This window comes from Orcinus orca, chromosome 10 (assembly GCF_937001465.1).
Source record: "Orcinus orca chromosome 10, mOrcOrc1.1, whole genome shotgun sequence".
Classification (NCBI taxonomy): domain Eukaryota; kingdom Metazoa; phylum Chordata; class Mammalia; order Artiodactyla; family Delphinidae; genus Orcinus; species Orcinus orca.
This window is the reverse complement of record NC_064568.1, coordinates 85289423-85533215: the sequence shown is the minus strand read 5'-3', so window position 1 is coordinate 85533215 and position 243793 is coordinate 85289423. Positions and strand designations below refer to the sequence as shown.

General features: G+C 40.0%; 6 protein-coding genes and 1 pseudogene across 14 annotated transcripts; 4 read left to right on the top strand and 3 right to left on the bottom strand.

The window, feature by feature from the left end:
• Positions 1-7012: 7012 nt before the first annotated feature.
• SLC17A1 (solute carrier family 17 member 1) lies at positions 7013-233132 on the bottom strand. 9 transcript variants are annotated; one of them, XM_049693682.1, is made up of 13 exons: positions 232632-233132; positions 228901-228985; positions 210830-211002; positions 200379-200612; positions 200205-200292; positions 199777-199863; positions 193562-193680; positions 193297-193458; positions 192156-192288; positions 191922-192069; positions 175266-175356; positions 167450-167586; positions 7013-7109 (listed from the first exon to the last, which is right to left on the bottom strand). In XM_049693682.1, exons 2-12 carry the CDS (start codon positions 228926-228928, stop codon positions 167452-167454), a joined length of 1398 nt encoding a protein of 465 aa, XP_049549639.1. In that variant the 5' UTR covers positions 228929-228985; positions 232632-233132; the 3' UTR covers positions 7013-7109; positions 167450-167451. The 9 variants fall into 9 exon arrangements, with proteins under 9 accessions (XP_049549639.1, XP_049549644.1, XP_049549641.1 ...); XM_049693684.1 differs by lacking the exon at positions 7013-7109 and adding an exon at positions 147977-148504 and having other exon boundaries at positions 232797-233132; XM_049693681.1 differs by lacking the exon at positions 7013-7109 and adding an exon at positions 147978-148504.
• SCGN (secretagogin, EF-hand calcium binding protein) lies at positions 24851-63025 on the top strand. The gene is made up of 11 exons (XM_004273511.3): positions 24851-25035; positions 25960-26030; positions 30073-30165; positions 33766-33855; positions 38241-38297; positions 38603-38680; positions 49644-49699; positions 55168-55213; positions 55456-55515; positions 57244-57312; positions 62460-63025. Exons 1-11 carry the CDS (start codon positions 24954-24956, stop codon positions 62586-62588), a joined length of 831 nt encoding a protein of 276 aa, XP_004273559.1. The 5' UTR covers positions 24851-24953; the 3' UTR covers positions 62589-63025.
• Positions 98586-103431, bottom strand: LOC117202677 (histone H2A type 1-A-like; annotated as a pseudogene).
• Positions 103437-104185, top strand: LOC101281250 (histone H2B type 1-A). The gene has a single exon (XM_049693696.1). The coding sequence runs from the start codon at positions 103509-103511 to the stop codon at positions 103890-103892; it is 384 nt and encodes a 127-aa protein (XP_049549653.1). The 5' UTR covers positions 103437-103508; the 3' UTR covers positions 103893-104185.
• On the bottom strand, positions 112859-113344 carry LOC101284925 (histone H2B type 1-A-like). Its single transcript, XM_049693697.1, has one exon. The coding sequence runs from the start codon at positions 113288-113290 to the stop codon at positions 112907-112909; it is 384 nt and encodes a 127-aa protein (XP_049549654.1). The 5' UTR covers positions 113291-113344; the 3' UTR covers positions 112859-112906.
• On the top strand, positions 113404-114658 carry LOC101281000 (histone H2A type 1-A-like). Its single transcript, XM_012534328.3, has 2 exons — positions 113404-113439; positions 113584-114658. Exons 1-2 carry the CDS (start codon positions 113404-113406, stop codon positions 113956-113958), a joined length of 411 nt encoding a protein of 136 aa, XP_012389782.1. The 3' UTR covers positions 113959-114658.
• SLC17A4 (solute carrier family 17 member 4) lies at positions 145435-153970 on the top strand. Its single transcript, XM_004286997.3, is given in 5 exon segments — positions 145435-147740; positions 147829-147976; positions 148814-148904; positions 150283-150295; positions 150298-153970. Coding segments are annotated over 5 exon segments (564 nt in total). The 5' UTR covers positions 145435-147559; the 3' UTR covers positions 150429-153970.
• Positions 233133-243793: the final 10661 nt, after the last annotated feature.

The window sequence follows — 243793 nt, the reverse complement described above, 5'->3', positions numbered from 1 at the left end:
GGTCCAAGCAGAGGAGCAGAGGGTTGGAAACGAGTGCCCCTAGTGCCCTTGGGTCTGAGGGCAATCTTATGGTCCAGAAGGGGCTGGCCCAGAGAGGCCTTGGGGACTGAGCCTGTTCAAGTAGGAAAGCAGTCAATTCAGTCTTGTTGCCAAAGGAGTGCCCATCCTGGGAGGACTGCTGTGCAGACAGCTTGTCCTGAACAAGCTTTGCCAGCCACTCCAGCCACTGAATAGCTTCAAAAAAAAATTCTGTGTCATTAATGAGTTCAATTGAAAAAGGGAGGAGGAGATAAAAAAAAAAAAAAGTCCTGGGAGCATGAACATGTTAATGAGATTGATTCTTCCTGGAAAGGGCAAGAGGAAGAAACTTCCACTCCACTAAATCCAATTTTATTTAATTGATTACTGGCCTGAAGTTAGCCCTCCAACCAATCCTGAAAGACAAAGAAAGCAAGACCCCAAGGGGAGCGAGATGATGTCAGTAGAGCCAAGACTCTGGCACCTCCGGTTACCAGCAATGATGCACAAGGAGCCACAGTGACCGCGACCGAAACACAAGCAAAGCAGCAAGAACCCCATGTGCCATGTGGGTTTCTTGCAAATTTCACGCCGGCATCTTGCTTTTGAAATTCCAAGTGTTCAGGCTATGGGGAGCAGAGCTGAGTGACCACTAGCACGTAGGCGGCCCCCTTGAGGGTACACAACAAGGCTGGGGCCAGTGTTACTGAGTAGGACAAGATTCATCGTGGATTAAGAAGGAAGAATGAAATGTACCTTACTGTCTCACTCCCTTTCCCAGGGAGGCCCAGTTTGGATGAAGAACCAGGCAACACACCTGGAGACTGGAAGGACTGTCCATCCCCAATTACAGCATCAGACGGAGCATTTCCACAACCCAATCTGTCTCACTGAATTTGGCTTCATAGTGTATTCTCTCCTCTCCTTCCCCGACTCCTGAGAACATCTGCAATACGTGACCGGCTTCTTGTCACCAGTTATGGCTTCTCATCTCGTTAATTTGTTCAATATTTGTTGAGTGCTTATCGCGCAATAGGAGATGGTCTGGGTGCTTGTCTGGTAGAACAGAGTTCCCATTTTTTGGCTCATGGAGCTTCGACTCATGGAGCTAACAATCTAAAAGAGGGGACGGAAAATAAACAAGTAAGTTAATGAATGACATAATTTCTCATGGTAAGTGCTCTGTATGGCAGGGGAAAAGGCGGTGACGGGAGGAGGTATTTTCTTCCTACCCTACCGTTTTCTATTGATTTATGCTCCCCCATTGTGGTGGGGCCTGGGAGGCACCACGCGGATCTCCTTATTTTAGGAATAACAGATTTATCACTTTGGCTGTCTGCTCCTTGGGGGACCTTCCTCTACTGAACAGAGCCAACCTGCCCAAGGTCACACCCCTTCCCTGGTGGCTCATCCGGTGGCTGATGAAGGCCCAGCCCCTCACCCCCAGCTCACAACAGCTGTGAAAAAGTGACCCCATCTTCAGAACCCTCCACAGGGTGGGCTGAGGCCTTCACTGAGACAGCGTCACAGCTCAGTTTCTCCCTCTGCCCCAACCTGGTGCCTTCCTTCCTTTGATCCCAAGAACACTTCTCAATAACCCTCCTACACACCAGTCTCCAGCCCGGAGATGGCTTTCTAGTGAACCCAATCAGTGACAGTTTTGAACAAAATGAATTTAAAGTAGCTGAGCTTATTTAACAGAACATATTTGTAATTCATAAATACTCATTGGGTTAGCCTCAGAGCGCCTCTAAAACCTCCTGGGACTGTAAACCCAGTCCCTGCAAACGGGGTTTTCCTCCCCTGCAATCACTGTAGCATGCTATTCTTTTTCCCAGGACGGCTGGGAGACTAGAGGAACCTGCTCTTCTCATTCAGCCTCTCGGAACTTCCTGGCCTGACGGATGATGCCCTTTGGGGGGAGTTTGCTCTAGGAAAGCAAACTCATCTTCCAGTAGCAGAGGTTGCATAAATTGGGTTCTGGAAACATCCAGAAATTCTCTCTCAGCTTCTCCCTGGTGCCACTGCCATCTCTCTTTTCCACCTTGAAAAACTGGGCTGTGATCTCTTCGTTAACCATTAACAAATATTTACGGAGTATCTGCTGTGTGCCAAACACTAGCCTATGAGTCTCCTCTCTCCTTGGAAACCACACCTGGTCCGTCATTACCAGAGCCGCCCAACCTGGAGCCGCCCCAGAGAGCTTAAGCCTCTTGGGAACCTTTCAAAGTTGCTGGGGTTGATTGAGGGGCATTAATCCCTTTAGCTTGAGTTTGCTGTTTCATTTCTTTCCATTTCATCTTTTTTTCCCCCTCTCTTAACCACAGTAACTTCCTCTTCCCACTGGCCTCCCTGCCTCTGTTTTCTTGTTACCCTCTATGCTATATGCCAATATGATGGTCTTGGTACTCAAAAGCTTCTGGTATTTGTTAAATGTTTCCAAATGCACAGATATTCACAATTTGTAGGTGAAGAAACTGAGAAAGAAAACAGTTAGGGCCCTTCTGAAATTCCTCCAGAAAGAAGGAGAAGATGATAATAAGAATTGTAAACATTAATTGAGTTTGGCAACATGCCAGGCATTTTACACACGTTACCCCTGATTTAACCCTCAGAGCAACCCTGTGAAGTAGACAGCATTACCATCCCCATTTACAAATAAGGAATTCAAGGTTTAAAGAAGTTGAGTAACTTATCCAAGCTCACATAGTTTGTGATCCAGTGTATCGCCAAAATCGCTTACTCCTTAGCGCTAAGCTACCTCACCAAGGGGAAGAGCCCATCTCCTGATTTCCAGTCCAGAGCTCTGGGAGGCAGGAGATGAAGGCTTGTGAGTGATGGGAAAGTGCGTGGCTGCGTAAGCCCCAAGGTTTGCCCCACTATGCTGATGCGAATAGGGCATCCTGTCTTTTTCCAGAAAAAAAGCCCCTCCTTGCCTGGCATTAACTAATAATGCTGGATCCTCCAGTATTCCCTCTGCAGCGAGACCACACTGCGGAGAGGTGGAGGGAGCAAGGTCCCACTCCAGAAAAGGGGTTATTTCATTACAATCAGGAGCCCCAGGAGCCCAGAGCAGCCAATCTGGTAAAAGCACTGATTGTAGCTTTAATGCCAATTACCTGCAGGGAAGGGGCATTATTAGCTTCCAACTCCCTCCCCAGGAAAAGTCAAGGAAGCGGCTGGGCTATCTAAGGCATGCAGGCGGCAATCAGAGGAGCTAGCCTTCGATTTCTTCCCCACCTCCAGTCCCCAAGGCTCAGCCTCATCCCTTTTTGTGATCAAGTCCAGACAGCTTGGTGGTGGTGGTCGGGTCAGGGGGTCGGGCGGGGAGAGGTGCCAAAGCTGTTCAGCCTAAATTGTTTCATAAGAGGAGAAAGACCTGGAGAAAAGGCTACGAATGTATATGGTCTTCTAAAAAAAATAAAAAGCACAGTGTAGGTAGTTTCTCCTCTTGACTTTCCAGACCCACAGCCATGAGTGAGCAGGAAAGAGAGCAGGAAGGGCAGCACCATGTTGGTAGAGCATCCCGGGCGCCACGGCTCCTGACTTTTCGTTGGCACAGGGACCACTGCTAGCTAGTCTGCGGGGTCTGGAAGAAGTGACTCGGCTTTTCTTCCAAATATGGAAGGTGTCCAGAGTAAACTGGGCATCGAGACAGCTCCATGTGCCTAACAGCCCTGCCACCTACTCTCGGCACAGTCCAGGTCCTGGGCTCTGGGAGCTGGGAATGCAGCGTGGCCAGTCCTTGTCTGATGGAACCACTGTGCTGGCTCTTCTTGCTGATGAGGCGGCCGTCATGGGATGAGGTGAGTGTGGCGCAGAGTCCAGAACACAGAGGGTGTAAAGAAATGAGGGGCTGTAGGGAGCAGGGACATAGGTAGAGCCTGGGGGCAGAGATGTGATAGGCACTGCGCTTGTCCTACAAGTGGGAAGGAGGGGTGAGTGGGAAAGCAACATCGGTGGTTTCCCCCAACCCCCAGCCATGCCACCTAACTGCTGGATCTAAATCCACAGAGGAGTTTCCTCACCTGAAAATTAGGGGTACTGATAATCTTCCAGTTAGGGTTACTATAAAAATTGAATAAGAATTTTTTAAAAAGTGAAGCGGTGCACAAAAAGGACCTGTGGATGTATCGATATGGAAAAGTGTTCCTTTTTTACCACCACCATCCCCATTCCTGAGCCTCAGCTCATTCCATCCCAACACTGGCTTAAGGATGACATAGGACGGAGCAGGGCACAGCTATTTTACTAAAGTAGAACATCTAATGGTTTGTTTTTAGGTTACATCAGAAAGAGTGACACGTGACAACTCAATCAAAAACAAAAAACAAAAAAACCCCTGTATCCCTGCAACAGAGATTTCATTCCTTAGGCTGTACAGGTGGAAGCTCTAACCAGGGAGGGGTCTGGGCCACTATCATGGGGATCTGGGCATTTTAGAATAGGAACTGCTTATTTTTCCTACGGAGTTTACTGTGGACCCAGGATGCCCCAGCATTTAGGAAATTTTCCTCATCCATAATCATACTGAAGTCTGGAAGTGAGACCTGCAAACTCGCTCTACCCCAATTCACAGATAACAGAGTTGAGCTACTCTGCTAGAAAGATCTGTCTTCCCAGCCCATAATCCCAGAAGGGCAAACCTAGACCTTCCTCCCTAAATGACTGAATCAGGAGTGAACATCTGACCCACAGGGAACCCACCAGGTTCTCTCTCTCCAAATAATTTGGAAAAGTAAAGAAGAATTAGTTCAGGGGTTGGCAAACTATTGCCCATCAGCCCAATCTGGCAACACCCACTAGTTTACATATTATCTATGACTGTCCATGCTTGCAACAGAGATCTATGGGTCCAGAAAGTCTAAAATATTTACTATCTGTTCTTTACAAAATTTTCCACCTCATGAAAGAGAAGGTCACAGAGACATGGATGCTGTGACCATTTGGGGGCCGGAGGGTCATATGCATTCAGAAGAGAAGCAGCTGTGCTCAGAGACTTGGGGTGGGGGGGAGAGAGGGGGAGGGGCGTAGAGGGATTATGCAAGAGAGGTTGCCAAGAGCAGACAAGAGCTAAGCAACTCAGAGGAGAAAGGGCAGAAAGGGCCTGACGACCTTCCAATATCCATGAAACACATGGGTCTTGCTTGTGCGCCATCCCTGTGATAGTCTTATATATCCTACAATAAACCTTTTTTACCTAAGCTACTTTGACTGTGGTTGTTTCTTTCAACAAAATGAATCCTGACTAAATCAGCCATAGGGGCTACTATGTGACTATAGTAAGTATGGAGCAATTAAGGTCTCTGAAGCCATTGCTGACTCTCTTGATGAATCATTGGGACAACCTTATAGGTAACCTAAGGTATGGGAGTATGCCGCTTGGAAACAGGAAGAGCATTCCTGAAGTCCAGATTTATGAATGGGTAAACAGTCTTGCAGGTGCCAGGAATACAACAGCAGAGGTCTTCATCATTGGGGACTAGCTGAGCATAGTGGCCACCTGGTCCTAATGATTACTAAACAATATCTATTAACTACAAAGCTCTTGATGATAGAGAAGTGATTTATCGCACAGAACAGTCCTGGGTAGAGTCAGCAAAAGGATGGAAGGAACTGTACAGGCCCTAGAGGGCATCAGTTATGCTAATAGCCATACATCATGTACTAGAAATAACCATATTACTTACAAGAAGTAATAAAATTGCAAAATTATGTACAGTCGGTAAATGGGAAAGTGATCCAATAGTAAAGACACTGATAAAAATAATTAGAATGATTAAAACCTTCCCTTCTCACCAAACCAAAGACATAAAAGAAAAATCTGACAACTCCAATTCTTAATAACATAAAAAAAAATCTGTGTGTCAAACATGTCCATGAGGAAAGTCAAAAAATAAATGGTAAACTGGGAAAAATGTTTGCCACTTATGTCACAGACACTGGCTACATCATTATTTATTTAACCGAAGAGTGTTACTGGTTTTCTCATCCTACAGAAGAACTCACTGTTAACTTCTAAAATTAATTGCTACCATTCTGAGGTGTGATTTTAAATCTGAAAAGGAACTGCAAACCACTGGCAGAGGCCAGGTTGTAAAAGAGAGATTTTGTTGTCATTGGAAATAGATCATCACAAGAACTTCAGACTAAGATAATGGACTGAGCTGATATGGGAAGCCCTCCCTCTTATCCTAACACCTCACACCAAAAACCCAGGAGCCAGAAAGGGGTTGTCCTTTCCGTGTATAAGAAAAATGCTTCCTCGTTGGGCTGTAAAAGACTGCCTCCACAAAATAGGGGGCTTGCATGGGACTCCCATCAAGGTGAGCTCACGGGAAAAACTTATAAAAGCAACAAGGAAACTCACCAGCAGTGATAATAAGCCATCTGAAGGGGACTTAAAAATGAATGTCAAAAAAATATACACATATTGAGAAAGGAAGAGAATCCACAAGACAAACGCAGGAATTTATTTTTAAAGGAACAGGCATTTTTTCAAAGTCAGAAAGGTTAAAGAGGATTAAAGTCAGGTGCAATTTTTTTTTTACAATGCCTCCCTTTGAAATGCAGAGTCTGGGCGGGGCTCTCACCCTGTTTTGACAAATGGAATATGGCAATAATGATGCTACCTAACTTATAAAGCTGGGCCTTAAAGGATCTGCAGCTGCTGTATTTGTCTCTTGGGACGCTCCCTCTTTGAGCCCAGGTACCATGCTAGGAGAAGCCCAAGTGAGCCACGTGGAGGAGAACGGAGGGATATCTGTAGGCACTCCCAGCTGAGCTCCTGGCTGACAGTTCCAACTACCAGCCACGTGAGGGAGGCCATTCGTTGGACCTTTCAGGCCCAATCAGGGCGATGCCACCAGGAGCAGCAGTAAGCCTCTTTTGCGGGGCCCAAGGCCACACAGAAGAATTATAAGCAATTAAATGATTGCTTCTCTAAGTTTTGGAGTGATTTGTTACCTGGCAATAGATAACTGAGAAAAACCACCATGGAGAAGTCGCAGTTCGGATGAAAAGATGGGACTTACCTCCACTGCCAAGTTTCTTTTGGGTCAGCTCTGAGGCAGATACCAGGCAGACCTTTGCTGGAAGAGAGTAAAAAGAATGTTACCCTGGAAGGGAGCCGTAGATAGAACACAGAGCATGACATACGCAGTGTTGAGTAGAGAAAGGCCTGGCAGCAGCAGCAGAGCTGAAAAGGAGTTCTAAGTCATCCCATAAAGAAGAGTTTCAGTGACCACTGTCTCATTACAGAAAGGTTTATCATTTTATGTAATTAACTTGGATTTTGTGATTCATTATTGGAAACCTCACTTATATTACATGCTGTTTGTAGACAAAATATAATCAATGATTAATATGCTACTAAGTTAAAAGAATTAATGTTTTTGCAGAGATTTCACCAATGAGTAAGTCATATATGCTACATCTGCTTCTACTGGTTACTCCTCCTTGAGACCCTAGCTCCTGGGCCACAAGCCTCAGGTCGTCTATTTTGAGTTTAGTACCGATTACCTGCTGCTAGCCACTGTCCCAGACTGCCCTGCACAATCTTGCTCAGTGCCTGGTATTCACTGGGCAGGCAACAAACATTTAGAAAATTGAACCAAATTGACTTCTTGAATGAAGGTGGGTTCCTAGGGCCCTAAGGGCTTTCAATAGGCCAAATTTTCCTTATGGACAAGCTAGGAATAAATTGGCCATTTTAAAGAGCTCTATGAACCCAGACCACTCGTGAGAAAGGCTTAACATCACATCCTGATGTGTCCACCTTCTGTCTTTAGAGAACTGAGAAACAATAAAGACTAATGATAGGGCTTCCCTGGTGGTGCAGTGGTTGAGAGTCCGCCTGCCGATGCAGGGGACACGGGTTCGTGACCCGGTCCGGGAAGATCCCACATGCCGCGGAGCGGCTGGGCCCGTGAGCCATGGCCGCCGAGCCTGCGTGAAAAAAAAAAAGACTAATGATACAGAATAGAATTAATGTTGGCAAACGCTCTTTTTTTTTAACATCTTTATTGGAGTATAATTGCTTTACAGTGTTGTGTTAGTTTCTGCTGTATAACAAAGTGAATCAGCTGTACATATACATATATCCCCATATCCCCTCCCTCTTGCGTCTCCCTCCCACTCTCCCTATCGCACCCCTCTAGGTGGTCACAAAGCACCGAGCTGATCTCCCTGTGCTATGCGGCTGCTTCTCACTAGCTATCTGTTTTACATTTGGTAGTGTATATATCTCAATGCCACTCTCTCACTTTGTCCCAGCTTACCCTTCCCCCCCGCCCATGTCCTCAAGTCCATTCTCTACGTCTGCGTCTTTATTCCTGTCCTGCCCCGAGTTTCTTCAGAACCTTTTTTTTTTTTTTTAAGATTCCATATATGTGTGTTAGCATATGGTATTTGTTTTTCTTTCTGACTTACTTCACTCTGTATGACAGACTCTAGGTCCACCCACCTCACTACAAATAACTCAATTTCATTTCTTTTTATGGCTAAGTAATATGCCACCGTATATATGTGCCACATCTTCTTTATCCATTCATCTGTCTTATGGACACAGAGGTTGCTTCCATGTCCCGGCTAAACAGAGCTGCAATGAAAATTGTGGTACATGACTCTTTTTGAATTATGGTTTTCTCAGGGTATATACCCAGTAGTGGGATTGCTGGGTCGTATGGTAGTTCTAATTTTAGTTTTTAAAGGAACTTCCATACTGTTCTCCATAGTGGCTGTATCAATTTACATTCCCACCAGCAGTGTAAGAGGGTTCCCTTTTCTCCACACCCTCTCCAGCATTTACTGTTTGTAGATTTTCTGATGATGGCCATTCTTACCGGTGTGAGGTGATACCTCATTGTAGTTTTGATTTGCATTTCTCTAATGACTAGTGATGTTGAGCATCCTTTCATGTGTTTTTTGGCAATCTGTATATCTGCTTTGGAGAAATGTCTATTTAGGTCTTCTGCCCATTTCTGGATTGGGTTTTTTGTTTTGGATTAATCCTTTGTCAGTTGCTTTGTTTGCAAATATTTTCTCCCATTCTGACAGTTGTCTTTTGGTCTTGTTTACAGTTTCCTTTGCTGTGCAAAAGTTTTTAAATTTCATTAGGTGCCATTTGTTTATTTGGGTTTTTATTTCCATTTCTCTAGGAGGTGGGTCAAAAAGGGTCTTGCTGTGATTTATGTCATAAAGTGTTCTGCCTAGATTTTCCTCTAAGAGTTAGATAGAGTCTGGCCTTACATTTAGGTCTTTAATCCATGTTGAGTTTATTTTTGTGTACAGTGTTAGGGAGTGTTCTAATTTCATTCTTTTACATGTAGCTGTCCAGTTTTCCCAGCACCACTTATTGAAGAGGCTGTCTTTTCTCCACTGTATATTCTTGCCTCCTTTATCAAAGATAAGGTGACCATATGTGCGTGGGTTTATCTCTGGGCTTTCTATCCTGTTCCATTGATCTATATTTCTGTTTCTGTGCCAGTACCATAGTGTCTTGATTACTGTAGCTTTGTAGTATAGTCTGAAGTCAGGGAGCCTGATTCCTCCAGCTCTGTTTTTCTTTCTCAAGATTGCTTTGGCTATTCGGGGTCTTTTGTGTTTCCATACAAATTGTGAAATTTTTTGTTCTAGTTCTGTGAAAAATGCCATTGGTAGTTTGATAGAGATTACATTGAATCTGTAGATTGCTTTGGGTAGTATAGTCATTTTCACAATGTTGATTCTTCTAACCCAAGAACATGGTAGCTCTCTCCATCTGTCTGTATCTTCTTTAATTTCCTTCATCAGTGTCTTATAGCTTTCTGCATACAGGTCTTCTGTCTACTTAGGTAGGTTTATTCCTAGGTATTTTATTCATTTTGTTGCAGTGGTAAATGGGAGTTTCCTTATTTTGTTTCAGAGTTTTCATCATTAGTGTATAGGAATGCAAGAGATTTCTGTGCATTAATTTTGTATCCTGCAACTTTACCAAATTCATTTATTATCTCTAGTAGTTTTCTGGTAGCATCTTTAGGATTCTCTACATATAGTATCATGCCACCTGAAAACAGTGACAGTTTTACTTCTTTTCTGATTTGTATTCCCTTTATTTCTTTTTCTTCTCTGATTGCTGTGGCTAGAACTTCCAAAACTATGTTGAATAATAGTGGTGAGTGTGGGCAACCTTGTCTTCTTCCTGATCTTAGTGGAAATGGTTTCAGTTCTTCACCATTGAGAACAATGATGGCTGTGGGTTTGTCATACATGGCCTTTATTACGTTAAATTCCCTCTCTGCCTACATTCTAGAGGGTTTTTATCATAAATGGGTGTTGAATTTTGTTGAAAGCTTTTTCTGCATCTATTGAGCTTGTCATATGGTTTTTATCCTTCAGTTTGTTAATATGGTGTACCACATTGATTGATTTACGTCTACTGAAGAATCCTTGCATTCCTGGGATAAACCCCACTTAATCATGGTGTATGATCCTTTTAATGTGCTGCTGGATTCTGTTTGCTAGTCTTTTGTTGAGGATTTTTGCATCTATGTTCATCAGTGATATTGGCCTGTAGTTTTCTGTTTTTGTGACATCTTTGTCTGGTTTTGGTATCAGGGCGATGGTGGCCTCGTAGAATGAGTTTGGGAGTGTTCCTCCCTCTGCTATATTTTGGAAGAGTTTGAGAAGGATAGGTGTCAGCTCTTCTCTAAATGATAGAATTCGCCTGTGAAGCCATCTGGTCCTGGGCTTTTGTTTGCTGGAAGATTTTTAATCACAGTCTCAATTTCAGTGCTTGTGATTCATTTGTTTATATTTGCTATTTCTTCCTGGTTCAGTCTTGGAAAGTTATACCTTTCTAAAAATTTGTCCATTTCTTCCAGGTTGTCCATTTTATTGGCATAGAGTTGCTTGTAGTAGTCTCTTTTGATGCTTTGTATTTCTGCAGTGTCTGTTGTAACTTCTCCTTTTTCATTTCCAATTCTATTGATTTGAGTCCTCTCCCTTTTTTTCTTGATGAGTCTGGCTAATGGTTTATCAATTTTGTTTATCTTCTCAAAGAACCAGCTTTTAGTTTTATTGATCTGTTATTGTTTCCTTCATTTCTTTTTCATTTATTTCTCATCTGATCTTTATGATTTCTTTCCTTCTGCTAACTTTGGATATTTTTGTTCTTCTTTCTCTAATTGCTTTGGGTGTAAGGTTAGGTTGTTTATTTGAGATGTTTCTTGTTTCTTGAGGTAGGATTGTACTGCTATAAACTTCCATCTTAGAACTGCTTTTGCTGCATCCCGCAGGTTTTGGGTCATCGTGCTTTCATTGTCATTTGTTTCTAGGTATTTTTTGATTTCCTCTTTGATTCCTTCAATGATCTCTTGGTTATTTAGTAGTGTATTGTTTAGCCTCCATGTGTTTGTATTTTTTACAGTTTTTTTTCGTGTAATTGATATCTAGTTTCATAGCATTGTGATTGGAAAAGATACTTCATATGATTTCAATTTTCTTCAATTTACCAAGGCTTGATTTGTGACCCAAGATATGATCCATCCTGGAGAATGGTCCATGAGAACTTGAGAAGAAACTGTATTCTGTTGTTTTTGGATGGAATGTCCTATAAATATCAATTAAGTCCATCTTGTTTAATGTGTCATTTATAGCTTTTGTTTCCTTATTTATTTTCAGTTTGTATGATCTGTCCAGTGGCGAAAGTGGGGTGTTAAAGTCCCCTACTATGACTGTGTTACTGTCAATTTCCCCTTTTATGGTTGTTAGCATCTGCCTTATGTATTGAGGTGCTCCTAAGTTGAGTGCATAGATATTCACAATTGTTAAATCTTCTTCTTGGATTGATCCCTTGATTATTATGTATTGCCCTTCTTTGTCTCTTGTAATAGTCTTTATTTTAAAGTCTATTTTGTCTGATATGAGAATTGCTACTCCAGCTTTCTTTTGATTTCCATTTGCATGGAATATCTTTTTCCATCCCCTCACTTTTAGTCTGTATGTGTCCCTAGGTCTGAAGTGGGTCTTGTGTAGATAGCCTATATATGGGTCTTATTCTTGTATCTATTCAGCCAGTCTATGTCTTTTGTTTGGAGCATTTAATCCATTTCCATTTAAGGTAATTATTGATATGTATGTTCCTATTACCATTTTCTTAATTGTTTTTGGTTTGTTATTGCAGGTTTTTTCCTTCTCTTGTGTTTCCTGCCTAGAGAAGTTCCTTTAGCATTTGTTGTAAAACTGCTTTGGTGGTGCTGAATTCTCTTAGCTTTTGCTTGTCTGTAAAGGCTTTAATTTCTCCATCAAACCTAAATGAGATCCTTGCTGGGTAGAGTAATCTTGCTTGTAGGTTTTCCCCTTTCATCACTTTAAATATGTCCTGACACTCCCTTCTGGGTTGCAGACTTTCTGCTGAAAGATCAGCTGTTAACCTTATGGGGATTCCCTTGTATGTTATTTGTTGTTTTTCCCTTGCTGCTTTTAATATTTTTTACTTTGTATTTTATTTTTCACAGTTTAATATGTGTCTTGGCATGTTTCTCCTTGGATTTATCCTGTATGGGACTCTCTGTGTTTCCTGGACTTGATTTACTATTTCCTTTCACATATTAGGGAAATTTTCAGCTATAATCTCTTCAAATATTTTCTCAGTCCCTTGCTTTTTCTCTTCTCCTTCTGGAACCCCTATAATTCGAATGTTGGTGTGTTTAATGTTGTCCCAGAGGTCTCTGAGACTGTCCTCAATTCTTTTCATTGTTTTTTTTTATTCTGCTCTGTGATAGTTATTTCCACTATTTTATCTTCCAGGTCACTTATCCGTTCTTCTGCCTCAGTTATTCTGCTATTGATTCCTTCTAGAGAATTTTTTTTTTTCTAGAGAATTTTTAATTGCATTTATTGTGTTGTTCATCATTGTTTGCTTGCTCTTTAGTTCTTCTAGGTCCTTGTTAAATGTTTCTTGTATTTTCTCCATTCTGTTTCCAAGATTTTGGATCATCTTATCATTACTCTCAATTCTTTTTCAGGCAGACTGCCTATTTCCTCTTCATTTGTTTGTCTGGTGGGTTTTTACTTCGCTCCTTCATCTGCTGCGTATTTCTCTGTCTTCTCATTTTGCTTAACTTACTGTGTTTGGGGTCTCCTTTTCACAGGCTGCAGGTTCGTAGTTCCCATTGTTTTTGGTGTCTGCCCCCAGTAGGTAAGGTAGGTTCAGTGGGTTGTGTAGACTTCCTGGTGGAAGGGACTGGTGCTTGTGTTCTGGTGGGTGAGGCTGGATCTTGTTTTTCTGGTGGGCAGGACCACGTCCAGTGGTGTGTTTTGGGCTATCTGTGAACTTAGTATGATTTTAGGTAGCCTCTCTGCTAACGGGTGGGGTTGTCTTCCTGTCTTGCTAATTGTTTGGTATGGAATGTCCAGCACTGGAGCTTGCTGGTCGTTGAGTGGAGCTGGGTCTTAACATTGAGATGGAGATCTCTGGGAGAGCACTCGCCGATTGATATTACATGGGACAAGGAGGTCTCTGGTGGTCCAGTGTCCTGAACTTGGCTCTCCCACCTCAGAGGCTCAGGCCTTACACCCGGCTAGAGCACCAAGACCTTGTCAGCCACACAGCTTACATGTAAATGGATTAAATTCTCCAATCCAAAGGCACAGGTTGGCTGGCCTTCTGCGCTCTGCTCAGTCCTCCAGCCAGGCATTGTCCTCTGGGCCTGGTCGATATGGATAGCCTGTGTGGATCCAGGTTCAACTGGATTCCCTAGCAGCTAGAAGAAGCAGCCGACGCCCCCATCCTGCCCTATCCCCATGGCAACTTGTCAGTAGCTTTGGCTTTGCTCTTTTTTATAGGCTATCAAAGTCTCCTTCCATAATTTAGTGAAATATAATAAAACTAAGTGGTATTATTGGTGCAATATAGAAATATTAGCCAGTGTTTGCAAGACACTGTGACAGAAACTATGTGTTGAGGCGCAGGGAGACAGCATAGAGATTCTGATCAGCCATTTGAGTATGACAGACTTTAACACATAGCCCACCTCTTAATAAATCCTAAACTACCTGAAACATTCACGATAAAATAACTATTAACTACTACTTAAAAATTAATCCCATTTAAAGATTTCTGCTTTTATTGTTAATGTGGGGGGGAATACACTTTTCCACTGCTAATGGCAGAATAAATTGGTAAAATTGAGATGGAGGAGGTCTTTTTAACAATGTGTTTTGAAGACTTAAAATGCTATGTATTGTTCAGTCCAGAACTTCTGCATTTAGAATTTTAGAGAAATAATTGTGAGAGTGTGCAAATATTTAGCTCTCACAGCACTATGATATTGAAAACCTAGAGATAATTTAAAAGTCCAAAAAGAGGACACTAGTTGAATACATTATGGCAATCCCACCCTTACAATGATGTCACTGAAGAAAATTCAATGACATGGAGAGGCGTTCATAATAGTACGTGAAACAAGCAGGTTACGGGGCAGTATAATCCAATTTTGTGCATATGAAAAAGACTGGAAGGATATACACTAATATCTTATTATTCTTGGATATCTCTGGGTGGTGAAATTATGGGAGAACATATTTCTTTTGAATTTTCTGATCTTTATTATTTAATGATCTGTATTATTCCTGTGATTACCAAAGAAACAATAAAAGGTATATTCTTAAAAAAGCATTAACTCTACTTCCAGCATTGTCTTATGATAAACATTGTCTGATTTCTTCTAGTCGACTTTCTTTGCCCTCTGGAGTTGGTGTAGCATCAAACCAAGGAAATCTCTTTGAATCCTAAGGTCTACTATATAGTCTGTGAGGTGTCTCCCATGTTTGAATGTTTAATAACTACTGGGTGATGATATTAAGAAAAGCATTGTTTATATTTCCAGCTAGAAATATCATTCTGAGTTTGTAAAAAGATGCAGATACTCTAACTCAAAGTTTAATGCATGCATCAGGGTTAAATAGCAATGCTTCCAATTAGACACCACTGATGTCTCTTGTACAACTAACCGTCAACTAGCTATGCTAATGAGGAAAGCAGGAAATGACTGCAGGAGAAAATGAAATCAGCAGGGATTAAAAAAGAAAAACAACTCATTGAAGCCCTTAGTTTCAGCCATCAGTTGTTAAAATTTACCAGAGTGACATACAATGTAAATTCTAATCTTTTTTTGAAAGAGTTGGGCTATTAATAAAAATATTAATTCCTTAGAAGTCTTTTCCTTTTCCAGATTGTTCTTCAGAGCAGCCCTACCCAAAGAATAAAGTGACCAAAATATAAGCAGCAGGAAACTTAGAGAAAAAAGACTACTTGGTAGTTCTGATATAATCTCTAGGGGAGCTTTTAAAAAGTATCAATGCAGAGTCCTCCTGCAGACCATTTAAATCAGAATCTCTGTGGAAGGGGCTAAATTAATCTATAAATTGCATAATTTATCTCAAGTTAATTCTAGCTTCTTTGTATTTGCTTTACTGAGTTCTCTGGTTGGATAGTCAGGGACTCAAGTAAATCACCTTCGGTTCTTACACCCCTGCTCTCATCACTCCATTCCCAGGCAGGAAAACCTTTCAAGTGAGACAGTCTTAAAGATGACTCCTGCTGATCCAGTATCTTTAAATACCTTCCTAATGGCTCTCTTCTCTGTCAAGAGTTTGGATAATTTTCCCAGAAGGAAATCTCTGTATGAGAGAATGCAAAGTATCTGAACATTATCTACCTAGTGCCATGACAGATATTTGGATACAAAGAAAATGAAAGTAAGTCATTGTACAATTCCTGGAAACAAGATGGCGGAGTAGAAGGATGTGCTCTCACTCCCTCTTGTGAGAACATGAGGATCACAACTAACTGCTGAACAGTCATCAACAGGAAGACACTGGAACTCACCAAAAAAGATAACCCACATCCAAAGACAAAGGAGAAGCCACAATGAGATGGTAGGAGGGGTGTGCTCACAATAAAATCAAAGCCCATAACTGCTGGGTGGGTGACTCACAAACTGGAGAACACTTATACCACAGAAGTCTACCCACTGGAGTGAAGGTTCTGAGCCCCACATCAGCTTTCTGAACCTGGGGGTTGGGTAAGGGGAGAAGGAATTCCTAGAGAATCAGACTTTGAAGGCTAGTGGGATTTGAATGCAGGACTCTGACAGGACTGGGGGAAACAGAGACTCCACTCTTGGAGGGCACACACAAAGTAGTGTGCACATTGGGACACGGGGGAAGGAACGTTGACCCCATAGGAGACTGAACCAGACCTACCTGCTGGTGTTGGAAGGTCTTCTGCAGAGATGGGGGGCGGCTGTGGCTCACTGTGAGGACAAGGACACTGGCAGCAGAAGTTCTGGGAAGTACTCCTTGACGAGAGCCCTCCCAGAGTCTGCCATTAGCCCCACCAAAGAGCCCAGATAGGCTCCAGTGTTGGGTTGCCTCAGGCCAAACAACCAACAGGGAGGGACCCAGCCTCACCCATCAACATTCAAGCGGATTAAAGTTTTACTGAGCTCTGCCCACCAGAGCAACAGCCAGTTCTACCCACCACCAGTCCCTCCCATCAGGAAACTTGCACAAGCCTCTAAGATAGCCTCATCCACCAGAGGGCACACAGCAGAAGCAAGAAGAACTACAATCCTGCAGCCTGTGGAACAAAAACCACATTCACAGAAAGACAGACAAGATGAAAAGGCAGAGGGCTATGCACCAGATGAAGGAACACGATAAAACCCCAGAAAAACAACTAAATGAAGTGGAGATAGGCAACCTTCCAGAAAAAGAATTCAGAATAATGAGAGGGAAGATGATCCAGGACCTCGGAAAACGAATGGAGGCAAAGATCAAGAAGATGCAAGAAATGTTTAACAAAGACCTAGAAGAATTAAAGAACAAACAAACAGAGATGAACAATACAATAACTGAAATGAAAACTACACTAGAAGGAATCAATAACAGAATAACTGAGGCAGAAGAACGGATAAGTGACCTGGAAGACAGAATGGTGGAATTCACTCCTGTGGAAGAGAATAAAGAAAAAAGAATAAAAAGAAATAAAGAAAGCCTAAGAGGGACAACATTAAATGCAACAACATTCGCATTATAGGGCTCCCAGAAGGAGAAAGAGAGAGAAAGGACCAGAGAAAATATTTGAAGAGATTATAGTCGAAAATGTCCCTAACATGGGAAAGGAAATAGCTACCCAAGTCCAGGAAGTGCAGAGTCCCATACAGGATAAACCCAAGGAGAAACACGCCAAGACACATAGTAATCAAACTGGCAAAAATTAAAGACAAAGAAAAATTATTGAAAGCAGCCAGGGAAAAATGTCAAGTAACATACAAGGGAACTCCCATAATGTTAACAGCTGACTTCTCAGCAGAAACTCTACAAGCCAGAAGGGAGTGGCATGATATACTTAAAGTGATGAAAGGGAAGAAACTACAACCAAGATTACTCTACCCAGCAAGGATCTCATTCAGATTTGATGGAGAAATCAAAAGCTTTACAGACAAGCAAAAACTAAGAGCATTCAGCACCACCAAACCAGCTTTACAACAAACGCTAAAGTAACTTCTCTAAGTGGGAAACACAAGAGAAGAAAAGGACCTACAAAAACAAACCCAAAACAATTAAGAAAATAGTAATAGGAACATAAATATTGATAATTACCTTAAACGTGAATGGATTAAATGCTCCAACCAAAAGACACAGGCTTGCTGAATGGATACAAAAACAAGACCCATATATATGCTGTCTACAAGAGACCCACTTAGGACCTAGGGACACACACAGACTGAAAGTGAGGGGATGGAAAAGATATTCCATGCAAATGGAAATCAAAAGAAAGTTGGAGTAGCAATACTCATGTCAGATAAAATAGACTTTAAAATAAAGAATGTTACAAGAGACAAGGAAGGACACTACATAGTGATCAAGGGATCAATCCAAGAAGAAGATATAACAATTATAAATATATATGCACCCAACATAGGAGGACCTCAATACATAAGGCAGATACTAACAACTACAAAGAGGAAATCAACAGTAACACAATAATAGTGGGGGACTTTAACACCTCACTTACACCAATGGACAGATCATCCAAACTGAAAATTAATAAGGAAACAGTAGCTTTAAATGACACAATAGACCAGATAGATTTAAGTGATATTTATAGGACATTCCATCCCAAAACAGCAGATTACACTTTCTTCTCAAGTGCGCATGGAACATTCTGCAGGATAGATCACAACTTGGGTCACAAATAAAGCCTCAGTAAATTTAAGAAAATTGAAATCGTATCAAGCATCTTTTCTGACCACATGCTATGGGATTAGAAATCAATTACAGGGAGAAAAACGTAAAAAACACAAACAGATGGAGGCTAAACAATACGTAATTAAATAATCAAGAAATCACTGAAGAGGTCAAAGAGGAAATAAAAAATTACCTAGAGACAAATGACAATGAAAACACGATGATCCAAAACTTATGGGATGCAAAAATGCAGTTCTAAGAGGGAAGTTTATAGCTATACAAGCTTACCTCAAGAAACAAGAAAAACCTCAAATAAACATTTGAATCTCACCTTACACCTAAAGGAACTAGAGTAGAAGAACAAACAAAACCCAAAGTTAGCAGAAGGAAAGAAATCATAAAGATCAGAGCAGAAATAAATAAAATAGAAACAAAGAAAATAGCAAAGATCAATAAAACTAAAAGCTGGTTCTTTGAGAAGATAAACAAAATTGATAAACCATTAGCCAAACTCATCAAGGAAAAGAGGTAGAGAACTCAAATCAATAAAATTAGAAATGAAAAAGGAGAAGTTACAACAGACACTTCAGAAATACAAAGCATCCTAAGAGACTACTACAAGCAACTCTATGACAATAAAATGGACAACCTGGAAGAAATGCACAAATTCTTAGAAAGGTATAACCTTCTAAGACTGAACCAGGAAGAAATAGAAAATATGAACAGATCAATCACAAATAATGAAATTGAAACTGTGATTAAAAATCTTCCAACAAACAAAAGTCCAGGGCCAGGTGGCTTCACAGGTGAATTCTATCAAACATTTAGAGAAGAGCTAGCACCCATCCTTCTCAAACTCTTCCAAAAAATTGTGGAAGAAGAAACACTCCCAAACTCATTCTATGAGGCCACCATCACGCTGATACCAAAACCAGACAAAGATACTACAAAAAAAGAAAATTACAGACCGATATCACTGATGAATATAGATGCAAAAATCCTCAACAAAATACTGGCAAACAGAATCCAACAACACATTAAAAGGATAATACACCTTTTAATTTATCCCAGGGATGCAAGGATTCTTTAATATATGCAAATCAATCAATGTGATACACCATATTAACAAATTGAAGAAGAAAAACCATATGATCATCTCAATAGATGCAGAAAAAGTTTTTGACAAAATTCAACACCCATTTATGACAAAAATTCTCCAGAAAGTGGGCATACAGGGAACCTACCTCAACATAATAAAGGCCATGTATGACAAACCCATAGCAAACATCATTCTCAATGGTGAAAAACTGAAGACATTTCCTCTAAAATCAGGAACAAGAAAAGAATGTCCACTCTCACCACTATTACTCAACATAGTTTTGGAAGTCCTAGCCATGACAATCAGAGAAGAAAAAGAAATAAAAGGAATACAAATTGCAAAACAAGAAGTAAAAGTGTCACTTTGCAGATGATGTGATACTATACAGAGAGAATCCTAAAGAAGCCACCAGAAAACTGCTAAAGCAAATCAATGAATTTGGTAATGCTGCAGGATACAAACTTAATACACAGAAATCTCTTACATTTCTATATACTAATGATGAAAAATCTGAAGGAGAAATTAAGGAAACACTCCCATTTACCACTACAACAAAAAGAATAAAATACCTAGGAATAAAGCTACCTAGGGAGACAAAAGGCCTATATGCAGAAAACTATAAGACACTGATGAAACAAATTAAAGATGATACCAACAGATGGATAGATATACCAAGTTCTTGGATTGGAAGAATCAGTACTGTGAAAATGATTATACTACCCAAAGCAAACTACAGATTCAATGCAATCCCTATCAAATTACCAATGGCAGTTTTTACAGAACTAAAACAAAAAATCTTAAAATTCGTATGGAGACACAAAAGACCCTGAATAGCCAAGGCAATCTTGAGGGAAAAAGCGGAGCTGGAGGAATCAGGCTCCCTGACTTCAGACTATACTACAAAGCTACAGTAATCAAAACAATATGGTACTGGCACAAAAACAGAAACATAGATCAATGGAACAAGATAGAAAGCCCAGAGATAAACCCATGCACATATGGTCACCTTATCTTTGATAAAGGAGGCAAGAATATACAGTGGAGAAAAGACAGCCTCTTCAATAAGTGGTGCTGGGAAAACTGGACAGCTACATGTAAAAGAATGAAATTAGAACACTCCCTAACACCATACACAAAAATAAACTCCAAATGGATTAGTGACTTAAATGTAAGACCAGACACTATAAAACTCTTAGAGGAAAACATAGGAAGAACACTCTTTGACATAAATCACAACAAGATCTTTTTTGATCCACTTCCTAGAGTAATGGAAATAAAAACAAAAATAAACAAATGGATTGCTTCCATGTCCTGGCTATTCTAAATAGAGCTGCAATGAACATTTTGGTACATGACTCTATTTGAATTACCATTTTTTCAGGGTATATGCCCAGTAGTGGGATTGCTGCATCATATGTTAGTTCTATTTTTAGTTTTTTAAGGAACCTCCATACTGTTCTCCACAGTGGCTGTATCAATTTACATTCCCATCAACAGTGCAAGAGGGTTCCCTTTTCTCCACACTCTCTCCAGCATTTACTGTTTGTAGATTTTTTGATGATGGCCATTCTTACCGGTGTGAGATGATATCTCATTGTAGTTTTCATTTGCATTTCTCTAATGATTAACGATGTTGAGCATTCTTTCCTGTGTTTGTTGGCAATCTGTATATCTTCTTTGGAGAAATGTCTATTTAGGTCTTTTGCCCATTTTTGGATTGGGTTGTTTGTTTTTTTGATATTGAGCTGCCTGAGCTGCTTGTAAACTTTGAGGATTAATCCTTTGTCAGTTGCTTCATTTGCAAATATTTTCTCACATTCTGAGGGACATATGTATAACTGATTCACTTTGTTATAAAGCAGAAACTAACACACCATTGTAAAGCAATTATACTCCAATAAAGATGTTTAAAACAAACAAACAAACAAAACCCAAATGGGACCTAATGAAAATTCAAAGCTTTTGCACAGCAAAGGAAACCATAAACAAGATGAAAAGACAACCCTGAGAATGTGAGAAAATATTTGCAAATGAACCAACGGACAAAGGATTAATCTCCAAAATATACAAACAGCTCATGCAGCTCAATATCAAAAAAACAAACGACCCAATCCAAAAATGGGCAGAAGACCTAAATTGACATTTCTTCAAAGAAGGCACACAGATGGCCAAGAAGCACATGAAAAGCTTCTCAACATCACTAATTATTAGAGAAATGCAAATCAAAACTACAATGAGGTATCACCTCACACCAGTTAGAATGGGCATCATCAGAAAATCTATAAACAACAAATGCTGGAGAGGGTGTAGAGAAAAGGGAACCTTCTTGCACCGTTGGTGGGAATGTAAATTGATACAGCCACTATGGGGAACAGTATGGAGGTTCCTTAAAAAACTAAAAATAGAATTACCATATGACCCAGCATATACTGAGAGAAAACTGTAATTCAAAAAGACACATGCACCCCAATGTTCATTGCAGCACTATTTACAATAGCCAGGTCATGGAAGCAACCTAAATGCCCATCAACAGACAAATGGATAAAGAAGATGTGGTACATATATACAATGGAATATATTACTCAGCTATAAAAAGGAACGAAAGTGGGTCATTTGTTGAGACGTGGGTGGACCTAGAGACTGTCATACAGAGTGAAGTAAGTCATAAAGAGAAAAACAAATATCGTATATTAACGCATATATATGGAACCTAGAAAAATGGTACAGATGAACCGGTTTGCAGGGCAGAAATTGAGACACAGATGTAGAGAACAAACGTATGGACACCAAGGGGGGAAAGTTCCGGCGGGGGGATGGTGGTGGGATGAACTGGGAGATTGGGATTGACATGTATACACTGATGTGTATAAAATGGATGACTAATAAGAAACTGCTGTGTAAAAGAATAAATAAAATTAAAAAAAACAAAAGGAAGGGAGTCATTGAAGGGAAATTACAACTCCCCAGAGAGCTCCACATGCCAGGCTCCTGGAAATTGGTCCAAGTTCCATTTGCTCTGGAGTTCTGAGAAGAACAGCAGTCCTTGTAGCTGTACTTCTTTCCTTGTTCTTTAGATTTCACCTTTACAACTTTTAAAAACTATGTTTGCATTATATGTTTTTGTAGAAAGTTTTAAAATAGAAGATTTACAGATAACAAAATTAAGTCACCCATTATTCTCCCTCTTCCCCATTCCAGAGATAATCATTTACATTATTAGTGTATATTCTTCCATTGTCTTCCTATGTGTAGAAACATGTATTTTATTTTAAAGATTTGGGTCATGCAATACGTGCATTTTTGTAACTTGCTTTTTAATCTTAACCTTATGTTCTGAGCATTTTTTTGTGTGTCATCAGGCTTGAAAATCAAGATTTCTGTGTATGCAGCAAAGACTATCATAGTGACTTAACATCATTTAACCATCCACTACATTAGACGTTGATTATTACTGCCTACGTTTGCCTTGTGTTTTCTTTTTTCCCACTGTTTATCAGAAAACAGTCACCAACCTTGTGAGTTCATATTTATCAGTCTTCCTGACTGATGTTTGACGTTATATCCAATAGTTTCCCAGGACCACATGTGATATGTGGATATATGGATACTGAGTCCCTTATCTTCTCCTCCTACTTTGTTCTCCAATTTTTGTACCCAACATTTTCCCCAAGAGTGAAGATATTGTTTTTCTTCCTTCAACCTAAGCCACATTCCTCAAAAATCCTGAAGTCTATATCACCATCTTCCAAATGTGTATGTAGGGAAGATTCATCATTTTAGTAGCTAACCTACACTGAATGTTTACTGTGTTTTCTGTGCTTAGAGGTTTATAAGAATTTTTTTCATTTAAACTTTATGATAGTAATACAAGGCAAATACTACTATTATCTTCCTCTACAGGTAAAGAAAGTGAGGCTTCTTTTGAGTAACTTGACTAATGTCACAGCTAGTAAGAGGCAAAGCCGGCCCTAAACCCAGACCTGTTTGCTTCTACATAATTTATTATTATTATTACCCAAAGTCCTTTTTTATTCAAATTTTCTTAGTTTTTGCCTAATGTCCTTTTTCTGCTCTAGGATACCACCAGGATACAATGTTTCAATGTTTCATTTAATCATGTCTTCTTAGACGTCTCTAGGCTGTGACAGTTTCTCAGACTTTGCTTTTTTTCTCTAAACTTTTTTTTTTTTTTTTTTTTACAATATAGTCACCTCTTATCCTCTACAAGACCACAACAATTACAATTTATTGTGCACTGTTGAGAGTGGCTTTGGTGCTCACAGCAACTCTCCAAAGCTATTGTAATCCTCATTCTACAGTTGAGAAAACCGAGACTTAGAGATGAGAACTAATGATGGAGGTCACGAAGCTAGTAAGTGATGGAGCTGGGATCCTAACCCGGGACTGTCTGACCATTAGTGTCATGTTCTTTTAAATACTCTAATTTAGGTGACTTATGTACATGTGCTTTTAAAAAATAATATTAAATGTTAATAGCAGCGTTCGAGTGCCATAAAGATCGATATTTGGTCCAACTCTCCTATTGCCCAAGCTCCTTCTACAGATTCCTCAACAAAAGGTTCTAAGCACATGGTCAGAAGCCATCAGTATCACTCAGCTTACTATTTCACAAAACATCCAGTCAAGTTGTGAACAATTCTGATCACGAGAGCTCTGTGTTCTTCCAAATGGTTTTTCCTCTGGTCTTAGTGTGGTTCTCAGGAGCCAAACACAACCATCTAAACTTCTACTAAGAACTCTGCAGTCAGCCACCATGTCTCCCCCTAGACAATCCTTTCCTGGAAGAGCGTGGCACAGTATGAACTTCCCTCAGCATCTTAATAGCCTGATTTACACCACAGAATCTGTGGTCTGCAGAATCTCTATTTAGATGCAAGTCCTTATAGTGCATTATAGCTCTGCAACGTGCATGCCCTCTACAATCAGAGCTCAGTAATCGCCCTGCTGACTCCTTGCTTACTGGTAACCTCTTTCTCACCCCAGCGCTATCACCCCTCTCCTCCTCACCCCCACCCTCCCCACACACGACATTTCTAAATCATCAGGCCAAAGGATCCTAACACTGACACCCTTCCAACCCTCTAAATGGGGGAGCTGTCTCTAGAAAACCCCTTGAGACACACGTTTGGAAGGTGAGTGAAACATAAGGGGGATACTTTCTCTGAGTTTGACAAACAGGTTAAAGGGCAAGGAGAGTGAACCATGACCGCCCGGAGACAGATCCTTTCTCCCCCACTTCCCCACAGCGCTGAGGCAGACAAGAGCTCCCCGCTGGATGTGCCCAGCACAGACAGCGCACGCGGGGCGGGTCAGGGACGACGCACCTGAGCAGGGCGGATTCCCAGCAGCTGGTTTCCCCGAGAGTCCGCGGTGGGGCCTTGGGGACGGCACAGCGACGCTAAGGCGCCAGCAGCTGCCTCGCCAGCTGCCCCCGTGCCCGCCCCTCAGACTGGTGCTCAAAGGAAATCAGAGGGCGAAAGAAGCTGGCAAGAGTGTCAGAAGATACCGTAAAGGAGTCCTTATCAAAGTTCTCTAGGTGTTTCTTGCCGGCCGGTGCCTGCGCTTCGTTGTCAATACCATGGACAGCACCCGCGAACCGACTCAGGGGCGCTCGGACGCCGCTGGCTTCTGGCAGGTCTGGCAGCGCTTTGACTCAGAGGGTGAGTAAAGCCACCTGTACAGCCTTGCTGAAAGGACCTAGAGCTTCCTCTTCCCCATACGTCTTTCCCTGCAGAAAGTTGTCTTCCAGCGCTGTTAATGCAATATACCTAACGCAGTATACCTAACAGACGTCTGGTATACTGGAGCTGCAGTTCTTGGTACCTTGTGAACGTTCAGGGTGGGAGGAGGGACCTGAAATTACACCCCGGCCCCCACCCCCCAACGTGTGTGTGCGTGTGTGTGTGTGTGTGTGTGTGTGTGTGTAGTGATATACCGTATATATAATGACAAATATTTTTTATATTAGAGGCTTGTGGGCTGACACTCGGGTATCTGAAGTCAGCCCTCTATGACATTTTTACTCAAATGCTCATTTTTACTCAATGACTTCGTTGTGTAACCCCCAGTCTCTCAAAGAGAGGGTGAATTTTATCAGCTTTCAAAAAGACACTACGCTCACTCCCGAAAAAACTATTTGAAAAGAACTACTTACATTTGCTTTGTCTTCATTAAAAAAGAAACATAAAGGAAATATCTAAAGTGTGTGTTTTAACCTTGCAAACTAAGATTCAATACTTACATCTCTTAAATTTTTCCAAGACTGCAAAATCCTTGGGTTAGAGTTTATTCTAAAACTCATGTTTATTTGTGGATTAAAATTCATGTATAAATAGCTTTCCTTTCCCCACTATTTGTACAAACCACAGCACAAAGCATTGACTCTCAGATATGTATTTGCTATTCACATCCATGTCATCTAGAGGTAGATACTAGCACTTCATTAGAGTTACAATAGATAGTGTCCATGGGGATTTTATAAATTTGAGATTAAAAACAAATTTAGATGTTAAGTGTTAAATACTAAATGTCACACGTTATTCTGTGTAAGTGACTATTATTTGTGGATACCTTCTTGCATTTAGAAAAAGGTTACATAGAAGAGAAGGAGCTGGATGCTTTCTTTTACCACATGTTGCCGAAATTTTGTACTGATGTAAGTACTTGTGCCACTAAGCATTAATTTATGTTCTCTTAGTGAATTCTAAAAAGCATCCAAGTCTTATGTTGATTTGTACCTATTAATCGCATCTGATCTCTTTTCTTCCTTGCATGTAATTTTTCTCCCTCTCCTAGCAGCACAGAGGGATTTAGGTAGGTTTTATGAGGCTCAGCTGTAGCATTTGACATGCTGGTCACTGACTTTTAGTGTGACATCTGTCATCCACTCAGAGATTTTAACTGTAGATTCAAACAACCCTGTTTTGAACGTCTCCTTGGTTATGTCTCTGCTAATGGATTTAAACCTAGAGATAAGGTAGCTCACTTTGCTCAGAAAGGTGGAAAAGATGTTAAGAGCTTTTGAGGCTCTGGGTGTTTAGTGCCTTTAATATTACTTGGATAGCAAACCACAAACAAACCATTCAAAAGCATTTTTCATTTTGTTAGAAAGGTTACAAATTTCTTAAGAAATGGCAAACCAGAAAATAATAAACATTCCCAGAGCCCAAGTATAAATGTAAACCAATCCATCCAGTGTCCATATCCCTCCCTGACGGTAAATCTGGCCTTGAGAGATGCAGATTACCTTTTGATGAGCCCTGTACCAAAGCAGAGGAAAAATGCACACAGAGACGCACCAGCCTGGGGCTGGGATAACCTGGTAAAGACTCCATCAGGGGATACATGGGAAGAGGAGTAGCTCTGGAGATAATAGTGTTTAAAATGAATTGTGGCGACAGCTTATCCTCAGCCATAGTTGTTTACATGGAAGAATACTGGAGTGCATCACACTTTCACGTAGGAGCCCAGTGCGGAGAACAAGCAGCTTGGGGAAGGGCAGTCAGATCAGAATCAGAGAGGCTGCCATCTGCCTCTAACAGCCACACACAGAGCTCGTAGTCACCCTCTCTCGCCCGCAGCCCGTCTGCCTCTCGTTTTCTATCTCTCTTCTGATCTCTTTCTGTCTCTGCCCATTTCTGTTTCTCATTCTGTGTTTCATGGCTCTCCTCTCCCATCATCTTTTTTTTTCCCATCATCCCTTGACTTTCTCTGTGACTTCTCTTTCTCTCTCTCTCAGCTCTGTTTCTCATGTCTCTCCATCTGTCTTTGTCCCTCTCCTGTCTCTGTTTCTCCTGCTTTCTATCTTCAGTCTGTTTCTCAAGTTCTCTCATTGTCACTCCTCTCTATTCTTCTCTCTTTCCTATCTCTCTTTGCCCTTCATTTCTTTTATCAGTTTCTCTCCTCTCCTTTTCTCTTTCCTTCCCTTATCTCTCTGTTTCTCTGCTTTGCTGCCACTTACTACTGTAAATGCAAAGGCTCGTGTCGTTCCAGAATCCATGGGTCTGACGCCATTTTGTCAAACATGACAGGAGTATTTGAGGAAAACAAAAAGACGGAGGCAAAACCATTCAAAGTCTTGCAATAAACTGGATGGTCAGAAACTAAACCCCAGAGACTTGGAACTTCACACCTTTTCAGAAAGCTCCTTGCTTTAGTCATTTAAAGGAGAAGAAAAGTTGCTGTCACTATTGAAACTGAAAGTGTCTAATTTTCAGTCATGGGATGAGCGGTAGGGCTTCTCAAACACTGGGGTCTGCTCTAGACTGAGGACACTGTGAGCTGCCTTCTTCTGGGGCTTGGGCTGACTTCAAAGGCATCGTTCCCATTAGTGAGGGAGGAGGTGGATGCCATCTCCCGCAGCTTGCCTGATCTTGTCATCACCCCTCCCTCAGATCTGGCCCATGGCCTCACCTTCTCACACATGGACAGGCATGGTCCTCGGAGGAAAGGAAACAACAAATGACTCACCAGTCTGCTGTGCAACTGTGTTCAGTGCAGGCATTCCTGAGTCCAGAGGCGAAGGGGTTGGAAAGCTGCAGAGTCCTTAGGCCAGTGAAAATAAAATTGTGGTGTGCCTAAGAATTAACTGTGTTTGTTAACGTGCAAAGCCCCAGGTCCCACCTCTTAGGTATTTCAGTACATTTGGGGGTCTGTCTGGGGTCTTGCATTTTAAAAGCACCCTGAGTCACACTGCATCTTCTTTCACTCTGTTCCCTCCAGGAACAGTGATTACCTGTCAGACAGGGGACTGTAATATAATTAGGCCAGTCCTGCTGAGTTGTGGCTGTAGCCCCAGGTACCTCTCCTCAGCACTTGGCAAAGGAGACAGGTTTTGGAGCCAGGGGATAAGCCGTTTAAACTGTTAATCAGAAATGCTGTCATCTGCCATTGTTTCCTTTCAAAATGCTGAGGCATTACCCCAGGGAACATAGTTACAGGGACCTTCACTGGGCGTTCCATGATACCGGGACAAGTATGATTAAGGAAACTGTTCCTAATTCTGGACTTTTTTTCCTGCTGAGAAATGAATAGGCCCTAAGTATGTCCTTAACAAGAGGACATGTCCCTCTCAGCGGAGGGATAATCACTTGTGACACCTACTTTTAATCAGTGATGCCCCACTGAGTACAGAAGCAGCAGCGGGGGGCCTCCATGACCAGGCAGCCCCTCACTCTGGTGTTTAAGTGTGACAAGCAGTTCATCAGAGGCCTGAATAGCTCTACTTTCCTCCCCTGATTAGCTAGTCACAGAGACCTTGGGGGAAGGAATTTGAAGATTTCTAACAGCAAGCTGCCTGCTAGTCAATCTTGGAGAGCAGCCGGCCTGCTTGTAATTACGTTCCTCACAGCCTCTGAGGGGACTGACTTAATGGAACCATCGGCTGCTCTTGCTGCTTCTGTTACTCACCCCCCTCTTATCTCCGCCTTTTGTCTTTTCAAATACTCAGAACTGGCCTCTGAACCAGGTCCAGATCTAGCCAGTCTGTTGCATAGCATTGCTTTCTGGGGCTGTGTATGCATTCTTCACGTACAGATTGTAGCACATCCTAGGCCTGTTTCAATGCTTCAGAGATGATAAATACTCTGCTGGGGCCTAGAGTCTCAGACAAGGTGAGCAGGGTTGGTGCTGCTGGGAAATTACAACAGAGGGAGCCCTAGACTCTTTTGCTTTAGGTCTAAGGGATAATCACGGACTTTGGAGTTAGAGGTCTGAGAGGACGGAAGTCAAGTTTCTGTGCCTTCAAACTAAAGGTCGAAGGCCAAGCTGAAATTCAAAGTGAAGACCCACTTTCCTGCGTGATTTCCATTGCGATTTTCCTGTATGACGCACATACACACTCATACAAGCCACACAATCTACGGCGCCAAGACTACAGAGGCTAATTTCTCGGTACTTAGTGGAGTGTCAAATGAGGAGACCTGGTTGGCAGGGATAGTGTAGTAGTATTAGGGAGAATAAATTTAGTATAACTGATCTAGTCTGAAGTCTAGGAATACGGCACTGTTTGGGAGTATCTGTGCCTCTCAGCCCCTACGTCAAATTCATTCTCCATTGTTGATTATACCTGTCACCTTTCTTTGTAATAACCCTGCCGCCCACTGATGAAGAACAATTTAATGTGTGGAAAAGGTTGTACAAGGAAGGGATATGTGACGTCTTCAGTAGTTCAATGATTATTTCTTTGGTTTCCTCTTTAATTATTTTCCCCTAATTATTCTTTTCCTTGGTGAGACCAAGATTAAAAGAATAAACTCTAGCAAACTGGGGACCCAGAAGAGCTGGACTTTCCAATTAGAAAAGAATAAAAAAAACCTCTGAGTTCTTGGGAAGAAAGTTTATATGTTCATTACAATCTTTTGTCACAACCAAATATAGAATGATGTTCAAATTCATTCTATCAACAGTCTAGTCTCTAAGCTTCTCTTCATTCATACTTTAGGAGCTCACTAGCTACAAGTCTTACCTAGTTAGGATTCTGATTAGTGGTTATTTGTTTAAGAAATCTCTCTCTCTCTCTCTCTCTCTCTCTCTCTCTCTGGTGTGCAACTTGGTGGGATCACTTTCAGTGGTTAAGTAACTTACTTTCCAGGTTAGACTAACATAATTATCAGGCTATATACTCTGAATATTTGATATCCTAACTACATTTTTGGAATCTCAGTGGCTTTAATGTGGTTCTGTCTGGCCCACTATAGGATGCAGTCATGGAAGAAAATGTGCAGAAGATGAAACAACAATTTACGTCTGCCCACAATGTCTCTAAAGACGGTCGCATACAGATGAAAGAGGTACCTTTTATGACTGTAACTTTCTTGGGCTATAATTTTTTCTGAAGGATAATGAAAGTTTTACATTTGATTGGAAAATTAGAACCCTCTGCAAGGCAGCTGGGTTACATAACATTTCTGAAGTACTCACTTTTCCTTTTTCATCAGCTTAATAACAAAGAGTATATGATGCTTCCATCATTTTATTTAGGTCAATCAATATTTATACATATTTTATAATTGGGGAATTGATATGCTGGAGGCTTTTCAGTTACTTGATCTAATATTTGTCTCCTTCCACAGTGTCCTGTTCAAATTCAACCTTGACATAAGGGAAAACGTACTGACAATAAATGAGTTTAAAGTTCAGTATCAGTTCCCAATGGAGATTGGAAAGATCAGTCCGTGAACGTCATTAAAAACAAAACAGAAAGCAGCCGCCTCTACTTCAACTCAAGCCACACTTACTAAGTACCTACTAAAGCGAGGAACTGTGTTAGACATGCAGCGCCAGGCACAGTCTATCTTTAACCTGATAATTTTTCCTTCCAGTTACAAAAAGGTTTCCAGTTTAGAAAGGATTTCCACACATATTATGTTACTTTATCCCCACAGTAGCTATAGAAGATGGACATGGAACATTAGCTCTATTTTACTGATGAGGAAGCTAAGTTACTTTCCTAGCATCGTATGGCCAGTAAGTGGCACTGGATTAAGTTGTAACCCACTTATAGGTATGAATCTATACAGGTTTATTCTATAGAGTTATAAATCCATACATAAAAATGAGCTGCTAGGGGCTTCCCTGGTGGCGCAGTGGTTGAGCGTCCGCCTGCCGATGCAGGGGACGCGGGTTCGTGCCCCAGTCCGGGAGGATCCCACATGTCGCGGAGCGGCTGGGCCCGTGAGCCGTGGCCGCTGAGCCTGCGCGTCCGGAGCCTGTGCTCTGCAACGGGAGACGCCACAGCAGTGAGGGGCCCGCGTACCGCAAAAAAAAAAAAAAAAAAAAAAAAAAAAGAGCTGGTATGAAAGTAAGATATTTATTTCATAGACAAAACTGCCTGCTAGACATATGACCTAAAACCTGAAGAGCTAGTCTCTTAGTGCTGTCATACTTAGTCATTATTGTTGGTGAAAATAGTAATTTTTCTTTAAAAAGTTATAACAAGGCAAGATTATGTCTTCTTATAAAAAATAGACATGTTCACACCAGGAGGCTGCCTTTTCAGAAAACTACTAAGCTAAACTCCAGATTTATGACTGTAGCTATTTCCAAAGTTTTCACTAAAAGGCAAAAATTATTTATATAACCAATAATTGCATTATAATTGATGTAAATGTATCAGTGTATTGATTAATGGAAAAGTAGTTGTACGCATCAAGGTAGAATAACCAAAGTATTCATAATTACATGTTCACAGTTACATTCTCTAGCCCATAGAACGGAGCATAGCGTATAGTGGCACTCAATAAATATTTGTTAACTTAATAATAAATGAATGAAACATGGTAAATAATGAAAGACTATGCCATTATCTTACCAATTACTGGTAGACCTTCCTGAAGCAATTGGGAACTTGGCAAAAACTTTGGCATCCGTGCCAACCATTCTGTCATGGAGTCCTGCCAATGAGCATAACTGAGGTTGTCTGTAGAGAAGCTGATGGTATAGGACTGCTTTGGTCCCCTGAAAACCTCATGAGTCTGTGAGTGTAAAGAGTAGCAAGGTCTCTCTACTGTCTCCTGCTATACCACTGGCCATTTCTCTTACTCCAATTACAGGTACTTGTGACATAAAATCAGCTCACCTGCACACATTTGAGCTATTTTAGCACAAAACAAAACGGGAAAGGAGTCGCATCTAAGAGCCAAAGTGAAGCTTGGGGATGATCTGTGTCCAGGGCTCCTCTGTGCCACTCTGGTCAAACTGAAGACGGAGTGCGTTCTAGAGACTTAGGGCTGGTGAATTACATTTTAATTTGGTTTCTCAGCCTGTGTCACCCCATGCGAAAACACACTTAGTCCTGAAGAGCAGCTCGCAGCTCACCTTGTGTGGTGGGTAGGAAAAACACAAAGTCAACAGGTGAAGTATGAAACCTTGGCCAAGTGATTTCATCTCTCTGAGCCTCAAGTTCATCATCTTCATCCACAGAGCAGTTACCACGGACTAACTTTTTAATGGGTACCAGGGACTTTGCTAAACAGTTTATAAACAGTGCCTCACCTGACTTTTAGTCTTCACATAAGCACCAGGATATAAATATTATCTCCATTTTACAAATGAGGAAATTGAGGCACAGAGGTATCAATTAAATTGTCCAAGATCAAATAATAGGTGAATACGGAGAAGGAAGGATCCACACTAAAGCCAACCACGTACTGCTTTGTGCTGCCTCCCGTTCGTATTAAAATGCCAATACTCATATTTACCTGAAGGATTGGTGTGAGAATTTAATGATGATAGATGAAAAGGACATTGCCAGTGCCTGCCATGTAGTAGGTATTCAATATATGACAGTTGATATTAACACGATGTGCCCTTGAGCTGACCTACATCCAACTAGAGAATATGAATGGGAGTGTGGGCTAATCATTCCTACAACCTAGCAGAAGCTTTTGCTCTGGACTTCCTCTGTAGCACTGAACAAGATGCTGGGAGAACTATGGTTATAGAAGAAATGGCCGTTGTTTATGGGGGACAATTCAGAAAGGAGACAGTATACACTGAAATACCATAGGTTTGGCAAAGAACCCAGCCAAACGTGCCTATGAGCTGAAACAAGTATTACCATCACATAGGGGAAGACATGTTACCTTTGTTCATGGGAACAAGGGAAGTCAGTCAGTAGAACTGGTGCTCATATAGACGGCTGGATGGTTAAATTTACCACAAGTGAACCAACTTTGAAAGTATCATATAGATGCTAATAATATAAAAGAATATAAACCATAGCCAACTCAAGAATCAAGCCAAACAGCAATCATTCCTGATTGTGTGTACGGCACCGAAGTGATCTGTATACACAGCATCTCACCAGCACAGCACAGGGGTTAAAAGTGTGGGCTTAGCTGAGGTCCTGACTCCACCACTTACTAACTACATAATGATGGCAAGCTCCTTATCTCTGTGAAGCCCAGTTTCCTTAACTAATAAATAATAATAATGATGTGTTATGCACCCTATAGGTTGTTCGGATTAAATGAGTTAGCAGATATAAGTATTTAGAACAATTCATGGCACATATAAAAATTACTGGGTGTTTTTATTTTCTACTATAATTACAGAGTTGTTAATATAAAATTGGAGCCTCTCAGAATAAGGTCTGGAACATTTTAAGCACTAACACATTTATTATTAAATAATAATAAAGATGATTATTATTATTTTGTATTGTAAGCTCATGGAAGACAGATACTCATAGTGTTTCACACCTAGAAGGGTGCAATACTTCTTGAAAGAATCAATGAATCCAAAATGACAATCAAGGGCGCGGAACTACGTGTTGGGCTCTCCATCCTGAGAGATCCAAGCCCTTCTGCCCTCTAATATGTTCCTTGATGCCTTTTACCCACGGAGCACCGGCCAGTGTCACCAGCTGCTATTTCCCCCTTTTCCTTTAGCTTGCCTGCATGTTCTTGTCTGAGGATGAAAACTTTCTTCTGCTCTTTCGCCGGGAAACCCCCTTGGACAGCAGTGTGGAGTTTATGCAGGTAAGCGTTTGGTTGTGTCTCTATGGAGGGTGAGGCCAGGATTCCAGCCACCTGCTGTGGCTGCCACCACTCCTGCCCAGTCCCCAAGGGAGAGCTGCCCACAGAGGACAAGACCATGCAAAGAAGCCCTTGTGTGGAGCCTGGACTTTGGCCCCAAGCCCCAATGTGCTCTCTCAGTGTGCTGACCCGGGCTGCCCCTGAGCTGACAAACTCCTTAGCCTGGGCTAGAGGAAGGCTTAGACGAGGGGCCCGGCAGGTACCTGAGGCATGTAATGGGAGGGTAGGGAGGGGGCCGTGGAGCCTGGAGAGCACATGCCCATCAAGAGCCCAGAGTCCTGTGAGCTCCAGCCAACTGCTGCCTTCTGAGAATGCAGCCTAGGCATCTAGACTCTATGGAAAACTACTTTTTTTTTTTTTTTTTGCGGTACGCGGGCCTCTCACTGCTGTGGCCTCTCCCGTTGCGGAGCACAGGCTCCGGACACGCAGGCTCAGTGGCCATGGCTCACGGGCCCAGCCGCTCCGCGGCATGTGGGATCTTCCCGGACCGGGGCACGAACCCGTGTCCCCTGCATCGGCAGGCGGACTCTCAACCACTGCGCCACCAGGGAAGCCCGAAACTACTTATTTTTAAATGTTGGCGACTGATTCTAGTTTTGAAGGCACAGTATGGTCAAAATATAACTGATTAGAGGGCTGATCCAGCCAGCAGGCATCTCTTTGCAATCACTGTGCCAGCATAAAACCAAAAGGCAGAATCAATGGCTCGTCTTATCTCCTCTTTCAGCCTCTAGGTGTTACTGTCTGTGGGTGAAAAAAGACCAGGGGAGGCAGAGCAGGGTGTCTTCAAGGCCAGAGCGGCAGATTCAAGACAGCTCCTGCACCCAGGGCCCCATTCCTGAAAGACTTACCAGGTCCCCACTTGGGAGATAATAACTTGGCACCCTTGTGCACTACTTTATTTATCTTCGGGCCAAGTGGAAGTTATGAGAAATGGAGCAAGCACTTGCATAGACAATTCACAGAAGAAATATGCATAGACAATTGATATATAACAGTAACCAAAGAAATGCAAATTAGAAAAAACTAACTCTTCCAAAGTGGTAAAGACTTTAAGAGGATCAACAAAAAGACACAGCACTGGCAAGCAAGCACTGAGACTTGCTCTTGCTATCCTGGTAGGCACGCGCACTGGGATAATTTTATGGAAAGCGATTTTGCAAAAATGTAATCAGGATTCTTTAAAATTTCATAATCCAGAGTTAATTAAAAAAAATCTTTACCCTTGGACTCAATAATTCTACTTCTCCAAGCATCTATGTTAAGGATATAATCAGAGATGCAGACAAGTTTTCTACACAATGATGTACATTAAATATTTCTGTTAGTATAGTTAAAACTGAAAATAACATAAATGCTTAAGAATGAAAGAAAAATTAGGTAAATTATGATACATTCATACAATTCATTCATTCCACAAATACTTATGTGCCCCTGCAGTATGCCAGCAACTGTTCTAGGCCCTGGAGACTCATGAGAGAAAAACCCCATTGTGGAACTTTATGCATCACTGAAAGTCAAGTTTTCAAAGACTATCTAATGACAAGAAGGAAGTGCATTATGGTGTTAAGAAACAAAATTGCATATGCGTTATGATCTTAACTTTGCTTAAAGAATTATTTACCCTAACACCCATGTAAATAAGACAACGGGTAAATACACACTAGATAAATATTGGGGTTTTTTAGGGGTAAGACTTTGGATAATATTTATGTTCCCTGTACTTCTGTATTTTCCAATTGTGTCGAATCATTATTCTATTATTTACAGATGATTTTAAATGACATTTTCAAAATAATTTTAGTTGTGTTTAAGAATGCTCACAGAAGATTTTAAATGAAAATAATAGACTATCCAAGTGTGCAGGCCATATGACTTCCCCTTCATTTTGTCACATATATAATAGAAACACAATGAAAAGGAAACACATAGAAATGACAAGTGACTATCTTGGGGTAGGAATTTCAGAAGATTGTAGTGTTTTATATTTCAGTAATTTCGTACAATAAATATGACTTGCTTTTATAATGAGCAGAAAGTATTAAAATGTTATGCCTGTGTAGGCTTGAATAATCTTGAGAAATGGGAAAAAGAAAAGTTCCATATGCCATTTCCATCTTTTTTTTTTTAAAAAAAAACTTTCTCCATTTTTCCTCCCTCCCTTCTAGTTTGTCAATTTCTTCTGTCAAGAAGTGCTTTCTCTTTCTCTACCCAATTAAAAAAAATATATTTTGGATTCTTGAATTCTTTTTTTAAAATTAAATTTGTTATAACCTATGTACTCTCCTATATTTTTTAAGAAATCCTACCTTAATGTCTTTATATTCCCCCTGAACTACAGGACCTTAAGACACTATCAGCTCACTTGCCATTATTGTCCAGAATATTAGTTCTATCTTGTTTTCTTTAACCCCACAAATTTTATGCTAACAAGATGTTTCCATTTGCCCACATGTTTCCCATTGTGTTTGTACATCATTCCTTCTTCATCTTAGATTTTCCTCCTTTGTGTTCCTCCTTCCTGGAGTATATCCTTTACCAAGAGTCTGTTGGTAATAAACTCTGTTTTTGTTTGCCTGGAAACCTTTTTGCTTTCATTCTTTAAAGACAGGCATATATAGTAGTCACATAATGATCTTTGGCCCACCAATAGCTCAGTTGCAGTAAAACTGTAAGATAAGTTAGATGGAAAATGTTTGGAGAACAGCATTAAAAAGCAGGTTAAAATGTTTTTGTTATTTGAAATTTTCATTCTTCTTCTGGTATAGTCATACCATTAAAGTTAGGATATAAATCACGTTTAACCAGGTGATTTTCTAAGCCTGGTTAGATTCAGGCAGAAACGTTGGTGACAGGGACTGAAAGGGGCAATGTTTCTGAACACTTCTCACTAAGTATCAGCATCTCCTACTATCCCTGCAGGATATTCAGGCAGGACCCTAGTTGTGATCTAGAATTAAGGTCCCTCCAGTTGATGACTCAGGAAACCCATTCCACATCAATGAAACATTTGTCAATTAAAAAAAATACTTAATCCTACTTTTTCATTCTCTATAGGAGTTAGGAAACTTGTTAACTTGTGAGGCTTGGATATGGAAAAATCAGAGGTGGTCAAAATCACACCATTTACTAAAGAAAGCAGTTCAATGTTTCCTTAAAAATATTCAGCTGTGGGCTTCCCTGGTGGCGCAGTGGTTGAGAGTCCGCCTGCCGATGCAGGGGACACGGGTTCGTGCCCCGGTCCGGGAAGATCCCACATGCCGCGGAGCGGCTGAGCCCCTGAGCCATGGCCGCTGAGCCTGCGCGTCCGGAGCCTGTGCTCCACAACGGGAGAGGCCACAACAGTGAGAGGCCCGCGTACCGCAAAAAAAAAAAAAAAAAAAAAAATTCAGCTGTGCTGTCTTCCAGTTTAAGTAACTGTATCTTCAGCTGGCTGAACGCTGTTTTTTGTGGGGTTTTTTGGCCACACTGCACAGCATGTGGGATCTTAGTTCCCCGAGCAGATATCGAACCCGAGCCACCTGCATTGGAAGCACAGAGTCTTAACCACTGGACTGCCAGGGAAATCCCATGAATGCTGTTCTTAAACCAATGAAAGGGTTGGCTTGCTACTGGGAATTATCAGAGATGTTTTATTCCCTTTACCTGGAGCCAAGACCACAAAGGCAAGATTCCTTAGGGGCCCTTTCTGCCGTGCAATTTATTTTGGGGAAGTTCACCTTTGCATTAAGGTTATTGCTGTTCGGGGTTTTAGTCTTATGGAGGTGCCTCAGTTTGACTTCTCACCTTGGGTGGCCCCAGGATTTGTCTCCTGTCTACCTTGTGTGCAGTTTCCTGATAAAGCGACAGGCTAAGTTATCAGAGATCAGTAGATGTACCTAGGATAGACTTTGGTTTCTGTTTTGTGTTTTCCTATCATGTCAGACCTCTTAGATGTCCCCTCACTTTCTTGCCAGCTGTAAAGAGCTGCTTTTTAGAGTACTCTGCATTTTTAGGAATTTAGTACAAAGAAGATTGCTTGGTTTGCCATATTGCCTCCCACTGAAGGCCATCCCTTGATATCTTTCCATTTTGAACTTTCCATAGCTCCCTTTCAGTGAGTGCACTGTGGTCCTCCTAAGTGGCTCTAAGCGAATGCAGTGAGTCATTTCTAGTGAGTTCTGCCCAAACAATAGCTGTCACCAAAGAAAGCCTAAAATTCTCCATGCAAAGTCTTAGTTGCACCCAGTTAAGTACTATTATCAGATGCTGAACCATAGTAGACAGCAGCATAAGTTGACCCCAAATTATTTGAGGGTAAATGGATTAATGGCTTTTGTGTATTTCAGATTTGGCGCAAATACGATGCTGACAGCAGTGGCTTTATATCAGCCGCTGAGCTTTGTGTAAGTGTTGCCAGGAGCTGTGTCTGGGTGAAGGGCGGGTTTGCTCATCGCTGGGAATTTGATATATATGTATCATGAGATTGATTTCTGTGTTTCCAAGAAACATGGATATGAATTTGTTACTTAAAAAGGCTGATTCATGTTTAGAAGGTTTAGAAACTGTATGTTGGATTTATTGCTTGCTAAATGCATTTCAGTTCCTTCCTAAAACAAACGGATCACAAGTCTTAAAATACAGCCTCTTGAGATTTTTAGATTTTTATTTGCTCACTAGATAAAATGCAGCTCTTTGCTTGATGTCACAGAACTTCCTCCGAGACCTCTTCCGCCACCACAAAAAGGCCATTTCTGAGGCTAAGCTGGAAGAATATGCTGGCACCATGGTGAGTAACCGAGCAATGCGATCTCCATGAGGACAGCTTCTCCGCTGCCTCCTCAGGGCCCAGAAACATTGTCTGGGACAGTGGATGATTCTACCCATTTAGCAAGTTGATTTAGAGCAATTGGGAATCAGATAGATGGGAGATGTGTGTCCCACCTCTGCCATCTTTAGCCATGGCCTTGAGAAACAGTCCAGGCTCTCAACTTTACTTACTTCATCTGAAAAATGGAGATTAATAGTATCTAGTTGCTGCGAGGGCAAGTGAGTGGATGCATATGAAGCACTTTGCAGAGCATCAGGGGAATAATAAATGTTCAGTACATGTTAGCTCTTCCTGTAGCGGTTGTTGTGGCCCTTGTTGTCATGATTTCACTCGCCCCTCATGCCACATGACCCCAGGACTATTTCAGCATCAAAGCTCCCTGGAAAATGGTGAAGCAGGAGAAGCTGCCTTTGGTGAACTCATCCTCATATTCTGTTTCAGTTCCTAACTTGATGCTTTTCTCCCAGTGCTAATCAACACTCTGTATTGAACTGGATCTGGCTTCTCTACCATTCACCTCCCCCTGAGCCCCTTCCCATCCCCAGGTGTGGGCTTCATTCCAATCAAACTCTGTAGCTTTCTTAATTAACAAGCAAGGAAATTGCTGGTAAAGGTCAGTTTACTTTTTTTACTTTTTTTTACAAATTACTTGTAAAAGTACTTTACAATTACTTGTGCAATTGCTACACTTATTATAGAAAGAGTTCTTGAGTAGACGCATCTTACTGAACCTTCCGGTGAACAGCCACGGAAGCGCATCACTGAGAGGAGTTTTATGGATCCCTGTTAAAATGTGCACCACTAGGTTCATCTATTTAGGCCTTTAAATGATGTTTCCAAATACTGTATTCATTCTAACAACCCCTTTATAGCACTGGCATTGTTCCTGCTCCTTTGTGTATCTGATGATTGAGGCTTGGAAAGGGTAAGTGACTAGGTCACCACCAAGTTGAATCCCTAGACTTGTTTTATAAAAATCAGATTAACTGGGAAAGGTTAAGTTGCCTAGCCTAAGGCACCAGTTACACTGGAAGTTGGGCTCTCCTGGCTTTCAACCCTGCATCTTCCTGGCTCTCACTCTGTACTCTGACTCCTCCAAATGCTGCTTCCAGCCAAGGGCATTAGCCCCGGGAAGGAAGAATGTGCTCTTGACCATGACGCCTTGTAAATGGCCTGGACAGGAGCAAAGCTGATGCCAAGGACAGAGTCACAGCCCAGGCCAGGGTCTCAATCAAGGAAATTATCTGGCTTTCTACTATGTTGACCTGTTGTAACAGCATGCAAAACGCTGTTTGAAATCCTGAGTAAATAGGTACTTAGCACTAAAGAGTGAAAGTTCCAGTGAAACCCTCCAATAGAATGAATAATCTGAAAAAGGAAATTAGACTGAAAATGCCTGGGGGAGAGAATAACAAGGAGATTATTCTTCCAGTTGGGCATTTTTTTCAACATTGATTTAACAATGTTAGCACTGGCTGTTGTTATCTTGATTTTATTAATGTATAAAACAGGCCCTACACAATGAAATGCTTGCATTTAGAATCTCCAGCATGTTTCCAGTATTTCTTTGAATACCTTTGACTCTGAGGGGCTTCCCTCCACCTCCAACTAGAATACTAAGCCACTGCTTTCTGACTTTTTAACACAGCTTGGCTATTTTTTCCTTACTTTTCTCCACCTGGTTCTTGCTCATCCTTCAAGATTTAGTTAGACGTCATCTTGCCCTAGAAGATCTTCCATAACCTTCTTCTATAGTGGATCCAAGTGCCTCTCGTCTGTGTCCCTATATTATCTTGTGTATTTCACTGTCGTAACATCATAGTCATCCATTTAATTCATTCCACAAATATTCCTTAAAATCTGCTATGCCTCAGGCACTCTTCTAGTCATCAAGGATTCAACAGTGAGTGAAACAGACAAAGGAGAGACTGACACTAACAATAAACGCAATAAATAATAAATTACATTTCATGATAGAGGGTAACAGTGTGATGGAATAAATTGAAAAGTAGACCAGGCAGTGCCAGCAGGGCAGCTAGGATGGGAGCCTGGGGAGGTGTAATTTTCAATAGGGTGGTCAGGGGAGGCCCTTCAAGAAGATGCAACATGAGAAAGGACCGAAGGTGCAGCCAGCAGAGTCCCTGGGTCAGGGGTGTGCCGGGGATTTCCAGGAACAGGAAGAGACCAGTGTGGCTGGATCAGAGTAAGCAAGGATGAGATGTAGGCCAGACCAGGTTGGGCTTTTGGGGCCATTGTGAGAACTTGGGGTTTTAGTGGGAGGGAGATGGAGAGCCACTGGAGGATTTGAAGCAGAGGATGCCATGATCTAGCTGCTGTGTTGAGAAGAGCCCAAAATGGGCAAGGAGGGAATCAGGAAGCCCTGTTAAGAGGCCATTGCTCCATCCAGGTGAGAGAGGATGGCAGCTTGGACCAGGGTTGGGTAGCAGAGGAGGTGATTCTGTCTGAAGACGGAATCAGTAGGGTTTCCTGATGAAGCAGCTGGGAGTCAAGGATGACACTGCCACTGTCTATGGATCTTGTACTCCACTAGGCTGTGATTCCTCAAGGGCAAGGTGGCATCTTATCTTTGCGTTCTCAGCCCTCCCACGGAGCCTGGCACACAGTGGGCTACTTAATGCGAATTGTCTGAACTGAATTTTCAGTTATTACCTCATAAACAGCTAGGAATAAACCCTAACAATAGGACTAAACTTTGCCCTTGGGGCCCTCCTGCCTCCCTTGTCCGTGTTCCTTGGGACCCTCCAGCTCCATCACGACTCTCGATCCCTCTTGAGGTGCCTCGCATACTGCATATTGCACATCGCAGCATTTTGCCCAGACCCAGCTTTCCTCAAGCAGTGCTTCATGTTCCGAAATTCTCCTTTTTCTCTTTCCTTGTTTAAAACCAGACCCTCCAGGGCAGAACCAGAAAGGGAGCCTGGAAGTGCTGAGCTCCCTCCTTATGTCTCTCAATGGGGTCCTTCATCACAAAGAGTCACCCAGAAGGATCCCAACCAGGCAGTGGGTAGGAGCCGTGCTGAGCCCAGGGGACAGAGACAGACAGGGAGATGGGAGCCCCGCGCTGATGACGGGAGGTGGGAGGGACAGGAGTGAGGGCTACAGCTGGAGGCATGGAGACAGAGCAGAGCAAATCGAGAAGGGACAGTCAGAGCAGGGCGAGCCTAGTATATGCCCCTGTGGATCCACAAGTCACGTTACTCTGCTCCTTTTCTTAAGCTGGGTCTGAGATGGTTTTTCTGGGCTGAGAGGTGGGTTTCAAAGTGACCGAGAATATCCCCTCCCTCACCAAAACCCCACTCTCTTAATGCTGCTCTGTCAGGTTAGAATGTGCTCTGGTAAGCTAGTTCATACAAAGATATGAGTTCATTCCTTCAACAAATATTTAGGGAGAACCTACCAAGGAAGATACGGTCTCTGACCTTATGGAGTTTTCCAACTGGGAGGAAATTTGGTAAGAACGGGAAAGGGAGCAAACATCCCCTCTGGTCCCTCCCTTTCATCCCCACTGTGTGCATCACTGCCCTACAGTATTGACCCATAAGTAGGAATTGAGTTCAATTTTCCTTTCAGCCCTTAAATACAGCAATTTCACCTTGAGATCCAATTAAAAGATTCTTGAAAAGTTTTCTGGATTTTTTAAAAAATAAGATGGACTGCAATGAAGCAGCAATTCTAGAGCTTCAGCAAAGGCAGGACAAGAAAAGGTAGGTGGACAAAGGGGAAAGGCCAGGAGAGGGATAAATTAGGAATTTGGGATTAATAGATACACACTACTATATAGATATATAGATATAATAGATAAACAACAAGGACCTACTGTATAGCACAGGGAACTATATTTAATATCTTGTAATAACCTATAATGGGAAAGAATCTGAAAAATATATATACACACACACATATATGTATAACTGAATCACTATTGTATACCTGAAACATTGTAAATCAACTATACTTCAATTTAAAAAAAAGAGGTAGGTGAAAAGAATTAAACTTAAATTTTTTTAAAGATGTCTTCTTAACAGAGTACACACAGTACTTTATTTTCATTGAAACGTAGCCAGTGTTTGCTCTAGTATTAAATATTTTAATCCTAATAATTGAGAGTTCCTTCTGTGCTGGGCCCTGTGTGAAGCACTTTTCAAACATCTTATGATTCTCACATGAACCTTATAAAATAAGTATTTTTAAACCCCTATTTTGTAAATGAAAAAACTGAGGATTACAGGTCAGAGATGATAAGGACGGAGTGGAAATTCAGACCCAAATCCAGCTTCAAACTGTATTCAAACCATCACATTCACATCTGAAAGTCTAAATGTCAAATTATTAAAATGAAAACTTTCAAAAGAGGGAGGGCTGAGCTCTATGAGATCAAGAAGAGACACAAATCCCTATGAATAAAGTGAAGAGCAAGGTGAGGACAAAGCCATGTTAGGAGATTAGGATTCTCTCAGTATTTTTTTTTTTTTTTTTTTTTTGCGGTACGCGGGCCTCTCACTGTTGTGGCCTCTCCCGTTGCAGAGCACAGGCTCCGGACGCGCAGGCTCAGCGGCCATGGCTCACGGGCCCAGTCGCTCCGTGGCATGTGGGATCTTCCCAGACCGGGGCACCAACCCACGTCCCCTGCATCGGCAGGCAGACTCTCAACCACTGCGCCACCAGGGAAGCCCCCCTCTCAGTATTTTTAAAGATAAGATAATACAGGAGCTCTGACAGCCACAACAGAATTTATTACCCAGAAAAATGGATTTTTCTCCTCATGAAGTCCCTAAATACTCCTAAGAATTGACAACTTCTTAAACACCAAAATGGAAACAAATTAATGAAAGAAACAAGAAAGGGTTCCACAAAATTGTTCTGGAGAAAAGAGGAACACTGATTAAACTGGGGAAGGGAGAAAGAGAAGAAGAGTGAATTGTGGCTGCATAAAGCCCCAGGGGTCACATCAGTCAAACATCCCATTATAAGGGGCAGGAGAAGGCAGGGAGGAGAAGTGTAGACTGCTTAGAAAGTCAGTACTGGGCTGAAAAGAAATTCTGCACATCATGCATCAGCCCCGCAGCCCTAGTTGCCCAGAGCGCTTCTCTCCACAGCTCTACGGTTTACATTTAATAAACCTCAGGCTGGCAGCTCTTACAATGGAATGCCCTGAGCTGAAGAAAACCTATGAAATGAAAAAAGAAATGGCAATGTACACCTTTGATGGCTTTGAGCTTGGATCCAGAAGCTTAGAGTCCTGTGAAGTAGCTGAGGGGAATCCGAGTGGTCTTAGCCAACTTTTGAGTATCTAGAGGTTGAGAAATGACAGTTGACCAAGACTGTCCTGTTTCTCCTGTTATATGTGTCTGTTTCATTGCTAAAACCCTGGGGGTCTTCTGCTCATGTGTGCTGCAGTTAAGTATTCATTTTTGCTCTAAATTGTCCCATGAAGGCCCATGATCAATTAAACTCCAGGTAGCCCCTCACTGGTTCTTCATGTGCTGGGGTGATAGGTAAGTGTTGAGGAATCTAGTGAAAGAGTTTCCACCCAAGGATCTGAGTTTGCCCTCAAGACTAGATGAGTTTAATGAGATTTTGGCCCACCTATTTCATTTTTCTTAAATTGTAAAGGCGACTTATACTTTTCCAATGAACAGATATGGGAACTGGACTACAGTTTGTTTTTTTAAAGACTCTTTACATTTCCTTAGAGACTTCTGGGTATACTGACTTTTAGAAACTCAACATTCTGAGAAAAACCTTCTAGGATCCGAGCTCTAAGTGATACACCAAGTGTGAAATCACTTTAAGGCTGCTTTAATGGCTTTTTAATGAGCAATGGGCACAGTCACAGCAGCACTGCATTAAAGATTTGGTTCTGAGGTTTAGCATCAAATGCTTCACTTAAGAGATGTAACCTACTAATGAATTCAAATTGACCCAAATAAGGATTGGCACACTTGAAAGCTGTCTGAAACATAACAATCAACAAGTCAAGGCAGAACATCCAATCAGAAGAGAAAAGCTGAGGTCTGCACACCTTGTCTCATGTAAACTCATAATTAACGTTCTGTACAAGGAAGGAAACTATTAACAAAATCCAATTATGACATCTAATTAAGAGAGGCTGCCAACACCTGGCAGGGGGAAACATTAGCTGTCTGAATAGAATATTATTTGGTAATACTGAGCTTTGTAAAATGTAAGCTAATACATGTGGGAGATATTAAGTGCATGTCCCTAATTAGAGCATGGAACTTGAACTACTGTAAAACAATAAAATAAAATCTGAGAATGTGGCAGGCAAAGAGAATACCCCCAGCCTCTACCCCGGTCCCAGCTCTCATCCCTTCATGCCTGGATTAAAGCACCTGCTTCCTTCCCCCTAGGTCTCTGATCCAGGCCAATCTGAGACATGTCTGTGCTTTTTTTCTTCTTTAATTTAACTTTTATTGGAGTCTAGTTGATTTACAATGCTGTGTTAGTTTCAGGTGTACAGCAAAGTCAATCAGTTGTACATATACATATATCCACTCTTTTTTAAGATTCTTTTCCCATATAGGCCATTATAGAGTATTGAGTAGAGTTCCCTGTGCTATATAGTAGGTTCTTATTAGTTATCTGTTTTTTATATAGTAGTGTGTATATGTCAGTCCCAATCTCCCAATTTATCCCCCCCTCCGCCACCAGGCTGTCTTGAAATCTCTTCTATTCCACGTCCACCCTCACTCTACCGTTGATCTCAACCAGTCTGATGGTTTTAAATACTAACTAAAGGTGACTGCCTCCAATTTATATCTCTGACTCAGAGCACTTCTCTGAGCTGCCTGCATATACTTGGATGTGTGTCTCCACTTGGATGCCCAATAAGCCTCTCAAACTTAGCATGTCTAAAACTGACATTCTGACCTTCCCCCACAGTCCTGTTCCATTGGTGATCTTCCTCACCCCAGTGGATGTGAACCATACCTTTCAAGTTGCCCCTCCTTCGAGATTTATCTGAAGTCCCATCTCCTCTCTCAGTGTTTGTCAATATTCTAACATATTGTTCTGTTTCTTTGACTCAGTGGTCATGGAGATAATGTTGAATCTTACTTCAGATATTCATTTTTGCCTCTCCAATTACACTGTAAGCTCCTAAAAGCCTGTACCACCTTAATGATGTCTGAGAATCTCTCACAGTGCCTCACGTGTTGACGGACACATGGTACTTATTCAACATACAATTGTTGATTCAGTAATATGGGGGGGGGCCCTCTAAATCCTTTTTGAGATTGTGTATGGCAACAACTTCCAGACTTTTTAATGAGGAACTCTTTTTAAGTAAAAAAAAAAAAAAAGATAACCGATAAGGAGTGATTTCTAAGAATACTGCTTAATGAAAAAATGCAAGTTGGAAAATAATACATAGAATGGGGTCCTATTTGTCCAAAAAAATAAAGATGGACATATTAAAATGTTTAAAAAGTTTCTGGAAGGATACACAGTCCTGTGAATGGTAGTTACCTTTACAACAGGGACAGGAAGGACTTATACTTTGTACTCTTCACTCTGCTGAACTATCTGCATAATTTTGACCTTGCACCGCAACTCAAATTATCAATTGTTTAAAAAATTCACGGACTGCCTCTCCCACCACATGACAACAGTCATACTTTGGATCTACTGTTTCTGGTAAGAAGTTACTATTTGGGTTGGCCACAAAGTTCGTTCAGGTTTTTCTGTAAGATGTCATGGAAAAACCTGAATGAACCTTTTGGCCAACCCGATATTAACCCGGTAATGGTTTTAAATGAATTTGCATTTCACAATCACCATGGCATCTTTAAGTAATCGAAAAATTAAGGTAAACCTATTATTCAATCTAAGGAGAATGCTGGGTAGATCTACAGTCTCTGAGGGGTCTCTTGAGGGGAGCCATAGGTCTACAGAATTTTAAGGAGTTTGTCAGTAAGTCATTGTGTTCCATTTCCAGGAGACTTTATAGAACCTTTCATGTACTTAGTACTCAAAAATGTGTGGATGTTCAATCTTGGAAAAGGCAGTGGCAGAAATGAGAACAGTGGTTAAGGGCCCTTCACAACTTTTCAACAATCGGCCCTTCAGAATGGAATCTTGTCCCTACCGCCAGCACCGTGAGTCACCACAGCCCTCCAGGAGGGACCCGTGCCACGACCACGTGACCACTAAGGTCAGAGGAAAACTCACATAAATAGAATCTTTTTTTGCTTTCCCAGGGAAAGAAGGGCAATTAGAAAAGGTAAACACCACATCTCTGGCATAATCTATAGCACCAGATGTTTTATTTCATAACCAACCATGAAACAAACTACATTAACTATAAGCTACCCAGACTCTATAAAGCTAAGAGGCTGGTTTATGGGAAGAGCTCTAGAGCTCTGGTGACAGATATGCTTGGATTCAAAGTTTGCTACTTTCTTAGACAAATCAATCTTTCTACATTCCAGTTTCTTGCGTGTGTGGCATGCAGCTCTTTCTTACCTTCAGAGAATGTGGTGATGATTAAATGAAATAACATACAAAGTTTTGGCTGCTCTACAAATGGTCACTATTAGAGTTTAAAAAATTAAGAAGCCATTATGCCCACCCCCCCCACCCCAAATTGCCAAACATTCAAAATTCATCAAAGGTCGTTAGTAACTTCCGTGAGTTAGTACGGACCTGTTTACAAACAACTTTCTCAGTTACTGAGATCATGAACTATTAGGAGCCTACTCTTCCCTCCCTCTTAGAAACTGGTCATTTTCTGAGGCTTTTTCTTTTTCATAATCAAGTTTTGGGAGGAAGAAAATCCTGGTAAATTCATATACCTGGCTTAGCAACCAGTTACTACTCTACTGATGGCTTCTGGTGGAAGATACCCTCGTGGCGGTTGCAGTGAACTTGCATATGAAACAGTGCTGTGGTGCACGTAATTTGGGTGTTCTGAACACCACCGTTCAGTAGTCAAACAGCATCCTTTGAGGAGATGCTGACCATCAATTACTCAGGGGTGAAGTGCAAGGACAGGTGCCACTGAGGTCCCTGGATACCTAAGAACCCAGTCTTCCCAAGAACTCAGTCCTCCCATTAGCCACACTGGAACCTGCTCCGAAGGACTCTGTTTGCTGACTTTACCAGGAAAAGTGCTCAGCATCAATCTTACTCCCCTTCAAGTGCTTTGACCAAGTCATGAAATCATTAATTTTTCAGAGCTGGATGCACTCTGGGCCCTAATTCGGTCAGTGGTTATTGGACTGTTGGGTTCCAAGAAACCCTTGGGTTCAGAGGCAACACTTCAGGATTGAGAGGGAACCTAGAGGACAAAGCTCCAGCCCACTTCCACCCACTACTTGTACAGCTCCATTTCTTTGCTTTATACATTCAAGCACCATGCAGAATTTCATTTGAAAATAGGGTTCTTCTGATAAGGAGAGTTAAAATCATGGGCACAGTTATAGCTGAAGAAGCTGCACCCAAAGAGATCATATGACTTTACTAATGTGACAAGAGGTCTGATTTCTGGTCTGGTGCAATAGGCATGTCTCAAGCTTCCCTTGTTATGTGTATTTCTTGTAGTCAAAGATGTCCCAGTCAACTAGAAGAGTAGACACATGGGCATATGTGTATTAATCACCCCCATGTGTACACACACAGGGGTAGTAAAATTAAGCAAGTGATTTTTTTTTTCTGATTCTGATTCTTACGTGAACCACATAACCAATTTTCTGATGGGTAGAAGCATAATTTACACATTAGTGTTCAGTTCTTCCTTGAGCCAATTTTGAGCAAAGGGCTTTTCCCCCTTACACGTGCTGTGTAAGTTTGCACAGCAATAAAGATGGGCCCATGTCTTTCAAGCTGAGCTACTATTTGCTTAAAACTCAAGATAATCTAGCTTTCTAAGAACGAACCTCTTCTATCTTGTTTAAAACTTTGTCTGATCTACGCAAGAGGGAGGAGATATGGGGATATATGTATATATATAGCTGATTTACTTTGTTATAAAGCAGAAACTAACACACCACTGTAAAGCAATTATACTCCAATAAAGATGTTAAAAAAAAAACAAATTTAGCCTGATCTAATAAATTCAAACAGCCTCTTTGAATAAGGCTAAGTCTCTGCCAAAGGAAAAGCTCAGTCTCTGAGATTTCTCAGTCCTCTGGATCCAACCAAGACCCTTCTCTAAAAATGTCATCAAGCTGGGTAAGGAGAGAAAAAGCAGCTTACAGGACCTCATGGTGAAGGGGAGGAGCCGAGGTCCCAAGGCACAATGCTCTGGTTTCCATGGTGATGCCTGCTGAACACACAGTTGCTGCTACTTGGCTGACATTCATGGTTGAAGCCATCCTCTAACTCTTGCTGGATGCAGACCACTAATTCTCTGCCATATCCTCCTTCCAGCTTGCTGACTCAGTGATCCACCCCCATCCTCTGTTCCAGCATCACCTCATACGCAGCTGGCCCCATAGAAGGTCCACTGGTCCTTGACCCAGCCTCCAAACCCTTGGGTGCTCAGAGGGTCCCAGGAAAGCTAAGCCCCAGCAACTCTGTCCGCTCAAAGTTGTCCTTCCTTAGCTAGTTCTCCTCTCCCTCCAGATCCCCTTCCAGCAGAGCTAGGTCACACATCTACTTTACTCTGCCATCTCTGCTTCTCTCTTTTCCTTCCTACAATCCTCTGAGGCCTACACGAGGCAGCCTTTCTCCTACATTATATCCTCCTCAGCTACTTTTGCCTTCATGGAAAACTATCTCTTCTATACTCTACAGAGAGTACTCTATGATATGAGTCAACCTCAGCCAATTTAGACAAATATATAACCAGAAGAGCAAAACAGAAAAGCACTTTAATGACTTTTAAAATAAATTCCCATTGCAAGTATTTCTTACACTCCTTTCCCCTTCTGCATTCCAGATGAAGATCTTTGACAAAAATAATGATGGCCGGTTGGATCTTAATGACTTGGCAAGGTGAGTAGTGTGAAAATGGTGTCATAGATTCAGAAACATGTTCCTAGGGGTTTGCTGACACCATACACTTCTTTTTGAAAGGCAGAGATCAAGTCTCACCTGAAGTCTTAAAGAATAGGTGAATCTTTAGGGGTAACAGATATCTTTGTGAAGATCATAAAAGCACTTCTCCCCAGAAAAGCACAATGCACAACATTTTCAAAATATTTTATAAATGGGCCAGCCCTGCCCTCAAAGGCCAGACATTCACGGTCCTACATTAAGTGTCCCACAACAAAAAAAAGTCCTGAATCCCATTCAATGGTTCTGAGAATACTGAATCGTTAGTTCAGGACAGATAACAACAGAATCAGACTCACAGCTGCACCCTGTGGTCTCTGAGTGTTGCTGTATCCTCCGTGGGGCGCCAAGTGTCTGCAGGTTAGAAGTGGAAGAGGGGAGGATGACAGCAGAAGAGGTCCAGTATCTGCAAAAGTGCTCTCTGTGAGGCTGGTATTGTGGTGACACATGATGATGTCAGCATGTTTCTGTCAAGTCTAGCCGAACACAAAACAACCTCTGATTGTCCACAAAAAGGTAAAAAGAGATTCTGAGCAGATAGAGAGTTGAAATCATTGGATCAAGAATACATGGATAAGGGAGGAACACTCCCAAACTCATTCTACGAGGCCACCATCAATCTGATACCAAAACCAGACAAAGATGTCACAAAGAAAGAAAACTACAGACCAATATCATTGATGAACATACATGCAAAAATCCTCAACAAAATACTAGTAAACAGAATCCAACAGCACATTAAAAGGATCATACACCAGGATCAAGTGGGGTTTATTCCAGGAATGCAAGGATTCTTCAATATATGCAAATCAATCAACGTGATAAACCATGTTAACAAATTGAAGGAGAGAAACCATATGATCATCTCAATAGATGCAGAGAAAGCTTTCAGCAAAATTCAACACCCATTTATGATAAAAACCCTCCAGAGAGTAGGCATACAGGGAACTTTCCTCAACATAATAAAGGCCATATATGACAAACCCACAGCCAACATCGTCCTCAATGGTGAAAAAATGAAACCATTTCCACTAAGATCAGGAACAAGACAAGGTTGTCCACTCTCACCACTGTTATTCAACATAGTTTTGGAAGTTTTAGCCATAGCAATCACAGAAGAAAAAGAAACAAAAGGAATCCAAATTGGAAAATAAGAAGTAAAGCTGTCACTGTTTGCAGATGACAGGATACTATACATAGAGAATCCTAAAGATGCCACCAGAAAACTACTAGACCTAATCAATGAATTTGGTAAAGTTGCAGGATACAAAATTAATGCACAGAAATCTCTTGCATTCCTATATACTAATGATGAAAAATCTGAAAGAGAAATTAAGGAAACATTCCCATTTACCACTGCAACAAAAAGAGTAAAATACCTAGGAATAAACCTACCTAGGGAGACAAAAGACCTGTATGCAGAAAACTATAAGACACTAATGAAAGAAATTAAAGATGATACAAACAGATGGAGAAATATACCATGTTCTTGGATTGGAAGAATCAATATTGTGAAAATGACTATATTACCCAAAGCAATCTACAGATTCAATGCAATCCCTATCAAATTACCAATGGCATTTTTTACAGAATAAAACAAAAAATCTTAAAATTTGTATGGAGACACAAAAGACCCTGAATAGCCAAAGTGGTCTTGAGGGAAAAAAACGGAGCTGGAGGAATCAGACTCCCTGACTTCAGACTATACTACAAAGCTACAGTAATCAAGACAATATAGTACTGGCACAAAAACAGAAATATAGATCAATGGATCAGGATAGAAAGCCCAGAGATAAACCCATGCACCGATGGTCAACTAATCTATGACAAAGGAGGCAGGGATACAAGGGAGAGAAGACAGTCTCTTCAATAAGTGGTGCTGGGAAAACTGGACAGCTACATATAAAAGAATGAAATTAGAACACTTCCTAACACCATACACAAAAATAAACTCAAAATGGATTAAAGACCTAAATGTAAGGCCAGACACCATTAAACTCTTAGAGGAAAACATAGGCATAACACTCTATGACATAAATCACAGTGAGATCCTTTTTGACCCACCTCCTAGAGAAATGGAAATAAAATCAAAAATAAACAAATGGGACCTAATGAAACTTAAAAGCTTTTGCACAGCAAAGGAAACCATAAACAAGACCAAAAGACAACCCTCAGAATGGGAGAAATATTTGCAAATGAAGCAATGACAAAGGATTAATCTCCAAAATATACAAGCAACTCATGCAGCTCGATACCAAAAAAACAAACAACCCAATCCAAAAATGGGTAGAAGACCTGAATAGACATTTCTCCAAAGAAGATATAGATTGCCAACAAACACATGAAAGAATGCTCAACATCATTAATCATTAGAGAAATGCAAATCAAAACTACAATGAGGTATCACCTCACACCGGTCAGAATGGCCATCATCAAAACATCTACAAACAATAAATGCTGGAGAGGGTGTGGAGAGAAGGGAACCCTCTTGCACTGTTGGTGGGAATGTAAATTGATACAGCCACTATGGAGAACAGTATGGAGTCCTTAAAAAACTAAAAATAGAACTACCATATGACCCAGCAATCCCGCTACTGGGCATATACCCTGAGAAAACCATAATTCAAAAAGAGTCATGTACCAAACTGTTCACTGCAGCTCTATGTACAATAGCCAGGAAATGGAAGTAACCTACGTGTCCATCGACAGATGAATGGATAAAGAAGATGTGGCACATATATACAATGGAATATTACTCAGCCATAAAAAGGAACGAAACTGAGTTATTTGTAGTGAGGTGGATGGACCTAGAGAGCATCATACAGAGTGAAGTAAGCCAGAAAGAGAAAAGTAAATACCATATGCTAACACATATATAGGGAATCTAAAAAAAAAAAAAAAAAAAAGGTTCTGAAGAACCTAGGGGTAGGACAGGAATAAAAACGCAGACGTAGAGAATGGACTTGAGGACACGGGAAGGGGGAAGGGTAAGCTGGGATGAAGTGAGAGAGTGGCATGGACTTATATATACTACCAAATGTGTGAGAAGCAGTCACATAGCACAGGGAGATCAGCTCGGTGCTTTGTGACCACCTAGAGGGGTGTGATAGGGAGGGTGGGAGGGAGGGAGATGCAAGAGGGAAGAGATATGGGGACATATGTGTATGTATAACTGATTCACTTTGTTATAAAGCAGAAACTGACACACCATTGTAAAGCAATTATACTCTAATAAAGATGTTAAAAAAAAAAGAATACATGGATAGAACCCTTAGAGGGAGCAACTATAATACCAGGTTCCTCAGGGTCAGGCTGGATGGCAATTGTACACTGGACAGTGAAGCAGAGCACGAGTCATGGCCATTCTATCCCTGTGATAAACAAAAAGCTCCCCTGCAGATTTACAAACACCCTCTACTATAGTCCTGCCTAGCTGGTAGGGACTATGCCTTAATCTCCTGAATAGCTTCTCACGCAGTGGAGTGTTATGTACATGGGAGGATTCAGTGAATAGTTCTGGACTGAAGAAAGGGTTAAGTGGCATTGAGCAGAGATGCAAAGCAATAAGACAGTTACTACATTATTTTAAAACCAATTTGCTATGGAATTTGAAAATGACAATTGGGGTAAGTAAAACAAAGATGTTCATGTCCTAATTCCCAGGACCAGTGAATATTTTATGTTATATGGCAAAGGTAACTAAAGTTGCAGATAGAATTAAGGTTGCTAATTAAAAACCTTAAAATAAAGAGATCATTCTGGAGTACCTGGGTAGGTGCAGTGTGATGACAAGGGTCCCTTAAACATGGAAGGAGGAGGCAGAAGATCAGAATCACAGAGAAATTTGAAGATGTTATATTGCTGGCTTTGAAGCAGAGGAAGGGGCCATAAGCCAAAGAATGCAGGCAGCTTCTAGAAGCTGAAAAGGGCAGGAAAACAGATTCCCCCTAGAGCCTCCATAAGGAATACAGCCCTGTCAACACCTTGAAACACCAGTGAAATCCATTTCAGACTTCTGAGTTCCAGTACTATATTAATTTGTGTTGTTTTAAGCCACTAAGTTTGTGGTAATTTGTTATAGCAGCAATAAGAAACTAATTCAATGACAAAAAGGTCTTAAAACATTACACATGGGAATCTTCTTTCTCTGCCCCCAGTAGTGAAATGTAGCCCGATTACTCCTAGACAATCACCTCTAGAGTATATGTCCTCTGACTGGCAACATACTTTAGACAGCTTGGTACCAGCAAAGAGATGAGGACAGTATTCCTTGCAGGGTCTCAGGGTATTCTACCCTCTATTTGGCTCAACTTAATTCTCTCTACCCTGGGCATGCAAAGGAGTAAAACTTTCCAAATTGTTGTATGATATTTTTTTCTGCCTTTCTCTCTATATACCCATGATTATAAAGTCGACACAAATCCAATGCTTCAGTCTTTTGAAACTGATTCTATTCCACTGAAGTATAATTGTAGTTATGCAGGAAAGAGAAATACATAATTTTTTATTGAGTATAATTTATATACTATGTAATTTACCCTTTTAAAAAGTATAGATATGGCTATTCTGAATCCCTTGCATTTCCACATTAATTGCAGATCATCAATTATCAGATTACCAATTTCTGCAAAAACAGGCAACTGGGATTTTTATAGGAATTGTGTTGGATCTGTAGATACATTTGAGGAGCACTGCCATCTTAAAAATATTAAGTCTTCTAACTCATGATCACTGGATGTCCTTAATATTATTATTTAATTCTTCTTTTTCTTCAACATCGTTTTATAGTTTTCAGTCTATAAGTCTTAGGTCTCTTTTGCTATATTTATTCCTAAGTATTTTATTCTTTTTGATACTGTTGTGAATGGAATGGTATTCTTTTTTTTTTTTTTTTTTTTTCGGTACGCGGGCCCCTCACTGTTGTGGCCTCTCCCGTTGCGGAGCACAGGCTCAGCGGCCATGGCTCACGGGATCAGCCGCTCCGCGGCATGTGGGATCTTCCCACACCTGGGCACGAACCCGCCGCGCCCCCTGCAGCGGCAGGCGGACTCTCAACCACTGCGCCACCAGGGAAGCCCTGGAATGGTTTTCCTAATTTCTTTTTTGGATTGGCCATTACTAGTATATCGAAATGCAACTGAATTTTGCATATTGATCGTGTACCTGCAACCTTGCTGGAATTTTTAGATGTCTCTCTATGGTGACTACTAATCCTTGTGAAAGTCCTTCCCGTCTTTTTGTTTTTATATTGTACAAATTCCTATTTTTTAAGCACATACCCTATTCTGCAGAATAACCTGGAAGTTGCCTGCCCTTTTCCTCACACCAGAGTTATAAATCTACTTGTAATTGAGAGGTGATAGATATCATGTGGATAACGTTTTTTGAATTTTTTTCCCCCCATTTAGGATTCTGGCTCTTCAGGAAAACTTCCTTCTCCAATTTAAAATGGATGTAAGTGGTGGCATTTCTCTAGATGGATTTGTATCATTCATGTTGCTCTACAGATTTGAGAGGGAGGGAAGAAAGGTATCTAACTGTATTGCCTTTAATTTATCTAGAGACTGATAAGGCTCAGTGTCAGAATTAAGGGATGAGGAACTGTTGACTCAAAGTTTATAAAAGTTGTCTAAGACCGTGGAAGAATTGTACAAGTTTCACACTGCTGATTGACATGATGCTTTCTCCATATACAGGCTTGTTCCACTGAAGAAAGAAAGAGGGACTTTGAGAAAATCTTTGCTCACTATGATGTCGTAAGTGTGCCTTTTCAATATATTGTGCTGGCCATCTTTAGGTAGGAAGCTTTTTTAGCCCTTATGTGGGGTCATCCTACTTACAGACCCTAAACTTATATAACGAACAGCAATCGCACGTGTGTGTTGCTATGTCAAGGTACCCAGCTTCTCTATGAAACTTCTGAGAACTAAGTAAAAACAGACATAGGAGTAGTACTTATGGTGGAGAAGAGAATAAAATAACATTATTATTATTATTTTTGCGGTACGCGGGCCTCTCCCTGTTGTGGCCTCTCCCGTTGCGGAGCACAGGCTCCGGACGCGCAGGTTCAGCGGCCATGGCTCACGGGCCCAGCCACTCCGCGGCATGTGGGATCTTCCAGGACCGGGGCACGAACCCGTGTCTCCTGCATCGGCAGGCAGACTCTCAACCACTGTGCCACCAGGGAAGCCCTATTATTATTTTTTTGCTCTTTGTAACCAAGCTAAAAGAAAGTTTCTCCTTCTTGGTCTCTATCTATCATAGTATGCTCAAACACAAAAGCAAACAGTCAAATAAAAAAAACACAACCAACCTAAAGAAATAGGGGGAAAGTCAGACATATTTGTCACAAAATCTATTTCTCTTATAAGACTATTATTTGGTCCTTCTTTAGAGGGGAGAAAATAATAATCCTAAAGAAGGAAGTATGGCAAAGAGGTTGAATTTCTTCAGGACAAGGTGGGATAATGCACGGAGCAAGGAAAAAAAGAAAGTTGAGAAAGGTCATAAGAGATCCTGAAACTAATCAGACTGGATATCTGTGTGTCATATTCTGAGCAGAAAAGAAAATCACCTGGAAGAGGCAGTCTAGCAAACTGTTTAAGTATATAGGACGCTGTGACCAATTACCTGGGTTTGAATCACGGCTCATGAGCTGTGTGACCTTGGGCAAATTTCTTAACCTCCCTGTGCCTCATTTTCCTTATCTATAAAATTAGGGTGATGGCGATAATGATAATACCTACCTCATGGGCTTGTTATATGAGAATTAAATGAATTCATGTTCGTAAGCTTTTCGAGGAGTTCCTGGCATATGGCAAGTACTGTATTAGTGTCTGGTAAATACACGAAGGGGATGAGTTTTTATAATATGTTAAAGGTTCAGGATTAGAAAAACTTGAGGAGAATGGATGACTTATCATTAACTGGAACTTTAGAGAAGAAACTGAAATATGTTAATATGTATTGTATTTTATAGGCATTTTTATAAAATGGGTAGAAAAAATAAAAGATTTTATGCATGAACCATATAGTAATTCTAATATGCTCACTCAATCTAGTCTCTCTTGAATTTAAAATGTGTTTTGATACTCATTAAATCATTGCTAAATCATAAAGCAAAATTTAAAAATGTCAATCTAGCCTTCAAAGGATCAGTGGATGTTCAATTAGCACTAGTCTGAACTGAGTCCTAGTATTTGGGAAGCAAATAAAGTCGGTACGTGTCATAGTAATGCTATTTGTAAGAGCCAAGGAACTCAAAACTACTGCTTCCCATTTGGTTAAATGGAGGGAGTTATTTACAGGGCATGCTTCTGATTTATGTGGTGCATTCACATCCTGCACAGAGACCGTAAGTTGGAACATGCCGTTTCCAAACTTGTTTGCAGTCACAAAAGATTTGGTCTATTTGTATAATTTATTCTTTAAGCTTTCTGACTTAAGAAAACGATATTTGGTTGATTGGATCTTTTATTTTTCAGAGTAAAACTGGAGCCCTAGAAGGCCCGGAAGTGGATGGGTTTGTCAAAGACATGATGGAGCTTGTCCAGGTAACTTCACAAGGCTGTGTAGATCAGCCCCATCATGGACTGGGGTTGCCGTTTTGACTCCACTGTTTATTTTGGGGAATCAGTAGGGCCAAAGATTAATGCTGGAGAAAATCTAGGGATGTAGTCTGTTTAACAAACTTTGAGCTTTCAAACTTTGAAGCCCCAAAAATCTCTCTTCTAAGATCATTTGTAGTTTCAATTAAGTGAAGCCCCCATAGAAGCTTCTTGTTACCATCATTTGAATGTCATCTATTTTATCAAAGGAGCACAGTGCCACTATGTATCTTACTGCTTTATTTTTTGATTACAGAAAGTCCTTCTCCTGTGGACTTGGTTATTAGAATAACTAAAACTTAATTTCATGTAATAAATCCCATACTTGGGATTCTCTCTCTCTCTCTCTTTTTTTTTTTTTTAACACCAAGGGGCTGCTCTAACACCTAGCCTAAGATGGCTGTTTTGCCTAGCAAGGCAGTGATTGGGACTGATGATATTTAGATCATATCTACATCACAGAGCTGTTTCACGTAGGGTAAACAATGTTTAAAAAAGCAATCTCCTTTGAGATCCTGATGAATTGTACTGACTGGCTGCACGATCCAGTTAAACAGATACCTTCCAACTCCTGTGTGGGTGTTTTTCTATGAGACTGTATAGACACTGAATTTCATAGTCTCATATCCTTAGGGATTTCTTTTGAGGTTTGTATAGGACATAATCGTCATTTCCTGATTGGCCCAGATGGCAATAAATTTGAGTAGCAACAATTAGTAACGGTTTTTGGAGTCTCAGACCTTTTTGAAAAATCTGATTAAAACTATGGAGTTTTGGGGAGGGAGGGAGACGCAAGAGGGAAGAGATATGGGAACATATGTATATGTATAACTGATTCACTTTGTTATAAAGCAGAAACTAACACACCATTGTAAAGCAATTATACTCTAATAAAGATGTTAAAAAAAAAAAACTATGGAGTTTTGCCATGGAAAAATGCCCAGATACCGATTTTTGCGTAAATCTCCAGGAAGTTTACATACTGCAGTTAAGCAGGCATGGATGAGATGTCTCTTATCAGGATGCCTAACTCTCATTAGTCCCATCCCAACTGGCCCCTTGCCACTTCTTTGTCTCCTTCACGTGGTGCTCCTGTTGGAGATTTCACCAACATTTGCACAGTCAGAATAGTTGCTGGGTGTTGGTGTGATATTGCCTTTCACACTGCTTGCTAAATTAAAATCCCATTTCACTCATTACCTATTTAATGCCAGAATGACTTCTACAATAGAAAGTGAGCAATTATCTATGGGACATTAAAGGTGCACAGCAGAAGGCCTTGCCTAACTGAAGTTTTAATTTGCTTTTGATAGAATAAATGGGATGGGGAACCTGTTTTCCAGAGCTGTGTGGCCTCCTCTCTCTGCTGTGGAGCCAGGGCCCCTGATTGCCTGAGTGTAGAGCCCAGAGGCTTCAGATCCTTTCAATTATCTTTCAACTGTCTCTGGGTTTGGCAATGGCTTCCAAAGGTTAATGGGAGATGATGGAAGTAAAACCTAAACGAGCAACGGAGCAGAGAAGACATTTTTCTAGAGAAAATTAAAGGGAAAAATTCATGACCATCTAAAAACCTGAGCTGGAGGCAGAAATCCGCCTCACTCTTTGATGGACTTATATCACCTCTATGGGAAATCAGAGGATCCCCACCATTTTTGTCCTTGTCCCTCTATTTCTGTGGGGCTACTGGGGCAACAAAAAAGCACTTCTCCATGTCAGTACCAGACAATTTGAGACAGCTGGTTTCTAAGGATTGGGTCAGACTGTGGTCAGGAATACAAAAGCAGTTTATAGGAGGCTGATCTGTTGAGCTAAAAAGTATGTACACAGTAATTAGTTACTAATGTTCTCCCCTGAAGCCAGATGATGGAGGGTGCCTATCTTTATTGGATCTTTCTAGTCTTCCAGGTTGCTTTAATATATATTCACATACAATTTGAAAGATGTAGTGAAGTATGACCACTGGGTCATTGAGACCCTGACATTGAGACCACTGAGGATCTGACATTTCTCAGCTTCATAAAGTACAGCCATCTCCTGTGACTTATTTCTTTATTTTCATCTTATAAGAAAGGGCCACAGGACAATTAAACTAGTATCTGGGATTTATTTTAAAAGCAACTATCAGAGCATGCCATGGGGTCAGCAGGGAGCTGGTTCAGTTTCTAAACATACAGTCCTGGTCAGGATCCCCTATGTTTGCAATAATAACCCTGAAGTAAGCTTATTTTATAGCCTTTTAATTCTTGTACAGTCATATATGATGCATATGTTGAATTTCTGTTAACAAAATTATTTGGTTACCAGAACACCCACCCTTTTCTTTAACCTCTGGAAAATGCTACCCAAGGCTGTCCTCCAACAGTGTGATCAGATAGCAAGTCCCTAAGGGAGCAGACACCATAATTTCTACACAAGAGTCTCTGAAAGCCTGTAGCTCACTTAGCACAGCAAGAAAATCAACACAAGAATCTACAACCTAAACTAGAAAGTGGGAAGGCAAGACATCGAAGATTCCAAGCACCCACCAAGGAGAAGTAGCAATGTGAACAAAAATGTTGGAAGCCAAATAAAAGGGATGCCAGAGATGACCAGGGTGTCTGCCTGGAGATGATGAGGTCCTGCCCCCAGGCCTCCAAAAGTTTATTCTTTTCCCTGCTAGGTACACCATCTGATTTTCTCTGTTGTTGACAAGAAGATGGTTGGCAAGAGGGGACTCATAGAGGCCTTAGATCAGGAACCTGCATACATTTATATTGGCAACTTGCTATTAAAATGGAAGCCCTCAGTGGTTTCAAATGATTTGTCTTCTGTGAGCCAAGCATTTTTTTTTAGCAGTGGCATTCAGTCCTCCTGACTCCTGGTGATTTGTCAAGCATTAAAAACATAACTCAAGGGCTTCCCTGGTGGTGCAGTGGTTGGGAATTAGCCTGCCAATGCAGGGGTCATGGGTTCGAGTCCTGGTCCGGAAAGATCTCACATGCTGCGGAGCAACTAAGCCCATGCACCACAAACACTGAGCCTGCGCCCTAGAGCCTGCGAGCCACAACTACTGAGCCCTCGTGCCACAACTACTGAAGCCCACATGCCTAGAGCCCGTGCTCCGCAACAAGAGAAGCCACCACAATGAGAAGCACACCCACCGCAACGAGGAGTAGCCCCCGCTCGCCGCAACTAGAGAAAAGCCCATGTGCAGCAAAAAAGACCCAATGCAGCCAAAAATAATTAATTAATAAACCCCCCACAAAACCCAAAACCCACAACTCAAAAGATCCAAAGAAACTTCCTTTACACACACACCCACATTCATACCCACAACTGCCTCCCCAACACATGCCTGCACACAACTTAAGATATTTCTACTCACTTAAAGGAAACAAATCAGAAAAAATTAAAAAAAGAGCTTAGAATAGTTTGGTATTGCATAAATGCCTTGGCAAGTTGATATATGCTAGTATGTACATGACTACCACCCAAGTCTTTTCTAAGTGTGGGAATTTACTAAAAGGATCCTGGGGCAGGGTGTCACTTGCTGCAGAAAGGATTTAGCAAAAGTGGTTGAGGATACTGAAAACCAAATATCTCCACTTGTAACCGTACAACAAATGAGCCTGTGATACAGAGCCACAGAGTGTGGCTTGCTGTGTTCAGGACCTCTAGGCCCCTTTTCCTCAGGCCACATCTATACCTGCCTGGCACTGACACCCAGGGAGCTATCTTCTAGAGCCCCGACAAGAGAACCTATTGACAATGTGTTACGCGTTAGCCTCTTAGTCCAATCACTCAGGGATTCTCGGCAGAGGAGTGAAGTTCGCCAAGTTTAGCTTCTGGCCCCAGGCTCTTTCACCTCCTGATATCTCCCAGAATCCTGCCCCGCTTCGGCGTTTTTTCTTCTTGCTCTGCCTTATGGCTCCCCGTTCCTGCTGTTCTCTCCCCTCCTTCGCTCTGTTAACACCTGCTATCAGGGGTAGATTTCGTGTCAGTCATTTACCCTGTGGGACACTGCACATTAGCTTGTCTTAATACGGCTGTCTAGTTGCAGAATGAAAGGTTTTGTTTCCTACTGCAGGTTTTCTAGAGCTTTCTTCGGAAGTGAGGAAACCTCGGGGTGGGGTTGGGTGATAAGGGCTGCTTCCAAGGGTTCCTGAAATCAAACCCTGCAGAGTGAGCCTCTGCTGCTCACTCATAACTAGTCCACAATCAAGGGGTTTGGAAATATGATTTTTTCCTTTCTCTCCAGACGCTGACTTTTAAATTTAGATTCGTCACCATTCATACAGCTTCCTTAGGCCAGCGATTTCGCCATGAGAGCAGAGAGAACTGGTGAAATGAACACTTAGCTGGAGACAAAAGACTTGGGATCAAAAAGGCTGTTGCCACTTTCTAGCTTCGCAAGATGTCTCAGCTCTGTCTGAGCCTCCGTGTCCTAATCTGTAAACGAGGCATAATCATTCACTTTGCAAAGTTACCGCGAGGATTACATAAAATAACCGAGGGAGGATCACTTAGCTCCGGCATTGCTCACTTTTGCAGGCCTTTGAGTTTAGAATATTTTCCTAGCTGACCTGATTCACAATTCCTTCTTAGCCCCTGAAACAGTCCCTTGGAATAAATGTGATGGGGTCTATCTAGCTCAACAACGTAATTCTTTAGTTAGATTTTCATGCATTGTAACCCTTTTAAAAACTAGAGGCACAGAAACCTCCCACGGGGAGATAATAAATGTGCCTTCTCTCAGCAGCGTAGTGAGACAGAATTTTGGTGACGATCCTCTGCTCTAAGGCAAAATATCTTTATTATGGTTGAGAAAAAGGCTGGCTTTCTGTTAGAACTGCAGAGAAGTGATGTGGGAATAGACATTCTTTTGCCTGAAGGGACATGCTGAGAAATGAACTTGTTGGCAGAAAACTCATCCTTGGCAACATCTGGTGGGATGAGGAGACAGAATCACCCCCTCGTGGCCTGTCTCCAGGGAGGGGCTCTCAGAAGGCAGGGTGTCCCGTAAGCTTAGCAAACACGGAGGGAAGGCAGGGTGGCATGAAAGGGTGGGACTGCCATTGGCTTGCCTACTGACATGTTATTTTTATTGTCCTCAGCCCAGCATCAGCGGGGTGGACCTTGATAAGTTCCGGGAGATTCTTTTGCGTCACTGCGATGTGAATAAGGATGGAAAAATTCAGAAGTCTGAGCTGGCTTTGTGTCTTGGGCTGAAAATCAACCCCTAATCCCCAGACCGCTTTGCCTTTGGCTCTTAGCGTGTTTCTGAGCTCCTGCTGGTAAAACTGTATCTGTGCTTTGCTACTGGGAACACAGTGGGCAAACTTTCTAACAAATGGTGTGGTGTTCTTGGGCAAGGGGAGGGACCTGAGGGCCTTCTTTTTAATGTCCTGGTGTCTTCCTGCCTTTACTGGAAGCCCCCCATGCAGGGTCTGTGTTATTTTCCCCTTGACCCTGGGCTTTCCTGTTCCGCTAAAGACTCAGCTGACCTCCAGGATCTGCTCGGCTTGTCCTCCCCCAGTCACTGGGGAGGTGGGGCAGCTGAGTCCATCTACCTGTGCTCTTCTTTTCGGCTTTCTGCTGAATGGTATGTGGCATTCGTGGCAGTCCTGTGACTTTTACAAATAGATTTTGAAGTGGAAATAAAGCTGCAGCTGGAAACAAAGATGCGCTGCGAACTGCTTTTGTGCTGTGATCTTTGGAGGGTTCTACCTGATGGCTGGATGGATGAACTACTTCTCTAACTGGGGTGGGGGAAAGAGAAGAAGGAGAGAGAAGGGCAAGATCCTGGATGGAGTCCACATCACCAGCCCTGTAGTTCTCAGGTGCCCGGATGAGTTGGAGTCAAAGTAGGAGTTGCCAATTGTCATTTTCATCTCACTGCGTGGAGGAGACCAGAACATTCATCCTGGGCTGGGTTTTGCTCTTAGGTGCTTTGTGGCCAAGCAGGCAGGAATACAGAAGAAATATGGAGAAAATCTTTCCCAGGTAACCCAAGCATCCGTCACCCCCTCCAACCATTCCCCTTCCAACAGTTTCCTCCGGCAAATCTGGGACCCCTGAGGCCTCCTCCTATGCCTGTGACTATTGTGGGCCCCTCTGCAGGTTGCTGGCTCCCCCATGGACCAGACCCCCTCCCTTCACTCCTGGAACTCTGACTCAGTCCCCCTGGGGCAGGGGCAGACAGATTGATTCCTCTGCTGTCCTGACACTTTATTTTCCAGAACACCCCTACCTTATACCAGACTGTGTAGGAATTTCAGGTTTAACGAAGTGTTGTAGGTAATTTAGAAAAATTACAGTGTAGCATAGTTCACTTAGAGCTGACCATAACCCAAGAAACCCTACCACTCACAGAGATCTCCCTCACTGGCACACACAGGTCCTAACCTGGTTCCCTTCCTCTTAGGTGCCCCTTACTTCCAACATAGAGATAATTAGTATCCATAATTACTATTTGATCAGGTGCTTTCTATGTGCCATGTACTTCTAGATGCTTTCCGTACCTTAACTAATTTAGTCCTCAGCAAACCCTATGAGGTAGGTACTCTCACGACACCCACCTTAGAGATGAAGAAACGGAGGCAAATAGAAGCTAAGCAGCATGTCTGTGCTCATACATATCAGAGGTTGGGAGTCAGGGAGTCAACAATGGCCGACTTTCAAATGATGCAACAGACAAGGGCTTAATCTCCAAAATATACAAACAGTGCATACAACTCAACAACAAAAAAGCAAACAACCCAATTGAAAAATGGGTAGAAGACCTTGATAAACATTTCTCCAAAGAAGACATACAGATGGCCAGTAGGCACTAAAAAGATGCTCAACATCACCAATTTAATATTAGAGAGATGCAAATCGAAACTACAATGAGTCACCACTTCATACCTGTCAGAATGGCCATCATTAAAATGTCTACAAATGACAAATGCTGGAGAGGGTGTGGAGTAAAGGGAACCCTCCTACACTGTTGGTGGGAATGCAAGTTGGTGCAGCCACTATGGAGAACAGTACGGAGGTTCCTCAGAAAACTGAAAATAGAATTACCCTATGACCCAGCAATCCCACTCCTGGGAATATACCCAGAAAAAACTATAATTCAAAAAGATACATGCATCCCTATGCTCATAGCAGCACTATTCACAATAGCCCAAACATGGAAACAACCTAAATGTCCATCGACAGATGAATGGATAAAGATGTGGGACATATATACAAATAATGGTCATCTTTCAGGAAACCTTGGCCCTTCCCCACAGGTTTGGTCTCACTGTGGGGTCCACAGCAGCCCTCAGCAGAACATTTATCTAAGTCTGGGTCATTCAGTGTGGATTAATGCTTCATGGGAGCTTGAAGAGAGCCCAGGAAGGAGTACAGGGCAAGCCAAGAAGGCAGACTTCTCCTCATTGTCCAAATGTTGAGCTAACTGTGTACCCACACACCCTTCAAAGAGCAAACATTTGTTTCCAGGGTTGAGACAACCTAAGCTCACAAGAAGGAAAAAATAAAAACTGGACCCAAAGCTGACATATATTAATTCATGAATCTCCCTTTAGATATATGAGAACTTTTTTTTTTTTTTTGCGGTACGCGGGCCTCTCACTGTTGTGGCCTCTCCCGCTGCGGAGCACAGGCTCCGGACGCGCAGGCTCAGCGGCCATGGCTCACGGGCCCAGCCGCTCCGCGGCATGTGGGATCTTCCAGGACCGGGGCACGAAGCCGTGTCCCCTGCATCGGCAGGCGGACTCTCAACCACCGCGCCACCAGGGAAGCCCGAGAATAACTTTTGAGGTTACTGCTCCAGCCATGACTGTATAAATTCTTAGCCAAAGAGTCCTCAGTGTCTTTCTGGAGATAACGGAGGTGGAAGTGAGTGGGGAAGGGAAGCTTTAGTCTTTTAAGGGTAATTTGTTAAGATTCATTGAGGGCAGCTACTTGCCTTGAGCACCAGCAAGCTTTCGGTCATGGCATATGGCTGAGATTCTATCAGAAGCTCTCAGGTTTCTTTCCCAGTCATAACCTTAGGCTGGCAAAGACCTTTCCCAGCATCCAAAGAAAGGGCTGGTGGAGATCTTTAAGTGGAAGGAAGGTGGGTTTGTTCCACTTAAGGAATGAGTTCACTCAAAAACATTCTCAAGAAGTTTGAGCCTCATGTCCTATAATATAGGTGCTGGTATGTTCACTAATGGATAGTTACCTCAGTCCATTCTGGCTACTATAACAAAAATACTATTGACTGGGTGGCTTAAACAACGAACATTTATTTTTCACAGTTCTAGAGGCTGGTAAGTCCAAGTTCAAGGTCCCGGTAGATTCAGTGTCAGGTGAGAACCTGCTTCTTGGTTCATAGACAGATGTCTATTCCTGTGTCCTCCAATGGTAGAAGGAGCAAAGAAGCTCTCTTTTGTAGTCTCTTTTATAAGGGCAGTAATCTCATTTATGAGGAGGACTCTGCCCTGTGACCTAATCACCTCCCAAAGGCCAAATCTCCAAATGTCAACATGTTGGGGATTAAGCTTCACCATATAAATTTTGGAGGGACACAAACATTCAGTCTATAGCAATGGCCAAGGAAAATAACTGGTCTTAGCCCTCTGCTGGAGCACCAAAGGGGAACAGAGTGCTGAATAAGGGACTGACAGAAGGCAGAAGTCTCTTATCAAAGCCCATGCTGTAAATATTTGATGGGTTGGGGAAAGGTGTGATGGCACCCCAGAGAGCCGTGCTCCTTGCTGAAGATGTTTGCTCATTCATTCCAAATCAGAAAGGAAGAAGTAAAATTGTCTCTATTTGCTGATGATGTGATCTTATATAGAGAAAATCCTAAAGACGCCACCAAAAACCTGTTAGAACTAATAAATGAATTCAATAAAGTTGCAGTATACAAAATCAACATGCAAAATGCTGTAGTATATAGCATTTTTATATTCTAACAACAAAATACATGAAAAAGGAACAAAGAAAACAATCCCATTTACAATAGCATCAAACATAAATAAAATACTTAGGAATAAATTTAACCAAGGAAGTGAAAGATATGTACACTGAAAACTGTAAGACTTTGATGAAAGAAATTGAAGAAGGCGCAAATAAATGGAAAGATATCCTGTGTTTATCATTTGGAAGAATTAATATTGTTAAAATGTCAATACTACCCAGAGCCATCTAATATTCAAAGTAATCCATATCAAAATTCCAACAGCATTTTTCATATAGGTATAAAAAACAATCTTAAAATTTGTATGGAACCACAAAAGACCTCAAATAACCAAAGCAAGCCTAAGAAAGACCAAAGCTGGAGACATCACACTTCCTGATTTCAAACTATATTACAAAGCTACAGTAATCAGAATGGTATGGTATGGCATAAAAACAGACACATAGACCAATGGAACAGAATTGAGAGGCCAGAAATAACCCCTCGCATATATGGTCAACTAATATTTGACAAAGGAGCCAGGAATGCTCAAGAGAAAGAACAGTGTCTTCAATAAATGGTGTTGGGGAAACTGGATAGCCACATGCACAAGAATGAAATTGGATCCTCATCTTATACCACTCAACAAAAATTAACGTGAAATGGATTAAAGATTTAAATGTAACACCTGAAACAATAAAACTCCTAGACAAAAACACAGAAAGAGCTCCTTGACGTTGGTCTTGGCAATGATTTTTTTTGATATGACACCAAAAGCACAAGCAACAGGAGCAAAAGTCAGTAAGTGGAACTACATCGAATGAAAAATCTTCTGCACAGCAGAAAAAACAGAATAAAGAGGCAACCTACAGAATGGGAGAAAATATTTGCAAACCATCTGTCTAATAAGGGGTTAATATCCAAAATAGACAAGAAACTCTTACAACTCAGTAGCAAAAAACAAACAATCTGGTTAAAAAATGGGAAGAGGATCTGAATAGACATTTTGCCAAAGAAGACATACAAATGAACAACAGGTATGTCAAAAGGTGCTCAACATTACTAATCAGAGAAATACAAATCAAAACCACAATGAGATATTACCTCACACCTATTAGAATGGCCATTATCAAAAAGACAAGAGATAAGTGTTTGCAAGGATGTGGAGAAAAGGGAACGCTTGTGCACTCTTGGTGGGAATGTAAATTGGTTCAGCTACTGTGGAAAACAGTATGGAGGTTCCTCAAAAAAATAAAAACAGAACTACCATAGGATCCACCAATTCTACTTCTACGTATACAGCCAAAGGAAATAAAATCAGGATCTTGAAGAGGTACCTTTACTTTCATGTTTCTTTGCATCATTCACAATAGCCAAGATGCAAAGACCATCTAAGTGCCCATCAATGGATAATAAATAAAAAAGATTATATACCTATAATCTTCTTCTACATGTATATACATATATATATTATTCTATTTTGCTTTAATATATATCTACATGATATTAAAGCAAAAAAGAATGTGATTATATTTGCTGCATAATGTAGCCTAAAATAAAAGGTTGAGTGATAGAATCCAATCATTCATTTCTGTAAAATTTCAGTAAAACTGGTGCGGGTACCAGCTTTACTTTATCTTCACACCGCAGTATCTGATCAGTTCAGCCAAAAATCCTATAAAATCCAGCAGTTTGAATGAATTTAATAGTTGCACAAATAACAGACTTTCTGACTGAACTCAGATAAGACTTGGCATTAAAAAGAAAAAAAAAAAAAAAAACCAAAAGAACAGCTTCAGAGGCCCTACGACCAGACCCATAGGCTCTAATTCTGCTTCTTGACTGCTTATGAACTTATAAGTCCTGAAAGTCTGTAAGTTTTAGAAATAGCAACAGTCGGCATATTTCTGCTTTATTCTGGTAAAGATACTTAGAGTCTATGAGACTTCTAGGACAATATAAGTTTCTAACTGTGAAAACAAACAATAAACCTGGCAGATAAAAATGTGTTCCTATTTCCTAATGGATCCTCTCTCTTCTTTCCCTCCAGGGTTAGAGGAACTAATTATCGTGTCTACTAACCTTCCCTCTTCACTGGTTCTCTGCATCTCCACATCCCTAGGACAGCTCAGTGCCTCCCAGGCGGGCTCCTTTCCCTGAGGGTCGGCTCTGCTCTCCTCAGCTGCCCCCTCCCGCCTCTCACTGCGGTGCTTACAGCTGCCCATTTCCTCTTCTTTACCTCTGTCTGGTCTCTAGTCCCTTCTCACCTCCCACCTCATTCCTCTTCCCCTTGACCATTTAAAATCTACCCTTTCTTCAAAGGTCTGCTCAAGCGTCAACTTTCCCATAGAGCCTGCTCCAATACTCTCCACCGATGTCCTTTTACCCCCCGATTTCTGTCATTGTGTAACCAATACTCCATAATTTGATTCTAATCCTTCTGTAATTGTTTTATACGACTGGTTTTGTCATTTCCAATGAAGTGATAAGCTTCTTTTAAGATCAGAAAACCTTGTTTTAGATTGCTTCCAGAAGCTGGTCCTACCTGAGCACTACACACACACATACATCTCTTAGCACAGTGCCCAGCGATGAAATAGAAATTCACAGTTTAAGGCATGACAAGCAGAATTCAAACAAAAATTTTCTCTGGCCATTTGGGCCTCCTCCCTCCCCTCTAGGGTGCTCATGCATCTATCTGCATTCTGCATTAACCAGATTCCCCAGTGGCAGAAATACCTGCTCAACCATCAAGATCAATTTTTCTCCTTCTGATGTCAGTTGTGTAACTCCTTAGAATATAATATTTGTTTCTCTAACTTATAAGGGGTCATGATGACTCACCACTCACCTTATAGGTGCAGACCACCTACAGGTGCAGCCAATATATCATTTCCCTTAAAGACAGTGATTGGGGCAGAACAGACTGGTCAGATAACCTGGTGAGATACTGGGCCATACTGAATGTAAGTTCTTAGCTTAAATATTTAGTTATGACCTTATTCATGTTACTAGCTATATTACTTGTATTCTGCTCATTTTACAAGATTGTTTCTTGCATTACTAAATGTATGACTGAGCCTCAGAAAAAGTTAATAATTAGGTGACTTGAAACAGTTGATCAAATATTCAGCTCTATAAGATCAATGATTGTAATATTATAACTCTAGATATGGGAAGAAGCAACAAAAGGGAAACATTTCCTGGACCATAACAGACTAGTAAGACAGGTGGTCCAGAGGCTTCTGGGTACTTTAACAGGGCCTAGGTCCAGTAACAGCACACGGACTAGCCTATCAAGGAAGTCCTCACCTGACCTGGGAATGAGCAATCTTAGCACCATGGGACAAAGTGGTCACGAAATGCCTCCCAAACCTTGGTTGAAATTAAGACCAAAAGAGAAGAGACTATAAAATATAGAATGTTGCCCACCATCCAGTTCTATAAGAATCAAGTCATCAGCCACTGCAGTCACTGACCTGTAATACACCTTGAAAGGAATTCAGGGCGAAGATCAGGATGAGGTACTTTGCGTTCTGGGAGAACTGACAGAACTGGCTCTGAGATATTTTCAGGAGAAGACTGTGTGATCCCAGCTTCTTGCATCTTCTCATAGTTAGAAAAGCACTGAACCATTAACTAAGATATCTGTTCCTCACAAATAGCAAAATCTTCTACCAAGATGAGTGCCTGACTGCACGTACCCATTTGCCAAAATCACATAGGTACTGGCCTCTCCCTTTACCTCTTTGGAACCGTTCTCAGAGCTCTCTGAGAGACTGTCTCCCGGGTTATACTCCTCAGTTTGGCTTGAGTAAAATTTTCCATTTCTTTCTTAGATTGACTATTGATTTATTTTTTGTCAATACCAGCACCAGTTAGAAACTTAAAATATTACCGTGTAACGGAAAGAGTCTCAATTATAAGACTACACAGTGGTCTGCCATTTAGTTCTAATTCTGTCTGTTCCTAGGGAAAGATCACCTAATCTCTCTACACATCAATTTCCTCATCTGTAAAATAACCGTGTTGACTTCCAGAGAAAATTATGCTGTATGTTCAGGCTTTGAGCACATCTCTCCCCAGGCCACCACTCCAAATGCATAGCAGTGTCCCAGCAAGCAATAAAAAAGACTTCTAGGGCTTCCCTGGTGGCGCAGCGGTTGAGAGTCCGACTGCCGATGCAGGGAACCCGGGTTCGTGCCCCGGTCCAGGAGGATCCCACGTGCCGCGGAGCGGCTGGGCCCGTGAGCCATGGCCTCTGAGCCTGCGCGTCCGGAGCCTGTGCTCCGCGGCGGGAGAGGCCACAGCAGTGAGAGGCCCGCGTACCGCAAAAAAAAAAAAAAAAAGACTTTTAAAAATGATGCTCACAAACAAAATAATCTTCCTGTAAGATAACACAGGGCCAGAGGTCTTGTCGGTCTCCCAATTCTGAGTCAAGAGAGTTAGCATCAGGCATTAAAAGGGATTGGAAGGCAGGAGTTGGTTTCACTGCTTGACACCAGGGGCTGGCATCAAATATACAATACAGTATTATTAACTATAGCCACCCTGCTGCATTACATCTCCAGGACTTACTTATTATATAACTGGAAGTTTGCACCTTTTGATCACCTTTGCCCAAAGTATAATCACTGAGACAATATCAATGCAAGAAATAACTTTTGACTGGTCACAGTTGGAAGTAATTAGTGAAAAGAAATAGAGCAGATAATTCACACAGAAAGCCACACAGAGATGTAGTGAGATAATAAATATGAAAAAGAAAGATGGGAGCTATATTAAGAGTCCACAGTGTGTATCTACAGCAATTCCAAACAAAAAGAACAGAAGGAATGATGGATGAATAAAACTTGAAGAGATAATGGTTGAGAGTTTCCAGAAATGAAGAAAGACATGAGTCCTCAGAATAAGAATACAGCTTGAATATTAAATCTAGTAAATAAAAATAAACTCACACCAGACACTTTCTAGCAAAACTGTCGAAAATAAAGGTTAAAATGTAAAACCTCAAAAGCTATCCTAGAAAAGGAGAAAAATATTTAGTAAATGATAATTATCGTATGCAGATTTTTATCAGCAAAGCTAGATGCCAAAGACAAGGGAACATTTCCAAGTAAGCTTATTACATAATCATCTCAGAAAATGCCTTTGTGGTAAAAAGTTTTTTCATTCTTTATGCTTTATATTTTCCTGACAGTAGAGAATGAAGATAATTACTTTTTTCTCCAATTAGTATTATACAACTTTAAAAACTGTGCAAAGACATTTTCAGATCATTGAGATTACAAACAGGAAATGACTAAAGGCAGACTGGAATGAATTAGGAAATATATCCAAAGCAGAGATTGAATGATTCAACCTTTTAGAAGGAGCATTTCAGTCATTTAGAGATATTCTTTAGACAAAAGAGATGGATCTGTCATGACTCTATTCCATTATGTCACATTACTAGGAAGTGCTCCCAACTCTGTGGAGATTGACAATGGCGATGTAAGAAAGTTGGGGGCAGCATGTCTTGGGGAAGTTGGTCTTTAAAAACACTGAAGCATTTCATGGCATTTCTTCTGATGTGATTTTCCCCCACCCTCCACTTTGTCTTGTCATAAAACTATTCATTATCTTCCTCTTAAAATAGAATTAGTGCTTGCCTAATTAACTTTCCTGGAATCTAATTATTTTTAAACATTTTCTCAACTTTCTTTCTTTATGTGAAAATGATGATATTGCAACAGAGCTGAGGTAATCATCTTCATAGGGAAATCATTTCCAGACAATTAGAGCTTGTACCTCACATCCTTCCTTTATTAACTTTGATCATTAGAGCATGAAATGATAAATTCTGTCTTTTGCCCCCCAGATTACAGTAGAGGGAACATCTTTTTCTTTTCATACACACCATAAAAGGAGGGGCAACAACCAGCGGCTTGTCTGCCATCCTGTGCTCACCTATTACCAGGAAGACCGCATGGTGGTGAAAATATGATCCTTCGCTCCTAACGTGACTTCATTACTTGGAATCAACAGGATTAACGTCTTTGGCACAATGTACTTTGCTAGATTATAAGATCCTCTCCTTGACACCAGCCACTTTGCTGCAATGGTGTCCACGTGACTGACAATACAACTTGACAGCCTTTGTTCTTCTGTACCTCCTGGAGGTTTCATTGCATGTGTGACATTTCTTTATTTAGCAAATATTTATGCATTTAATTAATACAACACACCATCACTCTTCTGGGCGATCAGTATATAGCAGGGTCACAGACACAAAGTCCTGCTCCCTGGTCTTATATCCTGGTGTGTGTATAGCTTCTCTCTCACTCCCATCCACTGAGGAGAATTTTATTTTGCCCACTAGATTCCCAAGACCCTGTTACACAAAATAAGGGTATTAGGTAGAGACAGAATCGCAGAAGTCAAGAATTCCAACTGGTTTTCGTTGGAAAGGGCTGGAGTCGTTGGGAGAGGAACAAATCCAAAAGAGAAGGGAGGGAAGAAATGAAGCAGCTGTGTGGGCTGGAATTGGGGCACAGTTTGGGAGAGTTTGAAAAGAGAGAGGAGAGAATGGGGGCAGCTATGTGTGAGGGGTATAAAGGGAGGAAGACAGTTCACTGGATTTTATTAATGGAATCCCCCTTTGATGTTTATTGAAATAGTTCAGTAATGATTTAAGTTTCTTTTTAAGTTTTTTTTGGTTATCGGACTGGTGTTTCCTTGAATAAACCACTGTGTATAAGTAGGCCACAAGGCTGCTTAATTTTAATTTGGTAACACTTGGTAGTACCCAGAGAGGCCGTCTGATACTTATGGGTTCTTCTCCTCTGAGGGGCTGGGAGTTGCTGCCCGAAACGCAGCAGCATGGTGGGAGAGGCATCAGACCCGGGGTCTGAAATCCTGAATGTGAGTTTCAACTTAGGTTATTTTATTTTGAACAAAGTCACCTAACTTTCCTAGGATTATGTTTCTTTTACATAAAATCAAAGATGAGACTGATAGATTTCTAAGGTTCCTTCTATTATAACCACATACTTGATGACAACCGTGTGGCAGAATTGATAACTTAATGAATTGCCTTTCGGTGAGCATACTAGCACTGTAATCATTTTGTTATTGTTTTTTGAAAACAATGCTTTCTCTCAAAAGAGTGGATAGGCTTTCTGAAACACAGGCCACTGGAAAAGATTCTGGGGAACACGGATACATCTTGGAGTTCCTAACAACAAGCAACATGAATGACTGCCTTTCTGGGGGGCATGGATACATCTTGGAGTTCCTAACAACAAGCAACATGAATGATTGCCTCTCTAGTTTCCGGTATGTGTTTCTTTGTTTCAGCTCTTTAGAAAAGTCTTAGGAATGAAAAGGGAACATGAAAGAAAGAACATTTCTCAGTCCCCAGATGGAAGGAGAAATTGAAAATAACAAATGTGGTCAAAGCTCAACCGGTCACATGGGAAGAAGTCCCATTGAAAACCATCCTGGCTCAACTGTAAGTCACTGGCTGACTTTCCCCTACTACTAATCGGTATTCCGGATAAGCTCCAAGTTAGTTTTCCCTATCACCAGGGCCACTAGGTTTGGGTCCAGGTAGAAAACTTGGGGGGTGGAGGCTGTATCATTTAGCATTTCCCTTGAAACAAACAACCACATAATCTAAGTAACATAACTTTAAGTGTTTACTGCTCACTAGTCTAAGATCAGCTAATCACTTTGCTGATGTTGGCTAGGCTGGCTCAGATATCTGGGGATCGGCTGGCCACTGGCTGATAGAGGCTGGCCTTAGCTTGGGCAACTGGGATAACTCAGCTCAGCTCTGTGTGTCTCATTCTCTAGGAGGCTAGTCTGCCCATGTTATCCTCAGGGCAAATGCAGAAATATGAGTGGGCAGGCACTGCTCAAGCCTCTTCTTGAGCAGTATTTGCTAATGTTCCATCGACCAAAGCAAAGCAGCGTCAAAGAGTAGGACCAAGAGGAGGAGGGCACTGCTAAACTACACGGCAAGGGCGTGGATTTAAGGAGAGAAGAACTGGAGCCATTTTTGTGACCTACCTATCATAACCCCTGAGTCAGGAGGATCTGGCTCAAACTCTTCACCAGGGATTTGCCCCAGGGGCCCCCTTTCACATCACCAGGCCCCATTCATTTATACTGTGTTCCTGTCACTCTCCTCTTTAGCCTGGCCCACTGCCAGCCACAGTAGATTTGAAGGGTTCTGATGAATTTTTACCATAGCTTGTGTTAAAGAGAACTAGAGAATTTAGTCTGCTATTTTGAAAAGTAAAAAAAAAATCAAGTACATTGAAAAATCTAATAGAATTAACACCATCAATTCCCCTATTTGTCTTCAGTAAGAAGACATATTAAGCTTCCCCACTGAATGAAAAGCAGGGATTGGTTTCTTATTTTCCTCCCCAATATCCTTGTGAATATGTAAGTTAAGTTATTTTACACAACTATTCATATTTATATTAACACAGTTCTTAAGTCTAGAGAGACCATGTCTTGGCCAGGAGCTCAGAGTAAGTTGTTGGTTGGGAAGGAGGCTGGTAGGCATGTGATTCTAGACCAGACCCCAGACTCCTACTCTCTCCTCCTTCCCTAGTTCCCTCTGGTCTAGTTTCCGTGTCACTGTTTGCATGGCCTGACGCATTTCACATTAGGGTAAGAAAATATATGAGTTGAACTATTATTCGAAATTAATCAGATGGGTACATTCTTAAGGGAGACAATTTCATGACATGTTTCTAATGCTGCAATATTCTAAAGGAAAAGATAAATATTCTCATTTAATCTAATAGTCCTAAAAAACATGAATAAGTTAGGGTGTGTCTGGAGAAATCCTTACCAGTTTTGACTCCTGCTAAGACAGAAATAGAAAACAATTTTCTAGTTCCCTCACTTGCCAAAGAAATTTTAAGGGAAAAAAAGTACTTGACAATATAAAAACCAATAGGCTGTTTTGATGTCTCTCTCTTTCTCTCCCTCCCTTGCTTACGGTTATTTGTAGAATGATAAAATACCATTATTAATGAAAACAATAGCTTGCAAGTTATCAGAGCAGCCAACATCATGGAAACATCTGCTATGATGGAAGTGTAAGCAAATGTTTTCATTCTGTATTTTAATTACAGATACTATTGTTTAAAATTACTTGCTAACAACTGTTGTCCCAAAGATGATTCGAAGCTGAAAGTTGCTTTTATGAACTAAATGGCTTCAGGGAGCCTGTCTGTACGTTATATACAAGAGAGAGAAAGCCCAGGACATTTGGACCAAACAAATGTCTCCAATGTACAGAAAATGCTAGGATACTCCAGGTCAGAAAGGACATGTAAAATAAAACAAAACAAAACAAAACAAAACACCTATACAAATGAGAAGAAAAGTAACTGAACTTGGCATCAGGAAACCTGGTTAAATTCTCACAAGCTATGTGCTATATGTACTCATGCATATCTATGGATACTCATGTCCCACCTGTTTGAACCTCCGCTTCCTCATCTGTTAAATGGAAATAATAACAGTAATAAAAATACCTCACGATTGGTGAAAAGACCGTGTGATTGAATGAACTAATGTACATGAAAACATTTTATAAACTGTGATGCTTTGCACAAACATTAGGTAGGTGAGACAATAATAGTGGGGAGGAAAGGGGGAGGTTTGTTTCATCACCATCTTAAGTAATAAAACTTAAAACCATCTGTCATGCACTATTTACAAGAGCCAAACATGGAAGCTACCCAGGTGTTCATCAACAGACAATTGGCTTAAGATGTGGTAGATTTTCAACATACAGAAAATGGTTGCATTTCTTTACACTAACAATGAAATATCAGAAAGGAAATGTAAACAAACAATCCCTTTTAAAATTGCACCAAAAAAAAAATTACTTAGGAACAAACCTCACCAAGGAGATAAAGATTATATGCTGAGAGCTATAAAACATTAATGAAGTAAATTAAAGATGGTTCAAAGAAATGGAAACATATCCCATGCTCTTCAATTAGAAGAATTAATATTGTTAAAATGGCCATACTACCCAGAGCAATCTACAGATTTAATGTGATCCCTATTAAATTACCCATGACATTTTTCACAGAAATAACAAGTAATACTAACATTTATATGGAACCATAAAAGACCCAGAATTGCCAAAGCAATCCTGAGGAAAAGGAACAAACCAGGAGGCATAACCCTCCCAAACTTCAGACGATATTGCAAGGCTACAGTAATCAAAACAGCATGGTACTTGCACAAAAACAGACATATGGATCAAATGGAACAGAATAGAGAGCCCAGAAATAAACTCACACAACTAGGGACAATTAATCTTCAACCAAGGGGGCAAGAATATACAATGGGGAAAAGACAGTCTCTTCAGCAAGTGGTGTTGGGAAAGTTGGACAGCCACATGTAAATCAATGAAGTTAGAACACACCTTAACACCATATACAAAAATAAACTCAAAATGGCTTAAAGAGCTAAATATAAGAGAAGATACCATAAAACTCCTAGAAGAGAACATAGGCAAAACATTCTCTGACACAAATCGTACCAATGTTTTCTTAAGTCAGTCTCCTAAGGCAATAGAAATAAAAGCAAGAATAAACAAAAGTTTGACTTAAACTTACAAGCTCTTGCACAGAAAAGGAAACCATAAATGTAACGAAAAGACAACCCACAGAATGGGAGAAAATATTTGCAAATGATGCAACCGACCAGGGGTTAACCTCCAAAATTTACAAATAGCTCATGTGTCTCAATATCAAAAACCAAAGAACCCAGTCAAAAAAGGGGCAGAAGACCTTGATAGACATGTCTCCAAAGAAGACATATAGATGGCCAGTAGGCACATGAAAAATGCTCAATATCACTAATTATTAGAGAAATGCAAATCAAAACTACAATGAGGTACCACCTCACACCTGTCAGAATGGCCATCATTAAAAAGTCTACAAATAAAAAATGCTAGAGAGGGTGTGGAGAAAAGGGAACCTTCCTACACTGGTGGTGGAAATGTAAATTGGTGCAGCCACTGTGGAAAACAGTATGGAGGTTCCTCAAGAAACAGAAAAAAAAAGCTGCCATATGATCCAGCAATCTCACTCCTGGGCATATACCCAGACAAAACTATAAATCAAAAAGATACAGGGCTTCCCTGGTGGCGCAGTGGTTGAGATTCCGCCTGCCGATGCAGGGGACACGGGTTCGTGCCCCGGCCCGGGAGGATCCCACATGCCGCGGAGTGGCTGGGCCCGTGAGCCATGGCTGCTGAGCCTGCGCGTCTGGAGCCTGTGCTTCACAACGGGAGAGGCCACAACAGTGAGAGGCCTGCACACCGCAAAAAAAAAAAAAAAAAAAAAAAGATACAAGCACCCCATCTTCATAGCAGCACTATTTACAATAGCCAAGACACAGACGCAATATAAATGTCCACTGACAGATGAATGGATAAAGAAGATGAGGTATATATATACACACATATACAATGGAACATTACTCATCCATTTAAAAGAATGAAATAATGCCATTTGCACCAACATGGATGGACCTAGAGATTATCATACTAAGGGAAGTAAGTCAGAAAGAGACAAATACCATATGATATCACTTATATGTGGAATCTAAAAAATAATACAAATGAATCTATATACAAAACTGAAACAGACATAGAAAAGAAACTAATGGTTATCAAAGGGGGTGGGGGGACAAGTCAGGGGTATGGGATTAGCAGATACAAACTACTATACATAAAATAGATAAGGAACAATGCTTTACTGTATAGCACAGGGAATTATATCCAATATCTTACAATAGCCTATAATGGAATATGATCTGCAGAAAACCCAAGTCATCAAGCTGTACACCTGAAATTAACACAATACTGTAAATCAACTATACGTAAAAACAAACAAAAAAGGTCTGTCATTCCCTTGACCCATCCCTGCTCTCCAAATCCCTTACAGTTACTCAACGTTCCCTTGTGGGTCCGTACATCACACATTCATGCTGACTGTGAGTCCTGATTTTGTAACCATGCAGTTTCTGGGACTCGGGGTGGGTGGTCCCAAAATGTGCCTCAACGGCATATTCATTATTTTGAATTAAAGTTACTTAAAGAAAGAGCCAATGCAAGAAGAACACTCTTATCCTCCTCTCTGTCTCCCTGAAAGCAGGAAATAAATCTTTCATATGGAAGGTGCCCTCCGTGCATCTGGAGGTAGAAGGACACCCTTATCTCCAGAAGAATTTGGGTGAGAAGCCCCTATGAACAAACCTTGTTACTGCTTTAATTTACCACACAAGACCAAACTCTGCTGATGTTCCTTATTAAAAGCCCAAACCTAGTTTCTTTGTCCTGTCAATTCCCCTCAAATTTGTTTGTCTTAAAAAAATATAAAAGCTGCCTCCTTTGGCCACTTCTTAAGTCCTATTTCTATGAGACCAAATGACAAATACCCTCCACATAATACACACACACACACACACACACACACACACACACACACTCACTCACTGGAGTTGTAATACAATAATGGTAAGGGGCAGGGACACCCAAGAATGCCAGAGAAGTTTTAACTAGCCAGGAAAAGAGGGGCCTCAGAGTAAAATGAAGTCATAGAAAATAAAGTAATATTCCTTGATCACCTGAATCTGTGAACAGAAATTCATATGTGCTACATATAAATTATCCCATACAATCATGGGATGAATGTACATTATTATTCCTATTTTACAAATCAGAAAATTTGGGCTTAGAGGGGGTAATTAAACTGTTGAAGGTCTCCCAGTTAGTAAGTGACAGAGCAGAATACAAATTAATTTGTAAAACAGGAATAATGTTGATTTCTTATAGTATATTAGCCAGAATATTTTAGTTTTAAGAGCAAAATCAGACTCAAACTAGCTTCCACAAAAAGTTGTGTTCATAGAACTATAAATCATAAAGGAAGATCTGGATACTTGACTGGGATTAGGGGCTCAAGAAACACCAATAATTCTCTCTCTCTTTTCTCCATTTCTCATCCAGAACCTTTCTAACATGCAAAGGAGATGGCCCTTGGCAGTTCCAGATCCACATCTTCACAACTAGCTGCGGGGCCAACTTTTCTGTAGCTTCAATAGAAAAATTCCAGGGCGTATTCTGATTGGTCTAGCTTGGATTACATACTATCCCTGAGCCAATCACTGTGGCCAGAGGGCAGGGCACTTCAACTGGTACGGTCTAGATCAGGAGCGGACAAAGTATAACCCTGGGGCCAAATCCAGCCCCACACGGGCCACATCTGGTCATGCTCCTTCATTTATATTGTCTATGGCTGGTTTCATGCTATACCAGTAGAGGTGAGTAGTTATGACAGAGACAGTATGTCTTGCAAAGCCAAAAATATGTTCTATCTGGTGTGTGTGTGTGTGTATATTATTACATAAGTTACAGGTATACAGTATTATAATTCTATATCTATATACACTACAAAATGATCACCACCACAAGGCTAGTTACCATCCATCACCATTCAGTTGACTCACTTCGCCCATTTCCTCCATTCCTCCCCTGCTTCCCTCTGGTAACCACTACTCTGATTTCTGTATCTATGAGTTGCTTGTTTTGTTTTCTTTAAGATTCCACATATGGGTGAAATCATATGATATTTGTCTTTCTCTGACTTATTTCATTTTGCATAATGCCCTCAAGATCTGTCCATGTTGTCACAAATGGCAGGATTTCATTCTTTTTCATGGCTGAGTGGAAGTCCACTGTGTATATATATACTACATCTTTTTTAGCTATTCATCCATTGATGGGCACTGAGATTGATTCCATATGTTGGCTACTGTAAATAATGCAGTAATGAACATGGGGGTGCAGGTATCTTTTTTTTTTTTTTTGGCGGTACGCGGGCCTCTCACCGTCGCGGCCTCTCCCATTGCGGAAAACAGGCTCCGGACGCGCAGGCTCAGCGGCCATGGCCCACGGGCCCAACCGCTCCGTGGCATGCGGGACCCTCCCTGACCGGGGCACGAACGTCCCCTGCATCGGCAGGCAGACCCTCAACCACTGCGCCACCAGGGAAGCCCAGGTATCTTTTTGAATTAGTGTTTTCATGTTCTTTGGATAAATACCCAGAAGTGAAATTGCTGGGTCATATGGTAACTCTATTCTTAATTTTTTGAGTAATCTTCATATTGGTTTCCATAGTGGCTGCATCAATTTTAAATCCTACCAAAAGTTTCCCTTTTTTCCACATCCTCTCCAATATTTATTATTTCTTGTTTTTTTGATAGTCGCCATTCTAACAGGTGTGAGGTGATATCTTATTGTGGTTTTGATTTGTATTTCCCTAATAATTAGTGGTGCTGAACGTCTTTTCATGTTCTTTCCAGAAAAAGTTTGCTGATTGCTTGTCTAGGTCCAGCTGCCTCTGATGCAGAGTTTGACCTTCCTAAAAGACCCTGAATGTTTCACAACAGAGCATTTGATTATCAGAAAAAGGAAGGGGTATGTCTGGCAGTAAAACACAGCATATGACTTCTGTGATGAGTAAAGACACATTGTTTAAAGATCTAAAACACAATAGACACTTGATTTAGGTAATTTTTCCCACACTTCCCTACTCCCACACATATGCTTAGTCCTTTTTTTTTTTTTTCTTCCCTACTACTATTCAGGCAGCTCTCTGCTTTAACTGGGATGGAGGGGGAGTGCGGGATGGGGTCTGATTTCTGGTTCCCCATGTAAGGAGCTTGGAAGCCGCAACCCCATTTAAACAAGTAAAAAGCTGAACAGACAAAAAGCAACTCATATCCACAACAGAGGAGAGAACGCAGAGCAAACCACTGCCCCCAAGATTAGAGAGAAAGGCAAATATAAGGGATTACCTTTGGGAACCGACATGCAGGGCTGGAAACCAGGAACTGTAATTGACGAATTGCTGGAGGCTCAGCAGGAACAAGTCTGAGAGTTAAAACTCCACAGGGACCCAGTAATACTGTGAGCTCTACCTCCGGAAGCCCGACCAGATTCCCTCAGGAAACATCGGAGAAAAATCCACTCCTGCTTCTAGCAGAGGGAAGGAGAAAAGGCGCCATCTTGAAATATCCCAGAGTACTCTGCTCTGCTTAAAAAGCCTGCCCGCAGGGGAAACTAGTTAACCAGAGCCTCACCTGCTGGGTTATTATCAGAGCCTGATTGACTTGGGGGAAGGGAAATACCCAACTCCAGCCCACTCTAGCCACCCTGTTCCACCTAAGGGGGGAAGAAAAAACCGAGAAACTCTTGCGAAATTCACAGTCCAGAGGCCTAAGCTCACCAAAAGACTGAGACCTGACCACTGGACTATAGAATGCTTCCCCTGCCCCACACCGCACCACCACATGACTATAGGCTTATTTATAGCAGTTCTTTTTACCTGGTACATCATGTTAAGCTACCAAGAAAAAAATGACAAAGCATACCAAACATCACAAAAGTCAATTTGAAGAGACAGAGCAATCATCAGAAACAGACATGGCAAGGATGTTGGAATTATCAGACCCATAATTTAAAACTATGATTTATATGGTAGGGGCGCTAATGGATAAAGTAGACAGGATGCAAGAACAAATGGACAATGTAAGCAGGGAAATGGAAATCCTAAGAAAGAACCAAAAAGAAATGCTAGAGATCAAAAACACTGTACCAGAAATAAAGAATGCCATGCCTTTGATGGGTTTATTAGCAGACTAGACATGGCTGAGGAAAGAAGAATCTCTGAGCTTGAGGATATCCAAAAAAAACTTTAAAAGATAAAAGCAAAGAGAACAAAGACTTAAAAAGACAGAACAGACTCTCCAGGTACTGTGGACAATTACAAAAGGTGTAACATACGTGTAAGGGAAATAGGAGAAGAAAGAGATAAAAGGAACAGAAGAAATGTTTGAAACAATAATGACTGAGAATCTCCCGCACTTAATTTCAGATACCAAACCACAGACCAGTAAGCACAGAGAACACCACACAGGGTAAATACCAAAGAAAAGAGATTGAAATCACCTGAGTCCTCCTCCCTTCCATCTGAGGGTTATTAACCAGCATAGATTACAGGAAGCCTTGACAAACACAAGTTTGTGCGCCTGACACACAGTGAGGCCCCAAACCCCAAAATATTGGAGTCTGGAGCAGAGAAAGTTTTATTGCAGGGCTCAGCAGGAGAATGGGCATCTCATGCTTAAAAGACCTGAACTCCCATAGTCTTTTTTTTTTTTTTTTTTGGTACGCGGGCCTCTCACTGTTGTGGCCTCTCCCGTTGCAGAGCACAGGCTCCGGACGCGCAGGCTCAGCGGCCATGGCTCACGGGCCCAGCCGCTCCGCGGCATGTGGGAGCTTCCCGGACCAGGGCACGAACCCACGTCCCCTGTATCGGCAGGTGGACTCTCAAACACTGCGCCACCAGGGAAGCCCTCCCATAGTCTTTTATACCATGAATTTTTTTTCAACTTCTTTATTGGAGTATAATTGCTCTACAATGATGCGTTAGCTTCTTTTGTGAACAAAGTGAATCAGCCATACATATCCCCATATCCCCATATCCCCTCCCTCTTGCATCTCCCTCCCACCCTCCCTATCCCACCCCTCTAGGGGGTCACAAAGCACCGAGCTGATCTCCCTGTGCTATGCGGCTGCTCCCCACCAGCCATCCGTTCTACATTTGGTAGTGTATACATGTCCATGCCACTTTCTCACCTTGTCCCAGCCCCCCACTCCGCCCCCCACCCCATGTCCTCAAGTCCACCCTCCACGTCTGCATCTTTATTCCTGTTCTGCCCCTCGGTTCTTCAGAACCATTCTTTTTTTACATTCCATATATATGTGTTACCTTAAGGTATTTGTTTTTCTCTTTCTGACTTACTTCACTCTGTATGACAGACTCTAGGTCCATCCACCTCACTACAAATAACTCAATTTCATTTCTTTTTATGGCTGAGTGACAGATGAATGGATAAAGATGTGGCGCATATATACAATGGAATATTAAACCATGAATTTTGCTGGGGAGGACCAAGCAGCCATTGTAAATGGGGGCCAAAAATTATCTGCAAGAAATGAAGCAAGAGAGCAATTTTTGGACAAATATGGAATCCCTACACAATATACTTCTCTTCCTTACTGGCAACTGGTTCCAGTCAATTAAAGACTAAAGAAAGGTATTTGAGGACAAATGGAAAGGGAAAAATGTAAAGAAAATAACCACAATAAAAGAAATCACCAAGACTTCCTTTTTCCCCAGGCTGGGGCCTCTGAGGTCTGGTGGGGTCTGTTTAGTCCCAGCAGTGCGGGTCTCCAAAAGAATGTGCCCAGGCAAAGCAGGCCTCCCGTGGCTTTTGTTACAGGACTATAGTGCTTCATGATGCCTGCCAAAGTCAAGGAGGGAAACACTGCCCAGGGTCAGTCCTCAGCACAGGTGGGAAGTGACAGAACTTGTCCTCAGGGTCCCCAGGGGCACCTACTCTTTCCGCCTCTATTTTATTGTTCCTTTGAGGGGACTTTTGCTTCAGAAACCCATTCCTCTCTCACGTTTTCTCCTTGTTGCCAGGTTTCAGGGAAAAATCTGGTACCACTAGTGTAAAATAGGGGTGCAGAACAGTCAGATGGGGTCAGGAACCAGCACGTAATAGGTTTATCCTGGCTACTATCATATAATTAGCTGTGTGGGATTCTACTTCTCTAAACTTCTTGCAAATTGGGGGATAATGAAAGAACAAGAGCATAGATTGTTAGGACGTTTTAGTGAAATAATGTATTTAGAAAACAACCTCATTTCTTATTGCTAGTATGAGAGGTTTTGTCCCTGGTTAAAGGCATTTCAGACTTCAATAATCAGTTGCAAGAATAGTTTTGGAGAATTCTGGCCTTCCCAGACCTTCCAAAGCGGGCAGTAGTCTTCTCCGCCTCATGGCATGGCCAGCCTTGACTGTGAGACTTGAGACCCTCAAATCCTTCCATTGTCCTGCTCTGTTGCACTGTCTTGAGATCAACATTTTCCACTTAATGAGGCAGCCCAATTTCATCTATCAAAATATAATGATCATTTTCTCCTAGACAGTAAAAATTTTACTTCCATAGTTATCTGAGTGCAGATGGTAGAAGAACTGAGAATGTTGTTGAACATATGATGGGGGAGGGAGAGGCTGTCTGGCATGGAAATCCTTGCTTGGCACGCACTTTTTTGTCTTATTTATGAGTCTGTGTCATTCTGAGTCAGCACTGATTACCACGGGCACAATTATAGTAATCTGCCAACAAGCGCTAATATTGCTAATAATTTCGCTTTGCACAGTGATTATCTGAGAACCACTCTTAGCTGTTGCATCAGTATTACAGCATTTGTTTAACTCCAACTTAAGCCAGTGCTGGGAAAGGCAGCACTTGTTCAGTCAAAAGGAGCTGTCGAAGAGGACAGCCTGCAATTATCTCAAACATGCTGCCATCAGGGGGCTGGCAGGCCTGGCTCACATGCCCTAGGATCGATGATGACCTTTAACAGATGTAGATTCTCAATATAAAAACCTTTCAGTCCAGAGCAGATAAATGAGTGAGGCTTTGTAGCTGGCTGCCTCATCTTTCCATCTCTGCTTGGATAAGCATATTTGGTTGAAAACTTTTAAGGAGCCAGACCAGCAGCCCCACCAGCAGATCTTCTGCTTGGGTATCCCCGAGCTCAAATCAACCAAAACCACTCCCATTTTTGCCAGTCTCTTAAACCATTTTTTGATATTTCATTTTCACTTTTCTTTGGAGAGAAACATCCCCCTCTCCCTCCAACAAGATTAAATCCATTAACTGTGAGAATGTAAAGCTAAACTCCCTGCCCCAAGCCTTCTTTTGAAAACAGGCTGCCCATGTGTTTCGTACTCATTCTTTCTGTCAGCATTCACCACAACACGCTACTCTTTTTTTTTTTTTTCTTTGTGGTACGCGGGCCTCTCACTGCTGTGGCCTCTCCTGTTGCGGAGCACAGGCTCCGGACGCGCAGGCTCAGCGGCCATGGCTCACGGGCCCAGCCGCTCCGCGGCATGTGGGATCTTCCCGGACCGGGGCACGAACCTGCGTCCCCTGCATCGGCAGGCAGACTCTCAACCACTGCACCACCAGGGAAGCCCACAACCCACTACTCTTGATAAGCTTGAGCCTGGGAGAGGTAGATCTGTAGGTAGAGACATACGTAGACAAGGGAGGTAGATGGGCAGAGAGGGTCCACTCAGGAGAAGAGAGAATCCAAGATGAGGAGGGAGTAGAATGGCTGTGTACTTACAGCTCTGTCCCCAGCCCTGGAATCCCCGCTGCTGGAGGAAAGGGCCCTCTACTAAGATCTCCTTTCTTCAGCCTATCTCCTACTTCGCAGGCATCTAGTTGATTAATTTGTGGCCTCCTCCTTTAAGCAAGTTTTGAAGTGAGTAGGGCAGGTGAACCAAAGAAAACAAAGGGAACTAAATTAACGTTCCCATTCTAGGGCCTAGGAAGCCATCAATTACATTTTAGTCACTTACCCTTCGTCCATTGAAAAAGTAGATCGCTCCTTGGATCAGCCCCTTGGCTGCCTTTGAATGCTTTGCCACGTTTTGCATCTTAAACAATGGGCTTGAAGTGTTGAACACGGAATCCTCACATAGTAGATGCTCAGTAAGTGTGAATCCACCTGCCTCTCGCTGGCAACTTAAGGCCATACAATAGTAGTTCTGTGGTAAATTCTGAGCTTGGCCACAAGACTCCTTTATGAGGCAGAACCTGACAAGCAAAGGAGAGGATTATAGGTGATGCTTGTGAAGCGCTGAATGGTTAAAGTCCACATAAACCTCATGAGGGATTCTTCCTTCCATGCCACAGATGGGGAAAGAGGCTTGAGATATCAAGAGAGGTCACCCAGGTAGAAAGGGGCAGGGCCAGGACTCAAACTCAGGACTTCTGACTCAAAGGCTTCTTCTCCCAGGCTCCATCAGCCAAACATGTCTCCAGATATTGCCAAATGTTCTTTGGGTGGCAAAGTCACCCCCGGTTGAGAACCACTGCACTAGATGAAGAGCTAACATATCTGAAGCATGTGCTATGCGCAAGATGCTTCATTGATGTGATCTACAATTTGACCTTCACAATAACCCTGTGAGGTGCTTTACAATGTGCAAGTGAAGAGACAGAGGCAGAGAGGTTAAGAACACTCAACTCAGAAGCAGCAGAGCTGGGCTGTGAAGCAGGTCTGACTGATTCCCATGCTCACAGGAGCCAGAAATAACAATTAAAACAAGATCAATAAAGGCATTTGTGGGTGTTCTACAATTGTTCATTTAATCACCATTCTTATTTTATATCTTTCCTAGTTCAAGAAAGGTTGAAGTCTGAAAATATATTTTAAGAACTGATTTCTGTTTTTCTCTCTAGGACTGTTAAGTGCAATATTCATAATTTCACTGTATATTTTCTCCAGTGTCATTTCAGAAATGCACTAAGAATTGGACACACTTTCACGTGGAATGCCTACCGGGCTCCCTCTGGTGTCAGCTAAGATATTTGCCTTTAAAGGAGCACATGTGTGACCACATTTCAAGTTAATGAGGAATATGTTCTTCGTCAAGCGGCAATTTAGAAATTTCAGCTGGCTCTTACTGACTACATTGTAAATTGTTTTATTCAGATTTCACAAACATTCTATTAAGGGTCCAACATAACTTAGGTTTTATAATGTTAGAGAACAACAAATATGAATTATTTAAATTATTTAAACAATTGTTTGAATTGTTTAAATTATTTAATGGCTCGAAAGAGACATTTCACAAGATGGAACTAACTAGAAAAAACAAACATATATATATGAATGAAAACGTGCAGTCTCACAATGATAAAAAGAAATGCAAATTAAAACAATAATGTGGTAGCACTTTACCCTAAAACTTAGGCAAATCTTTATTTAAACAACACCAACTTCTCTGAGAGTGAAATAAAACAGATATACTTTCATGCTTGGCTGTGGCATTTTGATGCAACCGTTTGGAAGAATCATTTAACAACTGCAGACAAAGCCCTAAAATCATGTATACTCTTTGATCCAATCATCCTATATCTAGTAATGGTTTAAGGCAACTACTTCAGAAGGAGGCAAAGCTATTTGCATGTACATGTTCATTACAGCATTGATTGAAATAATGAAATATTATTACAAGACCATAATCTTGAATGATTTACAGAAACTAAATAAAGAAGGGCAGGAAGAACATTCCGGGGGGAAATACAACTAAGAAAGACAAAAGTGAATTAAATTCACGGAACTGCAAGTATATTGATATAACCACAAATGGGAGACTGTGATAAGAAAAAAGCCCAGTGAAGTAGTCAGGGGCTAGATTCCACAGCTTAGCTTGGAATCTGAATTTTGTCCTGAAAGCTAGGGGGGAGCAGTTGAGAGATGTTGGAGGAGGTCATCAAGAGGATGTGACCACTAGTTGACCCTTGAACTGGAGACTCCTCACCCCTCCCCTGTCCTTGGAATGAACTTTCCACCCACTGTCCCTGTACTAGGAGCCACTTCAAAGATGCAGCCTTGAGAGAGTAATGTGTTACTGAGGCCACCTGGACTGTATTCGTGGCTGAAGCCCCTTAAGGCCGCTATATAAACTCTTTAAGATTCTGGTGGGCAGATGCAGGGATCTGCTCGTCTTGCAGCTGCACAAGACAAGCCTCATATGTAAGTTCCCTTGCTTATTAAAACTGCCACCCGCCAATCTGGAGTTGTCTGCTTCTTTTTTCTGTCTCCCCTTGCCCTCTGTAACGATGGCCAGTTTTGAATTTCACCCGGGGAACTACCAAGGTTGCGAACCAATAATTGGTGAGCCAACCAGGAGACTAAAGAAATGGGTCTTGGGAAAGGGGCACCTGGGGGGAATCCCAGGTTGGTCATCAACCTCTGTGTGGGGAGGGTGGCCTGTATGTTAGATGCTTGTGGACTGTTGCATGAGTACTGGGAGGCCCTAAAAACTCAGTCTGATCGAATTTGCTTGACTGAGGTACTGCACAGAGTGCACCGTTAGAAAGTTGGAAGAAGAGCTGAGATTTAGGAAGGACATGTGGGTGTCCACTACTCTGCTGGCTTCAGAGCTGGCAGTCAAGGTAGGAGAGCAGGATAAGGTGTAGACTTTAGGGTGCCATTCTGCAAAGCTAGGAGGGCACAAGCTACTACAGATTAAGGTCTGAGAACTGACAAAGCCAGATTGGGACACTAAGAGGTGGAATGCCTAGGAAAGTGAGGAGAACGAAGAGGACGTGCATGAAGAGGATGAAGAGGTGAGTGACAGTGAAATGGACAGAATGTCCCATGCTGTCCAACCCCTAATTCAAAAACAGCAAAAGCATAGCAACAACAATGTCAGCCAGCGGGGCAGCCCCCAGTTCAGGAAATGTTCATGATGAGAGACTATATACCTGCTGAGCTTATTAATATAGCTGCAATGTTCCAGCCAAAGGCCAAGGAAAGTATCCAGGCATTATTAATGAGCACAGCTATGGGGTACAGGGGGCAATGGTGTTTCTCTGATTGGGCAGGAGGCAGAGAAAATGAGCAACATCCCCACACACCCTGCCCTCTGGCAGCACCTGCATCGTGTGGGGGTTCAAGGTACTCGCTCCTTCATAGATTGAGTCATTCTATCCTACAGAGAGGCTTGGCCCAATTGGGGGGAGGGGGGAGATAGCCCCAGGTATGCGGGATTCTAGAAATCTATAGAGAAGGTACAACAAATTCTTAAGGAGTTAGGAATGAGTCAGGTCATCTATGCCCCTGATCTCTGAAGGCCCTGACTGGGCTACATTCACTGCAGGAGTGAAAACCATGATACTCCAGTCTCCCCCCAGCACCTGGTATGTACACCGATGTCCATGTTGGGTCCAGTCGTGGGACAAGATATTTATATTGGGCGATCCATTGCTAATCTTAGGGGAAACTGACAAACCCTGGGAGCGGGTACAGGCTGTGGGAAAGCCCTGAGACAGAGAGGGAGCTGGAGAAGCCAGTAGGTTATCCCAATCAGCTGTAAAGCTTCTGGTAAAAGTAACCTGGAAGCAAGTGGGGTTTGACCTCATTGCTGCAGGGACTCCACCTGAAAAGATAGACCAACAACCCAATGCTGTGTTGGTCAGCCTGTAAAAAGCCTTAAAACCTGAACCACATTTCAGACCTGCCCCACCTCCTGCCCTTACCTTTCCTGATGTCCCACCTGCTCCAGTGGAGACCTCAGAGACACGGTCTTATTCGTGGTGGGTGCCCCCACATACTGGGCTTAGGATGTGGCCAAGACTGTCTCCAGGAGAGGGCCGTTGCAGGTGAATGGAGGCCCCATGTTGTGCTCACTATTCATTGTCCCCCAGAAGTAAACAAAAGGTGATGGCTCTGGTTGACACTGGAACCGAACGTACTCTAATACACTGTCACCCTCAGGAGTTTCTGGCCCCTCAGTGCCATCGATAGTTACAGATGGCAAACAATTATGGCCAGGAAGGTCCTTTTGACACTGACATTGAGCAATCTCCCCCATGAGAATATGAGGATTTTATCTCTCCAATTTCAAAGCACATACTGGGCACTGATATTCTACAAGGTCAAAATCTGCAAACCTCTATCTGTGACTCCCACTTCCGGTTAATCAAACCAGTACTGAGGGGAAATGCCAACTGGGAACCAGTAAGTCTACCACCCCCAAGTAGAGTGGTAACTGTGAAGCAATATAAATTGCGTGGGGGGGGTGGTGGTGGTAAGGAAATAGGAGAAACAATCCAAGAACTGCACCAATGTCATATTATTCTGATTATAATCAGCAGTAAGATGAGAAAGACCCCAATCACCACTTTTATTTATCATCATTCCTGACTATTAGACAATTCATTTAGACAAGAAAGTTAACTATTGAAAATGACAGGAGCAACATTATATGATTTTCTTGCCTACTTGAAAACCCTAGGGGAAAAAAAGCTAGAAAATGGAAATGACAGAATTCAATAAGGAAGCTAAATACGAAATTACAATACAAAACTCGATAAGTTTCTACCTATAAAAAAGTCAGAAAACATAATAAAAAGTCCCTTTTAATATGTCCCTAAAATGTGAGAGACCTTCAAGATGGCGAAAGAGTAAGATGTGGAGATCACCTTCCTCCCCACAAATACATCAGAAATACATCTACACGTGGAACAACTCCTACAGAACACGTACTGAACGCTGGCAGAAAATCCTCAAACTTCCCAAAAGGCAAGAAACTGCCCACGTACCTGGGTAGGGTAAAAGAAAAAAGAATAAACAGAGACATAAAGGACAGGGACGGGACCTGCACCAGTGGGAGGGAGCTGTGAAGGAGGAAAAGTTTCCACACACTAGGAAGCCCCTTCGCGGGCGGAGACTGCGGGTGGCGGAGGGGGGAGCTTCGCTGCCGCGGAAGAGAGCACAGCAACAGGGGTGCGGAGGGCAAATTGGGGAGATTCCCGCACAGAAGATCAGGGCCGACCGGCACTCACCGGCCCGAGAGGCTTGTCTGCTCACCCGCTGGGGCGGGCGGGGGCTGGGAGCTGAGGCTCGGGCTTCGGTCGGAGCGCCGGGAGAGGACTAGGGTTGGCGGCATGAACACAGCCTGAAGGGGTTAGTGCACCACGGCTAGCCGGGAGGGAGTCCGGGGAAAAGTCTAGACCTGCCCAAGAGGCAAGAGACTTTTTCTTACCTCTTTGTTTCCTGGTGCGCGAGGAGAGGGGATTCAGAGCGCTGCTTAAAGGAGCTCCAGAGACGGGCGCGAGCCACGGCTATCAGCACGGACCCGAGAGACGGGCATGAGACGCTAAGGCTGCTGCTGCCGCCACCAAGGGGCCTCTGTGCGAGCACAGGTCACTATCCACACCCCCCTTCCGGGAGCCTGTGCAGCCCGCCACAGGGACAACTTCCCTGGGAGAACACACGGCGCCTCAGGCTGGTGCAACGTCCCGCTGGTCTCTGCCGCCGCAGGCTCGCCCCGCATCCGAACCCCTCCCTCCCCCGCGGCCTGAGCCCCCGAATCAGCTGCTGCTTTAACCGCGTCCTGTCTGAGTGAAGAACAGACGCCCTCAGGCGACCTACACACACAGGCGGGGCCAAATCCAAAGCTGAACCCAGGGAGCTGTGGGAACACAGAAGAAAAAGGGAAATTTTTTTCTTTTGTGGAGATTTAATCCGCCTCAGGAGCAGCGGATTAAATCTCCACAATCAACCTGATGTACCCTGCATCTGTGGAATACCTGAATAGACAACGAATCATCCCCAAATTGAGGCGGACTTTGGGAGCAATGATATATATATATTTTTTTCTTTTTTCCCTTTTTGTGAGTGTGTATCTGTATGCTACTGTGTGTGAATTTGTCTGTATAGCTTTGCTTTTACCATTTGTCCTAGGGTTCTGTCAGTCCGTGTATTTTTTTTTTGGTTATTATTATTTTTTTGTATAGTTTTTAGCACTTGTTATCATAGGTGGATTTGTTTTTTGATTTGGTTGCTCTCTTCTTTCTTTTTTTATTTAAAAATTTTATTTTTAATAATTCTTTTTTATTTTAATAACTTGATTTTCTTTCTTTCTTTCTTTCTTTTTTTCTTTCCTTCTTTCTTGTTTTCTCCCTTTTCTTCTGAGCCGTGTGGCTGACAGAGTCTTGGTGCTCCAGCTGGGTGTCAGGCCTGTGCCTCTGAGGTGAGACAGCCGAGTTCAGGATACTGGTCCACCAGAGACCTCCCGGCCCCATGTAATATCAAACAGTGAAAGCTCTCCCAGAGATCTCCATCTCAACGATAAGACCCAGCTCCACTCAACGACCAGCAAGCTACAGTGCTGGATACCCTATGCCAAACAACTAGCAAGAAAGGAACACAACCCCATCCATTAGTAGAGAGGCTGCTTAAAATTATAATAAGTTCACAGACACCCCAAAACACACAACCAGACGTGGTCCTGCCCACCAGAAATACAAGATCCAGCCTCATCCACCAGAACACAGGCACCAGTCCGCTCCACCAGGAAACCTACACAACCCACTGAACCAACCTTACCCACTGGGGGCAGACACCAAAAACAACGGAAAGTACGAACCTGCAGCCTGTGTAAAGGAGACCCCAAAGACAATAAGTTAAACAAAATGAGAAGACAGAGGAATGCACAGCAGATGAAGAAGCAAAGTAAAAACCCACCTGATCAAACAAATGAAGAGGAAATAGGCAGTCTACCTAAAAAAGAATTCAGAGTAATGATGCTAAAGATGACCCAAAATCTTGGAAATAGAACGAAGAAAATACAAGAAACTTTTAACAAGGACCTAGAAGAACTAAAAAGCAAACAATGGTGAACAACACAATAAATGAAATTAAAAATTCTCTAGAAGGAATCAATAGTAGAATAACTGAGGCAGAATAACTGAGGATAAGATACCTGGAAGATAAAATAGTGAAAATAACTACCACAGAGCAGAATAAAGAAAAAAGATAGAAAAGAATTGAGGACAGTCTCAGAGACCTCTGGGACAACATTAAATGCACCAACATTCGAATTATAGGGATCCCAGAGGAAGAGAAAAAGAAAGGGACTGAGAAAATATTTGAAGAGATTATAGTTGAAAATGTCCCTAATATGGGAAAGGAAATAGTTAATCAAGTCCAGGAAGCGCAGTGTGTCCCATACACGATAAATCCAAGGAGAAACATGCCAAGACACATATTAATCCAATTATCAAAAATTAAACACAAAGAAAAAAATTAAAAGCAGCAAGGGAAAAACAACAAATAACATACGAGGGAATCCCCATAAGATTAACAGCTGATCTTTCAGCAGAAACTGAAAGCCAGAAGGGAGTGGCAGGACATATTTAAAGTGATGAAAGGGAAAAACCTACAAGAAAGACTACTCTACCCAGCAAGGATCTCATTCAGATTTGATGGAGAAATTCAAACCTTAACAGACAAGCAAAAGCTAAGACAATTCAGCACCACCAAACCAGCTTTACAGCATTTGCTAAAGGAACTTCTCTAGGCAGGAAACAAAAAGGAAGGAAAAGACCTACAATAACAAACCCAACACAATTAAGAAAATGGTAATAGGAACACACATATCAATAATTACCTTAAATGTAAATGGATTAAATACTCCAACCAAAAGATATAGACTGGCTGAATGGATACAAAAACAAGACCTGTATAAATGCTGTCTACAAGAGAACCAGTTCAGACCTAGGGACACATATAGACTGAAAGTGAGGGGATGGAAAAAGACATTCCATGCAAATGAAAATCATGAGAAACATGGAGTAGCAATTCTCGTATCAGACAAAATAGACTTTAAAATAAAGAGACAAAGAAAGACACTACATAGTGATCAAGAGATCAATCCATGAAGAAGATATAACAATTATAAATATTTATGCACCCAACATAGGAGCACCTCAATACATAAGGCAAATGCTAACACCATAAAAGGAGAAACCAACAGTAACACAATCATAGTAGGGGACTCTAACACCCCACTTTCACCAATGGACAGATCATCCAAAATGAAAATAAATAAGGAAATACAAGCTTTAAATGATACATTAAACAAGATGGACTTAATTGATATTTATAGGACATTCCAACCAAAACACCAGAATACACTTTCTTTTCAAGTGCTCATGGAACATTCTCCAGGATAGACCATATCTTGGGTCACAAATCAAGCCTTGGTAAATTTAAGGAAATTGAAATTGTATCAAGTATCTTTTCCGACCACAACACTATGAGACTAGATATCAATTACAGTAAAAAATCTGTAAAAAGTACAAGCACATGGAGGCTAAACAATACTTAATAACCAAGAGATCACTAAAGAAATCAAAGAGGAAATCAAAAAATACTTAGAAACAAATAACAAGGAAAACACAACGACCCAAAATGTATGAGATGCAGCAGACACAGTTTTAAGAGGGAAATTTATAGCAATACAATCCTACCTCAAGAAACAAGAAACATCTCAAATAAACAACCTAACATTACACCTAAAACAATTAGAGAAAGAAGAACAAAAAAACTCCAAAGTTAGCAGAAGGAAAGAAATCATAAAGATCAGATCAGAAATAAATGAAAAAGACATGAAGGAAACAACAGCAAAGATCAATAAAACTAAAAGCTGGTTCTTTGAGAAGATAAAAAACGTTGATAAACCATTAGCCAGACTAATCAAGAAAAAAGGGAGAAGACTCAAATCAATAGAATTAGAAGTGAAGACGGAGAAGTGACAACTGAGACTGCAGAAATACAAAGGATCATGAGAGATTACTACAAGCAACCATATGCCAGTAAAATGGACAACCTGGAAGAAATGGACAAATTCTTAGAAAAGCACAAACTTCTGAGACTAAACCAAGAAGAAACAGAAAATATAAACAGACCAATCGCAAGCACTGAAATTGAGACTGTGATTAAAAATCTTCCAACAAACAAAAGCCCAGGACCAGATGGCTTCACAGGCGAATTCTATCAAACATTTAGAGAAGAGCTGACACCTATCCTTCTCAAACTCTTCAAAATATAGCAGAGGGAGGAACACCCCCAAACTCATTCTGCAAGACCACATCACCCTGATACCAAAACCAGACAGAGATGTCACAAAGAAAGAAAACTACAGGCCAAAATCACTGATAAACATAGATGCAAAAATCCTCAACAAAAGACTAGCAAACAGAATCCAGCAACACATTAAAAGGATCATACCCCATGATCAAATGGGGTTTATCCCAGGAATGCAAGGATTCTTCAATATATGCAAATCAATCAAAGTGATAAACCAAATTAACAAATTGAAGGAGAAAAACCATGTGATCATCTCAGTAGTTGCAGAAAAAAGATTTCGACAAAATCAACACCCATTTATGATAAAGTCTCCAGAAAACAGGCATACAGGGAACTTAACCTCAACATAATAAAGGCCATATATGACAAACCCACAGCCAACATCGTTCTCAATGGTGAAAAACTGAAACCATTTCCTCTAAGATCAGGAACAAGACGAGGTTGCCCACTCTCACCAATATTATTGAACATAGTTCTGGAAGTTTTAGCAACAGCAATCAGAGAAGAAAAAGAAATGAAAGGAATTCAAATTGGAAAAGAAGTAAAGCTATCACTGTTTGCAGATGACATGATGATATACATAGAGAATCCTAAGGACTCTACCAGAAAACTACTAGAGCTAATCAACAAATTTGGTAAAGCTGCAGGATCCAAAGTTAATGCACAGAAATCTCTTGCATTCCTATACATTAATGATGAAAAATCTGAAAGAGAAATTAAGGAAACATTCCCATTTACCACTGCAAAAAAAGAATAAAATACCTAGGAATGAACCTACCAAAGGAGACAAAAGACCTGTATGCAGAAAACTATAAGACACAGATGAAAGAAATTAAAGATGATACAAACAGATGGAGAGATATACCATGTTCTTGGATTGGAAGACTCAACACTGTGAAAATGACTATACTACCCAAAGCAATCTACAGATTCAATGCAATCCCTATCAAACTACCAATGGCATTTTTCACAGAACTAGAACAAAAAATTTCACAATTTGTATGGAAACACAAAAGGCCCTGAATAGCCAAAGCAATCTTGAGAAAGAAAAACGGAGCTGGAGGAATCAGACTCCCTGACTTCAGACTATATTACAAAGCTACAGTAATCAAGACAGTATGGTACTGGCACAAGAACAGAAATACAGATTAATGGAACAGGATAGAAAGCCCAGAGATAAACCCATGCACATATGGTCACCTTATCTTTGATAAAGGAGGCAAGAATATACAATGGAGAAAAGACAGCCTCTTCAATAAGTGGTGCTGGGCGAACTGGACAGCCACATGTAAAAGAATGAAATTAGAACACTCCCTAACACCATACACAAAAATAAACTCAAAGTGAATTAAAGACCTAAGTGTAAGGCCAGACACTATCAAACTCTTAGAAGAAAACATAGGCAGAACACTCTATGACATAAATCATAGCAAGATCCTTTTTGACCCACCTCCTAGAGAAATGGAAATAAAAACAAAAACAAATGGAACCTAATGAAACTTAAAAGCTTTTGCACAGCAAAGGAAACTATAAACAAGATGAAAAGACAACCCTCAGAATGGGAGAAAATATGTGCAAATGAAGCAACTGACAAAGGATTCATCTCCAAAATTTACAAGCGGCTCATGCAGCTCAATACCAAAAAAACCCCAACCCAATCCAAAAATGGGCAGAAGGCCTAAATAGACATTTATCCAAAGAAGATATACCGATTGCCAGCAAACACATGAAAGAATGTTCAATATCACTAATCATTAGAGAAATGCAAATCTAAACTACAGTGAGGTATCACCTCACACCAGTCAGAATGGCCATCATCAAAAAATCTACAAACAATAAATGCTGGAGAGGCTGTGGAGAAAAGGGAACCCTCTTGCACTGTTGATGGGAATGTAAATTGATACAGCCACTATGGAGAACAGTATGGAGGTTCCTTAAGAAAGTAAAAATAGAACTACCATATGACCCAGCAATCCCACTACTGGGTATATACCCTGAGAAAACCATAATTCAAAAAGAGTCATGTACCAGAGTGTTCATTGCAGCTCTGTTTACAATAGCGAGGACATGGACGCAACCTAAGTATCCATCAACAGATGAATGGATAAAGGTGATGTGGAACATATATAAAATAGAATATTACTCAGCCATAAAAAGAAATGAAATTGAGTTATTTGTAGTGAGGTGGATGGACCTAGAGTCTTGTCATACAGAGTGAAGTAAGTCAGAAAGAGAAAAACAAATACCGTATGCTAACACATATATATGGAATCTAAAAAAAAAAAAAAAAGGTTATGAAGTACCTAGGGACAAGACAGGAATAAAGACACAGACATAGAGAATGGACTTGAGGACACGGTGAGGGGGAACGGTAAGCTGGGACGAAATGAGAGAGTGGCGTAGACTTATCTACACTACCAAATGTGAAACAGATAGCTAGTGGGAAGAATCCGCATAGCACAGGGAGATAAGCTCGGTGCTTTGTGACCACCTAGAGGGGTGGGATAGGGAGGGTTGGAGGGAGATGCAAAAGGGAGGAGATATGGGGATATATGTATACGTATAGCTGATTCACTTTGTTTTAAAGCAGAAACTAACACACCATTGTAAAGCAATTATACTCCAATACAGATATTTTTTAAAAAATTGACATACAAGACTGTTTAAGTTTAGAAACAACATTGGAATTACATTTTTTCGGACCAAAACTATAACCTCTCAAAGTTGCAGAAGTGCAGTGAATGCAGCATAGCTGAACAAGGGACAAGCTTATTCCTGGAACCAAAATTCCCAATTCTGAAAGAGTGTGATGCCTAGGACCTTTGGGGGACCTCACACTCCCTGTATTCAGCAAAACAGGCATGTTATTTCTTCTTCTAACACCACCAGCAGAAACAAATATTGCAGAAGCACTGTGACTTGTGGAGACAGATTCTCACTTTCTTTTTAGTTTTCAAGCCATCCCTTACAGGCTGAGATGCAGTCTCTTAATTTCTTTCCATGGATCTCGGCTCAATGCTTATGTAACAGCTTGGCCTTTTGACAGAAATTAGGCTCTGTGCTGGGACAAGTTGCTAGTTGTATCAGGAGTCTTAAACTTTGAAATCCCCAAATATATTATTTTAAAGGTCTTGAGTGCTCGTTCAGATGATAAATTATGACATTTATACAGAAACCAATACGAATTCAAATGTAAGAGATCCAGAGTGGCTAGAGCCTAGGGGGGTTTATGGAGACAAGGTAGTAGAAAGAATTCTGGAAAGAACGTTGGAAGACCTTTAATGTCAAGGAGCCCAGACTGTACTTGGTAATTGTGGAAAGTCCTGATGGATTAGAAAGCAGGGCAATAGTATAATCAAAGTGGTGCTTCTAGGCCATAGATGATATGAGAAATTGAAGACGAAATTAGTTTTTAAAAATTTGCATATGTAGTGAAGAATATTGAGAAAGCATCACAACAAATTAGTAGTACAGTAATTATCTGAGTGATAGAATTATCAATGCTTTTTATTTTACCCATCTGTGTTACTTAATTTTATTGATAACACATGTGTTGCTTTGCATTAAAGAAGGCCTAAATATTTAGGCCTTCTTTAATGCAAATAATGTAAATGTTTATAATGAAAAATTCAAATACAAGAAAGAATATTAAAATGAATCCCACATACACGTCACCCAGATTAAACAATGATCAAGATTTTGCCATATTTGCCCCCTCTCTCCCTTTTTCCTTTCTTTCCTTTCATTCCTTTACCAGTATCTTACCCCTGCTGGTTCTTGTGTCTTCCTGACCTGACCCATTAGTTCTTGACAGCTTCCTTGCTTTCCAGTACAGCAAGATGTCCCAGACTCCTCTTAATTTCCTGCCACAGGCCTGAAATCAGCCTGTCTTTCAAGGTGCTCTGTTTCCTTTCAGCGGGTGAAAAATTATTTTAAGAAATAAAGGTATAAGCTAACAACAACAACAAGATGCCCCTAAAATAAAAAGAAGGGCACCTGGATATAAACTCCATGAAATATGTGTAAAAGCTCTAAGGAAAATTATAAAGTTTTATAAGACATACACAAAAGGTTTGAAAAAGTCAAGGCACATGTCACCCTAAACACGTATTCACGTTGTTTACAAATATTTTATTCTATATAAGCTTTTAGTTTAACTCAAATAGGATTTCATTACAATGGGAAAAGGATTAAGAAATGCATATGAAGAAAGAGAACGCATAGGTTGATTCTGAAAAGTACAAAAGGCAACTTACACCATTTGACAAAAAGTACTCACATTATGGTAGTCTTTAAAACCAGGAGGAAGAAAAACATCAAAAAGATACCACCAAACATGAAATGATGCCTCACCTCACTATTAAAAACATGGAAATTCAATCAGGCTAATAACTTGAATAGCAGTGAGTCACCTTCACTTGCTCAGGTAGTAGATAAGAACCATGTTTGACCACAGGACAGGGTTTTTAAAACAGGCAAGTATAAGCAAATACTATTCAGCATCAGGGAAACTGAGAACAAATAATCCTAACAATGTGTCAATTCTGATGCATTGTTTTCAGGATCATTCTCTTCTGACTACTGTTGATGGACAGTGAGTGGACATGCGATTCACACTGGGCCAGATCCATTTCTTCGGAAATTTAAACTTGGGTTAAGGAAGGTGGTCTCTCTCAAAACAAGCTGAGGCTGAAATCTACAAAACTGAGCAGCTGTAGGGGCCCCCGGGTTCAAATGCCCTTGAGCAAGACCCCACATGATAGCCTTCTGCTTTCTGAGTGGTTGATGCCAGTAGGAGTACTATGCAATCAGAGTTGACCTGAGATATCTTATTTGCATTCATTTGCCTCTTGCTTTTATTCCAATCAGAAATTGTTTATTCAATACCTCATTTGAATACACAGTATATAAATAAGCTCTGTGGCTTCACAGCCTGCCATCCTTCTTTTCTCAAGGTAGATAATGGCTGTGTCTCCTATCTCCCAGTCTTTCTCTAAGTTTACTGTCATGTCCAAGAAAGGCTCCAAGAAGCTATCCTCAAGATGAAAAGAAAGGCAAGAAGCACCAGAGATGTCACAGACAGTGCTGCGGTTTGCCCCAACCCTCGCATCTCTATGGAAGCCATGTGAATACTGAACTCGTTTGTGACCTTTGAGTACATCACCGGTGAGTCAACCTACTTGGCTCATTACAACAGACTCTTCACTATCCTCTACAGCAGCGGTCCCCAACCTTTTTGGCACCAGGGACCGGTTTCAAGGAAGACAATTTTTCCATGGACGGTGGTGGGGGGAGGGGTGGTTTCAGGATGATTCAAGTGCATTACCTTTATTGTGCACTTTATTTCTATTATTACATTGAAATATATAATGAAATAATTATACAACCCACCATAATGCAGAATCAGTGGGAGCCCTGAGCTTGTTTTCACTTGTCACTCACTGATAGGGTTTTGATATGAGTCTGCAAGCAATTGACTTATTATGGTCTCTGTGCAGTGAAACCTCTCTGCTAATGATGATCTGTATTTGCTGCCGTTCCCCAGCGCTGGCATCACCGCCTCAGCTCCACCTCAGATCACCAGGCATTAGATTCCCATAAGGAGTGCGCAATCTAGATCTCTCGAATGCGTAGTTCAGAGTACGGTGCATGCTCCTATGAGAATCTAACGACACTGCTGATCTGACAGGAGGCGGAGCTCAGGCGGTAATGCGAGTGATGGGGAGCAGCTGTAAATACAGATGAAGCTTCGCTTGCTTGCCCGCCACTCGCCTCCTGCTGTGTGGCCCGGTTCCTAACAGGCCATGACCCGTACCGGTCCACGGTCCAGGGCTTGGGGACCCCTGCTCTACAGGGAATTCCAGAGAACTAATGCCTGTTGATGACTGGGGAACCAGCCAAGCACGCTGTGTGCAAGGCACTACGCCTCGTCACCAAGTACAACAGCTACAAGAGAGCATTTTTTAGGACACCAACATCTGAAACCAGAGGCTCTTTTCAGAGCCACTCACACTTTCAGTTTATGAGCGATAGTCTATTGAGATTTCATTTGTTATGGATTTGGGACTCTTTGATTTAAAAAAAATGTGTTTTTTTTTTTTCAATAAGCTTTCTAACTTGGAACAATTTTAGATTTACATAAAAGTTGTAAAGGCAGTTCCCATATACCTCACCATTTCCTCTGTTGTCAACATTTATGCATTTGTCACAACCTAGGAAATAACACTGGTACTTTACTGTGAATTAAACTCTAAACTTTGGGTTTCATTAGATTTTCCCTAATGCTCTTTGTCTGTTCCAGGATCCAATCCAAAATACAGCTGACTCTTGAACAACTCGGGGTTTGAACTGTGCGCGTATACTTATACGCAGATACTTTTCAATAGTAAATACTACAGTGCTATACAGTCTGTGGTTGAATATGTGGATGTGGAAGAACCTTGAATATGGAATCCGACTATAAGGAATATGCTGATTAAACCCGTGTCATGTTGTACTTGACATTTTCTTGTAATGTCTCCTTAACTGCTCTGGGCTGACAGTTTCTCAGAATTTCCTTGTTTTCGATGAACTTGATAATTTTGAGGACTCATATTCTTTAGAATGTTCCTAACTTGTATTTGTCTGACGTTTTTCTCATGTTTAGACTGAGATTATGTGTTGCTGGGAGGAAGACCAGAGAAGTGAATTGCCCTTCTCAACACATCATATTAATGGCACATGCAAACCACGTGGTTTATCACTGATGATCTTAACACTGATCATTTGCGGTAGTGTTTGCCCGTTTTCTCTACTGTAAAGTCACTCCTGTTTTCCCCTGCCTTTCCATACTCCACTTTGGTAAGTCTGGGGAGTTAAGTTCCAGCTGCTTGATGGGGGAACATCTATATAAATGATTTGAAATTCTTCTGTTTAGAAGATTTTTCACATATCCCTCATTTAGTCAATCACTTACATCAGCATTCTCAGATTTTAAATTTTCACATTTTAGTTTTTAATGCCATGTTCTAAACATAATCTAATTTTGTTCAATATATCTGTACAATTTCCTTTCAGTTTTCGAAATTTTCCCGTCCTTCTGTGCCCTTCTTAATCACATGCCTTATCTATGTACATTAATTCAAAACATGGTTGGCTTTTTCGTAACTCGATTGCTCAACATATTACGTAGTTTACTTTCATCTTTTAATTTCTTACAGAACTCTATACTTCGTGCCTGCTTCTGTATGTCTTATGTGTTTAGCTCTCACGTGTCTAACAATGACTTTAAAAGAATAACCAGCGACACTTTCTCCTTGAGATAAGGCAAACTGCTGAATTTTCTGTAACTTTATGACAGCCTACCTGTTCATTTGCTTTCCAATTTTTCTTGGTGTTTATAATACAGATCAAATGAAACCATTTGAAAGATCTGACAAAAACTCCCTAATAATTCCAATTATGGTATACCATGTCACATTCCTACCTCTAGTGAGACACTAGTGTCCCTCCCCTACATGTGCCACTTAGGTTTTTGATGGACATTACATTTAAGAAACATTTTCTAAGCACGTGTTAAACCACAGGCATCGCGAATACTTATCAAAATGAGCCTTAAAAAGGGTATTAGAATGCTGAAGCTTTGCTCTTTTTCTCTCACCCGATAGGCATCTTGAAGGCCCATGAACTTGCCCTTCAGTAATAAAAAAAGCTGCAAAGAACCTCACGTGCTAGAATCAACATGATAAAGTTACGGTTAACGGATCTTTTCGGCGGCCTACTTTTGGAATACGTCACAATCACAGACCCAGACAGCCCAGGCACAGCCCTCAATGATAATTTAAGTGGCTCTGAAAAGAGCCTTTGGTATCTTCCTTCACCAGACGTTTAGATTGCTCAACGGTAACCTCCACTTGGATTACTTGCCCTACACTTTGTGATGGTGGCTCTCGGTCTTCCTGGGCAGCAGCACGGCGTGGATGTTCGTCAAGACACCACCCTGAGTGATAATCACACCACCCAGCAAATTGTTGAGCTCCTCATCATTACGGACTGCTAGCTGCAACTGGCAGGGGATAATGCGTCTTCTTGTCACGGCAGACATTGCCCGCCAACTCCAAGATTTGAGCCGTTATGGACTCCAACACCGCTGCCAAATACACAGGCAAACCAGCCGCAAGGCGCTCGGCATAGTTAGTCTTGCAGAGCAGACGATAGATCCGACCAACCGGAAACTGCAAGCCTGCTCTGAATGAGCGAGATTTACCTTTACCGTAGGCTTTACCACCTTGTTTACCACGCCCACACATATCTTTAACGAGAAACCGCGACGCCAATATGGTGATCTGTAACACCTACGACTGGGCATATTTATAGTCTGACGGTAGGGTGTGCTTTGCTTTCTGATTGGCTGATGGCCATCTATCCAATCAGAAATGCTCACGGGAATCACCTCATTTACATACACGAGAGTCCCAGATATCCAATCAGATACTGGCCTCTCCACACGTCACTTGAGCGCTGCCCCTATAAATACCACCCTTTCCAGCGAGGGTCTGTCTTCGTTTTCTTGGCGTTGGTGGGAGCTGTTAGAACTGTTAACGGCATAGAGCTTAACACTAGGTATGCCAGATCAGGCTTCAAGAAGTATTGCTGTTTCTAAGAAAGGATTTAAGAAAGCCATAACAAAGACTCAAAGGAAAGAAGAAAGAAAGTACAAGAGATGCAGGAAAGAGAGTTATTCGATTTATATCTACAAAGTGTTGAAGCAAGTACACCCGGACACCGGTATCTCATCGAAAGCCATGAGTATTATGAATTCCTTCGTTGCTGATGTTTTCGAGCGTATTGCAAACGAGGCCTCCCGCTTGGCTCACTACAATAAGCGATCGACTATTACGTCCAGGGAGATTCAAACGGCCGTGCGCCTGTTGCTGCCAGGAGAGCTGGCTAAGCACGCTGTGTCCGAGGGCACGAAGGCTGTAGCAAAGTACACTACCTCCCTGTAAACTTGCAAAGTGTAAGCAGGCTCCAGTTACAACCCAAAGGCTCTTTTCAGAGCCAGTCATGTTTCTGAAAGAGCTGTGGACTCAACGTAAGTAGGATACTTACGTTATAAACTTTACTACTTAGCTGCCGTTTGTAATTTAGTGACTGCCTTTCTACTGTATAGAAGCCCCCATGAGGCTCCAACGGTCTTCAGAAATCAACTGCAGCAAAAGAAATTCTTCAGAATGCTTTTTACAGGAAAGTTTATGGTTAATACATATAGAAAGTGTTCTTAGAGTGAAGGAGCTGTAAAGTATAAAAGACGCATTTGTCTCTATAAATGACTGAAAATTCTATAAAGAGCCTGAAGGTGTGGAGAGATCTTGTAAAGTACATTATCCTGGTTTTTTTCTACTTCTGTATCTGAAAAGTTTGGATTCTGTAGGCCAGCGAAGTTGTTTCAAAGCTCGAGTGGTTTGAGGTCCTCAACTTGGGGTCCTTTTGCCCTGGTGACCTACGTTGTCCAGGGCACGTTGATCTGGGATGGGGGAATATTGCTCTCTGTCTCACCGGAAGCCAGCAATCTGGCTAACCACAATTGACTAGAAAACAGTAACTCAAACTCCTTTTTTGTTTTTTTCTATAAATAACGGTGTGATCATTTGTGGGTGTTTTGTATGATGAATCATTTAAATAGGTGTTGGTGTCCTGTATTACTGAACTACCTGGACTCCACTCAGCAGATAAGCATTAAACATCAGTGGCAACAATCATGGATCAGAGCCCAGGCTCCAAGGCCCTGCAGTCTCACTGCTCTTCTCCCGACCCTGGCATTACACCCTCATGCTGGTCACAGTTCCAAGTGTTCACTCAGGTCAAAGTAGTGGTAGGAAGACAGTCTATCTCCCTGGGTTTCCAATTGAGAGCAAATGAAGAGGACTTCCTCTCAAGTCCCTTCTCTAGAATTGAGCTTAGTCCCACATGCTGCTTGAGTCATTCATCTGCAGGGAAATTGGGACAATGTGATTGATGTGGACCAGTTTACTTAATATGTGTGGCACATTTATTACATTTAGCTCTAGGTATTTTGTTTTCATTTCCAGAAATAGTGTATTTCCCAATTCATATCTTCCAGCATCTTGTTTTATATGAAAGTACTGATTTTTGTACATTTTTATATCTTATTATATCTTACTGAATTGACTGATTTTTGCATTGGTTTTCTGATATAATTCTGTTGGGTTTTACATGTTTCCAATGATGTCTGAAAATAGCAAACATTTCACTGCTTCCTTTCAATTTAGTTCACTTCTAATTCCTTTCACCTGATTTCAGTGCCGCATACCTTCATATCAATGTTAAATAGGGTGGCTATTCTTGTTTTATCCTTCACTTTGCTGAAGATCTACACTATTCCTCATTAGCTATATCATACAATGACGAAGAATGCTATGTCTGCTTTATTGAGAATTGTTAAGAATGCATGTTGAAATTTATAAAATGCCTTTTGAGCATCTCTGAAGAATGAGCATAGGCCTTCCCTCTTTATGTATATTATGATGAGTTATTTAAATAAACTTCTTAATAGTCACCTTTGCATTTTTTTATATAACCCCCTGCTTGGGCATCGTATGTTACTCATTTAATGTTCTGTTGAACTCTGGTTGCCAATGGATCATTTACAATTTATACTTCAATATTATAAATTAAATTGATCTCTTTTCCCTTTTTTGTGTGTGCACTGATGTTCAGGTTCTGGTACAAATTTTTATTCAATTCATAAAAATAATATGGAGGATAGATGTCCTTTTAATACTCTGGAAGTGTTTGAACAGCATTGGAATTCCCGTTTCTTTAAAACTTTGGTAAACTTCCTTTTTAAAACAATTTGTACTTGGTGCCCTTTTTCAGATGACAGTTCTTTGACAATTATCTTTATTTTTCTTTAATGAATTTTTTCTATTTAGAGTTGCTAATAATTTGTAATAAGTTTTGGTAAATTATATTTTTCAAGACAATTTTTTAAAGATATTCTCTTAGAGATCAGCAAATTGGTCTCTAATGATTTTAACCTCCGCTGTCTTTGTAACTACAGCTCCTTTATTATTCTAAATTTTGTACTTGTGTCTTCTGATTTTTCACAAACCACAATGGTTATTGGTTAATCTTTTATTTTTTAAGTGTGTTTATTTATTTGCTATTTCTTTACTCTTGCATTTAGTTTTACTGTTTTCTTTTTCCTAATTATTTTTTTCCATTTTCCATTATTTAGCCTTTCTGCTTCCACTAGTTCACTTTATTTTTGTTTTTCCTAGCTTCTTTAGTGGGATGCTAACTTTATAGCGACAGTCTTTACATTGCACAGTTTTGATATAAATGAATTTCAGTTACCACAGTTTAGTTAAATAACACCACTTGCCCGAAAACACAGTTCAAAGGTCATTGCATGGTGAGTCATTGCATAAACTACAAAATTCACTGCTCGCTTTTAGTTCACAAGTCACTGCACAAATAACACATATACACTGTGATCAGTGACCTAATCGTGTCACTTATTTTAAAATTCGTTGGCCAAAATTTGTTGGCATGGTTACTGCACATGTTATTCAGTTTATTCAAAAAGAGAAAGCATGTAGTTTAGTTGCCTCCTTGTCTTCCAGTGATAAACTCACATGACAAAAATCAAGTCAAGAGGGATTTGGCCAAGAAGATGAAAGTACAGCAAGACAAGAGAAAGTAATAACCCTGGAAGCAGAATTTGAATCGAAGGTAAATAGAGCTATTGAAGTAACAGTTGACCGGGGAAATGTTGACACTGTTGCTATGAAGAGACTAGCTATGCAAACCAGAGGAACTCAGTAAAGGCCAACTGATATAAATGTAGAAAATGGTTGTGATGAAAAGGAAGAAGTTCCAAAGAAAGTGACACTGGCAAAATACTTCATATTAAACGAATTCTCAGAGATATTTCATGGCATTAAAAATGCAAAGGATGAAATATTGGAAGCTAATCCAAACTTAGAAAGAAACATGACAATTCCCCAAAGCATAGGAAGGACACTCACTCTGTATCATAAGTTGCATGATAAGAAAAAAAATCAAGCACCATTCAACTATTTTTGGTAAGTTTTTAAAAAAGAAATGACACTAATTCTCATTGTTTTAATATTTAAAATTACAATGTCCTTAATATTAGTTTTTCACTTCCCTTTATATTTATGATAGATGGTGAGTTTTTAATGTTTTGATAAAAAATTTTAAAGATCATGGAACAATCATGACTTTTCCCATTGATTATTAAGACTGCTTTGCATAGTCACTTTTAAGATTTCACACTACCTGAAGGACTGCCTGCATTTACACTTTCTAATTTATTAATGTAAACAGCATTTAAATCTATCATTTTTCCTTTGGGCCATGCTTCACTTTATTCCCACAAGTTCTGTATATATTCTGAATTTTCATTAATGTGAAAGAGGTGCTAGGAAAAGCAGATTCCTTCACTTCCTATTAGGAACCTGGAAATCACTGTTATCGACCAGCAAAGCAGCTGGTCAAACTCTCCTTCCATCAGAGATGCAGACCAAATGCAGACCAAGGACCCAGCTTTACGGAACTTGGAGGGACAAACACAGGACGTTGGGATGGGTTTGCAACCTTCAAAGACTTTAATGATGTCAGAGAAATAAGAGTAAACTTTTAATCCAAGACAATTCATGAAAGCAGAGAAAACACAGGTTTTTTTGTTTTTAGGTTAAAGTGCTTAAGAAAGGTGCTGTTTGTCCACCCACATCTCAATCCCTAAGTCATAAAGGACTGGCAAAACAGAATTTTCTGAGAAAAGGGCCACAGCAAAGTTAGGACTCTGCTTTAAATATGATAAGGTTTGGTTTGGGAACTGGGGAAAGCAGATCCTTTAGGTGCTACCCTCCCTAAGCTACATCTGGCTGTTAACTTCACCCTAAAATCATTGCAATGGTTACGCATTGGGATTTGCCATGGAAGCAGGGGAGATATTTGCTGTCTTTCCCTGATTCTAGGCTGTGGTTTTGTTGTGCCACAGAACAGAGAACATAATGGATGCCAGTAAGATGAGGGCTGGAAAAAGGGCAGAGCAACTAGGCCTGTTTAGAAACCCAGATGCTGTAATTACCCAAAAGCCACCACAGTGCCTCTGAATTCAGAAAAGAAGAGGGCTGGTGTAGCCCTCAAAAAAGAGACTTTCTATTCTCATCTCAGATGGGTCCCTGAGGTCTACAGGGCAAGGGAAACCCTCTCAAGGAGCAGGGCCAGAGGAAGCTAGATCACACCAAGCCCTTACTGCATCGTTCCGGCAGGTGGACATTGCTAGCTCTTCAGTGCAGGGCTGGTCATAGACAAGTGGCTGCATTTTGTTATTTCTCCTTATTTTGTTTTCCAAAAAGGTTTTAAAAAATTGTTCTTTTTTCTTCACTCTTCAAACATTCACTGATAGAGAGAGAGAGAGAGAAAGAGAGTGTGTGTGTTTGTGTGTGTAAGAGAGGAGGTCCTTACTCTCACTGTTTCCTTTCTAGTTTAGTGAGGCAGATATAAACACACAAGGTCACTTTAGCTGATTATGAATGAGAGAGATAATAAGGTGCCTAAGGAAAGCTTTGTATTGTCTGTAATTTACTCTAAAATACTTCTATCCAGATAGTGTGATGTAAATTTTGTGTGAGTCAATGTTAAGGTAAACCTTAGGATCTGTGAAATGTAGTAGGTTGAGTGTCCTGAAAAAGGACATGTCCAAGTCTTAACCCCTGGCACCTATGAATGTGACCCTTGTTTGGAAATAGGGTGTAGTTAAGAATCTTGAAATGAGATCATCCTGGATTTAGGGTATACTTATAAGAGAAGGGAGAGGGGCATCAGAGATGCAAAGCAGAGGACCATATGAAAACTGAGGCAGGCAGAGATTGGAGTGATGCAGCTGCAAGCCACGGAACACCGAAGATTGCCAGCTGCCGCCAGAAGCCAGGTAAGGCATAGAATAGATTCTCCCTCAGCGCCTCCACAAGGAATCAACCCTACTGACACTGTGGTTTTGGACTTCTTGGCCTCCAAAACAGTGCAAGAATATATTTCTGTTTTACGCCAACCAGTTTTCGGTAACTTGTTGCAGCAGCCCTAGGAAACTAATAAATGGACTTTTCTAATGAGGAATTCACTCTCCAGAAAAGGTTAGTCATCATTTAACCCCCTACAAGTTCTTTTCACCCACTACAAGTTCTTTAGCTCTTCATCTCCAATCACACTAGAGGGCTGATGGTTAGCAGAAGTAATGTGAGAAATTGTTTCAGTGATAAAAACAATAATCATCAAGATGTGTGTTTCCAGCAGACACACATGCATGAATTGAGTGGGATGCCCTAGTAACCCCAGTATCCTGTGGCTGTAGAATTGGCATCCTGATGAAGCAATCAGTCTAACAGCCAAGGAAGATTCAGTTATCTGCTCCCAACTGGATTATTAGTGGAATTCTGCCATCTGATTTTTATATCATCTGTCTCTAGTCTACTTTATATGTAAGGTATTTGCTGGAATCCTTAAACAGGGGCTCTTAGCTTTTATTGTATTATGGATTTCTTTGAAAGTCTAGTTGATCCTATATACATCTTCTTAAAATAAATTTCTAAGTACATAAAGTAAAATATGAATTTTAATAATAAAACAATACCAGGTTGAAACAGTTTTAAAAATATTGTTTGATACAGTAATATTTGTGCTTCTTTGTGCTTCAAATAGCAAGATCAAAATTATAATATTCTGAGGTTGGGATGAGCATAAACAATATTTTGATATATCTGGTTAAGTGCTAGGACTATAACTATGGTTTTCATTGGCAATAAAGTCACAGGTATAGCTAATGTGACTGGTCTATTTGCTATAGTCAAAACTGAAAGAAATACTAACTTTCAGTTAATGGTTAGTGACAATATTGTTTTATCTAAGATTACTTTGTCAGTTGTGTGGAGAGTGGATTTTAGAAAGAAAACATTAGGAGCAGTGAGTCTAGTTAGAGACAGTAACCCAGGCGAGAGATGATGGGGGCTTGGACAAAAATGTTGGCAGTGGAGATGACAAAAGAAGTCAGATAATAATAAAATATTTAGGAAATAAAATCTCCATATGTTGTCAAAAGATTGAAATGGAGGTTGAACAGAGGCACTATCAAGGAAAAAATACATTTCTGGCTTGGACAACCATGTGATTGGGGTGGCCCCATGGATATAGGGAACATTGGAATTTGAAAACAGGTCTGTCAGGATACATTGGAAACCCTTGTGGAGAGAAATGTTTAGAGATGCATGAGCACCATCAGGGTGGTAATATTAAGTAAGCAGTTACTGGTCTGCAGTTCATGGAGAGCCCTGGACTGCAGATATAATTCGTGAATCATCTGCTGTAGGTATTTACAGCAAGGGTATGACTTAGGTTGCCTAGAGAAAGAGTTCAGTGCTACAGTGTCCAATATGGTGGCCACTAGCCAGATGTGGTTACTGAGCACTTGAAATGTTGCATGAGATATGCTGTAAGTATAAAATAAACATTGAATTTCAAAGTCCTAATTTTTTAAAATGTAAATTATTATAATTTAACCCTTATTACACATTGACATTTTAGATAAACTGGACTAAACAAAATATTTGATTCAAATTCATTTCACTTTTTTTTTATGCTGTGTGGGTACTGGAACGTTTAACGTGACATATGTGATCAGTATTTGTGGCTTGCATTATATTTCTACCAGACATTTGTGAAATTAAAAACTTCTGCTAGGATACTGTAAAAATAGACCACAGACCAGGAGAAAATATTTTCAAATCATTTATCTGAAACGGGACTTGTGTCCAAGAAAATAGAATGCTTGTAACTAAACAATAAGAAAATAACCCAATTAAAGAATAGGCAAAAGAACTGGACAGACACTTCACCAAAAAAATTTACAGATGGGGGTTTCCCTGGTGGCGCAGTGGTTGGGAGTCCGCCTGCCGATGCGGGGGACATGGGTTCGTGCCCCGGTCCGGGAAAATCCCACATGCCGCGGAGCAGCTGAGCCCGTGAGCCATGGCCGCTGGGCTTGCGCGTCCGGAGCCTGGGCTCCGCAACGGGAGAGGCCGCAACAGTGAGAGGCCCGCGTACAGCAAAAAAAAAAAAAAAATTTACAGATGGTAAATTAGCATACCAAAAGATCCTCAATGTCATTTATTAGGAAAATGCAAATTAAAACAATGAGATATTAAACATCGATTAGAATGGATAACATCCAAAATATTGTACATTACCAAATGCTGAGGAGGACATGGAGCAACGGGAACACATTCATTGTTGGTAGTAATGCAGAATGGCACAGCCACTTTCGAAGACAGTTTGACAGTTTCTTATAAAGCTAAACGTACTGTTGAGCCTACCATCCAGCAGCTGTGCTCCTGGTAATACTTACCCAACTGATTTGAAAACTTCTGTCCACACAAAAACTTGCATGTGAATAGTTATATAACAACTACAGCTAAAAAGTGGAAGCAACTAAGATCCCTTCGTTAGATGAATGGATAGACAAACTGTGGTTTATGCATACAATGGAATACTAGTCAACCATTAAAAGGAACAAGCTCTTAATTCACATAACAAAATGGGTGAATCTAAACACCTACTGCTAAGGCAAAAACCAGCATGGAAAAACTGCTTGCTTTTCAACTCAAGAGTTGACAAGGATTTGGGAGCTATACAGACAACTGCTGTTTCACAAGATCTTATGGGGGCAGCTGGGACCCCTGCTTGGAGATGATGCCTCCCCTCCCAGACAATGTGGCACAGATGCCCCATCTGTTAACTCCTTGGATGATTCCCAGTTAAGATATTCAGAGGTTCTTGTAGGGCCTGTTTCTGTGCAGAAATGTAGGGCACTTTTTTTTTTTCCTGTGGAGTTTTAGTACACATATCTACCAAATGATACCAAAGTTTTTTTTAACTGTAAGGTAGACACACATGAGCACGAAATCTTGTTATTAAAAGGGAAGAATGAAAAATATAAATTAACGAATTGAGTCCAGCTAAACTACTGGTTTGTGGGAAGTAGTAATTTGATCTTTTTTAATGTTAATTTCAGTGTCATTTGTCACTTTTTAATGCTTGTCTGCTAAGAGTCCAGACGATCGTGACAGAGTAGATCTTCCACCCAAAGTCCCTTGACTTGATAAACACCCAGTCCAGTAATATAGGACACAAACACCAATTTAATTATCTTCTCATAAAACAAAATGCAAGTGATCCTATTATAACTTGGAAGAAAAGTAACACCCCCCAAAAATTCAGTCAGCGTTACTTCTGTTTGCCAGTCAGTTGTGGTTAGCCAGATTGTGTGACTCCAATATGGCAAGACCTCCACTCCCCAATATCACGCTGTTTTTAACAGCCTAGTTTAGACACCCCAATAATGTACAGATGACATCACCAGACCAAGGAACTATTGGACTCGAAATCTCAGCAGATGTAGGGCACCTAACCTGATCTATAGAATTCTCACACACTACAGAAAATGTAGACCGGAAGCAAAACAGCCTTAACACTCCCATGCTGAGCTTGCCTATGTTGTCTTTCCACAGCTTCAGTTCCCTTTCAGTCTCTTGATAGAAAGTACTTAAAACAGGACATAACCCAGAGAAGAGCAAGCCACGTTTCTCATGGCACTCGACCCACCCTCTCTTAAGACAGACTTAAAGGAGCTCTGTTCAACTCAAGAGAGCTCTATTCTTTGATATGCTTAAGAGATCCGGGATTTCACCTGAAATCATTGTTTAATAGTCACGTGAGACGGACGAGTTATCTACGTATTTCTTAACCACACTAAAGGCAGCAAAGTGAATCTGACAGTTACTAGCATAACAGCTATAGCTCACTCTAAGAGTAAGCCTGCCCACACACACTGAGCAGCCAAGTAAAAAGCCTACAACTCTCTAGAAAGTTAAGTGGCTCTTAAAAGAGCCTTTGGGTTACAAAAGTCTGAATTTCTTTACTTGGAACTACTGTATTTACTGACAGCCTTGGTGCCCTCGGACACTGCGTGCTTGGCCAACTCCCCAGGAAGCAGCAAGCGCACTGCTGTCTGGATCTCCCTGGATGTGACGGTCGAACACTTGTTGTAACGCACCAGGCGGGACGCCTCTGCTGCAATGCGCTCAAACATATCACTAACAAGTGAATTCATAATACTCATAGCCTTCGAAGAAATACCAGTATCCGGATGAACTTGTTTCAGTACTTTATAGATATAAACTGAATAGCTCTCTTTGCGATATCTCTTGCGCTTTTTCTCCTCCTTTTTCTGAGTTTTAGTCACGGCTTTCTTATAGCCTTTCATGGAACTAGCACTGCTCTTAGAACTCTGCTCCGGCATGTCTAACCTACAGTTTTAAAACAGAAAACCAGCGGCAGTTGTTCTGCTGAAGCGTGATATTTATATGCGCGGAGTTCAGAAGACGTATTGGGCAGCTCACATCTGATTGGATAATGGATAGTGACGTGTATGTAAATGAGGTGATTCCAGTATGGTTCTCTGATTGGATATAAGGGTATCAGCCAATCAAATAGTAAATCACAACCCACCGTGAGACTATAAATAGACCCCGTACCTGTCCTAACGGTATTTGTTTCCGTTATAACAGATTAGTTTCTTATAGTAATGTCTAGACGTGGCAAGCACGTACTAAGGCCAAATCTCGTTCGTACAGAGCCGGCCTGCAGTTCCCTGTGGGCCGAGTCCACCACCTTCTCCGCAAGGGCAATTACGTCGAGCGGATTGGGGCCGGCACACTGGTTTACCTGGCAGCGGTGCTGGAGTACCTGACGGCCGAGGTCCTGGAGCTGGCGGGCAATGCGACCCATGACAACAAGAAGATGCGCATCATCCCGCGTCACCTGCAGTTGGCCATCCGTAATGACGAAGAGCTCAATAAGCTGTTGGGCGGTGTGACCATCGCTCAGGGCGGTGTCCTACCCAGCATCCAGGCAGTGCTGCTGCCCAGGAAGACCGAGAGCCACCACCACAAGGTTCAGTGCAAGTAACACTTCACAAGTTGCAAAGCCAAGTGAGTAACCTGAATGTCTAAAGGAGAAAAGCCCCAAGCTGAAACCAAAGCCACTCACAATTACTGAGAAACAGCTTAGGTTTAGAAAGAGACTACAGAGCAGTAATTGGTACCAAAAAAGAACTCACCACAACTAACGCTAACAGAACTCTGAACTCTGAAAAGTATGTAGCTCCGGTGACACCCCTGAAACAGTTTAACTTCATAAAAATTTTCCCAACGAAACTCGTGAACTTGGGTGTAAATTTTTTTACATTTCAGAGTAGATAGAGCAAACATCCTAGCGGGCTCCTGGCGGGATGGGGGTGGGGTTGGAGGAGATGCCATTCTCCTTGGGGAAAGAAGCAAATTTAGGATTGTTCTGACAATGAACACAATTCCCAAGAAAGAATTAAGACGCATGATCTTTAGGGAGGATAAAGTTAGACTAAACGAGTGGATTAAAAGCAAAGACTGGTGAAGTTGCAGCTTTTGGCTTAACTCATGTTTGGAGAGTATGTCAACAGAATGTCAGCCAAGCAGCTAGCAAGTCAGTATGCATCACGGCTTCTTGTTCTCTCAAGTGCTTTCTAGCAAGGGATTTCCAAGAGTTCTAGGATGGTTCCATATCCTGAAATCTCTAAGCATGACATGTTAAGCCAAAAGATAAAAGACATACTTGACAGCTAACTACATGAAAAACAAACAGGTTGATAGTGTGTAGGATAAATCTCAAACAAAATGTACCATTTTAGTGGTAAAATACTATCAGTATTAGAGTGGGTAAGTAATGTGACAAGGCAGCTTTCTACCACCAATTATTCAGGAATAGTAGGCACTGAATTCAACAGATTTAACCACTGAAAATGAAGCAAAATATTTTGTTGATCTTTTAGCACTGCCTAGGAGTAAACACCCACAGAGACAACTGACAAATAAGAAAGCAGCCAAATACAAAATTTTTGTACGAAAATGAAAGCATCAAAAATTTCCAAACACAAAAATCTACATGTTTATAATTTAAAAATTCCTTAAACAGTTGCCAAGTTAAAATTTGAACACTACTCTTGTCTATAAACGTATACCCAAACCTATATATAGAATCGAAGTGTTCTAAAATTACAAAAACATAGTTTAAAAAAAACATTTAAAAATACTGATGAAATGTAAGAGTTTCTCGAAAAATATAAATTGCTTAAATTGAACCTAGAAAGCAGTGAGGACTAAGATAAATGGGAAAAAAAGTCGATGAGCTACCATCCTCTTAGATATTTAAGGAAAAGAGAAATCTATGGCTAAGGAAGTGGCTCCAGATTATGAAGAAATATGTATTTTTGAAGAAATATAAAATTTAATGAAAAAAGCATGCTACTAAGTGCAGTGCAATATGTTTTAAATAACCCATAAATCTCCATTAAATGTGAACTAACTTTGGCAGCCCATTAAAAAATTACCAAACAATGACAAATGGGGATCTAAGAATGTGAGGTTGTTTCAATGTTGAGTGAAAGCAAACAATTCACTTTATAAAGCCAAAGGGAAAAATAGTCTTGTTAAACTCAGAAGATGCTTAACATTTGCTAGTATGTTTAGTTGGATAGTTTTTGTTTCTTAGTGGAATAATAGTAGTTACTGTTAGACTTTTTATCTTTTTTTTTTTTTTTTTTTTTTTTTTTTTTGCGGTACACGGGCCTCTCACTGTTGTGGCCTCTCCCGTTGCGGAGCACAGGCTCCGGACACGCAGGCTCAGTGGCCATGGCTCACGGGCCCAGCCACTCCGCGGCATGTGGGATCCTCCCGGACCAGGGCACGAACCCGCGTCCACTGTATGGGCAGGCGGACCCTCAACCACTGCGCCACCAGGGAAGCCCTTTATCATATTTTAATACTATTCTGGACTATGTTAGACAAATCATTTAGAAATATTAAAAGGATTCTGCTGTAAGAAAAGGGAGATAAAATTAGGTGCAAGTAACACCTGCAGGGTAATGCTTCACAATTAACTGGGAAATAATTATATTGGAAATCAACAGTTCTCTTCAGAGCCATCTTTCAGAAAAGGAGCTGTGACCAAGTTTCAAAAAAAATAACATTTCAATGAGTCATTTATATTCAATGTAATATTAATTATGGCTACTTCAAAATGCTGGTGTTGAAATTAGAACAGTCTTTAACACCATACACAAAAATAAACTCAAAATGGATTAAAGGCCTTAAATGTAGGACCGGATACTAAAAAACTTAGAGGAAAACATAGGCAGAACACTGTTTGACATAAATCGCAGCAATATCTTTTTTGATCCATCTCCTAGAGTAATGGAAATAAAAACATAAATAAATGGGACCCAATTAAACTCAAAAGCTTTTGCACAGCAAAGGAAACCATAAGCAAAACGAAGAAACAACCCACAGAATGGGAGAAAAAATTTGCAAACAATACGACCGACAAGGGATTAATCTCCATAATTTACAAACAGCTCATGCTGCTCAATATCAAAAAACCAAACAACCCAAGCAAAAAATGGGCAGAAGACCTAAATAGACATTTCTCCAAAGAAGACATACCGATGGCCAAGAGGTACATGAAAATATGCTCAACATCGCTAATTACTAGAGAAATACAAATCAAAACTACAATGAGATATCACCTTACATCAGTCAGAATGGCCATCATCAGAACGTCTAGAAATAATCAGTGCTGGAGAGGGTGTAGAGAAAAGGTTGGTTTACATTCCCACCAACAGTACATTCTACACTGTTGGTAGGAATGTAAATTGATACAGCCACTAAGGAGAACAGTATGGAGGTTCCTTAAAAAACTAAAAATAGAGCTACCGTATGATCCAGCAATCCCAGTCCTGGGCGTATATCTGGAGGAAACCATAATTCAAAAAGATACATGCACCCCAGTGTTCACTGAAGCACTATTTACAATAGCCAAGACATGGAGGCAACCTAAATGTCCATCAACAGATGAATGGATAAAGAAGATGTGGTACATATATACAATGGAATATTAGCCATTAAAAAGATGAACTCATGCTATATGCAGCAACATGGATGGACCTGGAGATTATCATACTAAGTGCAGTAAGTAGGACAGAGAAAGACGAACATCATATGATAGCCCTTACATGTGAAATCCAGAAGAAAATGATATAAATGAACTTCTTTACAAAACAGAAACAGACTCACAGAATTAGAGAATGAAGTTATGGTTACGGGGGAGGGGGGAGAGGGGGGAGAGTAGGGGAGAGGGATAGATTGGGAGTTGGAGACTGACATATACACACGGCTATATTTAAAATAGGTAACCAGCAAGGACCTACTGTATGTCACAGGGAACTCTGCTCAATATTCTGTAATAACCTAAATGGGAAAAGAACTTGAAAAAGAATAGATACACGTATAACTCAATCACTATGCTGTACACCGAAAACTAACAACATTTGTTAATCAACTACACTTCAAAATAGAATAAAAATTAAAAAAGAATTTTTTAAAATGCAGGTGTTAATCTTTTATCCTCAGTTCATGCAAACTGTTATATGAGAAGCCATTTTAATAAGTAAAATAAAATCGTGCTTTTTGGTGATTGATAGCAGTTTTTCATTTATAATTTCAGAAAGCCATACCAAACACTTAGTAAAAGAATTGTAATATTCCACTAGAATCAGACTATGGAAAAATTGGGGAGAAGAAGGGGGATTAAAGACATACGAAATCAGGAGAAACAAGGATAAATGAGGCTTGATGCTGAAGCCCAGAAGGGGAAATAAGTACATCTGATTACTATCTAAATGGGTAAATGAGGAGCCCAGGGGTTAAGTGAGCAATCATGCTCTAATGCAGTCTATTACGCAAAACAGGGGAAACTGCCTTGCTGCTGTGAGTAATGAGTTACACAAGCAGCAGCACTGACAGAATTCAAATACACAAATTTATATTCAATGCAGTACACTGAGTTTTTCTTTTTTTTCCTACAACACATTAAGAAATCCGTTTTACTATATGAGCAAAATCACACTCAGAAATACACATGCATACAAATAACTTAAAAGTTTTCATAAACAATATGCCACTGTGGAAGGATTCTGAGATTACCGTTCTTAATTATTCTGTTTTGTTCAACTGTTCTCTTGAGTATCCTACTTCACAAATGGTTCATGATTTGCTGTTTGGAACGCTGAAATGATAGGAATGGCTGATCCAAGCAGCTCATGAGGCACACAGGTTTAGCCAATAAAGAAACTGCACTCTCTGGGCCAAAATATTCATTCAAAGAGTGGGAATGCCACCCAACCTTTCCTGGGATTCTCAGACCTGGAAATTGAAGGGACGCATTTGTATAGGTGCAGGGCAATCTGAAGACTTTAGAAAATTAATCTAGAGCCATCAGTGGCTAATCTCTTGTTCTTAGAACAAATTAAGAAAATGAAGGCAACATCAGAAAAAAATTCTGTGGCTGCTGAGATTCCACGCTCTAAGGACTCAGTCCCAGTAGCTTTTCTTTCTGTTCTCAGGGTTATTCAGGTTACTTTTAATGTCTCCCCTATCTTTCCTTAATATATTTCAACTACGTGTTTCACTTGCAAGCACATTTGTCTGGCAAATTCAAGGGACAGCTTTCAACTTGGCACAACGAAAACCCTCTGTCCAGCACCACTGTCAATGAAATGTGTTTGGTCATTAATCTGGGTCCTTCATCTCAGTACTTTTTTTAGTACTGAAATGAAAATGGCCTTGTTTTTAATCATGGTGTACCACTGAGAGATAAATACAGAATAAGGGAGAGAGACGCAGAGGAGAAGGATGAAATTTAGTTAAGGGATGGAATTTTCCTCCTTTTTCTAATGATATAAGGCAATTAAAAGACAAATTTAACACCAAAAAAGGAGTATGGCTGGCCCTTTGAGAGTATTTGTGGATCATCAGAACATTCTGACGGGGTCATCCTTTCTGGGTGGGGATCCATTCCATGGAGTCATCTTTTCAATCCTTACCTCTACTGCCTGAATCCATATGAGGGCAGTGAGATAACGTCAGTCTGTCACTCATGGTTCCTTCTCTTACCCAATGAGTCATCTAAAATCTTGAAATTTTATCAGACCTGGATCACATTTAACTAAGTTTGCCTCCAAGCCCTTTCTACCCAGTAGAAATAAAAGTGACACCCTCTTGTCTTTTCCATCTTGAACTTTACTTTCTTACATGGTCCAACTAAACTCATCAGTGTGTTAATCAACCAATAGTATATGACCATCATATACTAATGGCACCCAAATAACATGATGCTGGAAATAAGAGCTAAGCTTGCTGCATTCACTGAAATATAATAGTGATATTAGATCACAGTTTTCCCCTTAAAAATATCTGGCAGCAAAATTTAGGTTTTCCCAAATGAATAGTCTCTCCTCTTGTTACCATAAAGAAATATAAAAAATAAACCCTGTGTGATATAAGTCATTTCATTCCTGATACCTTTCTTCTGATTCTCCCTAATCCCAACCTTTCAGGTTCTGCTTGGATTCTAGTTGGTATCTGTGTTCATTCTGGGTTATCCAGGATCTCAGATCATCTCAAGGGCCCCAGTAGGGCCTAAATCCAGTAACAAGTATTCTTATAAGAGACAGAAGAGAAGATACACAGAAGAGAAGATTGCGTGGAAGATGAAAGCAGAGATTGAAGAGATGCAGCTACAAATCAAGCAACACAAAAGATTCCTGGAAGCCACCAGAAACGAGAAGGGAAGCATGGGACAAATTATCTCTCAGAGCATCCAGAAAGAACCAATCCTGCCAGCACCTGATTTTGGACTTCGTCCTGCCAATATTACATGAGAACAAATTTCTGTTGTTTTAAACTACCCAGTTTGTGAAAATCTGTTACGGTGACCATAAGAAATACACTCTGTTAAGAGGATGAAAAGACGAGATACAGGTTCAAAGAAAATAGTTGCAAAATACATATTTGATAAAGGGCTAGTATCTAGAATATATAAAGAACTTCCAAAATCCAATAGTTAGAAAATGTTAAAGTATCCAATTAGAAAATGGGCAAAAGCATGAAGGGACATTTCACCAAAAAGGGTATACAGACAGCAAATAAGCACATGAAAAGGTATTCAATACCATATTTCATTAGGGAACTGCAAACTAAAACCACAATGAGATACCACTATTATCTCACACCTATTAGAATGACCAAAATCCAGAACACTGACAATATGAAATGCTAAGTAGGAAATAAAGCAACAGGAACACCCATTCATTGCTGTTTGTAACACAAAATGGTATGGCCACTTTGGAAGACACCGTTCCTTACAATAGTAAACACTGGCTATTTGATCCAGTAATAGTGCTCGTAGGTATTTATCCAAGTGAGTTTATATGTACATTCACACACATACACACAAAGTGTTTATAGCAGCCTTATGCACAATTGCCAAACACTGGAAACAACCAAGATGTTGTTCAACAGGTGAATGGATAAATAAACTATGGATAAATAAACCCATACAATGGAGTATTATTCAGTCATAAAAACAAATGAACTATCAAGCCATGGAAAGGCATGGAGGAATCTTAAATGCATACTGCTAAGTGAAAGAAGCCAGTCTGAAAAGACTACATACTGTATGAGTCCAACTAATCATATCATGGAAAAGGTAAAACGACAGAGATAGTAAAAAGGCCAGCAGCTGCCCGGGTTTGGTGGTGGGAGGGGGCAGGGATGAACGAGTGGAGCACACAGGATTTTTAGGGCAGGGAAACCACTCTGTATGATACTATAAGGTAGATACACGACATTATGCATTTGTCAAAACCCACAGAACTTTACAGCACAAAGAGTGAATCCTAACACAAACTAGACTTTAATAATAACATATCAATAGTGGTTCATTAATTGTAACAAGTGTACCACACTAATGTAGAAGAAGAGGAGGTACATGAGAAGTCGCTGTACTTTCTGCACAATTTTTCTGCTTTAAACCTAAAACTGCTTTAAAAAATAAAGTCTATTAAAAAAAAAGCCAACTCCAAAAGATTACCTACTATAAATTCAATTTATAGTACATTCTTGAAACGACATAAGAAACAGAGATTATATTAGTGGCCCAAGAGTTGAGGAGGTGGTAGCAGAGAAGTATCTGTGGCTATAAAAAGGCAACATGAGGGATCCTTGCGGTGATGGCAATATTCTATATCCTGATTAAAGCATCAGCAATATCCTGGTTGTGATACTGTACTAAGTTTTGCAAGATGTTACCTTTGGGGGAAACTGAGCAAAGGGTGCATGGTATCTCTCTGCATTATTTCTTACAACTGCATGTGAATCTACCATGATCTCAAAATAAAAAAGTTTAATTTAAAAAATTTGTAGAATGCAGTGAAAGCAATGCTTAGAGGGAAATTTAGCACTAAATGTTTATATCAGAGAAGGTAAAACTTCTCAAATCATTAATCTAAGTTTCAATGTTAAGACATGGAAAAAGAAGAGCAAAGTAAGTTCAATTAAACATAAAATAAAAACAAGAGGAGAACTCAATGAGATTAAAACAGAAAAACAACAGAAAAATCATTGAAACAAAAAGTCTTTTAAAAAGACCAATACAATTGAAAAAGCTGTATCAAGACTGATAATAAAAGAGAGAAGACACAAACTACCAATCTCAAAACAGGGGATAAAATAACAGACTATTAAAATGATAATAAGGGAAAAGAAACTAGCAGAATTCATCTAAGATAAATTATAGAAATTAAATATTCTTATATCTTAAAGAAACTGAAATAGTAATTAAAACCCTTCAGGAAATGAAACCGCTAGATCTAGGTGGTTTCACTGGAGAATTCTACCGAATCTTTAAAGAAGAAATAACACTGATTTCACACAATTTCTTCCAGAATATAAAAGAAGATAAAATACTTCCCAACTCACTTTATGAGTCCAAAATTACCCTAATACTAAAATCAGACAAAAACAGTACAAACAAAAACTAGACCAATATTCCTTATGAACATTAATACAATATTAGCAAATCAAGTCCAGCAAGGTAGATCAAAGAATGAAAGACTGGTTCAATATTCAAAATCGATCAGTGTAACCCACCATATTAACAGTATAAAGAAAAACAACATGATCACATCAGTGAATGCAGAAAAAACATTTGACAAAATTCATCAACCTTATCTGATTAAAAACTCAACAGATTAGTAGAAGAGAAGTTTCTGTGTCTAATGAAGGGCATCTACAGATATCCTACAGGTAACACCATAACTAATGAAGAGACGCAATGCCTCCCCATAAGGTCAAGAACAAGGCAAAGATATCCATCCTCACCATTAAATTCAACTTCACATTGAAGTCCTCCATTGCACAATCAGGCAAGAAAAAGAAACTAAAGGCATATGGATCTGAAAGACGGAAACAAAATTCCTTCTGTTCAAAGATGACATGATGGTCTGTGTAGAAGAAAACAAGGAATCTACAAACAAAACAAAACAAAAGAAACAAAAAACCTCCTAAAACTAATAGCTGCCAGGTACAATGTCTAAAATAATTTTGAAAAAGAAGAATAAAGTGGGAAGAATCACTCTCCCCAATTTCAAGATTTATTATGTATTACAGTAATCAAGGCTGTATAGTAACAGGAAAGGGATAGATAAATGTATCAGTGGACCAGAACAGAGAACCCACAAATTGTCCCACATAAGTATGGCCAACCGATTTTAGACAATGATGAAGAGAAATACAATGAAGAAGAATAGTTTTTTCAACAAATGATGATGGAGCAATAGGCAAAAATAAGAACCTCCACTTAAGCCTGAAACCACTTACAAAAAGTAACTCAAAATGGATGGTAGATTTAAATGTAAAATATAAATCAATGAACCTTTTAGAAAAAAATATATAAAAATATTGGGGATCTAGAGCTAGGCAAAAATGAAACCCAAACGATCCAGAAAAGAAAAAGTTGGTAAATCTCATCAAAAGTAAAAACTTTTGTTCTGTGAAAGTCCCTGTGGAAAGGATAAAAAGACAAACTATAGACATAAAAGAAATATATGCAAACTTCATATATGACAAAAGGCTTATTTTTAGAGTATATAAAGAGCTTTCCAAGCTCAATAGTTAAAAACAACAACAAAAAACCCCAAACCCAAATTATCCCATTAAAAAATGGGCAAAAGTCAGAGACATTTCACAGAAGACATAGAGATGGCAAGCAAAGCACATGAAAAGCTGTTTAACATTAATAACCATTAGAGAAATGAGATTAAGACTATGACGAGATGTTAATATATACCCATTAGGCAACTAAAATTAAAACTAGTGACAAAAATGAAATGCTGGCATGAAGGTGGAGGAAAATATTTTGGTAGTTTCTTAAAAATCTAAACATATGCTTACTGTGTGATCCAGCACTCCCACTACTGAGCGTCCATTCCAGAGAAATGAAAATTTACATTGACACAAAAACCTGCGGGTGAATGTTTATACCGGGGTTTTGTTTATTTGTTTTTGATTTGTTTATTTTGTAGTGGTCAAAGCTTGGAAAAACACTAATATGTCCTTTAATAGGTGAATGTTAAATGTGCTGTTGTTTATCCATACCGTGGAATACTATTCGACAATAAAAAGGAACAAGCTACTGATACATGCAACACCTTGGATGGATCTCTGGGGAATTATGCTGGGTGAAAATAAAGTCAATCTCAAAAGGTTATATACTGTATGATCTCATTCATATAACATTCCAAAATAACGAAATTATAGAGATAAATTATAAATTATTACTCACTTCTTGCTGATGTCCTAGATGGTCAGTAAACAGGAAACACTCCTTTGACGGAAGAACTTGAAATGGCTCTGAATAAACCCTTTGGGTTCTAGTAAAACAGCCCAATAGCCTTGCAGTTCTCCGGGCAGTACTAGAGGCACCGAATTCTAACTTGCGGTGTTTCCCAGAAAACTTGATCCTACTACCACAGCTGGATTTTGAAGCAAACTTGCTTTAGGAACTCGCCAAACAAACACAACTCCTGTTGTAATGTCAACATTTGCAGTCCTCGCTTTTCAATCGCCTTTCTTAGAGACTCACAAAAACCCCTCAGAAAACCAGTCATTGTAACGCAACTTGCTCTCTAAGAAAGACTGATGATTTACATGGATGCCGTGGGAGGGATTCATTTATAGTCCATATATTCAAATGAAGTTTTGAAACAACCAGGTCTGATTGGAAGATGATTATACTAGAATAAAAGTAAAAGTAGGACTGCCAATTCAACTCTCTGATTGGATAAATGCCTCCCTGACATCAGCCAATCAGAACACTAACCACACCATATACCTTAGTCAAGTAGCTAAAATAGCCTGCGGGTATTTCCCTCAATCGTGTGTTAACTCTTGTTTTTCAGCTTTCTCTCTTTTGGAGGTGGGGAGCAGGTAGGCAGAAGTTTATCGTGTCTTCTCCCCGGCTGGCAAGGAGCGAGTCTGCTCAGAGCGAGGGTCGATGCAAGGCCTGGCAGACAACATGGCAGCTACAAGTCAGGCATCATCCTGCCTGACGCTGCACAACCATCGCCCAGGGCGGGCGTTGAGTCCGATATTTGTTTTGTTTTGTTTTGTTTTTTTGCGGTACGCGGGCCTCTCACTGTTGTGGCCTCTCCCGTTGCGCGGCACAGGCTCCGGACGCGCAGGCCCAGCGGCCACGGCTCACGGGCCCAGCCGCTCGGCGGCATGGGGGATCTTCCCGGACCGGGGCACGAACCCGTGTTCCCTGCACCGGCAGGCGGACCCTCAACCACTGCGCCACCAGGGAAGCCCAGTCCGATATTAAGGGAAACCAAGGGCCACCACCATAGAGGCAAGTGCCAGTAAAGTCTCCAGTTAGCAAAGCCCAGTAAGTAATATGCATTTCTGGGGAACGGAAACAACAAACCAAAAACCAAAGGCTAAGCACATAGTTTCTGAGAAAGAGCTGTGGCTAGATTCCAAAGAACAATATACAATCTTTCAATAAAACAGTCCAGTTAAAAATGTTATCTTGACACCTTCCTTGTAAATTCTGTTTGTAACTACTCTGTGAAAGTTAGTTTTTCTTGAAATTTAGATTGTCATTAGATTTTTAATCCTGTTCTAACCTTTTACATTTCTTAATAACCATGCTCTGGGTGCTTACTAAATTGATTTCAAGGCAGGGTAGGACACTGCCGTTTGAAAAATGCTGGGATAATTACACAGGCTTATTGCCAATAGAACTGCTCTCCTGGGCCACAGTGATTGGCCCAAAAGTAGGGAAGTGGCCTGAGCTGAGCCAGTGAAAGAGCTTTCTGAGATTTTCAGCGGCTTGAACATAATTTTTCTTTCTTTTATGAGGGTGTGAATGAGACTGGAGGGGCTGAGGAAGTGTCTCCGGCCTCTTGGGAAAGATTGAGAAGAAAGGTGAAGTGAAGGGGAACAACAAAAATGAGTTTGGAAGTTTGGGGTGAGGAACGGAGAGATACATTTATATCCAGTCTCAACAGGTGTGCTTGTTCCAAAGGCTCTTATAATGTGAGGTGTCTCAGTCTACTTAGCACAAACCACCACCCTCCACTTTTGTCTGTCTCTCTTTTTAAAATGCTATTTCAATTTGACTTCTGTCACTAACAGATTGTGTGACAAATCAAAGCCAAAACTAACTCAACACAATAAGAATTCCACATTTACTAGCATATTGAACAAATAAGTGCATTCTGCCCTTTTTCTGTAGCAACAATACTGATGTCTTTGCTCTTTTTTTTTTTTTTTTTTGTGGTACGCGGGCCTCTCACTGCTGTGGCCTCTCTCGTTGCGGAGCACAGGCTCTGGACGCGCAGGCTCAACGGCCATGGCTCACAGGCCCAGCCGCTCCGCGGCATGTGGGATCTTCCCGGACCGGGGCACGAAGCCGTGTCCCCTGCATCGGCAGGCGGACTCTCAACCACTGCGCCACCAGGGAATCCCCAGTGTTTTTGCTCTTAATGCTTATCTTTCATTGAAAGGGAAGTGAAAATTAGAGTGAGAGAGAGAGGAGCCTGATGGCATTAAACCCACTCAAAAGCTTTAAAGTAAACGGTTGTAGTGGAAAGTATTCAAGTAGAGTCTGAAAGGATGCCTGACATTCTTAAGGAGAACAGTGGGTATGAGAAAAAGAAAACGAAGAAAAAAAGAAAGAAAAGAAACTCCTCTTGCTTTTGTCTCCTCCAATCTAAGAATTCCAAGGTGGTTGAACTAAAAGGAAAATTTAAGGGAAACGATTTTATTTTGTAATAGGTGGAGGGTAAGAGGACAGACCCTATAGCCAGGGTCAAGGGCTGGTATCCTGACTCCATTCCATACAAGCAAGTTACTTAACCTCTCTGTGAAATAAGGATAATGACAGTATTTTGTAGATTTGTTGTGAGTATTAAAAGTATAAATGTGTGTAAAGTGCTTCAAACATTGACCAACGCATAGAAAGTGTCATATAAGTGCTCTCATAAGGAGCATTGGAAAGGGAGCAAATGGGAGCCCAAGAATCAGATTAGTAAAGGGCACACTCTATCTGTAGGCAACAGGCCAACAGAACTTTCTTGAAGGTAACCCAAGAGAACCAATGAAAAGCAAGATAATTCAGTAAAGTGGCAGGATATGAAACTAAGACAAAAGTCAATAGCATTAATTATAAACTATAACCAGTTAGAAGTTATAAAAAAGGAAAAGACCAAATTTTCAAAAGAAGCAAAATATGTGAAATATCTAGGAGCAAACTTAATAAGAAATGTAAATCCTATATAAGAAAAACTTTAAATATTCCTAAAAGAATCAAAAGGAGATTTAAATAAACAAGAAAGCATCTTATACTTGTGGACAGGATGATATAACATCCTAAAAATGTCAAATTCAGTGTAGTCCTATTTATTTAACAAGATGAAAAGAAAGTTCACAGTGGAGAAAAAGGCAAATGACCCTTAAATACATGAAAAGATATTCATTTATAATCAAAATGAAGGGCAAGTTAAAACTACACTGGGATATCAATTCTTGCCTATCTGATAGTCAAAAATCCTACAACCCACCCAGCTGACAATGCTAAGGAGAAATGGGCATACATGTACATTGCTGGTGGGAGTGTAAAATGATATAATACATATGGTGGGAAAGTTTAGTAATATCTAACAAAGTAACATATGCCTTAACTGTGGACTCAGGAATTCCACTTCTAAGAATGTACCTGAAAAATATGATTCTACATATATGAATTAACAAAAATGTACGAAGTTGCTCAGGCAGCATTATTTGTGATATATTATAAAATGGAAATGATGTTAATGTCCATCCATAGGGGAAAGGTTGAATAATCTCCAGGACAGATTCACACTGGAGCACCTGGGAAGCCATGAAAATGAATGAGAATCATCTTCATGTGCTGGTAGGGAAAGAGCTCCATGATATACTATGAGGTGAAGAAAGAATGCAGAAAAAATGCATCTTGAGTGATACTTTTGGGTAAAGGATGGAAATTTTGAACCATGTTCATACTTCACAGGTTCAAGAAATAAAATTACATCAAAAGGAAAATAAGCAAATTCTGAAAACAGACTGACATGAATGAAGGTGACTGTATATCATATTGGTAACGTGAATCCACGAAGAATGGATTATTTCCAGTGACTTCTGAACACAGTTCTCTGATGGTATATTCTTATTGGGATGCCTTCTATTTCTGTCAGAAATTAAAAAGAAAATAATAAGAAGAAAATAAATTCAAATTTTAAATCCCAGGTTTTGTAAACTAACAGAAAAATGAAGCAACTTCTGTGGGGTTCTATGAGCTAACATTACTCTGAAAGCAGAATTAGACAAAGGTAGCACAGGAAGACTCAAAGCTAATCTCAATTACTCGAGTAGATGCAAAAGTCCTAAACAGAATAATATAAAATCTAAGCAAGCAATTTATTAAGGAAAAATACCTTGTGAAGCTAGATGGTTGGACTGTGGAGTGCCAGTATACTTAAGGACTTAAAATGTCTTCCACCCACTCATTAAACAAGGGTTACGGAGCACGCACAGGCCAATGATAACTGCTCTTGGCCCCGGGGAATTGGTGGCAAACCAGACAATGTTTCAAAGAACTTATGGATGTGGAAATGAACAAATAAATGAGCCAGATAATTTTAGAAAAATCATAAGTGCTTAAGAAAAAAACGTATTGTATAGCAGATAATATGTACAAAAGTGTACGAGAGCTACTGGATTGAAAGTCTGGTTCATTCGCGAGAGGAAGCTAAAGAAAAGCTTTCCAAGGAGAAGGTTATGTGAGCCAGACCTGGATGAGGGAGTTACTAAATGCCATGAAGAGGAAAGGGCAAGACCGACTGAGGGATATAGAAGAGCATCATCAAAGGCCCTGAGGTGTGGCGAGAATGGCCTCTTTGAGTAATAAAGAGTCCAGTATGACTAGACAACACAGGCACACAGTGGAAAGACTTGACTGGATGGCAGCTTGGGGATGGTTGACGCAAACTTTTGTGTGGGATGCTAAAGAGATTGGAACCGCTAATCAAAAGGGTAGGTGTTCAAAGCTTCTGAGTATGAGAGTGAAATGGTCAGATGTGCGAGTTACTGAGAGACTATTGGCACCAATGCAGATGGATTGTAATGGGGAGGCAGGGAGGTTTGAAGAAACACATCTAATGCGTTTGCTTCAGCCAGATACTTGGGATTCTCTTAAGCATTGAACTCTGTCCCTAATCCCTACAAATTGTCACTCACGGAGCCAGTGTTGTGATGGATTAGGTTCCAGTGAGAGCAAACCTGCTTGCAAGGGTCAACCATTAAATTTGGGGGAATTTTGCAAGTTGGTGTTAAATAAGACCATTACTAAAAATTAAATCGTATAAAACTACAATTAAATAAATTTAGAACAGGTAAAGATATACATCACCTTCTAATTTTTGCCAGTGTTTACTATTACCTATGCCCTTGAGGTTATTTTCGTTAATTCTGTCTAAATGATAGACATGCCATTTAACGGCTTCCTATTGTGCTTTCTTCCCAGTTCTGATTTCAGAGAAGTGCTGGTAGCTGGAAATCAGCCCGATAGGATTTTTTTACACCATGGAAATCAACAAATGCTATAAAGGCAGGACTTAACTTATTGTTTTGGTGATTATCTAGATTTAAGTTTGGTGATTATCTAGATTTTAAAACATCTTGGAGAAAATGTGCATTAAACTTAAAAGTGTGGTGTATCTGCAGCTGTTACACTGTGAATAACCCCAAATATTAAGGAAATATTTTTCTAGTATTCAGAAACTATTATCTGATTCAGCAAAGGAGTCCTTCATGTCAATGACATCTGAGCAATGCTCTGACATAGTTTTTTCTTACTTGGTGAAATTAAAAAAAAAAGAATCAACATTTATGTCAGGACTATATTCATTGGTCAGTGGTGTGAGTGACTTCTGTGATGAAATGGATAGTAATCAAGCAGTTATTTACAGTCTGATTTTATGACACTATTGTGGGCAATAAAATTATAAAAACGGTAAGTAGATTTTGTAAGAAATAGCAATTCCTTTGAAATTATTGGTCTAATCTGAAAATCAAGGAGGTTTTAGCTAAAATCTATTTCTAAAACTGTATGAAAATATTTAACAGAGTTTTTTTACCTTAACCCTTGAGCAGTATCAAGGGTTTTATTAACATGTGTATGTATGCGTGTGTGTGTGTGTGTGTGTGTATGTTTTGTGTGTGTATTTGTTTTTCTGTTAGAGCCAGTTGTTTAACATTTACCAGCACATCACTGTCTATAACCCTCACTCCAGACATTTGAGAGAGGCCCCGAAATGAAACAAAGGTACAGAGGGCAATGAGAGGCAAAGGAATACTTTGAACACTCACTTGTTCTGTAGTCTCAAACCCCGGCATGTTTCCTGAGGGGAGGGAGGCCAGATCATGGGAAAAACTCCTTTTTCCTATACTAAAGAAAATGGGTGCTTATTATTCCCATTCCGAAGTTGGAGGCTTGTTCTCAGGCTCCTGATCCTTCTCTCTCAGATTTATAGAATAACAGTCATCAAAATAACAAAAACAGATGCTCTGGCCTCTTTCCAGAATATCTGGGAAAGTACTAAAGGCCAAAACAAATGGGCACTATGGAGGCATTAGTTTGTCTCTCTAGAGCTCCTCCTCTATTTGAAACATTGCCTCTCCTATACTCCATCCAATAAACAAATCCTCAGAGGCTTTCTAAAAACGGTCCTATTGCACGAGACCGTTTCAGAAGTATTAGAAGACACGCTTGGAAATAAATTCGCATGTTTGACTTAATGACAGAGAGGATCACTCATGAGAAGATTTTGCAACCTTAATAATAAGTAGAATTAAATGTCATCTACCTGGTTAGCGTGAATGTTTACCACATCTGCAAATAATAAACTCAACCAAAAAAATATATCATGTGTTATCCAATGAACTATGTGATTCAGAGCCACGAGCATATAAACAAGAAAAACACAGTTAATTACAGCTATTATTATGGAAACTTAATTGCTCTGAAAATACTTTGGTTTCTGATGATCTTTAATTAGCTTATCTGCAGCTGGCGTCCTTGAGGACTGCCTCATAGAGTTCTTCCCCAGAATCCAAGGATGATTCAGTACTGGCACATCCATAAAGGTGATTCAGCACATTAGCAAGTCAATACTGATAAAGCATTATATTCACAACAGTGGTTACTAAACATGCATTTGAAAATACTCTCTATAGTTACTGTACGGTTAAAAACTTTTGGTAAACTGAAGATAATGGCATAAATTCTAGAAGTTGTTGAATTGGATACGTCCCCAAAGAAAACCCAGCATCGTATGTCCAGTAATAATTTTACTGTCATTAGAGTCAGGAACCTGCCCCCAAAAGTCCCTATCACCACCATATGTCTTATTGTGAAATATTAGACAAAGATAGTAGGCACGGAATTTAACCATGGTCAACTCTAAGCCAATTTCATACTTTTGGATGACTTCATTGCAGACCTAGTGTGCTAGCCAGTTTCTAAGACGGCACTCCATTACCCCTACCTCCTGGTATTGGCACCCTTGAGCAGCGCCCTTCCCACGTTGTACGAGGATTAGTCTATGGGACCCAGAAAATACAATACAGCAGAAGTTAGAATATGTCACTGTGGAGATTAGGTTATAATAGATAACGCATTTTCTTTTAGTCACAAAGTAGGAAAGAGAATCAAGGGAGCAATTGATTGATTCCCAGCCATAGACTGCCAATAAAAAGAGATACTTTATCACAACTTGTCTTTTACAAATTCACAGTAACCTAAAAAGAATCTTTGATTTGAATGACAGGGGGCCTCCCGAAGCTATTCACCAAGAATATCACCAACAGAGGAACCCTTGATGCCTCTGGCTTCAGAGGGGATGCGGGTATGGAAGTGGATCTATCTTAGCACCTCCTGCGGGTAGGCAGAGCAGCTGGGCCCAGCGGGATCTGGCAGCAATATTACCATTTGGGTCTTGGTTAGGGCACTCATGGAGCTATGCTAGGGTACTGGAGTAAAGTACAATTGCTTATGCATTGTGACAGCAGCGTAGCTCTTCAGAAAGGAGAATATATACATAGATCATAGTGGATGAGTGGGTAAATCTTATTTTAGGGCTTATATTTCAACGATGTAAGGAGCTAGGCTTAAATGCCGATGGGATTAGAAGAGGCGGAAGGAGGCATGTAAACTTTCAGCTCTCAGCTCAACTGTCTGATGGGAGTGTATGCCCACAGGATATCGGCAGATAACACCACACCTCCAAGGCTGTGTAAATTCTTCATACATCTAGTTAGGACTATTCTTCCAAGAAACTTAGCATATATTAACATTAGAGCATCTATAATATGGGATCCACAATACCAAGCCAAAAACATTCCAAAAATTGTGTTAAACGCCTTTTTTCCAATTCACCAACAGTATTGAGAACCCAGAGCTGGTCCTCATCCCCATTTGATTCATTTTTCTTCTCCATAAAAATTAACTCTGCTCTGGCTTATGGCTCTTGAGACAGCAGACAAGTGAATTATATGAACATTTTGCTTTGGGTAACTATTAGACTGTAACAACTTGGTCTTGTAATTTTGATATATTGGTCATCAATTTTCAAGTTTGAGAGATAATTTATATTTAAATGGTTTTAAATTTATGAACATAAAATTTTCTTATTCCACTGAGAGGGCAAATATAAAAGATCCATGATTTGAAAAGAAGCCTAACTATGGAAAAAGCAAAGCTCTACAGCAAAGCCCTTCACTAAGAGCTGTAGTGAAGTCACAGGTAACTGCAGCGTGATCATGGTTTATCACACTAGGTTCTAAAACTAAAGTGAGAGTAAAGTCAGATTTATAGAACACATGCCACATAACTGATAATGAAATTGTCTTTTTTGCAAGCACCCATTTTATTAAAAACTTGATATCCTTTTTACTTAAAATAAACATAATTTATTGATGTCTCTGACATAACCTCATTTGAGAGGGAAGTGATGAGAGAGCTGTGAAGTAGGGGTGAGATTGATATATTATCATCCCTCCTCAAAAAACCCCAGCAGGCACAAAGACTTCTCAATTCTTCTCTTAGAACTAATATTTTATACAAACGTATTTATAGATTTTGTGTTTGCTTTGCTTTAACAAATTGTGCCTAAAAGTATTTGCTCACTCTTTTCACACCAGTGCTATAGTTCCTCAGAATACCCTTCTTACCTTTACAAGTCATTTTCTCGTCTTAAGTTGCACATAAAAAAATCATTTCTTTACTTCACTGTCTTCCAATACAAGTTCCTGAAGCCCATTATTCAGTAAAGGGGTACTATATTTTTTAACACCAGTCATTTTAATATTGACTTGATAGCAGTTAGTCTATTTTTTTTCCAGGAAACAAAATTGTGTATATATAACATACAAAATTTACACAGAAATTTTAAATAGGAGTAGACCACAAAAATTACATATAGCCTGAATATGTTATTTTCAATAATATCTCCTTCCCAACCCTGTCATTCACTTTTTGTTATTTTATTAACTTTCTCAACTATTTATTGTTATATTTTGCAAATATAAATTTGAAAGAATAGTATGATGAACACCCACATTGACACATTATGGCAACTTCAATTTCAGTATGCCTCTCCTAAGAGAGGGTATTCTCAGTATCATTCTCATAGCTAAGAAAATTAACAATAATTCCCTAATACCTAGTCTATTTTCAAATTTGCCCAATTTTCTGAAATTTTTTTTTTTTTTTTTTGCGTTACGCGGGCCTCTCACTGTTGTGGCCTCTCCCGTTGCGGAGCACAGGCTCCAGACACCCAGCCTCAGCGGCCATGGCTCACGGGCCCAGCCGCTCTGCGGCATGTGGGATCTTCCCGGACCGGGGCATGAACCCGTGTCCCCTGCATCGGCAGGCGGACTCTCAACCACTGCGCCACCAGAGAAGCCCCTCTGAAAAATTTTTATAGCTGGTTTTAGTTTTTGTTTGCAAATTAAATGTAATATTTGTGCTGTTGGGGCCCAGGGCAGGCTGCCCCAAAATATGCCTCAATGGCATATTGATGATTTTTTTTAATTGAGGTATAGTTGATTTACAATATTAGTTTCAGGTATACAAGATAGTGATTCAGTATTTTTATACATTATACTCCATTTAAAGTTGTTATAGAATATTGGCTATATTCCCTGTGCTGTACAAATATCCTTGTAGCTTATTTATTTTATACATATTAGTTTGTACCTCTTAATCCCCTAAAGCTCCTCCCCCACTTTCCCTCTCCCCACTGGTAACCACTAGTTTGTTCTCTATATCTGTGAGTCTGTTTCTTTTTTACATGAAAAGATGCTCAACATAACTAACCATCAGGGAAATGCAAATCAAAACGGCAATGAGATATCACCTCACACCTGTCAGAATAGCTGTCATCAGAAAGACCACAAATTACAAATGATGTGGAGAAAAGGGAACCTTAGTGTATTGCTGGAGGGAATGTAAATTGGTACAAACACTATGGAAAACAGCATATGGATTATTTTGAATTAAAGTTACTTGAGAAACAGCCAGTGGGGGAAAAAAATGATTAAAAAACCCACTCTGATCCTCTACTTTCCCCCTGAAAGCAGAAAATAAATCTTTCATGTAAAGATACCCTCCCTGTACTAGGAGGGTAGACTATACCACCAGAGTTAGGGAATTCAAGGCTAAGAAAGCTGTATAAACAAACTTTGTTACTCTTCGTTAGTCAGCTGCCCCAAGCACAAGTCCCTCTGTTTTGTTAAATCTTCACAAATAATTGTTTCTTTGTCTAAAAATGATATATAAACAGCCTGCTTTGAGCATTTGGGGTTCCCATTTCTATGAGAACCCCAATGAGTATGAACTAAATTGGTGTTTTTCTCTCCTGTTAATCTCTCTTGTGTCAATTTAATTATCAGACCAGCCAAAAGAACTTGAGAGGGGTAGGGGGAAATTTCCTCCTCCCTGACAGTGCTAAAAACAACCCCCCCCAAAATCCCCCAAAAAGTCTGTTAAATTCAAAATTTGCTAAAAGAGCATAATTAATACTTATTTTACATTTAAAATAGTGCTTAGTAAAACAAGACTAATAGGATTCTTAACATATGGACCAAGTATATCTCAACCTAAAGCCCAATATCATGCTTGATGGTGAAATATCAGTACTGTTCCCCAGAGAGTCAGAAATGTAACAAGAAATCTTTGTACCACCATCATTATTTGATGATACTTTGTGATATATTCAGGAATATTAGTCAAGGAATTTTCCAAGGAGTTGATTTATTGCATTGAGTATAGAGAAACATCTAAAGAAAGAAATGAAAATGGAAATCCAAATACATTACTTTAAAAAAAAAAAGCTCCTTTTTAACTATGAGGCTATGAGGTAAAATAATGTAATCTATACACCTACTAATTATCACATATGATCAAAAGGTACAGAGATTTGGGACAAACAACAAAAATGTGCAGTGATGTTGTGAAGAAAAGTCTAAAGCTTTCTAAGAGGATTACCATAAGATTAGAAGGAATGATGTAATTTGATAGCTAAGAATAATCAAACTTATGAGAGTCAATTGTTCCTTGAATTAAGTACATACACCGTCCCTCTGCGTGTGTGTGTGCATGTGCGTGTGCGTGTGCGTGTGTGTGTCAGCTGCAGGTTTCTTTTTCCCAAAAAGAGGGAAAGAAATTCTGGGAAATATATAGAGAAAATTGAACCCCAGAAAAATTGTGCAAAAATACACTTCATTTCTATTTATGTAGAAAATATAACAGTATGATGAAACCTAATGAAAACAACACGCTCAACATTGTTCAGAGTGACCTATTTCCTATGTTAAACATTAGAAGTCAACTCTGTGAGAACATTAAATAAATAGCACACAAGGACATACTATGATCCCAATGGTTTAATTTTCAGTAAATACACAAAAAATAAGTCAACGGTTATACCACTAGATCCGATCAGGAGAGAGAAACCAACAGTTATCTGAAGAGGGAAATTTGAATATAAAGAATGAATTCAGGGAATTGGAGTAAGGACTTGGGACTGGCTAATAAGCAGTAAAAATAACTCTAAATAGTAGAGGACTAGCAGAGATAAGGGCAGTTACTACCCATAGGGCCAAAGGGGAGCATCAAGGACTGAGATCCAGACCTTCTGGGAGAGGGCACATGTGTAGCTCACTGGATGGCAGAGGAGCTGCTGTAGTTTTGCGTCACTTGGTGGAAATCCAACCTCTACAACAGGTGAAGGCAGCTGAAGAAAGTTTGGATCTCAGAGGGAGGGCATGTAAGGAAAGGATACTGCATGGGATCACCTTGGGAGTGAGTTTAGGTAGGGAAGAAGTTCAAGAACAGAGCTCTGGGTACACCAACATTAGAGGTTAAGGAAAAGATGGTGATTCAGCAAAAAGGATTCAGAAAGAGCAACCAATAAGGCATGAGAAAAATCAGACCTGAATGGCATGTGGCAATCAAGGGAAACAGGAAGGAGTGAGTGATGAAAGCTGTTAAGTATCGACAGATAAGGCGTAAGTGACCACTGGATTTGCAAGTATGGAGGTCAGTGATGGCTTTGCCAAGGGCTCTCTTGTTGCTGGTGGGCTCAAGAGAGAATATAACTATATATGGAGTATCATCTAGAAAAATATCGAATTACTATGCTGTATACCTGAAACTAATATAATATTGTAAGTCAACTATAGTTCAGTTTTAAGAGAGAGAGAGAATTGGAGGTGAGGAAACAGACAAGCATGCCTGTCTTATGAAATATTTTGCTACAAAAGGGAGCAAAATCACAGGGTGTCAATTTTCACAGAAAACTCAATGGCCTTTGTGCAAATAGGTATAATCAGAAAACCACAAAAATCATTCAAGTTGGGCTTCCCTGGTGGCGCAGTGGTTGAGGGTCCGCCTGCCGATTCAGGGGACACGGGTTCGTGCCCCGGTCCAGGAAGATCCCACATGCCGCGGAGCGGCTGGGCCCGTGAGCCATGGCCGCTGAGCCTGCGCGTCCAGACCCTGTGCTCCGCAACAGGAGGGGCCACAACAGTGAGAGGCCCGCGTACCGAAAAAAAAAAATCATTCAAATTAACCAAAATATATTAAGTCTCCACTCTGTGGAGAGCCCAGTTGTATTAAACAGGAGGATAATGGGGAGAGGACCAAAAAGGGACAAGACATACCCCATCCTCATGAAGAATATAATAACGCTGAGAGACCCCATAAGGTAGCAGTGCTTAAACAAGGAGCATGGGCTGTCAGGTTCCTACAAGAAGGGGGCATCAATTCCAAATGGGAGATCAGGGAAGATGGCATTGGCCTCATCTGGGCTTGAAGCATGAGGAAGATTTAATGAGCTCGATGTACTTGTCAGTGAGACAATGAAAGTGAAGTTAAAAATTAAACCATTAAGCCAATAAAATTCTCCCCTTTGGTAACATAGATGCTAAAGGTTTGGGGTAATCATTTACCTCCTGAAGACTAGGAAATTTGGAGACGTTTAGAGAAATTTATTTGAATGGAATGAGGACCCTGCACTGCACCTCCCTCAGGTTAGCCTTCAATCTTTTGCTCTTTAATATTCTGCTTTTGAGATGATGGGAATGGGTTTTCCCATAGAGAGGAGCTTAATTTGCTGTTTTGGGGTAGAGATTGTTGGAATGGGGAAGAGACCTCTTCTTTCCTGAGATAATTCTCAGAAGTGAGAGAAGATGTCACCTTTTCCTAAGAGAAACCAGAGCCCCAGAACTCCAGGGAACAAAATTATCCAAAAGGATGGCTACAGAGACCTGGAGATAAACCAACAATTTTAAATTATGCTTTTTAGGGTTAATATCACCCATTTATTGGCATTAGGCTAGATGGCCAGCTGAAGATTCCTAAACTGGGCTTGTTTTTGTGGGACACATTAATTAAAAAAGAAGACATTGATCACATCTATGGTGAGACAGTAAGTGTATATTCTGACAAAGGGAGATTTTCATCGGGGCTAAAACATCAAATAATCAAAACTGACTAGACCTTTCCAATTAATTTAGGGGGAAGAGTAAAACAAAATGAAATCCCACATGGCTTTGGGAAGTAGGTAGTGAGTGAAGAGTTTGGGGCAGAGAACTTTTATTCTGGGGCTATGAATAAGAGCCATGAACTGTTCTTATATGGAAGAAATGTTCAGTGCTGAGACCAGACAGAGATAACATTTGAGTTATTAATAACTCTGCATGGTACCTTAGAGAAAAGTCTCATTCTACAGTGAACTAATCAATGGTGGAAAAGCAGGGTATACTTAATGCAAAGGTCATAGACACAGAAACAATCTTGGCCAGAGAAACTGCCAGGAAATTGATAGAAGAATGAATGGCCCAATTTCTTTGCTGGTTCTTCCTCATTTACCTGGTCTCTAAATAAATAGGGCTGATGACTTTCAAATTTATATTTCTACCTGGGCCCTCTGTCCCAAGCTACCAACTCATAGACACAATGCCTACTTGGCAATCTTCTCTTCTGGGTCTAACAGGCATCTCAAACCCAACATGTCCAAAATGAAACTCTTGTTTTTCTTCTGGAAACCTGCTCCCTTCTCGCTCATTTCCCCACCTCCATTGAGCACACTACCATTCACTCATTTGCTCAAGCCATAAATCTAGAAGTCTCCAAAAATCGCCCCCCCCCCCGCCTCTTTTCTCATCCCACTATCCACCTTATCAGCAATTCTTCTTGGGTCTAGCTCCAAAACAGATTCCCAGTCTTGTCTTTTGAACCACGACAGCCTAGCCCAGACACCATCAACCCTTCAATGGGTGACTACAACAGCCTCTTCTCCAGTTTCTTGGGTCCTAGTCTTGGACCTTGTAGACCACGCACCCCACAGCAGCCAATGGAAATCCAGTCCCCTTATCCACCCCATAGGACCCTTCATGGTGTGGCCCTGACCACCACTTTGATCTCATCTCCCACCATTAACCTCCTCACTCACTCTGCACTGGCTACATTGGACAAACTTGCTGGTTCCTTTGCCTGGAATGCTGTGGCTCAGAGCTGCCTCTTTCTCATCATTCCCATTTCAGCTCACATGTAACTTTCTCACACAACCAGGTAAAGTAGTTAGATTTGGCAAAGTAGTTGCCCTCTTCACCAGATGCTAGTTACTAAGTCACTGTCACCGCTACTCTCCTTTTCTTCATAGCAAATGTCATTCCTCTTTCTTTTCATTTTGTGCCCCTCCTGGAGACTTTGCTGGAGTTAACAAGGCAATAGAAGTTGGGACAAAGCTGGTATAGGGTAAGGGATGCTGGTGTGGACAGTATGCTGGCATTATTGCTGGTTGCCAGAAAAACTAGCAAGTGCTTCTGTAATAATAAGTATATAGAGAGGAAATTTAATGAGAATGGAGTCCTTCAGTCACAAATGCAAGAGAAAGGGCTAAGGTAGCAGAACATTCCACTTATTGGCTCAACAAATATTTACTGAATCAATGAAGGAACAAGTGGTCGGTGAACTCTTAGGCACTGGTACACTAGAAGAGTCCTTATAGGTGTAACCCTTGGGGGAAAATGTTACTCTGAAAGCTATGTCTTCAGTTCTGTGACTGCTAATAACCCTGTCAATTAAACTAATTGCCCTAAGGTGTAGACAGACATGATAAGCAAATTACTTATACAGCGGGATATTCAGTCCCTTCTTGTGACAGGTTTCTTCTCAGTTAGCAGAGCCACTCTATTTTGCCAATGAACAATGATTTGGATTTCAATTCAACTTTCAGTTTGTTTCTGTATTTCAGTGTGGACTGGAGGGCTCCTTGGTCTCCAACATCTGTGCTTTTGAATGACGTAATTAGGCAACTGTTCTGTTAGTTAACCACTACCAACTGTAGTTGTGACATGCACAGACATTATGCAATGTTTGCATTTATACTTAAAAACAGATCATCAGAGAATCAGATACATACTTGCTCTTATGTTAATAAAAGTAGTACTCCATAGAGAGAAATTCGAAATTTTACTTTACCAGCAACTCCTGCCCTGCCCTCACTTCCCTTTATATCTGCTCAGCCCCATAACTTTTCTGATCACTTTCAGAGAGTGAAAAGTCCATTGGTTATTTTCAGCCTCCAAATAATCTCATGTTATAATTAATAGCTGCAGTCTGATGAAAAGCATAAAACTCCAAATTTTATCTAAAATTAGAGCTTCTCCCGCCTCCAGCTTGGGTCTGATTGGGGAGGGGTGTGGTGGATGATTTGGTCTGGCTTCTTATTCCCTTCTCCGTCAGCTCCTCCCCTCGCCCCTCTTGCTAGCTGAGGCATCTGATCCTTCTAGGGCTGGCGCTTACGGAGGTATGGGTTGGTGGATAAGAGGCCGGAAGTGTGGGTTTTGACTGGGACTCTTGTGATCTGGCATTGGGGCTCTCTGGGCTTGGGTGGATGTTCAGTGCTGATCTTTTGGAGAGTTCCCCACTGGGGACACCCATCAGTCTCCCCCATGTCACAGGTGATGCGTGTCCACTGCTCAGCCCTTACTGTTCCTCCCTCACCTGCTGGGCATCCTGCAGTCCACCCCACCTTTTTTGGGGTATGTGGCCCCTCTAGACAGTTCTCCTGGGCAGGATTTTAAAAGGCTGTAAACCGGACCTCTCCTGAATCATCCGTATCTGGTTCAGAAGGAACCTGCAGGTCTCTGTCCAGGCGTCTTTGCACCTGCTGCTGTGGGAGGTCTCCTGACCTCTCAGTGTGCTGTGGGCCCTTCTCTGCTCTGCGGCCTCAGGCCAAGAGTCACAGCCCCATGGCCTTAGAGTCTAAGGCCTGTGTCACTTATCAGTCCCCTTCTCTCTCACACACATACACACCGGCATGCACACACACAACCTCCAGGGGACATAAGTCAATCTCTGGGCGACCCTTTTGCAGGCAGCAGCTATCGTTTGACTTGAGGTGAGGGGCGGCACCCACTTCCCCTCTTTCATGAAGGCAGGGTGAATAAGAGACGGAGCGTACCAGCAACTACCTCTAGAGAAACCCTCTCAGCTTCTTCATCTCAGTCAGTTTGTGCCCTCAGCAGCCTCCTCCTTCTCCAGTCTTTCCCATCGTTTTGGAATAAAGGCAACATGTATTGTTTTCCTCTCAGAATAGGATATGTTCAATCAAATTGGAGTCAGAAGAGTGCTATTTGAACATCCATTTACACTTAGACACGTTACCGCACACGTACACAGGTGCACACAATTTCTGAAGGTGTCAGGATGAAAGATTCCACACATTGTGACCCCAGTTTTTGTGACAGCTTTCTGTTGTTGCAATTGTAAATGTGTTTTTTAATCACAGTAATAATTCACAAATACATTATTGCTGTAACACATTTAAACACCATAGATAGAATTAAATCCCCCCGTGGCCATCCCTCCCCAAGGGAGTGGTCCTCTGCATTCCCTTATATACAGATGACCCGTGTTACCAGATTCATGCATCTTAATTTTAAAACCAGAGCTCAGGACAATGTAGATGAGAGCTGTCACTCTCTCAGCATTGTAAATTTTCTATTCATTTATAACACATAAATTACATAATGGAATATTATGTATGTTTTACTTATTATCTTATACTTACTATTCTACAATGTACTTTTTCCACTTAATGTCTGTTAAATCTTCATATGCTTTTTTTTTTTTTTTTTGCATTACGCGGGCCTCTCACTGTTGTGGCCTCTCCCGCCGCGAAGCACAGGCTCCGGACGCGCAGGCTCATTGGCCATGGCTCACGGGCCCAGCCGCTCCGCGGCACAAACCCGCGTCCCAGACCGGGGATCTTCCCAGACCGGGGCATCTTCCCAGACCGGGGCACGAACCCGCGTCCCCTGCATCGGCAGGCGGACTCCCAACCACTGCGCCACCAGGGAAGCCCTATATGCTTTTTAATATAGATCCAATTAATTCTTTTTGACTGCTGTATTCTAAAATTTACATGTACTTTACTTAACTATTTAAATATTAATGATCATTAGTTGTTCCTGATTTTTTACTTTTACAAATATTGCTGCTACAAGGAGTGTCTTGGGACATACTCTGTGTGGCTGTGCAGACACCGTGAAGCAGCAATATCGGTAGAAGGAATGCAGTTTGACCACCATAAATAACAGCTTATTACTCACACTTCTGCCTAAACTTGGTGATAAAAGTCTTTTAAATATTTATGAAGGTTGATGGGTAAGAGATAGTATGATATTGTTCCTTTGATATCCATGGCCTTCCTCTATAGTAAGGCAGACTGCATTTCCCACTGTTCGTTCTTCATCTGTATTTATCTATTCTTCTGATAGTTACCTGCTCTTTACCCATTTTCCTATATTTTGTCTTTTTAAAATTATTTTGAAGAAGTTTAAAAAACACCTCTCCCCTGATATCATACTGAAATGGATTTCTCCCCTTTTGTCAATGACCTTTATCTATTATTGTATATAAGGCCTGTGCTTTTTGTATCCTGCAGTATACATATACTATTATCTATAGTATATAAATGGTATCTATTATTACAAATGGTATCTATTATTGTAAATGGTATCTATTATTATAAATAAGGCCTGTGCTTTTTGTATCCTGCAGTATACATATACTGCAGCCTTATGATATGTCTAGGTATAAATTTCATTTCATTTCTTTGGCTTGACACTCTGTAATTCTTGAATCTGAGAAATCTTATGTTTCATCTATTCTGAAGGAGTCCTATTCAATATTTTTAAAAGTATTGCCTGTCCTCAATTCTCTTTATTTTCTCCTCCTAGAAGTCTTATTCAACATATGTTTACTCATATGTAAAATAAACATCTCGGACCCGTTGACAGTGAAATCCTTTTCATTGTTTGGGTTACATACAACAAAGAATGGCCTCCTTTCCTTGCATTTTCTTTAATGGCAATTTAATTTAGGAGTTGAATTGATAAAAACAGGGATCAACATTTTAAAAATATATATAAACAGGTAAAAGAGTAAAAAATCTTACTCTCATTCCTGTCCCCAATCTGCCCTGTTTTCTCAGCCTTTATTATGTTATGTTCCAATTTTTTTTTTTTTTTTTGGATTATGCGGGCCTCTCACTGTTGTGGCCTCTTCCATTGCGGAGCACAGGCTCCGGACGTGCAGGCTCAGCGGCCATGGCTCACGGGCCTAGCTGCTCCGCGGCATGTGGGATCCTCCCGGACCGGGGCACGAACCTGTGTCCCCTGCATCGGCAGGCGGACTCTCAACCACTGCGCCACCAAGGAAGCCCATGTTCCAATTTTGATGGAAGTTTTTACCATGAATGGATATTAAGTTTTGTCACATGCTTTTTTCTGCATCTATTGAGATGATTATGTGATTTTCATCCTTCCTTTTGTTAATATGATGTCTCACATAGATTGATTTGTGAACATTGAACCATCCTTGCCTTCCTGGAATAAATCACTTTATCATGGGGGTATGATCCTTTTTATATATTGTTGAATTTGGTTTGCTAATATTTTGTTGAGGATATTTGCTTCTATATTCATCAGAGATATTGGCCTATAATTTTTTTTGTAGTGTCTTTGTCTGATTTTGGTATAGGGTACTGGTGGTCTCATAGAATGAATTTGGGAGTATTCTCCCCTCTCCCAGTTTTTGGAATAGTTTGAGAAAGATAGGTATGAGCTCTTCTTTAATGTTTGGTAGAACTCCCCTCTGAAGCCATTTGGTCTGGGACTTTTGTTACTGGGAGCTATATTTTAAATTATGAATTCAATTTCACTACCAGTGATTGGTCTGTTCAGAGTGTCTATTTTTGGTTCAGTCATGTATGTTTCTAGAAATTATCTATTTCTTCTAGGTTGTCCAAATTGTTGACATATAACTGTTCATAGTATTCTCTTATGATTTTTTTTGTATCTCTGTGGTATTGGGTGGTATTTTTCCTCTTTCATTTCTTATTTTATTTGGATCCTCTCTCTTTTCTTCTTGATGATCTTGGTTAAAGGTTTATCAAGTTTGTTTACCGTTTCAGAAAACCAAGTCTTGGTTTCACTGATCTTTTCTATAGCTATTTATTTATTTTTGGTCTATGTTTTATTTATTTCCTCTCTGATTTTTATTATTTCCTTGCTTCTGCTGACTTTGGGCTTTTTGCTTTCTCTTTCAAATACCAGAGTTTGAGATTTTTCTTGTTTCTTGAGGAAGGCCTCTACTGCCATAAACTAACTGCTTTTGCTGCATCCCATAGATTTTGGAGTACTGTGTTTCCATTTTCATTTGTCTCAAGGTATTTCTTATGTCCTCTTTGATGTCTTCACTGACCTTTTTTTTTTTTTAAGTAGCATGTTCTTTAGTCTCCACATGTTTATGTTTTTCCCATTTTTCTTCCTGTAATTGATTTCTAGTTTCATACCATTGTGGTTGGAACAAATGCCAGATATAATTGCTATCCTCTTAAGTTCGTTGAAACTTCTTTTGTAACGTGGCATGTGATCCATTCTGGAGAACATTCCATGTGCACTTGAAAAGAATGTGTATTCTGCTGGTTTTAGATGGAATGTCCTGTAAGTCCAACTGGTCTGTTGTGTCATTTAAGACCACTGTTTCCTTATTGATTTTCTGTCTGAATTACCTGTCCATTGATGTAAGTGAGGTATTAAAGTCTCCTACTATTATTATATCTTTGTCAATTTCTCCCTTTATGTCTGTTAATATTTGCTTTATATATTTAGGTGCTCCTATATTAGGTCCATACATGTTAGAAAGTGTTATATCTTCTTGTATTGATTCCTTTATCATTATATAATGCCCTTCTTTGTCTTTTGTTATAAACTGTTTTAAAGTCTATTTTGTCTGATATGAGTATTGCTACCCCCCATTTTTTGTCATTTCCATTTGCATGAAATGTCTTTTTCCATCCCCTCACTTTCAATCTGTATGTGTTTTTAGCTCTGAAGTGAGTCTTTGTGGGCAGCATACAGATGGGTCTTGTTTTTTAATTCAATTAGCCACCTTATGTCTTTTGATTAGAGCATTTAGTCCATTGACATTTTAAGTGATTATTGGTAGGTATGTCCTTATTGTCATTTTGTTTCTTGTTTTCTGATGGTTTTTATAGTTCTTTTCTGTTCTTTTTTCTTTTCGTTTATTCTCTTGTGGTTTGATGATTTTTTAGGTGGTATCCTTGTGTTCCTTTCTCTCATTTTTTTTGTATCTATTGTAGGTTTCTAATTTGTGGTTACTATGAGGTTCATGTATGTTTACTTATATCTACTTGTTTTAAACTGGTAGTCACTTAAGTTCAAACACATTCTAAAAGATCTACATTTTTTACTCCCCTCCTCCATGTTTTGTGTTTTGATGTCATATTTTACATCTTCATGTTTATCCCTTCACTGTTAATTGTATTTATAGTTGATTTTACAATTTTTTTGTCTTTTAATCTTCATGCTAGCCTATTTAAGTAGTTGAGCCAGTCTTTACTGTCTATTTTCTTTTACTAGTGGGATTTTTGCTTTCCTATAGATTCTTACTTCTTGTTGTAGCCTCTTCTTTTCCACTTAGAGATGACCCTTTAACATTACATTTTGGGTAGGTTTGGTATTGATTAACTCTTTTAGTTTTTGCTTGTCTGAGAAGTTCTTTATCTCTCCTTCAATTCTAAATGATCATCTTGCTGGGTAGAGTATCCTAGTTGCAGGTTTTTCCTTTTCGGCACTTTAAATATATCATGCCACTACCTCTGGCCTGCAAAGTTTCTGCAGAAAAATCAGCTGATAGTCTTATGGGGGTTCCCTTGTATATGACTGTTTTTCTCTTGCTGCCTTTAGAATTCTCTTTTTATCTTTAATTTTTCCATTTTAATTATGATATGTCTTGGTGTAGGTCTGTTTAGGTTCATCTTGTTTGGGTCCCTCTGTGCTTCCTGTACCTGGATATCTGTTTCTTTCTGCAGGTTTGGGAAGTTTTCAGCCATAATTTTATCAAATACATTTTTGACCTGTCTCTCTCTCTCTCTCTTCTCCTTCTGGGACTCCTATAGTGCAAATCATGGTTTGCTTAATGTTATCCTAGAGATCTCTTAAACTCTTCTGTTTTTCTTTTTGCAGCTCTGATTGGGCAATTTCCATTATTCTATCTTCCAGGTCACATATGCATTCTTTTGTATCACCCAGTCAGCCGTTAATTCCTTTGATTGTGTTTTTCATTTCAGTTATTGTATTCTTTGGTTCTGGCTGGCTCTGTTATATGTTTTCTATTTCCTTATTAAAATTATCACTGTGTTCATCTACTCTTTAATTTAGTTAGCATTCTTATTACTAATACTTTGAACTCTTATCTGGTACATTATTTCTGTTTCATTACTTGTTTTTTCAGGGGTTTTCTCTTGTTCTTTCCTTTGAATTAAATTTCTCTATCTCTTCATTTTGCTTAACTTTCTCTGTCTCTATGAAATTAGGTGAAACATTTAGCTATCCTGGAATTGAAGGGGTGTCCTTGTATGGAAGCATCCCTGTGCAGTCTGTATGTGCCCAGTGTCTTTGGTGGCACAGCTACATCTGACGTTGAGCATAAGTCCCTCTTCCCCAGTGGTGTGCTAGCAGCTATCACCAGGGTAGGAGGTAGGGCTAGAAGCAGAAGGGCTAGAGCAAGAGCCAGTTGTGAGCCAGGGCTTCTCCTCGGTTTGGTGGCCAACACCACACTATCAGGGTCGGGGTGGGTTCCACGTTGCTGGCTCAGAAGACCTGAGGGTTGGTCTGATCTGGCTCCATTCCCTCTAAGTGTGTGCTCTCCCCGCTCCCAGCACAGGCACACTCACCCAGAGGGGAACAGCGCTGGAGCAAGAGGAGCTGGAGTGGGTGCTTGGTATGGGTTGGAGTGCAGACCGTGGTAGTGCCGGCACTAGTCGGAGTCCTGGACAGCTCCTGATCTTCTGCCTTCATAGGCACCAGCAATGTCCAGATGCTGTGCTAAGTCTGAGCTACCTCTTTCTCTCACAACTGCATACTCCTCTCAGCCATGGCAGCCCTCTCTCCAGTGTGGAGCTGCACTGGGAGCAAGAGGGGCTGGAGCAGGTGCTCTGCGCAGGCTGGGGTGTGTGTTAGGCAGTGGTGGGAAACCAGCCAGAGTCCCTATGAGTTTCAATCTGCTTCCTCTGCCTTTTTTTGGGAGTAAGCCAGTGTATGCACGCTCTTCATGAGCGGAGTCTTGGTTCGTTATAGTCCTGCTATCAATCCCAGTTTTTTGAATCAGCTAAGGGGACTTGTCCTCCTGGTGCCAGACCCTAGGGCGTAGTGCTCAGTGGTTCTCACCACTCACTCCCCAGGGAGGATCTCTGAGCCTGTGTAATTCCCCCTCCTCTTCTGTGTACCCTCCCAGGAGTGTAGGTCCCGATCTGATCACTTCTCTCCCTTCTACCCAATTACATGCGAAACTTTCTTACAGACTTGGTTGTATAAGAGTCTTTCTGCCAGTCTCCAGTTTGTTTTCAGTGAGAATTGCTCCACACGTAGATGTATTTTTGATGTTTCACGGGGTGAGGTGAGCTCCGCGTCCTCTTACTCCACTATCTTGATCTATCTCCTCTATAAACTTTTATATTTATTGTCAAATTGCCCTCCATTGGGCATTGATAATATTTGGAAGTACCTGATACCCCTGGCATCACCACAGATCACGTCACAAAACTGTTGCACTTTTGGCAGTTTGATAAAATGGTATCTCACAGTAGTTTTACTATTATGAGGGTGGATACCTTTTAATATGCTTAGAAATCACTTATTTTTCTTTTTCTGTAAATGGTCCATTCATATCCTTTGACTATTTTTCTACTGGCTTTTGTTCCTTTTAATATCTATTTCTACATGATCCTTATATATGAAGACAGCATTGGTCCATTTTTTTTTCAAATTGAACTGTATGCCTATTTTTCCTCAGGCACTAAAATTATATTGGCTCATTCCAGAAATTCATATTAAAGGTGATGTGTATATAAAAGAAAAGCTATAGACGTAGACAATCCACCCAGGGATCAATCTGTGTCATGGTGGGTGTAGTGAGGCATGCACCTCACCTCAGCTCTGGTTCTCAGAGTGGGATGCTGTCAGCCCTGCCGTTTGTTTCTGCCTGTATCTGCATTGTCCCTGGAGGTCTACTGGCAGATTTTCTCCTCTCCAGAAAAATCCTCAGACTCAATACCATCAGGAAACTCTTCACTGCCATAGGTAAGAACCAAGGTAGACATGGGGGGGTGGGTGGATGTGGGATGCTCAGGGAAGCTTCCTATTCACTGTGTTTGTTCTCCTGCCCCAGGGGTTCTCCTCCCATCTGCGTTCTTCATGTCCCTTTTCGGGGTCAGATCCAGCTTCAGTGCCACCATGGCCTTCTTGATACTGTCTTCTGCTACCAAAAGCCTCAGCCAATCAGGAGCCCTTGTCAACTTCATGGATATTGCTCCTCGGTAGGGACCTGTGATCATCCCTAAAGCTGCTCTGACACATGGGTAAAATGTGACACATGCAATGGGTCACAGGAAATTTCAGCACCAGTCGTACATCCAAATAATTCCTGGAAGGGACCCAAAGCTAGCCAACCTCTGTGAACTTAGTTTTTCCAGATGAAAACAGGAGAAGTCAGTGGCCACACTCACAGTTCAACTGTGGGAGACTCACACCAATTTCCTTCTGTTGGGGAATGCAGCAGTTACACAGGGCTGGATCACTGAAAGGACTCGTAAACTTCAGAGGGCGTGCTCATGTAAGGCTTTAATAAAGGTAGAGGATACAGGATAGCAGGAGAAACATTCACCTCTGATATAGGTAAATACCAGATGACTGAGACTGCCAAATATAGCTCCCAGGGACCATCCATGGACCGTTCACAGTCAATAGGACACACTTCATCTTCAGGTAATGAACCACCAAATTACATGGGAGACACCTTGGTCTCAGGGAAGCCAATGTCTCATCCAATGGGAGGTCTTTTATACCTAAAAGCAAGGCTGAAAGATCAGGCTCCACAGCAGAAGACAAAAGAACATATAAACCAGCTGCCAACCATCAATCTGTACCTTTTGTATAATGAACGTTGACAAGTTAGTGCAGGTGACCCCTTGGAAATCCCAGATCCTAGCACTGGATTATACTCATCACTAGTCAGTACATTTCATTCAGGTTTGACTAAGGGTCAGCACAACTCCAGCAATCCCCAGAGATAATCATAGAGTTGCAACAGATCAGCTGAGATTAACCCTTTGCTTACAGAGGAATATTGTTTTCTCACACTTTCTCTCTCGCAGGTACAGTGCCTTACTCAGGGGACTATCACAGATCTTTTCTTACATAGCGGGAGCCATCTCTCCCACAGTTGCCGGATTTTTCATCAGTCATGTAAGGCCAAATGTTCTGATGATTATGATATTCACAAGAGTCACCTCAAAAGATCATCCAGCCTCTCATTCTGACCCTAGGCTCAGCTCATGCAGAAAAATTACCACATGTTCAGGGTATGGAGTGAAGGAGAATGCTCTATTGTATGAGTTTATGCTTTATGAGTTCTTAGAATGAGTTTCTCGTGCTAGTCATCACATTTTCTAGCAATAATCATGACCCTTCTTGTGAAGTATAGAACGGCCAACCATTCTGATTGGCTGGGGCTGAGGGGTTTCCTGGGATGTGGGACTTTCAACACTAAAACCTTGAAAGTTCCAGGCAATCTGGAAAGAGTTGGTCACCCTATGTAGGAACCCAACAAATATTTATAGAACAAATGAACGAGATGCTGAATGGATGAGTGAATGACAGAGTGAAGGAGCAACCTGTACATTACAGGTATGCTCATCAGTGGTTAGTACATAAATTCCTCTGCCCGGTATTGCTTACATGGTGTTTTTACATTCATACAGCCTTCCATCCTGGGAGATGCATTTAAAGTTGTCAGAATAAACAAATTCATCTGATGACAATTTCATAAGAATCGGACTGATACAGACTTTATGTGAAGAAACATACATATGACATTCACATGACTATCATTCTTTAAGTTTCCTGTGGTTTCCACCAGTAAGCCAGGAAAATGAATGGAGAATAACAAAGAAAGGGTATTCTTTTTGACACCAAGTCCTTTTTTTTTTTTTTTTTTTCCCAAGTCCTTTTTTTTTTTTTTGAAGCTTCAGTTCTCTTCCAGCCACTGACTAACACTGTTTACAACGGAAATTCTCAAACTGCTCGTTCCCCTTATTACTCACTCACTCACTCATTTATCTCTTCATTCATTCGACATATATGCAATGAACATTAGCATGTGCAATGCACTGTTTAAGTGAATAAAACCAACAGAAGTCCCTGCCCTTGTGAAGTCGGTAGGAAAGAAACCGATAGAAAACTAACAAACTAAACGAAAACATGGTATAGTGATTGGTGGTAAGCGCTAAGAAAAGAGTAGGGCCGGAGAGGAGAATAGGGCACATAAGAGGGGGTGGGATTTCAGTTTTAAGTAGGGTGGCCGAGGAAGTCTCATTGAAAAAGTAATATTTATGGGAAGCAAGTACATGGGCGAGAGAAATGACTACTTGAGGGGAGGAATATTCCAGCAGAGGGAAAGGCCAGGGCACCGGAAATGTACCTGCATATTCTAAGAACAACCAGGAACATGTAATGCGGGGCAGAGTTGGGGATGAGGGCGGTAGAATATGGTGCCAAAGCCTTTCTGAACCAGGAGGGACAAGAACTAGGAGACTGTTAATAACTTGTAGTTTCCTGCCTCCAGGACTCAGAGTTCAGTTGAGGAATGTCTTCTTGCTTTCAGCTGCTGTGAACATAGCAGGCCTGTTTTTCTACCTCATCTTTGGCCAAGCAGAGGTGCAGGACTGGGCTAAAGGTAGAGGTGCACCCGCTTCTGAGCAAACCGAGTGACGAATTAGATGCCAGTGCTTAGTTGTTCACTGTTTGCCCTCATGGACATTCCCCTGACTTACAGTTCTACCCCAAAATGGGCTGTCCTTAAAGTACAGAAATCTCAGATTTTCCACTGGCCCATACACCTAGGACATGGAGGAGTGAGTGTTGCAAATTATGGAAAGGCTCTTTCGTAAAGTCTTAGAATAAAATTTTATCTTCTTGTGCTTGCTTTCGGTTTATTTAACAATCATTTATAAGGCAACTAATGCAGAGTGGAAGACAAATAAACCCAAATTTAAAATTCAGATGTGTTACTTTTTACAAACAATACATGGACAAAAGAGATGCCCACAGGGTGTGCATGGTGGCAGGGGCTGGCCTCCTAGGAATCTCCATGCCATCTTCTTCCTTGGGCTGGTGACTGCCCCTCAGTCCCAGCTTGTGTGCTGGTCCCTCTCCCCCTCAATAAGGAGTTCAGACCCAGGCTCTCCTAGTGCTGTTTTACACTAAGTTTTGTAGAGAAAGAAAAAAGCACACATAAATGTCACTGAGTCCTGATACCCAGTGGATATAAGAAAGCTTTACAACAGTTCGGAGGAATAGTCTGGCTTAGTATATTTTTTCAAGTTGTTTTCTTTGTCCCAATTAGTTTATCCTAGGCATTTGTTACACTTCTCATCTCTTGACATAAAAACGGTGCAATTTTATCCTCCTTACTCGTTCTTACTCTCAAAAGTCTCTGAGTGAGAGGTCTGAACAATTCCAATATCTTGCTAGGTCCAAGCACGTGGTATGAAACCATCCACCATTTGCTCTATACCTATGCTGTATCCTGAAAATAAAAACACTGCACACTCCTGGGGTTTGGGACTCAGGTAGTTTGATATTGCTGCTCTCCCTAATAGGAATACATTTTATCCGCAGCATTCACAAGGCACACTTTTTGTACTTGACCAAATTCCCATTCTTTGTAAATATTTGTTACTAAGAAAATGAAAATGAAACTTCTTTTTGTGATCCTCCACCAACCACACACTCTGGTTCTGCTCAGAAACATTCCCAGTCCTTTCAAAGAACAAGCTACCAAAACCTGTGGCAATTGGGACAGTGCTATCTGGCAAACTGGACTGAAACCCAGCTTCACCTGGTTAGCAGGTGTCCAGATCAATTCATCTGATGTAATGTTCTCCAAAACCTAAAAAGGGGAAGTGGCCAAGGTGCTTAATTTGGGTATCAGTACAGGAGCCTATCTGGGGCAGTGATGAGGAAGGCACACTAAAACATGCCATTCATACAAACAGACATTTTCTGGGTTTCCCAGTAGAAACAGTTACTTACGTTGCCTAATAACTACCGGTAAGTACCCCCACATGTGTTTCTACGTGTTAGCTGAATATAAACATTCCTTTAACGTAAGCAACCATGATGCGTTTTATCCACAGGAGGGAAAATACTATGCAACACAGGTATTTCACCCAAGACTGAGAAAAAAGTTGACATCTCTCACCAACATGTCACTGCTTTAAGTGCACATAGTCCATGGGAAGAAATAAAGATTTATCTGTTTCCTCTTTTCTAGGATGGCCTGTATCCGGCCAAATTTACGGTGACTAATTCTGTAACAGGGTGTATGATGATGTTACATTGAAGACTTGCTGTAGGTGGCCATATATAACAGACATGAAATTCCAACGTGGGGTGTTAGGGTACCTCACAGATATTGCTCAGGATGTGATTTTTAAAAAGTCATATGGTTCTAAAACAATTTAGGATTACATAAAAGTAAAAGCCTCAGGAGAGTGGAGTTAGAGAAAGGCTTTGAAAAAAATTTTAAATGTGTGTTTTCCCTATAAGATCAAGAACAAGACAAGGATGTCCACTACTGCCATTTCTATCCAACATCCTAGTAGAGGTTCTAGGCAGGGCATCTAGGCAAGAAAAAGGAATAAAAGTCACTTAGGCTGGAAGAGAAGAAATAAAACTATATTCACAGATGACATAATCTTCTATATAGAAATTGTAAAGAACCACTAAAAAACTATTTGAATAATAAATGAGTTCAGCAAGGTTTCAGGATACAAGATTGATATACATAAATCAGTCATATTTCTATATACTTGCAATGGACAATCCAAAAATTAAACTAATTTCATTTAAAGTAGCATAAAAAAGAATATATTTAGGAATAAAATTAACAATAGAAATGTAAGACTTATACTCTGAAAAGTATAAAACATTGTTGAAAGAAATGAGAGAAGATCTAAATGAATGAAAAGAATTGACGTTCATGGAGTGGAAGACTTCAGTACTGTTAAAATGGCAAAACTCCTGAAATTGAGCCATAGATTTAATTAACTTTCTATCAGAATCCAAGCAATTTCTCTGTGGAAATTGACAGGCTGATTCCAAAATTAATACAGAATTGCAAGGGACCCAGAATAGCCAAAACATTCTTGAAAAAGAAGAACCAAGTTCGAGGACTCACACTTCAAAGCTCTCTACAAAGCAACAGTAATCAAGACAGAGTTGTACTAGCATAAGGATAAATATACAGACCAGTGGAATCGAACTGAGTCCAGAAATAAACCAAAGTGTCTATGGTCAACTGATTTTTGACAAACATGCCAAGACCATTCAATGGGGAAAGAATAGTCTTTTTAACAAATTGTCCTGGGATAACTGGATAGCTACATTCTAAAGAATGAATCTGGACCTTTAATTCACACCATTTACAAAAATTAAATTAGATAAAAATAGATCAAAGATCTAAATGTAAGAGCTAAAATAATAAAATTCTTTGAAGAGAACATAGGGGTAAATCCTTCACAACCTCAGACTTGGCAACGGTCTCTTAGATATAATACCAAAAGCATAAGCAACAAAAAAAATTGATAAAGTAGACTTCATAAATATTAAAAACTTTTGTGTGGCAAAGAACACTATCGAGAAAGTGAAAAGAAAACCTCCGAATGGGAGAAACTATGTGCAAGTCACATATCTGATAAGGGTCTTATATATAGAATATATAAACTCAACAACAAAAAGACAAACAACCCAATTAAAAAATGGGCAAAACTTGAATAAACATTTTTTTGAAGAAGATATAAATATGACCAATATGCAATGAAAAGATGCTCACCATCATTAATCATTAGGGAGGTGGTGTTTTTTGTCCCCTTTCTAGAAACCAGCTGTAACTTTAGGCCACTAAAGTTACATGAGCCACTTCTGAACCAGCAGTGCCCAGGCGCCAGGCCCTGCTGTGAAGGCTGAAGCAAAGGTCAGGGCTTGGTCTGCATGACTTTCCTTCCCATGCTCATCCAAGTGGTGCTCTGCCTCTGAGTTTGGGTAAGAGAGGCATCAGGACAACTCGTATCAGGTCACCTAGCAGAGATCAACCATTCCTGGGCTCAGTGAGGAGGTATGCTGTGTGTCTGACAGGGTCTTGGTGCTCCAGCTGGGTATCAGGCCTGAACTTTGAAGTAGGAGAGCCGAATTCAGAACATTGGACCACCAGAGACCTCCTGGCCCCATGTAATATCAATCAGTGAGAGCTCTCCCAGAGATCTCCATCTCAATGCTAAGACCCAACTCCATTCAACGACCAGCTGGACACCCTATGCCAAACAACTAGCAAGACAGGAACACAACCCAACCCATTAGCAGAGAGGCTGCCTAAAATCATAATAAGTTCACAGACACCCCAAAACACACAACCAGATGTGGTCCTGCCCACCAGAAAGACAAGATCCAGCCTCATCCACCAGAACACAGGAACCAGTCCGCTCCACCAGAAAACCTACACAACCCACTGAACCAACCTTACCCACTGGGGGAGACACCAAAAACAATGGAAAGTACGAACCTGCAGCCTGTGAAAAGGAGACCCCAAAGACAATAAGTTAAACAAAATAAGAAGACAGAGAAATGCACAGCAGATGAAGGAGCAAAGTAGAAACCCACCAGACCAAACAAATGAAGAGGAAATAGGCAGTCTACCTAAAAAAGAATTCAGAGTAATGATGGTAAAGATGATCCAAAATCTTGGAAATAGAACAGAGAAAATACAAGAAACTTTTAACAAGGACCTAGAAGAACTAAAGAGCAAACAAACAATGGTGAACAACACAATAAATGAAATTAAAAATTCTCTAGAAGGAATCAATAGCAGAATAACTGAGGCAGAAGAACGGATAAGTGACCTGGAAGATAAAATAGTGGAAATAACTACTGCAGAGAAGAATAAAGAAAAAAGAATGAAAGAATTGAGAACAGTCTTAGAGACCACTGGGACAACACTAAACACACTAATATTCGAATTATAGGGGTCCCAGAAGATGAAGAGGAAAAGAAAGGGACTGAGAAAATATTTGAAGAGATTATAGTTGAAAACTTCCCTAATATGGGAAAGGAAATAGTTAAGTCCAGAAAACACAGAGAGTCCCATACAGGATAAATCCAAGGAGAAACACGCCAAGACACATATTAATCAAACTATGAAAAATAAAATACAAAGAAAAAATATTAAAAGCAGCAAGGGAAAAACAACAAATAACATATGAGGGAATCCCCATAAGGTTAACAGCTGATCTTTCAGCAGAAACTCTACAGCCAGAAGGGAGTGGCAGGACATATTTGAAGTGATGAAAGGGGAAAACCTACAAGCAAGATTACTCTACCCAGCAAGGATCTCATTCAGATTCGGTGGAGAAAATAAAACCTTTACAGACAAGCAAGAGCTAAGAGAATTCAGCACCACCTAACCAGCTTTACAACAAATGCTAAAGGAACTTCTCTAGGCAGGAGACACAAGAGAAGAAAAAGACCTACAATAACAAACCCAAAACAATTAAGAAAATGGTCGTAGGAACGTACATATCAATAATTACCTTATATGTAAATGGATAAAATGCTCCAACCAAAAGACATAGACTGGCTGAATGGATACAAAAACAAGATCTGTATACATGCTATCTACAAGAGAACCAGTTCAGACCTAGGGACATATACAGACTGTAAGTGAGGGGATGGAAAAAGATATTCCATGCAAATGGAAATCAGAAGAAAGCTGGAGTAGCAATTCTCATATCAGACAAAATAGATTTTAAAATAAAGACTATTACAAGAGACAAAGAAAGACACTACATAATGATCAAGGGATCAATCCAAGGAGACGATATAACAATTGTAAATATTTATGCACCCAACATAGGGGCACCTCAATACATAAGGCAAATGCTAACAGCCATAAAAAGGGAAATCAATGGTAACACAATCACAGCAGAGGACTTTAATGCCCCACTTTCACCAATGGACAGAGCATCCAAAATGAAAAATATAAAGAAACACAACCTTTAAATGACACATTAAACAATATGGACTTAATTGATATTCATAGGACATTCCATCCAAAAACAACAGAATACACTTTCTTCTCAAGTGCTCATGGAACATTCTCCAGGATAGATCATATCTTGGGTCACAAATCAAGCCTTGGTAAATTTAAGAAAATTGAAATCATATCAAGTCTTTTCCAATCACAATGCTATGAGACTAGATATCAATTACAGGAAAAAAATTTGTAAAATATACAAACACATGGAGGCTAAACAATACACTACTAAATAACCAAGAGATCACTGAAGAAATCAAAGAGGAAATCAAAAAATACCTAGAAACAAATGACAACGAAAGCACGATGACCCAAAACCTATGGGATGCAGCAAAAGCAGTTCTAAGACGGAAGTTTACAGCAATACAATCCTACCTCAAGAAACAAGAAACATCTCAAATAAAAAACCTAACTTTACACGTAAAGCAATTAGAGAAAGAACAAAAAACCCCCCAAAGTTAGCAGAAGGAAAGAAATCATAAAGATCAGATCAGAAATAAATGAAAAAGACATGAAAGAAACAATAGCAAAGATCAATAAAACTAAAAGCTGGTTCTTTGAGAAGATAAAAAATATTGATAAACCATTAGCCAGACTCATCAAGAAAAAAAAGGGAGAAGACTCAAATCAATAGAATTAGAAATGAAAAAGGAGAAGTAACAACTGACACTGCAGATATACAAAGGATCATGAGAGATTACTACAAGCAAACTTAGGCCAATAAATTGGACAACCTGGAAGAAATGGGCAAATTCTTAGAAAAGCACAACCTTCTAAGACTGAACCAGGAAGAAATAGTAAATATAAACAGACGAATCACAAGCACTGAAATTGAGACTGTGATTAAAAATCTTCCAACAAACAAAAGCCCAGGACCAGATGGCTTCACAGGTGAATTCTATCAAACATTTAAAGAAGAGATAACAACTGCCCTTCTCAAACTCTTCCAAAATATAGCAGAGGGAGGAACACTCCCAAATTCATTCTATGAGGCCACCATAACCCTGATACCAAAACCAGACAAAGATATCACAAAGAAAGAAAACTACAGGCCAATATCACTGATGAACACAGATGCAAAAATCCTCAACAAAATACTAGCAAACAGAATCCAACAGCACATTAAAAGGATCATACACCATGATCAAGTGGGATTTATCCCAGGAATGCAAGGATTCTTCAATATATGAAAATCAATCAATGTGATAAACCATATTAACAAAGTGAAGGAGAAAAACTGTGTGATCATCTCAATAGATGCAGAAAAAGCTTGCAACAAAATACAACACCCATTTATGATAAAAACCCTCCAGAAACTAGGCATGGAGGGAACTTACCTCAACATAATAAAGCCCATATATTGCAAACCCACAGCCAACATCATTCTCAATGGTGAAAAACTGAAACCATTTCCACTAAGATCAGGAAGAAGACAAGGTTGTCCACTCTCATCACTATTATTCAACATAGTTTTGGAAGTTTTAGCAACAGCAATCAGAGAAGAAAAAGAAATAAAAGGAATCCAAATTGGAAAAGATGAAGTAAAGCTGTCACTCTTTGCAGATGAACTGATACTATACATAGTGGATCCTAATGATGCCACCAGAAAACTACTAGAACTAATTAATGAATTTGGTAAAGTGGCAGGATACAAAATTAATGCACAGAAATCTCTTGCATTCCTGTACACTAATGATGAAAAATCAGAAAGAGAAATTAAGGAAACATTCCCATTTACATTGCAAAAAAAAGAATAAAGTACCTAGGAATAAACCTACCTAGGGAAACAGAAGACCTGTACGCAGAAAACTATAAGACACTGATGAAAGAAATTAAAGATGATACAAACAGATGGAGAGATATACCATATTCTTGGATTGGAAGAATCAACACTGTGAAAATGACTATACTACCCAAAGCAATCTACAGATTCAATGCAATCCTTATCAAACTACCAATGGCATTTTTCACAGAACTAGAACAAAAATTCCACAATTTGTATGGAAACACAAAAGACCCTGAAGAGCCAAAGCAATCTTGAGAAAGAAAAACAGAGCTGGAGGAATCAGACTCCCAGACTTCAGACTATACTACAAAGCTACAGTAATCAAGACAGTATGATACTGGCACAAAAACAGAAATATAGATCAATGGAAGAGGATAGAAAGCCCAGAGATAAACCCATGCACCTATGATCACCTTATTTTTGATAAAGGAGGCCTGAATATACAACAGAGGAAAGACAGCCTCTTCAATAAGTGGTACTGGGAAAACTGGACAGCTATATGTAAAAGAATGAAGTTAGAACACTCCCTAACACCATACACAAAAATTAACTCAAAATGGATTAAAGACCTAAATGTAAGGCCAGACACTATCAAACTCTTAGAAGAAAACATAGGTAGAACACAGCAAGATCCTCTAGACCCACCTCCTAGAGAAATGGAAATACAAACAAAAATAAACAAATGGGATGTAATGAAACTTAAAATCTTTTGCACAGCAAAGGAAATCATAAACAAGACGGAAGGACAACTCTCAGAATGGGAGAAAATATGTGCAAATGAGGCAACTGACAAAGGATTAATCTCCAAAATCTACAAGCAGCTCATGCAGCTCAATATCAAAAGAACAAGCAACCCAATCAAAAAATGGGCAGAAACTTAAATAGACATTTCTCCAAAGAAGATATACGGATTGTCATCAAACTCATGAAAGGATGCTCAACATCACTAATCACGGGAGAAATGCAAATCAAAACTACAATAAGGGGTCACCTCACACCAGTCAGAGTGATCATCATCAAAAAATCTATAAACAGTAAATGCTGGAGAGGGTGTGGAGAAAAGGGTACCTTCTTGCACTGTTGGTGGGAAAGTAAATTGATACAGCAACTATGGAGAACAGAATGGAGGTTTCTTAAAAAACTAAAACTAGAACTACCATATGACCCAGCAATCCCACTACTGGTCATAAACCCTGAGAAAACCGTAATTCAAAAAGTGTCATGTACCACAATGTTCATTGCAGCTCTATTTACAATAGCCAGGGTATGGAAGCAACCTAAGTGTCCATCAACAGATGAATGGATAAAGAAGATGTGGCACACATATACAATGGAATATTACTCAGCCATAAAAAGAAATGAAATTGAGTTATTTGTAGTGAGGTGGATGGACCTAGAGTCTGTCATACAGAGTGAAGTAAGTCAGAAAGAGAAAAACAAATACCATATGCTAACACATTTATATGGAGTCTAAAAGTAAAAATGGTTTGAAGAACCTAGGGGCAGGAGAGGAATAAGGACACAGACATAGAGAATGGACTTGAGGACATCAGGCGGGGGAAAGGTAAGCTGGGACGAAGTGAGAGTGGCATTTACATATATACACTCCCAAATGTAAAATAGATAGCTAGTGGAAAGCAGCCACATAGCACAGGGAGATCAGCTTGGTGCTTTGTGACCACCTAGAGGGGTGGGATAGGGAGGGTGGGAGGGAGACACAAGACAGAGGGGATATTGGGATATATGTATATAGCTGATTCACTTTGTGATACAGCAGAAACTAACACAACATTGTAAAGCAATTATACTCCAATAAGGATGTTAAAAGAAATCATTAGAGAAACACAAATCAAAACCACTTCAAACGCAATAGATGGCTATAATAAAACAACAAAACAGGAAATAACAAATGCAAGGATGCAGAGAATTGGAACCCTCACACATTGCTTGTGGAAATGTAAAATGGTACTGCCGCTATGGAAAACAGTTAGGTGGCAAAGGCAAGTATGACAACACACCATGAATGAAATGCTGAGAGTTCTGTGTAATGTACTTTCTTATTCACTTAGCTGTTAAAACCAAAATCTGGGTCCCATCCTTGTTTCTTCTCTCTCCTGCACAATGCATAATCTCCCTGCCATGTCTGCCCAGCTCTACCCGCAGAGTCTACATCTAACTGCTTCTCACCATTCCTTCTGCCTCCATCTTAGCCCACTCCACAAACATCTTTGACATGAACTTCTGAAACAGCTTCAGTCTGGTCTCCCTGCCTCCACTCTTGTTTTCCTAGAGACCCTTTTCTAGAAGGTAGCCAGAGGATCTCTATACAGCATTAATTAGGCAAGTCACCTCCCTCCTAAAAAGCATTTAATTGATCCAATTATAAAGAGAATTAAATTCAGACCAAGCTCTTAGCATGATCTTCAAGCTCTACAGGATCTGGCCCTTAACTAGTTCCCAATCTCACTTTCCGTCACTCACTAGATTCCAACTACACTGCGCTCTGCTCTCCCTCTTAGGTAGACTGAGCTCATTCCCATCTCTAGGTCCTTCCCTTGGTTATTTTTGATGCTCGGAGCACTCTTTCCCCTGATTGTCATGAGGCTCTCCTTCTCATCACTGAAGTCTCAACACAAATGTCACGTCCTGTATCTGCAACTAAAGCAGCTCTCCTGGACTCTCTATATCACGTTACCCTCGTTCATGTTCTTTATGGGCTATTAGAACCTGGAATTATCTTAACTTTTAAACTATAGATATCATTCATCTTCTCTCCCTATACCCGCCTCCCCACACACCCTACCACACACAACAAAACATAAATCTCCTTTAGGAATAGAAGTCCTGACGATGTAGCTCTCTTCTCAGCACTTATAAAAATGCTTTAAAAGTATTTTTTTTTATCTGTTTGAATATTAGAAAGCAGGGGTTCTTAATCTGGGATCTGCGAACTTTATAGAAAAAAAATACATCTTTATATCCCCAACCTCTGGCTGAAATTTAACATTTCTATCTATTATGAATGTAGGCAACAAACCACAGTAATATTAGCAGTACTGATGACTGACAGCATAAGAAATCACAGATATCTTCTTGTGTCATTAGAGTTATTACCAATATCGCAAAATATGCTGTTTTGCTCAACACTGTTTTGAAATTATAATGGATCTATTAGACCTGTAATTAGTTCTCATTATTTAATTAATTAATAAAGGAGCATATATATGATCATAAACATGTTTTTAAAATATCTTGATAACTATTTCACTATAATCTTTCTCCTTTGGAGTTCTGGGCATTATATTGTGAATTGAGGTCCATCACAAAAAGGCTGAGAAGCCTTGCTCTAAACAAACTTTCACAGGCAGAATGTATGTCCCTTTACACAACTACCATGTCTGGAACCCACTGAAATAAATTCTAAGAAGCAAAATCAGAAAATTACAAAGACTAGAGCACTACACCATGCCAAAAACAACAAGGACTATTTGCTAAATTCAAAACAATGGGGATCAAATGAAAAAGCGACATTGGAAATCAACTCACGATGCCTACCAGACTCAAAAGTTTGGTACATTCCTCTGGAAGTAAGAGAGGGTAATGCCCCAGGGCCAGGGCATCTGGGAACCAGGTGGACACTTGCAATTCTGGCGTCCCAGGCCCTTTGGCAATGGCTTCTGGGCTGGAGGAGAAACACGTGGCTGTGACTCAGCCCTTTTTTGTTTTCCCCCAATTTCTTAAATAAAGATGGGAAGTTGGGATTGATCACCTTTGCAACAGTGTGTCAGTTTGACTGACAGGGAAAAATACCACTGATTATGGCTGACAGCCCTGAAGACGCAGATGACTGAAGAAACAACCATCAGCACATCAAAACAAAAAGCAAAGCTAAGGAAAACGTCTCCAGAACTACCCCATTACCCGGGCTGGTGTTCCCTGAGCTGTCCTCTTGCCTAGGGTCTGAAAAGTGGATTCAAACTCTCAGACCTCCAGCTGCAGACTGATGGGAAGATGGATACAGCGACCAGGTAAATAGGAGAACTGAGGAAATTCTACCCACACCATGCTTGGGGAATTACAAGCTCAGAGAGAATTGGTCCTAGACAGAGAAAAGTAATTAGAAAAGTCGAATATGTTAAATATTTTGGCAGGAAAAGAATGTAGCATGGTAATGGAAAATGAACACATTTTCAAAGATTTCATTAGAGTGTAAGCACAACCCAAACTTACAATATTCCATAAACCTTCCAAATTACTAGAGGCAGGCAAGGGGGCAGGAGGAGGAGGACTTTGTTTTAAGGGAATATAAAATAAAATGACAGAAAATGAAGTATATTTGTAAACATAATGAATGCAGTTGGGTTAAATTCAGCTAACATAGGAGACAACTCTCGGAATGGGTGAAATTATTGAACCCAAATATATACACTTTGTAAGGAACACATACTAAATGAAATGACTCAGAAAGGCAGAATTTAAAGGCTATGAAAAAGTGTTCCTGGGAATCTAAAACGAGCACGCACACACATAAAATTTGAGGATGCAATATCAGAAAGTCAAATGAGTAAAACTCAACAAATGGAAAAGGCTGATAACTTTACAAAATCAAAATTAAATTTCCAATTAAGATATACTTGTCAAAATCTTTTTGAAATTGTAATATAACATCAGAATATTCAATAATGACTGCTTGGACATAAACAGAAATGAATAGAAATAACAATCATGGAAAACTTTAGTATAAAACTAAACTGAAAACTAAACTAAAAACTTTTAGTATTTAAATAGGTCAAATATATAGAAACAAGTAAGATTTATAGGGTCTGAATAAAGTAGTGTGATTGCTTCCATAGCTGTGCCCAACTCTGTACCTTGGAAATAGAAGATGAACTTTTGCTAACACCTATGGAATATTTCCTAGTGTTGTTATGTGTTTATTCATAACAATGGCCTCAGTAATATCTATATTAAAATATTTGTATGAGAGCCCATATTTTTCAGCTGCTGGTTATATTCCATTCACTTACAAAATTTATTAACGAAGACACCATTGACAGACATGTTTAATTCCAGATCCAGATCTTTGTCATTTCTAATCAGCAATCTTGAGCATAAATGCATCCTGGTGAAGTTTTGTGAGTGCACCATTTTGGAAAGTTCTTGGTGCTGGCAAACTGAGTCAAATAAAGTTTTGACTGATCATATCAGATTTCCCTGCAACCATCATTTGGATCATTTCTTTCAATAAATTTGCTAACTAGTTATTGTTTAACATGAAAAAAATTTTCTGTATTAATAGGTTAGTCAGGAAACTTACTGTGTGCACTTATTGTTTCTGTAGCTTTCCAGCCAACCCAGTTATATTTTCTAGGTAAACAATCATATCATCAACTCATAATGGTAATTTTACCCTTTTCCAGTATGGATTCCTTTTCTTTCCATTTCTCTCAACTCCTGTCTCTTAAGTAAAAACCTTGGAGATTGGTCAAGATGTGGGAGTAGAAAGACCCTGAGCTCACCTCCTCTCACAAACACATCAGAATCACTACTTGCAGAATAATCATCTATGAAAATGACTGAAACCTAGCAGAAAAAGATCTACAACTAAAGGCAGAAAGAAGAACCACAATGAGATGGGGAGGAGGGGAGGACTCACAATATAATCAAGTCCTATATGCTCAGGTGGGCAACCAAACTGGAGAATAATTATAGTACAGAACTTCCCCAGGAGAGTTCTGAGCCCCACATCAGGCTCCCCAGCCTGGGGGTCCTACACCAGGAAGACAAGCCCCCAGAGCATTTGGCTTTGAAGGCCTGTGGGTCTTAATTTCAGGAGTCCCAATGGACTGCGGGAAATAGAGGCTTCATGGCTTCACTCTTAAGGGGTGCACACAAAACCTCACATGCACCAGGACCCAGGGCACAAGCAGTAATTTGATACAAGCCCGGGCCAGACTTACCTGCTGGTCTTGGAGAGTCTCCTGGAGAGGTGAGGGGCAGCTGCGGCTCACCCTGGGGACGCAGACACTGGTGGCATACATATTTGGGAGCCACTGATGCTGGTGGGTGCCACTGTGTGGGACCCTCTCTCTGGCCTGTTAGCACCAAGACCTGGCCCCACCCAACAGTCTGGAATGCTGGGATGCCTCAGACCAAACAACTAACTGGGTGGGGACACAACCCCATCCATCAGCAGACAGGCTGCCTAAAAACTTCCTGAGCCCACAGCTGCCTCTGGACATGGCGTCTACACACAGCCCTGCCCACCAGAAGACCAAGACCCAGCTCCTCCCACCAGTGGGCAGGCACTGACCCTGCCCTCCAGGAAGCCTGCACTAGCTTCCAGACCAGCCTCACCCACCAGGAGGCAGACACCAGACATAAGAAAACCACAGTCCCACAGCCTGAGCGCCACACAGCACACTCGTAGCAGGCCACACCCTGCCCTGGGACCAGCTGGGCCCAGCCCTGCCCACTAGCAGGACAACACAGGGACATGAAGGACCTCATATGCAACTGTGTCAGGAACCCCACCCCTTCCCCCAGCAATCTGAAAGCAGCTCTGGGCTGGGCCCTGCAGCCAGACTCCAGGACCTGGCTCTGCCTGCCAGCAGTCCATCACTAACACTAGCACCTGGCTTCACCCACCAATGGCGGGGGTGGGGAACAGCACTGGAGCCTTCTGGAGCCTTACTCTACCCACCAGTGAGCCAGCACTAACCCTGGGGCCCTGGGAGGGGCTCTGCAATCAGCCACCTGTGACCAGGCCCTACTAGCCTGGTCAGCATCCACAAAAGGCAAGGCCTGGCAACCAACTGGGCCAGGGGCCAACCAAGCCTACCAGACCACCCACATAGGCAGACTGCCACAACAGAAGGACCACAACACACAGCCCTTTTAGGGGGAATCCCTAAAGCTTATACCTTGAGTGACAAGAGAGGAGTATGCTGCAAGAATGCATAGGACTTCTCCTACAGAAGGCCACTTCTCCAAGGTCGAGAAATATAACTAACCAACTACATACATAAAAATAGTAATAGCAACTGAGACAAAATGAGGTGACAGAAGAACATGTCCCAGATGAAGGAACAAGATAAAACCCCAGAAGAAGAACTAAGTGAAGTGGAGATAGGCAATCTACCTGAGAAAGAGTTCAGAGTAATGATCATAAAGATGATGAAAGAACTCGGGAGGAGAATGGATGCACAGAATGAGAAATTAGAAGTTTTCAACAAAGAGTTAGAAAATATAAAAGAACAACCAAACAGAGATGAAGAATACAATAACAAATGAAGAATATAATAGAAGGAGTCAATAGTAGACTAAATGATACAGAGGAACAGATCAGTGAGCTGGAAAACAGGGTAGGAGAAATCACTGCCACTGAACAGAAAAAAAAAAGAAAAAAGAAGTGAGGACAGTTTAAGTGAAAACCTCACTGTTTATTGCACAGACAAAATGCCAACCTATGTGTTGACCTACCAAGTCTGTGTCCATAAACCCTACTTTCTCTCAGCTACTATGGGTAAACTCTGGGTTTGTATCCAAGGCCAGCCTCTGCACTGTGCTTGGATTTCATCCCCTCTGGACTTTTTTTTTTTTTTAAACGAGGAATCATACACACCATTTTTTAATATGTACATAATTTGTGTAATTAAAGTTTACTTGAGCACAAATACTTTCTTAGCCTATAAAATTGCTGTTATCAGTAGCAGCAGCACTTCCTGACCAAGAAAGGTGGAACTCTCCAGACTTCTACAGCCTGGTGCATTGCTCCCCTTTTTTTCTCTGTGGATGTACACATGTGCATGGTGGTCAGAGCCCCTTCACCAGCCTGACTCTCTCTCTATCATGATGGTTTTTTAGGGAGAGGAAGAGGGGACCTGGGTGAAGACCTGGGATGATTTTCAGTGGGTGAAGCCATTAGGCTGTACCTTGCAGAAGCTCACAGTCTTCAAGGAGAGCTATACTGCAAGTGCCCACTGAGGCACACCTCCATCCTCTGTGCCATGCTCTCTAAGTTCCCTATGGACAGGGCCTCAACTGCTGCTTCAACCTGAGTCTCACAGTATGAACGAGTCCTGGTAAATCAAATAGTTTAATTCTGCATGTGCATTTTCTCTCCAATATTGTGAAACCTCACTATTAGATTATACCATCAGTTTATATACTATTACATCTAATTCTAAAACAACAAACATATAAAAAACTCCCCACTGTACCATGACGTTTCTCAGCTCTCCTTTATAGGGCTATCTATTCTTGCTGTCTCCACTTCCTTAGCCATAGCAATCAGACAAGAAAAAGAAATAAAAGGTATCTAAATCAGAAGGGAAGAGGTAAAACTGTCATCATTTGAAGATGACATGGTACTCTATATAGAGAACCCTAACGTCTCCACCCAATGAACACTCTTTTAATCATAACTTTGGATATGAAAAACAGACTATCACCAGGATCCCAGCAGTTTTCCATGTGGTCTCTCCTAATCACAACCTCTCCCTCCCCCTACAGGTAATGACTATCCTGACATTTAGTGTAATGTCTTCTGTGCATGTCTTTGTAGATTTATTACCCATATATGTATCACTGTAGACTTTAGTTTTGCCAGTTTTTAAACATTTTGTATGTCTCTTTTTTTTTTTTTTTTTTTTTTGCAGTACGCGGGCCTCTCACTGCTGTGGCCTCTCCCATTGCGGAGCACAGGCTCCGGACGCGCAGGCTCAGTGGCCATGGCTCACAGGCTCAGCTGCTCTGCGGCATGTGGGATCTTCCTGGACCGGGGCATGAACCCGTGTCCCCTGTATCGGCAGGCATACTCTCAACCACTGCACCACCAGGGAAGCCCCATTTTGTATGTCTTTTAAGTCTCTTTGAATCAGAGACTCCCCCTCCATCACTCTTCTTTTTCCTTATAATTCATTTGTTAGAGACAATTATAAGACAGTTTAGATTTGCTGATGATATCCTTAGGATTTAGTTCAATATATTCTCTATTTTCTGTATTTATTAGAAAACAGTAGCAGTATCCTGAGGCTTGATCACATTCAGTTTGATCTTTTTAGCAAGACCTTGATGGTGGTGCGTTTTTTCACCAGGATGTACACAATGTCTCTATGTCTCTCTTTGTGATATCAGCCACTGATGCTCAACGCTAGATCCCTTAATTCACTGGGGTTTGCAAAATGGGGATTTTCTACATCTATCAATTCTTATTTGTGTACTAGCTGAACTAATTCTACAAAAATACATTTTTCCTATTTATTTATTTACCACTGACAGAGTTTAGAGAAGAAAGGCACAATATCAGGCTCTCCTTTGAACTTTAATGGACGCTTTGTCTCCATCATTCATTTGAAAACCACTCTAGTCAGGATCACCTTTAAAGTAACTCTTGCCAGACCCATTAATAAATTCACAGACCTTATATAATTTGACCCCTTGATAGCATTTACCACGGGTACTCATTCCCACCTTTTTCACTTTTCTTCTTAGACACCACATTCTTCAACTGTCTTTCCTACTTCACCAAAGGCCCTTCCCAGTTTCCCTTGCAAGCATCCCCCTCTCTTCCTCACCTTTAGATGTTAGAGAGGCCCAGACTCACAAATTTATATCTCTAGCCCCAGTATCTCTCAAGAATTCTAGACTGGTATATCCGCTGGGCTGCATGCCATCTCATCAGGATGTCAAATAGTTTCAGATTTTACATGGCTCCCTTTTCTCCCCCAAACCTGCACCCCATATTTTTTCCCATCTCAGTCAGCAACACCACAGTTTGCTCAGGGGCCATCTTTAGCTCCTCTATTTCCTGCATCCCCAGCTTCAAAATCTGCCCTTAATCGGATCACTTCTTACCTTCAGAGATAAGTGTTTTGTGTTTCTTTAGCCCAGTCTTGAATTTCTGCTTTAGCAAATATAAGGTAGAAGATTAGGCTTATCACATTATTGGCTACCATCATGAAGAAGATTTTAAGCCAGGGAGAGTCTTGATCCTGAGGAATTAAAGTGCAAAAAATTATAAATTGTGTTTTGTAACATTTAAAATGTAATATTAAAATTAATATAGGCTCAATGCAGGTCACTAAAACACAGCAAAACACTATCATAAGGAACAAAAAAAGCCATTTCACTCTACAAAGATAATCATTATTTATCTTTCCATGTTTTGATTTAGATCTATTATATATAATTTTTCATGTGTGAAAAGGACATTGTATGTATATAGTACTAAAGCCAAGAATGCATATGGTTTTTCATTTAGAAATATCTCATAAACATGTTTGCATATCAGGAAATATTTGACTATATCATAACTGTTACTGACTGATTAGTAATCCAGAGTTTAGATTTATAAAATTTACAAAAGCATCCCTTATTTCTTTAAAGTTGTTTTTCACTTTTTGTTGATATAAATTTGAATATATTGGTGGTTAATTACATATACAGCAATGCTTTTGAATAAGATTTGTCAAATACGCTTTCCTTATTTATAAAAATTGTTGACACATTTTCTCTTTCAGCCTATTAATATGATCAGTTTCATTAACAGATTTTATTAATAGATAGAGTCACTTTTACTTTCACAGAAAATGGCCTACTTAATCATGGTGTCATATATATTTTAATATGTTGGTGGATTCTGTGCACAGGTAATTTATTTTTGGAATCCATATTCAAAGATGACATTAAATTTCAGTTATGTTTCAGATTTTCTTTACCACTTTGCCCTTTACTTTTTCATCAGCTGAGGTTAAATTTTATGTAGTTAAACGTAAAATGCATTGTGATTGGGTTTTGGTCTCTGGTGCCATGCTTTTCAAGGATGTCCTGCCTAAAGCTTAAATAATTATTAACTCCTATTTTACTTTAGTATCTTTATTGTTTCCTTTCTTCATTTACATTTTTTAATCACCTAGAATTAACCTGGGGGTAAATATGAGAACAGAGTGTAATTGAATTTTTCAGGTGGGCTTGCCACTATGTTTTTTAAACAATCAATCCATTCCTTCTGGTTTGAAATGAAACTTTATTACATAGAATGTATTCTTTTCAGAACTTGACCATTATTAAATCATCATCAATTTCATTTAAAATATAATTAAGAGTAGACACTGAAAAAAATAAAACAATGTTTCCTGACAAACTAGACATTAAATATATTTAATCATAGTGATTTCTATAATCAAACATGCCAAATTTGACAGGTAGTAGGCAAACAGAAAGTGGAGGAAAAAACCAAGATGTGCTTAGAAATTTAATGATAAATAATAAAGCTTGTGGTAATTTTAAGTTAATAGAATCTATTGCGATTTGGAATTGAAGTCCAACCTAGAAATTTTTTAAAATTAATTTTTATTGTAGTTGCTTTACAATGTTGTGTTAGTTTCTGCTGTATAGCAAAGTGAATCATATATCCACTCTTTTTTAGATTTCCTTGCCATTTAGGTCACCACAGAGCACTGAGTAGAGTTCCCTGTGCTATACAGTAGGTTCTCATTAGTTATCTATTTTATATATAGTAGTGTATATATGTTAATCCCGATAGCCCAATTCATCCTACCCCCCCTTCCCCTTGGTAACCATAAGTTTGTCTTCTACATCTGTAGATCTATTTCTCTTTTGCAAATAAGTTAATCTCTGCCATTTTTCTAGATTCCACATATAAGTGATATTATACAGTTCCAACCTAGAAACTTGACGTGCCTCTCCCGTCTAATATTTTCACTGATGTTGCTCAATAGGTGTGCAGCAACTTTTTGGACTTTGTACAATTAGGACTTCTTGTGGACTTTGTACAATTTTCAAAATACCCATAGGTATTTTGCAATATTGGTTGATACTGTGCTTTAGATTTTTCCACAGTATGCTACCTAACTTTAATTTTTTTTTCCCCAGGAAGACAATTGCATTCTCTGTACATAATGTTATATTTTTCCTCTACGCTTACATTGTATATATCCATAATTAAGTTTTCTTGACAATTGTGTTTGCTAACATTTTCAGAATGCTAAACAATAGGATAGCAAACACACTTTTATTTTTCCTGATTTAAAAGTATATGAGACTAAAAATACTTATAGCTGTTATGCACTGAACACATAAACATCTGATACTTGCATACATGATCTGATTTGGTAATTACCTTAACCCCATGAGGTTTCTATGTCATCTTAGCCATTTACAGCTGGAGACACTGAGACTTCGATTAAGAAACGTTTCCAGGTCACATATCTTATAAGTAGGTGAGCTAAGACTTGAACAAGATAGTTTTGCTGGGGAAATATACACTGTAAACTACTAAGTAGCTGATTCTCATTGTTTCTAGTATTTTTGCTTAAAGAAAAACTTTTTTCCTGATAATATAATAATATCATCTTTTGTTGGTTAATGTTTACTTCATTTTTTATGCTGTCCTTACAACTTTCAATGTTTCTATGTCTTTATTTTAGGTATGTATTTTATATATAAATAGCATATGAATGGCTTTTGTTTTTAGTCTTACAAAATGTGTCCTTTAATTGCAGAGTTTAGTCCATCTATATTTATTGCGATCTTTGGTATATTTGGATTTATTTCTACCATCTGTCTTTGTGCTTTCAATTTGTCCTGTCTTCTACCTATAGTCCTACCCCCAACCCGCACACCATTTCTTACCTTCTTTCATATTGAGGGGCTTTTGCTTCCTATTTAAAAAAAATTTTTATTCCATGTTTTCACCTCTCTCCTGGTTTGAAAGTTCCACACTCTATGTCTTGGAATTTTAATACACATACCCCCCAAATTTAATACTAATCTTTATGTATTAAAAAATTAGAGGGCCCAGGAGGAGGGGAAACAGGGAGTTCTTGTTCAGTGGGTATAGAGTTCAATCATGCAAGATGACAAAATTCTAAAGATCTATTATACAATGATGTGCATATAGTTATCAATACTAACTATACAATATTGTAATGTACACTCAAAATTTGTTAAGAGGGTAAATTTATGTTATGTGGTTTTTATTTTAACACACACACTTATGCAATTTAAAAATGAAAGCTGGAGAATAATTCTGTAGTCTGTGAATAAATAGTGATGTACCTTAATTTACCTACTTATTTTGTTGGTTTACATTGACAACTCCTGGTCTATATTGCTTTTTCTCTTGTGTCTTGCCCTCTTTTATTAAAGAAAGTGCTTTTTATTTCATTTTCCGGTTACTTTGAAATTTATACACATTTTTCTGTATTTTAAAAATTATTACCCTAGAAATTACAACATGTATCCTTGGTGCACCAAACTCTATTAATACTTTTATCCTATGGCAAGAGAACATGAAGTCTTTGGAATAATTTATTCCATTTATCCTCTCCTGATTAATTTACTATTGTTACTGTCTACTCTACTTCATTCATTCTATACACAGTTTTTTTAAAACTCCACAAGACACTTTTATTATTTTGTACAATAAAACAAATAAGTAAATAAGTGGATTTGCACACACCACTTTTACTGTTCTTCATTCCTGTTTGTACCTCCAACTTTCTTAGGCTTAAAAACATTCTTTAAATGCCCATTAATGAATTGAACTTCCTTGATTTTTGTTTGCTTGAAATATGTTATCTCCTTTAAAAAAAAATTTTCATTGAGTTTACAAATTTAAGTTGGCAGTTATTTTCATTTAGTATACTGAAGATATCATTCTACTGTCTTCTGGGCTTCTTTTTTTGTGGATGAGGAGTCAGAGATTAGTTTAACTGTTGTTCATTTGAAGGCAACCTTTCTTATTTCTCTCACTGCTTGTATGACTTTCTTTTTGTCTTTACTTTTCTGTAAATTCTCTATGAGGTGTGCAACTGTGGGTTTATCCTACTTGTCATTAATGGACTTCTTAAAGATGTGAATTGCTATATTTCTGAAAAATTAGAAAACAATCATTTTCTCTTCAAATTTAACTTCTGCCCTATTCTGTTTTCTGGAACTCTAGTTAAATGTATGTTGGGCCTTCTCACTGAGTCCACATATGTTGTATTTTCTATAATTTTTTTCTTAATGTGATTCATTCATGTGGTGATTCATGTGGTCAGGAGGATAGATCCTCCTGACCAGTCAAGATAGAGTAGGTTATACTACAGTAACCAATACCCACTGCCCCCCACCCCCCGCAATTCCTAGTGGCTTTTAATGGCAGAGATTTGGTTTTTGTTTAAACTAAATGTCCATAGCAAGTTGGCTAGAGGTTATGCTCCACATCTCTTCATTCCTGGATCCTGGTCAACGGAGTTGCAGTTGACATTCTGATTGTTGCCAGTTGCTATATCCAAGAGAGTGGCCTCTTAGTTCTCAGTGCTTCTCTTCAGAATGAATGCATATCACATTCTCTCATGTGTCACTGGCCAAAATAAGTTATATAAATATATCTAACTTCAAGGAAGTGGGGAAATGCCTAAGAGGAGAACCAAAAAATCATTGTATCTGCAATAGTTACTTTCCAGCCTGCCCTCTGCTCCACAAACATTGGATTCACTCACCTTCCTCTATGCCAAACACACTAATCAAGAGAGACCACTCCAAAGACCCTCCAGTCCCTACCTTCATCTGTTTCAGAGCCTGATTGAAGAACATTCAAACATTCATCAGGATGTGACTCTCAAAATGTCTGCCTAGCAGTGTGTCAGCATTACTAAGGACAAATGATTGCTGTTTCCTTTCCAATCCTCCTTTTCTGAAAGGAAGTATTTATCGCAGCTGTTGGATTGCTATGCTACCATTGTATACAGCATGATGGAGCACATAATTCCTGATATAGAGGGCCATTATGCATTATCCCCCAGTAAAGGGTGATACATTCTGCACTTTGAACTTGATGCCCTAACTAGGTGGGACTTTGGATGTCTGTTGACTCCCTTATGGAAGGAGTAAAATTGTTGTGCATGTAGGTTTATACATTTTTTCAGGCTTTTAAATTGTCTTTCTTAAGAGAATTGGTCCAAATTACTTACCCTCCCATTAATGGAGGCAGAAGCCTCACTAATTCTCTTATTAGCTGTACTTAATCTGAATTTTTAATTTTTATATTTTTAAATGCCAGAGGTTAGATTTAGTTCTTTGTCTAAACTTATATTTCTTTTTTTCTTTTTTTAAAGGGAACGCTATTTATTTATTTATTTATTTTTGGCTGTGTGGGGTCTTTGTTTCTGTGCAAGGGCTTTCACTAGTTGCGGTGAGAGGGGGTCACTCTTCATCGTGGTGTGTGGGCCTCTCACTGCCGTGGCCTCTCTTGCTGCAGAGCACAAGCTCCAGATGCGCAGGCTCAGTAGTTGTGGCTCATGGGCCTAGTTGCTCCGTGGCACGTGGGATCTTCCCAGACTAGGGCTCGAACCCGCGTCCCCTACATTGGCAGGCAGATTCTCAACCACTGCCCCACCAGGGAAGCCCTAAACTTATGTTTCTTAAGTTTATATTTATATATTTTTTCTTATTTATATTTTATTTATATTTTCAATCCTCTCTTTTACTTCTTTAAATATATACATATATGTCCAATATCTCTGAGGATCTGATTCGGTGGTTTTTATTCATCTCTCACATAACACATTATTTCCTCAAGCATATTCACCAAAACTTTATGCATAAGGAAATTCTGGAGTATGAATTTAGACTTTCTCCAGAAAAAAAAAATTATTTACATTTCCTAGGCATCTGTGGACTACTAGAAATTCAATTCTTGGCTTATGGCATTTGGACACAATAGAATTTGAATTAGGGCCTCAAACCATTGTGAAGATTGGTTTATTGTTTCAAACGTTCAGAAGAGTCTTTATTCAGCTTTTCCTCTCCCTTTGTAGCTGAGGCTGAAATAGATAAGTTTCCTCACTGGGCAGAGACAACTTCGGACAGTTCTGGAGCCATGTTTCCTGCCACCTTTGGGAGAAGTCAGCTCAGCAGGTCTGAATGAGTTCATTGGAAGAACAGGCTGAGTGGGCTCCATGCTCAGGGGGAGAAAACACACCCTAGTCTCCTGGAGTTCTTTTTTAATAAGGCTACCTCTCTGATCAGGGAGCTTCCATGGTTATAGTGATGTTTCTAGCCTTTCTGATACCATAAGTCCTAGCACATGATGGTCGGGAGGCTCCTCTCTATGGGAAATTTGGCCATGGTGAGTACAAATTGTCTCTTCTTGGCCAAAGTTGTGGGACAAGGAGCAATTGGAGTATTTGCCTGAACACTGCTACCTTTCAGCTTGGAGATTTTCCTCCAAAACTTTCCTCCAAGTTTATATATGAGCTACATGGTAGTAGTGGTGTGAGGTTGTAGTCCTTAGTGGTTACAGATATATATCAGCATTTTCATTCTGACTCTTCTTTTATGAGTGGTTTTGGGATATTATCTCTTATGCTCTGCTTGTCCATTATAACTGGGTGTCCATTATAACACCCAGGATGGGCAATTTCTCCAAGGCAGCCAGTGGCTTTGATGGTCATTTACCTCTCTGGAATCAAGATCTTCCTTCATGTTCAATCTCTGAAATTTTCCCTTATTTTTTTTCTCAAGATCAGGCATGCATTTAACATGATTGTTAAAATTTGATAAGGCATTTAAAATTTTTTGAATATATATTATTAGACTCTGGGACCACAGAATTCTTCAAAATGTGTTGGCAAAGATTGTACAGCCATTTGCAATATAGTGTGTTGGAGAAAGCATGTTCAGGTGTATCAGAACAGAGTCATCATAACAGATCAATAAATCCTGGTCAAAGATGAACTAATGTAACAAATAATAAAGAAACTTAGTATTAATGGTTAGCAGGTAAATTATCTGTGGCTTAAGAAGAAAAGTCAGAATAAATGTGATGGTTGAGGAACGTGCACGTGTTTCCAGTTATCACCCGGGTGATGATAGTGATTTTGCCTCCACTCGGTAACCAGCTTTGAGAACTGGGGTTTTTTACATAATACTATCAATTTATACAATATTCCTGTAGAATCATCCATGTATTGATCATTTCTGTTGCCTCTTTTCCCTTTTGTATCTCCAATCTACCATCTGGGTTAATTTTATTTCTCCCTAAAAAACTAGCTTTTTTTTCTCAGTGCTAGCCTACTTCTGATGAATTCTGTTTCTGTTTGAAAATGGATGAATTTAAACTTCATTTTTTATGATGGATTTTTTTTGATGGATTGTAGAATTCTAGACTAGCAGTTATTTTCCTTCAGCACCACATAAGGCATTTTAAGTATTTTTAAGAGGAGAATTTCAGGTAACCTCATCCATAGGAACAGAAGCCAGCCTTCATAGAACTGTTTCTTTTGGTCATTCTAAAATTGTATTTTTTCCTGATTTTTCATTCCTTTCCTGACAAAACTATAACTTCTTACTTATATTACCATTCACCCAGTCAACTACCTGTTTTGATAAAGACACACATTAATTGTTAAAAATCACAGAGGTCCACTTCTGTTTCAATAACCAATGATTAAAGAGTTACCAGCACAACTAATTGACATATAGCAAGAAAGAACTTGTATCCTCTGTAAGTTTGGAGGGAATGCCAAGTTTAATATGACACAAAAACTCATAACTCACCTCTTGCTGATGTCTCCTCTGCAACTTTTTGTATGCCTTACACTTTCTTTTTCTGTACAGTTAATATGAGAAAAATAACTACCCATGTCTGGGTGTTCCTTACCTGACTAAGGATCACTCCAGTCACAGTGGAAGCAACTAGTCCTCCTGTTAGTCCAATTACATTTGTAAATCCTTTAAGAAATCCATAATATCTATACAAAAATGAATGACAATACACAGATGTAAAGTAATACATGTGCTGCAGGAAAAACCTAATGAAATGAGATTTAAGAGAGATAACTGTTAACTTCCTAAATTTCCCATTTCCACTATTCAAATTCCATTAAAAATGTCTGAAAAAGTATATGGATATAAGTAACTTTCTGGTTGCACTGCAGAGCCAGAAAGGTTGGCTTTAGCAGTAAAGAATATTAATATATTGAGAAAATGAGGCCATATTAGAGTAAAAGCCAGCAGAGTTAGGAAATCTATAAATACAGTTGAGAAATTCCAAAGGTGATATGTGTTGGTAATAGGAACAGGTTTGGGATTAATACAAAATTGAAGGGCTCTGTTCACCTGACCTATTCTCACAGTCCCAGAACTACTGGCCGCTATGATTGCTCCCATTATTCAGGCAAGGAAACCAGAAACTTCTTTACAAGCAACTGTGATTGGCCATTCCTGAGCGCCAAAACCAACTTCAGCAGAAAGTGGAGCTACAAAAGCAGGGAAGCCACAGAGAATAATAGATAAAGTAGGGATCAAATCCATCAGCCATAAAGAACAAGGAAGTGCCTCTTGCAGAACAGAACACGTGTCTAATCAAGAAATTAGTTCACTCCAGGACAGGGAGTCTGTGCCTTTCCTGCCCAACAGATTTCACCATAAAATGTTCCCTGTTTTCAATTCTTGCCTTTTATGAGAGTGAGGGCTTTTTTTTGTTTTGCTCTCTTATTTTATTTCCTTGGGTCTTTTCCATTCTTACTCTGCCTTTACCTGTTGAATATGGTAGGGAGTGTATAGTTTATTAGTTTATGGGTCCTGGGTCAGAGAAGCGTCACATCTGGACCTAGAGTCCTTGGATTGTGGAGCTGTATGCAGTCACATGGTGGAAATTTGAGTTGGCTCTTTTTTGGGGGAGATGGAAAGTGTCTTTTAATGTGTGAAGAAGATTTATGGTTATGAGCAGCCACAGGTGCAGATTGGGGCAGAAACCATCACTTGTCTCCAGTATTCATTGTTTCCTTTTTCATTTTAGCAATAGAACTCCTGAGTTTTCAGTGGTAATAGGGTCACTTATGCCTTTGGGAGCCCTTGTTACTTTTGCCTTCATAATCACCTTCCACCACAAAAAATACTTACAATTTTATGACTCTATGTGTTGTGGAACTTTTCAATTTCATCTAAATTGTCAGATTTATTGGTATGAACTTGTTTATAATATTGTTATTTTCTTTATTATGTGCTAAGAGTTATTACAATGCAGCCATTTTCATCACTTATATTGATAATTTTTTCCTTTTTCCTGATCAATCTTTATTTCACTAATTTTATTAATTTTCAAAGAAGCAACTTTTGATATTGTTGGCTTTACATATCATTTTTTTGTCCTACTCTTCATAATTTCTTTCCTTCTACTTTCTTTGGGTTTAATTTGCTGCTTTTTTTCCCTACTTGAGATACAAACATGATTATTGATATTAAGACTTAATCGTCATTCAGTATATATGTTTAAAGCTATACATTTCTCTGGGCATGATTTTAAATGCATCCCACATGCGTTGATATGTCATATTTCATTGTAATTTAAAATATTTTCTAATTTCAAATGCGATTTCTTCTTTGACCTAAACATTAGTTTCAAAGCAATGGGAGTTACTTATCTTTTGCTTTTGATAGCAACCTTAATTTCACAGTGATTAATGTATTCTGAATGACTTTAGTCATTTAAAATGAACTGCAGCTTGCTTTATGATCCAGCATATTGTTAATTTCAGGAAAAATGTCCCATGGGCAACTGAAAAGAATGTGAATTCTCTCCTTATTGAGTGCAGTGTTCTACATATGTCAATTAGGTCAACTCTGTTCATTGTTGTTGTTGTTTAATCATCCATATCTTTTTTGTCTACCTCTTTTTTGGTATAAGCTATTGAAACAAGTATGTGAAAGTCTCTTCTTTCATTGTAAATCTGTCTAGTTCTTTGAGTTTGCTCAATTCACGATGAGTATAAATTAAAGCTGTATGATTGGGTTCCAAAAGAAGTAGAATTCTATATTTTTCTCTTTACCATTATGAAATATCATTATTTCTAGTAATGTTTCATGAATTAAAGTCTATTTTATTTGATATTAACATAGTTATTCCAGGTTTCTTTGGGTTAATATTTGTTTGGCATGTCTTTACCCATCCTTTTATTTCATCCTTTCTGTATCCTCATGTTTAATTTGTCTTTTATTTGCAGCATAGAGCTGCATCTCCTTTTTTATTGAGCTTGAAAATCTTGATACTTACTTGGAGTATTTCATCCATATTAATTTAATATAATTACTGATGTATTTGTGATTATCTGCTATTTATTTTCTATTTGACCTATCCTTTTTCTCATTGCACTTTTTTCTTTTAGATTAATCCATTTTCATTTCATTTTTCCTTCTATGACATTTCACTATTCTTTTCAGCACTGAAGATATAACATGCACTTTACTTAAGTTTATTATGAATTATACTTTTACTATTTTCATAATGCCAGAATATTAGAATTTTTAGTTCTTTGCATTAGTTCATCCTGTATTTTCATTCTTTAGTGTATTTTATTTCTATATGCATTTCAAGTCATAAGATACTCTGTTGTTTTAAAGATCAATGGTCTCCTAATTACACTCATATTTACCCCCCTATTGCTCCTCAGTCTGTCTTGCATTTTCAGGTTTCATCAGGGATAATTTCTTTCTGACTGAAAAATCGCTTTTAATATTTCTTTTAGTGAAAATCTGCTGATGAAAATTTCTCTGTTTGCCTGTCTGAAAACATTTTTATTTTGCTTTTTTTTTTTTTTTTGCTGTACACGGGCCTCTCACTGTCGCGGTCTCTCCCGTTGTGGAGCACAGGCTCCGGACACGCAGGCTCAGCGGCCATGGCTCACGGACCCAGTCGCTCTGCGGCATGTGGGATCTTCCCGGACCGGGGCACGAACCCGTGTCCCATGCATCGGCAGGCAGACTCTCAACCACTGCGCCACCAGGGAAGCCCTGTTTTGATTTTTGAAGAATATTTTCACTAGGCATAAAATTCTAGGTTGGCATTTATGTTTCAGCATTTTATAGAACTCATTTCATTATCTTCTGGCTTTCATAGTTTCTGTTGAAAAGTCAGATGTCAGGCTTATTCTTGCTACTTGAAAGTAGCATGTCTTTTCTCTCTAGTTCCTTTTAAGACTTTTGTCTTTGACTTTCAGCATTCTTACTATATATATATACAAATTTACATTGTGTCATGATTTAAATTTGCAGAGCTTTGTGCATGTGTGGCTTATGGTCTTTTATTACTTTTGAGCTATTTGGGGCTGTTTTCTGTTAAAATACTGATTACGTCACATTTTATCTGTTTTTTCCTTCTGAGACTTAAGTACAGATTTGTTAGCCTTTTCACTTAATTCCACATTTCTGCTTATTTCTTTATTTTCTATTCTTTTCTCTATATGTTTCAATTTGGATTTTCTTAATGTTTTCCAGTTTACCAATCTATATTCTCTTGTGGCTAATCTGTTTTTAAACCTATCTATGAAGATCTTAATTTCAGACATTTTATTTTTCAGTTCTAGAATTTCCATTTGATTGTTTTTATAGATTCCAGTGCTGGTCAATTGTTTATCTTTTCATCTATTTTCTTCAGCTTTCATAGATATTTTGAAGTTCATTTTGCCTGATAACTTTATTTTTATTCAGTTATTTATTTTTAATAAAGATCTGAGAGTTTCTTTTTTTTAATTTACTTATTTTTGGCTGCATTGGGTCTTCACTGCTGTGTGCAGGCTTTCTCTAGTTGCAGCAAGTGGGAGCTTCTCATTGCGGTGGCTTCTCTTGTTGCAGAGCATGGGTTCTAGGCTCGTGGGCTTCAGTAGTTGTGGCATGTGGGCTCAGTAGTTGTGGCACACAGGCTTAGTTGCTCCACAGTGTGTGGGATCTCCCTGGACCAGGGATCGAACCTGTGTCCCCTACATTGGAAGGCAGATTCTTAACCACTGCACCACCAGGGAGGCCCTTACCTGATAACTTTAATATCTGTATCATTTGTATGACTATTTCTAATGGCATTTTATGGTTATTAATCAAATGGCCCTGTCCCTTGGCATGCCTAGTAATTTTTATTTAATGATGGACACTAAATAAAGAAGCTATAGACTTTAGAATATATTGTATTTTGCCAGAAAAGATTTACTCTTTTCTCTAATAGATAGATTTGGAGGGGAGGAAATCGAACACTCTAACCTAAGTAGGGAATGAAATGAGATGAGGCTAGGCTTCAATTTTGATAAGACTCAGTTTACCTCTGGTACCCCCCGTTCCTTGAATATAGCCCTCCATGGTGTTAAATAGAGAGCTTGGCATACTCAGCTGGGTCCCACCAGGCCCTGGTAGAGCTTGTCTCCTTAGCACAGATGGTATGGGAAATTCTGCCATGTTTCTTATTGATTTTTAGCTTAGATTTTTTTTGCCCCTTACCCTATTAAACTTCAGAATTCAAAAAACATCTCAAGGAGAGAAACTGACTTTGTGTTTAAGTTCCCTTAATTTCCAATTTTGCCACTCTAGCCCTGTGCAACTGACAAATGCTTGGCTAATTTCTACGTCCAGAGCTGCAGGCTTCTACCAGGGCCAAAGCCGGATTATCAGCCTTTTGCCAATCTCCTGAATTGGCAAGTAGCCCCAAGGAAAAAATGGTGGGGATTGTCAGCTCACCTCTCAGAGGTGCTAGCCTCTGATGTCTTTGGTCCTACTGGCTTCTGCTGCTGTCTGATACCTTTTAGTGAATACTCATGGTATTTTATCTGGACTTTTCCAGTTTTTCCCAGCCAGAATATCAGTCATACACAAGCTGCTCAATCCCATGAGGAGGTTTACGAGTTTTCTCAAATTTTGCTTTATGGTTGTAAAATGTTAGATGCATAGAAATATCTTCTAGTGGATTAAAATAATTATAAAATATCCTTCTTTATCTCTAGTAATGTATCTTGTCTTAAAATCTACATTGGCTGATCTAGTTTCCTTTATTTTACTTTTAATCTACTTTAATTTTGTTTTTGCTTTTATTTCAATCAAGGTTAACTTAAAATTTGGAAGAATTGGTTCTTTTATATTTCATGTTTTTCTGACACATTTGACTTAAAATGATCATCATTCTATTTTTTTCCCTTCTATTCTACCTTCCTTTATAATTTCACTTGATTTCTTTTTCATTACTTGTTTTTTTAAATATCATTCCCTTTACACTTTTATTATCCCTCAGTAGTTACCTTAGAGAGTAAAACATGTATCCTTAACTTATTATGCTCTAATATAAATTAATGTTAAAAAATTCCCATTAATGGGGCTTCCCTGGTGGCGCAGTGGTTGAGAGTCCGCCTGCCGATGCAGGGGACACGGGTTCGTGCCCCAGTCTGGGAGGATCCCACATGCCGCGGAGCGGCTGGGCCCGTGAGCCATGGCCGCTGAGCCTGCGCGTCTGGAGCCTGTGCTCCGCAACGGGAGAGGCCACAACAATGAGAGGCCCGCGTATGGCAAAAAAAAAAAAAAAAAAAAAAAAAAATTCCCATTAATGAAAGCACCTTGGGACACTTCAATTCACTTATACCCTCTCATCTTATGTGCTATTTATTGTTATGCATTTTAATTTATATATTTTATACCCTATAGGGTATTATTGTTTTTGTTTTGTGAATTCAGTAATTACTGGATTTACTCTAACATTTTTCCTCTCCATCTCTCTTCATTTGTTTCTATACCTCTATGTTTCATCTGTGATTATTTTACTTCTGCCTGAAGAATTCCCATTTAATAATTCTTTCACTGGAGGTCTGTTGCTGATGAATTCCCAGTTTGTCTGAAAAATGTTTTTATATTACCTTCTTTTTTTTTTAATAAATTTATTTATTTATTTATTTATGGCTGTGTTGGGTCTTCGTTTCTGTGCGAGGGCTTTCTCTAGTTGCGGCGAGCGGGCCTCTCTTCATCGCGGTGCGCGGGCCTCTCACTGTCGCGGCCTCTCTTGTTGCGGAGCACAGGCTCCAGACGCGTAGGCTCAGTAGTTGTGGCTCACAGGCCTAGTTGCTCCGCGGCATGTGGGATCATCCCGGCCCAGGGCTTGAACCCGTGTCCCCTGCATTGGCAGGCGGATTCTTAACCACTGTGCCACTAGGGGAGCCCCTACCTTAATTCTTGAAGGAAGTGTTTGCTGGACAAAGACTTCTAGGTTAACAATGATTTTTTTTTTTTTGGTAGCATGTTAGGAATTGGCTTCTAGCTTTCATAGTTTCTGTTGAGAAGACAGTGGTCAGTATTACTCTTGCTCCTTTGAAAGTAACGTGTCCTTTGTGTACAGCTCTTTTTTCACAGTTTTGCAATAACAAGTCTAGGTGTGGCTTTCTTTTTATTTATCCTATTATATATTCAGTAACTATAGCACCTTTAATGACTATGCTCTCTTTTCAGATTCAGAAGTCTTTGGTGGGCTGTGGTGGTGGGAAAGGATTTAACCTATTTTTACTGAAAGAGGTGCTTTTATTCCATAATTAGAGATATAAACAAAATCCCCAGTGTCAAGAGTCCTGAGTGCCAGGACAATTGCTCTGAAAATCATTACACATCCACAGTATGGAGCAGTTCACTAATCTGAGAGTAGCAAGGTGAGAGCTTTATATGCTCCATACCTCATGCCACCCAAATCCCAAACAATAGGTATTTGATATGGGGAATGAAAACAACCTGGAGATTATTTTAATGCCGGACAGTTTCCTGGAAAGCTATTAGCTCTAAAATTGTTTATTCTTCAGCTGCAATAACCCATGGTAAAAGCATTTTGGAAGGGTAACTTTCAATTTAATTTAATTTTAATTTAATTTCAATTTAATTGATTTTATATTTTGGTGTAATAATGATTTAGTAAAACCTAAATAAGATTCAGATACCTGAACTATACTTCAGTCCCACATGGGGGGAAATTCAAGGGTGCATGACCCATCCATCAGTCAAAAATAATTAAAAGCAATTAAAAAAAGTTTGGAGCCTCCCTTTAAGAATGTCAAGGGGATGACAATGCCTGCTTAATGCATCACACAGCATCTTTAGAATCCTCTGTGCTTTTCTACTCATGCTACCCACCAAAGAGATGGTCACTACATTCCCAGGTCTTCTCTGTCTCACTCAATTGCATTTCCCAAACAATATTCTCACAGAACCACACCTGTGTCTCCTCTTCTTCCTTGACGCCTTCGTTATGCTCAAAAAATATAATCACTTGCCCTATTCCTCAGTTCTAGCAAAGACCAAATTCCCCTAAAAGGACAGTTGAGTAATTTATCCTCTAAGGGGACTCTTTTTAATAGGCAAGGGAAGTATATGGTTAGGAATATTAGGAATAAGTTTTATCCCCAACCATTAAAAAGTTTAAGCATTATAGGGAACCTTGAAGATGACGGAAGAGTAAGACGCGGAGATCACCTTCCTCCCCACAGATACACCAGAAATACATCTACACGTAGAAAAACTCCTACAGAACACCTACTGAAGGCTGGCAGGAAGACCTCAAACCTCCCAAAAGGCAAGAAACTCCCCACGTACCTGGTTAGGGCAAAAGAAAAAAAGAAAAAACAGAGACAAAATAATAGGGACGGCACCTGCACCAGTGGGAAGGAACTGTGAAGGAGGAAAAGTTTCCACACACTAGGAAGCCCCTTCGCGGGCGCAGACTGCGGGAGGCGGAGGGGGGAGCTTCAAAGCCGCGGAGGAGAGCACAGCAACGGGTGCGGAGGGCAAAGCGGGGAGATTCCCGCACAGAGGATCGGTGCCGACCGGCACTCACCAGCCCGAGGGGCTTGTCTGCTCACCCGCCAGGGCGGGCGGGGCTGCGAGCTGAGGCTTGGGTTTCGGTTTCGGACAGAGCGCAGGGAGAGGACTGGGGTTGGCTGCTTGAACATAGCCTGAAGGGGTTAGTGCACCACGGCTAGCCGGGAGGGAGTCCTGGGAAAAGTCTGCACCTACAGAAGAGGCAAGAGACTTTTTCTTACCTCTTTGTTTCCTGGTGCACGAGGAGAGCGGCTTAAGAGCGCTGCTTAAAGGAGCTCCAGAGACAGGCGCGAGCCGCGGCTAAAAGCGCGGACCCTAGAGACGGGCGGGAGACGGCTAAGGCTGCTGCTGCCGCCACCAAGGGGCCTGTGTGCGAGCACAGGTCACTCTCCACACCCCTCTTCCGGGGAGCCTGTGCAGCCCGCCACTGCCAGGTTCCCGGGATCCAGGGACAACTTCCCAGGGAGAACGCATGGCGGGCCTCAGGCTGGTGCAACGTCACGCCGGCCTCTGCCGCCGCAGGCCCGCCCCGCACGTAGTGCCCCTCCCTCCCCCCACCCCCAGGCCTGAGTGCGCCAGAGCCCCCGAATCAGCGGCTCCTTTAACCCCCTCCTGTCTGAGCAAAAAACAGACGCCCTCCAGCGACCTACACGCAGAGGCAGGGCCAAATCCAAAGCTGAGCCCCGGGAGCTGTGAGAACAAAGAAGAGAAAGGGAAATCTCTCCCAGCAGCCTCAGAAGCAGCGGATTAAAGCTCCACAATCAACTTGATATACCCTGCATCTGTGGAATACGTGAATAGACAAGGAATGATCCCAAATTGAGGAGGTGGACTTTAGGAGCAAGATCTATGATTTTGTTCCCTTTTCCTCTTTTTGTGAATGTGTATGTGTATGCTTCTGTGTGAGATCTTGTCTGTATAGTCTTGCTTCCACCATTTGTACTAGGGTTCTATCCGTCCATGGTTTTTTTTTTTAATTCTTTTTCTTAATAATTAATTTTAATAACTTTATTATACTTTTCTTTCTTTCTTTCTCTTTCTTTCTTTCTTTTCTTTCTTTCTTTCTTTCTTTCTTTCTTTCCTTCCTTCCTTCCCTCCTTTAGACAACGAATCATCCCAAATTGAGGAGGTGGTCTCTGAGAGCAAGATTTATGATTTTTCCCCCTTTACCTCTTTTTGTGAGGGTGTATGTGTATGCTTCTGTGTAAGATTTTGTCTGTATAGCTTTGCTTCCAACATTTGTCCTAAGGTTCTATCCGTCCCTTTTTTTTTCTAAATAAGTATTTTTTAATTCAATAACTTTATTATACTTTATTTTATTTTTACTGTATCTTCTTTCTTTCTTTTTTCCTTCTTTCCCTCCTTCCTTCCTTCCTCCCTCCCTCCCTCCTTTCTTTCCTTCTTGCCTTCTTTCCTTCTTTGCTTCTTTCTTTCTTTCTTCCCTCCTTCCTTCCCTCCTTCCCTTCTTTCTTTCCTCATACTTCTACTAATTCTCTCTACTTTTTCTTCCTTTTGTTCTGAGCCGTGTGGATGAAAGGCTCTTGGTGCTCCAGCCAGGAGTCAGGGCTCTGCCTCTGAGGTAGGAGAGCCAACTTCAGGACACTGGTCAACAAGAGACCTCCCAGCTCCACATAATATCAAACAGCGAAAATCTCCCAGAGACCTCCATCTTAACACCAGCACCCAGCTTCACTCAACGACCAGCAAGCTACAGTGCTGGACAACCTATGCCAAACAACTAGCAAAACAGGAACACAACCCCACCCATTAGCTGAGAGGCTGCCTAAAATCATAATAAGTCCACAGACACCCCAAAACACACCACCAGATGTGGACCTGCCCACTAGAGAGACAAGATCCAGCCTCATCCACCACAACACGGGCACTAGTCCCCTCCACCAGGAAGCCTACACAACCCACTGAACCAACCTTAGCCACTGGAGACAGACATCAAAAACAGCAGGAACTACGAACCTGCAGCCTGCAAAAAGGAGACCCCAAACACAGTAAGATAAGCAAAATGAGAAGACAGAAAAACACACAGCAGATAAAGGAGCAAGATAAAAATGCACCAGACCTAACAAATGAAGAGGAAATAGGCAGTCTACCTGAAAAAGAATTCAGAATAATGATAGTAAGGATGATCCAAAATCTTGGAAATAGAATGGACAAAATGCAAGAAACAGTTAACAAGGACCTAGAAGAAATAAAGATGAAACAAGCAACGATGAACAACACAATAAATGAAATTAAAAGTACTCTAGATGGGATCAATAGCAGAATAACTGAGGCAGAAGAACGGATAAGTGACCTGGAAGATAAAATAGTGGAAATAACTACTGCAGAGAAGAATAAAGAAAAGAGAATGAAAAGAACTGAGGACAGTCTCAGAGTCCTCTGGGACAACATTAAACGCACCAACATTCGATTTATAGGGGTTCCAGAAGAAGAAGAGAAAAAGAAAGGGACTGAGAAAATATTTGAAGAGATTATAGTTGAAAACTTCCCTAATATGGGAAAGGAAATAGTTAATCAAGTCCAGGAAGCACAGAGAGTCCCAAACAGGATAAATCCAAGGAGAAATACGCCAAGACACATATTAATCAAACTGTCAAAAATTAAATACAAAGAAAGCATATTAAAAGCAGCAAGGGAAAAACAACAAATAACACACAAGGGAATCCCCATAAGGTTAACAGCTGATCTCTCAGCAGAAACCCTACAAGCCAGAAGGGAGTGGCAGGACATACTGAAAGTGATGAAGGAGAAAAACCTGCAACAAAGACTACTCCACCCAGCAAGGATCTCATTCAGATTTGAAGGAGAAATTAAAACCTTTACAGACAAGCAAAAGCTGAGAGAGTTCAGCACCACCAAACCAGCTTTACAACAAATGCTAAAGGAACTTCTCTAGACAAGAAACACAAGAGAAGGAAAAGACCTATAATAACGAACCCAAAACAATTTAGAAAATGGGAATAGGAACATACATATCGATAATTACCTTAAATGTAAATGGACTAAATGCTCCCACCAAAAGACACAGATTGGCTGAATGGATACAAAAACAAGACCCTTATATATGCTGTCTACAAGAGACCCACTTCAGACCTAGAGACACATACAAACTGAAATGGAAATGGATGGAAAAAGATATTCCATGCAAATGGAAACCAAAAGAAAGCTGGAGTAGCAATTCGCATTTCAGACAAAATAGACTTTAAAATAAGGACTATTAAAAGAGACAAAGGACAGCACATAATGATCAAGGGATCGATCCAAGAAGAAGATATAACAATTGTAAATATTTATGCACCCAACATAGGAGCACCTCAATACATAAGGCAAATACTAACAGCCATAAAAGGGGAAACCGACAGTAACACATTCATAGTAGGGGACTTTAACACCCCACTTTCACCCATGGACAGATCATCCAAAATGAAAATAAATAAGGAAACACAAGCTTTAAATGATACATTAAACAAGATGGACTTCATTGATATTTATAGGACACTCCATCCAAAAACAACAGAATACACTTTCTTCTCAAGTGCTCATGGAACATTCTCCAGGATAGATCATATCTTGGGTCACAAATCAAGCCTTGGTAAATTTAAGAAAATTGAAATTGTATCAAGTATCTTTTCCGACCACAACGCCATGAGACTAGATATCAATTACAGGAAAAGATCTGTAAAAAATACAAACACGTGGAGGCTAAACAATACACTACTTAATAGTGAAGTGATCACTGAAGAAATCAAAGAGGAAATAAAAAAATACCTAGAAACAAATGACAATGGAGACACAACGACCCAAAACCTATGGGATGCAGCAAAAGCAGTTCTAAGGGGGAAGTTTATAGCAATACAAGCCCACCTTAAGAAGCAGGAAACATCTCGAATAAACAACCTAACCTTGCACCTCAAGCAATTAGAGAAAAAAGAACAAAAAAACCCCAAAGCTAGCAGAAGGAAAGAAATCATAAAAATCAGATCAGAAATAAATGAAAAAGAAATGAAGGAAACAATAGCAAAGATCAATAAAACTAAACGCTGGTTCTTTGAGAAGATAAACAAAATAGATAAACCACTAGCCAGACTCATCAAGAAAAAAAGGGAGAAGACTCAAATCAATAGAATTAGAAATGAAAAAGGAGAAGTAACAACTGACACTGCAGAAATAAAAGAGATCATGAGAGATTACTACAAGCAACTCTATGCCAATAAAATGGACAATGTGGAAGAAATGGACAAATTCTTAGAAATGCAGAACCTGCCAAGACTGAATCAGGAAGAAATAGAAAATATGAACAGACCAATCACAAGCACTGAAATTGAAACTGTGATTAAAAGTCTTCCAACAAACAAAAGCCCAGGACCAGATGGCTTCACAGGCGAATTCTATCAAACATTTAAGAAGAGCTAACACCGATCCTTCTCAAACTCTTCCAAAATATAGCAGAGGGAGGAACACTCCCAAATTCCTTCTACAAGGCCACCATCACCTTGATACCAAAACCAGACAAGGATGTCACAAAGAAAGAAAACTACAGACCAATATCACTGATGAACATACATGCAAAAATCCTCAACAAAATACTAGCAAACAGAATCCAACAGCACATTAAAAGGATCATACACCATGATCAAGTGGGGTTTATTCCAGGAATGCAAGGATTCTTCAATATACGCAAATCTATCAATGTGATAAAGCATATTAACAAACTGAAGGAGAAAAACCATATGATCATCTCAATAGATGCAGAGAAAGCTTTTGACAAAATTCAACACCCATTTATGATAAAAGCCCTGCAGAAAGTAGGCATAGAGGGAACTTTCCTCAACATAATAAAGGCAATATATGACAAGCCCACAGCAAACATCATCCTCAATGGTGAAAAACTGAAAGCATTTCCACTAAGATCAGGAACAAGACAAGGTTGCCCACTCTTACCACTCTTATTCAACATAGTTTTGGAAGTTTTAGCCACAGCAATCAGAGAAGAAAAGGAAATAAAAGGAATCCAAATCGGAAAAGAAGAAGTAAAGCTGTCACTGTTTGCAGATGACATGATCCTATACATAGAGAATCCTAAAGATGCTACCAGAAAACTACTAGAGCTAATCAATGAATTTAGTAAAGTGGCAGGATACAAAATTAATGCACAGAAATCTCTGGCATTCCTATACACTAATGATGAAAAATCTGAAAGTGAAATCAAGAAAACACTCCCATTTACCATTGCAACAAAAAGAATAAAATATCTAGGAATAAACCTACCTAAGGAGACAAAAGACCTGTATGCAGAAAATTATAAGACACTGATGAAAGAAATTAAAGATGATACAAACAGATGGAGAGATATACCATGTTTTTGGATTGGAAGAATCAACATTGTGAAAATGACTCTACTACCCAAAGCAATCTATAGATTCAATGCAATCCCTATCAAGCTACCAATGGCATTTTTCACAGAACTAGAACAAAAAATTTCGCAATTTGTATGGAAACACAAAAGACCCCGAATAGCCAAAGCAATCTTGAGAATGAAAAAAGGAGCTGGAGGAATCAGGCTCCCTGACTTCAGACTATACTACAAAGCTACAGTAATCAAGACAGTATGGTACTGGCACAAAAACAGAAAGATAGATCAATGGAACAGGATAGAAAGCCCAGAGATAAACCCACGCACATATGGTCACCTTATCTTTGATAAAGGTGGCAGGAATGTACAGTGGAGAAAGGACAGCCTCCTCAATAAGTGGTGCTGGGAAAACTGGACAGCTACATGTAAAAGTATGAGATTAGATCACTCCCTAACACCATACACAAAAATAAGCTCAAAATGGACTAAAGACCTAAATGTAAGGCCAGAAACTATCAAACTCTTAGAGGAAAACATAGGCAGAACACTCTATGACATAAATCACAGCAAGATCCTTTCTGACCCACCTCCTAGAGTAATGTAAATAAAAACAAAAATAAACAAATGGGACCTAATGAAACTTCAAAGCTTTTGCACAGCAAAGGAAACCATAAACAAGACCAAAAGACAACCCTCAGAATGGGAGAAAATATTTGCAAATGAAGCAACTGACAAAGGATTAATCTCCAAAATTTACAAGCAGCTCATGCAGCTCAATAACAAAAAAACAAAAAACCCAATCCAAAAATGGGCAGAAGACCTAAATAGACATTTCTCCAAAGAAGATATACAGACTGCCAACAAACACATGAAAGAATGCTAAACATCATTAATCATTAGAGAAATGCAAATCAAAACTACAATGAGATATCATCTCACACCAGTCAGAATGGCCATCATCAAAAAATGTAGAAACAATAAATGCTGGAGAGGGTGTGGAGAAAAGGGAACACTCTTGCACTGCAGGTGGGAATGTGAATTGGTTCAGCCACTATGGAGAACAGTATGGAGGTTCCTTAAAAAACTGCAAATAGAACTACCATATGACCCAGCAATCCCACTACTGGGCATGTACCCTGAGAAAACCATAATTCAAAAAGAGTCATGTACCAAAATGTTCATTGCAGCTCTATTTACAATAGCCCGGAGATGGAAACAACCTAAGTGCCCATTATCGGATGAATGGATAAAGAAGATGTGGCACATATATACAATGGAATATTACTGAGCCATAAAAAGAAACGAAATTGAGCTATTTGTAATGAAGTGGATAGACTTAGAGTCTGTCATACAGAGTGAAGTAAGTCAGAAAGAAAAAGACAAATACCGTATGCTAACACATATATATGGAATTTAAGAAAAAAAAATGTCATGAAGAACCTAGGGGTAAGGCAGGAATAAAGACGCAGACCTACTAGAGAACGGACTTGGGGTTATGGGGAGGGGGAAGGGTGAGCTGTGACAGGGCGAGAGAGAGTCATGGACATATACACACTAACAAACGTAGTAAAGTAGATAGCTAGTGGGAAGCAGCCGCATGGCACAGGGATATTGGCTCGGTGCTTTGTGACAGCCTGGAGGGGTGGGATAGGGAGGGTGGGAGGGAGGGAGACGCAAGAGGGAAGACATATGGGAACATATGTATATGTATAACTGATTCACTTTGTTATAAAGCAGAAACTAACACACCATTGTAAAGCAATTATACCCCAATAAAGGTGTTAAAAAAAAAGTTTAAGCATTATAAAATAATATGTTTGTGACATAATGCACATATGCCCTAAATATTGAGGATGAATTAGCTTAAGAGACTAAGAATATTCCCAAATTGTCTATTAGTATATCTTCTCTGATGCTACAAAATTACCTGACTAACATGGTATTTGGGCCCATTAGAATGATGCAACTCAGGTCAAGTTCTATGTTATCCAAGCCTTTGCTGGCTGAGATATTTCCCATCTTAGTGACCAGGTACTGGTAAATAACACAGTGAGGCATTGACTACATCTAGACGGCTCTGGAGGCAGACGTTCTAGGTATGAACCTTCCCTCTACTTATTACTAATCATGTGACTTTATATACATTCATTTCCCTGGTCTTTTGTTTCCTTACCCACACTATGTGGACACTATTATCTCACACTGGGGCATAACAGGCACATAAAAAATACTCAATAAATGGTAGCTATTTATAATTTCCTTTATCTATTTGTGTATACATTCTTCATTTACCTGTTTTTCAGAGTGCATATGGCTCAGGTGGCATTGTGTATTCTATATCAAATAATCTGTTTATGTCTTTATATAATTCCAAGTAATCAGAATACCTGCAGGCATTTTTAAGGAGGGTCTCAGAACTCAATAAATCAAATGGATACATGTCTTCATTACTCTGGCCTTCACCTAGTGTAGATCTGATGGGCAAGATTCTTTACAGAACTGTGACAAAGTAGACTATTCTTGGTTTCTTTTTGCCTCTCTACCTCAGGCTACTGCTTTACAAAACTTCAAATAATTCTGTTCATATTGGATCTATGTTCTCCAGAGACTGCTAGCCCCATAAAGTACAATGTGAAGAGTGTCCCCTGGAGTTGTGCAAATGACAGAACTGCTTCCATTAGTCACACTTATTATATCTAAAAAAAGGCATAACATAGTAAAAAGAGGAAAAGTTCTTTGTCACAGAGATCTTGATTAAAGTCCTAGCTAATATCCAAGCCAGTGATGAGATCTTAGGGTGAACGTTAAGTATCTGAAACTCAGTTTTCTTAGTTACAAAATAAATATTACTAACTGATGGCTTTTCTTCATGAGTAATAATATATAAGCATGGTATAATAATTTTAATGGATCAGTTAACCCTTATACATGTTTGCTATGTTCCAGGCACTATTCTATGTACTTGACTGTATTAACTTGTTTAATCCTCTTGTGAGGATAACTTTAGGAGGTAAGCATTTTCTTATTACTCCCATTTTATAGGTGAGAAACAGGTGTTGAGAAAGTAAGTAATTGGCTTGAGGAAAATGGTCATGAAACCCAATAGTCTGACTCTAGAATCTGTTCTCCTGATCACTGGACTATACTTCTTCATACACATGTGAGAGTTGCATACATTTGCATATATCATTTGGTATATAAATATTATTTAAGTTATATGTCTGACCTACACAGATGCTTCTTCGGAACTTTTGGCCTGCTGACCACCAGTTCCAAAATACTTGAAATCTTAAAACTTTGAGAACTTGGATACAAGAAAGAAAGAGATTTTTAAAACCCTACCTGGGAGCAATATCCAAGACATTTATTAATATTCCACCCATACAAAAGCTTCCTGTTGCATTAGCAAGTATCAGGAAAATCATAGTGCCATGGAAGCTGGAACTCAGGTAAAGCAGGCACAGGCTGAAGAGGGCGGGCAGGAGAAGTCCTGGGGAGTGATTCAGACAACAGTCAGGTGTATCCCAAAGATGGGGGTGAAATGCCCCAAAGTGCTTGAATGTCCTGGCTTCTTACCTAGCAAGGTGAAGAGTTTCCGGATGGTGAGTAGGCTGAGAATATTCCTGGACAGGAAGACGTCTGCCATATGACCTGCTAGGATAGCAAAAATCCAGGCAAACAAATGGGGGAGGGAAGACAGCAGCCCATTCTGAGGAAGGAATGTTATTGTGAGTGAGTATGAGAAACAGGATAAGCCCTACACTGAAATTCATCTAAAATTTGTATTGTCATACAGGAAACCATCAGCGTACAATCCCAGAGTTACTTCTGGGGACACACTACCCAAGAGAAAGAGAAAAATCGTTTGGACGTCAGAAACAGTCATCGCAATCTGCCTAGTTTTCTGTTGGGACCTGAAAGTCCTAGATGGTAGAGAGGAAAACTATGTTGGGAATGGGAAATGCTGTCTGTGGGGAAAGTGATAGAGATGATAATGATAACAATTGAAAACATGTATATGATGGTTATTGTGGACCAGCTGCTGTTAATCCTTGCAGCAAATCCATGATCTCATGGAAGATAAAATTGAATCTTAGAGAGCTTAGGTGACCTCACTGTTACATTGGTCACTAAGCTGGGTTACTGGAAGTTCATTATAGAATGTCTCAAAATGGCAAGCCCAGACTCCATTTCTAAAGGAGTCTTTTCTGGTTATTATGGCATCAAACAACAGAAGGTTCCAGGCATCAGTAATTCTCCAAGTCAGACAACCAATGAAAGTGTCAGTCCTTTCAGAGCAAGCTGTGAGTCATGGGTTCACAACCCAGGACTCTTTGCCTTTCCCCAGGGGAGAGGATTGGTATGAGCTGGAAAGGGTGGTAGAGCCTGGCCAACTGACTTTCAGGAAAGGATCCGACCCTGCAGGGAACAATGGTGTTGAGCCTTAAGGAATACATAAGGGTGATTATACAGGGAATGGGAGATAGGGAATCTGTGGGAATGTGGGTGAGTGTGTATTGTTGTGGGAGTGCTAGACATCATGTCTACACCTTTTATTCTGGGCAATGTTGACCTAATAATTGGAAACAGTGACATCTCCAGGTAAAAACATCAGCTAAGTAGTATAGGGGTGGGCAAGAGCTAGGACTAGAGTCATGGGAGAAAAGGAAATGGGTGCAAAGTCCTTCATAAAGTGAAGAACAGAAGGTGTACTTACCTCTTTTACATTAATATGAAACTTGGAGTTGATAAACATTGGTGTATACAGACTCAGGAAGCTATTTGCCCAGAAAAAAGCAAAATTACAGAGGGAAATGACCCAGAGTGGAGGAGACTTAAGCACAGCCTTGATGGGCAGAGATGGTGCACTTGAACTGACCTGGAAAGGAACCCATTAATCGTTAGCACATTAGGACAAGATGGAGCACATTTTATTTGGCACAGAATCTGGGAGATACCAAAGTGGAGCATGCGTGTTCTACCTGCTGGGCGAGGGTGGACGTGATGTATTCCTTCTCACTTTTGCTTATACACGGGTGGTCCTTTGGGTCCTCATAAAACAGAACGAACCAGAGAAGACTTAAGGCACAACCACAAGCACCTATTGGAACAGGACAAGTTAGAACTGGAATTGCTTCTGTCTATAGTGAGTTTCTTTTCCAAACTGGCATTTTTCGTTATTGGTCTGAGAACCTAGACCTCCTCTTTTCTTTTTTGGAACTTTGCAACAAAGCTCACATTTTGATAGTTTTCTCTGTATCCATAGCTGCCTCTCTCAACAGAATGAATTTTACAGAAATGGTGGTAAACCCTCTGGCCTCTCCTGATCTCCTAGCTTCTTTTTTCTCCACGCAGGACAGCTGGGCCTCCTGGCTCTTAGGCCATCATCTCTACAGATTCCTAATGTGTTCTACTGTGAGAGTACGGCATAGCTGAGCCCACACAGGGCTTGAAAATCACCCAGTTTTTTTTTTTTTAAGTTAAATCTTACTTTTAAATCAATCTTATTTTAAAGATGTTGGGGGTAGGAGTTCATTAATTAATTAATTTTTGTTGTGTTGGGTCTTCGTTTCTGTGCGAGGGCTTTCTCTAGTTGTGGCAAGCGGGGGCCACTCTTCATTGCGGTGCGCGGGCCTCTCACTGTCGCGGCCTCTCTTGTTGCGGAGCACAGGCTCCAGACGTGCAGGCTCAGTAGTTGTGGCTCACGGGCCTAGCTGCTCCGTGGCATGTGGGATCCTCCCAGACCAGGGCTCGAACCCATGTCCCCTGCATTAGCAGGCAGATTCTCAACCACTGCACCACCAGGGAAGCCCCAATCACCCAGTTTTGAGAGCTAGGTCTTAGCTATGCTCCTAAGATGCAGACCAGGCCTTAGGGATTGTCTAAGTCCCATAAGAGTTTGCCAAATTATTTGTTGTTTTTCTGTTTTTTATACTAATGATCTGATCATAAGGACTCCTCTGTTAGGACAGGGAATATGTAGTACTTAGTAGTCAGGCTTCCAGAATTGCATTCATTCATCTGACAAATATTGGTTAAATATCCATTATGTACCATGAACCATTCTAGGTCCTGGGAATACAACAGTGAATAAAACAGACAAAGCCCTGCCTTCACAGACTTTAGTTTCTAATGGATGAGGCAAAGATAATGAAAAGTAATTAAATAAAAGGTAGTAAATGTCAGTGAAAAGAGCTATGGAGGAGAGTTATGGGGGGAGGAAGGAAGGAGTACCATGTTCAGGGAAGGCTAGGACGTGGATGGGGCACAGACACTCCAGGCAGAGGGAGAAATAAGTACCAAAGCCCAGAGTTATGAGGCCAGTGTCACTGGGCAGGGAGTAAGGTGAGGGTGGAAATGGATGAGGATGAGAGGTAATGAGATCAGACCATGTGGAAACCTGGAGATCTCAGATGTTTACAACACACTTTAAGACAACATTAAAAGAATACTTTGACAACATACCATTTCCACCTCATTCTGTGACCTGAGAGCCCAAACCCAAGGCAAAATGTAAATGAAGAAAAGTGAGCACCTAATAAATACACATGCAATACATATATTTCTCTATATTATTGTACTCAACCCTCAGAAAATACATTTGATACTATTAGCTCTTTTTCAAAATAAGAAGACTGAATCTCAGAACGATCTGCTTGCTTACCCAGGGACACATGATTAGTAAGTGGTAACTGACACTTAAGCACGGATTACATTGTCTAGGGAGGGAAAATAGCCCTAGAGGAGGAGGCTGGAGAAAAGCCTGGAAGAAAGACAACAGTTAATGGCAAGTAGAAGAGGAGACGTCTGCAAAGGAGACTGAGAGGGAACGGCCAGAAGGATAAAGTCCATTGTAGAAAGAACAGGGTCAGAGAGACTGAGACGAGAAGGAAATGTCCAGTCACTGAGGTTCAGTGCATGGAGTCAGAGGCAAAGGCACAAGGGAAAGAATGGTATTGTTGAATATGATTGCGAGTTCAGGTCAAATGTGGACTGAAAAACTTCCACTTGATTTATGGGCATGGAGCTTGGCCAGCATTTGGGGGGCATATAAGGAGTTTAGAAGTTATCACTCCCGTCCTTACAACAAGGAAAATGTTGAACAAACTAGAAATCAATAACTCTTCTTTGATCCATCAGAGAATTGAGGTCACAGGGCAAACCACTGCCCTCCTGTCTCTAGAGAGACAGACAGGCAGATACAGAGAATGACAACTTCCCAGAACAGAAGCCCAGAATCAGAAAACTCCATTGGAACCAGTCAGTTCTAGGGTAGGAAAACCTAGCAATTGATGGCTTGCTTTAGGTTCAGTGTAGACAAGTTTGAGAGATGAAAAGTCTGGGGATGGGGGCCCAGTCTTAAGAAGACCCCTCACACTTTTGTGAGTTTTATCTCCAGAACACCTACCAGGTTCTCACAGTGAATAGAAGAGAAAAATCCCTCCATCCTTACAGGAGAGGAAGGGAAAAGTAGCTATTTTGAATTATGTCTAGAGCATTCTGTTCTTAACAAAAACTGCTCAAAGGGAAACTGTTTTGCCAGAGCCTAACCAACTTAAGGGAAGGGAAATATCCAATTCCAGCCCCTTCCTCCTGGCTCACTTAAGGAGGGGAAAAAAAAACTGAGAAGGACTTGTGAAGGTCAAGTTCGGGGCAGAGGCTCACTAAAATACTGATACCTAATCACAGCACTATAGAACATTGTCTCCTCATGTACACACCTTACCACCACATCAAAAGTGTCCTGCACGTTATTGGGAATCCACCTAGAAGAACTGCACATCACAAACCTTATTTAAGAAGTCTCTAGAGAAACTCAAAGACAAGGAAAGACAAAGACACCAGAGGAAGCTGTAGCCTCTGAAACTTTTAACTATAGCATACAGTAAGCACAGCCTAACCCCTAGCCAGAAAAACATAAAACCTCACACTAAAGGGCTATTTTTCTCAGTTCCTTTTACCTAGTATATCTTGTTAGCTTTCAACAAGAAAAACATGAGGCACACTAACAGACAAAAAATGTAGTTTGAAGAGACAGAGCAAGCATCAGATCCAGACTGAGACATAGCAGTGGTGCTGGAATGATCAGATCAAGAATTTAAAACAACTATGATTAAAATGCTTATGGAAAAAGCAGACAACATACAAAAACATGAGTAATGTAAGTAGAGAGATGGAAACGCTAATAAGGAATCAAAAGAAAATGCTAGAAATCAAAAACACTGTAACAGAAATGAAGAATGCCTTTAACGAGCTCATTAAGAGACTAGACACGGTCGAGGAAAAATCACTGAGCTTCAAGAAATGTCCATAGAAACTTCCAAACCTGAATTGCAAATAGAGTAAAAGAATAAAAAAGAACAGAATATCCAAGAATTGTGGGACAATTACAATAGTGTAGTATACGTGTAACGGGAATATCGGAAAGAGAAGTAAGAGAAAGGAACAGAAGAAATATTTGAAGCAATAATTACTGAGAATTTCCCAAAAGTAATGATAGACACAAAACCACAGATAGAGGAAGCTCAGAGAACACAAAAAGGATGAATATCAATCAATCAATCAGTTTACACGCAGGCATATCATATTCAAACTGCAGAAAATAAAAGAGAAAATTTTGAAAGAAGCCAGAGGAAAGAAAATGACCCGGGTAGTCGGGTTTAAATTTAGAATTCTTAGATTCCACTGGTCACAAATCCCTGGTCACTGATCTGGGACTTGACCTCTTCTGTTCCCACCCAGATCCAGTCCCACACCACTAGGGGTTTTGAATGGCTCTGTATAGAAATTCTTGGCTTCCCCATCATGCTCCATCTATAGTCTCTGCAAATAGTTTTACCTGTCACCTCCCGGCCCAGCCTCAATTCAGTGAATGTGGGGAAGAGTCCTGCCAGTTCTGAAAAAGCCTTGGTCGTATATGAGAAAAAAATTCTGGGAGTGATCATTAGAAGGAAAGTCATAGGCTCTGATGAGCCTATAATTTTGATGCCATAGACTTCTACCCTATGAAGAAGGCTTGGCTGGAGGGGGGCCAGAATGGGCTCACTACAATGTAGAATCCAAGGCAAGGCCCCTCCTGTCTGGGCTTCAGAGCAGCTCTAGCCCTTATGGAAGCCATAAGTGACCTTGGCAAGGGCTCTCTTGATAGTAGAATGGGTCAGACACTTATAGTCAGATATAAGTTGAGGAGACAGTGGGTGGCTAGGAAATGGGGGCAGTGGGTGTAGACAGGTTGTTCAATAATTTTGACTCTTAAAAGGGAGGTAACTTGAAAGAGACAGCAGGGAAAGGGAGCCATTTTAGAGATTTGAGAGAGTAGTTTTGAGAAGTTTGAAATAGTATTTATGGAGAGAAACATGGCAGGACAGTCAGGCCCTTTTAAGTGCAAATGTGAGTGTATGGTTCAATTTGTTCTGTATGGTAATTCTCCCCAGCAATTATCAGCTGCTTAAAAGCAGGTATTATTTTGTTCTTTAAAATAGTATTGATTAGATTTATTTAACTTTATTGAGAAGAGCATTCAAATGGAACCACAAAACATCCTGGTTTTAGTTTGCCTCTGCCACTAACTTGGGCAGGTTATTTCACATCTATGGGCACCGTATGAACATCGTAAGACTTGTGGCGGTAACACCTAAATCCCTATACTGCTGCCATCTAAGTGATGGCAATCTTCCCCTATTCTAAGTGATAAGAAAAAGCAGATGGGGCAATTCATGGTAAAGCTGTTATCATAGTATAATGCATAGTCCCTTTCTTTGCGCTTCATAGAGCCACCCACGAGAATTGCAAATGACAAATGTTGCTGTATACATGTGTATGATGTTGAAATATGAATACACCATGAATATTGGAGCTCACCCAACTTTTGATCAGCAATGTTGGGCAGCGTTAATTACTGAAAAGTTTTTCTTACATGGAGCCGAAACTTCACCTCCCTATAATTACCTGCGTATTAATTTTAGTTTTGTAATGCAGAGCAGGTATGCATTTCTCTTACATGAGAGTCCTGCAAGGCATGCCTGCTCAAGTTTTCATTTCACCAGGTTAGACAGTTCCAAGTCTTCCAGCCCTTTCCTGACATAGGGTTTGTGTAATATCACTATACTGACCATTACTTACTACTGATGACTAATGCAGTGATGAAGAACAGTGAAATTGTGAGGATGGAAGACATGCCTCTGTCATTTGCTCACTGTGGGTATCGGGGGTTCCCTCTTTGTCCCTCTAGATCCACTCCCCACCCTTCTTTACCCTGGTTTGGCCACAGATGGCTGACTTGAATGAATATCAACCGGCCCCTATGTTCTCTGCTTTCCAGATAGATTTAGGCAGCAGAAAGCTTGAACAGAAGATGAGAGGGAGAGAGTTGAATGAGATTAGGGTGTCTCTTTCTCTAGTTATCACCTTCCCTAGCATTGCCTCAGTCTATATGCTCTTTTATGAAAAGTCATGGGTCCTCTCAAGGCAGCCATCTCTACAGGACTCTCTCCTAGTAGATTCCCATCGTCTACACCCTTGCTTGCCCTTTTGGACCTGGGGATGGTATTAGCTTCCATTTTGCTAGCACCTGATTACTGCTCTATCCATCTGATTCTGCCACATCTTTATTTACCATTTTAAAGAATCACTTTGTAATAGATCCTTTTGAATTAAGTCTCTGTAATTTTCCTTACGTATCAAACGAGCACAATAGCACCCATCCACAGTCCCTTATCCACAAATCTGAAACCAAGATTTGAAAGCCAAAAGTGATTTTCTAACTTATTTAGAAACCTCAATCCTTTATAGTTTTTCATTTATTCCAATTTATGAGAATTTCATGTTTCACTTCAGAAATTAATGTGTTTGATTATGAGATGATGCTCTAAATTTTGCTTGGGATGTTAAGTATAAATAGTATACTCCTATTATCTTTGATCTATTCTGATCATCCCTTTCCCCAAGAGTTTCATGTAAGGGATATATATCTGTAGCATCGATGTTGTAGAATTGTGAAATTATATACAGTAATGCACGTATAGTTCTGAGCATGATGTCTTGCTTATAATAAGAAATTCATGAATGTTGACTGCTCTTTTTCCTTCAATGGGATTTATGGGTTTTAATATTGCTAACTTCATATAAACTACTGTATTCCATTTTTAGTTTTAAAAATTCTGAATAATGGCTGGGATTTTTATAGAAAGAGACTCACCAAAAATATAAAAGACCATAGGCCATCCCAGGGAGTCACAGATGAATCCTGTTATAAGTAGGACAATGCAGGGTCCTAGCAGAAGTCCTAATCAGAAGGCACAAAGAACACCCCCAATGAATGCAGGCATCTGGAAGTAGAAATAATGTAGTCTCATGGTAGCAGTGAACAATTTATAGTGAAATATTTGTATAACGTATAACACCGAACAGAAGAAAATAATAAAATATTTGCTTTTCTCTCTTTTCTCTGTTGTTTGAGATAAGGAAGCCTCTTCTCCATCCCAGACAATTTCCATATCTTTAAAGTGAGGATGGTTTCCAAAGCCCTTGACAGTTCACAACATACATGTTTCTTATGGCTCTAGGGCAGCACATGCTACAATGAGATGACAATGAGATTAAACATTCTAGGCCCCTAGTCATTACCTGATAAACTCAGAGAGGTAAGTCGGACTTGTTCCAAGGGAGGAGCCCACTTGATCCATACTACTTGCTGAGTTGTTAATGCTATCCCCTGAAAGAAGAATGATTAGAACATTTGATCTCTGACACTTTCTGTGAATTTAAGCTCTTGGTTCAGTTTTTGTATCACCTTAATACCTGGAATAGTCCCTGGATTACTCGGCATATGATGACCAAAGCTTCTCCAAATTCAGCTGCCAGTGGGATGAGCAGAGTAAACAGAGAGCTGAGGAACAATGCAGAACCAACCATTTTCTTTAAGGAGTATATTCCAGATAAGTATCCAGCAGGAATTTGGCTGATGAGAATACCGTAGAAGATGGAACTTAACATGATCCCCTGGATTTCAGTGCTCCAGTTATACACAGGGTTCTGAAAGGAAAAAGGAGACACATCTAGCCACTCTGCAGATGATTTTCTATGATGTTCAGGAATATGGGAAAACTGGTCTTCCAGCTTACCCCACGTAAAATAGCTGTCCTCTGCCTAACATCCTCTATTATGGGACTTCTGTATTCCTAATAACATCATTACCTGTGTGTAATTACATTTTATCATTGGTACCCTCAACTATAACGAAAAGTCTTTGCAGTCAAGGGCATCGTTTGTACCACCCATACCTGTCACAGCATAGACGTTTAATACTTGCTTTTAAAAAAATTTTAGATATAATTGGCAGATTATATTAGTTTCAGGTGTACAACATAATGATTCGATATTTGTATATACTGAGAAATGATCATAAGTCTAGTTAACATCCATCATCATATATATAGTTGTGATGAAAACTTTTAAGATCTACTCTCTTAGCAACTTTCAACTATACAATACAGTATCATTAGCTATAGTCACCATGCTATATGCTACACCCCCATAACAATTTTTTTAAAGATTTATTTTGATGTGGACCATTTTTAAAAATATTTTATTGAATTTGTTACAACACTGCTTCTGTTTTGGGTTTTTGGTCGCCAGCCACATGGGATCTTAGCTCCCCAACCAGGGATTGAAATCACACCCTCTCACTGGAAGGCAAAGTCTTAACCACTGGACCACCAGGGAGGTCCCCCCATAACTTATTTTATAGCTGGAAGTTTGCACTTTTTAACTCTCTTTACCCATTTTGCCCAACACCACCCACCCCCGACCCCCTGCTACTGGCAACCACCAGCCTGTTCTCTGTAACCAGGAGCTCAGATTCATTTGTTTGTTTAGATTCCACATATAAACAAGATCGTATAGGATTTGTCTTTCTTTGTCTGATTTATTTCACTTAGCATAATACAATCAAGGTCCATTCATGTTGTCGCAAATGGCAAGATTTCTTACTTTTTATGAATGAATAATATTCCATTGTATATATACAGTGCATTTGCATTATCCATTCATCCTTGGATGGATCCTTAGGCTGTTGTAAATAATGCTGCAATGAACATGGGGGTGTAGATATTTTTTCAAGTTAGTGTTTTTATTTTCTTAGGATAAATACCCAGAACTAGAATTGCTGGATATGGTAATTTAATTTTTAAGTTTTTGAAGAACCTTCATACTGTTTTCCATAGTGACTGCACTAATTTACATTATACCATCAGTGCACTAGGGTTCCCTTCTCTCCACATCTTAGTCAACACTTGATATTTCTTGTCTTTTTGATAATAGCCATGTTGACAGGTATGGGGTGATACCTTGTGGGTTTGATTTGCATTTCCCTGATGATGTTGGGCACCCTCTCATGTGCCTGTTGACAATTTGTCTGTCTTTTCTGGAAAAATGTCTATTCAGATCCTCTGCCCATTTTTTTTTTTTTTTTTTTTTGGTACGCGGGCCTCTCACTGTTGTGGCCTCTCCCATTGCAGAGCACAGGCTCCAGACGCACAGGCTCAGTGGCCATGGCTCACGGGCCTAGCTGCTCCACGGCGTGTGGGATCTTCCCGGACCAGGGCACGAACCCGTGTCCCCTGCATCGGCAGGCGGACTCTCAACCACTGTGCCACCAGGGAAACCCCTCTGCCCATTTTTTGATTTTTTTTTTTTTTTGCAATAGAGTCGTATGAGTTCTTCATATATTTTGGATACCAATCTCTTATCAGATATGATTTGCAAATATTTTCTCTTATTCAGTAGGTTGTCTTTTCATTTTGTTGACGGTTTCCTTTGCCGTGCAGAAGCTTTTTAGTTTGATGTAGTCTCACTTGTGTATTTTTGCTTTTGTTGCCACTGATTTTGATGTAAAATCCAAAAAATCATAGCCAAGACTAATGTCAGTGAGCTTTTCACCTATGTTTTCTTCTAGTTTTATGTTTTTAGGTCTTAATGTTCCAATGTTGGATTCATTTTGAGTTAATTTTTGTGTACATTATAAGATAGTGGCTCAGTTTTCCCAACACTATATATTGAAGAGATTGTCTTTTCATCATTTTATATTCTTGCCTCCTTTGTCATAGATTAATTGCCCAAATACGTATGGGTTTATTTCTGGGCTATCTACACTGCTTCGCTGACTGACGTGTCTGAGTTTATGCAAATACCATACTTTTTTGATTACTATAGCTTTGGGATGTAGTTTAAAATCAGGAAGCTTGGGGCTTCCCTGGTGGCGCTGTGGTTGAAAGTCCGCCTGCTGATGCAGGGGACACGGGTTCGTGCCCCGGTCTGGGAAGATCCCATATGCCACGGAGCGGCTGGGCCCGTGAGCCATGGCTGCTGAGCCTGCGCGTCTGGAGCCTGTTGCTCCGCAACGGGAGAGGCCACAACAGTGAGAGGCCCGCGTACCGCAAAACAAACAAACAAACAAACAAAAAAAAATCAGGAAGCTTGATGCCTCTAGCTTTGTTTTTCTTTCTTATTATTTCTTTGGCTATTCTGGGCCTTTTGTAGTTGCATACAAATTGTAGTACTGTTTGTTCTATTTCTGTGAAAAAGGCAATCGGAATTTTGATGATTACATCTAATCTGTAGACATTTTAACAATATGAATTCTTTCAATCCATGAGCACAAAATATCTTTCCATTTACTTGTGTCTTCTTCAGTTTCTTTCATCAGCGTCATACAGTTTTCAGTGCATAGGTGTTTAACCTTAAATTTATTCCTGTATATTTTAGTCTTTTTGATGCAATTAGAATTGTTTTCTTAATTTTGTTTCTGCTAGTTTGTTAATAGTGTATAGAAATGCAACAGATTTTTGTATATTGATTTCGTATCTTACAACTTTACTGAATTCATTTTTATTCTAACAGTTTCCTTAGTGGAGTCTTCAGGATTTTCTATATATAATATCATGTCATCTGCAAATAGTGACAATTTTACTTCTTCCTTTTCAATTTGGATGCCTTTTTTTTTCCTTGCCTAATTGCTCTGGTGAGGACTTCCAATACTATGTTGAATAAAAGTGGTGGGAGTGGGAATCACTGTTTTATTCCTGATATTAGAGGAAAAGCTTTCAGATTTTCACCATTGAGTATGATGTTATCTGTGGTCTTGTTATACATGGCCTTTATTATGTTGAGGTACATTCCCTCTATACTCACTTGTTTAGAATTTTGTATATTAATTTTGTCAAACGCTGATGGCCACCAGAGCCAGATGATCAAGGCGTCAGCTGTTAAAAAGAAAAAAAAATCGGGTGCCAGAACAAGAGGCCAGATGAATGTAAAAGCTCCCTTTTGGGAGATACTGGCTCTCCAGAGCACAGCAGAGAGAACACAAGGATGGCATCTGCTGGTCTCCATCCCCAAAGAGAACTCCAGCAGGCCCTAGATGGGTGTTAAATTAGATGCCCGCCCCTCAGGCCAACAGTTTATGGTAAGCAAATAAGCCTCTTTCATAGAACATCTTGGTGCTTTTCAAATGGTTGCCTCTGTTCTGTGCTCTGGGGTAGGTGAGTTCATGTGCAAGCCCTTTAAGAACCATTTCTCAGTTCACTATACCCTGTGGGACTTGTGTATATGAGCCCTGTTGGCTTTCAGAGCTAGATATGTGGGTGGCGTATCTCTCAGGCACAGGTCTTAAAAGTTGGCATGCCCATTGTGGGGTTCAAACTCTTCACTCCTCAGGGTTGCCTTGCTGGGTCGCCTTGCCAGGGGTGGGGTTTACAGTGAGATTGTGTCTCAGCATTTCCTCTTGGTTGTGGGCTTTTTCTTGTTTGCCCGATGTGTAGGAGTTACCCAGCTTTCAATTTTTTTCCAGAGGAAGTTGTTCCATATGTAGCTGTATATTTGGAGTGTCTGTATGAAGAGGTGAGTCCAGACTTTTCTACCTCTCCATCTTCAACATCTCTAATACTTGTTTCTTGAATGTTTGTAAAAAACATGTAAACTCTTCTGTCGAGTGCCATGTAATACTACATTTACTGCAATCATTAATTTCCTCCTGCCCCTTCTCACCCTCTGATTTCTCTATTCAGTTAACCTCATTCACAAAACAACATTTTCCCTCCACACACATGATCCCAGAGAGAAAAGCAGCAATTGAGAGAATAACAAATCATGAAGAGGAGTTCTCAGGCTGAACTATGGAAATAATTGAATGGGATAGTGAAGGAAAAAGACCATTTCTCTTCTTTTGCTTGGCTCTGATGTGGCATGTTTTGTTGTCTGTCTTGGGAGTGGTTTCCTGTCAATTCTTAGGCTAGGTGGTCTTGCATAAATTTGTTGCATTATTAAAGTTGATATAAGAAATTCTGAACATTGAACTTATACCTGGGGCTATGAGAAGGCTGTGCTATTTTTGGACCCACTGAACAGGGAGAAGCCTTAATTTTAGTAGGTGACGACAAGATAAAGCCTCTTTGGTTATGTGTATGATAGTCTGCTTCTCTGAACTTTCTCTGCACTTGCATAATTAGTTTTTATATTAAGAAATGAAGAGTTTTGTTAAATAAAGAATGAATGTTCTTAATGAAATTTTTGGCTGACTATGAAATAATGAAATAGGTAGGAGTCCATGTGTTTGTTCTCTCATCACTGTTACTTTCACCCTTCATCCCTTTTTTTTCCCCTCCCTTTCTCAAATCTCTGTCATCCTGTAGCTGTGGCCTCTGTATAGTGATGTCTCTTCCTGATAGAAAGGACTTTCATGAGAGATCTGGTAGGAGTACAACTCTGAGAATATTGAATAGTGAGAGGCATCCATAGAGTAGCCAAGGGAGCATGGAAGCTCCAGATCTCTTCCATTGGTTGGAAGCTACTCAGAGGATGGAACAAGATGCTCTGCCATTTTTTTCTAAATCACAGGAATTTCGCCAAGGAAATCAATATTCACCCTTACCCACATCAGGTGGTCCAGCACACATTTGTTCAACTCTCCCTGTGCAGATTATTCAGAATATTGGGTTGTTTTTCTAATGGCATAAAGCCATCACTCTTCACAGCAGGATGTAAAAAAAAAGAAAAAAATCCCACCATAGTTGAATTAAAACTGCTGAACTCATAAACTCCCCACACCAGAAGGATAAAACCTAAGTTGCATTAACTAGTTGTCATTAAACAAAGTGCTACATATATAAATGTTTAAATTATCCTATATAAATCTTAGGAATAAATATATATACATCTGTATGAGTCATATAAATGAGCAAGTAGATAATATCTACTTGTAAAATGGACTAAGGGTATCAATAGATAATTTATGAGAGAAAAATGGAAATGATCAATAAGTATAGATCACAGAAATATAAAAATGTGCACATTCATTAATAATAAAAAATTTAAAGTTATGGCAGAATTTCTATTGGATTAGTAAATTTTAAATAGAATAATTATACATATTCCTTGGCTGTTGTGGCAGAGGGAAGACTGATAGAGAATACTCCTCATTTATGTGTCACACTTTTTCTCATCTTCCTTCCTTTTCCTTTCTATACTCAGTGTCCCTTACTGCGGTCTCTGTGGTTCCTATTCGCTGTTTTCCTTGTTATTTTGTCTTCTTTCCTAAAATGTTCTGTCTCATTTTATCATAATCCTTTTCTGAGTTCTGTTAATTTCCTTTTTTCTTCCCCATTCATCTTCTGTCTGAGCATAGACTGCTACCACCTGGCTATCTCTGCTTTGAGCTCCTGGATGTGCTGCACTGTAGTGTTCCTTCCATAGCTAGAGTTGCTTTCCTAGTTTTTAGGTTCATTTGTAATTTCAGGTTACATTTTAGATCTGCTTTGGGAAAATGATATCCTGGTGAGTTTCATACTTGAGAATAATTATGTGCTCTGTTTCTTCATCTAGTACCTTTGTAGAGCAGCAAACTGAAATCCTTTCCTGTGACTCATATTTGAAGATCAAATGTCCTGGATTATAGCGGCAGGTTCCACGGTGGGTGGGGGTGGGGGTGAATGTGCCAAAGAAATGTTTCAAGCTCCACAGCCTGAGCTGCCTCTTCTTTTGCTACAGCAAAGGAAATAAAATACAGCCTTTGTGAGTAGCCATCTCTCTTGCCTCTTCTTTTGCTACAGTGAAGGAAATGGAGTACAGCCTTTGTGAGTAGTCATCTCTCTAGAGTATGGGATTCTCGATATTTAAACCAAGGCAATGGAATACTACAAATATTTAAGAATTAAAGAAAAAAATTTTGAATAGGTTTTGACAGATTTTTTGAGGTACAATTGACACAATAAATTGTATATTTAATCTTTGTCATAAAGTGTACAACTTGCTAAATTTTTAAATGTGTACACTCATGAAACCATCACCAGAATCAAGATGATGAACATATTATTCACCTCCAAAAGTTCTCTTACTCCTTGTAATTCCTCCCTTCTGCTCCTCCACTGCCAATGATCTGCTTTGTCATCATTTCCTAGAAGTTTTATATATAAATGGAGTCATACAGTATGTACTATTTCTTTTTATCTAGCTTAGTTGACTCAGCATAATAAGAGTGGCATCCATGTTGGCCTGTGTATCAATAGTTCATCCCTTTTTTTTTTTTTTTGTGGTACGCGTACCTCTCACTGTTGTGGCCTCTCCCATTGCAGAGCATAGGCTCTGGACATGCAGGCTCAGTGGCCATGGCTCACGGGCCCAGCCACTCCGTGGCATGTGGGATCCTCCTGGACCGGGGCACAAACCCGGGTCCCCTGCATTGGCAGGCAGACTCTCAACCACTGTGCCACCAGGGAAGCCCCCCCATCCCTTTTTTAGTACTAAGCAGTACTCCATTTTATGGACGGGCCATAGTTTGTGCATTCATTCACCTATTGATGAACATGTTGGTTGTTTCCAATTTTTTGCTATTACAAATAAAGCTACAATGAGAATCTATATATACATCTCTATATGGACACATGCTTTCATTTCTCTTTAGTAGCAGTGGAATGGCTGGATCATACGGTAGCTATATGCTTAACTAAACTGGTTGTACCATTGTGAATTATCACCAGCAGTGTAGAAGACTTCCAGTTCCTCCACATTCTTACAACACTTATGTCCAATCTTTATAATTTTGGCCATTTGAATTGGTGTGTAGTCATATCGGGCCTTTCACTGTTGTGGCCTCTCCTGTTGAGGAGCACAGGCTCCGGACGCGCAGGCTCAGCGGCCATGACTCACGGGCCTAGCTGCTCCACGGCATGTGGGATCTTCCCGGACCAGGGCACGAACCCGTGTCCCCTGCATCGGCAGGCGGAATCTCAACCACTGCGCCCCCAGGGAAGGCCCATGTATCATCTTTGATGAAGTGTCTATTCACATCTTTTCCCCATTTTTGGGCTGTGTTGTTGGTTTCATTTATTATTGAGTTTTGATAAACTTCCTTTACTAGATATGATTTTCAAAAATTTACCACTGTCTCTGGTTTGTCTTTTCAGTCTTTTAACAGTGTTTTTTTGAATTTTGGTGAAGTCCAATTTTTTTGTTTCTTCTTTTGTGAATCATGAAAAAAATCAGTAGTTCATATGTGTGTGAGTCTATTTCTGGACACTTTGTTCTATTTCAATGATTACTTTTCTGTCTTTATGCTAATAACACACTGTCTTGATTACTGTAGCTTTATAACAAAGTCTTAAAATCAGGTAGGTAGCGTTATTCCTGTAACTATTGATTTTTTGCCAAACTTAAAAGACAATTCAGTGGAGAAAGAAGTCTTTTCAACAAATGATGCTAGAACAGTTGTATACACATATGTAAAAAAGGATCTTCAACACAACACATACAAAAATTGAAAAAATGAATATTTAAATGTAAAACCTGAAATTATAAAACTTCTAGAAGAAAACAAAACAGATATTTTTACTTTGGGCTATGCAAAGATTTATTAGATATAAAGCCAGAAGAAGTTTTGGTAAAACCAACAGAAGTTCTTTATGCAGAAGGAAAATTATATAGTTCAGAAACTTGTATCTACATTTAAAAAAGAAGAGCATGAAGAAAGAATAAATGAAGGTGTAATTTATTTAATTTTGAATTGATGCAAAAGATACCTACTTGTTTAAAGCAATAATGTAATTCTGTATTGGGTATTTATAGCATATGGATAAGGGAAATGAATAGCAGCAGTGTCACAAAAGATGGGAGAGAAGAATTAAGAATACTCTGTTACAAAGTGCCTGCACTACACATGAAGCAGTAAAGTGTTATTTGATGGTGGATTTCTATTATTTAAAAATGTATATTGTAAACCCTAGGGAAACTATTAAAACAGGTTTTTTTAAGTATAAATGATACATCAAGAGAAGAAATAAAATTGAATCATATAGGGCTTCCCTGGTGGCACAGTGGTTGAGAGTCCGCCTGCCGATGCAGGGGACATGGGTTTGTGCCCTGGTCCGGGAAGATCCCACATGCTGCAGAGTGGCTGGGCCCGTGAGCCATGGCTGCTGAGCCTGCGTGACCAGAGCCTGTGCTCCACAATGGGAGAGGCCACAACAGTGAGAGGCCTGCGTATAACCAAAAAAAAAAAAAAAAAATTGAATCATATAAAATGCTCAATTATACCAAGATAAGCCAAAAATGGAGTGGAAAAAAGAAACGTAACAAAGAACAGATGTAACAAATAGAAAGCAGTTACCAATTTTATATTTGTCTTTTCTCCTTTTAGTTCTAGCAGTTTTAGCCTTCTGTATTTTGCTGCTTTGTTAGAGACATACATGTTTAGGATTGCTGTTAGAGACATACATGGTTAGGATTACTATGTCTCCTTGGAGAATTGACCCCTTTATCATCAGACAGTGCCCTCTTTGTCTCTGATAATCTTCCTTGATATAAATTCTGCTCTGTCTGAAATTAATATAGCTCCCTCAGTTTTTCTTTGCTTGAAAATGTCTTTATTCTCTTTGACTTTTGAGGTAATTTCATTGGATATAGAACTCTAGTTTGGCAGGTGTCTTTTTTTCTTCTTTCAATACTTTAAAGAGTTCATTTCTCTCTTCATGTTTGAGTGGTGTCTGATAAGAAGTCTTCCGTAATTCTTATCCTGTTCCTCTGTAGGTGATTCTTGCCTCTAGCTTCATTCAAGAAGTTCTCTTTGTCTTAGTTTTCTGCAATTTAAATATGTATGTCTGGGTGGTTGTTCTTGTTGTTGATGATTATTTTTCTTTTTAATATTTATCCTGTTTGGTGTTCTCTGAGCTTCTTGGATTTGTGGCTTGGTGTCTGCCATTAATTTCAAAAAGTTCTCAGCCATTAATTTTTCAAATATTTCTTCTTCCCATTTTTTCCTACTCTTCCTGGTGTTCTAGTCATGCATATGTTACAACTTTTGGTATTGTCCACAGTTCTGAGATGTTCTGTTTGTTTGTTTGTTTGTTTATTTATTTATTAAATTCTCTTTCATTTCAGATTGGGAAGTTCCTATTGACCTATATTCAAGTTCATTGATCCTTTCCTCAGCTGTGTTGAGATTACTCATAAGCCCATCAAGGCATTCTTTGTACCTGTTACAGTTGCCATGATTTCTACTATTTCTTTTTTATGCTTTCTAATAATATCCATCTCTCTGCTAACATTACCTATGTGGTATTGTATGTTGTCATTTTTTTCCCATTAGCGCCCTTGACATATTAATTATAGTTATTTTAAATTCCCTGTCTAGGAATTCCTACATATGTGTCAAATCTGAGCCTGGTTCTGATGCTTATGTTAAAAAAAATCAGGGTGCAGTACACTTCATATAGTGTTATTTTTAATGTAAATAGAGGTGATAATAAGAAAATATTTTCTTATTTGCCTGTGTATTCATAAAGGGACATAGGAAGAGTATAGTGGAAAATATTTTTCCCACCTATTTTCATTTTTTTCTGTACTACATCTTCTGAAAGGTATCAACTCATTACCTTACATAGATGAAATTAATGAAGCATGTAAATGTACTGTATGTTAAAAATGTAAATAAGAAAGAAAAAGTGTCTTGACTTCTACTTCTCATTTAAGATGCTTTCCTTTTCTCTCTTGTCCAAACTTCTCTTGCCCTTTACAAATACTGAGACATATTTTAGTTGTGGGACATGTTTATTTAGGTTACTACTGGCAAGACAGATCAAGACTTGAGCTTCTTTCTTTAATAATTACTGTCATATCAATTATGATAACATTCAACCTCTCCACAAATTAGTTAGCAATATAGGATTTTAAACTTATGACTGTCTATAATATTTTTGATATACCTTTATGTTATCCTGTGGCTCCTTTGTGGAGGTGTTGGACAAACCATGTGGCTCTGTGCTGTTCACCATGGCTATCATTGTGAGGCTCATACACACGCGCTGTGACATTACTATAACATTACAGAGGAGCAGTAAGAGAGCAATTCCATAACGAATGGAACAAAAATTTGGAACTGGAATGTAGAACAGAAAGTATCCATCATTAACACATCTGAGGTAAAAACATAATTTAACTTTAGGAAGTGCCACTTAGAAATTTGGACTCCTATATATTAATTAAAAATTTTATTGTACTAACTGGCTTTTGAGAATTCATGACACAATAAGAAGATGTGGGACTGATCTTATAATTTCATACCCCCTAAAATATAATCCCTAATAGAACGTCCCAGAAAATTGAGCCAGTCCTTGAAGGACTTTGGCTCATGTCTATTTTAAAGGGACCATTTACAAATACCCTGAGTTACTCTTGGAAGTAAGTCCCCTGAACAACAAAAAAGACCTTCCCTCAAGTAAACTGCTTTATTCTCAAAACTTATATGATTAGTCTGGTTGAGAAAATCATATGTGCACACTGCAGAGAAAAACAGCACTTAAAAAATGTAATGTATTTGAAGTAGTTTCAAGCTAGAGTAATCAGTGTAGTGTTCGTGAAAGGCCAAACAAATTCATCAATAGGAGAAAGTAGGGAGTCCAGAAAAAGAGGAGTATAAATAATCATATGCTTTTGAATAAATACACTAATGCAAATCAATGGAGGCAAGTACAGTCTTTTCAACAAATGGCACTTTCTCAAGAGAAATAAAAATATGTGTCTACAAAAGGCTTGTACTGAAATGTTTATAGAAGCTTTATTCAAAATAGCTGGATATTTGGAATGGATGAACATACCATAGTGAATTAATACAATGGATATTACTCAGAACTACAAAGTAAGGAAACACTGATACACTCAACAATCTGGATGAATCTCAACAAAAATATGGTCAGCTGAAGAAGCTAGACACCAAAGAGTGCATACTATTTCTATGAATTTCAAAAGTGGGCAAAATTAATTTATGTGGCTAGATATTACAATAACAATTACCTCTTGGTGAGGAGGGCAAAAGGACACGAAGGGACTTTACTGTAGTGTTCTGTGAGTCTTGTTTGTAAGTTTATACATTTTTCAAAACACATCTAAGATTATCCAACAGCAACAACAACCACAACCACAACTGGCATTGGGAGAGGAAACAAAATGGTGGAGTAGAAGGACATGCTCTCACTCTTGTGAGAACACCAGAATCACAACTAGTTGCTGGACAGTCATCGATAGGAAGACACTGGAACTCACCAAAAAAAAAAAAAATACCCCACATCCAAAGACAAAGGAGAAGCCACAATGAGATGGTAGGAGGGGCGCAATCACAGTAAAATCAAATCCAATAACTGCCGGGTGGGTGACTCACACACTGCAGAACACTTATACCACAGAAGTCCACCCACTGGAGTGAAGGTTCTGAGCCCCACGTCAGGCTTCCCAAACTGGGGGTCCGGCAACGGGAGGAGGAATTCCTAGAGAATCAGACTTTGAAGGCTAGTGGGATTTGACTGCAGGACTTTGACAGGACTGGGGGAAACAGAGACTCCACTCTTGGAGGGCACACACAAAGTAGTGTGCACCTCAGGACCCAGGGGAAGTAGCAGTGACCCCAGGGAAGAATGAACCAGAGCTACCTGCTAGTGTTGGAGGGTTTCCTGCAGAAGCAGGGGGTGGCTGTGGCTCACCGTATGGGAAAAGGACACTGGCAGCAGAAGTTCTGGGAAGTACTCCTTGGTGCGAGCCCTGCCAGAGTCTGCCATTAGCCCCACCAAAGAGCCCAGGTAGGCTCCAGTGTTGGGTTGCCTCAGGCCAAACAATCAACAGGGAGAGAACAACAGGGAGAGAACCCAGCCCCACACATCAACAGTCAAGCATATTAAAGTTTTACTGAGCTCTGCCCACCAGAGCAACAACCAGCTCTACCCACCACAAGTCCCTCCCATCAGGAAACTTACACAAGCCTCTTAGATAGCCTCATCTACCAGAGGGCAGACAGCAGAAGCAAGAAGAACAACAATCCTGCAGCCTGTGGAACAAAAACCTAATTCACAGAAAGATAGAGAAGATGAAAAGGCAGAGGGCTATGTACCAGACGAAGGAACAAAATAAAACCCCAGAAACACAACTAAATGAAGTGGAGACAGGCAACCTTCCAGAAAAAGAATTCAGAATAATGACAGTGAAGATGATCCAGAACCTCAGAAAAAGAATGGAGGCAAAGATCGAGAAGACTCAAGAAATGTTTAACAAAGACCTGGAAGAATTAAAGAAGAAACAAACAGAGATGAACAATACAATAACTGAAAAGAAAACTACACTAGAAGAAATCAATAGCAGAATAACTGAGGCAGAAGAACGGATAAATGACGTGGAAGACAGAATGGTGGAATTCACTGCTGTGGAAGAGAATAAAGAAAAAAGAATAAAAAGAAATGAAGACAGCCTAAGAGACCACTGGGACAACAATAAACGCAACAACATTCACATTATAGGGGTACCAGAAGGAGAAGAGAGAGAGAAAGGACCAGAGAAAATATTTGAAGAGATTATAGTCAAAAACTTCCCTAACATGGGAAAGGAAATAGCTACTGAAGTCCAGGAAGCACAGCGAGTCCCATACCAGATAAAGCCAAGGAGAAACACGCCAAGACACACAGTAATCAAATTGGCAAAAATTAAAGACAAAGAAAAATGATTGAAAGCAGCAAGGGAAAAGCAACGAATAACATACAAGGGAACTCCCACAAGGCTAACAGCTGATTACTCAGCAGAAAATTTACAAGCCAGAAGGGAGTGGCATGGTATACTTAAAGTAATGAAAAGAAGAAGCTACAACCAAGATTACTCTACTCAGCAAGGATCTCATTGAGATTCAATGGAGAAATCAAAAGCTTTACAGACAAGCAAAAGCTAAGAGAATTCAGCACCACCAAACCAGCTCTACAACAAATGCTAAAGGAACTTAAGTGGGAAACACAAGAGAAGAAAAGGACCTACAAAAACAAACCCAAAACAATTAAGAAAATGGTCATAGGATACACATATCAATAATTACCTCAAAGGTGAATGGATTAAATGCTCCAAACAAAAGACACAGGCTTGCTGAATGGACATAAAAGAAGACCCATATATAAGCTGTCTAAAAGAGACCCACTTCAGACCTAAGGAACACATACAGACTGAAGGTGGGGGGATGGAAAAAGATCCCCCATGCAAATGGAAATCAAAAGAAAGCTGGAATAGCAATACTCATATCAGATAAAATAGACTATAAAATAAAGAATGTTACAAGAGGAAAGGAAGGACACTACATAGTGATCAAGGGATCAATCCAAGAAGATGATATAACAATTATAAATATATATGCACCCAACATAGGAGGATCTCAGTACATAAGGCAGATACTAACAGCTCTAAAAGAGGAAATTGACAGTAACATAATAATACTGGGGGACTTTAACACCTCACTTACACCAATGGACAGATCACCCAAAATGAAAACAAACAAGGAAACAGAAGCTTTAAATGACACAATAGACCAGATAGATTTAATTGATATTGATAAGACATTCCATCCAAAAACAGCAGATTACACTTTCTTCTCAAGTGTGCATGGAATTTCCCCAGGATAGATCACATCTTGGGTCATAAATCAAGCCTCAGTAAATTTAAGAAAATTGACATCATATCAAGCATCTTTTCTGACCACAACGCTATGAGATTATAAATCAATTACAGGGAAAAAACACAACCACATGGAGGCTAAAAATATGTTACTAAATAACCAAGAGATCACTGAAGAAATCAAAGAGGAAATCAAAAAATACCTAGAGAAAAATGACAATGAAAACACAACAATCCAAAACCTATGGAATGTGGCAAAAGCACTTCTAAGAGGGAAGTTTACAGCTATACAAGCCTACCTCGAGAAACAAGAAAAATCTCAAATAAACAATCTAAACTTCCACCTAAAGGAACTAGAGAAAGAAGAACAAACAAAACCCAAAGTTAGCAGAAGGAAAGAAAGACTAAAGATCAGAGCAGAAATAAATGAAATAGAAACAAAGAAAACAATAGCAAAGATCAATAAAATTAAAAGCTGGTTCTTTGAGAAGATAAAGAAAACTGATAAACCATTAGCCAGACTCATCAAGAAAAAGAGGGAGAGGACTCAAATCAATAAAATTAGAAATGAAAAAGGAGAAGTTACAAAGACACCACAGAAATACAAAGCATCCTAATAAACTACTACAAGCAACTCTATGCCAACAAAATGGACAACCTGGAAAAAATGGACAAATTCTTAGAAAGGTATAACCGTCCAAGACTGAACCAGGAAGAAAGAGTAAATATGAACAGACCAATCACAAGTAATGAAATTGAAACTGTGATTAAAAATCTTCCAACAAACAAAAGTCCAGGACCAGATGGCTTCACAGGTGAATTGTATTTACAATTGTATTTACAATTACAATTGTATTTTCAAAGTCCTAGCCACGACAATCAGAGAAGAGAAATAAATAAAAGGAATACAAATTGGAAAAGAAGAAGCAAAACTGTCACTGTTTGCAGATAACATGATACTATAGAGAAATCTAAAAATGCCACCAGAAAACTACTAGACCTAATCAATGAATTTGGTAAAGTTGCAGGAAACAAAATTAATGCACAGAAATCTCTTGCATTCCTATACACTAATGATGAAAAATCTGAAAGAGAAATTAAGGAAACACTCCCATTTACCACTGCAACAGAAAGAATAAAATACCTAGGAATAAACCTACCTAGGGAGACAAAAGACCTGTATGCAGAAAACTATAAGACACTGATGAAAGAAATTAAACATGATACCAACAAATGGAGAGATATTCCATGTTCTTGGATTGGAAGAATCAATATTGTGAAAATGACTGTACTACCCAAAGCAATCTACAGATTCATTGCAATCCCTATGAAATTACCAATGGCATTTTTTACGGAACTAGAACAAAAAATCTTAAAGTTTGTATGGAGACACAGAAGACCCCAAATAGCCAAAGCAATCTTGAGGAAAAAAACGGAGCTGGAAGAATCAGACTTCCAGACTTCAGACTATACTACAAAGCTACAGTAATCAAGACAATAGGGTGCTGGCACATAAACAGAAACATAGATCAATGGAACAAGATAGAAAGCCCAGAGGTAAACCCACACACCTATGGTCAACTAATCTATGACTAAGGAGGCAAGGATATACAATGGAGAAAAGACAGTCTCTTCAATAAGTAGTGCTGGGAAAACTGGACAGCTACATGTAAAAGAATGAAATTAGAACACTCCTTAACACCATACACAAAAATAGACTCAAAATGGATTCGAGACCTAAATGTAAGACTGGACACTATAAAACTCTTAGAGGAAAACATCGGAAGAACACTCTTCGACATAAATCACAGCAAGATCTTTTTTGATCCACCTCCTAGAGTAATGGAAATAAAAACAAAAATAAACAAATGGGACCTAATGAAACTTAAAAGCTTTTGCACAGCAAAGGAGACCATAAACAAGATGAAATGACAACCCTCAGAATGGGAGAAAGTATTTGCAAATGAATCAAAGGACAAAGGATTAATCTCCAAAATATATAAACAGCTCATGCAGCTCAATATTAAAGATACAAACAACCCAATCTAAAAATGGGCAGAAGACCTAAATAGACATATCTCCAAAGAAGACATACAGATGGCCAAGAAGCACATGAAAAGCTGCTCAACATCATTAATTATCAAAGAAGTGCAAATCAAAACTACAATGAGGTATCACCTCACACCAGTTAGAATGGGTATCATCAGAAAATCTACAAACAATCAATGCTGCAGAGACTATGGAGAAAAGGGAACCCTGTTGCACTGTTGGTGGGAATGTAAATTGATACAGCCACTATGGAGAACATTATGGAGGTTCCTTTAAAAACTAAATATAGAATTACCATATGATCCAGCAATCTCACTACTGGGCATATACCTAGAGAAAGCCATAATTCAAAAAGACACATACACCCCAATATTCATTGCAGCACTATTTACAATAGCCATATCATGGAAGCAACCTAAATGCCCATCGACAGATTAACGGATAAAGAAGATGTGGTACATATATACAATGGAATATTACTCAGCCATAAAAAGGAACGAAATTGAGTCATTTGTTGAGACCTGGATGCATCTAGAGACTATCATACAGAATGAATTAAGTCAGAAAGAGAAAAACAAATATCTTATATAAACACATGTATGTGGAACCTAGAAAAATGGTACAGATGAACTGGTTTGCAGGGCAGAAGTTGAGACACAGATGTAGAGAACAAATGTATGGACACCAAGGGGGGAAAGCCACAGGGGGTTGGGGATGGTGGTGTGCTGAATTGGGCAATTGGGATTGACATGTATACACCAATGTGTACAAAACTGATGACTAATAAGAACCTGCTGTATAAAAAAATAAAATAAAATTCAAAAATTTAAAAGCACATCTATATATATACCTAAGATCCATATTTTATTTTATATCATTATACCTCAATAAATATTAAAATATTCAATAATGGTGTTCTGAAAACTGGACAGTCACATGCACAACAATGTTAAATTGACCACTATCTTACACCATATACAAAAATTAACTCAAAATGGATTGAAGACAAACTTAAGACATGAAAACATAAAACTTCTAGAAGAAAATATAGGTGGTAAGTTCCTTGACATATGCCTTGGCAATGATTTTTTGAATATGACACTAAAAGCAAAAGCAATGAAAGCAAATAAACAAAGAGCACTATATCAAACTAAAAGACTTCTGCAGAGCAAAGGAAATTATCAACAAAATGAAAGGGAAACCTACTGAATGGGAGAAGATATTTGCAAATCATAAATCTGATAAGGGGTTTGCACACAAAATATAAAAAAACTCATACAATTAAACAGTGAAAAACAAAGAAAACATCCAATTAAGAAATGGGCAGAACTGAATAGACATTTTCCGAAGAAGACATGCATATGGTCAAGAGGTACATGAAAAGATGTTCAGCATCACTCATCATTACAGAAAGGCAAATCAAAACCATAATGGGATAGCAACTTATACCTGTTAAAATAGCTCTTATCAAAAAGGCAAGAAATAAGTGTTGGAAAGGAGGTGAAGAAAAGGAACTGTGTACTGTTGGTGGGTATATAAATTGTGGCAGCCACTCTGAAAAACAATATGGCAGTTCCTTAAAAAAATAAAAATAGAAGTAACGTACAAAGATAGCCTCATCCATCAGAGGGCAGACAGCAGAAGCAAGAACAACAATCCTGCAGCCTGTGGAATGAAAATCACATTCACAGAAAGGTAGACAAGATGAAAAGGCAGAGGGCTATGTACCAGATGAAGGAACAAGATAAAACCCCAGAAAAACAACTAAATGAAGTGGAGATAGGCACCCTTCCAGAAAAAGAATTCAGAATAATGATAGTGAAGATGATCCAGGACCCCAGAATATGAATGGAGGCAAAGATCGAGAAGATGCAAGAAATGTTTAACAAAGACCTAGAAGAATTAAAGAACAAACACCTGGAAGAGTTAAAGAACAAACAGAGATGAACAATACAATAACTGAAATGAAAAATACAGTAGAAGGAATCAATAGCAGAATAACTGAAGCAGAAAAATGGATCAGTGACCTGGAAGACACAATGGTGGAATTCACAGCTGTGGAACAGAATAAAGAAAAAAAATGAAAAGAAGTGAAGACAGTCTAAGAGATCTCTGGGACAACATTAAAAGCACCAATATTTGCATTGTAGGGGTCCCAGAAGAAGAGAGAGGGAAAGGACCCAAGAAAATATTTGAAGAGATTATAGTTGAAAACTTCCCTAACATAGGAAGGGAAATATCCACCTAAGTCCAGGGAGTACAGAGAGTCCCATACAGGATAAACCCAAGGAGAAAAACACCAAGACACATAGTAATCAAACTGACAAAAATTAAAAACAAAGAAAAATTATTAAAAGCAACAAGGGAAAAATAACAAATAACATACAAGGGACCTCCCATAAGGTTAACAGCTGATTTCTCAGCAGAAACTCTACAAGTCAGAAGGGAGTGGCACGATATATTTAAAGTTATGAAATCAAAAGCTTCACAGAGAAGCAAAAGCTAAGAGAATTCAGCACTACCAAACAAGTCCTACAACAAATGCTAAAGGAACTTCTCTAAGTGGGAAACACAAGAGAAGAAAAACAAACCCAAAACAATTAAGAAAATGGTAATAGGAACATACATATCAATAATTACATTATATGCGAACAGATTAAATGCTCCACCCAAAAGACACAGGCTGGCTGAATGGATAAAAAAACAAGACCCATATATATGCTGTCTACACGAGACCCACTTCAGACCTAGGGAAACATACAGACTGAAAGTGAGGGGATGGAAAAAGATATTCCATGCAAATGGAAATCAAAAGAAAGCTGGAGTAGCAATACTCATATCAGATAAAATAGACTATAAAATAAAGAATGTTACAAGAGGAAAGGAAGGACACTACATAGTGATCAAGGGATCAGTCCAAGCAGACGATATAACAATTATAAATATATATGCACCCAACATAGGAGGACCTCAATACATAAGGCAGATACTAACAGCTCTAAAAGAGGAAATTGACAGTAACACAATAATACTGGGGGACTTTAACACCTTACACCAATGGACAGATCATCCAAAATGAAAATAAATAAGGAAACAGAAGCTTTAAATGACACAATAGACCAGATAGATTTAATTGATATTGGTAGGACATTCCATCCAAAAACTGCAGATTACACTTTCTTCTCAAGTGCACATGGAACATTCTCCAGGATAGATCACATCTTGGGTCATAAATCAAGCCTCAGTAAATTTAAGAAAACTGAAATCATATCAAGCATCTTTTCTGACCACAGCGCTATGAGATTATAAATCAATTACAGGGAAAAAAACACAACCACGTGGAGGCTAAACAATACGTTACTAAATAACCAAGAGATCACTGAAGAAATCAAAGAGGAAATCAAAAAATACCTAGAGAAAAATGACAATGAAAACATGACGATCCAAAACCTATGGGATGTGGCAAAAGCAGTTCTAAGAGGGAAGTTTATATCTATACAAGCCTACCGCAAGAAACAAGAAGAATCTCAAATAAACAATCTAACCTTCCACCTAAAGGAACTAGAGAAAGAAGAACAAACAAAACCCAAAGTTAGCAGAAGGAAAGAAAGAATAAAGATCAGAGCAGAAATAAATGAAATAGAAACAAAGAAAACAATAGCAAAGATCAATAAAATTAAAAGCTGGTTCTTTGAGAAGATAAACAAAACTGACAAACCTTTAGCCAGAGTCATCAAGAGGGAGAGGACTCAAATCAATAAAATTAGAAATGAAAAAGGAGAAGTTACAAAGACACCGCAGAAATACAAAGCATCCTAAGAGACTACTACAAGGAACTCTATGCCAGTAAAATGGACAACCTGGAAGAAATGAACAAATTCTTAGAAAGGTATTACCTTCCAAGACTGAACCATGAAGAAATAGAAAATATGAACAGACCAATCACAAGTAATGAAATTGAAACTGTAATTAAAAATCTTCCAACAAACAGAATTCCAGTACCAGATGGCTTCACAGGTGAATTCTATCAAACATTTAGAGAAGAGGTAACACCCATCCTTCTCAAACTCTTCTAAAAAATTGCAAAGGGAGGAACACTCCCAAACTCATTCTACGAGGCCACCATCACCCTGATACCAAAACCAGACAAAGATACTACAAAAAAAGAAAATTACAGGCGAATATCACTGATGAGATGAATATAGATGCAAAAATCCTCAACAAAATACAAGCAAACAGAATCCAACAACACATTACACCAGAAAGTGGGCATAGAGGGAAGCTACCTCAACATAATAAAGTCCATATATGACAAACGCACAGCAAACATCATTCTCAGTGGTGAAAAACTGAAAGCATTTCCTCTAAGATCAGGAAAAAGACAAGGATGTGCACTGTTGCCACTCCTATTCAACATAGTTTTAGAAGTCCTAGCCAGGCAATCAGATATTAAAAATAAATAAAAGGAATACAAATTGGAAAAGAAGTAAAACTGACACTGTTTGCAGATGACAGGATATCTATACATAGATAATCCTAAAGATGCCACCAGAAAACTACTAGAGCTAATCAATGAATTTGGTGAACTTGCAAGATACAAAATTAATGCACAGAAATCTCTTGCATTCCTATACACTAACATAGAAAGATCAGAAAGTGAAATTAAGAAAACAATCCCGGGCTTCCTTGGTGGCACAGTGGTTGAGAATCTGCCTGCCGATGCGGGGGACACGGGTTCGTGCCCTGCTCCAGGAGGGTCCCACGTGCTGCGGAGCGGCTGGGCCCGTGAGCCATGGCTGCTGGGCCTGTGGTCCAGAGCCTGTGCTCCGCAGCGGGAGAGGCCACGGCAGTGAGAGGCCCACGTACCGCAAAAAAAAAAAAAAGAAAAGAAAAAACAAAAAACAATCCCATTCACCACTGAAACAAAAAGGATAAAATACCTAGGAAAAAACCTACCTAAGGAGGTAAAAGACCTGTACTCTGAAAACTATACGACACTGATGAAAGAAATCAGATGACAGAAACAGATGGAGAGATATACCATGTTCTTGCATTGGAAGAATCAATATTGTGAAAATGATTATACTACCCAAAGCAATCTAAAGATTCAACGCAATCCTTATCAAAGTACCAATGGCATTTTTTTTTTTTTTTACAGAACTAGAGCAAAAAATCTTAAAATTTGTATGAAGACAAAAAAGACCCTGAATAGCCAAAGCAATCCTGTGGGGAAAAAACGGAGCTGGAGGAATCAGACTCCCTGACTTCAGACTATACTACAAAGCTACAGTAATCGAGACAATATGGTACTGGCACAAAAACAGAAATATAGATTAATGGAACAGGATAGAAAGCCTAGAGATAAATCCACGCACCTATGTTCAACTAATCTATGATAAAGGAGGCAAGGATATACAATGGAGAAAAGACAATCTCTTCAGTAAGTGGTGCTGGGAAAACTGGACAGCCAAATATAAAAGAATGAAATTAGAATACTCCATAACACCGTACACAAAAATAAACTCAAAATGGATTAAAGACCTAAATGTAAGACTGGACACTATAAAATTAGAGGAAAACATGGGAAGAACACTCTTTGACATAAATCACAGCAAGATCTTTTTTGATCCACCTCCTAGAGTAATGGAAATAAAAACAAAAATTTAAAAATGGGACCTAATGAAACTAAAAGCTACTGTACAGCAAAGGAAACTAGAAACAGGACAAAAAGACAACCCTCCGAATGGGAGAAAATATTTGCAAATGAATCAAAGGATAAAGGATTAATCTCCAAAATATATAAACAGCTCATGCAGCTCAATATTAAAAAAAAACCCAGTCAAAAAATGGGCAGAAGACCTAAATAGACATTTCTCCAAAGAAGACATACAGATGACCAAGAGGCACATGAAAAGCTGCTCAACATCACTAATTATTGGAGAAATGCAAATCAAAACTACAATGAGGTATCACCTCACACCAGTCAGAATGGCCAACAACAAAAACTCTACAAACAATAAAATGCTGGAGAGGTTGTGCAGAAAAGGGAACCCTCTTGCACTGTCGGTGGGAATGTAAATGATACAGCCACTATGGAGAACAGTATGGAAGTTCTTTAAAAAACTAAAAATAGAATTACCATATGACCCAACAATCCCACTACTGGGTATATACCCAGAGAAAACCACAATTCAAAAAGACACATGCACCCCAATGTTCACCGCAGCACTATTTACAATAGTCAGGTCATGGAAGCAACCTAAATGCCCACTGACAGACAGATGGATAAAGAAGATGTGTTACATATATACAATGGAATATTACTCAGTCATAAAAAGGAATGAAATTTGGTCATTTATAGAGACGTGGATGGACCTAGACACTGTCATACAGAGTGAAGTCAGAAAGAGAATAAAAAATATTGTACATTAACACATATATGTGGAATCTAGAAAAATGATACAGATGGACTGGTTTGCAAGGAAGAAATAGAGACAAAGATGTAGAGAACAAATGTATGGACACAAGGAGGGAACATGGAAGGTGGGGTGGTGGTGGTGGTGGGATGAATTGGGAGATTGGGATTGACATGTATACACTAATATGTATAAAACAGATAACTAATAAGAACCTGCTGTATTAAAAAAATTAAATTAAATTAAATATTAAAATTAAATTACAGAAAAGAAAAAAAAAACTACTGTATGATCCAGCAATTCCATTTCTGGGTACTTATTTAAGGAAAATGAAAACACTAACTTGAAAATGTATCTATACCCCCATGTATATTGCAGCATTGTTTACAATAACCAAGATATGGAAACAACCTAAGTATCTACTGATGGATGAATAGATAAAGAAAATGTGGTTATATATATGATGGAAGATTATTAAGCCTTAAAAAAGAATAAAATTCTTTTAATTGAAGTATAGTTGATTTATAATATTATTTTAGTTTCAGGTATACATCACAGTAATTCAATATTTTAAAATTATACTCCTTTTAAAGTTTTTACAAAACAATGGCTATACTTCCTTGTACTGTACAATATATCCTTGTTGCTTATTTTGTACATGGTAGTTTGTATCTCTTAATCTCCTAACACTATCTGGCCTCTTCCCCCCTTCCCTCTTCCCACTGCGTAACCACCAGTTTGTTCTCTATATCTGTGAGTCTGTTTCTGTTTTGTTATATTCATTAATTTGTTTTATTCTTTAGATTCCATATATAAATGGTAATATAGAATATTTGTCTTTGTCTGACTTATTTCACTAAGCATAATACCCTTTAGGTCCATCCATGTTGTTACAAATGGCAGAATTTGAGTTTTTAATGGATGAATAATATTCCATTGTACATATATACTACATCTTCTTTATCCATTCATCTGTTGATGGGCACTTAGTTTGCCTCCATATCTTTGTGATTGTAAATAACGCTGCTATGAACATTGGGTACATGTATCTTTTTGAATTAGTGTTTTTATTTAAAAAGAATGAAATCTTGCCATTTGGGACAACATGGATGACCTCAAGGACATTAACACTAAGTTAAATAGGTCAGACAGAGAAAGACAAATACTGTATGATCTCTTTTATATGTGGAATCTTAAAAAAAAAGAAATCAAGCTCGTATATACAGAGAACAGATTAGTGGTTGCCAGCGGTGAGGGGGGTGGTACAAAAAATGGGTTAAGGAAGTACAAAATAAGAAAGGACAGAAGGAGGGAAGAAAGGAAGGAAGGAAGAAAAATATCTGTAGGAAATTATGTGGTTTAATGTCTAAGTTATAAATATGTTCCAGAAAAGTTTGTGCCAATTAGATTTCTAGAAATAAAATTATAACTTAAATTAAGTAGAATTTTTTATTGTGGGTTGAACTTGTTATAACTCAAATAACTGTTATGGGATGTGTGGCAAGCAGAATAACGGCCCCACACACACCAAAAAACATTTGTGTAGAGAGAGAAACTACAATGACATGTCAGATTGGCATAGATCCAAAAGCACATTTGTTGGCCAGCCTGAAAGAAAAGAGGAGTGAACCTACATTGTTACAACCCGATGAAGGTTATATTTTTAAATTGTCTGTGGTTGGTATAAAGAAATAAATTTGACTTTTAAATATTGACGTTATATCCAGCTAGCTTTCCTGTGCAAAAAAATTTCACAAACATGATGGCTTAAAACAACACATATTTATTAGCTCATAGTTCTGTAGGTCAGAAGTTTTAGCATGATGTGGTTGGATATTCCACTCCTGGTCTCAAAGGCCAATAGCAAGGGATCAGCCAACATGGGTTCTAAGGAAGGATCTATTTCCAAGCTCATTCATGCTATTGGAAGAATTCAGTTTTCCATGGTTGTAGTACAAATGTTGCCATTTTCCTGCTGGCTGTCAGCTAAGAGCTGCTAGTTTTAAGAGGCTGTGTACATTCCTTCTCACATGGCCCACTCCATCCCCAAAGCCAGCAGGGTAGAATCTCTCTTTTTTTAATTTTTTTCAATTTTTTATTATTTTACTACTCAGTCTTTGAAATCTGATAGGCATTTTACACTAACAGCACATCTTTTTTTTTTTAACATCTTTATTGGGGTATAATTGCTTTACAATGGTGTGTTAGTTTCTGCTTTATAACAAAGTGAATCAGTTATACATATATATATGTTCCCATATCTCTTCCCTCTTGCGTCTCCCTCCCTCCCACCCTCCCTATCCCACCCCTCCAGGCTGTCACAAAGCACCGAGCTGATATCCCTGTGCTATGCGGCTGCTTCCCACTAGCTACCTACCTTACGTTTGTTAGTGTTTATATGTCCATGTCTCTCTCTCGCTTTGTCACAGCTCACCCTTTCCCTCCCCATATCCTCAAGTCCGTTCTTCAGTAGGTCTGTGTCTTTATTCCTGTCTTACCCCTAGGTTCTTCATGACATTATGTTTTTAATTCCATATATATGTGTTAGCATACGGTATTTGTCTTTCTCTTTCTGACTTACTTCACTCTGTATGACAGACTCTAGGTCCATCCACCTCATTACAAATAGCTCAATTTCATTTCTTTTTATGGCTGAGTAATATTCCATTGTATATATGTGCCACATCTTCTTTATCCATTCATCCGATGATGGGCACTTAGGTTGTTTCCATCTCTGGGCTATTGTAAATCTTTTATTGAATCCCTCTCATGCTTTGAACCTCTCTAACTGCTCTCTGACCTCTAGACCCAGAGTTAAAGAGCTCTCATGATTAGATCTGTCCTACCTGGATAATTTCCCTATTTTAAGATCAGCTGATTAGCGACCATGATTAGATCTGCAAAATCCCTTCAAGCAGCACCTAGGTTAGCGTTTGCTTCAAAAACTGGAGGAAGGTGTATGTATACCAGGGGCCAGGATCTTGTGGGCAGGCTTAGATTTCTACCTACTTCAGTTCACCATCTGGTCCTGGAAGATCCATGTTCATCCCTTATGCAAAACATACCCCATTCCCAAGGTTCCTAAAGGTCTCATCTCATTATAGCATCAGCTCAAGTCCAAAGCCTCATCAAAATCTCATTAGCTCAAATTTCCAAAATCTCATGATCCAAATCATCTAAAACAGGTGTGGATGAGGCTTCTAAAAGTAAACCACCCTCGGTGCAGTAACTATCTGTGGACTTGTGAAACTAAGGACACAAGTTACATGTCTCCAAAACTTCCACTGTACAGTGGTGGGACAGGCACAGAATAACTGATACAGACATTCTAGTTCCAAAGGGTAAAAATGGAGAGTAAAAAGGAGTCATTGATCCATAAGAGTTTTGAAGTTCAGCTAGACAAATGCTGGATCTTTCTCAAGGCCTGGGGATAATCCCTGTGGCTCTTGGCCCTGTCCTCTGAGATCTCTGCTTTGTCCTTTGCACTTTGGTTCCACCCAAGAATGCAAAGGGACCATCTTAGAGTTCTGTCCATTACATATTCCTAGTTACCTAATAGTGTTCATTGGGAATGAATGTTAATTTCATAAAGATATTTTTTGTATGTCTATTGAGATCATCATACAGTTTTTCTCTTTAATTTGTGTTGAATGACAGTTATCTACTTTCTAATATAAAACTATTCTTCCTTTCCTAGGTTAAGCTGGACTTAGTGTTCATGATTTTTAAAAATGTTTTTATAAATTCTTCAATTTGTTTTGCTAATATTTTATTAGGATTTTTGTATCTTTTTAATGTACTGTTAATTTTGCTTTTATATTTTGAGGCTATTTTATTTAGTTGCATAAATATTTTTTCAGTAATCTCACTGAATTGAATTTTATATCATTATCCATTTTTGAAGAATTGTTTGAAACAGTAAAAGATTTTAAACAAATTAGATAAATCAATAATTAAATAAATTATAATATATTCATACCAAATTCATATGCAACTCTAAAAAATGATGAGGAAGCTCTTTAGGTACAAATGTGGGTTACTATTTAGATATATTAAGTGAAAAGAGAAACATTAGTGCCCGGAAAATAAGTTTTCTGGACTGATTCCCTTTGTAAACAGATAAGAATATTAGATAAAATATATTTAAAATAACATTTCATTGAAAGTGTGGATGATCTGGCAGGAAAGATGAGATATTCAGGCCAAAGATTTTGTGAAGACAGTCTTCAGGGCATAAACTGATCGTTGAAGGAAGATTTTACCCTGAAGACATTTGATCTCAGGGGTTTTTCTGGATTCCCAGGGAATGGGGACAACAGGAGTCAGACACCAAAGTCCCGGCAGTGGGAAGGTCTAGTAAGAGACCCCTTCCCTAAACGTTTAGATGCCAAAGACTTACTGAGGCAGTGAAGGGTAAATACACTGCCTCCTAACTTTCCAGGGAGACAGGCAAAAATTTTTGCCCTGTTTGAACCTTGGAACTGAGCAGAAGGAAGAAAAGAATGCCTCAGAAATTTAATCATTACCGAGCCCTTCCTTTCATTTTAAACTCACTGGCCTTGGGTCATCTGAAAAACATCTCAAACCACGCGTGTATACACATACACCAAGATGACTTGCTCCAAAGCTTTCTAAACAACCTAATCCTCACCATGTATGGAGGAGGGCTTGTCATGGTCACTTAGGGGTGCCCTTTTGTGTTTTGTTTTCCTCTACGTTGCTCCAGGAAGAACATGCTTTACTTCTAACTAAGTCTTGAATTAAAGAAATCATAGGAAATTAGAAAAGAATATAGAAAAGGAATATATATATATGTGTATATTTATGTGTAATATATATATGTGTATAATTGAGTCACTTTGCTGTACAGCAGAAATCAGCACAACATTGTAAATCAACTACACTTCAATAAAAAATTTAAAAATCTAAAAATCAAACCATTGTAAAGCAATTATACTCCAATAAAGATGTAAAAAAAAAAAAAGTCACAAGGGGTGTTCTAAAGTGCTTGGGACCGAGTAACAGTAAGACACTACATGTCAAACTCATGGAAAGTTAGAGCAAATTGTACACTCCTAAACATATTTATCAGAAAAGAAGAGAGAACTCAAAGACTTGGAAAATGAACAAAGGGACAAACCCAAAGAACCTAAAAGGGAGGAAATGTTAAGCATAAAGGCAGGAATCAATTATATATATATATATATGTATATATGCTTATGTCTTATACATGTTTCTATCTTTTATATGTTCATGTATAAATTTGAATATAGATTCAAATTCAAAGGAACAATATAAAAATATCAAAATTGATACAAGAAATATAAAATTTAATAGCCCACTAACATTTATATAAATTGAAAGAGTATGTAATCTGTTGCCCACCCTCTCTCCTAGAATTTTGTCCACTATGACATGGACCTAACACTAATCTGATAGCAGTAATTCCTTATTGTTTTTCCCCTGCCCTGTTTGAGATAAACAGTTAATCTAAAAAAATATTCTGTAAATATCCACCTGTTGATATACAAGGGTGCAGTGACTCAAGAACATTCATCCTGCCTCACTTGCATCCATGGATCTGTCTCTTTCTCCTTGAGATAAAACCAAAATAGTGCACCTCTTTCTGATATTCTGCACCAAGTGATAAACTGACAAGTGTATAAGAATCAAAATAACAAAGTGTGAACAATCTAGATACAAGGATTTTTTTATTTAGGATTTTTCTAATGGAAAACCATAGCAGGACTCTTTTTTTTTTTTCCTTTCACCTCCTTTCCTGAACATTTCTAAGACCCCATACATACTTTTATGGACAAAAGCCTCTCACATGGAATCTATGGTGTCATATTTGAGAAGGAGAAAACCTATGTGACAGAGCAGAGAATAATTTCTACCTTTCCTGGGAGGGACCTGGTTATCCATTTACATAAGGGTGTTCCGGTTGCTTCTCTTCTTGCTGAAGGGTTTGTTCTCTATCCACTGCAAGTGCAAAACACACTGATGTCAGCATAACTCAGGGAGGAACTGAGCAAAATTCACCTACACTCCTCTCTGATTTAAAACATTAATCCAAGGGAAATTTGCTTTGTCATACCAGTACCCTTTCAACTCTATCACGTTCTTGCTTTCACATTTCATTTTTATGATATATTTGTTGATTACTAAATATAGAGAAAACCTGAAAACTATAGAAAACAAACAGATCCTGCCAAACTATAATTCTAAATCCAGTGAAGATATCCCTCAAAAGTGAAAAAGAAGTAAAACTGTCACTGTTTGCAGATGATATGATACTATACATAGAGAATCCTAAAGCTGCTACCAGAAAACTACTAGAGATAATCAGTGAATTTGGTAAAGCAGCAGGATACAAAATTAATGCACAGAAATCTCTTGCATTCCTATACACTAATGATGAAAATCTGAAAGTGAAATTAAGAAAACACTCCCATTTACCATTGCAATAAAATACCTAGGAATAAACCTACCTAGGGAGACAAAAGACCTGTATGCATAAAACTATAAGACACTGATGAAAGAAATTAAAGATGATACAAATAGATGGAGAGATATACCATGTTCTTGGATTGGAAGAATCAACACTGTGAAAATGACTATACTACCCAAAGCAATCTACAGATTGAATGCAATCCCTATCAAACTACCAATGGCATTTTTCACAGAACTAGAACAAAATATTTCACAATTTGTATGGAAACAAAAGACCCTGAATAGCCAAAGCAATTTTGAGAAAGAAAAACGGAGCTCGAGGAATCAGGCTACCAGACTTCAGACTATACTACAAAGCTACAGTAATCAAGACAGTATGGTACTGGCACAGAAACAAATATAGATCAATGGAACAGGATAGAAAGCCCAGAGATAAACCCACGCATATATGGTCACCTTATCTTTGATAAAGGAGGCAAGAATATACAGTGGAGAAAAGACAGCCCCTTCAATAAGTGGTGCTGGGAAAACCAGACAGCCACATGTAAAAGAATGAAATTAGAACACTCCCTAACACCATACACAAAAATAAACTCAAAATGGATTTAAAATCTAGATATAAGGCCAGATACTATAAAACTCTTAGAGGAAAACATAGGCAGAACATTCTATGACAAATCACAGCAAGATCCTTTTTGACCCACCTCCTAGAGGAATGGAAATAAAAACAAAAATAAACAAATGGGACCTAATGAAACTTCAAAGCTTTTGCACAGCAAAGGAAACTGTAAACAAGACAAAAGATAACCTCAGAAGGGAGAAAATATTTTCAAATGAAGCAACTGACAAAGAGTTAATCTCCAAAATTTACAAGCAGAACATGCAGCTCAATATCAAAAAAACAAACAACTCAATCCAAAAATGGACAGAAGACCTAAATAGACATTTCTCCAAAGAAGATATACAGATTGCCAACAAACACATGAAAGGATGCTCAACATCACTAATCATTAGAGAAATGCAAATCAAAACTGCAGTGAGGTATCACCTCACAGTGGTCAGAATGGCCATCATCAAAAAATCTACAAACAATCAATGCTGGAGAGACTATGGAGAAAAGGGAACCCTGTTGCACTGTTGGTGGGAATGTAAATTGATACAGCCACTATGGAGAACAGTATGGAGGTTCCTTAAAAAACTAAAAATAGAACTACCATATGACCTAGCAATCCCACTACTGGGCATAAACCCTGAGAAAACCATAATTCAAAAAGAGTCATGTATCACAATGTTCATTGCAGCACTATTTACAATAGCCAGGACATGGAAGCAACCTAAGTGTCCATCAACAGATGAATGGATAAAGAAGATGTGGCACATATATACAGTGGAATATTACTCAGCCATAAAAAGAAACGCAATTGAGTTATTTGTAGTGAGGTAGATGGACCTAGAGTCTGTCATACAGAATGAAGTAAGTCAGAAAGAGAAAAACAAATGCTGTATGCTAACACATATATGTATGGAAATTAAGAAAAAAAAAGGTCATGAAGAATCTAGGGGCAAGACGGGAATAAAGACACAGACCTACTAGAGAATGGACTTGAGGATACGGGGAGGGGGAAGGGTAAGTTGTGATAAAGTGAGAGAGTGGCATGGACATATATACACTACCAAACATAAAATAGATAGCTAGTGGGAAGCAGTTACATAGCACAGGGAGATCAGTTCGGTGCTCTGTGACCACCTAGAGGGGTGGGATAGGGAGGTTGGGACAGAGGGAGATGCAAGCGGGAAGAGATATGGGAACATATGTATATGTACAGCGGATTCACTTTGTTATAACACAGGAACTAACACACCATTGTAAGGCAATTATACTCCAATAAAGATCTTAAAAAAAAGAAGAAGAAGATGTGGCACATATATACAATGGAATGTTACTCAGCCATAAAAAGAAATGAAATTGAATTATTTGTAGTGAGGTGGATGGACTCAGAGTCTGTCATACAGAGTGAAGTAAGTCAGAAAGAGAAAGAAAATACCATATGCTAACACATATATATGGAATCTAAAATTTAAAAAAAAAAGGTTCTGAAAAAAGGAAGATCAGCTCGGTGCTGTGTGACCACCTAGAGGGGTGGGATAGGGAGGTTCGGAGGGAGATGCAAGAGGGAGGGGATATGGGGATATACGTATACATATAGCTGATTCACTTTGTCATACAGCAGAAACTAACACAACACTGTAAAGCAATTATACTCCAATAAAGATGTTGGAAAAAAAAAAAGAAACTTGAGCTACATGCAAGAATGTGAATGAATTTTTAAAAAAAAGTGAAAGAGAAATAAAGACTAAGAAACACAAAAAACCTGAGGGAATTTATTGTCAGGAAACCTACCCTGCAGGGAATATGAAAAGAAGTTTTTCAGACAGAAGGAGATTGCTAAAGGTCAGAAACTTGGATGTACAAAAAGAAAGGAAAGATGTCAGAAAAGGAATTAAAGGTAAAATAAATTCCTTTATTTTTCTTATATCTTCATAGAGTTAAAGATCTGCTTTTTAATAGCACCCTTATAAGGAGAGGCAAATCATTCTCCCTACTACCTTGGACAAAAGGACTCCTGCTGCCAGGTCTGCCTTTGTTGGTAGGAAGTTCAGAAAAGTGGGTGAATCAAACAAAAGAGTTTTGACCATATCAGCATATATGACAGCAGATGCTCAAAAGACACTTAAAATTCCTAAGATTGGATTTGCAAAGTGTATTTAAATGAGCAGTTTGTCAACTACCATTATTACACATTGGAATGTCTAGCTGCTGTTTTTTTCAGTACACATACACACCACCACCACCATCACATACATCATGAACACACATGTACTCTCCACCACATACACACCACTCACAAATACACAAGCACCATCCACCACAATACACACTTCTCTTTCCTTGTCTATCCACGTAACTTCCAGCTCACATTCATCCCTACAAATTTTTTTTCTTTCCCTTGCGAAAAACTTGCGAAAATACATATTTTCCCCCCAGATTTCCCCAGATTGCTAAATACCTTTGATCAGATCTCTAACAAAGGAGCCCTCCTGATTAATCCTCCTGGGGAATTAATTAATTGTAAATTTCATTTAATGAATAGTAGATAAGCGTATAGTCACTAACCTGATTCAGGACAGAAAAGCGATTCCTTCTTCCCCTGTGCAGACTTTCCTCTCAACTTTTAAAAATACTGAATTACAGGATTTGCTAATTTCAGCCATTTAAATTCTTCATATCTTTTGATCTCCCTAGGTCAAAGCTGAAAACTTAATTTTTAACTTCACTTACATTCTTGCCTTGAATCTTCAGGGGAGGAGTGCAAGTCTTAAAGTCATCCAATGGACCGGAAACCTCCTAGAAATTTGCCAATAATTTCATGACCATGACAGACAGACACCACCAGTCTCTGTCCCTACCAGGAAGTAGAACCTGCCTGCCCCATAAGAATTTCCAGGATTTTTCTATTGAGGATGGTTCTGTGTGTACAGAACTATTTTGACAGGCACGCTATGGCTTTCTAAATGCCTTATAAATGACCTATTGGCTTTTTCCCCCTTCTTCCCTCCCTCCTTTCCATCCTTCCTTCTTCCCTCCTTTCCCTTCTGCCTCTCCTCTCTTTTCCTCTTCCCTTCCTCTCCCTCCATCTCATCCCTCCTCCCCCCACACTCCTTTTGTCATCTCTTCCAAAGGTCACATCTGTTTAATATTCAAGCTACTCAGAATGAGGTACATTTTATTGAGTTGTGTCCTCTGAAGAGTATGAATTCCCTTGTGGCTTCTCCTGCATTGACTGTAAGTTCTGCTGGTTCAGCCTCCTATCTATAGCAGTATTTGGGAGCATTTTACCTTGGAACCCTTTGAAGGCAAACTACTGAGCAGATAGGGACATCTAAACCCTTAAATAAAAAATTGTGCACTATAGTTTCTTACATACTTAAGCATTTAAATTTTTTTTAGTGTGCTTTTAAAGTGCCCAATAAATGTTTGGCACATAGAAGATGCTCTATAAATTAAACAAGTTATTTTCTCTCTCAAGAAATGTTGAAACAGAAGTAGAGTCACAGATGTAGAAAACAAATTTATGGTTACCAGGGGGTAAGGGGGTGAGGGATAAATTGGGAGACTGGGATTGACCTATACTCGCTACTATATATAACATAGATATCTAATAAGGACCTACTGTATAGCACGGGGAACTCTACTCAATACTCTGTAATGAACTGTATGGGAAAAGAATCTTTAAAAAGTGGATATATGTATATGTATAACTGATTCACTTTGTTGTACACCTGAAAATAACACAACATTGTAAATCAACTAGACTCCAATAAAAAGTTTTTTAAAATGTTGAAAACCTTAACCCATTTGCCCAAGAGACTTTGATGTCTTGTCATATACAGCTGGATTTTGTTTTCTTTTTCTGAAGTCTAGGTTCTGCTGATTTTCATCTGGCTATTCCAGGATGTTTGTGCTGTTTGTCCTGTCTGACACGAAGGCTGGCAACTTCTGACATTTTCTGGGAAGGGGCCCTTTTATTGATTGAAAGTCCCAGGTCAGCAGCTGTTTAATGTCCACGTTTTAAGCAAACAACCTTCCTATCTGGTGTCAATATCCCCAGTTCTAGGTACTGATTACCCAAGAGGGAACCATCATTCTATTTGCTGGCCCCAAAGCTTGACACTGCTCTGTCATACCCTTTGAAATTACTTCTGGCTTCCACATCTGGATTCTGTGTTTTCCTTATTAAGTTTTTATGTTTAACGTTTTATTATGGAAAGTTTCAAACATAAAAAAAAAAGGTAGACCAGTCTAATATAACCATGTACCCCTTAACCAGTTTCCACAATTTTCAATAATTGGCCATTCGAGTTTCCATATACCCAAAGGTTGTTTTCTGTATTATATCATGTCATTACTCCTGCAAAAAGTACAGCATGACTACATAGTTCATTAGGACTTTTGAAAACGTAACATGCCATCAGCATATCTAATAAATAAACAATAACTCCTTAATATCATCTAATATCCAGTCATTATGAAAATTTTCCTAATTGCTTCAAGGTTATCCATTTATACTTGATTTATTTAAATGAAGATCCAAACAAGATCCACATATGACACTTAATTGTTATGGCTCTCGGCTCTCTTTAATTTCCTAACAATTCCTCCCCCTCTTTTCTACTTGCTGTTATTTAAAACAACAATAATACAAGAGTCATTTGCAGAATGACTCTCATAATTGATTTGGCTAATTGCTTCCTGTGTCATTTGATGTATTTCTTTATTCCCTTACATCCTGGGAACTACTAAGTATATAGAGAGACTTGGTTAGATTCAGGACATGAGTACTTCGTAGGGGTGCTGGATGTTTTCACCATAGCAGGTTGTCTCACTTTTAGTAAGACTGATCAGGGGGTTCAGATATTCTCTGACTTATCCACTAATAAAGTACTTAACCTTTCACCTGTGATTTTAGCTGTTGTTAATGTTACCTAGAACTGTCATTTCATTAGAAGTTGCAAAATGGTGATTTTGTAATTCTATCATGCCTTCATTTATGAGCTGGAATTTTCTACAAAACAGGAAATATACCTAATCAAATATTTGGTTACCCTTAAATACAGATTTAATAGGAAAGTCAGGATAAATACTTTATAAAATTCCAGAATAATAATTTAGTGCCTTAGCAAAGATGACCAAGTAAAATTATGACCTCATGGAATTTGATGTGTTTCAATCCATCACAGTCCTTACTCTATTTTGATTCTCAGATTGTCTCCTCTGTGGCCAGCAAGGGTCCCTTCAAGCTGGCTTCTATGTCCTTATGACATGACCCTAATGATCTCGGTTAGCTTCCTTATTTTCTAGCACAAATTGTATTCTAGCGTCCCCAAACATTTTCTCTTCCCAGACCTGGACTTTAAGGAGTGCTGGTTCCTTTCAGAAAGAAATAACATTTGGAGACCACACACTGGGCACTGGGGTGCTCATTGCGTCTAGGCCTTCTCAGTGGAAGAATTTGGAAACAGTTTTTAAGAGAAAAATCATAAATTCTAATATTTCCAGTTCAAATTGAATGTTAGAGTGATTTCTTTTAAAGTTCATTAATTTTATACTCTTGCATTTTCCCCTTATGTTGAACGTCTTAGTTAATATAATTACTTTTCTTGCTTTATTATATACCCATATTAACATCAAAATAACACTAATATTATTACCAAAATAAATTTGTTGCCTCTCCTAGAAGCAGACCTTGACATTAAGATTCCTGTAAAAGTGATTTAATAGGCAGTATTTTCAGAAAAACAATGAAAACAGCAGGGAAGGAGGGAAGTGGGCAGAAAAAGAAAGGAGAGCAAACAAGTGTGCGGTAACAAGCTAAATCTGGAGGAAGGCAATTTGGGGTTCATTCTGCAAGGGAGCAGTGGGCACAGCCTTGACCATACCTCAGAGTTTTCCTAACCAAGGCTAAAGAAGTTGGAGTGTGTATATGCCAGCACCCATTAATCCCTGGCTAAGGGCTGCCTCTGGGAGGTCCTAACTCCCCAGACAATTTTACCTTTCAGTGAGCACAGATCAAGTAGGTTCCAGCAGCCCAAGGGCAGCCCTCAAACCAAGTGATGGGTGTGCTGGCTGTTGCCAGTGAAGGCACAAGGGGAATTTGTGTGCTCCAAAATAAAAAGGACCCCAGGAGATAAGGGCAGAGCACCAACAGCTTCTGTTGTCCTTCACACTCTTCAGTTCCATTCCCTCTTCACATTAAGTTTATAGCACTGATTCTTCAGGAAGAAAAGATTAATGAAACATTTACACCCCTGCTGCCGTAATCAGTCCCAAGGACGTAACTGATATTCATGATCTTTCTTCATCTACCCATTACAGGTCTCCTCTCTTGGCCAGCACTTTTGCTGCTTTGCGTTGCCTGCAGAGTGGGGTAACCCAATAATTCACCTCTGAAGGTTTGCTGCCATAACTTTGATGTAGGTGCTATAATTACCTTTTCATAGTTAAAATGTGGGATTCCCTGAGCTCTGGACATACTTGTCCCTGTCCCTATTATGTGGTAGCAACCAACCGTCTCATAATGATCAGGGTTAAATACTCCTGGCCAGTACGGCGACTTCTTTCTTTCACTCTCGGTCTACCAGCAAGAGGATCCCAACGTGACAAGTCAGCATTCATAGTTTTAGGCTTATTGGAAGCCTTACTAAGCCCGTTCCTGGAAGCATTCCTCTCTTCTGGGAACCAGGACTTCTATACATGCTGAAAATAAAGTTGTTCTATTAAAAATACGCCATCTGGCACAACACACACAATTAAGACTACCATTGGATTAAGTCTATGGTAATCCTTCATCTTCTGTTACAATCCATTTTTGCTGGGGCCACAAAATGGTGAGTTGAATGGGAATATGATAGAGGCCATCATCCTAGCATCCTATAAATCTTTTAAAATGGCATTACTCTCCGCCATTCCACTTGGCATGCAGTGTTGCTTTTTTTTTTTTTTTGCAGTACACGGGCCTCTCACTGTTGTGGCCTCTCCCATTGCTGAGCACAGGCTCCAGACACGCAGGCTCAGCGGCCATGGCTCACGGGCCTAGCTGCTCTGCGGCATGTGGAATCTTCCCAGACTGGAGCACGAACCCGTGTCTTCTGCATGGGCAGGTGGACTCTCAACCACTGCGCCACCAGGGCAGCCCTAGTATTGCTTTTGAGTTACTAATTTTCCACGAATGGACGATTTCAGGCATCCCATTTAGGCTTATATAACGTTAAGTCCTGAGTCACAGCATTGTATCCCCGTATTGACAAAGTCTCCCTTATCCAGTCTTCCATTCTGCCCCAAAACCCTGGTCCTATATTCCAGACATACTCTCCTTATTCCTGACACTTTATTGGTGAAAAATCCCTTCCCTCCCTTAGTGGAACCAGTACTATACCAGTTAGGACATACTAAGATCTGACCTAGTTATTTGTCTCGCATTAGGTTTATTATTTGTCAGATATTAGAGGAAACTATAACAGAAACTGACCAAGTAAGCTTTTTCTTGCAAGGCATCTGTGTCAATTGTGCTTTCCATGTGGTCTTCAGACAAAGAGGCTGTTGTCTGCCAGAACCAGGTATGGCCACTCCTGCAGGATAAGTTTCAGGTTTACCCCAAACTTGTCTTTAGTATAATTTTTGTGCCTTTAAATCCAGTCTTTGTGTTTCTGCTAGTCTGACCATCAAATCCTGAGTCTGATCTTCAGAACAGGTCTTCCTTCTGGTTATTGGAGATCGTGTATCTTTAAATGCTGCCAGGGAGATTTTCTGACTTTCATGTCATGCTCTGATATAATTCTCCTGCTTGAGGCCCTCAGTGGTACTGACCATCAAAGAGCCAGCTTCGAAGTTGTTATAATTGCTATTTCCCCATATCTCTCAACACTAGAGGTATTAACCAAGCCAGTGCATGTCCTTTCACCAGTACCCCATTTCCCATCCCAGTGTCCCACAGGAGAGGGTCTTCGTAATCATACTGCTACAGTAGGCCAGGATTATTACCACTGCTTTTGCTAACATCAAGAGGGTCCTTGTGCCATCTGGCCTGTGAGTGATTTAACTCCAGAAGTCTATCCTGAGAGTCTGCATCCCAGGTTCCCTTGCAGAAACAGCTGTCTTAGTTCAAATTCTCAAGAACCAGATCCTGAAATGAGGATTCCTGTGAAAATGATCTGTTAGGACACATTCCCAGGAAAAACTGGCAGAGAAGAGAAGATCTAGAAGGGATATCGAGTAAGGTCCAGATCAATTCTTAGGAGTTTGGGAGACAGTGCAGGTTTTGCCTCAGAGACGTCCCCAGTAGGAGCAAGGGAGCTGGAGTATTTATATCTCTGTGGCGATGGATTACTGGTCTCCCGTTCCCAGGAGGACATAAATTCCCAGGCACATTCATGCTGGCAGGCAAAACAGGCTCCCAAAACCCAATAAGGCAAACAGGTGCCGGGTGTTGGGAATGAAAGCTAACTGCAAATTGGTAGGTAGTTCTGGCAAAGGGAACTGAGAATGTGTACTGCAGTTACTAATTGAAAGACTTCTTAATTGTTGATGGGAAAGAACCTCTACATTGATTTTTTTTTTTAAATCACACATACAGCTAAGGTAGAGATTGTCTCAGGATGAACCTAAGCTGTTTTTATTGATAATAACCAGTAAAATCCTAATATTCTTGGTTTATGGAGGAATCTGATGGGAACCTCTTCATAAGTGACTAAAGGCCCCTGGGAATGAGGAAAATTGGGGAAAGAACCTTACCCAAAGGGCTGATGCAGGGAGGCACACAATTTCAATATTGCTGATTCAGTAACAATTGCATAGGAAATAAAGAGAGGCGATTACTGGGAGAGAAAAAGTGAGTGTGGTTCAGCCCCTCAGACTTTGAGGGAAGAGGGTTCCGAGGGGTTTGCAGGTAAAAACTAAAGGAGCAATTTTACCAAAACTTCTTTAAGACATAGTGGACAAGGTAGTTCTGCTTGGAAACTCATATGATGAAGTGGAACAGGACATTTGGAAGACACCGGTTGAGCTGCACCCCTCAGGCCTGCAAGCCCGTACTTGCCCATCCTCGACACCGAGGAAAGAGCCTGGAGTCAGTGACAGAGACATCAATGGTGTAATGGACAGGGAATCTTACATGTTCGAAGCAAGGTCCTGCAGTGGCACCATGTGGGGCGGAAGGCAGGCAGGACATGACAGCAGTCTTTGCTGGGGGCGGGGAGGGGGAGGCGACCATTTATAGGGGGATTTGACGTCACGTTGGTTCATCAGCTACCAGGGGAAACCAGGAGTGGGGGCACTTTCCTCACAGCCCCTCAGGTTAACAGCATCACGAGGGCAGATGTTTCCCTTTAATAAACTAGCAGGTGGAGCCATTCTGGCCTAAGGGGCAGGGGGAAAGCACATTCCTGTGGGGAATTGATGTCAGGTTGGCTCATCGGTTACCAGGAGAACCAGCAAAGGGGCATGCCCTTCACGGCCCCTTTGATAACTTATTATGATGGAGACGTCCTGATTTAAAGCTAGAGCAATCATTAGCTGGGGCCGGGGCAAGTACGTAGGAAGGTCAGTCATGTGAGTAGGGTGTAGGTGAAGCAGGCACTGGTAGAGCAGGGGATGGGCAGAGAGCAAGAGAACAGCCATCTTGGGCAGCCTCCATATACTCCACCCCTACACACCCCGCATGACCCTTACAATCTTGCCCCCCCACCTTCCGCATTGTCCCCTCACACGTGAGGAGTGAGGGGTCCGAGGGGTCAGGTACACAGAGGCGAACTGCAACCAGCTACCACAAATGCAATACAGACAACAGCAGCGAAAGAGAATCAGGAGGCCAAGAGGTGGGCAAACTTATGGAGTCAGGAGCTTATCGGGCCATGGAGGGGCCAGAGGAGGACCATGACGGCGTCTCCCTGTAGACCCAGCCATCAAACTCATTTCACAGTGAGGCCACTGTTGTCGCCCAGTCTGTGAACAGATTCCCTCTGCTCAGACTAGGGGTGAAATGTAAGGTGTTTAACAGGCACAATACAGGGAAGATGACGACCATTGAGCAAAATACAAGCAGTAACAGCACTGAGATACCACCACCCCTGCCCGTGGTTTCTGTCCTGGCCTGCAGGACCCCACGACCTGTCTACCCTCAGTCCCCACAGCCAGTGCCGAATACTGGAGAGGCCATATAACAGTCTGCAGGGTTAGTGTAATGGTGCCCTTCTCCAGTAGGGGACGCGGATTAATTACCTTAGTGCTCTTAGGTGGGGCTGGGTAGGAGACAGGTGAAACCTCTTAAGTCTCTTTCTAATCCTCTTCTCCATGAGGCAGCAAACCCAAACCACAGAGACTTACCTGCCAGTCCCAGGGCCATGTTATGATGTGTTCCCCTGGGGGTAGAGCCTGTGGCGAAGGCAAAAGTGAGTTATCGTCCTGGCCAGCAGTTGGCAACGGTCCTTCAGTGGTCAACAGTTGAACCTGAATGCTGTTGACTAGCGGCCTCTGGGTTAACATGGCGTCAGCTCTTGGGATGTGTCCACACGTTGAAGGAGCGGCTTTCCCGTCTCAGCTGTTGTTGAAGCAGCTCATTCACCGCCCAGCAGCAGTGGGGTTGTGAGGCGGGGGGAGATGCCGGTGTGTGCCATTCTTATCGGCCCATTCCTGAACTTCATGGCCGACAAAGCAGATCCCTTGGTCACTACTGATGTCCATGGGGGTCCTAGAGTTCACACACAGCTCTTCTAGACCCCAAACAGTGGCTTATTCACCAGCCATCTCCGTGCAATCGGATGAGTCACTAGCACAGGGCTGCTACTTTTAAACTAGAAAGGGACTCCGAGGTTAACAGGATATCATTAATATAATGGAAAGAGCAAGCTACTCTCATGGCAGACAGCTGCTACAGGCCCCCACATGCGAGTGGACAGCCACGTCTTTCCCCACAACTTTCCATTCCTTGTCCTTTTTTCCCAACATTGTGGCACTCACAGGAGTTTCCCTGGCCTTCTGGCTGACTCACCAGTCCGCACCCCGCAGTCCTGCAAGCCTTGTAGTTGCCCAGCCTCAAGACCAAAGAAATAGCTTGGAGACAGCGACAGAGACATCAATAGCTTATTGGACAGGAGATCTTACATGTCTGAAACCAGGTCCCGGAGCAGCACCCCACTGTGTGCGGCAGCCAGTCTTCAGGACGCGGCAGCAGCCTTCGCCATGGAGGGGGCGGGCGTGGAGAGGCTATTTATAGGGGGAATGACGTCAGGTTGGCTCATCAGTTACCAGGGAAACCAGCAGCTGGAGCACGTCCCTCACAGCCCCTCAAGGTAACGACCATCTTGAGGGCAGCTGTTTCCCTTTCATAAACTAGCAGGTGAAGCCATTCTGGCCTAAGGGGCAGGGGGAAAGCACGTTCCTGTGAGTAGGGCGTAGGTGAAGCAGGAGATGTACAGAGAGCAAGAGAACAGCCATCCGGAGTGGCCCGACCATACACTGGTGCTTCAGTTCAGTTCACTGGATATTCATTATGTGCTTACTTTGCAGACTCAAAGAAGCATGGTACAGCCATGTCAGGGCCTTCAGCCGTCAGTCATATCCATATAGTACTCTCAGTGACAAGATTAAGAACCTGTCATTTGCATGGGCTGTTTCCAAGCTTCCGGTGGAGGGGGACAGGGCACTAGAAATGTGTTCACATAGTCTTAGGTGTTTGAAAAATTTAACCAGTTTTAACCACAATTGTGTAAGGCCACTATCCATCACCATTCTGTTGGACTCGCCCTAGTGATGGGTGATGAAGTAATGGAGGCAATGGTTTAATATTGCTATACGGCAAAGCTTAAGTGGGAATATACTTAATTTGGGCTAAAAATTAGGCGACATTTATGTGGTTTGGGTCAAAAATGGATAGAGTTAAGTTACTGCTAGCTCATCTCGTGTAGGAACAGCTTCCTGGGATACTTATATCATCCACGATGACTACTCATGTGTGTAATGGAATTTACAGATAATGAAAAGGAGTGAATCAAATGAACATATTGGAAATGGTTTTAAATTTCTTGTTGGTTTGACACCAGATATTGACATAGCAATGATAATACAAAACTCATGATAATAAGTCCCTCATTGGGATTCTCAGAAAGATTTGAGCTTTATTGGAGGGTGAAGTCTTGGTAGGAGCAGGTTGTGGCTGGAGTCAGATCAGTGCAATCTTTCCCCTGTAAGTGTGAATCATTTCCCCCCACTTCTGCCCCAAGTTGGTGTTGCCTGGGGAAACAAAAGTTTCACAATACATGTCATTATTTTTTGAATATCACCTGTAAACTTCTGATCTTAATAAAGTAGCTCAGTAGTTTTACACTTAAAAGCTCGCTCCTGTATCATGTAAATTATGCCTACTTAAAAATTCATGTTAAAAAAACCTCATGTTAAAAGTACTATAAGAAAGATGTTGTACCAGAGGCTGTGTGTATGCCTGGTAATGAATTGTTTGCACACAGAGTGATGAGAAGGGAGATCAGAGTGTATAGGCTGAAGGCAAGGATACAGGATACAAACAAAAATCCATCCTCAGTCAGCACATCTCTGGTCATATCTGTGCTCAAATGGGGAGGCCAGATGGCTGAAGCCTTTATGGAGGACACTGGTCACTTCTGCCCAAATTGAAGAATTCAGAAATGATAAAGGTGAGCACATATGAAGAGCAGAAGGGTAAGACTCTCTTGCCCTTGATTGGAACAATTCTAAGACCTAGTGTCTGAGAAGAGACCTCCTCCGTGAGGTTGAGTCAGACCTCGATGGCTGACCTACCCTTAGGTGGCCTTCCTGCTTTCTGATTCAGAGTTTACTCTGGTGGTGAAATAGCAACTAATGGAATGTGTGTGCAGAAGGACCAGCAGGTTGATGGATGGACACTTAGTTCTGGGGTGAGACTTGAGCTAATGGGGACCAGCAGATGAAAGTTATAGCTCATGGTAAAAGGTCTTTGATAGCAACCCAGCAGGATAAAATGATGAAGTGCTCAGTGCAACCTCAACAATGTATTTGAAGAGCAACAGAAATATCAGTCTTGATTAACATTTATATCAATCTATACAGTGGAATTTTGGCCGCTGTAAAATTCTTGCCCCTAACACAAATAGCATTTGAGGAAGCCATTTAACCTTCCGGCCCTTCAATCTCTTCCCTGTGAGGAAATGGAAATAATTTCTTAATCCATAAGGTTGTGAAGATTTAATAAAATAGTTTATATTAAATTTTATAATTTTTTGATAGCTGGTAGCTATTCCTGATCCAAGTAAAATATACTTTTTTTTTTTTTTTTGCGGTACGCGGGCCTCTCACTGTTGTGGCCTCTCCCGTTGCGGAGCACAGGCTCCGGACGCGCAGACCCAGCGGCCATGGCTCACGGGCCCAGCCGCTCCGCGGCATGCGGGATCCTCCCAGACCGGGGCATGAACCCGCGTCCGCTGCATCAACAGGCGGACTCTCAACCACTGCGCCACCAGGGAAGCCCAAAATATACTTTTAAGGGGCAGTTTAGCGTAGAAGTTTCAGGCACACACTCTTCAGTCAGACTGCCTGAGATTGGATCTCAGTTCTGCTACTCACTGCTGTGACCCTGGACAAGCAACTTAACCATTCTGCAACTTTTAGAAAATGTCCACTACTGTTATTACTCAAGAAAAATCAATTCCCTTTTCTTGAAAAACTCTGACTCAGAGAGGCTGCCGCAAATACTGGGCTGTACTGGAGATCGG

Coding starts and splice junctions, on each gene's coding strand:
- SCGN (XM_004273511.3), top strand. CDS start 24,954: ATGGACAGCACCCGCGAACCGACTCAGGGGCGCTCGGACGCCGCTGGC. Junction 26,031..30,072: donor TGCCGAAATTTTGTACTGAT/GTAAGTACTTGT, acceptor GGCCCACTATAG/GATGCAGTCATGGAAGAAAA. Junction 55,516..57,243: donor TCTTTGCTCACTATGATGTC/GTAAGTGTGCCT, acceptor TTTATTTTTCAG/AGTAAAACTGGAGCCCTAGA.
- LOC101281250 (XM_049693696.1), top strand. CDS start 103,509: ATGCCAGATCAGGCTTCAAGAAGTATTGCTGTTTCTAAGAAAGGATTT.
- LOC101284925 (XM_049693697.1), bottom strand. CDS start 113,290: ATGCCGGAGCAGAGTTCTAAGAGCAGTGCTAGTTCCATGAAAGGCTAT.
- LOC101281000 (XM_012534328.3), top strand. CDS start 113,404: ATGGATAGTGACGTGTATGTAAATGAGGTGATTCCA. Junction 113,440..113,583: donor ATGTAAATGAGGTGATTCCA/GTATGGTTCTCT, acceptor AGTAATGTCTAG/ACGTGGCAAGCACGTACTAA.
- SLC17A1 (XM_049693682.1), bottom strand. CDS start 228,928: ATGGATAACCAGGTCCCTCCCAGGAAAG. Junction 211,003..228,900: donor CCAGGTCCCTCCCAGGAAAG/GTAGAAATTATT, acceptor TCTACATTCCAG/TTCCAAATTTTTGTTCCATT. Junction 193,681..199,776: donor TATGGTCTTTTATATTTTTG/GTGAGTCTCTTT, acceptor CTGTTCCAATAG/GTGCTTGTGGTTGTGCCTTA.